Source organism: Lepeophtheirus salmonis, chromosome 6, assembly GCF_016086655.4.
Source record: "Lepeophtheirus salmonis chromosome 6, UVic_Lsal_1.4, whole genome shotgun sequence".
NCBI lineage: Eukaryota > Metazoa > Arthropoda > Copepoda > Siphonostomatoida > Caligidae > Lepeophtheirus > Lepeophtheirus salmonis.
In genome coordinates, this window is record NC_052136.2 from 26834743 (window position 1) to 27123100 (window position 288358).

At 32.6% G+C, this 288358-nt stretch overlaps 1 protein-coding gene across 2 annotated transcripts; it reads right to left on the reverse strand.

Annotated features, from left to right (window-relative positions):
* Window positions 1–4457: 4457 nt before the first annotated feature.
* Window positions 4458–206140, reverse strand: LOC121119543 (A disintegrin and metalloproteinase with thrombospondin motifs 9). Of its 2 annotated transcripts, XM_071889016.1 has the most exons (23): window positions 206000–206140; window positions 205706–205923; window positions 98275–98585; window positions 86702–87243; window positions 84502–84660; window positions 72891–73052; window positions 71769–71925; window positions 71257–71713; window positions 53021–53200; window positions 29438–29929; window positions 27428–27783; window positions 27206–27370; window positions 26013–26198; window positions 24248–24493; window positions 20543–20851; window positions 12438–12653; window positions 11834–12376; window positions 9370–9564; window positions 7228–7381; window positions 6981–7167; window positions 6588–6724; window positions 6337–6533; window positions 4458–5164 (listed from the first exon to the last, which is right to left on the reverse strand). In XM_071889016.1, the coding sequence occupies exons 3-23, from the start codon at window positions 98410–98412 to the stop codon at window positions 5063–5065; spliced, it is 5280 nt and encodes a 1759-aa protein (XP_071745117.1). In that variant the 5' UTR covers window positions 98413–98585; window positions 205706–205923; window positions 206000–206140; the 3' UTR covers window positions 4458–5062. The 2 variants fall into 2 exon arrangements, with proteins under 2 accessions (XP_071745117.1, XP_040570175.1); XM_040714241.2 differs by lacking the exons at window positions 205706–205923; window positions 206000–206140 and adding an exon at window positions 119486–120235.
* Window positions 206141–288358: the final 82218 nt, after the last annotated feature.

Here is a 288358-nt window from a genome sequence, read left to right on the forward strand (position 1 = left end):
TTACATTAATAACCACGAGTGTGTGTGCTCACGAATGACTAAAAGTAACGCTGAGGATTTGTTGTGGAGTTATATGTTAAGTCCTTGTTGGACTCAATGTGGAATTGAGGATCAAAAATTGAATAACTACTCCCTTTCAAGGTTAATAGAAGTGCAAGGTTAGAGCATGATGTAATCGGACTGCTAGAATTTTCAATCGGACGAATTGTACCGACTGCCGGGCAAGACAGGTAGATTTTGACAAAACACGCCACCACTCATAGTCTATGACGTTACTATCGCTAGAATTTGCAATTTAATGTATCGTACCGTCTGTTGGGCAAGAAATACAGATTTTGAGAAAACACACAGCCACTCATCTACTATGACGTCAATATTAAAAGCGTGGTGGAAGTCAAGTATCAGTCGTACATGCGTTATGGTGTAACCTTGTATTTCTATTAACCTTGTTCCCTATGTCCTTCCTAGATACAGGTTGGGACTTGCATTTATTTCCTTCATCTGAGATCTGCTTGCAGCTAATCTATTGAAACGTCATGACAACTAATTGCTTCTCTCCTCTCAAATTGTCAGGATTGTTAAGCTAATGTTTGGTTCATTTCTTTATAATGCTTACAATCTATAACTCTATCTATATTTAATAATGAAAATCCTCTGTAGAATTTGCATATTAAAAAAGAATGCAAATGGAGGAGAGAAAGAATAATACCCATTACATTTCATTAGATCAGCTACAATCAGCTGTGACAAGAGAAGAAGGAGAAAAGGAAATAAAAAAGTACATTTGCTAAAATTACTCCGATGTCGATGCCCATTCTACTCTGAATCTAACAAGACCTTACTATTATAATTCTGCAACAAATTTTTGGAAAAAAAAATTCAAAAAATTCAAAAAATTTATTTTTTTAAAATAAATTTCATATATTAATTTTTTTGGAAAAAAAAATTCAATAACCTTTAGCTATTCACAAAAAATTAAATTGTTTGGAAAAAAATTCTTAAATTAATTTTTAACTATTCAATTTTTGAGGAAAAAATGAAAAAAAACCACAGCTTTTCACAAAAAATTTCAAATATTAAATCTTTAAGAAAAAAAAATCCAAAAAACAATAGCTACTCTCAAAGAGTTATTTTTCAAAAATCCACCAATATTCACAAAAAATTAAATTTTTCAAAAATCAATAGCCAATAACCGAAAATTAATTTTTTGAAATTTTTTTGAAAAGACAAATTAAATTTCAAATATTACATGTACTAATAAAAAGCAAAAATTCCTCCAACCGACCCCCTGAGAATGCCTCTGTAATTAAATAATAATGGCAACTGCTAAGGAAAAGAAAATTCTTCAGATTACCAATTCCAAAAAACCGGCCAGCTAAAAAATACACCGGATTTAAATCACTGTCTATATTATTTGAACAAAGTGTTTGTCGATACCTAGTAACTCCGAGTAATGCTGGGTGCTCCCGGTGGTTATTGAATAAATAAAACACTCTATTAGTTGTAAATATATATATTATATTGACCTTTTTTGAAATGAATTTTTCTTTGTTTTTGAAATCTATTTTTTTTTAATTATATAGTTTTTTACATATAAAAGTAATGAGATTCAAACTCCAATAATGAATAAAAGTATTAATAAAATGAAAAGATAGCTTAATAAAAACAGAGAATCATAATAGTATTTAACTACAATAATAAGTGTTACAATATAAACAATTAATTGAATACTGAAGAATGACAAGGTTCAATTACATATTATTATATAGTAGGCTAGGACGATTTGCTTCGCAACTTTTTTCGAATTTCCACTACGGTTTAGGCGGAAAAAGTTGTCATGTGCTAAGAAAATACCACCCATCCAAAAGTATATCATTATATCCTCTTTAGATTACACATCTTAGTCAAAGTATGAAAAATAGCAACAACGATTCAAATAAAACAGTAATTGTTTTGTTTCAAAAAAATAATAATTATATATATTTTTCTAAGCTATAAAAAATTATTTTATATTATAAAATGTTATTTTCTAGTCATTCTACGGAGCAAATAGAGAAAATCGTACATTGAAATATCTTGTTTATCTAAAAATTATATTTTTCTTCTTTCGAAAAGTAATTTCAGAAAAAAACTTTACTAATATTTTTTGTAGATTAGAAAAATGTCTATATAAAAATTTTTATGCAAAATAACGCTCTATGATACAAAAAAAAAATGATTTCTACATTTTTAAATAGGAAGATCAAATGATTCTTTCTCTTTACTCCATAAAGTGACTTAAGAAAATATCTATTTAAATAATTTTATGCCAAATAACGGTCTATTTATTAAGAAAATATGATTTGTACATTTTTCAATAGGAAGATCAAACTATTCTTTCTTTTTACACCATAAAACAACTTAATTAATATTTTTAATAGATTAAGGAAATATCTATATTTAAATGATTTTATGCCAAATAAGTAATAAAGCTTTATTGTAATATTTATGGCTTTTCCTAAGTAGGCACCGAGATGGGGTCGACCTAAAGATGACACCCATAAACCTTTGCATAATTGGTATTTTTTAGACAACTTTTAGGCATAAGTTTTAATGTAAATTCCAAAAGAGTGGACCAACAAACTGTCTTAATGTAGGTATTAGGTGAAGGATAAGGAAAGGATAACCATTTCCTTCATTTTATTTTTTATTATAAGTAGTTTATAGGGGTAATAACTACGTATAATAATAAATAGTCCTGCAAACACATGAACAAAAATATATAATAAAAGTGTGGGGTTTTAAGAAGTAATTTACATGTACAGTGTTTAATCTGAAAGTATTTAATTAAGCTCAATCTAATAGAAGATAAGAGAGATTGGGAAAACAACATCATGATGATTGAAATATTCTAATTCATTGGGGTTAAAAATACATCGCATTGTAGTACATAACTACTCATTTATAAGAGAAATAATGAGAACATCCATGGAAAATAATCATTATAATTTGTATACTTTGTGGTCAAGTTGGGATTTTGTACGTCACGTACAAAATAGTTGCAATTGATGTCTCCAAAAATACCTTATTTAATCATTATTATAACACATAAACAGACCTATCATACTGATCTATCTTTCAAAAACATTATTACTAGTCAATTAGTAATTAAAATCGTCAAAAATTACTCTTTAAACAGAACGTTTCCACTCACGTAATTGGGCATGAGCTTATATTAGTTAATAAATAAGACGACAGAGAGTGAATACAACTTACTTGAACGATAATTACCATTATAGGATACAACAGTACCCTCCAACAATCTATACTTAAATTAACCAAGGCGGAGAAAGTCACAACACCTTAAGGATAATATGTATTTTTTAGTTTGATCATGCCTTATTGAATGCGAGCCCATCTTTGGGGCTCATAGTTGATACTTTTACAACAAAAAAAAAAAAAAAAAAAAAGAAGACAAATTTCCAATGAATCAGGATATAATTTAATCAAATGGCTTTCCAAATAAAAAAAATAACGCCTGTATTTAATACTATAGGATCTTGCGAGTGATATTTCAATTAAATCAATGTAATAGAGGTACTGAAAATCCATTGGAAATGGATAGATTCTTACAATTAATTTTGTCTTTACTGTCTAAATAAGAACGTATTGCAATTTAATAAATGAACTGACGACACCACCAAACTGGAGAAAATGTACTAACTTTTGAAGTAAACTAGTTAAAAAAATAGTAAGGTTTCACCAGTTCGATAGTGATGTCAATTGATTGTGACGTTACGTGAAGCACTCTATTGAAAATCCAATTATGAATCTTTGTCGGAAGAAACTGACTAATCTTCATTTAAAATGCTACATGATCTCATTTCTGGGGTTGCAACTCCTACAAAATACCAACTGCTACACGACATATACATAATTATAATTGGTCATAATTATATTTATATAAAGGAATATTGAGTATTCTAATAATAAGAGGGATTTCAACTGAATTCCAAGGGATAAAAAATTCAAATCCCCATTGTTACTGCTTTTAGATATTGATATATATAACGTCGTTACCTTTATTGTATCTCACAACCTTTCATCCTAAAAGAAACAAGGGGAAAAGGGCAAAAAAGTTAGCCAATTCTTCGCAACTTTGAAGTTATTATACAATAATTCTTGGGCATTGTTCACAGTTTAACAACAAGAGCTCGCTGATTTGTGTTCAATCAATCAGCGTTCAGAACACTGGTAAGTAATACAGAAACAAGACCATTGAGAGCTGACAACAAAATGTTAATGTTTTTGCTATAACGCAGCCTTTCCTCCTAAAATAAATAGAAAAAAGGCCCAAAATCAGTTGGACTATCAATAACTATCAGAAATTGTTCACTGCTTAACAAAAGCGAATTCGAATGAGCCCAATCAACGTTGAGTATACTGATTAGGAGAAAAGAAGGAGACACATCGACAGCTGACAAAAAATACAGGGTATATTTTTGTGTGAGGAAAGTAAGGCCGTGATATACATATATAACTTATTGTATACTTCTTTTTGATTGATTTGGCAGTACAATTACATACGACAAATAATTAATAAATTAATGTACATCATGATCATTACATAACATATTACATGGCAATTCTGTAGTGGCAGCAACGACAGCAGTGTAGGTAATTAAACAGTAATACTTTTACAATTTACCACTTCTTTTGGCAAATTTTAATGAGATTTTCTGGTTACTTTAAAATAGTGTGTGTTGCATTGTAGAATTTATTTTAGCTTCCTTTATTTGGTTCTCGTTGTTCTTGTTGGGGTTTTTTGGCTCTTAAAGGGAAGGCCTGAGAGTTCAGATACTCGCTTGTAGTCTATGATGCATTAACTAAGTTCAACTACACACAAAATTTAAGCATGCTGAAGAGTACTTGATTGTTTTTTTTTAATGAGACAAAGAACATAAAAATGAATAGTGATTATTGGATTGGATTAATTATAAAATAATTAATCCAATCCCCCAAAGAAGGAGGAAGATGATAGCAGCGGATGTCCTTTTCTATATATGCTTAGTAGAGGGACACGTTAGGAAGGTGGTGGCAGGATATCTAATTTGAGCCCAGTGTGGGGCTCTGGAGTACAAGTTCCGCAGTATCCTCCACATTTTCCATATACCACTTGATTATCCTGCAAAAAATAATAATTGGTATTTAAACTGAATTTTTAATACTTTATACTGCTTGGAGATTGAGCAGAAAACTAGGTCCGTACATGCTCTCATTTTTAAGAGCCTGAGTGTTTATTTAGGCCTTCTCCAAAGACAATATATTTTAATTCAGGACCAAAGCTAAGCAAAATGGTGAAACCACGACCACGTGATCAATTTTTGTCCAAATATAGTTGGTTACGAGAATCCGTTTTGTGCCCTAGAGACACTGAGAAGGCCATGAAATACTTTATTACTAGAGATGGGATTTGTATTACTGAATTAAGACAATTGTTAATATCAGCTATCTGATAAATGAATTACTACTATACAGAGAAGAATGTTCTACATTTAAAATTGGATTATTGCAGGGAAAATATTATAATTATCTTTAAATTCTTATATTTTTTTAATCTATTTACAGCAAAGATAAGGAGAATTCTTCTTTTAGAGGGAGATGCTAACCACCCCCACGTCTTATTAAATAATAAACAACAGAGAAGAAACAGCACACGCATCAAGTGTTTTTCCTTTTTTTTAATCTGTATTCTTTGTTTTTTCTTTACCCAGATCCCTTCATTATTTATCACTAAATATTCATAAGATGAATTCTAGGAAGGGAATCAAAAATTGCATACGTCATGAGAAAAAGGGATTTTAGCATTGAATAGTAGTAGTAAAGGCTGTTGGTTGGAAAAATAACCATATTGCTTGAGGACTCTAGTGTCGCGTAAAGTCATATCAACTTTAGTGTGCCCCGTTGTATGATATAATTATATATTCTTTGAAAATCAAGAAAAATACATAAATTTATATTATGTAAATATCCAAGAATAGCTGACGTAACCTCGAGTTGATAACGGGCTCTGCAAATAAAATCTTTGTCCCTCTATGGTTGGTTGACGTAAATAATCTTTATAAGTAACGTCATTTGTACCTCAAAAGTTACATAGTGCGAGGAAAGTTTTTTTGGTACCCAATTTAATTTGGACAAAAATTCATAACGGGGTGATAATTTTGTTTAAAAAAAATAAAATAAAAGCAATGAACGAATGAAGGTCTGAACGTCAATTGTTAGGAAAGAATGTATAAACGGACAAAATATGAAGGGTTACAAGCCTCTTTTTTATACACAATATATATATTGACTTACTGATACGCGTCTCAAAGTGATTGAAGGACGGTTCCCTTGTCCAGTCCAACCAGTATTAGAAGAAACTCTCAGACCTGTTCCCAAGAGATTAATACTAAATCTTCCTTGAGGACAATTGGATGTACTGTAACAGTCACCAGCTTCACCATAAGGAACTATTTGACCCTGAATTTGACTCGAAAATGTAAAATCGTGAGCTAGGGGTTTAAATAAAAAATGTTATATCTAAATCATAAATATTTCAGTCTTACTATTAACTTTCAACGATGTGGCATTAACTCTGATTTTATGGAAATTTGTTCTTCCCTCTCGACGCGTGGAATCCCGAAAACAGTCACAACTGTCGTTTCGAGCACCATTATATGGACATGAGTCAGGGCGTTGGAGTCTTATTACCAAATTGAAAGAAGAATTATTTTAAAACAGGTGAATTAAACCTTATAAATGTGTAAAGAAGTAAATAAAAACCTTCTTCCAGCGTCTATAAAATAATGGTTTACAACCTGATCTGATAGGAATATCGAATAAGAAAAAGTAAATAATAACTAGAATAAACAGGCTTCCCACTGATATTTTATATTATTTTACACGCACCGAGATGTAGTTTTTATTCACATCTCTACCTATAAATGTGAATGACTCACCTTAGTCCATAAATTTCTGAATAATTTTCATCTGGTCCAGTGATGAGCGTGACATATTCTTTTGGAATGGGAGACTCCATTTCATGACAATAAATGGATATATTTTTACCGGCAAAGAGTATTTGATACTCTCCGTTCTTGGATGTTTTCTCTCTTTGTTTTACGTCAAAACAGCTTGCATAACCACCTTAAGCATAAAAGGACAAGATAAACTAATACTTTCAACTCAAAATTTGAAAAGACTTACAAACTCTCCGCTCACATTTCTGAGTCCCTTTGGGTTTTATTTTAAGGTATCTTTTACAAAGTTTCTTTCTGACTTTATTACCATTCAAGTCGGTGCAGAGGACTTTTCTCCTTTGCTTTCCTTTCTTACCACAAGGTTTGTTCTTCCATGAACACTAATGGAAATGATACAAAAACACACAAAAATAAGCTTCCGGGTTAGATGTACGCAAATATATAAATAAATATATAGAGTTCTATCTTCAAAGCACTTTTGGTATGTACACAAAAAAAAAAAAAAAATGATAGTCCTGAAAATTTGAAGAATGATGTGAGGAGAGAAGTTTAGGTTTCATGAAGGTTAGTTAGAAGCAGTTGTGGTATCAAGGAAATAAACACAAATCCCACTTTGTATCTAGCAGGGACCTTAATAATGAAAGTCGTCCAAACGATTATAAAGGTTCTGAACAATCCTCAAAGGCTATTGTATGATAATTCCAAAGATTGGTTAACTGCCAATTTTTGGCCTTTTTTCTGTTTCTTATTTGAGGAAAGATTGCAAGGTTGATTTAGTGGGTTCTAAGGCCCTTAATTATAGCTGACTAGGCGACTACCTTTTTTTCATGCAGATACTCCGACATCTATCCTCAATTCCACTCTGAGACCAACAAGGAATTAATCTTATAACTCACCAGTAAATCCTCAATGTTACTCTCATACAGGGGCGTAACTAGCTTTCATCTTTTGAGGGCTTAGCTCCAAAAATTATCAAGACGATTATATAATTATTTATATTAATAGGTTTATTTTAAATATTCACTGGGAGATGGTTCCCTCGTTGAAGGGCTGAATAGAGGGGAATAGAAACAAAGAGTGAAGGTAGAAAAGAAGAGACAGAGGGAGAAAAAAAGAAGGGAGATACATAGATAAGGAGAGAGATATAGAAGGAGAAAAGAGGTTTTATTTCGGTGCCCTCTTAATAACTTTGGAGGCCTTAAAAATGCTTGGTTATTTAATACGCCTATTTGGTAAATTTAAGACTGATCTGTTCAACTGTCTTGGATTCCAAGTGTGATAACACCAAAAACATACTTATAAATATACGACGTGTGTTCAAAAAGTAAAGTGACTTTGTATTTTTTTGGAAATTTATGTTTTCCCCTTCAAGGTTATCCCCTTCATCTACAATACACTTGTGCCACCGCTTTTTACATTCATCAGAGCACTTCTTATAAGCCCTTTTGGGTATAGCCTTGAGCTCTTCCAGCAATGCAGTCTTCATCTCCTCAATCGTTGAAAATCACAGTCCTTTCATAGGTCTCTTCAGTTTTGGGAATATGAAAAAGTCCTATGGGGCCCTATCCGGTAAATATAGTGGCTGAGGCATGACTGTGGTGTTGTTTTAGGCCAAAAAACGATTCTTTGAGTCAAAATTTAGCAGGTTTGGAACAAACCTTGCTGACACTCGTTTCCTGCTCAAACGTTCGAAAATGTTTTTTGATTGTGGTTCCATTGTTTTCAAAAACAACTTTCTTCACTACCTCAACGTAGTTACTGACGTGCTTTGGCGTCTTCCCTGCCATTTTGGAAGAGTTTGCACCACATGTAAACATTTTTTATTTATTACACAAAACAGTTTTACCCTGTGGAACTGTCAATATTTCAAGTGTTTTGGAGAACTTAATTTCATTTTTTACACAAAATTTGATGTCAATTCTTTGATCATTGTTTTTCAATGCCAAAAAAGCGAAGAATACACAAAATACTGCTAAAAGTTATGCCTCTCACAAATAAAATAACCCTATTATATAGCTGGAACTGTAAATATATGTTCGTAGCGAGTGTACTAACATCAAAAATCGTGCATACCAAATGTACGTTTCCCGCGTAATTTGAAAAGTCTCGTATATAAGATATGATAAAATTTTGGGTAGGCTTCAGAAATATTAAGAGGGGCTAAAACCCACTAAAAAGGTGATAGTGACACCACTGCTCTCTGCCATTCATGCGCACCCACTTATATGTTCTCTCCTCAATAAATAAAGAATAATCATGACAGCTTTAGAAAATGTAATAACACTGATCAGAGTGCCAACTACATTAAATTTCTTAGACGACAAAATGCTTCGAATTTACTAATCTACATATATATAACATGACTTACACTTTCCCATGGACCAACTTTCCATGCATATTTTTGATGGCACTCAGATATGGAACAAATTTGATAACTTTTAGGAACGTGATTTAAGTCGCAGTTATCTCTAGAAACAGGCTGGGAATCATGCCAATGATAAGCATTCACTTTGAAGCACTCCACTCTACGATGTTGAATTCCCTTTCCACAGGTGTGGCTACACTATAAAGTAAATAAAAAATACACCATGTGAGAACATATCGAGAAAGTCATTATGATTAGTTGAAATGTATCTTTAATCTGAAGAACACACCCAAACCGGACTCAAAAGCTGTCCAAAAGCAACGAATTGCTAAATTACGTTATCATACATATCCGCCAGTGACGTTATTATCAAAAAATCTCAACCATCAAGGGTTACCTGGCGTTGCTCAGACTAGGAGGGAGTAGAAAATGACATTGCCAATGGTCAATGTCATTTTTTTAAATGTTCCTTTAATTGATCAGATGGAGATGCACTGATTAAGTGTAAGTAAATATTATAGTACTACATTTTTTTTAAATGCTCCTTTAATTGGTTAGATGGATTGGGTGAAATCCATATACATAACATATATTTCTTTCTCTAGGTATAACCAGGGTGCAAACATACATATATTGAATTTAAGAGAATTACTACTCCCGAGAACATTGTCCATGAGCTACGGTGATTCCATTAGTATTACATTTACTCCATCGGATCTAGAAATCTTCTTTGAAGTCCATACCCATGAAGTATATTTCCTTCTCTAGGAAAGACTGGGGCGGAACCTACACACATTGAGTTCAATAGAATAATTTCTACTGAGCGCGTTGTCATTGAACTACGTCAACTACGTCTTAATGTTTAGACCCCTTCAGTGCGGGAGAACATTAAAATAAAACACTTGTATGTATATGATATATTAATATGAAATTTATTGTAATGAATTTAAAAAAATAAAATTGTATCGATAAATTTCAAACAACATACCAACATGTATACATAAAAAAAGTTGTCTAAGATGAGAAGTCCATTTTTTATTTTGTCAAAAACTGCAAAAACTTTTCTGCACTAATTTAGAAAAAAAGTAGTAAATAAAACTCATTGGCATTGTAAGGAAAACCACAGTGCTACCAATATTTTTTTGAAACTTACAAAAAAGTTCTCCAAAAAATAACCAGCGATACTGGTTCATTTTTGCAAATATTGCAAAAATTATGTAATGAATGGTTCTGGAAATTGGAAATACTGTGTACGGAACAGTGAAAGTCTCACATGATATGTCCAAAATGCATCATTTTGTGACATTCCTTCATAAAAACTGAAAATTTAAGTTTTATGAAAATTAAAAAGGGATACAAAAAGTGATTTTTTTTTAGAAAATGACAGATATTTCAGTCAAACATCAATTTTTATGTGTTATATTTATACACAAACGAATCTCCGGACAAATTTCTAAAAAACTTTATTTCATATACGAATCCAGTATTTCATTGGAAATCAATTAATTTGCACCTGAAAAAAACGAAACAGCAATTTTCACCCATTTTTGTTTTTTACTCATCACTCTTTTGATTGTGAATAAATCAAGACAACGTCTTTACTTCTATAGTTGCTTTTTAAGACGGCAGTCATTTTTTGATTTATAACTCAACCCCTATCTAATTTCCTTGAGCTTAAAAAAAACAATTTTTGTTTTTCGGGTATAGAATAAGGACCCTATATGACTACTAAAATTGGGACCCTAGTTTTAGACTGAACAGGTTCAAAAGAGGCAACCATGTAAAACTTCAAATTACTAGGTTCAACAGTTTTGCCACCTATAACGAATACACTCACAGGCACACTAATCTTTCCTGTACGAGAATAATGCTGTTCCTCTCGTAATGAAAAGGATTACTATCGCAATCAGTACGTCAAGACGGTATAACCCCAGGTCACGTTCCCTATTATTGGGCGGACAATCCAATGGTTTAAAATCACTGCCCCCACCCCCCCTTTGAGTTAATATATCACGGAAATTTTGTTTTTGCGTCCATTTCACGAGGAGATAGTCTGATCTTTTGGGATTTTAATCCCCCTAAGTTCGCTTATTTGACCTTCTTTGGAATAAATTTCTATTTCTTATTATGGAGCAACGTAGCTTACTGGACAACGCGCTCGGATAAATTATTCTCTTGAACTCCATATGCGTATGTTAGATTTACGGTCACTCCTAGAGAAGGAATGCAATCTTTGCTTACACTTAACCAGTACAACTCCATTTGACAAATTAGAGGAACATTAAAAAAAAAAAAACTCCCTCCTCCATTTTAAATTTCAAACTCGGTCTATGATGAAAATGAGGCCTTGTCGCAGGTATTTTAAAATTTAGAACTTTTTCAAGGACCGATAACAGAGTCAGGAATAATTTTAAGTCCCATATTAAGAACCAATACAAGCCTAAAAGTAAATAATATCTGTAAATACCCTTGACCATTGTCCTGGTATCCATTCATGAGGACAGGATGCCTTATTGCATCTCTTAATCGTCCTTGGCTTACTATTTTTCTTCTTTCCGTACCATTTGATGCAGTGAATATCATCTACATGAATGTCACCAGAGCTCAAATCCACACAGCGTACTTTTCGTTTCGTTACTCCTGATCCACAGGTACGAGAGCAATCCTCCCACTTAGATTTTCTCCAAATATATTTGGGTTTAATATATTTACATGGCCTTGTTTTACATTCCCTCCAATGTACCGGCTTATCTTTCACATCACAGTCTAAATCTGGTAATGCCTGTCCCAAATGATCCTGACACCGGACTAGACGATGCTGTATTCCTCCACCGCAGGGCTTATTACATTTAGCCCAGCCTCCAAAATTCCATTTAGGGCATGGCTCAGAATTACACGATACAATTTCAGGAGGTTTTTTAGTTTCATCGCAGAGACTACTCGGATTCCCAGTGTAGTCCTGACATACCACAATTCGATTTTTAAAACCACCTCCACACGTTTGAGAGCACTAAATAGTTGAAAGAGTGATTAATGTAAATCAGAGCGGTAAAATTATATAGAATACTCACTTGAGACCAGTTTCCTTTAATCCAATAGAAGCGAATGACGGGATGATTGGCTCTATGCTCAACATCAAAGACTTGAGGGACTTGATGATCACAACTACTTTTTGCTTCGCATACTTCCTCTTCTGCAGGAAAGTAGGGAATGATGGGGCAAAAGTGATCTCGTAGAAGTAAGCCAGTGACTTTACTCACGCAACTCACTTTTCGTCGTCGAATTCCCTGAAATAAATATGATAAATTAAACAGTATGAACTGTTAGCTTGTCTCATTTTTTTGGTGAATATCCCCCCTGCACATATACTTCTTTGCACCATCTTTAAATTAAAGTTTGCTATAATAATTGTACCTGTAGAAAATATGACATACCACGAGTGCAGTACTTTTTGTAGTTTTAAACCACACCAGTATTTTTTATTTTCCAAAGCAATAACACTGTTCAACAGCAAAAATGGTACAAAAAAGCATATGCTCAACTTAGTTCCAAATATGGCCTTATTTTTTCTCTGTTAGCCTCATGGACTTAAAAAAAGGGCATAATGTTGTTCGTATTTTTGGCTATATTTAAGATAAATTGCTTTTTTAAGCACTTGGCGTCGAAGATACAGATAAATCTCGTTAATATATTTCAAAACCTAATGTTAAAAAAATGAAAAACCATTTTTAAAATGTCTTTATCAGGTTTATGAACGAATTATTCTTTGCTTAAAACTATTTATGCAGAGGCTCATAGCTTCAAGACGAATATACTCAGAAAGTTTAAAAGTATCTCATTTGATAGCTGAAAGTCTGAACTTTAATTTAAAAAAAAAAAAAGCTTCCTCAAAAAACTATATCGTTGTCTATTTGAGATAAAACCGCGATAAGGGAGAACGAGAGAGAAGAAAAAGAGGCGGTAGAAATTAAAAAGTGTGAAATGAAATCCCTTTTTGTATTAGAATCCCGGATTCGGGATCAGTGTTCATCAATGGAGTGCATGTGCGCGAAGGAATCCTTGGTAACAAAATCCTGGCTGAACTACCCCTTGCCACTAGGATTTGATTTTGTCTTATAATTATTATTTTTCGAAATTTAATCATTGATTAAAAGTCCAAGCGAATTTAAATTCAACCAAACAACGTTCAGAAAACTGATTAGGAGAAAAGAAGCAGGAACATTGACAGCTGACAACAAAATACACTATATATTTTTGTGTAAACAAGTTTACACTATAAACTAAGACCGTAGGCCTGACTAACCCAACAATACAGCTTGCACACTGATGCGTTATAATTTCCCAAATACAGTTGACTTTCAATAAAGTAAAGTTTGTCTGTCTGTATAAATATCTGAATGTACGTATATATGAAAACGAGTCAACGGGTGCAACTGTATAAATTGCTCCATGATGTATATCATAAACATATTTTCATCTAAGACATAAGAATATAGTCGTATTTATGAAACATTGCAGGAGTTTACTGATGTATAGCAATATAGTCGTGTTCATGAAATTTTGAAGGTGTGTCAGTCTATAAAAATAGCACTGATTTTGGTTGTCTTTGTTATTGCCGTCTTATGCATTTATAGTACATGTTAAGATTTGAATAAAATATTATCGCCGGTATTTTAAAATGAATTTTTCATATTTTTAATGTTATGGATAATTAAAAAAATAATACACATTACGTTTCATTAGATCAGCTACAATCTGCGGCGAGAAGGTTGGAAAGACATTTGCTAGAATTAAATTAATTAAGAATTTCAATTGGCCAATTTTTGACAAAAATAAAAGATGGACCTTGCATCTAGACAAATTTTTGCCCCCATAATATTGATATGTTATTTGAAGTTTATAACACAATTTTTTTTAATTCGTAATATTTACATACGTATATATAAAGGCACCATATTATAATGCTTACCCACACTGAGGTGGTCAACACATTAAGAAAAGATGACACTAATCATTGCTAATGTAATGCCCCTTTCCCTCCTTGGTCCGATCAAAGCCGTGTAACTCTTGCTTTTACCTAATATAAGGTCTAGTAAAAATAAATCAATTATTATTTCTGTAATTTTAAAGTTTTATTTAGTATTGTAAGAATTATTCGATTTACGTAAAATATACACCGTTTTGTTCTCTAAATTGATTTCCATTTTTAAGGTAATTGCATAATGCCTCTTTCATAGAAACTCTCGTCCCTATTGGCAAAAACTGGGAGAGTCGATTTTCACAAGCTTCTTTTGAGGCAAATTTTTCACCTACAAAATAATTCGCAGTAGAGAGGAACATGTGGTAATCAGTTGGTGCCAGGTCTGGACTATAAGGTGGATGCATAAGAACCTCCTAATCAAACTCCCGGAGCGGCGAGTTAATGTCGATGTGTGTGGCCTGGCGTTTTCCTGATGGAACACAATTCCTCTCCTATTGGCCAAGGATGGCCGCTTTTGGGCGATGACTTCCTTCACTTTTTATCACCAGTAATCTTCTGCTTCAGAAAATTTTGTAGCGATTAAGCAGGAATTCGCAGATGGAAATTCGGTTCACGGGTTTTTTTTTTAGTAAACTCGCCTGGTACCCATACATCGAGCCTTATTTAAGTGGTTCAAACGGTTTTTAAGCAAAGTTTAGCTGTTAGGCAATCGAAGCTTACATGACGGTTGGCTTCGACTATTTCCATAGTTTTATCGATGTTTTCGATAATTGGTCTTCCAGAGCGTTGTGCATCTTTGACATCAAAATTATCTGAACGGAATTGACGAAACCACATCATTGGCTGTAACAGTATACGTACCATAAACATCATTTACATTTTTAGCAACCAGTCTTTGCATTTAACAAAGAAAACTGTAAAAACAGTGGATTTCCTCATGGCTTGTGTCCATCTTTGATGGTGGATTAAATAATACTGAGTCAAGCAATTATAAGTACTTTTAATAAGAAATCTTATCTTTCTAATGCCATCTAGTTTAATCGGGTTGGACTTATACCGTACGAGATCCAGATTATTAAAGCTATCTTTCGGGAAAAAATGGATCTCTTTTAATAGACCTATGATTTTATTTTTGTAGATATATGAAAGAACAACCATTTGATTTCCCATTTGCTATACTCTCTTTCCAAATCTCAATTGTATAAAATATATGCATAAAATAATATTACTATACATAATATCAAGTCATAATTCATAATTGCATTTGTTCATAAAATTGACAACATATCATTTGAATGTAATAAATATTTCCCCCTTCTCGTGGGGTAAGCCAAAGCAGGTGTCCTATTTGCCTTTTTTATGATTAAATAATATAATTAATTTCTTGAATATACAGGGCGTTAAGATCAAATTGGCGCTTGCGTGCACCGGTGATTTTGGTATAATGTAACTCTTTTTCTTTTTTGCCTGTATCAACAAGCACATGTTCAAATTGGTCAGATTTTAATGGACCAACCGGTACAGTGTCTTAAGATCATATTGGGACTTACACGTGCCCCAGCAATTTTGTTATCATACAACTCTCTAATCATGTCTCTTTTTTTTCGGCAGAAACACCGTTATTTCTAATAGCTTTGTTGAGGTTTTGGTCATCATTTTAAACAAGTGATTACTTTATACTTATGTCTTCTATTTTCAATAATAATAATAGACGCTTTAGAAAATAAAAAGCATTCATTCAGATTGCAACTACAAAAAGTTGCTCCCTCATCCATTATTATATTTTTTATCTATAGTTTTGTTAATTTTGGAACTGTTTTTTAACATATAAAAAATACTGACTATTTACAAGCCTAGTTATACCGAGTGGTCCATTACGATCTAAAAACTTGAACTTTAAATTTCAACAAGATATTAATTAACCATAGAATTTCAATAAAATTAATACTATAGATAGATGTGTATCTGAGCTCTCTTAAAGATTAATGTAGCCGCCCTTAGCAGCAAGGATGGCTTTGCACCGTCTACGGATGTAGTCCTCTTTTACAGAGTCCCAGTGCTGGCTGACAGTGGCTTCGAGGGCCTCGTTGTTTGAATGACAGACACTGTAAGTCTTCCACTTCACATGAAGACCAAAGTTGTAGTTGAGGAGGTTATCATCAGGGCTGTAGTGTCAAAAAAGAGTTCAAAAGAACTCAAAATACTCACATAAATGGAGTATATCAACGGAGGAGATGGATTTCATTCATTGTTGGTGTCAAAAGTGGCCTTTCCACCCTCTCAAGGCTTTTTCCACGCACTTTTTTGATAGCTTTCTAAAAATTCTGGTGTGAAATCCCCAGACCTCTTACATGGGGCCTCAGGGACTTGAGGAGATTGACCTGTGTTGTTTTCTTTAACTCCTCCAAATCCAGTTTCGCCTTTTCGACAGAACACTTCTTCACTCCATCCTTTTGGTTTTGATGACTGCAAATGGTAGTTCTGGAGACGCCCAACTCCTTGGAGTGCGCGAATGGAAAGTCGTCGATGACGTTCAAGTGTCACTTTCTCGACTTGTACGTAATCTGGAGAGCTTAAGTTTATTTTGTTTTCTAACTTATTGTTTATGCTTGAATATATCGAAATATGAATTAATTTTAATCATTCAGCCTTTATTAATTATTGAACTAGTAAGTGTTAGATTTCAATTGACTACCCAGTATGTGTAAGTTGTTGGACTCAGAGACGAATTAATAATCTGCATCAGAGTTGTCCAACTTTATAGATAGTAGGATTTGTATTTATTTCCTTCATCTCACAGTTGTTTTGTTTTATACACACTGAAAATGCTTATGATGATCTAGGGTAGTATAGTTGTAAGAAATTAAGATGAATAATTTATGTATTTTGCTGGGCTTTTTTCTTATAAATGTAAGAGAAATATGGAAGGGTAGAAAGATCCTTCCTCTTTTGATGGTTTTGATTATACAAATGTATTCATACATATTTCATATCTTCCACTTGAAAACTAACTAAGATAATAGTAATAATATTTTACTATTAAAGCTATGAAGAATACATATTATAGAATATATTCTTTGTACCGGGTGTTCCATGGAAATTAGCACAGTTTTCAATTATAATTTCAACAAATGAATTTTCTTCAAACACTCATTAAGAACAAATAATTCTCAATGTTTTAGTCTTTGGCATTGACAATGGCTTTCAGGTGACATCTAATGGATATATAGCCTTTGCAGATAGTCCCTTCGCTCATTCCCTCCCAGGGCTCATTAACTTAGATTTTTTACAGCGCCCATGTTCGAGTGACTTATGTTACTGGCCCTGGGCTCCGCTGGTCAGAAAACTCAGTTGGAAGTACAGATATCCAAAAATCTCTTTTTGAGCTCATTTTTAATATGAGAGCGATGTGCACTGTAGGAAAAACTAAAATAGAACTTAAGGGGACCACATCGTCTTGAGACAAAAGTCCAGCGTGATGCTGTTATCATAGAGGAATTTTGTGTGGCGCTTACCGCTGTAACTGGTAGCAAGTCTCTGCTTGACAAAGTTAACTTTATTCCTGGAAACCTTGAGCTGGTCATTAATCTCTATGGGGAGTGCAGAGATACGGACGTTTTTTACTAGATAGTGACGTGCGATGCAGCAAAACCAGAACGTAGGAGGATCCCATCGACTTGGGCTAGAAGTCCAGCTTGTTGCAGTTATCATAGAAAAACTTATATACGGCGTTTTCCATTCTCACTGCTGGCAAGTTACTGGTTGAAGAAGTAGACTGTGTTAATAAACACCTAGAGCTGGTCTGAAATCTCTATGAGAAGTGCAGAGATCAAAACTTCTCTTTCTGAGCTCATTTTTAACGTGAGAGTGACGAATGATGGAGGAAAAGCAAATATAAGCTCCCCAATTTTGTATACAGTTTCAAGCTTAAAAATTGGAACTCACAATCTCAGGTTATAAGAGTTAACAGAAGTGATCTAATTCCCATGCAACACCAGGTACGTCTATACCTCTTGTCTTGCTTTATCTTTCGGAAATAATTAAAAAATAAAAAGCCTATAGAGGAATAATATTTCTGCATACTACACCAAAGATATAGATAAACATAGAGTTGTAAATTCTTAGCATTATCTTGTGTACAACAATGATCGTAGTTGATGAGCAGTAATTGTTATTTTTCGAAAGCTGTTATCATTATTCTTTAATAATTGATGAGATTACACGTGGTCTAAAGTATCCACGTGTACTCAAGAAAGACACTCATGATTTGTCGGGGAATTATACAGAAATTTATTTAAAATTGTGCCCGATACTTTCACCTTAAAGGATTTTGCCTAAAGCTATTTTACCTTAAGGACATTTTGCCGCAAGGATATTTTGCCTTAAAATATTTATAAATGAGGTTTATACGTCCTGATTGTTTATTTTTAATTGAAATTAATGTTATTTTTGAGCTTATTATAAATATGAAATGTGTATTTGTATAAAATGCATTAAATGGTTGTTTTCTGTTGCAATAATTATGGAGTTATACTCCTACCTCATATAATACTTATTTGTCAATCCAGCCTTTTTAAAAAATGAATAATCCATCATGTCAAATAATAACTAATATGGGAGTGGTGATTAGCACTTCTTCCATTCGAATCCTTGCCTTATTTGTCTATTTTTATTAAGTATTTTTTATCTGGTTTGAACTCATTACATGAGATTTCGATAATATGTATGTATTTAAATTTTGCAGCAAAATTTTATCATTATTTATTTATATTTTAAGGCAAAATGTCTCAGAAAAAATTGTTTATGGCAAGATGTCCTGAGCCTAAAGAGTTTTTAAGGCGTAATTACCTAGTTCTGTATATAATATCACCTTTCGGACTGAACACTAAAGTCCCGCCCATCCAGTTCAGTCTTGATCCGGTTCAGTTCAGTCCTAAAAATGATAAAGCTTAGTCCCTAAATACGTCACTCAACTTTATTTATTCCTTCATGAATCTGTTCTAGTAGTACTGAGAGTCTGAAGGACTCTCAGTCTTAAGGACCGTTCCCAAGGACTGAAAGGACCCGTCTTCAGAATGGACTGGACCGAATAAAGAAGGACTTTCATAATACTACATTTAAATGTACAAATACAAGTATTAAGGTTATTTTGTAAAGGTATTTAAGAAATTTATAAGGTTTTGCAAAGTATTTAAGTGACCCTACTATGAACAAACTTACTAACAATACTGCCTAACATTTCCCAGAGTTTTTAAGGGGTCAACAAACAGACAACCTTTACTCTAATAATTTAGATGATAGGTCCCCATCAAATCATCACTGTCAAGCTATGTTTTTCATAGGCACACTCACACGTAGTTCCTCAATACTTACACCTTCTATCCTCAAGAATAAATGAAGAACACTTAAGGCTTGAGATAAAAAAATAATATGAGTAGATGTGCCAGGGAGTACTTTAGTTCGTTGATCTAAAGTTACATTTATTTTTTAATTAACATAAAGTTCTCCCCATTTTTTTTTAACATGAGCTGACCTACACGCCTGCGATATTTAATTCATTTATACATATCTTTTTTTATACAATCCTATTCAAAAACTTTCTTTTCTCCTTCCGTTTTAGTATGACGCGCACGCTCGATTGTATTGTTATTTCTTAATATACTACAAAGTTAAACCATCATGTTATCGGGCTTGATAGAATTTTCAATCTGATGAATTGTACCGACTTCTGGGTAAGACAGACAGATTTTGACAAAACATACAACCACTTATAGTTTATGACGTCACTATTGCCAGAATTTTCAATCTGATGTATCGTACCAACTGCTGGGCAAGAATGTCAGATTTTGACAAAACATGCAACCACTCATATTCTATGACGTCAATATTAAAAGTGTGGTAGAAGTCAAACATCAGTTGTACACGCATTATGGTATAACGTTGTAATTCTATTCACCTTGGTATTCTACACTCAAAAAGGGCATACTTTCAACATGTATACATACATACAGACAGAAGAGACGTATACAGTAAATGTTAGTTTGTTTACGCCGTGTAATCTATGGTTATTTCATTGGAAAATAGTCAGGAAATCGATTCTTAAAACATTGGAATCGATTTTTAAGTTTTATGTCAAAAATTTATTCAGAATTACAAAGAATTTTGAATCGTTTCTGCCCTAAGTATAATCCTCACCTTTCCACATGAAACAGAGCAATCCGACCATTCTCCAACAATCCATTTTGCTTTACGTGTATCCAAGGGTAACCTTGTAACAGGTTTTTTACTTACACATCGATCTGAGCTTACATAGCTATTATAATAAGTATCAAAGCACAGGACTTTACGAGAGCGATACAACCATTCACCAGATATTCGCTGATTCTTTCCATGTGGAAAATAATCTTCATATTCCCCAGCTTCATGACCCCCTCCACGACAACCATGTCGAGAATTGCAATCCTTCCAAGGCCCGACCTTCCATCGGTATCGAGATTTCTTTTTCTATAAAAAAATATGAGCAAAATTAGTTTTTTATTATTATCTAAGATGGATTCATAATACAAAAACTAAATAAATAGTCTACCAATATATTATTGATATTCTTACATAATTTATAATTATTTTCAAAAACATAACTTTGTCTAATATTATTTACATATATTTATAATTAGGTTTTTTGTGTTATTCACTTGGATTCCAAAAAAAATCTGCTATTTACTAATAAATTGAAATTGATCTGAAAATTTCCAATTATTTGGGCTTTGATTAATATTTAACTATAACTTCATATTCCAATGATATACAGTAGATAAAATTAATATTTGATCCCTTGCTGATTTTTTAATTTGTCCCTTGACAAAGAAAATAACGGTCTATAATTTTGAAAGTAAGTTTATTTCAACAGTCAGTTAATTATCCTACTTTTTTTGTCCTTTATCGATTAAAAAAAATTGTACAAATCTACCCATTTTGAAGGATTTTCAGTATACATTACTTGGATATAATTCAAATAAAAGTGTCTATTATTGGCATAAATTAGTATTCCACATATTTTATTCATAAAAACATTAAATGGAGTTAAACCAAGATTAATCAGAAATTTGTGTTTTATGTTGTACAATATCAACTTTGAGGACTTGAGATGGCGTCTAAAAAAAAATTTCTGTAAATGGTTGGGAATTTGGAATTTTTTTTCGTAAAAAATTTATATGTAAATTTTTTTTTCAAAAAAATAATAATTATGATTAAAATTTCCAAAATTAAATTTTTCAAATTTTTTTCCAAAAAAATAAAATATTATAACATAAATATCAATGTATATAAATTCAGCCAGCCATAACACTTGTTCTGAGTAGCATTCTTCTACCCCCCTCTTTTACCTTTTGAAAAATGAGACCGAAAGAGGAGTTAACAATGCAACCACCTATTAAACAATGAAAAAAAAGAAAAGAAGAAGAATGTAGAGCATACCCAAAGAACAATTTTTCCTTTTCCTTCTCATTGCAAGTATTCCAACTCTATCTATAACTAACTACGCAGCCTCCATAAATCTACTTTTTAACCGAATTTACAATGTAAAACTGCTAAAGAAGAAAAAGTTGCATACATTATGAGGGCAATGATAATGTGACGTCATCTGTGGCATAATAAAAAGCGAAATCTTGCATGGGATAAAATTTATTAGTATGGACAGGAATTTACTCAAGTTATTAATATGCGCAGTTTTCGCTACTTTATTTTAAAGCTTTTGATACACTCCAATGTGCAGGTTTAACAATACACTCGCATGGGTACATTAAAATAAAATAAAAGAATGAATTATGACGCGTGACGAAGAGTAGTACTTTTAGTTTTCACACATTTGTAATTACAACTTTTATTAATGCAATCCTAGAAAAAAAAAACCACGCATAAATCCCTAAATATAAATCATCCTTAACTAAATGGTAACATATGTCGTAAAAACAATCTTGAACAGTAATAGAGAAAAGGAGAAAATCCTAATTTGCGTTTATTTCATGTATACAGGGTTGATCATTATCTAGTGGTACACATTTGATGATTTTCAATTCCTCTAGAGTAAAATTTTAACGAAAGGTTTTGTGAGGACATTTATTTATCAAAATCCTCATGAAATAGGGCTCGGCACAACTTTTATTCTACATATGAGCCCTGTGCGCTAATAATTACCTCAATACGAGGCCCCCATCCTTGCAGACTTTGAGTATGTAGTCAGACGTGAGCTTGGTCCTCTCTTTCTTTATAGAAACCTCTGGAGACTGGATACTCCTTTGTGGAGTAGTACACAACCTCTCCCCCAGACACGCATAGATATAGTATTTTGAGGGTTTCGTATCTACAAAGGAGGCTGACCACATGTTGATGTCCCGAAAGTCGGGAAAGTTGACTATCAGGAAGGACTGAGTCCTAACGGTGCGATGATACGGAATTCTGTCCCTTAACATTTCTCTAGCCCAAGGTAGCACTTTTTTATTCTGAAGTTGATGTAAGCATTTTGCATTTAGCCTTTTCTTCCCCTATACAGAAATGGGACGGTACACTTCGTGTGTGCATGCCATTGATTTTTTTGTTCTGAAGACATGTCTCACTGAAGCTGAGACATTGTCTGGATGTTCAGTTCTGATGTAGCGGCTGTTTTGCTTATTCACAGTGGCATCAAGGGTGAAAAAATTTTAATAAGAAAAGAGCAAACCTTAGCCCGAATTTTATTGGCATTGATAAATTTTTTGCTCTTTCCAACCGTCTCAGCTTGCTTTGTTCAGAGATAAGATGTATTCTTGTCCTCTTCCGTGATTTCGTACAAATGTCATTCCGGACGATTAATAATGAAATGTGTACCACTAGATAAGACCCTATACATACAACCCAATATTTAATAGACACTTTCGAGTAAATTAAATAATTATTATTCAAATTTTTGGAATGAGTTAAAATACTCAAAAATATTAGCTATAGTTTAGAATCTTTATTTTATTTTAGAGACATATAGTGGCCCAGATAAGGCCTTTCAAACCAAAAAAAAATGTAAATGTATTTTTATTGTGACGATCAATTTCGAATACATTAGGTGCAATTAAGCTTGGTAAGACTAATTTGAGGATAGAAATCGACGATAATTATTTGAAGAATACAAATACAATTAATTCCCAGAAAAAACTGGACACATCATGAATTTATAAAAAGTCCCCAGATGCTACGGACATGGTGTAAAAGGAGGACATGTCCAGGGAGGAGTACAGTTGTCAGTCTTTGTGTGGTGTAAAATAATAATTCTTGTTTAGGACTTAATTGAGTATATATATTTTTGAGCAATAGTGGTGATTCCCAATCGGGGCTCCATAGTGCATTTGTCTATTGATCAACCAAACTATCCAGGTTATAAAAAATTTATTTTTTAAATAAAACTCCATCAAAAAACTCTAAAAAATGATCTTTCCTAAAATAAACCATAAAAAAAAGTTAAAAAAAATCCTGAACCGAAATATTTCCCCAAAATATGCTCCAAAAAAAAAAAAAAAAAAAAAAAAAAAAAAAAAGAGAAAAAAAATTGGGAAGCATTGTGCTATAATATATATGAGAGTCTGAAGAGAAGGTAGAAGCGATACTAATGGAATTACTGAATTAAGACACTGATTAACATCAGCTGTCTTTTATATAATTTAAGAGGAATAAAAGGTATTATTGCTATAGATAGGAAAACTTTCAACATTTATGATATCATTGGTGCAGAGAAAATATTATTAAATTATATTTAAATACATATAAAATATATTTTATAATGTATTTAAAAAAAATTTTCACCAAAAGTGGTCGGGAATTCTTCCTTCAACGAGTGATATTAACACTATGACAATTTATCAAATATCTTTTTCTTACCTTGTTTTGTTTTTTCTTGGACTTTTTCTTGGGTTGAAGTGTTCTTGCTTCTTGAGAGGGGAAAACTGAGTTGTCTTGATCTCTATCCAACTCTTTACAGGGACCAGCATCACACTCATCCCCCGAAGTTGGCCTTGGATTGAGAGAGGAACAAAAAGAATCGGATATTCGACGATGTCCAGGGTCTCCACTTCGTTGACAATAAACTCTTCGATTTCTTGATCCCTTACCACATTTTTCTGAGCACTGAAAAAAGATTTTACATAAGCATGATTCATATTTTAAACGCTTAGAGATCTAAAAAGTGTCGAAATCCTCGCGAGATTACATTTGAAAAAAGTATATGTTAGTAATCTGCAAGATTTCTGTGCTCTTTTTAATTAATAATTTCTCCCTAGTTTTAAAATCTAAACGTATTACAGAGTAAAGAGCACTTGAATTTTTTATAGTGATTTCTAGTAATGAAAATCTTATGATTTTTGTAGCTCGCCCGTTCCTTTGGAATAGATAAAAAGGAAGAATACATTTTATTTTCCTCGACTGTTTCATTTGTACTAATTTCGTTTATATTCAAAACCTGATAGAATATTCGTGTGTGCTCAAAAAAGACGGAGAGTAACCCTGAGGATTTGATGCGGAATTATAATTGTAAATCCTTGTTGGACTCAGAGTAGAAATGAGGATCAACATCGGAGTAATTCTTGCCAATGTCCTACTTTATTTTCTTCTCCCCTCCCTCGTCACAGCTGATTTTTGTTGATCTAATGAAACGTCATAACATCTCAGCTGCTCTCCTCTATTTTTTTTCATTTGTCTTGGTTACCATGTTGATTTTTGGTGTCTTTTATTTAAGATGCCCAAAACACATACGATCACAAAGTTAGTCATCTCCATTGATGAAAATAATATAATCGACGGGTATGTTAAAAAAAACACCCCGAAAATTAACGTGGTCATCCGGACAATTTGAAGAATGCCTAAGAGGAGATGAGAGCAGCTTAGCTGTCATGCCGTTTCATCAAATTAGCTGTGAGCGGCTGTGAGATGAAGGAAATAAATACAAATCCCAATCCAGAGATACTTATACTTATATGTTCTCTCCTAAATAATTTAATAATAATGACAACAGGCTTGGAAATTTAAAAAAAGATACATTCAGGTATCACCTACAAAAAGCGGTACCCTCTTCCATTATAATATTATTTATATCTATGGTGATTTCTGTTAGCAGATATATCGTCTATTAAATTTTTTAACATATACTTTTCTTTTTGAATCAAACTCACGAGGATTTAGAATTTTTTTACAAATGTAACAATATGTATATTTAAGGACTGCAAGCCATGACCGAAAATTACTTTTTACCGCTTTAACGGCTTTATACGTCTTTAAATTAAAGTCACCGAATTAGCATTGCATTTTTAAAATAAGTGCTTGACCGATATGTATAGATATTTAGTCTAAGACCGTTGATTATTATAATTTAATTCTGCTTAAAGTAATGCATCATTTTTTTGGTCTCACTGTAAGAACAGATTTTCTTTCCTACCCATTTATTCAAGTTGTACAGATAATATGAAGCACTTGAAACTTCTTATGAGGTCTCGCATCAACTTTAAAAGAGATAAGTCACAATTCACATTTTTAAGGGACCTATCTTGAAGAATTTCTGCAATATCTACTGTGAATAATTATATACCGCCATTCCGCGAATATCCCTTCTACATAAGTAAGTGATACATCTATTACATTTCCCTCTCCCTACCTTTGACCAACTCCCAATGTACCAGGAGTAATTATTTAGTAGTTCATCGTCACATGCCTTCATTCGACAGGGCTCAATATGTTTAGGAATCTTTAAATGAACACAATAAGATTTATCTGATTTCTTGGAATGAACTTCACACCAATAAGGCCTTTGTTTGATCCCGTGTCCACATGAGACATTACACTGAAAAGAAAAATATTTTATTATGGATGGATGCACACACTAGACTTAGGGCTCTCCAGTCGGTCCTATGACTTTTTACTGTAAATGCCTATGAATGGTGTATGAAACCAAATATGATATATCTATTTAGATCATTGCATATATCTTGCTCAAAATATATATATTATTTTTACTTAGTCCTATAATCTATTCCATTATAAAACAAAATAATTTAAAAACATCGCGAGGGATCATTTTTACCTTTTTTAAGAACATACAAGTGGTGGGATTGGACTAGAGAGCCGTCCTAAATATGGACTGACATTACTACAAGTCAGAACCCATTTAAAAATTGATATTCCAGTTGAAGGACGTCAATTAAAAATCTCCTGTATAATTACTTACAAAATTTGTGAGCCCTGAGCTAGACATATGGAAACATACAGGAGCGGACGCAGGGGAAGAGCTGTAGGGGCTTTATCCGCACTTTAATTTAGGAATCTTTGATTCTTACTAGAAAATTTCATATTCATGAGCATTTTCATGAACGTTTAATTTAATTTTTTCCAAAAAATTTAATCGTCTGAGAATAGCTTTGGAGTTTTGAAATTTTTCTCCTTAAGATATGATATTTAATTTTTTTTTTCCAAAATTTTTATAATAGAAATTTTTTTCCAAAAAATTTAATTTTTTATGAACAGCTGTGGATTTTTGAAATTTTTTTCCAAAAATATTTACTTTTAGGAAATAGCTATGAATTTTTGATTTTTATTTCAAAAAGTTTAATATAATTTGATTTTAGAATTTTTTTTACAAAAAATTTAATTTTTTAAGAATACGATGGATTTTTGAAATGGTTTTCAAAATAATTTAATATTACAAATTTTTTTCCCAAAAATTTATTTTTCAGAACAATTCAATTTTTCAAATTTATATAAAAAATTGTAAGTTTAAAAAAAAAAAAAAAAATCAAAAAAAATACATATAAAATCCTGTGTACGCCCCTGATATGAGGCAACTCTACTTACGGAAGTCCATTCCCCAAACCGCCATTCAGGACACTTATCAATATTACATGCTCGTTTCAAGAGGGGTTTTTCCTTTTGACAGTGACTTTCGTCCAAGTGGTTGGAGTCTTCGTCCACACAAGTTGCATTTCTAGTTTGAAATCCTCCGTCACATGTTACACTACACTGGATGTATGTGATATGTTAGATGAAAATAAATGAGGATGAGGGGTAATTACTTACATCTGACCACTTTGAATACGTCCATTTCACACCTTCGCAGGGTCCCTCACAAGGCATTTCCTTTTCCGGCTTCTCAATCCCTTCATTACAGAACCAATCCGCCAGGACATGCGTAGTCTCGTCATCATTCATGACCCGCACGCAGACATGATTTAATTCTTGCTTCCCTCCATATCCACATTTGACAGAGCAGGGTGTTTTGGATTTGACAGCCCATTGAAGACGACAATGCTGATTACAATCCTTGGTCCGATTTTTAGGACGAGGTAAATGAGAGCAAAGAGTTTCATTCACTTCTCTTAGAGCAAATTCATTTGGATGTGAAACTAAGCAAACAGATGAGCTTCTTTGTTTGCCTTAGGGAGGAAAAAAAGTTAGAGAGATGATGGAAGCATAAATAAATCATTTCAGCAACAAATTAAATAAATTTATATTTTTTTGACAGGGCTATTACAAATAATGATAATTTATGATGGCTTTCAAAAATCCTACTCGGCTCATCACTCACAAGTACAAAAACAAGAGTTGATATCCATAAATACATATTAATTGGTGAATTTGTATATAGTGATAAGTTCCATTTATATTCCTCTATAAGTGAATTAGGGAAAAGTCAACCTTAATTACGCCTCTGTTACCAGCCCAAAAATTGAAATATCCTTGTAACTAATGACGCGTTTCATATTTTTTTTCTCCAACTTCCTTGTATACTCTTATTTGATTAAATAAAAGTATCGAACATCAACCCTTGGATGATCCACCCCACACAAACACCCTCTAGACCATTAGTTCTCAACAAGTATGTCACGGCAACAGTGGTACCAGAATGATTTATTTAGCAAAATGAACATGTATTCAATTCTGGATACTGGCTGACAGTCAATATCCCACTCTGTCAAAATGGGTAGTCAAATGTATTTTGCTTTGACCACCAAATATTTATGTGAGTGACTGTCACAAATTCAAAGACAAGGAACAAATTGATAACAACTTTCAATGTTACTCTGAGTGTGAGCCTCCGGCTTGATCTCATTACTTGCTATAAGCAAGCTTAACTGACATGATGATTGTAGCAGAATATTTTGGTCATTACAGCTGACTGTGGCACAAGACATAATATCTACAAACTAGTTTATAATTAATTGTATAAAAATGTTAGGTTCTTGATTATTTATTTGGCAAGGTGTGCCTGGGAAATAATTTGATAATGAGGAGGGAAACATTGAAAACCTCTGTCCTAGAAAACCAACTCTCGTTATGGGTTAGAAGTTACGGGATGAAGCAATGGACTGTGAATCAGATATTGGAGGAACCAAATCACCAGGGGTGTCCACAAGGGGTGGGCTGGAGGTACTGTTTCCCCCTTTACAAATTAAGGAAATTTTGCTTTTTACTAGAAAATTTTTCCCCCAAAAATTAACTTTTGCAAAATTTTTTCAAAAAAAATTAATTTTTCCTCGAAAAATTTCAATTTTTGGATTTAAAATAAATAAATCTTAAAACCAAGCCCTCCAAAAATATACTCCTGCAGACGCTCCTGTGTACATTATCTTCATTTCCATAGCGGAGTTGGAATTACAGATAATAATTTTTCTCAGGATATGTCTTCCCAGGCCCTTATTATATTTTTATGTGTTCTTATTCATTATCTACTCCTCCCAATTATGTACGCTTCAAATTAATTTCTTTGGCGTAAAAACAATTGAAATACCAAGACGTTATTCTTTTTGAAACAACACTTAAAATAAGGTAGTTTTGAACAATTAAACTGTATTTTCTCAAAATTGGATGATTATAAATCAAATATAAGCTAATATTTGAAATCACCCTAAAATTTTGAAAAACAAAATGAAAGAATCATATCTGTTATTGACTTTGTCCATACTCAAAAGTTGGCCCAAAGCTCTCAAAAGGGTAAAAACTTTCAAAAATTATCCTAACCCAGATAACAGTCTATTTTTAATCAGACATAAATGTAACCGTAACCAGAATACAAAATATAATATTTACCTTGACAGGCTTTATCGCAGTGTGACCATCGTGAGGAGAGCTCCCACTTGTAGGATGGAAGGTCTTCTCCATCTTTTCCTGTTTTAGGCTTTGATATAACATAGGAATAGGATACTTTAGGTGGATGCAAGTCTCCCACCATGAGGATCTCTACTCCCAAATCCCTTTTCAAAGGTAAATTGAAAGAAGAAATGGTCTCCAAAGGAGCATTGGAGCCTGAATATTCCAGAGTAATCCCTCCATATGCTATACTCTTACGAAACATGCTCATGACAAAGTCCCCATTCAGGAGATAATGCTCTGTAAAGGGTTGCCTTAGAGCTATATATGAGTCATCCTTATTATGTTGCCACAATGACTCTTGGCGTATTCGAATGTTCGTCGCTCCTGCAGGGATTGTGGTCACAGATTTATAACCATAATGGGACTTATCATAGACGCCAGATTCCTGAACACAAGTCTCATTATTTCCACCGCAAATACCACACCAGTCTGAAAAGAAAAGAAAGTGGATCCATAAAAAAATAGGAATATTTATTATGTCATTGTAAAATTACACCTTAGATAAATTATATTGCTAAGAGCCAACCCAAAAAGTAAAAATATTACGCTATGAAATAAAATTCAGGTCTTGGAACGCCTGTCGGCTAAAACTCAAATATACGATTACTATTTAATTCATACAAGCCTCATATGGGTCTTTTTATACAAAAATCATATAAAAAGGGCATTTGTCGTCAAAAAATTGATTGATTTTTCCCCTTTTATTTTTCATATAGAATATTTAATAAAATTGCAATGTAAGGTTGCGTAGAAATGTTTCAAAATTAAATATAATTAAGTCGAATAGGTATTTGACCAATTTTAATAAGGAATGCATATTTTAGAAAGAAGAAAAGTTCAAAAGTTAAATATAAATTACGTACATCTAATCAATAAATTATATTCAAAGACATTGAATATATGTAACACATTTAAATTGGAGATAACTTTCCTCCCTTATAAAAATTAGTCAAATAATTGACGTAATTATTATTGTTGGGTTTCAGTCTGAGACCGTTATATTTTTTGTTGGACCGAATTAGTTCCATCCAACAAAAAAGCTCGGTCTGATCTGGTATCATACAAAAATTCGGTCTAGTTCGGTCAAAAAAAAAAAAAAAAAATCGCTTACGACCGATTTTAGAGATAAATTGTTTATAACATGACATCATATGTTTTTCCAAGAACAATGACGTTATACGAAGTTTAAACAGAGATAACTCTGATTAATTTGGATCTAGCCGTCTGTTATATCTACACAGTTTTTTTCTAGAACTTATACACTGTACTTTTGGGATTAAAAAAAAAAAATGAATTATAGTTGATCTAGAAAAAAATAATCTCTCATAATATGAGACGGAATCAAAATCGGTTCTACAATGAGAAAACGAAAAAAATATCTAAATCAGTCTAGAAAAAATCGCTTAAGACCAAACCGAAAAAAAAAATTGGTGCTCGACGGAGTCTCAACACAAGTAATTATATTGAATTTCGAAATTTTTTCACGCAATCTTTCATTCCTTATTTTTAAAATATTATATAAAAAAATTAAAAGTTAAACTGAAAAAATCAGTTAAAATCGAATCTTTTTTTGACACAAACCCTTTGAAGTTGTAATATAAAGTTTATTCTTTAGTTTTAGCTATAATATAAAGCAATTCAAATTAACTTTATGTTTACATATATACTGGTTTTAAAAAATTTTCAACATTGAAATAGTTAATTGATTGTCTACATTTCGGAAATAAAGCTGTATAACGATGTAACAACATATTTTTTATATATTTTAGGGTGGTCAGATATATAATAAAGCTAGACGGATAGATCCAAAATTTGAGTATGGCCATTTGCCTTAATATTAATGAAAAAAAGAGGTTTTATCATTATAAAACCTCTTTCAATATGGCTGACATCAACAATGCTGACGTTACGTAAAAATGCTCCATACATTCAAGAAGCTATATTATGCAAATTGTATATACATTGATAATGTATGTAAGCATGATAGAAGTGGCAGAAGGCAGTTGTCTAGTGCCAGTAGTCGTAGACAGAAACACGCATATCAAACGATGATTTATGAACACCGAGAAGAAGGTGGTAGCCTTCGCTTTTGGAAAACAAGAAGAAGAAAAATAAATAAGTATTTAAAATTTATGTTTAGACAATAAATTACAAAACGAATGCCTCCTAACCATTAATAATATCAATAATCATTAAGATACCAATCTCCATTTTGGGAGTTTAACATGTATGTATGTATGTATATGCAGTGTTGTGTAGGCCCTTATTCGGACAGAATACTGCACTTCCATACCATTCATTCTCGGTCTAGTCCAGTTTAGTAAGTCAATGTATAAAATTCAGTCCTTGATGACGTCATTTAAATTTAATCAATTCTAGTACTGACGGTACGAACTGAACTAGACCTAAAAAATAAGGACTGACACAAGACTTTCTGTCATAATAAAACAAAGCTTGTCTTTCCGTATGTATGAATGTAAGAGAAAAAGTCACCGGATGGGCAGTGCACCCTATATTGTACAGGCTGTACTGTATATAGTGATTAAATATTAAATAACGAATAGTTATGTGGTTGTATTAAGGAAATATCGCAGGCGTATGCACATAACATTGAATATTACACAGGGTGAGCTGAATATAGTGATCCCTGATGTATATTGTATACATATTCTTGATATCAGAAATAATAATGTACTCGTATTGATCAAGGTTAATAGAAATATAAGGTTATACAATCATGTAATCGGGCTCACTAATTTGATGTAAAGACACATAGAATACGTCATATAGAATAACAAAGGCACTCTAAGAGTAACAATCAAGGAAGGCCATATGTTGCTACTATTAGTAATATTTATTCTCTAGGATGTCAATATTAAAAAGCGTGGTAGTAGTCAAGCATCAATCAGAAAAGCCTTTTGGTATAACCTTGTATTTCTATTAATCTTGGTATTGATAAAATATTGCATGCGTGTGCAGATAAAAAGAGCACAGTTTCGGTTTGTTTTTATTATGGGTTTCTTATGTATATCATCATTGATGTGCGTATATGTTAAGATTTGAATGAAATATAAATGCTAGTACTATGTCAAAATGATTTTTGTTCGTTTTTATCAATGAGCGCTCTAAAGACTAAAGTACTCATCCGTCATCCGAATATTTTTTTTTTTTTTCACGGATTCTGGCAATGATTTCAGTCTTGAGCAGAGAATACGTCATATGAATTGATATAAGTATTATTTGTATACAGTAGTTACGAGTGAGTGTGCGTATGAAAAATAAAGAGTCACACTGAGGATTTCTTGGAGAGTTACCTTCTATATTATCGAAGAAAATTTTGTCTTTTAGTCGACGCCTAATTAATCCGGACAATGCTGTGAACTAAGACTATTAAGTAATAAATCTGTATTGTGTGAATCTCGGTCCGAGACTGATTTATCCACCGGTTTGGTCTTAAGTGATCTTTTTTAGATGGATTTGGATATATATTTGTGTCCAGACGGCCATCTCTGACACTATACCGAAAAATAATCGTTTCCAATACGTGGATCGATTTTTTAAGCCTCTATCATTGGTTCTTAAATTATTAGTTGTACAAATAGGATTGATGCAACTCATATGACTTCTATCGAAATTCCATCTATAGAATCGGTTCAGACCGAATTTTAAATGAAATCAATCTCGACAGGATTTTTGCTTAAGACGGGTCTCAATATATCACATTGTTACCTTCCTTTTGGCACGCAACCTTTCATACGAAAAGAAACTGAAAAAAGGAAAATCAGTTGGTATTTGGCCAATTGTGAGCTAGTTCTTTCCAATAATGGAATTAGTATTCAATAATTATTCAGAACTTAACAAGAGCTGTTTGTAATTCAACCAATCAACGTGCAGTATATTGATTAGGGGAAATAAGCAAAAACATCGACAGTTTGACAACAAAATACGCAAATATTTAGTATTAGTGAATTTTTTCGGTCTTTCTTATTTATTTTATATCTAATAGGTTTAGTAACCGTCGTCAATATAGATGCTCCGTATATATGTATAAAAAAAGATTCATATGAAAGTCAGCCTGGATTCTCCTTGTGTAAAATAAAGTATATATATATATAGTCCATATCCTCATATATCACAGTCTCAATCTATGGTCGTCAGATTTTCTCCCTACTCCAGATATGCAACACATTTAACTTCATATAAAAGTATTGTGGTAATGTTCAACATTTTGAAACACAACTGACGTCCTCAATAATTCATTTGTAGAATCAGTTTAGACCAAATTTTAAATAACACAGATTTTTCTGTAAGACCAAGTATAGAGATAATTTTTCTTCAGGATCGATCTAGTCCAAATTTTTCTTCGAGACCGGTCTAAATTTTTTAGAACAAAACACATATGAAGTTATTTTGCTAATGTTTTGAATGATTTTGAAACACAACTGACATCGTCGTCAATTCATCTATACATTCGGTATATACAAAATTTTATAGAAGACCGATCCATATAGATTTTTTCTTTGCAACCAATCTAGACTGATGTTTTCTTTGAGACCAGTCTTGACCCAACTTCTTTTAAGACCCAAATTAGTTTGGTCCAATAATAATTACATATAAGGGTACCATATAGGATTAAGTTTCATTAGTCAAATAAAGAGTTTAAACAGTAAGTTAAGAAACCTTTTGCAACTGAAGGAAGACTTGTGATTTTTAAAGCATTATTTTCAAGACACATCCTCCCAAATAAATATGTAAGGACCCTAACATGTTTATACAACAAATAATATACTGGGCTGCAAATATGGCTTGTGCTACTGTCAGCTGTAAGACGCTTGGGCTTGCCTCTGGTAAATAATAAGATCAAGACAGAGTAGGATGGATTAGAGGCTGACAAGCGGAGTGGCAGTCAATTTAACTTTTAACTTATTCATTGCCTTAGATTTTGTGATGGTAGCAATGAAAAACCCTGACATGACAGCCGTATCCAGAATGAGGTTATCATGATTGGGTAAAAGTGACAGCACTGTTGGGTTAGAAACGTCAGCAGCGGCTCCCCGAAAACTCATTCTTAAGTAATTTCTCATACGTGTATATATTCTTATGGACATTTAATTTAGTATGTGGGTGTTGTGATTATATTGCATGTTAAGGGTCAAGATTTGTGAATGCTCGGGAAAAAGCGAGTTGCACAGTCAGGCTGTCGCCTGATGCGTTGGAATATGCATCATCAAGTGAATGTTTTCAGCTCTAAGCTTGCACACAGAATTCCCCTCCACTCTTCCCCCCTGAGGTGCAGTATACAAACCAAGCGTAAAAAGATGTGACCCTGATACAAGTCGGCGTTTTTGAGTATGGTTGAGACCAAAATCAAATGGTTAAACCACCTGATTGCCCTTGAATTGGATTTGCGCCACCCCATTTCAAAAGTGGAACCGAACATTGAGGCACTCGTCAAGGCAAAACAAATACAAAAGTCTCATTAACTTGTATGAGTCTAGTGTTGCATTTTTTGTCTGTTCATTATAAATGACCAAATAAATGGAGGAAAAAACATAACGAATCTTTTCATATGTATTTTATATCCATGGGATAATTATTAGACATATATGGAAAAAAAAACAAGGTTCCTAACTGTACTAGTTAAAATCAAATTTGTCAAAGACGGATGCTGTTGTGAGAAATGGAGAGTTGGCTCAGTAAAAGGTGGGGAATCATTGGAAAAAGGTTAAAAAACCCTACTCTAAACTAGAGTAAAAATTATTGTGTATCTCAACTTATCCAAGAATATTGAATACAATCCCTGTAATTGACTGAAATGATATATCTATCTTAGAAATATTGGGATTTTATGATATTGAATATTTTTACTATTCTTGATTTTTGTTTAAGATGGTTTTTATTTAAACACAGTGTACATATATGAATTGCCTCCACCACCTACTCTTTTGCATCTCAACACATACTCCATAAATCAATGTTACTCAAAGCTGAGCAAATATTAAATAAAATTATCTAGTTTAAAATATGAAGAATATATTTTGTCTACTTATTAGATAAATGCGTAAGTACATTTTGCTAATCTACAAGGTCATTTTTGTTAATTCACATAATAACATATGAACTCTGCTTCCTAGAATCTCACCCTCAGCAAATTTACAGTATACAGAAAATAACATAAATAAAATTCTTTCATTTGACATTTTTATATATTTATTAGTACCCTTAGATCCAATTCATTTATTTGTATATGTTATAGACAATATGGAAAAAAGAGAATTTTGCATAATGCCTGTGCAATGCGAAAGATGTCAGTTAGAGCGGGCAATATGCTAAATGTCCGGTTACAGAAGTGGAGCATGAGGGTAATTAACCACAACCAAAGTCTCATATACCTTTACAGTACATATGAAGTATAATACCAAAAAAAAGGGTAAGCCCCTTGAGTTGTGCCCAAGGAGTTGCCCAAGGAAACGGCGGCAGAGGTTTTGACCCAGGTTATGCACCAGCAGTTCACTTGCACAACCCCTAGACCGGGGATGTACTATAGGATATTAGAAGGATACCTTAATGCTAAAGGAAGTGGTGGCGGTGGGTAATTACCCACCTTGTGGACAAGCAGTCACTTGCATAACCCGTGGACCGGGTGTATTATAATAGAAGGTATTATTGATATTTAAGATAGTAGCGGCGATAGGTTTTTATACTCCTTAGAGCATAACCTGTTGAACAAGGTATATTTTGCAAAATAAAATGAGGTCACGAATGGCAATTTCTTATCATACAAAAGTTTGATTGTCCGAATACAATATAATTTACAATGAAAGTGCAGACGATTATTAAACTGCTTGCAATGAAATTAAATGAATTGTTTAGTAATCCAATTACCTACAATCATTTTACCTGACAATGTAAATGAACGTAAAATGACCACTCTATTGGAAATTTTGCACATTGTCTGCTCTAACAAGCATTTTGCACATTGCCCATACCATATATACAAATAAGATGACTATTTTGTCCTATTGATTTATGCGGAGCTGATTGGTAGTTCTGGTACGATTAACCATTGCTCATTATGTATAGTCATTTATGTTTGTATTGGTGCTTTAAAAGGTTTGAGGAAATGTCACTCATGACTCATAAGCATCAATAATTTCGTACAGAGCGTTGTTTGAGTCTTCTTAATTCCTTTTTTATTAACTTCTGTCCAGCCCACTTTTAGATCACCAAAAAAATTATATGGCTTATTTAGTGCACATAGCTAGAGTTGATAAATTTAGTATTGGATCCCTAATCGATTTTGTAAGTTTGCCAACAGACAAAGGAAAGGAAGGTCTATAATTGTAATGGTAGGTTTATTTTTACAGTAGGAGACAGAATATAAACAAAACTAAAAAATGTGTTTGGGGGAAGAAAGGTGCTAAGTAAATGGGTTTTCACTACAACACTTGGGGAAAAAACGACCCTCTATACATTTTTTTCCTTTGACATTAAGAAACTCCATTAATATATATTTCATCAGGGAGCGATATACACTTTATCAGTGATTGCAAATTATACAAGTGTATTATCAAAATAACCGTTAATTTTCATCGCAAAAATCATTTTCATTGATAAATCTAAATTTTTGCTTAATGCCTTTGTTACTAAGGAAAATAAGCCTTATTAGTCAGGCAGCAATCCACAAGTCCTTTACGAGACATAATTTCATCCCGAAAGAATTACTGTTTGGTATGGACTTCATGCTGGAGAGATCCTTCGGCTATTTTTTTGTTGATGATGATAATCACCAGGTTATTGTATATGGAAATCGCTATCGCACCATGATAACTGATTTTTTTTTTTTGCCACCAATTGTGAGGTATTGAATTGTAAAACAGTTGAATTCAACAGAACGATACCACTTGTCATACAAAAAACGGTACAATCGATTTATTGCAAATAAAATTTGGTGATGGCGTTATTTCGGGAAATGGACCAGTTGATTGTCTGCTTCGATCGTGCGATTTAACGCCTTTATATTATTTTCCATGAGGTAACATGAAGAAGTCATTGGTATACACTAATACGCTGGCGACCTTAAAAGAGCTCAAATGCAAATATCGGACAATTTACTGGAAAAAGTAGTGGAAAGTTGGGTTAGGTAAATGTAAACTTGTTTATGTAAACGTACTCGTGGTAAAATAACTTTGTAAAAATATAGGTACAAATGTTTGTGTTTTATTTATAAAAAAAGTTGTAGCGTTCTAAATGAAAAATCCTATATAATCTCAAGAAGACTATCCCCACCATTTTCAAGCAAGGAGGTGGAAAAATTACGTTTTAAGGGTAGTTACTGCTAAGGGACGACTTCACCAGATCAAAAGGAGGATGGATGGGACCAAGTACCAAGAAATCTCGAGCGACGCCCTCCTTCTTTCGGGAAAGGGCACTGAAAAGGGGTTGTGTTATAGGATCTGTAATACCACTGGGGCCGGCCTGGGCTTGGCAGCAGGACTCTGCACCCTGCCATGTGTCTAACTAGTCTCTTTCCTGGCTTGAGGAAAACTACTACGGCCTTGTGACCAAGGACCGATGGATTATTTTGTCTGGGGATATCTTGAAGCAGACTAACAAGTTATTTTTTTGGTACATAAACCCGAGAGACGGTTTGGATTTCCTCTTCGAGTCCTGTATAACTATTGTTTACACGGGTCTCTTTTTGAAATAAACACAGAAATATAGTGTATTTTCCTTTTAGGTGTTTTCATTAATTTTCATAAGTTGACTCTTGTATGATTTAAAGCAGCTGACTATTAGAAACTCAAAAAAGGTATTACATAAGATTTTAAAATTAATTTATATCAAACATTGACCCACTTTTAGAATTTATGTCATTTTATACTCAGTCATTTAATAGTTATTTTGATAAAGTTATCAATACAATCATCCTATGTGATAATTAATTATTATTCGTTGAATAATAATATTTTTAATAATTATTCTGCAAATAAAAAAACATAAAAACAGTTGGCAATAAATGATTGTTGGGAATTGTTCATAGTTTAAGAATGGTTAATTATAATTCAATCAATTAAGCTTCAGAACACTTGTAAGAAGAAAAGAACAGAAACATCGACAATCAACAACCAAATACACTCTATATTAGCAAAGGAAAGATCGTATACAAAGCAAATTTGTATGTTAGTGAAGTTACGCCGCGCTGAGAGTACGTGATCAAACTTATTTATTTATTAAAAGAAGGGATTTTTAATTAATTTATTTATATGTAGGTATGTGATATGATTCTCTAATACATACAGGGTGCACAAGCTATCTTTGCCGCCACTTAGGGAATTCTTTTGGACAAACCCAGACAGTTAGTAGGCTAATGTTTTTGTAAGATGGCTTGTTCAAACCTGTACGAGTTTGAAAATAATGGAATCAATTGGCAATTTCTTTGTTGAATCCTCCTTGGAATCCGCGCTCAGAACGCCAACGTAACAATTACTCAGACTCTGGTAAATACCCTGGATCGACATGGTTGCCAATGGTAGGGCTTACATGTGGCAGCAGGGCTCAGTTCCATGTCCCACCTAAAAAAATAAATAAAAAAACAAGTCTCAAAGTGTTGTAAGACAATTTTGACGACTCCATCTTGCCGAACTTTTGGCCTCCAAACTCGCCGAATATGATAATTTATTTTTAGTGTGGGGTGCAATCGAACAAAAAACCAACTGAATCCCCTTTAACGACAAAGACGAACTTTTAAGTCGGATCTAGAAGGAGTTCAAGGATTTACCATTGGACTATGTGGCGAATATCTGCTCGCGCTTATGCCCAAGCATAGTGTCTATAATTGAGACTGGAGGGGATTTTATTGATTAAAATAAATTAGAATCTTTTATTCATATCATTTCTGTTTTATTTTTTTAAATCTAATAACTATTAGGAAAGAAAATTGCGTTTAACAAAAAAATCCTTTTCGTGACACAGACAGCTTGCACACCCTGTAGTGTACACTCATAGTAAATAAATTTGAATATTAGAACGAGTGACGCATCGTTTTTAAATTTATTTATTATGAGGTCTGGTATTCTAATGAAAATTATAATTATAATTAATTTTTTAATGGGAATGCATAAAAAAATGAGTATCTATAATATTTATATGAGTAGGTGCTCGTGTTGGGACGGGTCTGAAAATTCTAGACCGGTCTGAGACCGTTATGATTTTTTGTGAACCAAATTAATTCAGTAATTTAAAGAAGCTAAGTATAGACAGGTATAAAAAAAAATTCAAATTTATTTAAAATTCGATCTAGACAGAGTGGGGACCCTAAACTTGCAGTAGAATGACTAAATTACAAAAGAACGTAATTTTTATTGAATCAGGAAAATACTTCTCAAAATCAATTTTTCATATGTTTATTTGATATAACTCCGTCCACAATCTCTAACAGGCACCACACGGCGGTGCACAAATTGGTAGCTTTTCACGATGAAGACCATGTACATGATGACAGATCGGAGTGAATACCTATTTTGGATGAAAGATGCGACATATATTCTTCTCCAAGACACTTCTAATTGCAAAGTCCAGGGGTTAAGGTCAGGACTGGAGGAGGGTCACCTGAAGTCATCCATATTGTTTTAACAGAAGTTTTGTTTCTTCTTGGCCCTTTCAACCCCATTCCCATCCTTAAAGGACTTCTAAATCTTGTAAGCAGTCCAGAAAGTGATACCAATGGTCTCTAGAGCCTTCTTGCATTGACACCGGTACGGAGGGGATCGCACATGCATTGCCTTTTTTTGTTGTTGCCCAGGGATCTTTACACTTAGAGACATACAAAACCTTCTCAGCATGGGCCATTTTTTTAAACAAATAGTTTAAACAACAAACTATAGACTATCACACCACCTTGCGGATAATATATACATTTGTTAGTTTTTCTAAGTCCTTTCGCCACTTCAGCTATATGATAATGTTAAAAATTGACGCACTATCATTTGAGTCGAACCAAGTCCATCATCATGGTTCGAGTCGACACAACACTATATAGTTTCAAAGAGACTGTTGTTATTTAGAGTGAAAAAACAACAACAACAACGACGACAACCCACGGATTTAAGAGGGCAATTTAACATCGATTGAAATAGATCTTTGATCAGGATTTTGCAACATATATATATATATATATTTATTTTGCAGTTAGCTATTCAACCTTCCCCACCTCCTCAGTTTGCTCTTATTGCATAAAATAAATTAATTTCCCTAATAACAATAACAATCTGTATACAATAGGGTGGTCCTTAAGTTCTAAACTTTCGGAATGTTGGGCTCTTAAGAGTTTTTAAATGTGTTTTTTTGTTTGTGAATACAATATGCAAACTCTTAGCAGCGTTGAAAAATATTAAGAGGTAGCTCGACAATACTAAAGAAATGAAATAGTACGCTTTTGTAGACGAAAGGATGTTTTTATTTCCCAAAAATCATCAAAATTTTACCTTTTTAGTGTATCAAACTAAAAAATATACGTCCGTGCGAACTAAATAATTTACGGATTTTTACCCGCAATATAAACTGGTAGATCAATAAAAAAAAAACTATTATAAAACAAATTTCTTTATCAAACCAAGGGCAACTCTCATGGAAGCCAAAAAAAAATGTATGTCAGTGCTTCTTGAGGCGGTAATGAGTTACTTTTAGGGCCTCATTACCAAGATTCAAAAGTTGAAGGACGACAAAAGATTCTTGAGAGGTAGACCCCGCTTACAAGGCCAAAGAAACTCAAAAGTGGTATGAAAACAACTCCTTGAATTTCAGGCCCTGGTAAATGTGGCCTCCGTCTTGACCATGGGATCTGGAACGTCATCAAGTGAAAGATCTTTGCTACCTCTCATGCCAGTTTGTATCCCTTAAAGGCCTCCACAGAGAAGAAGTGGGCTGACATGTCGTAGGAATACGCAAAGAAGACCTGAAGCAAACGAAGGCATTTTTTATCTAAGGCATAATATTGTGCCTTTAGATGTATATCATATACCAATACAGTATAAAGAAGAAAAAAAAAGGATTATAATATACAGGGATCACTGTATAATACGAATGAAATCCTGCAGGCGTTTAGTTCAACTCATATTAAAAAAGAAGAAAAAAGGAAGTACTTTATAAAGATCTATTTGTACTACCCCTAGGAATATTTTGAGACCCTGAGACGTCAACATTTGGAAAATGAACATATTTAGCTCCACCTTAATATATGTGCAATGTATATAACAGGTAATTTTAACTTCCTCTTTCCCTCTATAACAAACAAACAAACAAATGATTAACAACTTCTTCAATGTAATAAAAAAAGAGAAAAGAAATGCACCATGCGTCGTCGTTCCTGCATTTTCATTTGCCTGAATTTATACTACTTATATGCATGCTCACTATACATTTCTTTAATAATAGGGGCAATGTATGACTGTATGATAAACAAATCTTCTAATTTAATATTGTTTATATGATACATCAACGCCATTGCCGTAATAAATACGAGCCTTGAATTATATACGTGAGGGGTAAAGATAGAACAGATTCACATTATCTCAGAAATGGAACGGTTCGGACACGAACTTTCGGATCCGAAACAAAAATGAAACGGATACTTATCTCAAATTTTATAAATATTTTGACCTAAATGAAATAGCATCCGGATTAAGGCTACATTTTTCTTGTAAAAGTTTACCCTATTTATACTTTATTAAAAGGTTCATCATTATACCTCAACCACTGTAGGAGCAGAGCAACAACAAACTAGAAGCTTTATGATTTTATCAAGACAAGTATTAAGCACAAAATTGCATCAAAGTCTATTTTTAAACTAAAATCGATGATAGCAGGTGCAAGGCTCGGAAAGAAGGCTCTTTAGGGATCAAGGGTATGCACAGCTCTTCACGAATTTGTTTATATAAATACTGTATTTGAAAATTTATTGTTTGTTTATTTTAGAGAATAGTTGGATAATTTTATGTGCTTAATTATATATTAATGTTTTCTTAGATCGTGTTTTATGAGCCCTCGAAGAGGAGATAAATTATTTGTCTATTCTTTAATTGAGAAAAAGAAAACAATAATTAATCAAAAAGTAATCAATAATCAACAAAGAACAGTTGGCAACAAGAAAAATAGAGAAGACTAGCTATCACATGTGTTTTTTTTTCTTCAAATATTTCATTTCTCGTTTGCCAGTAGAGTACAGGAGTGGACACAAAAGTTGAACGTGAAGGAACAAGCTAAGAAACAAATTGACAGCTGGCAAAAAAAAAGAAGAAGATAACTTTGTGCAGTAGATTCAAAATGATAAATTATTCTAAAGTTTGATTGTAAAGATTCGTTCTAATTCTAGTGATTAATGATAGATTATTATTTTCCTAAAATATCTTCATCAATTTGTGTTTATGCATTTCATTCAAAGTGTTATCAAAGGAAGATTTTTGGTGCAAATATCTTGTACGATAATTATATATATAGATTTAATGTGCTACAAAATTTATCAGTTTAGTTTTGGAACATTATTGCACTATATATTCAAATAATATGACTGGCCAGTATGTGTTTAAAAGAAACCGAAAAATGACATACAGGGGAAAAATCTATGGACCCCCGCTTTTAAACTTTTACTAAAATCTCTATAACTCTCTTCAAAATAAAATAATAAACTTGAAATTTGGTATAATTAATCTTTTATTAATGTACATAAAAATATCAACGGATAAAATTCCCACCAGTTGCTGCAATGGCATCCTCCAGGCGGGGCCGCACGCGGGAGCAGACCTTGACGATGTCCTTCATGGGGATGTGGCTGAATACTTCCATGATAGAGGGGATGAGGGAGACCATGGTGTTGTGAGGGTGACGATTAGTATCCCTTTCAGCCACGCTCCACACATAAAAGTTCAAGGGGTTGAGGTTGGGGCTGCTAGGGGGCTAGATCTCCTTCTCCCTGAAGTGAAGAAGGTTCTGCCTGCATCATTCCTGGATCCTGTTTGCATTGTGGGGTGATACCCCCATACTGTTGGAAGATGTAAGGTTTTCCATCGGCCACCTCATCCGTCCAACGTTTATCATCACATTGATGAACCTGCCAGGGTACTCCTTGATGAGATTCTGTCTGGAGTTAACAATATCAACATCATGAGTATTAGAACGACGCCTGTGAATGTTTCTTTTCATGTCAAACTCTTTAAGGTCTCATAATATTGATTATAAATGCGCCTGAAGTTCTTCAAAGTGGTGTAGGACAAGTTGCTGAACTGGGCAATCTCCTTGCTGGTCCTTTGTGCGCGAAATGCACACACCATGGCTCCACGAATCCCCTCCTCCATATTCTCGTTCATAGTTGAACGTTCTTTTTCCTTTTAATTATGTAGCTACTGTAAACAGACTATCAGCTGATTAACATAGCTAGCCAGTCTTGCCTTATTCATGGATAGATATTGCACTTTTAAAAACAGAGAGTCAATAACTTTTCACCATCTACAGTAAAATGAATGATCGTACTTGTATATAACTTTATGATTTCTATAAAACCGAAAAGGTTGCGAGAATACTTTCTGGGAATTATATTTATAAATACGTGACAATTTTTTTTTTTAAAAAGGTGGTCACTTTTGGCAGGAATTATATTCTTGAGCAGTGGCGTCGCTACCACCTTTTTTAGGGGCCTCAAGTCCCTATTTTTTTAAAGCGTAAATATATGTACTTATAATAAACCTACTACTATTACGTTGTTAATAAATTTTTTGGGGACTCTTCCCCCCAATCATGAAAGCAAGCTACGCTACTGGTAAGGAGTGGGATTGTAACTTCCATGGATTTTTGATAAGTAAAAAACGAAACCAAAAAATTAGGATGGTAATTATAAAAATTATTTGAATAACATTTTGGAGAAGAGCAGCTTAGCTGTCATGACGTTTTATTCAATTAGTTGCAAGGTGCTACGAGATGATGGAAATAAGCACAAATTCCATCCCGTATCTAGGTAGGTGGTTATATGTATAAATTAAACCAATGCCGATCCTCAATTCTATTTCCGAGTACAATAAGATATTATTTATACTTATAACTCCGCAACAAATCCTCAGTTTTAATCTTCATTTTTCCCACAATAGGGACAACTAAATAAGAAATTATTCTCCTTTTAACAAGAAAATGATAAGAGTTTGGAAAATAAAGAACAGTTGCAATTACAAAAAGTACACAATCTTACATTGTCATATTTTTTAAACATAAAATTATTACAAATTTTTGGTGTTGACTATTTATAGTTCATCCTAAGAATTGTTTCTCACATATTATTCCATTAGGAACAAAGTCCCAAATTATAAAAATATATATTAATCATATCATATACTAGAGGGGCTTAACAAAGACCATATGAGACATTGACCTGCTTAACAATAATATATTTTATAGCCTATATAAATACTATTGCGTCCTTTTTAATGCAGAGAATATAAATATAGATTTAATTTACACCTATAGGTAATAATTAGTTGGTTCTAGGAAAATGCCCGGGAGAAAATTGCTATTGTGGAAATTACATTTAGAAAATTTACTATCATTAATACCTCGCAAAAACTTGTTTTGTGAATGAGAGGGACACTAATTATGTTAAAACCCACTCCTCCCACACTTTCAAAAGCGTTAAGGCTCCCTTTGAATACTTTAAAATGAACCCCAATCACATGGGGCGTTTAAGACTACGCCAAAAACACCATGCAGGTTAAAAACCCTTCTGCCACTTCATAAAGCCTTTAAGCTCCCTCAAAATGAACCCTGGGGTAATCGGTTAATTAAGGCTACGGCAAAGATATCAAGCAGAGTAAAAACCACTGCCTTTACTCTGCAACGGCCCACTCCAAAATACACCCTCGGATCATGGGTTGATTAAGACTACACCAGGGCCACCAAACAGATTAAAACCCACCACCAATACTTAACAAAGTACGTAGTCCCCTCTATATATTGCTAAATAATTCCAGGGCCATGTAAATTGTACATACAAGTATTATAATTTTTGAGGGTGTATCGGGTTTACCGTGGCTGTCCCATTTAAAAACACTAATTACATAAATAATTATTTTTCTTTAGTAGCTGCATAGTTAATGCACTTTGGAATTTTTGAACCTATTAAGAAAAAGTGTTCATTCTGAAGTATATAGAAGGGGCTTAAATACTTTGTGTAGTGGAGTCTGGTTTTTAACCTGCTTGATCGTCCTGCCATTAAACAAAACAAGTTTTGGGGCGAGGTATTCTGATTTTGTTGGTAAATGACGGGAAATTTTTGTGCACGTTATTAGTTATATGTAGTAAACAATTGTCATATTATAAATAGTCAACACCAAAAATTTGTAATAATTTTATGTTTAAAAAATATGACAATTGGTCATGGTCGGATACGTGAGGAAGCCAGATACCATCACCAGCCAATTTAAAGAAGGATAATAATGTAGGAACTACTAGACAAATACTAATTAGGAAATACATTCTACCAAAGATTGTGGGTGGATCTAACGATGTAAGTAGATATTTATTTAGGTACATCAAATAGACTCCATTCTACACTACTACATTTAGGTATTTCATTTCCTTGGATCGCTTCTTCTTCCGTCTTCTACTCCTTCAATAAGAAGAATTGAATGTATATAGAAAATATTTGGAATATAAGATATTTAACCAGATGAACAACAAATGAAATGGATCAAAATCCATCTATTGCTAGTTTCTGAATATAATTTATGCGCTCGTAACAGAGAAACAACAATACAAACAATCTCTCACTGCAAAGTTACACCTGTTTCTGATGACATAGACTATTTACAAAAATAAGTAACGGACTAACGCGGTCGGTGGCTACGCATGGGCGTCCGCAGGGCATTTAAAGAATTTTTGTTTTTTACTGGATTTTTTTGAGTGAGGGTGAAAAATTTTTACACAAAAGTAGGGTAATTTTTGTTAAAGATTTTCTTAAAAAAAGGTCATTTGGCCAAATTTGGAAGCAAGACGAAAAATTTAATCATTTAGAACTGTGGATTTTTGAAATTTTTATCGAAAAAATTGACTTTTTCAAACTTTTTTTTATGTAAAGAGTTCTAGATTTTTTGAAATTTTTTCAGAAAAATTTGATATTTGAAATTTCATTTTGAAATTTTTTGTCAATAGCTATGGTATTTTTGAATTTTTTTTCCAACTAAATTTCACAAACCAAGCAACCCCCCAAACAAAGAAAAAAAAAATATATATATATAATCCTGCAGAGACCCCTTCTACGGAAAATAATAATTTATACTTTAGAGGGTATTAGAGAATTGTGATTGTATAGACAATAGAACACGTACTGAAAAACGTTTACAATTTGAGAAATAAACTTTTAAATTAGTTTCAACTTTCAAATTTAATAAATAAATAGTACTTAATACCTATTAACTTATAACCATTCAGAAAAAAATAACTAAAAAAAACACTTTAAGAATACTCAATGTAAGCTATAGATAATAAATAAGCTTTATTTAAAAACTTGAAGTTTACAAAAAATACATTTTGGTGTTGTAGATTTTTGATCTTTGATGTGATGTGATTCATCAACAGAAAAAAAAAAAAAGGATTTACATAAAAACACACTTAGATTTGGTCGATTGAGAAAAAAAAATATTGATTATGTTAGTCAATGTGCCAGATGTCGTCATTGATCTAAATTATTTGGAAGGATGATTCATGGTTATTTTAAGCTTACTAATCATTAGTGTAGGAAGGAAAAGCCAAAATAAGGGAGGGATTGAATAATGTTTGTTGGTATATAATTAACATTTCTTAATGTTTGACAAAATAATTTGATTTTTGAATGTACTGGAACGTGCACAAAGTACTGCTTAGTCAATCCATTGACTTGAGGTGTTAAAGATGGTTTCAAAACAATAAGTTAAAAATAATTTAATATGAAATTGATAGAAGGAATTACGTTGTATTAATATAAATAAACATTTTAGCTGAAAATTAGTACTCCTAGCCAAGACTTCTACACCAAAAAACAATTAAACATTACTACAATCAAATAGGCAAAAAAAAAAAAATGCAATCTAAATAATAAAAAAGCATAGACATCAATCCATTGGTCTCCCTCGATGAAAGTGTTCATACCTCCAGACAATTGATTTTAAAGTAGTTTTATATCTAGTTGACAATTTATATATGACAATGTCTTTAGAATGGTGCCAGGAATCCCGACCCATCCTTGGTATTTTAAATGCTCAAGCACCATATCTAGCTGCAGAAGTTTTCTCTAAGAATTGGTTTTCCACATACCAATTTATTGCCAATGAGGGCATTGCCACTCAAAAAAGCAAAATTGTATTGCCCCATTTTTTCACTTTTTCGTCTTTGCCTTGTAGGCAAGCCAAACAGTTTGGTTGCCTTTAAGGTATTAATGTTTCCCCATCCTTGTCATAGTTATTTTGCGCCGACGAACAGACAGCCCTTGCCTTAATAAAATATAAGATAACTTTGCAAGAAACCTCAATGTTACACTCATTCTTATTGAACACACTCACGCGTAGTTACTCAATACTTAGATGTTCTACTCTTAATAATGAAAGTTGGCAATTTATTTAATTATGTATCGTGATAAGTAGACATAGGATTTGTAGCAAAAACTGCCCAAAAGAATTGCTCATTTTTCTAAGCTGGAATGAAGTAAATAGAGAAAATATGGATTCTATTAAAATTACACAATAGTTTTTGATGATATTTGTCGAGAGACAATCCACCTATAAAGTCCTTTCTTCATTAGGCTATTTTTTTGGAGGTAAAACTATGTATATGATGCACTCAGGGTTATGATTACATGGTCGGATACGTGAGGAAGCCAGATACCATCACCAGCCAATTTAAAGAAGGATAATAATGTAGGAACTACTAGACAAATACTAATTAGGAAATACATTCTACCAAAGATTGTGGGTGGATCTAACGATGTAAGTAGATATTTATTTAGGTACATCAAATAGACTCCATTCTACACTACTACATTTAGGTATTTCATTTCCTTGGATCGCTTCTTCTTCCGTCTTCTACTCCTTCAATAAGAAGAATTGAATAGATATTCTTTGGTTTTTCACAAACTAACAATGAAGGGAAGTTGAAGTTTTATCAAATAGTTGGTAGTAGTGTTAAGACTCAGTTCAACAGCGATTTTTTTTTTCGGTTCGGTCTTATGTTATTTTTCAGATAATTTTTGCTCCACTTTCCACCAATATTTCGTTCCAGACCACAAGCTTAGATCGTAGACCAAAATTCAATCATTTACATGTAGGGAACCGGGTTTTTCGGTCTCAATATATGTACATAGTGGGGACTAAAACGTGTATTAGTCATTAATAACAATTTTATTTTTATAATTTTTAAGATGTTTCATTGCGCGTTCAAATGACAATTGAAACACAAATAAACAAAGTCAGTTTTTATCCCGTGTCGTCTCTAAGTGTAATAATATCGGAGTAACAAAAAAAAAAAAAAAGCAAGCAACGCGTGAGTGATCTCCTCCGCAACGGTGTCAGTGCTGAGAAACCTGCAATGACCATGGAATCTCCATTTGGACTGTCTACAACATGAAGATGTCTATTACAGCCCCAGTCAGCCAAGGAGAACCAAATCTTTAACAATATGGCTGAATTCTGGTCTTCCTCCGTGTGGTCCTCCTCCAGCACGGATTTAAACCCCCTGCAATTTGCAGTTTGAGGTGTCTTGGACAAGAATGTCTACGGTACCTCTCATCCAAATTTGTATTCGCTGAAGCTGCTATCATAATACTGCATGGACACGGTTTTCATCGTCAAGAGCTACCAATCTTTTCGCCGGGTGTCAAGGCTCTTATTGCTGGTAAATGAATTGAATAAAAAATATAGCTATACTTAAACATATCACGGACTGGTTTTGAATGGCCTTTTCTTGATTGCATAAAAATGAAGTTTTTAGTAATTTAGCCATAGTTTTAGGTTTTAGATTCTCCCATATCCGCCTGATTTATGAGTTGTAGAAATAGGACTAATGCAAAACAATTAACTTCAGATGACATTATTGTAGGTCCATGTTCTCCATTTTGAAACATAACTGACGTCATCAACAATTCATCTAGGCAAGATTTGAGATGAGATCATTCAAGAACAATTTTTTTTTGTAAGAACAATCCAGACATAATTTTTCTTTGAGACTATTCCAAACCGAACTTCAGTGAAGGGCCCAATTAATTTGGTCTCAGAGGACTTTGAGACTGAAGCCCAACACTAGTAATTAGAGGTATTTTTTTGAACACTCACATAACTTTTTTTCTAATGCGGTGTTCAAAATTTATGGAAGAAAAATATAATAATTCCTCCTCAAGAAGTGAAAAGAAAAGGGGAAATAAAACTTGGGAAAAAGTTATCCATACTTTTTGACTTCAAACCAATCAGTTTGTCCCTTTTTCCTTCTTACGTGTGTACACATAAATTAGGGTGGTTTGTTATTCCACTTTTTTTTCCTTTTTTGTAAATTCGATTAGGGTGTCTGCATAAAGGTTAAACTGACATCTGGTACGACAATCAATAATCAAATTTCATTTTTCTAGAATGTCCTCTTGAGGTCGTGCACACCTCAGAGTAAGTTTGAAAGAAGGCACAAATTATTGATTTAGCTAAAATAAATTAACAATTACTAACAATTTTGATAGACATTTTTCTAACCTATAAAAAAATGTTCATGAAGTTATTTACATACCCCAACCTTTTCCAAGAGCTATACATAAGTTGTAAAAATATGACATACAACAAGTCCGAGACTTTGTGTAGTTCCAACTTAAGGTTAGTTAAGAAAATTGATCTTAAATCTAATTAATTTTATAGTTATTATCAATAGTTTGTTTCATTTTTGCAGATTTCATCATTTTAATAATGCAAAGATCTTCATCCTCTTCTTGCATGGCTTGGTATCTCTCATATGAGAGCGATAGACATCTGTTAATGAAGTGGTCTACACTTTGTAGTTCTTCCATAGAAACTCCGAAGACGAAATCACCCACCACCACCTTTTTATGTAGCTATGAGGACCTCCTCCGCAGAAACGATTTTGACTTTCAGTATCAATCCTTGCAAGATAGTCTTCAAATTCGTTTCCTCAAATATATGAATGGCCTTTGCATCAATCGAAATATATGTTTATTTCATATTTTTCGATGTTTAATATCTCTTTGCACATCTTAACTGTATCACTTTTTCTCAACCTCAACTGTGTTCTTTATTTTACAATGCTGTCGTAATTATAATTTAATTCTTGAAGGCAGTACATCCAAGTATAAAGCAATAACTTGTTGGCGTACTCATGAAAGAAGTAGAGTAATAATGAGTGTTTGCTATGGAGTTATAAGCGTAAGTCCTTATTGGACTCTGAGTAGATGTGTTAAGGATCCACATCCTCACATAGGTGCTTCTAGCTAATCTAATAAAACGGTACGACAGCTAAGCTGCTCTACTACTAAACATTCTTGAAATGGTCAGGATTAGATTTAGAAAAAAGAAATCCATTATTGTTAACTAATTAATTAGTTTTTTTCTCTACATTAAACTTCATTTCCTAGACAATCAAAACAGTGCTTACATGACAGTCGGACTCTACAATTTCCATGATTTTATCCACATTATCGACTATAACGTGGTGCATCTTTGATATCACAATTACCGTAACGGAATCGACGAAAACAAAATTCCTTGTGATTGGCTTCTACAGTATCAATACTATTCCATTTTCAGCGACATACTTGCGTTCTCGCCTTTATTGCAAAAAACAAACCTGTAAAAAATGTTGTATTTTCTCTTTGCTCGTGTCCATATTTGACACGCCAATCACATATACACATTACTAAAGCTATGTTTTTTTATATGGATTATAATATGCACCACTGGGTGTTAGCACTGATGTTGATATCAGCCATCTTAGAAGAGGCCTTAGCAATCAAGTTTTATAAAAATAAATACGCTTTAAAAAAAAAAAATAAGATTAGGGAAAACTTTGAATTACTACAGGAGTAATTACTGATTCTAACTCCTTGCTATAGGTAGGTATAAGGAGTAAGGTTAGTGTTTATTTCCTTCACATCACAGTTGCTTAGATCTAATTTAATAAAACGTCATGAAATGATAGTTAAGCTGCTCTGCTCTAAACATTCTTCAAAATTTAAGGGTTATCCTCTTGATTTTCGTTTTCTACTGTCAATACCATTTAAAAAAAAATAAAACTCTACTTATCATCATCTTCCTGAATTTCAGTTCTCAAAAATAAAAAGAAGGATCCCAGATCACTTTCTCATTTTTATTGCCAATAAGTAATAAAACAAGTCCTCATGAAAGAATATACCATTTCAAACAAAAATATACTTTGGAAACACCAAAATACAGTTCCGACCCCTGGTTTAAAGATTTAGTTCAGTGTATCGGTATAACACCACTGGTTACACCCCTGGTTGTACGGGTTGGTCCATTGAAATCTGACCCCCCAATATTCACTAATTAATTATGGTTGAGTGATTGAAATTAATTCATATTAAGAGATATCGTGGTTACACACAAGACTGTCCAGAAAGCTATCAAAAAAGTGGGTGGAAAGAGCCTTGAGAGGGTGGAGAGACCCCTTTTGACACCAGCAATGAAAGAAACCCATCTCCTCCGTTCCAAAACTTATTTGAGTTCTTTTTAAGTATTTTTTTAATACTTCTGGCTCTTACATCGCTGATGCCAACACCTTTTGGGTACATGTCGAGGGGAAGGACTTCAGTCATCAGAACACCGAGGCCCTGAAAGCAACTGTCAGCCAGCATTGGGACGCCATGACATAGAACTACATCCGCAGTAGGTTCCAGAACTTCCCCATCCGCCTGGAATCCATCATTGCGCTAAGTGCAGCTACATTAATGATTAAGAGAGCTCAGACACACATCTATTTATAGTATCAATTTTGTTGAAATTATTTAGTTAATTAATAAATTATATCTTGTTGAAGTACAACATTGAAATTGTTCATTTTATAATGAACCACTCGGTAGGTGGCTATTATGATTATCATGACTATGAATCCAAATTAGATATTAGTAATTATATTTGAGAAAGAAGGGATGACATTGAAGAATGGGGAAGGCCTCAAGGATGGGATACTGGATTGGATTTGACTAATGGCAACGATTAGTCAAATATTTATAATAGGTTCTTATTTTATTATTGGGAATTAAGATATTTTCGCAAATACATTTTAGAATAAGGAGGAAATGGAGAATAATAATTTATTTATTTATGTTGTCTAGTAAACTCAAATTGTACAAGTTGCAACTCTTAAATGAGAGGAACATTTTTAAATAAATAACTTAGAGTACATTTTGTGCTTAGAAAGATGCAGTAATTGAAATGGGAAATGAGAGTTTTAAGTACAGTGCTTTACTAAATATCGATAAAGAATAATAAGTGCCTGCCTTACCTAAAGCCATATCAGAGCCTAGAATATGATCACATCCCGCTGGAATGCATTGTCCAGAGACACACATATGAAAAGTATCCGGTGCACAAGGCGTTCCCTCCTCAACGGATGTGGCGAGTAGATAGTAGGCAGAGGAGTCCTCCACACGGCAATAGAGTTTACACCGATCCGTTCCTTTAACTGAAAACAGAAAGAAAGATAATCGCATTAAGTTTTTTTTCAAACTGGGCAATCGTTCATATAGAATTTATAAAAAACTAGACTGGGCACTCGGCAGAATGCAAAACATCGCCTAAAATGATTTTTGCCTTAAATTTATATCCATTTGAGTTATATATCATAGGTTTTCACGTGTTCTGTAACCTTGAAATTTGAGCTTGACCCCTCAAAAATTACTGTCATCTGTCTCTCAACAAATATAATCTTAGTATAAAGTGTTATCAAAATCAGTCAATCACTTTTTCCGTAAACATTTTCTACAAACAAACCAACAGACCCTCAGGAATGTTCAGATGACTTTTTTGCAGTGTTGTGTCAGCCTTATTTAGGACTGAAGCCTTCAGTTTAGTCTCGGCCCAGTTCAGTACTGCATATCAGTCCTAAATCTTGTGACGTCCAGCAACTTCATTTCTTCTTTTTAAGTCAATTGGAGTACTGACAGTCCTAAGGACCGACAGTCTTAAGGACAGGTCTGAATGATTGATAGGACCGTTCCTAAGAATAGACTGGACCGAATAAATAAGAATTGACACAATCCTACCTTCTTGCAACTTCATTGGTGAAGGTAATCATTGTCGACGTAGTAAGTACAGGGCAAATGACTTATGTACAGAGTAAAGACAAATGTGCCGTCCTTTTTTCCTTGTTTTTTTTTTAAAATAAAAAATATCAATAATCTTGGTTTTTATTTATTAAATATAAAAAATAAAGGCTTGATCTATTTTAACGATTTCTTCAAATTACCATTTCTTTAGGGAATATAATATTTCCTATAACCACTATTTTGGTAAATGTATTTAATATTTTATTACAAAATTTAATTATTTTGTTAAATAAAAAACCTAGTATGTGTTTTATTAATTTACTGCAGTGCCAGAAAAAGAACTGGTCTCAGTTAGGTGCATACACATTTAGATTCCAAACATACGTTTTGAACGTATTTAAAGATATTTCAGACCTCAAACCAAACCCCCCCCAATTGATTTTTAATTATAAAGTAATAAATGCCAAATTTGTAACGAAGGAGTTGCTCAAGAAGAACCATATTAAGGTATTGGAGTGGCTAGGGGTGTATACAGGATTATACTATGAGGGGGCTTGGTTTTTGGGATTTTTTGGAAAAAAAAAAATCCAAAAATTAATTTTTATTTTAATAAATTTAAAAAATCCATAGCTGTTCATAAAAAATTTAATCTTTTGGAAAAAAATTTATAGCTACTCACAAAAAATTATATTTTTTGGAAAAAAAAATTCACATGTTATTTTTTTTTTTTTTTTTCAAAAATCCATAGCTATTCCCGCAAATTAAAATTTTTGAAGAAAAATTCAAAAATTCATAGCTACTAAAAGAAAATTATATTTTTTGGAAAATAATTTCAAATATTATTTTCTTTTAATTTCAGAAATCTATAGCTTTTTACGCCAATTAAACTTTTTGGAAAAAATACAAAATCCATTGATATTCATTTAAATATTAAATTTTTTGCTCTGCTGCATAATTCAGTCGAATAAAAGAAAATAATCTAGAAACAAGCAAAAATTCCTCAATTTCGGGAGGGCTATAGCACCTCAAGCCCACCCTTTTTAGACAGCCCCAGTGGACTAGCCAATCTCTTGACCTCAATCCTATAAAATGATACTCACAGATAATTCATGTAGTAAATGTATTTCTGAATATCTTTTAAAAATGAAGAGTAAAATTGTCCAAGTGTAAAGAGCCCACCTCTCCCTAATATCAAATACTAAACCACTACAATTTATTAATTAAGCTTCAATACATTCGCAAGTATATTGTATACATACTGCATAAACATATGCTTTAGAGTGTTGCATTAAAATGATGATTATCTGATGTGTTCGCACAATACACTTTAATGTTCTGTTGTTTTTATCAACATTCCACATCATCTTACGAATGTATACAAATTTTATAACTAACTGAAATGCAGAAACATGCTCAAACCACTCCTACGCAAGATTGAGAACGAGTGAATGATTTATGTATCCATTCAACTATTGATCTTTGTATGTGCTCGTCTCTTCTTTTATGGACTCTCTCACGGTTCTAGGGCACTTTGTCAAAAGCCAATTCACCGGATGACCATTGCCGAAGGGACACATTCCCGATTGTTAACTTTACCAATCTTTATTTATTTATAATGAGTCATGCTGCAGCCAGGGCTATGGACTCGCCAAAATAAATTTCAGGGTGGACAGTAGGGACGACATTCGCAGGATTATAGATTTTTTTTTTCATTCTTCGAAAATTGTTTATTTGGGGATAAGGGGCTACAGCCACACCAGCCCAACCCCTGCAGACGCCCCTGATAAGTGTCCCGGGTCCTACTTGAACTTCAAGACCGAGTTCCTAGTCCCAATTGAAATTCAATAACGAGGCCGTAGAACGACTTGAACTTCAAGATCGAGTCCCGAATCTTACTTGAACTTCAAGACCGAGTCCTGAGTTTGAATTGAAATACAAAATCAATTCCCGAGTCCTGAGTTCCTTGGCATGTTGGTCATTGTCTCTTTGATGGTGTTAATTACCAAGTCATTGATGGCACAAGATGATCAATTTTTTTAGATTCAACATTCCCCCCTACAAAATAACCCATGGGATTAAGATCTGGACTGCTAGGGGGGTATATCTCCTTCCCAATGAAGTCATAGCAGTCTACACTCAACCACTTCAGCGACCTGAGTGAGACACACAAGTTGCACCAAATTGAAATGATAAAATATTTAATACTATGCCATGTATTCCAATAATAGGGTGTTCATTAATTAATAATCGTCTCTGACTATATATATTTCTGTATTTGGGTTTGTTATTGTGTTTGAAAAGCAATACCAATAATATTCATTCAATAATTCCAAACACCGATAACAGGCAACAAAATACACTCTATATGTTAATGTCATGATTAATTGGGCGATAACATGACATGATTTTGTTAAAACGGTTCTAACAGTGGTTCCAGACAACTTTTGAAGCATCTTCATAAGTAATAATGAAATAAATCAATTAATAAACACTCAATGATTGTTATTTGTAGCAAATAATTCACATTTTATCTTTAAAATTTGAATAATATGAATGGGAATCATAAATACCTTATATGACGTTATTTAATCACTTTTCCTCATTCTCAAAATTCACCACATGAATAAATGGAGATCACATAGTTAATTATAAAGTAATTCTTTAGACATTAATCACCCCTAGGGGACAAAAGTTTTTTGTTCACCAACTAAATTTGACCAAAATTGATCACGAGGCTGTGGTTTATACTTTATGAAAACCTTTGTTATCGAATACTTATTGTCGAGCTTCGTCACATGGCTTTAATAATAAATAAGGTTACCCCTTACCGAGTGGACCATTAAAATCTGAACAGTTTGAATTTTAAACTTCACAAAGATGTTATTTATTAACTAACGGTACAATTTCAACAAAATTAATACTATAAATAGATGTGTGTCTGAGCTCTCTTAATCATTAATGTAGCTGCACTTAGCGCAATGATGGATTCCAGGCGGCAGCGGAAGGGACAGCACCCGTTACGGATGTAGTCATCTGGCATGGTGTCAAAGTGATGACTGACAGTGGTTTGAGTTCCTTGGTGTTTGAATGACAGATCTTTTCCTCGACATGCACCCAAAAGGTGTAGGACTGTAGGGAATCCAAAAGTGTCAGAAGAGTATTTCAACGGAGCGGATGGGTTTCTTTCATTGCTGGTGTCAAAAGTGGCCTCTCCAACCTCACAAGGCTCTTTCCACCATTTTTTTAATAACTCTATGGACAGTCTGGTATGGAACCCCAATATCCCTCATGGACTTGAGGGGATTGGCCTGAAATGGTTTCTTTAACTTCTCCGGGTCCAGTTTAGTCTGTTAGACGGAGCCCTTATTCCTCTCTAACAGCTGACAGCGAAGATAGTAATCCTGGAGACGCCCAACTACTTGGAATGCGCAAATGGAAATTTGTCGATCCTGTTCAAGCCTCATTTCCTCGACTTGTGCATATGCTTGAGAGCTCAGGTTTATTTTGTTTTGTAACTAATTGTTTATGCTTTAATATATCGAAGTACTAATTCATTTTAATCACTCAACCTTTATTAATTATAAAATTAGTAAGTTTTCAGATTTCAATGGACCTCCCAGTACATTCAATGCAACTTGATGCCAATGATAAACACTAATACTTGAAATACATTTGAGTGTTAACAAAAAATGGCTAGATTTGAACAACTATTTTTCTTTTTTGATCGACTAGGGACGATAAAACGTTTAACAACATGAGACGAAATATCTTATTCTTTCCATACTAATAGTAAATTTATTGTTTACAATAAGAAAATAACATTGTATAACAATGTAATAACATATTTTTAGGGTCATATATATTATAAAACTAGACAATACAGGGTGATGACTCAAAAATGAGAAAACTTTAAAATCCATTTTTTACTTCTCCATATTTTTATGGCAAACTTTTGAAGCAAAAGTTGTTAACTACACTTTTTATTCAACATGTCCACCTCCATTCTGAATTATGGCTCCAATAAAAGAACGAAAGAAGAACAGCTGGCCTTGATGAACTCCGGCAACAAGTTGTTCCCCTCCCCCGTGATCCCGGCCTTCAGAGCATCGACATTTGGGTGAGAAGTATTGTTCTTCTTGCCCTCCAAGGTACACCAAACAGAAAAGTAAAGGGGTTCACATCGGGCGAGACCGAAGGCTAGAAGTCCATTGGCCAGAAGGCAGAAATGTTCTCCTGCAGCAATGCTGCACCTTCTGGGACGCATGGTCTGCGTGCCGTCTAGGGTGAACACATAGTTGTCCCTCTTGTGCTCTTCAACCATGACAAGACATGGTACTGAATAACCTTGAAGTAGACGTTCGGGTTGACTTTTTAGCTGGTCTTGAAGAAGTAGGGAGGCATCTTACTGCCGTCGGAGGCCACGACGCCGAGGAACACGACCTGATCTGGATGTTTGGCCCTGAAGGTTCCCTTTACCTAAGCTCTTGATTCAGCGAAGAAGAGATCATTTCTCCAATTCAAAAAACGATTACTGTCCGACTTGGGATCGGAGGAGATCACACCCTCTGGCGTTTTGCTTGTTGCTCAGACATTTTTGATTTCACAAAATCAAAATAAACATCAAATTGTAGCTTTTTGTCATTTCTTTCGAATGGCGTCAAGTAGAAATTGTCAGACATTTAGAACTGAAGCTAGACAGCCTCGAATAGGATTCTAATTTTTGATTCCTTATCTTGTAGAGGCATATATATTTTTTCTATTTCCTTAATATAAATGAAAAAAGGGTTTTGATCGTTGTAAAACTTGGTTCTTTTGGTCCCAAAAGTAGACGAGATCCACCATTATAACATTCCGTGAAAATGAATTATACTTTGCTGTTATCTTTTTTATATTTGAAGTTTACGCTAACCCTCTACCTAAAGTTCATTCCTTCATCTTCAACAACCGTAATGACTCTTCTCCAATTATGTCGTGTTTATTGGGTCATAACAACTGCATGGCAATTGAAGGAGGCAGGAAGAAAAGGGCTAAGGGGGGCTCCTTCCCACTTCTCAAATTATTACTTCACTTATACTCTACGAAGTAGATGATTAATAATGAAGCCTTTCCATGTATAATGTATATACGGGGTGCGTAATGCACTTATCACATTATTGTTAACCTTATCGTATCACACAATCTTTCCTCAAACAAAGAAACAGAAAAAAAGTTACAAAATCATCTAGTAATTCGCCAAATAAGTCATTCATAATAACTGCTATTTATCTATTTAGTCCTCCCAGTCTATCATTGTCATATTTTTCTCCACAGTTGTATAAATAAATTATATATATACAAGAATGGTCTGAAAAGTTTATGACCTCAACGTGAAGATAGTAGCACTTCTAAATAAAATTTAGCATGTGTCGACAGTTACTCAGAAAAGTTTCAGCCATTTCGAATGGGCAAAATTGAGTATCGATCTGTTGGTGTAGTTTTGGCACAATAAATCCAAGTATTGGCGCCGATTAATTACTGTAGATGAAACTTGTATACTCCATTCTACGCCCGAAACAAAAATAAAGTCCGAACAGTGGACCGTAAAGATTTCCATCAAATGAAGAGGTAATCACTTCTGTGAACAATTATTTTTCAGAAAATTACAAAGATCAGTGCATCGTTGGAAGACTTTGTTGAATAGTAAAAAATAAATTCATAAAAAAAAATTATCTGTTTTTTTGTTAGGTGGGAAACTTTTCAGACCAATCTCATAATATTAAAATCCTACATATGTTTTGTTCGATATTATTGCTATTAATATTTTATTGAAAACGTAGCTATACGTTTGTATTTCTATATTATAACCAAAATTTATTCATAGAAATAAGAAGATGCCCAATATATTTATATTTAACAAGGGATCAATAAATTTTGAAATAGCCATATCTTATCAAGTTAGATGAGGGAAACACAGCAGACAATCAGTATTGGTTACAAAGTCCTTTTTAGAGACCAACATTCCATTCTGGTGGATAACAAACGTGGCGTCCATACTCCCCAGATGACAACCTGCTCGACTTTCCTTCTGGCTGTTAGTCGAGGACTGAGTGCCCTTGGATCTCAAAGATTTTAAAGTTTCCGTTGGAGATTCATGAGTCCCAATTACATAATTACATCGAGACGAACTTCAACAAGATGGTGCACCGGCAAAATCAGTAAAAGTTACAGTCATTTTTGGAGACCAAAATTACATTCTGCTGATAACAAATGTGATGTTCATACTCCCCAAATGTCAGCCTGCTCGAATTTTCCTTCTGCCCGCCAAAGGCCAGGGTTGCCCATGGAAAAGGGCACCGAATCTAGAAGCTATCATTATTTTATTACAACCTATCAGAGCTTTCAGCGGTACATCTAGACCATTATGAAAGTCGATGAAGGCACCATTGAAGATTATAAATGTGTGTAACACATGTGCCAATATGTTTAAGTACCACACTCAAAATGTCTAGTTTTCAATAACGCACCCGGTAGTTCTACAACTAAAGACTGGAAATAAATACACACTCATATAAAACAAAAATAAAAAAAACAAATTTACGAGGGCAAATCATTCATTAGTATGAATTATTATATAAGTATAAAAAATGTATTAATACTTTATAATAATAGTTATTTGAAAAGAAAATATAATGGAAATATTAAAGAAGGGCATCACGACGAGGAAGGATGGCCTTAGCATTTGCTGGGTCATATACTAAACAGATACGGCACAGCACAATCTGGTAGAGTAATAAATAGTAAGCATTTTCGTTATATAACAAACAAAATCCAGAAAATCAACATGGTAACACTGACCAATTGAAGAATGTTTGGTAGGGTAACAGCTAAGCTGTCAAGACATTTCATTAAATTAGCTGCAATTAGCTTTGTAAAAAATCCTTGTTCAGCCTACAGTTGTTTAAAAACGAACTTTGAATACATGCAAAGGTGGGACGTTGTTTGCTTGAAGTTTTTGACGTCAATCTAAAAAATTGCATGGAAAATTGCATTGTTGCAATCCACACCGGACAAGACAATGTAAAGATTGCACACTTTTTACACCTGGACAGGTTCATTGTCTGGAGAGTTAGGAAGGGGCTGGAAGAATCTGGAGGGGATTATGACTTGTTAAACTGCAAAGAAAACATTGACCTGGCTGTCAGATTTTTATTTAATATTTTGTTAACCCAATGCTAGGCCTCCAAGCTCAACAGACCACAACCACATTGGTCTTCTTAGTGTGGTGTGCAGTTGAGCAACACATTAACAGATCCTCTTGCATCACCAAATTTGCCTGATACCCAGGGTACAGAAGGAATTACAGAATATACCAAGGGAGTCTGCCATCAAGACTTGTTCCAGTTTATGAGGTAGAGTCGAGGCATTTATTGACCCCAAAAGGCGATTAACTTGAATAATAATATTATTTTTTTTTAAATTCAGCTTTCATTTGACATTGGTTTTTAATCAAATCGGCTTATTAGTTTAGGAGAAAGCCCGTTTACCTTCCAATTAATAGAGGATTTTTTTTTAATCTAAGGAAGCAGGAAACTTTTTGTATTTATTAGTGAAAAAAATATAAAAATTGATTGACGGAATCAGTTTCTATGGGATTAAGAAGTTTGTCGACGCTAATAAATTAAGAGAGGATTGATCTGTTTATGTTAGGCTCCTTCTTTTCCGGTCACTGAAGCTCGTATAATTCACATCAGAGAAATTGATTCAAACTACGACAGTCCTAAATGTAGAAGGCGATAATTTGAGTGAGATAGTAATAACAAACTCCGTGCGTCATATTTAATACGCCAGCCTTAAGAAAACAGTTCTTAGTACGTGCAATTCAAGGAGAAGACAAATAAAATTTTCGACCACGAATCTCCGGATCTCTCAGTTAATAATGGTTTGGATTTTAATAATTGAAGTATTTATGGAAATAGATACTCCATACACAACGTAAGAGTCCCTTTTCAAATTCATATTTTGACTTTTTTCAGATTTTATCACATACCTACTGATAATAAAATTAGTCCTAAGACCGATCCAGCACAAAAAAACATGATCGCCTTGTTACCTTAAGTGTATAACGCAACCTTTCATCCGAAAATAAACCGAAAAAAGGCTCCAAATCATTTGGTAGTTGGCCAAATAAGTCAATCATTAGAATTGCTATATATATCTTATTTGTTTCCATTCTACCCCATTATTTCTTCAACCTTTTTAAAATGAATTACATATATATATTTCGTAATATTAAAATCTACATAGTATCATTCGGTACTGTCTTATAATTAATAATATTGCTCAGTAATATTCTATTGAAAGCGAGGCTATAAGTTTGTATTTTTATGTAATACCCAAAATTTCATCTTAACATTACTAAAATGCCCAATATGTATATTAAATAAACGACGAGGGATCAACAAGAAATTATAATCCTGTCCTTATGGAAACGGAACATAAGTATTTGTGGCGTATTTGTCAAAAGAATGCATTATAAAATATGCATGACGTATCCAAGGAGAGGAGGGAATAAACAGCAGACAACAAAATACATAGGGTAATTTTGTGTTAGGGAGGTAACGCCGTGTGATACGTATAACTTTATAGGTTTATGATCGGACCGAACAAAATTCGGTCTCAGACCGTGTCTCAACACTATTCGTTACATTACACATGAGAGGAGAGAGTACATGGAACTCTTTACCAGTGTATCTTGCTTAATGCAATTTAGCATTGCTGTCATCTATAATTTGTATCATGAGTCTTAGCATTTTTTGTTTTAAAATATGTACAATGTCACTTAAAAAACAATGCATCAGACCCCCAAGCATATATTACATATAAATGCATGCAAATAAATAATACTCTGGTGTCATCATCTATGATGACGTTGTTGTAACCTTATATGAACTTTTGTATATTAGTTATAGGAAAATCAACTCTTTCTACAGACTTTATTTTGTGAACTTTTGTTTACAAAAAAATATGTATTACAAATGATGAAACAAAGGTCACGCGATTAATATTTGTCAGCTGTAAATGTTTCTCCTCCCCTCACCCCTAATCAATGTTTTGAACGCTGAAGAAAATTTGTTTTAAAACTTTTTCTTAATAAAAAAACAAATTATTTTGAAATGATATATTATGAGTAGCGGTAGTAACCGGCATTGAAAGGAGTTATTAGGCGTTGACAAACATGCAAATTTTCCTTCAATAATAAAGAAGATAATACCCCAAACAAATCCTTGGTGTTACCCTCATTTTTCATGTGCACACTGATACGTAGATACTCACTCAATACTTAGACATTCTCACTTCAAGAATTTGATCTTCCTTTTGCAGAATTCACCTTGTTAATTAACATAAAAGAGTGGATTCATGGAGACTTCATAGTGGAGTGGGTTGACAGATAGAATGGTTCAGTAAATACCGATATCAATTTTAATACTGGAATTTCTACAAAAATATAGAAAAACAGTGTCCCAGAAGAGGAGATCAAGTTTACACGCGCAATAGATGTGGTAACTCATGTATAGACTAGTTCGCAGTATTGAGAAATGCCAACTCACGGTTTTCGAAGGGCAGTGTAATATTGTATAATGCAATCTTTCAACATGAGGCTTTGAAGTATACTCAATAATTTATGCGTATCTTCAACAACAAGCCCTTAAAAAAAGCTTAGTCAAAAATAAATAAAAACTTAATGGGCTTTTTGCGAAGGCCACGAGGCTAATAGAGGAAAATAAGAGGATATTTAGAATTAGGAGGTCAAACTCTACTAATTTCAACACGATTTTTGTTGAATAGCGTTATTATCCTAGTTTGAATAGGGACTGAGGAAACTAAAAAAAGATACTATCGACTAGGTGGTGTGGTAGTTTGTAGCTTGGGGTGCCCAAAAAAAATAAATTAAAAATTCTTACTTTTCAATTAAATAAAAACTCACAGCGCCCTATATGTGAGTAATTTACCTATCTTCTGTATATTTATATGTCTATTTTTTACGTTATTACACAAAAAAACCAAAACAATCCAGCAGATATGTTAGAAATTGAGCAATTATGCGTATAAAATAACCAAGCTTGTTTCTAACATACTTTTTTGGGCCTCCAAGGTAATTAAGAGGTTGTTTTTGACCGAAATAAAACCTCTTTTCTCTGTCTACATCCCTCTCTCTCTCTCGTTTTTTCTACCTTCGTTCTTTGTTTCCTATATTGCGTCCTGCAACGCGGGCACCCTCTGATAGTATCTACTATAATATATTATTATAGTAGGTGTTTGTCCGTGGATTCGCAAGTTTGTCTTAGTATTCTGAGAATGACCAAGATAAAATAATTCGTACTAAAGGGAAAGAAGTGGATTATCGTGTTTGTCTTAGTATTCTGAGAATGCGCATAATTAAATATATGATACGTGTACATCCTAGATCTATATAAAATAATATTATAATTTAGGCAGTTGTATTATTTTGCCAAAAGATGGCTCAACTATCTGTCGTGTTTTTTTTTTTTTTTTTTTTTTTTTTTTTACAAACTAATATAACTAAACATTGTTCATTTACGATTGAATAGAATGAATCGTGTCCATTTTAAGAACTGATTTAGTCCTACTACTCACGTTAAAGAGTAGTTCATTTTAAACGAATCGTTTATGAACGACACATCACCAAATGTTAGAAGTGTATGCAGTTCTGCTTATATTTGTAATCGGAATCAACATAATCATAAATAATAATTTATATTATTATTTGTTTAAGTAAGTTGAGCAGAATTGCCACATGATATCATTAGCCTAATAGGAATGTAACAAACATTCTTGATATTTAATAATAAATGAACTGATATTTATGATTTGAATAATGAGCTATGTAGATTATAGACGAATAATGATGGAAAATTGACTTTAAACATGAGGCCCGTCAATACAAAAGTAAGCCAGAATGATTTTTCTCAATATTGAGTGTATATTACATATGTATCCTTCCATTCGACTCAAGTTTTACACTATAAACAGCCTTCCTGTCCACTTCATTGAACTTAGACATATCGATTGTAGGATAGCTCGCACAAAATTTAATTTGTGCTTTAAATTTTGTGTTCTACACATAAATTATAAATAAAACGAGTCATAAACCCGGATTCAAAGTACCCGGGTAAGGTATAAGTAAACTTGTATTACCCAAAAAGATCCTACATCGCAATTGATTTCGGATACTTGAACTTTCACGAATATTAATCCGGATCTTATTTTATTAGGATCGAACTTGGAGTAAAAGGCTCATAAAATTCAAGACAAGTATCCCTATAATTTTGGTTTTGGACCTGTATCCAAAAGTGTAGGTATCAGAAATATACTTGAATATTTACATCTAAGATCTGAACCTACCTGAATTCGAGAAAATGTAGATCCGTCCTATCTTGAACTTTAATGTCATTCTTAGCTCAATAAATTGGATTTTAAATATGAGTCATTTACAACCCCAGAATTTTTAATTGTAAGCGTACAAATTTTTAGTTTCCACACGATATATATATTTAAATGTAATCATAATATTTTCCTTGCCCAAATATTATTTTAAATGTAAAAGGCTTTCCTTTTTATGGCAGTAAATTCATTTTCTCTTTCATGTTACAGATAACTGATTTAACAAGGGTCTTAATCCAGTAATATTATGTCTCCTTCCCTCCTACTCCTCTTACTCCTCACACTTAACTCAAATCCCACTAAGAAATAACAATAGTCATATTAATGTAATATAGCAAGCATTTTGCATGTAGCATTCTGCTTAGCTAAGGTAGTAAAGTACTCCTTCGATAATCACGCCATATCATTATTTTTCCCAACCTATTTATATTATTATTTCATTCTTGAAGAGAGAACTTAGATGTACTGAGTAACTACATGTAAGTGTGCTCATGAAAAATAGAGAAGTTGCAGACTTTATCTTTTATAATAATATAGCAAGGTGTGTCTGTTTGTCGACGCCTAAAAATTCCAGACAATGCAGGGTACTCCCGCAAGTTAATAAATAAATTCAAAAGAGAGTAAATGCTTTACAAAGTCAGAAATGAATCAATTATTTATTAATGACTAGAGTAGCCTGGGACATTCAGAAATTAAAATCAATTAAGAATTCTTCTGCTTTATATAAAAAATAAAACCCGTAAATTTTAAGAATTAGTCTCATTGCATGCTGGTGTTGGTATACATCTTTGCACCATTTTTGATTAGTAATAGGGTAGTTTGCCGGCTTTGCCCGGGATATTAAAGAATTAAAATTAATTCTTAATTTTTTGGCTTTTTTAAAAAGAAGATTATAAGGTTCAGGAAGGAAAAAAACATTCCAGTTGACCTATCATTCACTCATCTTTCATATTTCTGTCAACAATCCTTTGTATTATTGTCTCTTTTTTTTTTCTCCCCCTTAAACCTAATAATCTCTCCTTTAAACAAAAGTGTGCTAATATACATACTAAATGAAATGGAAGAATTATACTTAAAACTTTAGGTTTATTATTTTATATGGAATAAATGCTATTTTAAGCCAACCAGAACAATTTTTTGAGCCTTACGAACCTACATTAAAAATTTCAGAAAAATTGATTAATTAGTTTGGAGTTGATTCCCGGACAAAGACAAATGTATTTAATTCGCATTTAATATATAGATTGCAATTCGTAGCAAATTTTTAATCTTTTTAAAATAATTATTACTAGCTATCTCATTCCAAATGTCTCGAGTTCCCAATGTATACAAATTGATTTCCTGGTATCTTCCTAAAGGACAATTTCCCAATAAATGTGGAACCCTAGTAGTTACATACTAAATACCTATTTACACCCATACTTGATTCATTCCATATGATTTGCTATAAGGCTGAGTCATGTCTTTGCAATGTAATATTTTACACAGAGTTTTATCATTGACCTTAGAGCAATCCTTAGGCAATTCCTTGTATATACATATTACATTTACTAAATGTAATATAAACTTGATTCTTATCTTGGGGTCAAATATGTATTTTCAAGTCTTTTCTACTCCAAGGAGGCAGAATTAAAGAAAAAAGAGATTGTCTACCTATCTATCTAGACCTCAATACAATTTGTATATCACTTCTTTACTCCACACTATTTGAGCAAATGTAAAGAATTTTTTTTAAAAGAAAAACAACCATCAAAATTTGTGTCTAAAATACATAAATATTTTCATGAGTGGACTTTTGGCCGAAACGTTATATAAACACTGCAGATTTGTATTTGGTTCGAATTTAATTCAAATCTTTGCTATTGCTGTGCTTTAAATAAATTGAATAATAAACAAACACTACAGCACCTCGATTGGAAGAATTGCTAATAACTTCGCCGTTATCAATTAACTATCATTCGACATGAATACTCAAGAATTGACGAACAAACATAATATCAGTCACATAATTCAGAGTCTACGACTCTGTGGATTCGAGTCCCTTAAAAGACTTCATAAAGTAAACTATTTCGTATTCTTTGTACAAAAAAATAAATTTCATCTAGACCACTTTTCTTATCCTCCTTTTCCAATTCCAGATTGATCCAAATATACTGAGCTTTACAGTTTTCCTTACGTCTTTCATTTGTTTGTGCTCTCCTACGAATCGACCTTTGAGTGCCTCATTGAATCTTCTATGGGTCTTGCCTCACTACAGTCCTCAGCCTGTATTTTTGACATATTATGGATAATAAAATAAAGAAGTGGAAATCACTGATTCTTGTCTGATATTACGCTTGTGAATGATTTTTAATTAAACTAATTATAAAAAAATATTTTTCTGCAAAAGAACACTAATAAATTCACGTTATAGCGGGTGGTCCATTGAAATCTGAACACTTACTTATTAAATAATTAATGAAGGTGGAGTTATTGACATAAATTCATATTTAAATATATTAAAGTATAAACAATTAGTTATATAGGAAAAAAAACTCCAGCTCTCTAGCTTATGTACAAGTCGAGAAAGGGACACTTGAACGTTATCGACTAATTTCCATTAGCATACTCCAAGCAGTTTGGGGGTCTCCAGGACCACAGTTTATGCCGTCAGGAAGTCCAAAATGCTGGAGATGAAGAAATGTTATGCTAAAAAGATCAATCTGGACCCGGAGGAGTAAAAAAAGCCCCGGCCAATTCTCTTAAGTCCACGAGGCCCATTCAAGAGATCTCAGAGTTCCCCCAAAAAAACCCTCGTGAGGGTAAAAAGACCATTTTAGACACCAGCAATGAAAGAAACCCATCTCTTCCGTTGCAAGACTCTGTTGAATAAGTTTTAAACAAGTCTTTTGAGTTCTTTTTTGACACTTTTGTCCTCCCTACGGCCTGATGCCAATCACCTCAACTACATATTCTGAGTGTATGTCCAGGGAAGGCCTACAGTCTCCGTAATTCAAACACCGATGACCTCAAAGTCACTGTCAGCCTGCACTGGGAAATCATGACAGAGGCCAGTCCTTCCACAGCCACCTGGAAGCCATCATTGCAGCTAACGACAGCTACATTAATGATTAAGAGAGCGCAGACTCACATCTATTTATAATATATTAATGCTATTGCAATTTTATTGTTGATTAAAAAATCATATCTTTTTGAAATTTAAAATTTAAAGTGTTCAGATTTTAATGGACCACACAGCAGGTAGCTATTCTAATAAAACACTATGACGGCTAAGCTGCTCTCCTCCCAAACATCCTTCAAATTATAACAATTACCAAATTCATGTTAAGTTATTTTTGTAAACCGACAGGATGGTAGTAGAAGGATTGCCTGAGGCGGAACATATAATATGTGTTTAACATTACACTAAAGCAGTACAAATTTCCAATTCGTTTAGTTAACAATTTTTCAAAAGAAAAATGTTTTGATCCAAAGCTAAACGAGGAATATATTGACGGAGGAAAAGTGGAAGGATCTCTACTTTTTCGAGGGACGTAAAGTGAAGTGAAAAATATATTGACGGAGAAAGAGGAGAAGAATCTCGACTTTTTCGAATAATCGGTTAATTTGTACTTTGAAAGGTCACCAAAAGTAGATGGAAGAAGTTGTGAATTCGGCTCTTTTAGAGTATTCAGAGGAGGGACAAGGGTGAGTTCCCTGGTAGTCCATCAGTTGACTGAGGGATGAGACCGGAGGAGATCATTTCTAATTGAATAAATAAAAAGTCGAGATTTCCTCGCTTTTCCTCCCTGTCAATATATCCTTCATGACGCTTCACGTCCCTACGCTTGATGTACCAAAGTTATTTCCTTACTACTGAAAGGTTGCAAGAATTGAATTCAACTATCCTCTGTCTCCAATTTTGAGACAGAAAGATAAAGTATGACGTGAAGGCAAAGTTATACAGGATACCCAATTTAACTTTTGATATATTTCAAGATGAAATCAAGAACTAGAGTAATAAATGTTTCTAACTTTATTAAAAGTTGAAAAAGTTTATTTAAATATTATAAAGAAAAATATAATGGGAGAGGCAAAGTTTAAACACTAATGTACATAAGTGTAACAACATCTATCCTTCCTTTCATCAAAAAACGTCCGTTAAAATATATAATATGCTAATGTATATTTAATGCTATTATGTAGTGTCATATACCTAATTTCGGATAAATAGAAGTCTATCGACATCATTTTACACCCCACTTTTTAACTGGGTGCCACAAAAGTTATCAACATCGTTATATGATTACTTATAAATCTTTATTTCATTTATTTGTTGAGTGTCGTTTTCAGGATTATATTTGGACAAAAAAAATCCAAAATTTTTAGGAATATAAAAATAAAAAATCCACTCCAGTTTAGAAAAAATGTAAAAAAAAACCAAAAATTAAATTCCAAACGTTGAATTTTTTTGAATTTTTATTCAAAAATTCACTGCTTTTCACAAAATAATTATTTATTTGGAAAAAAATTTCAAAAATCTATAGCTATTCTTAAAAAATTTCATTTTTTAGAAAAAATTGAAAAATCAATTTCGGCTTACTAGAAATGATTATTATTATTTCTTTTTTAATTTTAAAAATTCACAGCTATTCACAAAAACATATGACAAATTGAATTTCAAATATAACATCTTTGAAAAAAAAAATATTTAATATTAATTTTTTTTCGAGAAAAATGTCAAGAATGCATAGTTATTTACAGAAAATTAACGTTCTTTTTGAAATATTAAATTAAATTTCAAATAATAATTTTTTTTTGATTTTTTTTTTCAAAAATTCACTGCTATTCACAAAAAGTTTAGTTTTTTGGAAAATAATTTTAAAATCTGTGGCTATTTTAAAGAATTTTTTTTCCAAAAATAATTTAAAAATCTATTCCAGTTTACAAAAAATTATTTTTTTTTACGAAAAAATTTCAAAATTCACAGTTATTCACAAAAAAATAAATTTTAAGGGATTTTTTTTCAAAAATCCATAGCTGTTCAAAATAAAAAAATTTCAATACTAATTTTTTTTAGAGAAAAATTTCAAGAATTCATTGATAATTACAGAAAATTAAATTATTGAAAAATTAAATTAAAGTCGAAATATTAATCTGAAAAAAAGTATATAAATATATATTAAATTTTCTAGTTGTAAGGAAAAAATCCTTAATTAGGGAGAAGGCGGCGACAGCCCTTCCAAACCCCCCCCTACGAATGCCCCTGATACTGGATACAAATTGCAACTTGTATAAGCAAATTTTAGAATTTGCAATTTGGTCGTCTAAAAATGTATTATTTAATTACAACTCTTGGCATTTGAACTTTATAATGCTCCACAAAATGCTTATATCTTAGTCATTTGTATTAAAATAGTCAAAAATTACAATATAAATAAATCCACGGACTATTCAATAATTGTATTATCCTAATCCAAAGTATGTAATCATCTAACTTTTTGTTAGCAACTCGTACAAAATCGTAATTTCTACACCACATATAAATATAATTTTCTATCGAAAGTACTTGAAAGTTCTTAATTATTCATAAGTACTACTTTTGAAACCAAGTCAGTACTCAAATTTCATTATTATATAAGTATTAAATTCAAGTACAACCAGGGCGCATAGTTATTAATATAGCTAATAAAAAATGTAATACTTTTCTTAAAAAAAAATTCAAGAAGTCTCATCTAATTACTTTTAGAAGGAGAAAATATAAACTGTTGCAAATTTTTTGACTTAATGAAAAACAGCGATATCTGAACAATATCAAACTAATAGAGAGTCTGAAAGATATATTTTTGATGGAAGAAATACAATTTTCTGTTTGCCAGTCCTATTATGACATTGATATTACATACACGGTCATAATTCTTCAAAGTAAAAGGAATTCTTTATTTTTTGGATGTTTATGTCTCAAATACGGCCGACTGTCTATATAATATAACACGAAATTGATTCTGTAATATCTCAATTCTACACAAAGTCTAAAAAAAAGATGGCTTACTTCCACTATATTTCGGAACCCACTTGACATCCTTCGGGACTCCCTCGATATCAAAGTTATTTCCATTAAAGACCTGACACTGCTTAGTCCTAAAGTCCACAATATCTGACCAGGGATCACATTCTTTAGTATTGCAAGACTCATAGCGAACCCGATCCCCTACACAATAGCTTCCTCCAAATTTGGGATCCGGATCATTGCAATGGCGCACGGCTTTTCGGATCCCACCCCCACAAGAACGAGAACAGTCGCTCCAGGATTGCCATGCACCCCAGGAGCCATCAACAGGTGTATCATTCCATGTGGATGAAACGTCCACACATTTACTTCGCATACACCATCGATTAGGGCCGCAAGGCGTTCCATCAGCCCATGGCATATGTTGTGTTCTGCAACCATTTTCTTCGGAGGAGGTTCCATTGGATGGGGTAGTGCACCAGAGTCGAGTACATGCGGGCTGTAAAAAGAAGAAAGAAATGAAGTAGCCAAAATAAAGGAGATAATGAAATTACCATATAGGAGCAAATTTCAGAGCCAGGACCAAAGACGAACTCGCATTGTTTATTTTCATCAAAGTGTTGACCTGGAAGAAGCTTTGTGATTTGGTTGAGATTAGAATGTAGGAAGTTACGCTTAGGTTTATTTAGAAGGCAGTGACCATAGTTGGCACTAAAAGAGGCAAAAATACAATTAAAAAATACCCATGTAAAATGTCAATATAGTCCAAGGAAAAGAAGCGACCAGCATATCTATGGGAGAAAAAAAATATCACCTTCATTTGAGAAGGTTTCATATTTTTTATTGCACTATGTTAATATTTTGTACCGCCTCAGGGATGTTACTTTTTTTAGAGAAAAAATACAGTTTTCTCCTCAAATTCTTCAAAAGTCACATTTCTGTTCATTTTTTGATCAAATGATGTGTGAATAAGTGAGCATGACTTATATATATCTTTTTGTTTCAGAATTTTTTCAAACAGCCTGTTGTTAGAGTCTCTTTAATTTGATCTCAATAGGCAACAAGACAGTTCAAATAATATCACCATGTAACAGCATTTCTGCCTGTAGTATGCAGCCCACATATTTTATTGTTATATAGACCAAAGAACACGAAAATGAGAATTAAAACCTTCAACAAACGTTGGTTTGCAATTATAACCTTTTCTTATAAATCAAGTAAATAACAATTGATAAAATACATTTCAGCATTTGAAAGATAAATTATTTATGACTTGATATCTTGATTACAATTTCTTCAAAAAAATTGTGTTTCATCATTGAAAAAAATACAGTACAATAAAGGATCTTTTTAGGCAGGTAATAACTGTGTTATATCATAGCTAAAATAAAAGAAGAAACCTATTCAAACATAATTGTAAGAAGTATAAAGAAAAATTATGTTCACTCATTCACATAACCTCTATAATAAAAATTATTATCAACGACTAGGGCTGCAACTTTTGTAGAATTTATAAAACAATAATTTTGATCCACTACATAAAATCCCAACCCTTAAAAAGACGCGTGGTCAAAAGATAAACATAGTGCAGAAAATAACTATTAGCCATTAAACATTCAAGTAGAGCTTGTCGCATATTTCTTTAGGTTGATTTTTTTGGATTTAAATCTCCTTACTCTAGGAATCTTGTGATGTAATGTTGACTACATTTGGACCATTGCCAGGGATTTGTATTGTGGTCCAACATTCGAGACATGACGTGTGAAGCACTCCCATTACGATCGTCATCGTCGTAGTAATTTTGGCATTTCTGATCGTCATCATGGGGCATGTTTAGTCTGCATGGAGCATAGAAAAAACATGTATAAGTTAAGTTGATAATTAGTACAGCTTGATATATTTTAAGGGATGTCATGAATACAAAATTTCAAGAAATAACAGGAATATAACTTTTAACGTATATTCCATTAAATAATGGAATATAAATGTTTTTATTTAGAAAATATTAATTAAATAACTAAATGAACCATTCTAACCACATTTCAAACTATGCTACAACAAAAATAACAGATTTGAAGTTATTTTGGAAGGAAAAAGTTGAAAAAGTACTTTTAATATCCATATTTTGTTTCTATAATGCGAAATACATGTTTCTATTTATAAAAAATTGTTAAAATAACTAAATTTACCATTTTGACCGTGTTTCAAAATATGGTATCACAAACAAAACCACATTATAAGTGGTTTTCAAAGAAAAAAATTGAACAAGTTCCTTCTAAAATGTATATTTTGTTTCAATAAAGCAGAACAGATATTTTTTAGTTAGAAAACAGGTTTCAAATAATTAAATTTACTAATTTCCCCACGTTTCGAAAATATCTTAAGCAAAGAATACCACATTTTAAGCTATTCGGGCAGCGACAAAAAGTTAAAAAGTTGCTTTTAAACTGCATATTTGGTTTCAATAATGCAGAATATGTGTTTTTTGAAAGGTCTTAATTAAGTATTACTAAAAAAAAATTGCTTTATAATATGACAAAAACTAGAGTAGGTTTGGCTAACATTCCACAGAACATGAATAAATTAAAATTAATTCTGAACTCTTGTGCTTTATATAAAACAAAAAAAAAGGTCGTAAAATCTTATGAATTATTCCCATGCCTTGTCGTGTATCTTCACTTTTTTGAAAGGAAATATTAAGGTTTAGAAAAGAAAAAATATTCAAATTGAACTATCATTCACTCATTTTTCATATTTTGTCAAAAATCTTTTGTCTTATTCTCTCTCTTTTTTTTCGACACTAAATCTTATAATCTCCTTTTTTTTTTTTTTAAATATGCAAGGATATATACCAACATCTAGTGAGAACCATCTTGAAAATTTTACCGTTTTTACATTTGTTTTAAGTATACGAAATAGTCCTTTGTTAATCAAAAAATGTGTTTTTTAGAAAAATACTATTAAAAGGCCGCCATAGCTGGGAAGGGGAAAAACATTGTTATTAAAACAATCTCTTGAGCCTTAAAAACCTACATCAAAATTTTCAGGAAAATCCAATAATTGGTTTGTGCGTGATTCCCGGACAAAAAGAAAGACATTCGCATTTAATATATAGTAGAAAGTATTACTTATTATGGAAACTTTCTGGCAAATCCACGTGATGTGATCGGGGCATTCCAAATAACTATTTTTTTAATCTTTTCTTTTTCTACTAAAAGACAACATTGGAGACACTTAGACTCGTGATTTCTTGAAATGACGTGTGTTTGTGATATCCCTGAATGTACATAGGTATATTATTAATTAACAATAGTCAATATTGACTTTCACTTATTATATTTGTTTAGTAGGTAATGTATAGATAATCATGTACATATACATGAACATTATTAGGATGAAAAAAAAATTCCTATATTAAGATAATGTTCCTTTTAACAAAAAAAAAAAAAAAAAAAAGGTAGAAAATATATATTACATACAAGTATATGTTATATAAATCTTGATTGATGAAACTACAGGGTAGGCCCCTAAATAGGCTGTAAAGAATTACTAGCAGCTAATTTATTAAAAATGTTATTACAACTATGCTCCAAAACATGCTTCAAAACAAAACTGGCTGAGTTACCACAGTTATTTTTTTATATACCCAAAATACTATAATTTTAGCCAAAGGACAACACAATTTTCAATATTTTTTTTTTGTCGGGTATTAATGTTATACGTATAGAGTTGTAGAAAATATGACCATTGACGAGTGCGATACTTTTGGAGCTGCAACCTAAACTGTTTTTTCTAAATCTGTTATCATTATTATTTAATTCTTGAAAAGAGAAAATCTAGATATACAGAAATGATTAGTAGGTGTGCTCATGGAAGACGAAGAGTGGCAATGAGGGGTTACTTAAAAATACAACATACAAATATTAATTAATCACTAATACGTGAAAGACGAAGAATAATGGTGGGTTTACAATACAACGTAAGATGAGGCGTCATCAAACTCAGGACGCGCGTAAAAACCATAGTCACTTCAACTAAAAACGGTACTGTGGTCAATTTTGTGCGCAAATGTGACAAATTGGTGATATTTTTTTTTTCTTTTCAAATTTGAATAATTCATCACTTGATATCAAGAAAATATTACGATGTTATCAACTTTCTTATCGAAAGAACGGGGGTCAGGCTTCTTTTGGGGAAAACTTCACTTCTAAACGTGGTATACAAAGGAAGAGTGTGTCTGGGTTAGATCCGCCTTCCCAAATCTTTTGTTGTTTTTTTCACCAATTTGTGACATTTGTACATAACATCGACTACAGTACCGTTGCACTGGAAAATATTGGCAGAGTAAATCATATATATGTATATGTTTTAAAAAGAAAAAGTGTTCATGGGTTCAATTAGCTTCAAGATTCAAGTTGAAGTAACTAAATTTTTTAGACACATCCAAAGTTTGATGACGTTACATCGTATTTTAAACTCAACTAATCAACGAGGATTTGTGAAGAGTTATATGTGTAATACCTTGTTGGAACCGGAGTAGAATTGAAGATCGATATCGCGGTAAATATTTCCAATATCATTGCAATATACAGAGTAGGATTTGTATTTAATTCCTACATCTAATTGATGCTTGAAGGGAGTACATAAATTAATCACTTAACCGTGAAAGACGAACTGTAACACTGAGGATTTGTTGCAGAGTTATAAGTTTAAGTCCTTAGGAGAATAAGTGAGGATTGACATCGGAGTAATTCGTGCCTATATTTTTGGGGATTTGTGTATTTTTGCTTAATCTCAAAGCTGTGCAGATAATTGAATAAAAAAGTATGACAACAAAGCTGCTCTCCTCCAAAACATTCTTCAGCATGTAAAATGTTAATTTTTGGTTCCTTATTTTACATACCAAAAATACTCAGAAGTTACGATCCTACTGTAACTACTTAAAAAGAAGACCACCATTTTGAATATTTCCACGTGTTCAAAAATATGATATCCAGTAGTATTCACGCAATCTCTTAAGTTTTTATAGAATATATATATAAATCTTAAAAGTTATATGTATGTTTATGTATGATTGTTCATTTTACAGTGACAACCCTGAACGGAATTAGGATTTGAATACTTAATTCTGATGCCCAATATGTATCAAAATAGAGAGAAAGAAAGAGTAGGTGTGTGTGAGCAAAACATTTCTTGGATAAGTAAATATAGAAACACGTACAATGTACATACATCGAGAATATAAAAAAATATAAAAATATGATTTTGACAAGTTTTATCTTAACATTTTATTCAGAGTATTATTATGTAGGAATTTATATCCCATTCTATTTATCCTGGGGATGAAACATTCAAATATATATATATATTGTATACAATACTGAATACATAGCTATAGATAGAACTGTGTATCTAAATATGTAAAAACGATTACTCCTACATATGTGTCTCGTCAACACAAAAGCAAGCTAGAATGATTTTTCTCTAAATTGAGTGTGGATTACATTTGTATTCTTCGGGGAATTACTATCAATTTCTATCTGTTGGATTATTCTTATTATCCATTAGGGTTCACTGTAAAATACACTACTAAAAGTAGCTTGATGGCCACAAAAAAACATTAACAATTTTTATTTGAAAAATGCCCATATCGAGCCGTTATAAGTCTCATAAATCAAATAAAAATTTATGACGATGTAAAAAGTTATTGAGTATCTTAAGTTATTCCTGAAAATTGAATAATATGCCCATAATTGACTCAAAGATGTCTATGAAGGATTGGCATGTAAGTACAGGGTTTATTTTATCTAATGATACACATTTTATTATTTTCAATCCTGAATGACATTGGTGCAAAATCATGGAAAAGGATTACAAGACATCTTATCTCTGAACAAAGTAAGCTGAGCCGCTTGGAAAGAGCAAAGAATATTCCATATTTTCTCAAGGTCAACAAAAATTTGGCAAAAGTTTTGCCCGAACTTTGATAAATATGTTTTCAACCTTGATGCCACAGTGAATATGCAAAACAGCCCCTACATTACAACCGAACATCAATACAATTTATCAGCTTTAGTGAGACATGTCTTCAGAACAAAAAAAAATCCAGTGGTCTGCACAGGCAATGTCTACCCTCCAAATTTTTGTGGAGAGGAAGGAGTGGCTCAATACGGATGCTTACAACGAACCTCTCGATAAGAAAGTCCTACCTTGGCTAGATAAAAGTTCGGAAACAATTTTGTTTTCACTCAAGACAGAGTTCCGTCCTCATGCCATCAATAAGAGTCAGACTTTCCTGAGAGCAACTTTTCGGGACCTTTCGCATCTCAACATGTGGCCGCCCTCCTCTCCAGGCGCATTGTCGATTGAACTACGTCGATTAGTTTTTTTATTTCTAATAATGACGTCATTAATGTTGTAATGTATACTATTAGAAATGGCTTTGTTGCATGAGTGCGAGGAAAAGGCAGGAGCAAAACATATAGAACACCTGAATTCAGATTTTTATTAGTATCAGCTCCAACCTTTATGATTTTGGACGGAGAAAATTAATTACAGCTATAAAGAAGATAACCTTCTATATTTAACGAGCATTACAATTCATATATATATATATGAATTGTACATTTGAGAAACAATTTACACCAAAGATAGGGAATAATTCTTCTTTTAGTGGGAGATCTGAACTCACCACGACCTATAAAAATAAACAACAACCACCAACAGTTTTTCCTTTTCTAATCGCCAGTTTTTTCTTTACACACTCTTTAGTTATATGAAAATGCCCCAGAAAAGAAGCCTGCCCTAGTAAAAAAATTGCTAACATAAATTACAATCGCAGGAAATAACCTCACTCAAATAAATGCACGCCATATTTGTTTACAAGTGCATCACAAGTATGAAACGTGCAATAGGACTAGGAATTAATCCAATATAGTTCACACATCATTTATGTCTCAATACATGATGTGCAAACTGTTTCATATCTGCACAAAAGTTCCGTATAATGGGGAATATAATATGATGGGTCTTTGAAGCCGTTTGAGATGTGACATTTAAGATGTCTCCTATTTTTATAAAAAGAGTTATATATATTCTATTAGTGAAGCGGGAGTAGACTCTTAGTCCGTCAGGTAAGGCTATGTATCTCAAAATTAGTCTATATCCAGATCCACAAAAATAGACCATGGAAGTTCGCACCAAGGTTGTGCCCGGCTCAGGTTCAGTATTTTCATTTCAACAGTTTTGGTCTCAGTTCATTTTTTCTGAATTTTAATTTTTCAATATGGTCTTCTGGTAACTCTACACACTTCTTCCAGTGAGGCTCCCGTCTCTGCAAACCGTCCAAATAGAAATTGGACTTCTGTCGGCAAAAAAATATATGTTAACAAGACACTTTTTGTTTTTGACTCAATTACTCCGAGTTGGATTGACTTAGACGCGTCAAATTTTAAGGAAACCAGCCTTTTTATGTTTGCTATTGTTTAAGTATATTTAAAGGTGTCACTTTCAAAAACACTTTTCTCCATTTTCACAAAAACACTCATATAAACTAAAGTCAACGATCTGCGCGTCCCAAATGCCTACAACTTTGTTGAGTACTTGTCAACAGATGCTAGATAGAGATGTGATTAGTCTTTATTTACTGCCATCTTCACGTTGAGGACGGAAACTTTTTAGACTCCCCTCCTATAACTTAGCAACAAATCCTCAATGTTACTCTTTGTCTTTTACTTACTATTCATTACTTTATACTTATATGTTATCTCTTCAAGAATAAATAATTATATTATCTTCAAGTTGGCATTACAAAAAGAGTGAAACCTAACATTGTCATTGATCCTATAACAATAAATGAATTATTAAGTGATCAATTCTCAACATCTTATTACTTTGGATATTAAAGAACTGAGTAATTCCTCAACAGCATACAAACATATTGAATAATAAATTGTTAAGATGCTTAGGTGCATATTTTTAATACAGTTTTGTTTCATCACAATGCATTTTATGCTCTTATTTAAACAAACAAATATGTTTCTAATTGAATGACCCAAATTCATATCTATGAAGGTAAACACATAAATAGAATATCCTAAAATGTAATTCCCCTCATGAATTCATTTTATGTACAATGGGCATACTTAACTAATGCATACAAATAATGAAGAATATTTTCATATCAAGGAAATGGGTCAAACTAAGCAGTTATTTACTAGCTTTGTCTTTCCGTCTAAAAATTATAGACCGTTCTAAAACCATTATAACTTGTGTTGAACTTGTTTAGGACCAAATATATGAGCTTCAATTAGTGATGAAAATCGTGTGTATTTCCCAAACATTAAAAAAAAACCATTTATTATAAAAAGGTTTTGAGTACCTCCCAAACAAAGGATTTTTTGTTTTATACAATAAATTTTTTCAGTTAATATAATTTTTTATGATAAAATTATTAAAAAAATAAGGGTTAAAGGTTTACTTCTTAGGATTTCTCTTTTTTTTTTAGCCATTCGACCAAATTATACATTATATATTTTTTCAAAAAAATTCCAAAAACCAAAAAATAATAGAAATATAATCCTGCGGACGGCCTTGATCAGTGGTCAACACTAACCAATATATTTTATATAAAAATACATGGAGGAGAGGGGATCAAAAATTACACTTTTTGGACATCATAAATGTATGACCCCTTAGGTCAGTGGTTCCAAAAAAAAAAAAAAAAAAAAAGAAGAGTTCGGCCATTAAAATGTATAGTTAGACAATGTACGACCCCTGTACCTATCATTGAAATATTAGTATAAAATTTTGAGTGCATTTTATACAAATAAATTAATTGGTTTTTAGAATTTTCTCGAAAAAATTCATCCTGAAAAAAAAAAAAAAATAATAATAGTCAAATGCAAAAGTTCCTTGGTAGTCCCTCCAGCCCTCCCCCTCGTCGACGCCCTGGGGTGTATCCAATATGTTTTTCTATCTCCTGGGAAATACTTTTTTTAAATGATCCAGAATAGACTTGTAAAAAATATGTACATTCATCATTATTTAAGTTTTGATGCGACAATTTAAATTGTATTCTACTTTTTTGGAAATCATGTCCCACACTCCACTTTGGAACTAATTCTCTGAGGATAGAATGGGACGTCTATCCCCCCTTATCAGAGAAACATAATGCCCCCCCCCCCATATTTGACAGTGGGGATGGTGTTTAAAAACCTACCATTCAAATCATAGATTATTTTTTTTGTTGACAGTGGTTAAACTTACAAAGTTGACAAGAGATCAAACACTTATTTTCTCTGCTGTATGTCGCATGTCATATAATTGCAAAAATTGATATTCCGGGTCAAAAAGATTAATTAACGTTGAGAATTAGGAGAAGGGACTTTCAAAAATGGGCACTCTAGCTACGTCTGGATCGTCAAAGGTTAAGTACTTTGTTTAAAAATACACCGCTCATTTTGTTCTTATTTTCATTTTTTAAGGTCAAATTTAGTGTTGTGTCGACTTGAGTTATTGTCAAACCAAGTTGAACAATAAATTAAAAAGGTAGAAAAAAAAAAATCAAGTCGTATCAATGAAACATTTTGCACTTCATAATAAAAATAACTACACTCTAAGAATCATTAACATTAAAAAAGTTATGAAAGATTTGTTGCTAAAAAAAGCCATTTTTATATATTTATAAAGCTTCCAAGCTTTATTGATAGCAAATGAAACGTTGCTTTCTGTAGGCCACAAAAGTACACATTTTGGCCCATAAATCTTATTTTCATGACGTCACTATATCTATCGATTCTAGGATAATTTGCCGAAAATCTAATTAAACCCACTTTTTCGAATGATCACTATTCTCAACTGACTTTTTGCCGAATGATCAATTTGTTCAATGGACCGAATGGACACTGTTCTGTACAACAACTTTTATCCATGATCACTTTGCCGAATAAAATAATAAATATCCTTGATGATGAGTAATGTTGCAATACTAAGCAATTATCTACTCGATTATTCCAATGACAAACAGAGTCAGAGACGATCTCAGGATATTTGAGTGTTGATTAGGACTTAAAAAGGTTCAGAGGAGATTTAACACATTGGATCTAATTGATTGATTTATTCGTATTATCCATTGAATATCAATAATTGATTGATTGACTGCTTCTCTTTTTTTAAACATTTTTGTTCTATTTCTTTATGTATTTATTGTTTGGAGGGGGGGGGTATGATTTTTGTTACAACTGGTTTAATTGGGGTTCAAGCCAACTGTTGAAGCATCCTTATAATGAAAAACAAATGACTAATTAATCCACAGTTAATCATTGCAGTTCTTGGCAAATAATTAGTCATACTATCTTTTAAAATTAGTGTAATATGAATGGAGATCTTCATCAAATAAATGTATTATTTCTTTCGGAAAAGTGGCTTTCGGCAAAGAGTCTAGCCACAATCGTATTTTTTTTACTAGTTTAATTAACAACTGGCAACAAGAGCAATACAGAAGGCCAGCCACGATATGATATTCTTGAAACATTTCCTTTCCCTTTGGATAGTTGAGGTTGCGAACGGATAAAAAAAATCGAAGGTTGCAAAAAGACAGAAAAAATTCATGCATCTTTATTATTAAATTTCTTAACTTTTTTACGTTAATGATTAACTCCCTTGCAATCAAAACAGTGCTTACATGACCGTCCAATTCGACTATTTGCAATATTTTATCCACACTTTAGACAATTGGCCTTCCAGAATATGGTGCATATTTGACATTAAAATTACTGGAACGGAATCGACAAAACCAAAATTGTGTGTGTTTGTCTATTACAATATCAGGACCATAAGCACTATTCACATTTTCAGCTGTCTATATTACCTTATATGCCTTTATCGAAGAAATCTCTTTACTGGTGCCCATCTTTGACTCACGCTCAAACAATACTGAGTCAAACAAACACAAAACTGTCTTAGATTTTTTTTTTTTGGTAGAAAATTTTAATTTTTCTACCTCCATCCACCGTAAACCAATCGCTAGTATACAATGCAAAATATACATTACGAAATCAATTTGTTGGAAAAAAAAATAATATTTTAATTAACCTATTATCCATTATAAACTGTCCTAAAAAAATGTTATTGGTAAATTTCGACAAACTCTGCGCTAAATAACCGATAATTTTCAAGCTGTCTCTAACCAGTCTGCCAATATATTCGTATAATGAATGTACGTAGCTCATGCATGTATTGAAATCTAATAATGATTATTGAAGAGGGGTTAGAAGTAAAGAGAAAATAAAAACAAAATGAGAATAAAGTTTTTCATAAGCCGATATTCAATATCATATTCATTTCTCAGATATCTTTTGAGAATCATGTAGTTATACTCGTACAGGATGAAAAAGTTATCTGCCCCTTGCAAAAGATTTTTTTTCTCAAACACTTTTTGTTATCAGATTAAAAAAATCAGATTCTGAAAGCTTGATAGATTTTGATTTATTCTATTGAATAATATCAACTCTAGCTTCAATTAGATACGAGGTGGAAAGCAGAAGCTTATATATTCCGTAGGTTTGTCATACGATCCCAGTTTACACAAAAAAATCTATCGGATTCTGATCCAGGGAGTTTGGAGGGCAAAATTACGCTGATATTAAGTCTTCAAAATTACCACTTCGACCTAAGACTCCATTCCTGTTATCTCATAATTACCTTCGGAGTTCTCAAATTCCCTCCGAACCTTACGAATAAACGTCTAACTGAGCCCCAGAGATCAAACTATTGTTACGTTGTCACTCCTAGTGCCGATTCCAAAGAGCACTCCCTGCTGTTTCACATATTTGAGACAACAAGTTTGTCAATTGATTTCATTTTTTAACCAACTGATGCAAGTTTGAACAAGCTATTTCAGTTAGCCAAAAAAAAAAAATAATAATAACTGGTTAGGTGCCTAAGAGAGAGAGAACACGCCAAAGTGACGGCATAGATAGTTTGCACACCCTGCATAGTCAAAAATAAGGGATGTCACAGTTCCAAATTAAGTCCTGTATTAAGAGGGAATATTGTGTAGTAATCTAGAGCTCTTTTGATAGGAAGATTTCTTCTATATTATGAAAGCAATTTCTTTTCTGTTCGTAGACTCCTAATAACTTAGGGAATGGCACAGTACTATCGCTAGTAAATAATATAACCTTACTCTACATTGCATTAAAAAAAGCATTGAGTATGCTTAAAGGTTAAGCGTACACTTAAAAAAGTTCATTTACAGTTTTGTGTTTGGTGAAGTCAGTTGTGTGTTTACAGCGTTCGCAAGTGGCAGTAAAAAAAAGAGGAGAAAATTCGATGCATTCTTCAGTATCACTACGTCCAAGATGAAAAGGTGGGGCAGAGGGCCAAAAAAAGTTGTCCTATTATTGGATCCAATACAGTATTAAATGCATCAGCAAAGCAGTGGTTCCCACTATTCGGTTCTGGTAATTTGGACGTCGAAAATGTCGATAAAATAATGGAAATCTTTGAGTTTGGACCGCCATGTGAGCACTTATTCCATTCCCCCTGGAACTGGAGATTAGTGAGAAAACCGTTTCGAACCATCTAAATCGGATAATCATAACTGTCAATTTTATTGTCAAAATAAAACCAAAAAGGCCTTATAATTTTTTACTTCACCTGATACATATACGCCGAGGGATCAATGTGAAACGGAGAATAAGTATAGTAAAACTCATGACTTTGTATATTTATCAAAAATAATAAATAATCTAATAGCCATAACGTATCAAGTGAGACGATGGAATCAACATCTGAAAACAAAATACATAGGGTGTTGGAGAGGTATATCCCCTAATCAACGCCTAAACACTGATTAGGTGAAACGACTCAGAAAAATGGACAGCTGACAACTAAATAACCTCTATATTTTTGTGTTGATGAGGTAACAACGTGTTATAAGTACACAATTATGAGATTATGACTAAGTTATAGAGTTAACAAGTCAATAACCCTGGTGATTGTACAAACATCTAAACAAGGAGAAAAAAAATATGAACGAACAGACTTTCATTTTCAACTCGTTTATGAGTTGAAAAATAGATAAATAAATATCTACATACATCATACAAATAGAAAGCTCGTTTGTTATTGGTGGATAGCAAGTGAGCAACAGCACACAAGATAAGATTCCCAAACTATATAGGTACTTTGAGTGTGTTATTTCATAATAAAAAAAATATATGTAAAGTAAATAAAAGGTAAAAAAAGACGAGTAAAAGGTCAAGGAGTTGTGCGTCTACTTACACGTGTCCTAATTCATGAGCAATCGTAAAAGCAGCACTTAGACCATTGTCTTGTACAATAGCGCAACTGTTCTTGGGGTCACACATGGTTCCCAGCTCTGCGAGTCCAAGTGTGTCACAATTTGAGGATGCTGTTTGTGGATATCGGCAAATGTTTTCTCTGAAAAAAAAAAAAAGTAATGATATCATTGACAAAAGGAAATGAGTAGCTCTGAAGCTGTAACCAGTTGGCGAAAAGACAACCACGTGATCATTTTCTGTACAAAATGAGTTGGCTACGAGAATATTGTGAATATTACTCTATAATTAGTGTTAAACTGCTCTAAAAAAGATTTCAGTCCCTATCAGTTCACTACTAATAAAATTTGCCAGTATTTATCTGTCTTTTATGGTAACTATAAAACAGTTGAAATGACGCATTTACTAACTTCGTTATTTCAGATTTTGAAATTTTATAATAACCTCTGTCAAAGAGACGAAATACCAGATGTTTAAAGTAAGAGGCTTGTGTCTAGAACGTATAATACTTAAGTATTGGTTCTAAAAAAATTGCATATTTCTCATAAAAAGTTGCGTATTGGTTCCAAAAAAGATAAATTGCTAACGATTGAACTTTTGACTAAAAATACGTTATTGACCCTCAAATTTTAATAAATTGATAAAGTGAAGCAAGTTTCCGCCATTTCCTAACCAATGTACAACAAATTAGGTAATGTTAGGGTGGTTAGGTAAATACTCTCCAACTCGTGGGAGTATTTTTTGACAGTTACTTGACCGAGAAAGAGTCCACTAGCATTTGCAAGTGGGCTAGTGTTAATTTTTTTACTGTATATCATTGTATACTACAAATAGTTTTGATACTCGGTCCGAAACACATTTTTTTTTTTGTTAGATCTTATATGTTTTCTTTTTTTTTTTAATATTTCGACACAGACTAAAATATCCATCTGGAACTGAGTACCCAAGTGTAAACTATGGGACGAAAAAAGGTTATTTTTTTACGACTTTACAAAAAGACCGGTTCAGGCCGAACTCAGATCGAAATAGTTCATTTAAATAAAAGACTATACCGGTCTTGGATTTCGATACCAAATCCCATCATTACTTATACCTCAAAAGCGACATCTTCAGGCGAAAAATGATTATCGTAGTCAAGGAAATCTCCTCAAGGCGCTAACAGTTATATTCCGGGACTATGTTTTATAGCTTTCGATAGGTCACATAATTCTAGATAAATTGAAGTCAATCGAGTCCTTTTCCCCCCTTTTATCCCACATGAGTCATATATCCTTCTGCTTTATAAACTTTATACACTTACTGTGGTTGGTGGAAAATTTGTATTTAGATACATTTTTGGTTGGCAATTCTTTGGAAATAAACACATTCAACGATATTCGTATTAAGTAATGAGTTCTTTGTTTACAAATTTATGCTAAAATAATTGTTTAAATTAAAATTTGTAATAAAAAATAATGTGAATATAGCAAATATTTGCTGAAATTTGTATACTGACTTTTTAGGAATGTTAAACACACAATACTGCCTCCCAGGATAAAGAATTAAGCTAACATTCTTCGTAAAATTAAGCTATATACTGTGGTGAATAAAGTTTACCTTATTACATATATTAAACATAAAATTAATTTAAAGAAACCTCTAATTATTAAGTAACTAAAGGAACGAACTCCAAAGTCAATGGTAAAAGACAATGACAAAAAGATCCAATTGCCTAATTCCACTTATTGAACAAGTTCACAAATTTCAAGTAGTGGCACTGTTCAGCCATCCAATCAGAGATAAGCTTTACATGTGCTGATGGGTAATAACATGTTTAAATAATTTTGAAGGCTTCTATAAAATCTCATTTCGTTCAATAACTCAGAACTACCAAAATGTCAATTGGATCCTTTTGCTGTGGAAGGAGACATAATATATTTAGGCCTTATTTTTCTTTTGTTATTGCACAGATAAATACTTAAATGACTCATATGGGAAAAATAAAAATGCTGTTTTTACTAATTCTTCCCTTCAATAACTCAAAAATACCAAAATATCAATTGGGTCTTGTTGTCGTTTTAAGGCAGACAAGATTAATTCCTTACTTTGTTTTTGTTATTCTACAGATAAAATGACTCATATGGGAAAATGAAAAATGCCAACTTTTTTCAGATATCTAAAGTTAAATAGATTGGTCAACTCACCTCGTAAGTAAAAGTGCTACATCAAAATTTTGCTCTAGGGAAGCTTGCCAGGCACAAAATGTTTTCAACATTTTGGAGGCTGAGATCTTCTGACGTTTATTCTTTGATATAAAGGACTCCGATTCCTTTAGAATAATTAATCTGACTACGGACATTTCCACTAAATTACCTAAACTACTATCCCTATAAATGGTGGAAACGATTTGCATGATGGTCAATATATAGGGCTTCACATTCTCACGGTGATACTGAACCATGGGACCATCAGCCACGACGAGAACTTCCACAGAGTTGTTCTTGGAAGGAGGTGGCCACTTCCGAGATGAGGATGAGGGAGGTGAAGATCGGCGAATGCGACTCCGTTCTTCGAAAGCTTCCGAGTAGTCTAGATTGCTACTACTGTTTTTACTACTAATAAATGTATTACTCGTTGGAGAGGAAGAGATTCGATCCCGATGGATCCTATATACGCGATGAGTTTCATCCCTCTCTGGTGTAGGGACTACATAAAAGTCCCCGTCCTTTGTGTGAATATTACCCGTCTGAAAGGAATGGAAATATAAATTAATGAAGGAAATGTTTCTGTGGGAGGAATTAAATAAATTAAACGAAAGAACACTCTATACTAGGCTGGTTTGTTTTTCAACCATTTTCAAATTTCGATTGTGGCTACTGCGCAAAAGTTGTGATATGGTATAAAAACTACCTTTGCGAAATTTCTTTTTCCTACGAGGTCATCTGTAGGTCAACCATCTGAATCAAATTATGAAAAAAGACAAAAACGCTTTACCTAGTAAATTAGTAGATTCTAACAAGACATGTTTAGTTCTTTTCCGTAAAAAAATTTAATAGACATTTTTGTCACCTATAAACCAGGTGTATTTATTGAAGGTTTTCATTTTATATGCACATATTACATAAGAAATAAATGAAGGAAGAAGGATCACGTAAAAAGATCACATCAATAAACATTTTAGTTAATAATTATCTCTTTCTAAACAAAAAAATATCTACCTAAACACTATACCCATATTACTGATCAAAAATAACTAAATAAAATCCTTCAACATATGGAATTTGGAACACACATAGAAGTATATAACTCAAACCAAAACTGGAACAAATAAAAATTATTCTCTAAAATTATTCTATGGAACAACAAAAGGAGATGGAAAATTTGATGACCTGCGTATATATTTTCAAAAAGGGAAGATCAAAACTTTCTTATGGTTTTTTTTTCTTTTTACTCCATAGGGTAGCTTCAGAATAAAACTTGATTAATATTTTTATAGGTTAGAATTATGTCTACTTAAACTTTGAACGTAATGTGCTATCTAAAGATAAAGGGCAATGAAATTTTGCATAGGCCCTTTTTTCTTACCATATTACAACTTTCTGCTATGGCCGTAAGTGAAATTCAAAAAAAAGTTGAAAAGGAAATCGCTCTAATGGGCACACAATCTTTTTTTTATATCATTATTTTTTTTTTTTTGACCAACATATGGTTAGTAATTTTATTTTACAATTAGTTAGTGTTGGATCGGTCTAAAAAACTAAAAAGACTGCAATCCTGTCAGTCCGATCCTTATGTAATTTATTTGTCCTAAGACCTGTCCTTATCGGTCTTTTATGATAACAGCAATAGTTGACAGGCCGTACTTATCAACAACATCGTTTCTTTTTTTATATTTCAATTATTACCTCTATTAAAGAGATAATACGAGCACACCTCATATTTAAAGTAGAAAGTGATTGTGGCTAGATTGTAAAATTCTAAAGTGTTATACGACCTAGCTATCAATAATTATTTTCTTCTTTTTTATATTCTTCAATCCCAACAGGAGTAAATAAAAAAAATAGTTAGGACGGAGAGACAATAGTACTAGTGTTGGGTTCGGTCTGGAAATCCTAGATCTGTCTGAGACCATTATATTTTTTGTTGGACCGAAGCTCGGTCTAGTTCGGTCCCAAAATGATTGGTCTAGACCGATTTTACAGATGAATTGTTTATAACTTGACATCATTTGTTTTTTCATGTACAATGACGTTATAAAGAGTTTAAAGAGAGATAGGCAATATTAATTTTGATACCACTGTCTCTTATATGTATACAGTATTTGTTCTTGAACTTATTGTGTACTTTTGAGATTAAAAAAAAATGCATGACAGTTGATCTAGAAAATAAAAAGGTGGTATCTTATAACATATGAGACCGACAAAAATGGATCCATAAATTGAGATCAAATCAAAATCGGTTAAAAGTCTGACACCGCGGTTTGTACCGAAAAATCAGTCCAAATCGGTCTAGGAAAATCCTTTAAGACCGAACCGGAACAAAATTTTGGTACTGGACCGATCCTCGACACTAAAAAATATCGACTAAATGGTCATTAGGACCATTGAATGGTCAAAAAAATCCAATGATAAAAAATAGACTGAAAGACTCTTATATATTTAGCGAGCTACCCCTACTCCAGCGTTTTACCCCCCTTTATAATAAATAGCAACAATATAACCAAACATTCAATCTTTTGACAATTATACAAAACTAATTATTAATTTAACTAAATGACATCGTTATTAGAGATGTATTGGACTTTTCTTGACGTCACTATATGCCTTTCATTACTTTCGTCGTATTTATTTACTTCAATCCTAGCTAATAGTGAAGAAAATGTAAAGAAAGAGATTACTCGGTCTCCCAAACCGATGAATGATAAAAAAAGACTGAAATGGCGTATAAGTTGAATAATTATGAAATGAAGAAGATAATTGAATATATGTGGATTTGGTCTCGGCCCGAGCACGAAAATCTGCCGTCCAAACTGCATTTTCCCTAACCCGAAAAGCCCTTGGGCCAAACCTCACAGACCGACATTTATTTATAATGTAAAATAATTCTTATACAACTCATTTGAATCTATTAATTAGTAGTAAGTGTCACACTTACAACTATCTTTTTTAGATCGTATTTTATGATTGATTTCGTAATGACCCCTAAAATGTCCAATCAACCAAACTCAAATATTAGAAAATGAAAAAATAAGCTAAAAAAACATGAACACATTGAAATAAGTGTATCATTATAAACAACTTTAAAAGTTAATGCCTTTTTATTAAATGGATCAAGATTTGATTGTGAATAAATTTTTCTCTTGTACTTGAATAGTTTTTGTTCGGAAGGAAAAAATTAATGAGCAATTAAAAATTTATAAAGATGTTATTCTACCAAATTATTTTCATTTTTAATTTTTTTTTCAAAAAACAAGCATTACATTATCATGTTTTAAATAGAATACTTTTATTTTATATTCATTAATTTATCAGCTCTTATTTCTCTGCGTTTACAAAAAAAAAAAAAAAAATTATCAAATAATATATCATCGCATTTTTGAGATGCCGAACGAAAATATGTTATTACCTCTGCATAATATATAGTTTTTGAGTATCACGGAACCCTTCATACAAAAAGAAACAGAAAAATGGGTCAAAAGTAAAAAACAACAATAATATAAGATTAATTCATTACCAATGCTTCTCAAATTTGTCATACATAAAATAACTCTTTAATTTTTTAAACGGTCATCTTGCTAGAATTAATAAACCGACAAATTGATAATCCATTCTCAATAACTCAAATAATTCTGTGTCTAAGGAGGCAGCCTTTTCGATCGAGTAAAGCATTAACCAAGATATGTTTACAGGTATTTCTGTGGGCCAAAAATCTCCTGCAGTCTCACGCCCCCCGTGAACAAAATATACAAGTGGGGTTAGCTATTTGTTTGTCCATCGCCGTTTTTTTATATGTTAGGGAGGGTGATTTTGTAAAAAACTCGCATGTGAGTAATTCAGAATTAACTTATCAAATTCAAAGACTACATAAGGCAAACAACGTAGGAGTTGTAATTAATGGCTGGATAACAATATATACACCTAGTTATATAGGTAATAGTGTATTAGGTTGACGTGTGCTGATATATTCAATCAAAATTGGAAATCCGATATATCGAACAAAATATTCAATATCCGTAATTCCCGCCCAAAGTATATCTTGTCCATTATTGGTCACAGTTGATGATTATACGATAAAGCGTTTTAAAGGTTGTGTAATTTACAAACGCTTTTTGGACAGTATTGGGCTTTACGGGTTCACTTGTGAATTATCGTGCGTCAAGTATGGAGGTCTCAAAGGAAGAAATTCACCATATTTTAGGTGTTTTTACTACCTGAAAGGGAAAAACGCGTCCAAGGAAAATTTTGATGTATATGGGGGCTGATACTCTTTCGGTTTGTGTTCCACATGAATGGTTGGAGCGATTTTTTTTTTTTCAATTCTGCCATCTACTGTGAACAAATCGACCATTTGAAGGTGGGGATCGAACAGAAGTATCCAGTATTTTTTGATAGGAGACAAAAAGATATCATCAAGGCAACGCCCGGCTGCACACATCTTTGATGACGCACCAAAAGCTCTGGGAGATCAGATGGGAAGTTATTATGCATACGGAATTGGTATCAAGTAATTACCATCTGCTCTTTTTCTATGTCCAACGCGCTTGGGGGCACAAAATTGGCCTCAACAGAGGCCTTTGAAAATTGTTTGTTATTTCCGAATAGGGATAAGGGCTTCTACGAAAAGGGGATTATGAAGTTGGATTTTCATTGGCAACAAGTTATCAAACAGAACATGATATTTTTGGATGAAACCGAATGATTGTAACACTTCTTATAAGTATTGAAATAAAGCTAAAAAAACGAACAACGAAATTACTTTTTCTCTAATATGTTATTTTATGTGTTTGAAAGGGGCTATATCGGACCCAATATAAGTCTCTTAAATCAAATAATGGTTCTAAGCTGTAGCTATATTTCGAGAGTATCGTATCTCATCCGAGAAATTTGAATAATATGCTTATATTTGACTCAAATATGTCTATGAAATGTTGTGCAGTATGTGTATATATAGTAAAATTATAAATTGTCAAAATAAAAGGATGATAATTGATACATTCTATCTATTTAAAAGGGGACATATCGGTGACATCAAAATTCCCTTGAATCAAACAATGGTTTTAAACTATAGCTGAAACTCTTGGATATGTGAACTCATTCCACAAATTTGAATAATCAGCCTATAATTGGGTCAAATATGTCTATGAAATATGTATATACAAAGTATAAAACACATTAGGATTTTGTCCTTTTCTTGATTTTAGTTCAAGATTATTTTTATATTGACGTACCACACATATCAAAATATTGACAGTACACCACATAGTAAGGTAGACAGTTTCAAGGAACATGCACCTGATTAATATAACACATTATAGTGAATATCCTCATTTTCTCAAAAGGTAATCAATGAACTCCTTCAATATAAACAAAAATAACATCTTTCAATACGAATATTATTTTTAAAGTAGGATATTAGGATGTCCCAAAAAACAAAATCAAGTAATTTTGTTATAACATATAAACCCTGTTGAGTCTTCATTTGATCTCATCTAAACAAATAAAAGAAAAAAAGTTATTTATTAAACAAACAAATCTCGTACTGATTAGAGGATAAATGTGTTCCGTCAATACAAAAGTAGGTTAGAATTATTCTTCTGCACTAAAGATTACATTTGTACATTAATTGGATATTTGTAACCAAAGTATTCCCTTGAGGGATAGAACAAACAAATACGTTGAGATATTTGTCATAAACAATATTAAGGGAATTTATAATGTGTTATTATTCATCATGAAGTTTGAACATAATACGGGCACTTTTCCTAACTGGTAATTTTTTGTCGTGGGCAATCTTCCACCGCTAACTTTCCCGAGGCCAGTTTTCTACGCACGCATTAAAACATAATTATTCCATCATTTCCCTCCCTCAGTCTTTAAACAGTCTCTCAAATTGAAAACTTGAAGGGATTTCTTTATTCAATTTGCGGCTCACCCAAAGGGTTAATTAGAATAATTTAGTGATAGAAATTAACAATAATTAGTCTCCATGAATACAAATGTAATCCACACGTAATTTTAATACAAATAGCTTACTTATCTATTGACGGACCACCACACATATTATACTCTTAATTAGAATCATTTTTGATAAAAAATATAGGGGAGTAATGGGGTATTTCAACTTATCTCAGAAAATGCAATACAAATCCTCGAATCTTGTAAAATAAATTTAAGAAAATGAAATAATCCCAATATAATTTTTACTTCCTATATATAAAACTTTGCTGAATATTTTTGTATATCCAGATATCTGAGTTAATTGTTGGCATTGTATTCAAATTTGTGGGGTTTGTTAAGAACCTTTATCTGATTGAAGGAATTTGTATTGGCCCTAATATGGGCCTATCAAATAGAATATGTCAATTTTAAATCTTTTTTATTCTAAATAACAATTTTGGCTACTTTAAGAGTGGAATTTACGAGACCCTGAGGGGGAATTATAATAATTTAGGCATATAAATTGACAATATTGTAATCTACAAGCAATTTTGAGACTAATTATTCTATCTTGTTTTTGTGTTGAATGGTCACAAATGTTCAATATATCTTTAAGCATCATATAATATTTTGGTCAATTATAGGCTTTGTACTCATATTTGTAGGGAAAGTTGAGATACACAACAATGGTTACTATAGTTTATAATCTATATTTGCTTTAAGAGACTTATATTGTCCACGATATAATGGTCTTTTAACCAATAAGTCTATCAATTTATAATTAATTTTATTGTGAGGATGCATTTTTGAAACATTAAGAAGTGTAATTTACAACAAACCCAAAGGATTAATCATTCTAATATTGTGTCAAGGAATACAAAAAAATAAGCTCGAATGATTTTTCTATAAAGGGAATCTATTTTGAATCTAATTATTTTAAATTTCGATTAACAAACAATGTTAATCGAAATCAATCTGAGGCCTAGTAAATTGCACTTAATAATAGAAAGGACCGTAGGACTTATCGGTCCTTCGGACTAATTAATGAGTGGGGAAAAAGACTGGACCCATTAGAAAAAATAATAATAAAAGGGGGGGAGGTGATTGGGGAGCAGTCCTTGGACACATCCAACAATCAAAATGACTCATAAAAAATGTCCTGTCGGTATATTAATAAAAAAAAAAACGTGGTGATCCTAAATATTTGTAGAATATTTAGAAGGAGAGCAGATTAGCTTTCATGACGTGTTATTAGATCAGCTGCAAGCAGCCGTGAGACTCCGTGTAGAGCCAGAACATGTAGTTATGTAAATCATGTTTATTTTTTAAATGACCTACTTTTTAGAATTGGTAAACATAAGAATGAATTATCTTGTTCTCAGCAGTTGTATTATTCAAATTCTGAGTAGCAATCATCCTTTCCTAAATATATTTAATTATATTCAAAACCTGATTGAACATTCATTTGTGCTCATAAAAGACGGAGTGTAACCCTTAGGGTTTGTTGATGTATTATAATTGTAAGCCTTGTTGGACTTGGAGTAGAATTGGGGAACGACATCAAAGTAATTCTTGGGAATGTATGTATTTATTTACATATCCCTTTCCTCCCTTGTCACTGTAGATTGTCAGTTATCGAATGAAACTCCATGACTGCTAAGCTGCTTTTCTCTAAAACATTCTTCAAAATGTCGGGCCTACCATTTTGATTTTCAGTTTCTTTTATTTAACATGCCCAAAGTACACACACTTTTACTACACAAAATACATATAGGCTAGAAATTCTTCTTTATCGATCTTTAATTCTACTCCGAATCCAATAAAGACTCACACTAATAACTCCCGAGCAAGCCCTCATTATCTTTTATGTGCACACACGTTAGTTATTACTTCATACGTAGATGTTCTGTCTTCAAAAATAAAATAATTATGATAACAGTTTTCAAAAAAAAAAAACATAGTTCAAATTTCCAACTAAATAAAGCCACTCGCTCTCCCTACGATTTGAATAATGAATTCGTTTGTAATACAATATCCAATTCATTCCCTTCTCAAGGGGCAACTACAAGTCTGAAGGCAACTAATATGGCATCATTTGAAAGGGTGCCCCTTAATTTTGCCTTGAACTATTCTCACCTCAAGGATATTTCGCCTTTATATTTATAAATAAATTAGGTTTATACGTCGTTATTTTATATTTTTGGTTGGAATTGATGTTCTCTTGGAATTTTCTATATCAATTATATGTAATATTTATTATTATAAAATGTATTAAATGTTTGCTTAGTGTTTGAATAATGGTGGGATTAGGCTCTTTCTTTCCTTCTTCTCGTTTGTCAATCAATAACTCTTTTCTAGTATGAATAATCCATCATGTATAATGATAATTACAAATGGAGAAGTGATAAACAATTCTCCAATTCGAATCGTTTCCGTGTTTATTTATATTTATTATACAAATTTTATTACCAATTTAGTCACTCGTTCGAATTCATTACATAGTGAGATTATTTGTTGGTGTATGCATTGAAATTTTGGGGCATGATTCCATAATATTTTTCAAACAGAAAACAAACCTTTATGCGTTTTATTGAAATACACATTACATATTTGGATAAAAAAACTCCAGGGACCATTAATTTTAACTAAAAACCATCTAAAAATTATTGAACTGCACGCTGAAGATTATATCTGTCGTATTTATTTTGAAAAAAATGTATAAATAGACCCTTAAGGAAGTTATTACCCTCTTCTCTTATGGCATATACGACCCCCCACATAGTGGGGCCAGTTGGCTTTCCTGGCATTTATTGAGATTCTTGCTAAAATCTCTCTGGCAATCATTCTTTTATCATACTTTTCTTAAATACAACCTACTCCATGCATTCTGTCTGTGCTTGACCTCACAAGTAGAGTGCCATTTTAAGTAATTTGTCTAATATCACAGTTAAACACACAGGTCCAGATTCGTTCTTAAGATATAGGTAGTTTAAGTTCGATACATTAAGAAAAGAACCCTCTCAGAGTACTAGGCGGAGTATAAGAGGTGGGGACAACCTTTATGACTTCAGAGGTTATGCATTCATATGACGTGTTTGGGCATATCTTTTCGATTATCCAGTTGAGATTGAACTGTATGGAAATTCGAAGCCAGTTAGGGATCCATTGTACTTCATTATTCAAAAATATCGTTTATTCGTATATTAAGGTGAATTATCCTTGAGGCAAAAAGGCTCTACCACAAAATGTCCTGAGGCAAAATAGTTCAAGACAAAATTACCTAGAGATACCTGGAAGGAGTGTTGTGTTGACCCTTATTTAGGAAAGAGGACCGTGGTCCTGTCCGGTCCCATCCAGTCTAGTCCCCGTTGTCAGTCCTTAAAGAAGGCCTGACAAGACGTCAATGTGGGATTCTTTCCTCCTTTTTATTATTTTGTTATTCAATGGAATACAACATTATATAACCAAGTAACAATATAATTTTTTCCGTATTATATTGTATTATAATGAAAAATATAATCTTTTTTGCAAGATATGTGCAATAACCTTGATACATATTTCAAATATCTTATTTGGCTCAATAAACCATTTATATTCTTATGAAACATTCCAAGGACCTACACTGCTAAGGACCGATCCTTAGGACCAATGCTCGAAAAGACTAGCCCTAAGACTGGACGGGACTAAATAAATAAGGACCTCCATAACACTACTAGAAAAGCTCTATTCGAAGTATTTTAAGAAAAGTATGAATCTGCCTTGTACGTAGGTCCTCCAGTTTTCAAGAAATTACAAGATGATGTGGGTCGCGGATTTTTTTTTTGTGGTACACTATTGTTTATTTGTTCAAAAAATAGTTTTTCATCTATTCTTTAGAACACCCTAATACATATTTGTATGTAAAGTTGTAAATCAAATGTTGATTAGTGAGTGTGTATATTATATATACACAAACGTGTTTAATATTTATATCCTATATAAATACAGACTAGAGAAGATAGACTCCTGGTTCCGAAATTGCCACAGAACAAATTGAAAATAAAAAAGTAACAATTATATTTGTCATCACCTTTTGACGTTGGGAAGTTATTCAACTATTATATATATATATATATTAGTGCTGTGTCGACTTCCACAATGATCGAATCAGGCTCGAATTGACTTGATTCGTTAATTTTTCGACATGACTTAAATGGTCAACATTAATTATGGGCCCCAATCTGATTTTGGCTGTTGGAGTATAAATCACTCGAAGAATTACGAGCTACACTCGTTAATCGCTTGGATATTTATTACTAGACTTAGGATTTGCGAGCGATCGCTCAATCCCTCAAAAATTGCTCATTTTCACCTTTTGTGCAAAAATTGATCATTTTAACTTTTTTTTTTTTTTGTATGAAAATGACTCATTATTCAATGACTAATTTTAATTATTATAACAGCAATATGATTAATTATACAAATAGGTTTATTTTTAGAATATATAAGAGTATATATTTTTTGGGAGGGCGGAGGAGGAATTTAGAACATTTGGGATATTGAAGACCCCTAAATAGGGACTAGCGACGCCATTGTAATAACATCAGCAACTAGAGTGAAAAAAAGACCGTTCCAAGTCTCAAAAAAGAATGAACAATCCATTTTAACGTTATGTCCAATTTTATAACTTTTCAGTAGAGTCTTAGAACTGTCGTTAATTGGAATTTTTCATAAAAATATCGAGGATTTATTAACAAAAAAGAGATAAATATTAAGGACCAGACCGGTACTTGCAATTTTTTCTAAATATGTCGATGGTTTATTAAGCCAAGAAAGATGTACAATTGGGTGCCAATCAAATCACTTTTTGAGAAAAAGAAAAAAAAATTAGGGATCAAATGCGTTCCTTTTTTGATAAAAAAAATATGATTAACAAATTTTGAACATTTAGAGGTAGCAATGGCCCTAAAGTTTTGAAATTTTACATATTTTTAGAAAAAAACCGTGATATTGTTCTAATATCATCCGTATACTACACATTACAACTTGTTAGTAATATTAACAAATTTAGTTAAGTTAAACATCTATCAAAAGTTTTTTTATAAATGTTTAAAATAAATCATTTTTTACGTGTCTAAAAGAACAATAAAAGTATTCCAATGTAATGTAGACTTTTTGCCTTTCAGTCAGTTCACCTGCGTATCACAGCCAATGAGCGGCTACTGTTATATAAAAATAATTACAAATACGTTTTTTTAAACTCAGATTTAAAAAAAAAAAAAAAAAAAAAAAAAAGTACTAATTTTGATGACCTTAACCTTGATGACCTTTTTGTAAGTTTTATAAAATAAAGTGTTAAATAAAAAAATATTGGAATGAAAATTTAGTAGGAGCTAATTTTATAAATAATTTTTTACATTTCTCCAGCCCCCGCCCTTTCGGACGCCCCTGTTATGCAAAATATACGTTGTTTGAAACCGCGTTATGTGGAAATCTCCTGTATGTACACATTCAAAATGCAATGCAATTCCCCAATGATGAATTATTGAATATTACAATTCAATAATTCCTCACACACGGGAATTACTTAAGCAATAATTAAACATTTATGCAATAAAATTAAGATATAAAATCACTCTTACCAGGCCCCCAGTACAGAGATTAAATGACACAAAAGAGTCCAGTGTGTCAAGGACTTTTCCTGAATAAAAGCAAGAATAGGATGAAGAGTTGAAGGAGTGAGGTTCTATCAGGATTAGATTGTCTGGATAGACCTCCATAGAAAAAGTCCGATTAAATGCGGAAAATTGTATAAGAAGGAACCCGTCTGTAGGAGAAGAAGAAGAATGATGACTAGAAAATAAAGAGATCTCCGAGGTAAAATGTCCACTTATCTCCGACAGATCACAGAGTGAGCCCCCGGGGTAGCACTCGATATCTTGAAGTAATTCTTCTGCAAAAGAAAAAGAAAATATTGTGCAATCATCTACATAAATACAATATGTATGACCTTAAATTAACATCATTAGTGTACAATTTAAAGCTTCTCTCTCGGGATTTCTCAGCATTTTACACCTTCGAAAAATTCCAAAGAAATATCGTATTTAATCATTTTGTAATAAAAGCTATCTAATATTCAATTCCTATATCTAATTCATGGCAAAATGTGTAAAAAAATAAATAAAAACTATAATATATTAGAAAAGAAAAACCGTTGGTACTATTGTTCTTTAATAGATTCGAAAATGTATTCATTAGTATTATTTTTTAAAGCCAGTATAGACATATATTTATTCTTAATTAGGAAATAAAATTAAAAATAATAAAGTATAATCCCATAATATATCTGACATGGATAAAAATAGTATGAAAAAAAAAGACAAAACGACACTAAAAATCACATTAAAAAAAAAAAAAATCTAATATTGATTAAGTTCAAATTAACGACAAATGTCAGACAAATTTACCAAAACGTCAAGTTCCTTTGGGATAACACAAATTTATTGTAATGGGTTTCCTGCAAATATGGATGAATAAATTATGTCCAGTATTTTGCTGATGATAGCCTCCACCTTTAGAGCCCCAGACAGACTCAGATCCGTGGCCACAACCCAATCAGTTTTTGAAGTCGTGATTTGTAGATTGTCGTTTATTGTTTGTTCACACATTCTTACGAAATGATTAATCTGATCACATTTCTAGAAATTGTGTACTAAAGTTTTTAGTTTCTCGCAATGATTGATTGGTATAAATTGATGAGGAAGTAATTCTGTATGGAAGCAAACCACTTTCGCTTAGTGGAAGTAAAAGCGTTTTAAAAAAAACTGTTTTTGAATCGATTTCAGACCTTGGAAGACCTAATTTGTCCAACTTTTTGGTTATTAGCTTTTTCGATCAGGTTTCTGCCCGACCAAGTAGAATTAAGGATCGACATCAATGTAATTCCTGCATATATAATTGTGGTACATTGAATGAGTTTGACCGTACGTAATACTTTAACTTTCTAACTCGAAATTGAAGATAGCAACAAATTATCTCAGCAGCCTTTTAATAATAAGGAAATAATTTCGCAAAGAAGATAATATATTATTGGATTAGGAAGAGATTGATCACAATTGCTTGAATAAGTTTCCAGGTGGGATTAGACAATCATTGGAGTTTGAACTTTATAATCAAATATTTATTGTAATTTTCTGTTTCATATATAGTGTGATGGTTCATGGTAGATAAAAGAAACAGTTGTAGTACTTTACCTAATAAGATGTGATCTCCTTCGGACTCATCCATTAGTCCACAGATCAACTCCCGAGTCTCAACTTGGAATAATTCATAAGAGACGACAAACTAAAAACTTCCATTTACTTTCATGGACCTTCAAAGGGTTAATTGTCTGAATATCTCGCAAAAAATTGAGATCCTTCTCTTCCTAATCCAATAATGTATTCTTCGCTTTCCAAAGTTATTTTCTTATTATTAAGAGGTTGTAATAGTTAAATTTCAACTATCCGATATGACGGTCTCCAATTTTGAGATAGAAAGAGAAAGTATGACGTGTTGGCTTACAGTTATAGTATGTACCCTGTTATTGCTAGATGCGGAGTGGGATTTGTGTTTATTTCCTTCCTTTTAAAACTGTTCGAAGCAACTTCAATAAAACGTCATGACAAGCAATACTGCGTTTCTTCCGAAGATTTTTCATATGATCACTTCTTTTTTTTTTAAATACCTGCGGATATTAATATTTTCATCTATTATTATGATCCAAGTGGCCCATTAAAATCTCAACACTTTGAAGTTTTAGCTTGAGCAATATATGTATAATTGATTAATTAACGAAATAATGTTGACAAAACTAATACCATAAATAGATGTCTGTCTGAGCTCTCTTAATCATTAATGTAGCCACCCTTAGCAGAAATGGGGACTTCCGGGCGGCGGCAGCAGATGGCCTAGCATCAGTTGCAGTCCTCGTTTATGGCGTTCCAGTTGTGGATGTCAGTGGCTTTGAGGGCCTCAGGGTTGTAGGGGGCCATAAGTGTAAAAAAAAGAGTAAAACACTCAAAATAATAATTCAAAAGAGTATTCCACCGGAGGATATCGGTTTCTTTCATTACAAGTGTCAAAAGTGTCCACTCCGCCTCCTCAAGTGTCTTTCACCAATTTTTTTGATAGCTCTCCGGAAAGTAAGGCTTGAAACTCGGACATATCTTGCATGGGCCTTCATGGACTGAGGGGAATGGGATTGTCCTGGGCTGTTTTCTTTAACTCCTGCAGATACAGTTTGGTCTTTCTGACTGAGTACTTCTTCCTCTCCAAGGTTTAGACTTGGTGATGGAATAAAGGGTGGTCTTGGAAACGCCAAATTGATTGGAGTTCGGGGATGGAAATTCTTCGATCACGTTCAAGTGTCATTTTCTGGACTTTTACGTCAGCTAGGTAGCTCAGGTTTGGTTTGTTTTGTAACTCATTCTTTATGCTTTAATATATCAAAATAGAAATTAATTTAAATCACTCAAACTTCATTAACTATTAAATTAGTATGTTTTCAGCTTTCAACCCTGTAGTTAACGATCATTGAGTACATATTTACTCCATATTAATCATGTAATTTTTGACAATTTTACAAGAAATCTAACTAATTAAAATGAAGTATTTTGTGACACATTATAAAGCCCACGGTTTTATTTCTCGTAAATTAGACATTAAATAAGTAATTTTAATAGATCAAAATGAAATGATATCATTATTTAATAGTTGGTAATTAAAATGACTGATGTGGAAATTAAATAATGAGATGTACAAATGGTAATTTGTACACTTATTTTAATGTGATAAAGGATAATATGTATTATGTAATTTATACATAACTTTTTTTTTCTAAAATATAAATAAAGAAGTTTTAACAAACAGATAAGTTTTATTTTTGTTTCTTAATGATAGTACACATTTAAAGGTTTGTTTAATATAGTTTTGAAAATGATTTCAATTATGTGACGTCCCCCATTGTCCACACACTGAATGAAACAAACTTTGTTATTTTAATACCCGGTGATTTTGGTTCTCTTTCAATAACTTAATATAAAGATGTTTTAGTTTGTTTACAATAAGATGCATAATTTGATTGGCGACATATTTTATTTAATAGTTGTGTATGATGAATTGATTAAGTAATTAGTAATTGGAAATTCCAGAAAGGTCTTAAAAACCTTTGTATTTCCGGAATAAATTCGCTTCTAATTACCCTATTTGAAAAAATCGCAACAATTTAACATTCTTGCATAACTCCATATATGATAATATCAATTTAAGATCTCAAAGTTGAATATTTATTGAGTTATTAGCGTTCAAACAATTTTGCAAAGTTCAAATTATGAAAATAATTGAAAAAAAAATAAATAATCGTTCTTTGTATATGTTATGAGAAATTGAAGCAATTAAGTTATTGGGAAATGTAATATGGAGATAGACCATCATATTAGATGTCGCAGAATCCATCAGGAGCTAAACAACGATCATAAAACTGTTTTGAACCCCTTGCAGAAAGTTGGATAAAAAATTTAAAAAAAACACGAATAAGAGAGAAGTCGTGTTTCATCAAGACAACGCCAGGCCGCACACATCTTTAATGATGCACCCGAAGCTCCGGGAGCTCGGAGGGGAAGTTCTTATGCATCCACGCAACGGCCCAGACCTAGTAGCTACCACGAGTTACTGTCTATGGACAACGCCCTTTGGGGTACAAATTTGTCCTTCATAGAGGTCTGTGAAAATTGGTTGTGCCAGTTCATTGCTTCTATAAACATGGCATTATGAAGTTGGATTCTCGTAGCAACAAATTATCAAACAGAACACGGCATACTTGGCTAAATTGGATGATTTTGACACTTCTTATAAAGCATTGAAATAAAGCAACAATATGAAATTACTTTTTTCCACAAACTATTCAGTCTAATGAAAATGGTTCACTATTTATTTAATGTTAACGAAAAACAGGATTTTTACTCTTATAAAACTTGCTTGTTTTGGTTTTCCCAAATGACCGACATCAACAATTCTGACGTCACATGAAAATACTTCCATTCTTCACAAAATAGGATTTATTATTTAATTGTAATTTTTCGTTACTGTTCATAGCTTAACAAAGTTCAATATGAGTTCAACCAATCAATGTACATGTTTAATAGCTTCAGTAATTTGTTTTTAATATGAATGAAGAAAATGTTTTTTTTTCTTGTTTTATAATTTGTTTGTTTAGACCTCTATCAAAAAATGCCGAAATCAACAATGCTAACGCAACGTGAAAACGCTCCATACCAGGTGGACCATTGAAATCTAAAAACTAACTAATTCAATAATAAATGAAAGTTGAGTGGTTGAAATCCATTCATATTTCAATATATTAAAGCATAAACAATTAGTTAGGAAACAATACAAACTTAGAGTTCTCTAGCTTACGTACAAGTCCAGAAAATAACACTTGAACCAGATCGACAAATTTCCATTCGTGCACTCCAAGCATTTGGGCGTCTCCAGCACCATCGTTTTCACTCTCAGTAAGTCCAAAACGTTATGAAGGAACAATAACTCTGTCAAAGTTAAGGAAAACAGCCCAGGGCAATAACCTCAAATCCATGAGGGCCCATGTAAAAAACACCCCCAACTGTCCAGAGAGCTTTCAAAAAAGTGGGTGTAAAGAACTTTGCGAGGATAGAGGGAAAACTTTTGAGACCAGCAATGAAAGAAACCCATCACCTCCTTTGCAAGACTCTTATCAGATTTTTCTACAGCTTGACTACACCCTTTGGGTGCATGTCGCGTGGAATGTCCGTCATCCAAAGTCCTCAAAGCCAATGTCAGTCAGCACTGGGTGCCAGACCCATCGCCTAGAAGGCATCATTTTCGCTAAAGGCGTCTATATTAATGATCAAGAGTGCTCAGACACATTGCTATTTATAGTATTCATTTTATTGAAATTCTATTGTTAATGAATACATTATATCTTGTTGAAGTTTAAAATTCGAAGGGTTCAGATTTTAATGGACCACTCGGTAGAGAAAGAGAGAGTAATTAAGACTAAATAATATATAAAAGTCAACAAAACCTTGATTTACGAGGGATTGATTGTTATTTATGAGAGAGAAGAAGAAGAAGAAGTGGGTTCTTATTGACCTTAGGAACCGTAGTTAATAATCAAGTAGGTCATTGACTTAAATCTACTAATCAATTTATGCATTTATATAATATGCGTTTGAAGCTCTATTTTCACCTTTTTTTCTTTTTTTCCTTGAATGTAGCAGCAGTACCTATGCGCGTACAAGTGTACAAGTATATGATTCATTTTTTACAACTACTCGAGTAGTAGTAGTAGTAGGCTTCTGCTTGCATATTATGTATTTGTTCATATTTCTCTAAAAGAATAATGAGTTGAGTGAAGTATTTTTTTTTTTTTTTTGTATTTTGATACCTTTGTCTTTAATGCTTTAACGTTGAGGCATTCTATATATAAGATGATGTTGTAGTCCCTAAAAACAAATACAAGCTATGAGTCTGGATTACATATGTTGTAGTCAACTATTAAAAAATCAAGAAAATAAGAAATTCCCCATTTATTTGTTTACTTTACATTTACCGGGGTGCCGATTGAAATCTGATCACTTACTACTAATTCAGTAAGTCATGAAGTTGGAGTGATTGAAATTAATTCCTTTTCCGCTATGTTCAAGCATAAACCATTAGTTACAAAACAAAACAAATCGCAGACGTAAAAAGTTTAGAAAATTACAATTGAATATTGTTAACGAATTTCCATTCGCCTACTCCAAGCAGTTAGGCGTCCCCAGGAACAAGGGTTCTGTCAAAATGGGCAAACTGGACCCAAAGGATTTAAACAACATCCCAGACAATCCCCTCAAGTTCATGCAGGCCCATGCATAAAATCTCGAGGCTTCACAGCACAGACACTCCGGAGAGGTATCAAAAAAGTGTGTGGAAAGAGCCTTGTAAGGGTAAAGAGGCCACTTTTGACACGAGAAATGAAATGAAGGAAACCCATCTCTTTCGTTGAAGACTCTTTTGAACTCTTTTTTGAGTTCAAAAGTTCTTCCTACAGCTATTGCATGTCCCCTCGATCACACCCTTTGAGTGTATGTCCGTCATCCAAACACTGAGGCCCTCATAGCCACTGTCGGCTACAACGGGAACGCTTTGACAGAAGAATATATCCGTAGCGGGTGTCAGGACTTTTGACAGCTCCTGGAAGCCATCATTGCCCCTAAGGCTGGCTACATTAATGATTAAGAGAGCACACATCTATTTATAGTAAATTAACTTAGTTAAAATGTTTGTTAATTAATAGAATATATCTTGTTTAAGTTTAAAATTCAAAATGTTCAGATTTTAATTTTAATTTCAACATAATTATAATATTTTCTCCTCTTTACAGCAGTAATTCATTTTCTCTCGCAAAATCATATAACAAGAAGCTGATATTATCAAGATTTTACCATGCGTCTCGTTCCCCCCTTTCCATCACACTATTACAAAAATACCATATCTAAGTATGAGTTATAACTATAGTTTAAAACTTATCTTTGATTTAAAAAAACTGATATTGGGCCAGAAATGGCTGAATTTAAATAAAATATGTTCATTTCTCATTTTTTTTATTATGAGGATCAACATTGTTTACTCTAAGTTTTATGGCAAAAAGAACAAAAATAATCCCCACTCCATTTTGAAAAAAAACCAAAAAAAAACATTATAATTTGCATTTGTGTTGATGAACAGATATATTATATTCATTAATGAATCATTGTCGTTCTTTTATATTAACAAATAATTCTGATAAATCCATTCGAGGCACTGCTTAAAGTAGCAAAAATTCATCGTAGCAATTAAAAAATGATAAATGGATAGATTAACTTTCAAAGGTCATATGGGTCATGAATTAAGTATCATAAATCAAATCAAGATTTTAATAGTTTGTTAACGTTCTTGGGTATCAATACCCATCCCAGAAATTTGAATATAAAGCCTTAAAGTAGGGTTGTATACTCTAAACATTTTAAGTATGTAAAAAAGTAAAAGAAACCAAAAATCAACATGACAACTCTAACGGTTTCAAAATGGTTGAGGAGGAGAGCAGCTTATCATATTAATTGAATGAACAAAAGTTTCACTCCACTACTTCTAAAGGCATAAGCAGGATTTACTCCGATTTCCATCATCAATTCTACTCTGGGTCAAGCAAAAAACTTACACTAAAAACTTCTGCTCAAACCATCATTGTTACTTTACGTCTTTTTTGAGAACAGGAACTTAGATGTTCTCTCTTCAGGAATAAAATAATGACTATAATGTAAACATATTATAATAATTGTTTAAAATACTCTGGAAGTACCCAAGAGATAAATAACAGTTGTTCTGATTGACTTATTTGCCTGTTTCTTTTTGGAAGAAAGGTTGCGTGATACAATAAAGGTAACGACGTGTTTTAACTCTGCTTCGACTTCCATCCAACATTGATTACATTATACTTATATGTTGAGGGGTGTCTAGAGGAATAACTTTTTGGGGCGGGTTGGGTTTTTTGAGTTGTTTTTTTTTTCAAAAAAATTCAAAATCCTATCCACAAAAAAATAAAATTTTACTAACAAATTTCAAAAATCTACAATTATTCACAAATATATATATTTTTTTTTCATAATGTTTAAAAGTCTAGCAATTTAAAGAAAATTAATTTTTTTGGAAAAAATTTCAGAAATTAAATTCTAAATATCCAATTTTGTGGAAAAATCTTTTAAAAAAGCAATAGCTATTCATATAAATTATTTTTTTTTCCAAAATATTTCTTAAAAACTAAGATAAATTTAAAGTGTTAAAATTTTTGATAAAAAAATTCAAATATTAACTTTTCCCAAAATTCCTGTGTTTTTTTTTCTTCCATGTTTACTCTTCAAGAATTTTAATACTGTTCAGGTTGCAACAACTTAAAGTCTCACCCTCGTCTGATATCCTATTTTTTACTTCTATACTTAAACTATTAAAAGTTATAATTATTAAACAACAAGTTACTTCCATTTATGATGGGAGATCCCTTTATAAAAATATGTATTAACGCTCTTTGTCCTCCCACGGCACATGGTACAATTATTTGACCATCCATGTACTCATTCATTTATTGATGATGAGATCTTTCTTCAAGTTATTTCCTTCCTCATCTCCCTCTAAAAAAAGGAGAACGAAACATCTGTTCACAATGTCTGATTTGCAATCTGTATAATTGTTTAAAAAAAAGAATGGAATACAAATCTCTTTGCATTCCTTTGCTGATATATTTTTTTTTTTACAAAGACAAATTGAGGGTTTGTTGCAGTTGGAAGAGTGATACGTGACAAGGAAATAAACATGAAAGTAACACACGTTGGAATGACAATAAATGTTTTTTAATAAAATATAGCATAAATATTGATCAGAATTGTGCTAGGTTAACCCAAAAAAATATTGTAAAGAAATGGAGACAATGTCCCCTGAATTTTTTTTCATCATTTATGTGAGGGGTTCATTACCACTGTGCCACAAAAAAAAAACCCGCAGAGAACCATAACTCAGGCAGTCCATTGAAATTTGAACACTTGCTAACTCAAGAATTAATTAAGGTTGAGTGATTGAAACTAATTGATATTTTGAATTATTAAAGCGTAAACAATTTGTTACAACACAAAACAAAACTGAGCTCTGAAGCTTACGTACAAGTCGAGAAAATGACACTTGAACATGATACACGAATTTTTAAGAAGTTGTGCATTTCCAGAGTCACTCTATACGCCGTTAAAACGTTGGAGAGGAAGAAGGGTTTTGTCAAAAAGGCCAAACAGTTCCCGGAGGAGTTAAAGAAAATAGCACTGACCAGTTCCCTCAAGTACATGAGGGACCATGCAATAAATCTTGGGGTTTTACACCAGACTGTGCAGAGAATTTCCTCTGTAGCAAGACTCTTTTGAGTTATTTTCTATTTTCCATGACGGTCCATGGAAGAGATCTCGGAATTTCACACCAGACTACCCCCTACTGCCCTGATGCCAACCCCCTCGACTACACCCATTGGATGCATGTCAAATTATTTAATAATGAACAAAGATGAGGAACATCGAATGTATTCTTCAGATCAGCAATTCCAAAAAACGGTTCAGTTAAAAAATACAACCGATTTATATACTTTTTCTGGTTGCAACTTGCACAATCTGCTTGTACATGTTAGATTTCCAAAAAGTGAACATATGAATCAATACAAGTCGGTTTGAAAGAGTCAATTTGTTGACAATAATTAACTTTTATTATGCAACATAAGAGTGTTTTTCATTGTTCAAACCATTTTATGAAATTTTTTAAATATTTAAAATTAAAAAAAATCTTCATGCTGATCCCAAGTAACATTTCAAAAAGAACTTCTTTTTAACTACAAATAAAAGAAAGTTGTATACAGCTCTGATTTATAAATCCCTTGCCACATCGAATCAAAGACTAATTGTCATGATAGAAGTGAAACGAATTTTTGGAAACGAAACGAGTTTTGAGCAAAAAGATTCTATCAAATATAAACTAAATATTATATTTGTACACTGAACATACATAGACGCATAAATATCTAGTGTTACTATGGGATTGTTTGAATGACAAAAACGTAAATCTAACATCTTTAGGAGTTCATACATTATAAATGAACTCCTATGAACTTGACCATGAATCATGATGGATTCATGAAGGTATAATAAATGCAAGACTTCTGATAGACATACGTTTATGGTTGAATACCAAGTGTTCGAAAAATACCGAGTGGTTCATTAAAATTTGAACAGTTTGAATTTTAAAATTAAACAAGATATAATTTATTAATTAACAACATAATTCCAACAAAATTAATACTATAAATAGATGTGTGTCTGAGCTCTCTTAATCAGTAATGTAGCCACCCTTAGCGGCAATCATGGCTTCCAGGAGGTGGCTGAAGGCATATTTTTTTAAGCTAAAAAGTTTATTTTAAAGTCTTGGGCATTATTCATCATTTTAACATAAATGAAGGTATTTTTTAATGTACATTATAGATTATACAGGTCTACAAAATTGGGATTTCCAAAATTTTGTGACTCAAAAGCTGTCATTTTCTTCAAACTTCTTGTCTAAACGACACAAAATACAAGATTGAAACTTAAAAATTCATAAGCTACAGAGATGTTCCCCTTAGAAAAGACATTTAAACAATCCTTAATGCTTATTTTCTGCCCTAAATAAGCATTTTGCACTTTTGGCAGTGAAATTGGCGTCAAATATCTAACCATGTCTTTACAGTGTTCATTCTAGTAAAAATTTTAAAAAATTGTACCACACCAAAAATGAAAAAATTAGCCTAAACTTTAGCAAAAACAGGTTTTTTTAATTATCCGCAGCAGAAAATGTATTTGAGCAGTAGATAAAAAAAATAAGCCCAAAAACAGGACAGTCTAATGCATATACCCCTATTTATCATGGAGGTTGACCAGGTCAAAGGTAGAATTTGCAGGAACATATTCATCGTTTCTATTTTATCACTTCTATGATTTTACTTATTTACAAAAAATGCCCTTGACTTTAAGGGAGAATAATTCTTTTTTTTTTGTATCGCTCACAAAACGAAATATTATGCTAAATAATGCATTTTCGCGCGAGAGAGAAAATAAAATATGGAAGAAGGACGTTTGCCAATAATTATTTTTTGAGTAGGGGAGACCGGAACATTTTCAGGAGGGAAATCTATAATTTGTGTCAAGTGTTATTTGTGATATCCAGAACTCAGTTTACTATTTACTGGAGGTTTGTAATTTATAAAACATTTATTCAATTACAGCGTGCGTCACAAAAAAACGTGAAAAAAATAGGCAAGTCCTTGTGGAGCCTGTGGGGTTTTTGGTAATTTTTTATTATTAATGCAATTAACTATTTAAATATTAAACTTGCATTACTCAAAATGTCCACCCTCTACGTCAACCATGGCCCCAATTCTGTCCCTGCAGGCACTGCAGACCCTCACAAAATAGTCGTCCAGCATGGAAGTCCATTGCTCATAAATAGCAGCTTTAAGGGGGTTGACAGATTAGTGATGGTTGGCACAGGCTCTACTGTCCACATAACTACAGATTCCATAATCTAGAGGAGCACAGTCAAGAGATGATGGAGGCCAAAAGTTGGATGGGAAGAAATCAGCCAGATTAGATCGGCATCAATCCTGGATTTTGGACAATTCAGTAAGTAGCTGCTAACGTTTCTTTCCAACATGTGAGGTCATACTAAGGTCTTCCACCGCTCTCCATAGTGCAGCCTCAGAGAAATTCAACTCCCCTGAAAGTTTTCACATTTTGTTGGATTGCCCTTCATGGTGTCCCAAAATTGCTCAAAAAAAAATCCTCAGTCCTCACTTTGTTTTACCCTCCACTCCCCAGCTTTCTCTCCAGACTTTCCTTATCCTTGATTTTCTTCTCCGCGTCCTCAACAAGTGTCTTTTCGCAAAGGGTAATCTCGCAAATGGAGGGCACTGGTATACCAGTGCAAAGCAAGTCAGCAATTTGTTGAATTTTTGATTACATTTCAAACAGTTGTTGTAGTCAGACTTAATCAAAACAAACCTCTATTCTACAAAACCTCCGAAACATACTTCTTTTTTTTTTATCGGAAATTGACTTTCAATATCTTTCCTCAATTTGCTGAAGCACTGTTTATAAACATTTAAATACTTTAAAATACGACCGTAGTCATTGAAATATCCAAAGAAACTGCCTAATGACTTGTTATAAATACGGAGATATTTATTTGATTGAGGTTAGTTACTCTGAGAAGAAATGTAGTATTGCTCAACAATATTCGAAAATCCGTGAGCCTGTTTAAAAAGAAAAATTTACCCCTAAACCTTTATCCTTAAAAGTGCAGAGGCCAGACTTTTTTAATTTTTTTATAGGGTTAAAAAATTTACTCCTATTTCGACTATAGAGAGTAAAATAAATTAAAATCCCGAATAATTTTGATACTATAAAATAAATAGATCAACCAAATAAAAATGTAGTGATCTTCATTACACAACTATTATAATACAATACCCTTTCTCATTTCCAAAAATACGTTTGGCTTTCATGTATAGAGTAATGCAGCCCAGATTAGCCTACTACGAAGTTGATACAACCCTGGGTGTGCTGTGAGCTAGTACATCGCAATTTGTAATTTGACTGTAATCAATTTAGACACCCAGAATCGAACGCCTAATTTTTTTATTTCCAGTTCCAGACATTATTGAAAGTCGGCTAAACTATTGTTAGTATTAGCTAAGCTTTCCCACTATCAGTTAAATTATAATTTCTTTCAGTCATAAAAGTCAAAAATCAACTAAACTGAGCGAAAATCAGCTAGCATGGTAATACTGATCATGGGCCGAGTTTTTTCCCCCTGATCTTACAAGACGTTGTGTGATAAATAAAATAAATATCTGTGTTTTTTTCCCCCATTTTTTGTTATTTGTAGGGATGGAGAAACACGATTACTCATTAAGTATTGTTTGCTAAATTCAAATTATCAAAACTCTTTGAACTAGAATACAAACTACAAAGATTCAAGAGAAACAAATGACAATACGGTCACCCTGACAATTTGAAGAATGTTTATAAGTGCATACATTAAGTAAATCCGCTACAAGCGGTTGTGACGAGGGTAGGGAGAGAATGTCAACTCTCATGGTCCCCCCTAGATTGAATCATCAAGTAACCGAATGCCAATAACAATTAATGTACAAAAGACAATATGAGATTTGATGTTCAAGTACTACCACTCCTCTTTCAACATGGGCACTTAAGAATAAACCATCGTTGGAGCGTTTGTATTGAATGTCTTGGAGATTTTCAAATTCATACACAGGTACGCAGACTAATGGTACAACTATGAGAGACTTCTAGACGCCCCAATGTGCAATCAAGTTAGAAGAAGTAATGACGGCATTAAAAAAAATAATAATAATAAACTAAAGACACGGTTGCATTCTCGGAGCACTCTCAAGGATAAGGGAATTTTCCAGACATTTGTCTACTCATAACTGAATCTTACTTTTGGCATACTGGTTGTAAATAAAAATGTATACTATTGACATTTTCCTAAATTTATTTATACCCCAAAAAGGCACATTGTTCTCAAAGAAACTATTAACATTTTTTGAAGATAACGAGTGGTTCATCAAAATCTGAGTACGTTGAATTTTTAACTTCAACAAAATAAAATTAATTAATTAACAATCGAATTTCAAAAATAATAATACTATTAACAGATGTGTGTCTAAGCTCTCTCAATCATAAATGTTCCCTCCTTTAGCTGATGGCTTCCCGGTTGGAATGGAAGGTTTAGCAACCGCTGCAGATGTATTACTCTGTTATTGCGTCCCAGTGCTGACTGAAAGTGGAATTGAGGGCCTCAGTGTTTGAATGACAAATACTGCAGGCCATCCCCTCAACGTACACTCAAAAGGTGTAGTCCAGGGGGTTGGAATTATGAATGTCAGGGGAGGGGGGTACAAAATCGTCAAAAAGGGTTCAAAAGAGTCTTGCAACGGAGGAGATGGGTTTCTTTTATTACTGGTATCAAAAGTGGCCTCTCCACTCTCACAAGGCTCCTTCTATCCACTTCTTTGTTTCCTTTTTGGACAGTCTGTTGTGAAACACAGCCATTGCCGCTCACCTTGTCTCTTCTGCCTTCAATAGTGCCTTTAACTGCCTCATACAATTTTTATTAGCTTATTTGGGTTTGATCTTGACTTTGTAGAAATTTTCTTGTGCCTTTGGCGGTCCGGGAAAATAGTAGAACAATGAAAGATCAGCACTTTAGAGATATCTGATGGTGATTTTCCACACTTGGGTAGCTCCGCGTTACTCTATGTTTTTGGTTATGAGGCTCTTATATCTAATATTGACTTTGCTAATTCTTTAAAATTAAGATTCTTTAGACTATTGCTTCCAATATGTTATAAGGGTGAAACAATATTTTGCATTTTTACTACATGTAAGGGATAAACGCGTCGAAAGGGACACAAAAAAAATTGGTATGTATACTGGGCCGATAGTGTTTTAGTTCGGTTTAAACAAAAGTGGTTACAGCGATCCCCCCCTCCCGCCGCTCAATTCTCCCCTCTACTGTGAACAACTCGACTGTTTGAATGAGGGGATCGAACAGAAGAGGACAGCGTTTGTGAATAGGAGACAACATGGTATAATCAAGATAACGCCAGCGCGCATAAATATTTTATGACGCGCCCAAAGCTCCAGGAACTCTGGAGTTCTTATTGCATCTACTGTACAGTCCGAATGAAAACCACCTGTTTCTGTCTATGGCCGACGATATTGGGGGTACAAAGATGGCATCAGTAGAAGCCTCTGAAAATTGGTTGTTCGAGTATTTTGTAAATAAGGACAAGGCCTTCTACGAGAAGGGCATTATGCATTTGTATTCTCGTTGGTTTACAAGTTATGGAATAGAACAGGGCATACTTGGTTTAAATTGGATGATTGTAACACTTCTTATAAAGCATTGAAATAAAGCAAAGAATACCAAATAACTTTTTCTCTAACCTATTATATCAATTCATCAATTAATTTAAAGAAAGTGTAAAAAAAAAAGTGCGCTTCAAAAATAATTTTTGCGAGTTTAATATTTTTCTTCACTACACTCGGTGTTTTAAAGTAGTAGTCTCATCCTACGCATTACATTTTGAAAATGTGTAACATTTTGCAATAGTTACCTTGACTTGTTCCTCTTAATCTTATTCCATTCATTTGATCTCATAATCATGCACAAGAAATTGGGGATTAAAAAGAGTAATTGGGTTGTACTTATTTGTCAAATGAATCGTTCTTTTCATTGTATCTCACAATCTTTTCTTTTTTTTCCAAAGAGAAACACGAAATAAAGGCCCTAAATTAATTCTTAACAGTTATCCAATAGAACGTTTACACTGACGTCATAATTTGTTTCATAATTGAAGGAAACACCATGTTCGGAGCTGAAAGTTGACATTTTTATGTGGTAATCTACAATAAATCTCCATGAAACTCAATCAAATGGATTTAAGAATAAAATGACTACACAATTCTGCATTAAATAATACTTGATGCCAATGATCAATATTGATATTTGAACTAAATCAAAGAAATATGTACAAAACTATCCATAAAAATGGATAGTTTTGTACAATTAACATAGTTTTTTTGATCAATGAGAGAAAAATATATTTTTCTCTCATTGTAATCGTTAATTTGTAACTAGAATATGGAAATAAGACTGTATAACGATGTAATAACATATTTTTAATGCATTTTATGGGCAGATATATCATCAATCTATGCAATAGAGGGAATTATTTTTGATATTAAGACAGTAAGGTCTAAGTACTTTTATTTGAAGGTCACATTTTGAAATCTGGTTGCTCACTATTTTCCATAATGTTAATGGAAAAAAGGGTTTTTAATGGTATAAAACTTGTTTGCTTTCGTTTCTCAAAATGGCCGACATCAACAATGCTGACAACAAATACAAACACTATATTCTTCCCGAAAGAAGAATTATTATTTAATTATATTTTTTCAGAACTGTTCATAGCTTAGCAAGGTTTAATAATAGTTCAACCAATCAATGTACAAATTCCGACTACGCCCAAGAACGTAAAAATGAACACTGTATTTGATTGTCAGCTCTCGATTTTTGTGCTCATGTCTCCAATCTTATTAGTATTCTGAACATTGATGGGTTGACTTCAAATTAGCTTCTTTTAAGGGCTGTAAACAGTAAGGTAACGATGTGGCTACCCTGACAGCTTTATAATAAGAGCTAATTCAACAATGTTCGGATCACTGATAAGGAACGTCATTACCTTTATTGTATCTTGCATGCTTTTTTCCATAAGGAAACAGGGGAAAAATCCTTAACTATTTTCAATAAATTTAATATTTTGAAAAAAAAATCAAAAATCCAGAGCTGTTCAGAAAAAACTGAATTTTTTTTGAGAAAAAATTCTAAAATTAAATTTTAATTATAAAATTGTTCAATGAAAAAATTAAATATTAAAATTAAAAGAAATAAAATATCAAATATTAAATTTTTCGGGAAAAAGTACCAAAGTCTTACTTATTTAGAAAAATTATATTTTTTGAAAAAAAAAAATTAAAAACCAGTGGTGTAAAATATTAAATTTTTTCGAAAATTTAATTTTAGAATTTTTCTCAAAAAAAATTCAGTTTTTCTGAACAGCTCTGGATTTCTGATTTTTTTTTCAAAATATTAAATTTATTGAAAATAGTTAAGGATTTTTGAAATTTTTTCAAAAATTACTTAAACTTTTTGTGAATAGCTATGATTTTTTGAAATGTTACTCCAAAAAATTTAATATTTAAAATTTTATTTTGAAATTTTTTCCCAAAAAATTGAAGCTGTAAAAAATTTCTTTTATAAAATGATAATTTTATAAATTTTTTCTTCAAAATTTTATTTTTCAAATTTTTTTCCAACTTTTTGTTATTTTTGTAGAAATTTTTCAAATAAATTCCCCTCCCGCCTCCAAATAATATTGTGTGTACCCCCTTGTAATATTTTATGCGTACTATTTGGTAGTATTCTCAATCATGGGCCATCTTCTACTTTTTCTAACTATTAACAGACAATTGAATTTTCGGAATTTGTTTTTGAAAAATTAAAGTAAACTAATATTAAATTGAAAAGAATTATTTCAAATATTAAATTTTCTTGTAAGAATCAAAAATTCCTTAATTATTCCTCTAGCCCTCAATTAAACTGAAAACTCTATTTAGAAATACCGCACATGAAGCTCTAATAATATAGTTCTTAATTGTTCTCTTCCCCCCATCTCCTCCGTCTCTCAGGTCATTGACGTGAGTTCATTTCAATAAGACACTACTACGAATATTTGAGATATGAGCATCAAATTAAATTGATGAATCACTCCCTTCATGTCTTTTACCACTTCATTACTTATATCTATATATATATACACAATATATTAACATCTCACTTCTTATTCTTCTCAAGACACTCTTTCCAATGTATCAATCACATAAAACATCATCTGCACATGGTGAAATCATTACGAACATGTTCAAGTAGTGTAGTTTCTGCATAATACTACTATACGCAATCCTGACGCAAAGTATTAAAGAGTGAGAAAACTCACTTGAATGCAACAATAACACTTACAAAGTGTTTGATACACTTTTCAAAATAATTCCTTATATATTTATATATATAAGGAATTATTATTACAAGCTATGCAAAATTTATGTAAATCGACTTAAGAAAAGGAAAAACAAAAAAACAGTCAGAACTCAAACTATGAACATTTCAAATCATCTACGAACATAGATAATAAGAATAAATAATATGTATTTTATCCGGTGATTCGAATGATATTAAATGTCAGTATTTTAAACAAAGAGAGAAACTAAAAATGAGCGTAGATAATAGTGTTGAAACTTGGTCCAGAACTGATTTTTTTTTTTCCGGTTCGGTCTTAAGTGATTTTTTATAGCTCGATTTGGACCAATTTTTCGGTACATACTGCACACCGATTTTTACGGTATCACTTTGTGGACCGATACTTTTTCATTTTCACTTCATGGACCGATTTTTTTCAGTCTTACCCTATGGACCAAAGAAAAAATCAAACCATGCTAAGCCTCATAAGAGGTTAGAGTCGACTCATTTCTTGAGTGGGAACTTGGAATCTATCCATCCATATAAAACAATGAATATATTCAAGGGTTGAAACTATAAAAGCAACAATTCACTTTAGGAATAAGATAAAAGGCTCTGGATAGGAAATATAATATAAAGATATGTTGACCAAACTTTTCCTTTGGACCAATCTATACTGAAATTTTCTATATTGGATTTCTAGAACGAGCCCCAACACTAGTCGTCATCCTGAATAAAATATATGGACTACATGCTCGGGAAAAGTTATTCACCTGAACTGAATGTGCGTGGGTTCGTGTCTCAGTCGTTCCTAGAGAAGCAAATATACATACAAAATATAGTGGATTGTCAATTAGAATCTAAAAACTAACTAATTCAATAATTTATGACAGCTGAACAAAACAAATCTGAGCTTTCTAAAGAATATACAAAAATAAAAATAAATCCTACTAACAATGATGTAGGGAGGAATGACAGCCAAGTCGATCCTCAACTCTACTCCAAGAGTAACAAGGCCTAACACTTTTAACTACCCAAAAAATCATCAAAATTACTCTTTGTCTTTAACACACTAGTGATGCTTTTAAATTTATTGTTCTCTCCTCGAGAATAATGAGAACACATTTGCAATATAAAACACCTTTATTCAGGTAGCAACTAATATTAGCTGTTCCCACTTTCATTATCATATTATTTTCATATATGATACCAACCGTCAAGCATGGGTTTGGAAAAGTTAAGCTTTGGAGGTTTTTTTTCTCTTTCAAATAAAAATGATAGATTTATCGCATCGAAGGAAGGGATCTCGGTAGATAACCTCCTTCCTTAGGGTAGGGTCTGAAAATGGGCTGTATAATGGATCTTCCAGTATATTGAATATCCTATAAATTTTCAAGCTTAATTTTATGGAGAATAAAAGATGTTTTCTTTAGAAACGAATATTTTGTTTTCTATTTGAATGATTTTTTTATGAAAAAAGGTCAATCCTAAACTGTGCCAATATATAATTAAATGATTTGTTAATTGTTTTTTAAGTATAACTAATAATAAGATATCCCATTTCAGTTGACTTCGATACTCTATACAGAAGGGTTGGAGGGATGTAGCCCCCCCCCCCAAATATCCAAAAAAATAAATTCTTCAATTTTTTTTCCAAAAAAATTTAAATTTCTGTGAATGGAGTTAAGTTTTTGAAAAAAAAATTGCCATAAAATTAAATATATTCCGGCAGACTCCCCTGTGCTGTAACTTCTACGTAAAAACATATTGTGACAATTGCAGCTTAAAAATTAGATAGAGTATGTTGAAGGATGAATTGAGGTTGTTATGAAGATAAAACAATAATTGATTATTAATTGGATGATCAATCCCTTAATGATGTAATTTTTGACTATTTTGATTAGTTTAATTGCTAATTATACAAGCAAATTGCACAAGCTGCAGTTCATAAATAAGTTGAAGTAACTTAAAAGAAAAATTTACGGTCCATTTACAGGGGTGTTTGCAGGATTATACTTTGGGAGAGACTTGGTTTTTGGATTCGAAAAAATTAAAAAATTTCCTCTGCTGTATAATTTTTTAAATGACCTCTTTAGAAAAGAAATTTTTCCGCTATTTTGGTGTGCAAAAATTCCTTAATTTTTTTTTTTTTTTTTTTTGGGGGAAGCTTACTTGTGATGAAAAAAATGCAATAATTAAATATTTTTTGAATGATCAATCCCTTAATGGTCTAACTTTCACTATTTTGATGATTTTAATAATTAATTGATAAGATGGATTCTGTGGCACATTATACACATATACAGATGCTCATAGGTATATTACTCCTAAATACAAGCGTTGAGTTTTCATTTCGGAAATGCTGGACAAGTCGGGGACCGTTCAAACTTAAGTAAGACCGAACGAATTCATGCGGTAAAATTTGGTATTCGCAGAAAAATCGGTTTCGATTAGTCTTACAAAAAAAACCATTTTTTCAAAAGGAATATCTTTTTTTATGGGTTCAAGGTTTCAACCCACACTCTAAACCTCGAGTCGAGATAGTATAATTATTTAATTCAGGAATGTCCAACACGTGGCCCGTTGGTAACATTGCGCCTTACTACACGTTCTCATTTCTAGTAGTATTTTTGAAAAATTATTGTTCTGGGGGATTTTTTTTTAAAGGATTTATTTTCTAAAAGCAAGTTATTCGATGAGATTATGCATTATTTGGCTTAAATTTAAATAAATATGTATTCAACAATTTTGTTAAATAGAGTCATTTTTCATGAAATTTAATTAAATAAGTTATGTGGTCCATAAAAATATTTCAAGTGACAATACGTCCCATTATATTAAAAGGTTGTACATCCTTGATTGAATCCCTTGCCGATTTTCTAATTTAGCACCCCGTTAAAAAAAGAACGCTCTGTAATTGTGAGAGACATTATATAAACGAAAATAATTTGGAGAAAGAGAAATGCTGTGTATAACATTAAGAACAGTCTCCAACCCCTGAGGTGTAAACATAATGTTTTGTGAATGTTTCAGTGCTGAGGGAAAGGAAGACATCGTCACATCGAAAGGAAGATAGACAACCCTACTACACAGGAATACCCAAATGACCCAAAATATACAACCAATACAACAGCAGATAACTCAAGAAGAAACCCATCAAGGTAAGTCATGGAGTGGCCTAGTCAGTTTCTGAAAATCAATGCCATATAAAATCTGAATCTGTGGGCAAATTTACGAACAAGGCAAGGGATCAAATACATATATATCGATTGGATCACTTTAAAAAAAATAACTTCAAACCAAACCGGGTTTCAATACAAATAAATGCATAAAATATCCGTCATTTTAACGGATCAAAATAAATGAAGAAGACATTCATTCATGAATAGTTGGCAATTGCATATTGTACAATGTACTAATACAAGTTGCAACTTGTACAGAACATACAATATATGAAAAAATCATTAGCGAATCTTGCACACCTTTTTTTTTTCTTTCAAGAAAATAAAATAAGGAACAAAAAAAAAAAAAATTAGGAAGAAAAAAACAATATACATACAGATGGATAATAGTAATAATTTTGTGCTTTACCTTGTAGTGGAGAAACGAGGCTGGCTAGGCTGAGACATGGAACATTGAGTACAAGTAATATTCCGTAGAATAGCACAGTACCAAAATGTGAAATCGTGGACTGATCGTGAAGGAAGAGACGGATTCTCATCATAACGAAATCCTGGATTAGCGGAGACTCTCTTCATAAAAAAGTACCTGCAGCGGGCAATTTATCTATGTGAAAGTGCCCTTTGAGACAACAACTCAATAATGATCACTCTAAAAGGGATTAGTAAGTCACGTAGCATCCCTCCGATGATCCGTGAAGAGACGGCTTCATTAGATACAAATGACGAATAGGATATGAGTATACGAAGGAGAGGTGAGTATGATTGACCGGTCTACTATTCATATTAGGAAGAGCCTTGAATCACGTCCTCGTGCAAAAAAGTCCGGATGGCGGTAAGTTCCTTGATAATTATGCGATCGGTTGTACACAACATATAGGTGGTGGGGTTAACCCTATACCAACTCCGTGTTGTAGATCGTATAACTAAATATATATAAAATCTTTTAATCCAGGCACCTTCGAGAAACACCGTCTCAAAATTGACTACTAAAAACAGAAGAAAAAACACTGAGATTTTTGCAAGGGTTGTGGAAAAGTAAATGTTGAATCGTCCTCGTAGTAAACGTAGTCGTACACTACTACATTTGTAAAGACTTGAAATTTTATTATTAGAAGCATGCAAACGTGTTCGTCCGCGTCGTGGTGGAGAATGATTATACAGCGCGCTCGTTTCTCCTTCTGTTATTGTGTATGCGCTGGATTTAAGCCGGCGAGAGGGCGCTCACTTTACTAGAGTCATACAATAATAAATAATAATCTGATCTTTTTATTGATGTTTTTTACTGCAATACCTATATATATTAAGAAACGAAATAAGATATTTTATGATTGGGTCAAAAGCATTCGTTAATATTGAGCTTAATATTAAATACAAATACTGGTCCAAAGAATCTTTTTTTGACATATAGATAAGTCCAAGCGCATTTTTTGCTCCATTTACAATTGTTAGAGAGAAAAAAAGAGGGAAATTATTTATAAATTATACAATGTAAATCTTGTAAATACATGCGTATATATAAATAGTTTGTACAAGTTGTATCTTGTACACGTATTTTGTACAAGTTGCAATTTCTATGTCTAATATACTCTAATTTTAACTACAACTTATGTAAATTTGATTATTATTAGTTGTGAAAGAGTCCTTATGAAGCAATAAAGTTAGAGTCCTTAAATTTATTTCAAGCTCACTTCGAGTTCATAATTATGATCATATATGAAAAAAGTATGATAATAAAACTGGGTGCGACTATTGTCGTCGCAACTTATAAAGGTTTATTTTCTAAAGATACTGTTATTATTTTTTTTTACTCTCGGAGAGAGAAATTGAACGGGTATTGGATAAGGATACGAAGTACCCCGGTTAGGTACGTGTAAACTTGTATTATCCAGAAAGATCCGATATCCAAGACCCGTATCTGCTTTGGGTACTTGAATTTTTATGTATTGTAAAAAGATTTGACGGATTTTCTAGATGTTAAAAAGCTTATAACAGTTTAACAATTTTTTTAAGAATAGTTTTTAAAATTACTATAACATTGCCAATAGTGCTTAAATTTACATATTTATTGAAAAACACTTAAATCAAACTTATTGATCAACATATCACCTTCCTTTACATCACTCAAATATGCCACCATCTGTGGAAATTACCTTCTCCAAACGCTCTATAAAGGCATAGCACGCCGTTCTCAACCAATAAACATATCGCCTCAACCGTCTTCTCAATGTCCGTGCTCAGTTCTGCCACATACATGTGATGATTTTTGAAGGCTCCACTGCAATTTTCACATAAATTGTGTAATCCAAGGGGTTCAATTCCGGAGTGGAGGGTCCCTTATTTCCTTTGAACATAACCCTTTGTTTGGAAGATGAATTTACAACCAAATTTTCGTCGTCGGAGCGGTAATAGTAGGCGGCCATCCTGATGGAAGACGAAGAAAAAACGATGGAAAAACTTGCTATATCCATGGCAACACCTCCTCCTCGAACGAGGTGTTGCAGTCAGCCACATTTAGGTGGCTTTAACACTACTTTTGACCACAGAGGTGATGATCCAAGGACGCCCACTTCTATAACCTCTCCTCGCTCGACACGACTTTTAACAATTAAATAATTAACACTTTTAGATGTATATGTTATGCTAGACTTTTTATGTATAACTTTCCGCATAATATTGATAGACGGGATACGAATACAGATCCAAAGTACTCGGGTACGGTTTAAGTAAATTGGTATTTTCCAAGATCCGAACAGGTTGATAAAAGTTATTATGAAAAAAAAAAAAAAAAGACTCATAAAATATATTTTAATTATTTGTCTGTAAAAATCTAGCTGTTTTCGCCAGGCTTAATTTCATATGTAATGTTTCACACTTACAAGTATGAGAGATTTATTCCTACAGAATTATTATCATTCTATCCTGAAGACGCAAGCCATTTCCTCTGGCCAGAGATTAATTGGAATGAAGTTTGTTTTTCAACAAGACAACGACCCAAAACAAACCTCCAAGCTCTGCTAATCTTTTTGGAAAAGAAAGAAGCCTCTCACATCTTATCTATTATAGAATGGCCAGCTCAATCTCCTATTTGAACCAAATAAAGCTATTTTGGGAACAGCTGGACTAAAAGTTTGGGAATGATACCACCTCTGCCTATATAGAAAAATTAACAGTAAGAATGCCACAAGTCTGTGAAGCAGTTATAGCGTCAAAAGTAGGATTTTTTGATCAAGCTAAAATTTAAACAAAAATACTTTTATTTTTTTTAAATAAATATTATTACCCATTTAGACCTATTAAAAAAAAAAAAACACTTTTTTGAGTTTTGTTAGGTTTCCGTATTTTCCCCCCTACTTTGACATGTGAGAAGAAAGGAAATCATTTTTTTGAGGGTTCTGAATACACCCTAGACCCTCGCACTTTTTGCTTAAAGTTTTGAAAATTGTCGTTTTTTTTCGTAAAACAGTACTTTTTCATCAATTATTGGAAAAATGGTTGGCAGCACAGGTTTTTATTTTCCAAACTTTTTAAAGACAAGACCATTTACGTTAAAATCTATTAATGTTTTGTTGCCATAAAATTACGTTAAGTGCTATTTTTTTGGAAGATTTTAGCTAATTTGTTCAAAGCTCAAATATCATCCATTTTGATTGCGTGCTCTTAAATCTACAAAAAAGAAGAAATTACGGATTTTAAGATTTATTAACCAACAAATTGATTTGTCCGGAAAACTCTTCCGGACTGTCCCAAATTTTCATGTTAAGATATCCTAATGTATAAAATTTAAAGAATGTACTAATAAAATTATTGTTTGTACTAAGACAGTAATACATTATTTTATAAAAAAAGTTGTCAATAGGTTCAGCAGGATTGTATGCAACTACTATTTTACAATAAAAATGTATAAAATGCTAAAAATATGTTATTTAAATACACTTATACGATCTCCAGATACTCAAAGTACCTTAAACACTTTAATCTGTGATATGATATTAATGCAGTAATACCCTATGTCTCGCTACAAGTTCTAGCAATAGTGGCGTCATAGACTATGAGTGGTTGCATATTTTGTTAAAATCTCTCTGTATGACCAGCAGTCGGTACGATACATCAGATTGAAAATTTTAGCAAGCCCGTTTACATGATGGTCTAACCTTTTATTGCTATTAACCTTGCATCTAGCAAGACTACCGAAGATCTCGCCATCTACAAAATTTCCATCAATTACTAATGTGGACGTCTTTAAGTATGTTTTAAATACTGATTTTAGGTAAAAATTGACATAAGTAAATCTTGATTTGTCGATATTATACATAAAAATTTATAAATAAATTTTCATAAATATAAAACAACACTCATTACTTTAAATTAATCTCATAAAAAGGAATTTTTTTCCCAATTACAAATTGCTGAATTTCAATATTTTGAGGCTCATTTCTCAAAATTTTAGAATTCTTTTTTACTCATTTTGCCCAAAAACATCGTTCAAAAATCCTATGTCTACTAATGAGATAAGGAATACTTGTCAATTAGTCATTATTATTAGTAATGTGAAAAGTATTCTATTTTTCATTTGAATTTTTTGATGCAACTTGTACAATCTACTTGTACTAGTAAGATTTCTAAAAAAAAAGCTATGGATTGTGTTGTGTTGGTCATTATTTAGACCTAAGGACCGCTGTCTAGTCAACTCCTGCCCCATCCAGTCAAGTCCCACTTGTTGGTCCTTAAATAAGGTAAAATTTATTCCTCGTGACGTCATTAAGGGTGTATTTCCTTTTCATAATTATTACGCTATATAATAAATCAAATTATATAAGTAAGGAAGAATATACTCAATGTTCGTATTATATTGTACTATTATGGAAAAAGAATATTTTTTGCAAGATAATACATATTTTGTTACCGGGTGCACCTGCTATCCATGGCGCACTCTCTTTGACACACATAGGTAATTTGTAAGCTGATTTTTGTTCTTTAGATGGCTTGATCAAATCTACATCAATTGGAAAAAAATGGAATCAATTAACAAATTCGCTGTCCTCAATATTTGGAAAAGGCAGAGAGCTTTCTTTAGAATCGGCACCGGAAGCGACAACACAACAATTGCTCGAACTCTGGGACTAGGAGAGACGTTCATTTGTAAAGTTATTTGGTTGAAGTAACTTTGTCCTGACACCGAAATTAGTGGCCAGACTCCACCAAATCGTCAATGAGTACCCAGGGACGTCCATCAGAGTAACTGTTCGAAAAGTTGACCGCTAAGAGCCGCTGATCCGGCTTTGCATTTACGAAAACCTTCTTTACTACTCATGCAAGATAAGGAAATGCCAGACCAAAAAAGTATCAAATAGCTCCAATACAATTTGGACTACTACTTCTCACTAGATTTTTTGGTCTCCAAACTTGCCGATTCTGAATCTGATGGATTTATTATAAGGATCAAGTGGTGAAGGTCTACCCACGCTTTTGGCGTCGTATAGAGACTTTAATTGAGGCTGAAGGTGATTTCACTGAATTAAATAAATTAGAATCCATCTAACTTTCAGAATTTGGTTTTATTCGTTAAAGCTGATAACTAGTCGGAGCGAAAATTGATTTTGAATTAAAAAATAAAATCTTTTTCACCGCAAAGATAACTTGCGCACTTTGTATATCTTATTTGACACCATTGACATTTTTATAAGAATAATCCAAGGAGCAATAGTCCTCAGGACCGACACGACTTAGCCTACGAATGGACGGGAGCGAATAAATAAATACCGACACAACACTACCTATGGATCAAGACACAACGTTTTAAAGTTTCAAGATTTTGAAATTATAAATATAAAAATTCAAATATTTATAAAATTTTGGTTCTTGTTTTTTCATTAATTTTTTTTTTTTTTTTGTTAAAATCCTTATTTTCAATTTTATTTTTATTTAGAAAAACTTCTCCCACATAAGATTCAACATTTCATGCATTGATGCCAAAGTGCCTGAACGACCCGGAAAAGGCAAATAAGAGTATAAATCCAGGAACAAGAGAACGGTTAATCACACTCTTATACGTCAATTTTAAAACACACAATTTTTTTTCATTTAATGACCTTGTCAATTGCAATCAATAAAAAGGGTAATTTTATTGGGTAAAGAGAAGTGCATATCTCAGAAAGTATGCAATAGTAATTTGCAATTGTAAGTATATAACTACGTAGAAAGAATGACTCACTAGTCATTGACCAATAACCAACATAGGTATACATATTACGGGGACTGTCAAAGAGTAATTAATTAGCAAACAGGTTAGTGAGTATTTTTCCTTTAAAATGATGAAATAGAAGAAGATAAAAGTGGTCAATCCACCTTGAGGAACAAAATGGGAAAATTATAGACCAAACAGAAAGAAGCAAATAGATGCAACTAGATGTGTGGATGATTGAGCAAAGATATCAGCAGACAAAAAGGGTTTAATGTTATGTTCATTTTGTTTGTTTTCAATATATAAATATTATACATATATTACAAGTAGAGAAATGATATTCAACTCTGATGGTTTAATAATAGTTAACCAGTCAACTTATTTCTTTTAGCTGACGTTGAATTTATAATACACCTTTATAGCCAGAGATAAAATAATATACAGTGGTTGGCAGCAAAACGGGGACTCAATAGGATACTTATTAAATACTTCAATATTTTTTTATTTTAAATACCAGGCCGTGCAGAATTATTTACCGATTTTTGTTCATAACATATCGCTGACAATAATGACATTTCGAATGACTTGAGAAACAATTATTCATATATTTTTAGAATAATAAAATAGTTTGTGATCAAATTTAATCAATGTAGCCACCATTTGACTCAATGACACTGGTCAGGCGACGTCTGAAGCTGCCACAGACTTGCTGGATGTAATCCGCGTCCATGGAGGCCCAGGCCTTGTTGACAGCAGCCTTTAAGGCATTTATGTTCTTGTGTCGTTTTTTGCAGGCCTTGGTCTCCCCGTGCGCCTAGATAGACAAGTCTAGTGGGTTCAGATCTGGGCTCTGAGGAGGCCAGTAGTCCTTGGGGCAAAAGTTCATGTTGTCCTTGAGCCACTCCTGAGCTTTCTTGGAAGCGTGGGCGGGTGCTCCATCTTGTTGAAAAACCCAAGGAGAGTTGCGGACTATAGATTTGATCCACTGAAGGACCTTGGCTTCATGGCCTTCCCGTTGGAGGCCATGAGACCCAACATCATCACCAAAGGAGGGTGCTTTGATGTTGGCAGATAGCGGTGCTTATCTTGCACATCTCCAAAGCTCACAACACGGTCATTTTGCCTGTTGAAAACACGATCGACCGTAAAAGTTTTCTCATCTGAAAAAATGATGATGCGTCTAGATGAGCTCTTAATATCATTCAAGATTTTCTGGCACGCTCAAGTCTGACTTCTCGCTGACGTTCAATACGCCTCAGGGACTTTCCTCCAGCCCTTTTCAATGCCCTTGAAACAGTTGATCTCGACGTTCCCATCTTTCTGGGCATGTCGGCAATGGACCTGTTGGGAGTCCTCTTGAACACTGTCTTTACTTGCCTTGTTGAGACAATGGGCTTCCTGCCAGCCCCAAGGAATGCTTGAGATCACCCCCAGCCTCCAAGGGCTTGGAAACGTTGTAAATTGTCTTCAACGAGGCCCAACCTGTTCCTTAATGTTGTTATGAGGCACTCCCGCTCGGAGGAGGGCTGCAATTTCGATCCTCTTTGTTTCCTGATTGGACATGGTCTCACGTGTGGAAGTTGTTACGCTCTCACAGGAAGGATTTTTGTTTATTTTAACAGTAACAATACGAAACAATCAGATTTGTTGCCACCAAATCTCTTAAAAAGTATATTTACATCATTGGTAAATAATTTTGCACGGCCCGGTAATTAAAAAAAAAAAAATAATTTTATAATATAAACTTCTAAAAAGGCCTTTGAAAACTTGGTCACTCAATATGACCACCTTCAGCATCAATCACAACCTTGCTGGGGTTGATGACAAACTCCTCAGAAAATTTGCCCCATCTGGCGAAGAAGAGAACTCTCTAACCTCCTGGCTTTCATGACCTCTGTAAAACCTGGCGAGGGGTCCTCGTATATAAGGACAATCCCAAGTCACCATTCACGGCCCTTCTGATTGTTCTAACAGAAGTCTGTGTGAGGGGATTAATCAATTTGATAGGATCTTCCTCGATCTTCTTCTCCAAGCTGGGTAGGAGCTCCGGATTCTCTTTAAAATTGGGCCCTCCACTCCCAGCTTTTTTTGCTCTCGTATAATTATAAAATGTTTATTGTAGTTTGTTTATGCACAAAGGATGACTGCAACAGAATGTAAAAAAAAAATCACTTAACCTTTCGATATTTTGAGGAAATTAACAGTCCACAATTGTCTTCCCAACACTGTTCAGTATTTTCGTGTCATACAAAATTTAATTCGTGAATCTTGATGGAGTAAATAAGCCAAAGCAATCCATCCCTTAAGAACTAATTAAAAAATATTAAACTTTGAAACCTTTCAGGGTCTGCCACTAACTCCATACCAGGGCATATCTTTATAATAAATCCTACGTTATGGCACTCTGTGTCAACCCTTTGTCATAGCTGATGTTCATTGCTGCTGATTGAATATGTTAATCTACTACAGTCTAACTAAACCAAGCTGCTAATCGAAATCCCTTCGCAGTCTTTAACGGCATTATCTCATCAACGCAAATAACACGGTGTATTTTGTTGTCACCTGTTGATATTTGTGTGCTATTTTTCTCTTATCAGTGTTCTGAATGTTGATTGGTTGAATTAGAAAGGTTGTGTGATACAATAAAAGTAATGACGTGCTCTGTGACTTAATTTATGTATGGTAGAGACAATGTAGATATATCATATACAGGGTGTACGGAAATTGCAAATACACTTGCCTATAGGTCGTAAAGATTTCGTGATATGAGGTTCATCTTGAGGAAATTCATTTGTACTAAATCACTTGATCTCTTAAAGTAATTAAAACATTATTTAACGAATATGATCCTGACTGAGAACTAGGGGGAAATTATTGTTTAGTTAATTCGAGGCGAAAAATCCCACGGCGCCAATTACCACAAATTTATGTAAGCAAAGTCGCAATCTGGAGGATATGAAAGAAGTTTAAAGAATCAGGAGGAATCAAAATCGTCCCTGGGAAGGGTCGGTCGAAATAAAAAAGGATGCCGAAGGTCATTAAGCCTGTGATGGAAAAGATCCAAATTAATCGCAAGAGGAATATCCAAACCTTGGACCATGACCACAACATAGACAGAAACACCCTGCAGGAGCTTTTGAGGAAGGACTAGATTGTTTTTCTTTACGAAAGCAGTGCCATTAAATGCTTTTTGATCCCACAATGAAAAAATTTGTATCATCTCGCTAGTTGTTAAAAAAAGATAAAGGGAGCAGGATGGAAGAGTTATCTTTCACAGATGGGAAGAATTTCACCGTAGATATGGGTTTCAACGTCCAGAATGACGAGTTATGGAGAAAAGACGAAATCAGTGTTTCCAAACGTGTCTACAGGTCACAAAAACCGTCGTCTTTTTATGGTATGGCCAGGTGTCTGGGAGATGGGACAAACGTCATTGGTCTTTATTCCATCTGGTGTTTAGGTAAATGCCAAGAAAGTCGCGGTTGACGTTCGCAAGCGTCATATCAAGCCCTGGGCAAAGTACGAGTTTGGCACAACTCTTGTATCTTCCACCAAGACTTGAAACACTCTCACGCTCTTCAGAGATAACGCAGGACTAGCTCCCAGTGAATTTTTCAAACTTTTTTTCGAATGAAACTCAAAACTCACTGATTTAAATCCTATGGAGTACTCTTTCTGTTCCATTCTTAGGGAAGGCATATGTAAAGCTTCATAAGAATTTTTAGAACTTGAAGGCTCACCGGTTAAGGCATGGGACCTTATCTTCTATAAAGTTGCCCATGCCACCTTCAAAGACTACTTCTAAGACTCCAATGGACTGATAAATATGGACCAAACAGAACATTAGTCATGCCATTTCATTAAATTTTCTTGAAAATAAATGAAATAAAATGTCCGTATCAAACAAAGACATTAGCCAGAATTATTCTGTTGTCGATACACAAATCTACCCGAAGTCCGACAAGGACTACTCTCTTTTTATCACTTAATAATCATATATATTTTCCTCAGGAATGAGATAATAATCATACCGGCTTTAGAGAATAAATAAAAACTGTTCCTGCTGCTATTAACAAAATGACTAAGACGCAGAAAAATGCTAAGGATTTACAACCTTATTTATGATGGAACGCCGTCAAGAGGGGAAAAACAGATAAATCAACAGCTGACCAAAAAACAAACATTGTGAAAGTGTTTGAAATGTACACCGTATTCTTAATTTTAACATTAGCATAGTAATAAATGCAGCACGTCATATAATTGTTGTTAATTACTCCCATTAACAAACAATTTTTTATTTTTCGAGTCATTAACTCTTTTTTCTCTCTCTCGGTTCTTTTTAGACCCTAATACTGATGTTATAGCGTGTATTTCATAGCTGATTTATTTAAACATGAAAATGAATGCATGTATAATATTTATTCACATTAGAGCAGTGGTTCTCAAATGGGGGTATGCTTACCCCTTGGGGTACTTAGAGGCACTCCAGGGGGTACTTGAGATTGTGAAATAATATTTTACAAATGGTATATAACTCAGGGGTGTCCGTAGGAGGTGGGCTGAATGGGCTGCAGCCCCCTCCCAAATTAAGAATTTCTTTTTACTGGAAAGTTTAATGTTTGAATTCCTTCTCCAAAAATTTAACATTAGAATTTTTTTTCTAAACGTCATATAATTGAATTTTTTGTTAACGCAGTGAATTTATAATTTTTTTAGATTAAATATGGATTTTTGAATAATTTTGTGAGAATAGCAATGAATTTTGAAATTTAGTCGAAAGAAATAAAATATTTTAATTTTTTGATTTCTTTGCAAAAAAATACCAAAAACTAAGCTCTTGTCACTTAAACTAAAAATACTTTGTTCTAGCGAAGGAGGTACTTGAGTTACATAAATACTATACAAGTGGTGCATCACTTAAAAAAGATTGAGTAACTCCGCATTAAACTGATCACAATTTTTGAAATGAAATAGCATGATGGTATCTATTGAAAGTACGACTGTGACCATTTTGAGGTGAAAGTTTGCTCTCAACAGAGTACCCATTCTAGTTAAAAGGTTGTAATAATGGAATTTCAACTTTCCGCTTACCAGGTCTCCGTCTTCGAAAATGAAAGATAATATTATTTGCACACTAAATTATAACCATACCCAAAATATATTCCTATGCGTAAAGTTATAACATTTGAGCATTATTCGGAGGTGGTTGCCTTAAACTTTTTACTGAAATTGTAAATTTCTCAAAAAAAAATTATACTTTTATTATTTACAAATGACGGAATGTCAAAGATGCACCACACTCTGGAAGCTCAATTACGAAAATGGTTCTAAGATAATTCGCCTCAAGCACGTTCGCCTCGCACTCTCTTGACTCGAGCACACTCGCTGTCAGTCTTTTTTGCCGTTATACATGCTATCCTCCAACATGTTATTAGTATTTTTCAGAGAGAGATATTTATATACGCTTAGCTCTAATTCATTGAAGTCAGGGCTTAGGTATGAAATAACGAATTGACTTCCATAATTTCAATAAAATGAATAATTGACTTGATTTGATATATTTTTTAAGAGGTCTTTTGTTTTCTTGGTTCGGAAGGATGATTATGATCACGCCATATTTTCGTAATGATCAATTCTCCATGTTTTGAAAGTGTGTGCATTCTTACATTAAACTTCTTAATTTTTCACTTCCAGTAAGTTTCTTATCCATACTTTCTGTCAATTCGATAAATTCAGTTCAATTCGTCCACTAATTTGGATTAACTGAATAACTTGAATCGACTAAATTTGAATTAACTGAATAACTTGAATCGACTAAATTTGAATTAACTGAATAACTTGAATCGACTAAATTTGAATTATATACTGATTAACTAGAAGATACATCTCCAACAAATGTGTAGAATTTTAAGATCCATACTGGTAATGTGAATTTCAGATCTATTTGACAAGCCAAACTATTTAATGTATAAAATCTATTTTATACATTTTGACAGGGAAAGTGCTGGGCGGCAAGTATGTAGTCAGCAAACATGTATGACGAGAATGACATATTATTTAAACTTTTGAACTGTTTATTAAACTATTTGTATAATTTTAATGTGCTTAGCTTATGTATTATTTTTAAAATAAATATTTTTATATTTTACTTTTACTAAATATAATTTGACGCATTTTAGGCGTTTTTTTTTATCGCTGCTGGTTAAAATAAATGAATAAAATAAAAACATTTATTTTTTAAGTACACAATAAGGGCCACCCTAATATTTATTTATGATTATTAATACTATTGTATTTCAATGAGGAAGGGGGAATAGAAAAGATGGATTCTAAGTGCATCTTTCAAGAAATGCACTCAACCCTATGAATATTTAAAAAAAAGATAATTCGTTTATATAGATGTAAAATACATCAAATCCAAATGTTTGCATATCTATTGTGCTTTAAGTGTCTTAAAAATATGACAAAAGGGACCAGGAAAGTGAATAAGTAGAGTTTAAATTCATTGTATTGTATTCTTTTATTCCTACAGGAGAAAGCATCTAAATAATTGGCGAAATAAAAAGTTATGAAAATCGGGCTGGTGGTGAGCCACCTGGAGACAGGACAGAAGTTAGCCATATTGTTCCTGCAGAAATGTTGGTTCTTTTTGTTTCTATGGGAAAGTAATTAACTTTTTAATGTTGTAGGCAAGATGAATAGAGATGCTAACGGTCTCTTCAGCTTTCTCTACACCGGCGCGAAAGAGATGCCACACAAATTGCCTGCTTTACACACTTAGAGACATGGTGAGAGATGGGATTTCTGTAAGAGCGAGAGAAGAAGGCGGGAGTGAGACATATGGAATAAGAGGCGTGTATATGCCTTTGGGGAAAGAATATGAATTACAACTATAAAAATCTCCAAGAAAGATAATAACAAAATCGTTGAAAAATATAGTTTAATTTTTTCAAAGTTTTAATGTTTCTGACTTTAGACAAACAACTTTTATCATTTGTTAAAACTTAACTGTATTACTTAAATATATAGTTTCAAACAAATTTAATTTCAAACTGACAATTTTTCATCAAAACTCTTGCAGAAATTACTTTGATTTTATCTCGGGGGGAGTCGTGGTTTCTACGAGCACTTATCCAAATATTAGCTAAATTAGTTTTTGGATCCTTATGGGAACCAGTCCATATTTGGAAATTGAGTCTTAATAAAAACATCAATAACTCAGGAACGCCTCATCGTAATGCCTTCAAATTTTGGCAGGGGATTTATTAGAATTATAGGTAAAATATGTCAAAAAAAAAAAAAAAATAAATAAAGAAGTAAAGAAAATCTCAACACCTTGGTGTAAATTTTGAAAAAGAAATGGCTGATTTGACATGGAATGACCCACTTATCAGTAAAATATTATAATTATATATAAATTCATATTTTTATTTTGCAATGCATCTTTAAATCAATTTACACCAAAGATTGACGATAATTCTTCTTTTAGATGTTAATACCTCTACGACCTATTAAATAATGAACAAAAAAGAAGAAAGAGCACACGCATCAACTGTTTTTCATAGTTCTAATAGTTCAACTTAGTTTCTTCTTTATACACTTCCCTTCTTTAGAGACGGAATAAAAACAAAACTTATTTATTTTTGTTTCTGCTCTCGTTTAGTTGCGTAATGAATCTTTGTAATTGAAGATTAGGCAGTTCAAGTCCTTATTAAATGCTACTGCAAGATTTGGTCGCCGAATTTTCATTGGGGGAGGGGCGGGGTGCCACTCTGACTTTTGAATTTGGAGCCCATTTTAAAAATCCGACTAGTGTCCAAGTTTGTCCCCAAATTAACTGATGTTAAATTTGTACAAATGCCTATTGACCGAGTGGTACATTGAAATATGAACACTTACTAATTTAATAAGTAAGGAAGATTGAGTGATGAGATTAATTCTTATTACGGTATATTAAACCATTAACAATTAGTTCAATAAAAAAAATCTCAGGCTCCGTACAAGTCGAGAAAATGACACTTGAACGTCATCAATGAATTTATATTCGCACACTCCAAGCAGTTGAACTTCTCCAAGACCACCATCTACACCGTCAGCAAGTCTAAAACGTTGAAGAAAAAGAAGGGTTCAGTCAAGATGGCCAAACTGGACTCGTAGGAGTTAAAAAAACCAATCCTCTCAAGTCCACGAGGCCCATGCAATATGTCTCGGGATTTTGCATCCGGATTGTCCAGAGAACTATAAAAAAAGTGGATGGAAAGAGACTTGTGAGGGTGGAGAGGCCACTTTTGACAATAGCAAAGAAAGAAACCCATCTTCTCCATTGTGAAACTCTTTTGAATGAGTCTTTTGAGTTGTTTTTTTTTGACACTTTTGGCCCGCCTAGAGCCCTGATGCCAACCCCTCGACTACACCTTTTGGGTGCATATCGAGGGAATACCTGCAGTGTCCTTCACATAAACACCGAGGTCCTCATAGCCACTATTAGACAGCGCTGGGACGCAACTACAGAGGACTACATCTGCAGTTGATACCTGGCCTTTTGCCGCCGCCTGGAAGCCCTCATTACTGCCAAGGGCATTAATGATTAAGAGAGCTCAGACACACATCTATTGATAGTATTAATTTGGTTGAACTTCCATTGTTAATCAATGAATTATATCTTGCTGAAGTTAAAAATTAAATTGTTTTGATTTGAAATGGACCACTCGGTATGTCGGTAGATATAGCATGTTGTTTCTTGTCTCTATAGGAATGAGGAAAATATGCCTTCATTAAATAAATTGTATCTCATTTTAGCACCAAGAGAAAACACTTTAACATCAAATACGGAACTGTTTTTATATATGTTTGTATTTAACAATTTCTGGTTGCCATCAAAAGCTGATTGGAGCCAGAAAGAAAAACACTCTTAGTGTGTACATACGAGACTGTATACTGTTACCTACCCATCCTCCTCACTAGGTATGTGAATACAAAAACAAAAAGTTGAGAAATCCGAGACGAAGATAGGATTATATTTGTATTTTGTTTTAAATACCTACATAAAGAATGTGTAGTTACATATATGCTTATACGTATAAACAAGCAAATTGAATGTATAAATTAGTGACATATATTTATTGAGATGATTGAGGCAATGTACGTAAGGTTTTTCATGAAATATGAACTTAGAGGGTGGCATATAAAATTTTATAGTTGGTAATCTGAAGCATGTTTTTTATTTTAAAAATAAAAAACATGCTTCAGTGAAGAGAATATCCAATAATGAAGTACATTCAATCATGAAAGACGGCGACTAACAATGACAATTTGTTTGGGAGCTATAAGTAGTGATGAAAATCGTGCGTATTTTGGACAGAGTGGCTTGTGATGATATATCCTGTAGGATCGAAATACTTTAAGGTAGATTTAATTATCAACAAAGTGCAGCTAACGATATGTACTGTTCAATCAAATAGATCCAATATCCCCTTGGGCCTCGATCGACTCGTGGATCGAACGCTGGACCTATTGGCGGTGTTCAAAAGGAGTGACGATGTTAAGGACCGGTTCATAAAGATTGCAAGTGGTCCGAAAAGTGGATTTTACTGGACCAAATAGATAGTGAATCACACAATACTAGTTATAAGCAGTGATGTTAATTGGTGGCATTTTGGACTTTTTAAAAAAGAAATCGAAAATGTTAACCCTGAAAATTGGAAAAATGTTTTGAAGAAGAGCAGCTTAGCTGTTTTAGGAAGCTTCATAAGATCTGCTACAATCAACTGTGACGAGTGAGGTGGGAGAGAAGGAAAAAACAAGGGAGGGATTAATTAGCAGACCTTGACAAGAATGACTCCAATGCTGATCTTCAATACTACTCTGAGTGCAACTTATACTTAAAATTCTGCAACAAACCGTCAAGATTACTTTTCGTCTTTTATGTGCACAATCAAATGTTCAATCAGGTTTTGAAGATAATTGAATGTAGTAGAAAAGTATGGTTACTCCTCAGGAGTCCAATAATAATAATGACAACAGCTGAAGAAAAGAAAATTAATTATTCTATTACCAATTCCAAGACAATGGGATAGCTAAAAAATAAACCGGATTTACATCACTAGTTATAAGTAGTAATGAAAATTGGGTGTATTCTTTTGGCTTGCCCATTTTTCTTTTTTTTTTTTGAAAGTGCCAAACAGGTACGAGTGCTCATAAAAGAGGGAGAATAACCCTGAAGATTTGTTGTGGAATTAGAATTGTTTCTCCTTGTTGGACACAGATTGAAAATTAGTTCTGGCTTATCTGATGGGAAGAAGATAAATAAGTTAATTGTCCGATAGTCTATCTCCATCGGAACCTCAAAACACTCGATATATGATATATAGTGCTACTTCTCTGATATTTGCAAGGCTTATACTTATTACGTCACAAGGTTGGGCCGGCTTATCAACTTTTTCGCCAAGCACACAGTTACTCTGATGTCTATAATTTTTTTTGGGTATTTTCAAGACTCGGAATTTCAGTCATTCGGCACTGAGTTGTTTATGAGAGTAGCTCTGAGTGTAGTACTTGAGTTCGGAACTGAACATTAGTCATTTTTTATGTACTCAGAAACCATGTGGCCTCCTTTTACTTAACATGGGATTTAAAAAATTAGGGGCCCTTCTACTCTTTGAAAAATAATAACAATCAAAAGTTAGGTTAGTATTAGTATTGTGTCGGTCTTAATTTATTTGGTCCAATCCAGTATTAGAACCAGTCCTTCTTCATTTCCCTCTTGTCACAGCTGATTTTATCTGATCTAATGAAACGTCAGGACAGCTAAGCCGCTACCTTTCAAAACATTCTTTAAATTTTCAAGGTTACTATGCTAATTTTCTTTTCTTTTTTCGATATGTCCAAAATGTAAGTCTTTTGTGTATTCAGGAGTAGAATTGATGATCGACATCGGAGTAATTCCAGCCTATATATCTGCACTATATAGAGAGTAGGATTTGTAATTATTTCCTTCCTCTCACGGCTGTTTGCAGCTGATATAATAATACATCATGCCAGTTAAGCAACTCTCCACACAAACATTCTTCAATCGTCAGGACTACCACATTCATTTTCTTTCTTTTTTTAAATTACATAATAACTTTATTCTCTGTACATTAATTCTATATATCTATACATTCCAAAAAACACATGGCAACTTCATCAAAAATAATATTAATTAATTAATAGAACAATAGGGACAATTATTTGTTATGCATTGTTCAAACAAAAACAAAACACGGGTAAATGAAAGAAGATAATAACATCTTAACGAAAATCTGCTAAACAATTAAATTAAAAAACAAAACTATATGGCCAGTCCATTTCCATTCATATTGAACCTCCAGCCCTTCGTGGGATCTTAAGAGGAATCTGTCCAGACTTGCGCAAGAATTCTTACTTCTTGCGGTGTAGATGATAAATAGCACCATAGTTATTAAATATTGTATTTTGAAGTGAAATGTATGTTTCGGTGGTGACATTAACAGTCAATTCCCAATGGTTATTTCTGAATTGTAGTATTCCCTCAAAAAGCCAGTGGTCATGTGCACAATGTTAACTACTTTTGGGGAATCTCAAAACAGATATCTTGAAGTCTCTAAACTGCACTTACAGAATGTGCAGTCTCTCTCTGTATCTTCAACTCTCGATTTATTTGGAAAAAGGGTTTAAGTAGAACCACTTTTCTTTTGAGTCAATGAAAGGGTTGCAAAATATTTCTTTGCGTTTTTCAGTACATCTTCCGACAGTTTACAAACTAATCAAAAGAAGCGTTTACGCACCAAATCAGCCAGAGAACCCACAAGTATTCTTTTTAGGATTGTCTTTCAAGCATTTGGCCCAGAAATCTGAACAGCTTCGGTTCATAAAGTGAGACCGAATCAAAATTAATACCACAAAGTGAGACCAAAAAAAATCGGTCCACAGTGTGATACCGCGGTCAGGACCGAAAAATCGGTCCAAAAAAATCAATTAAGACCGAACTGAAAAAAAATTATGTGCTGCACCGAGTCTTAACACTAGTATACATCCTCCATTTAATGCGGTGAAGCCGTCATTTTTCTTTACCAGAGAAACACCTTTAATATATAATGTTTACACCCCCATGTTTAAAGGCGTTGTACTCAACCTTTTCTGCCTCCAAACTCTATTTTTGTTCATAAAATGTATTTTACTCTTAAAAAGTAGGAAAACTTAGGAAATCGGCAAGAGATCAAATACTTATTTTCTCCACTCTGTGTATACTTGATAGTTAAGTGGAATATTTTGAAGAATTGCTTACACAAAATAAGTATACTTATAAACCCATAGCATTCCCTTTTAATTGTTATCTTCGGAACTCAAATTTGTTCGAAAAAATTTAATTGCATATAGCTTTGTTTTTCATTCAGCCAAAGTAACTATTGATTAAAATATTTCTTTAATATTCAAAAAGTCAATATATATGGTCAAATGCGTATATGACCTTAATAGAAATGAAATTCATTTGAAGCACTTAGGTACACGTAATTAATACGAATGCTTCTCATGTTACAAAAACAGATTACAAGGACGTAACAAGGTTCTTCAGATGGGAAAAGGTTAGTATTTTCCCAGCATAGACCATATGGAGAGAAATTAACAACACCAACATTCTTATTCCTCTTTTCCAAGTTCCAACCTGAAAATATGTTGTGTTTTTTTAAATTTTCCGAAGCTGTTATTCTTATGATTCTTGAAGATATACGCAAGGTTGTGCTCTTTATCACCCTAGCAATTCTTGAACCGCTATAACCGGAACTGACAATGTCTAAAGGACACTGGAATCGAGTCTGCAATATATTACTTATCGAAAGTCTTTTATATAATAATTACTATTATTCATCTCAATGTTTTAGGCATTTTTATAAAAAATATTTAAATATAACTAAAGAAGAAAAAAAGATTAATAATTAAAAGGACATAAGATAGCTATAAAGAATAAAAGAGGCGTTCACACTTCTTTGTTGGGATGATTCTGTGCTCCTTCTGGAATTTTTTGAACCAACTTATTGGTTCTTTAAGAAGCTTTGTAAAATTGAGTTGTCAAGTAGGAACCATATTCTTTCATTAAAATATCCAATTGACATGAGGTAAAAAGCCAGGTAACATTTCATCGGATCCAAAGGTCTCCTGCACCCATTCATTTTATTAGCAATTATTGGTTTTTTAATTAAAACTAATAAGTTTCTTGCTATGGACGCCTCCATTCCTCTTTCCATAGGTCCAAAAAGGAAAGTCCACGCCCTTTCCCTTATTTTTAATTTTGCAAGGATCTTAGATGCTTTAAGTCTTTCGTCATTTCACGTGACGTATAAATATGAAGTTTGGTGTCGATTCCGTCACATTTTGAAGAGCATAGCATTTCCTCCTTGGTTTTTCTAATAAAATTATTCCATATAAGTGTCTTGGAGTTTATATGAGCTTGTAGGTTTCTACCTACTATCTATATCTTTAAAACTTTTTAAAGATGTTAAATTTTTCAATATAATGATTAAATGTCAGGTAAAACTACTTTCTAAGTATATATAATATATCACATGATCTAGGCTTTAGGCAATTAACCTCAGTGCCCTCTTCATAGAACCGGTACTGATTAATTATTATTGAACATTCCAGACTTTTGTAAGACATTTGCAAAATACAGTAAATGATTATCGCTATTATAATTAATATTATTGGCCTGTTTATCAATATTATGACAATATACGCATCGATTCAAAACAATGTTCTATTCAACACATTCGGACTATAAATAATAGGGTTATATCCTTTTAAAAATCAATCATCCATGTAAAAGTTCCCAGCTCCATCATTCCTTCCAAAAAAACTAAAAAAAAATGCAACATTAAGGCCATCATCATTATTATTGTTGCACTTTGCAAAATTACTATCATAATAACATCCTTATTGTATTGTATTATGTGGTTTGATTGATATACAAATTCATTACTCTAGATCAGTGTATCTCAAACTTAATTCCTTCAATTCACCTTTCAAATATGCTGAAGATAATATGGGTTAGTGATTTACTACTCAACTTTTTTTGAAGCCTTGCGACTCGACTTAATCTTACTACAATAAAAGGACTGATATGGACTCAATTACTAAGACTCGCTAATCGACTTGGACTCGATAGATATTATATACTGAATTCAAGGAAACTTTAATACTATATACAATATATTATACTTCGTTACCGGTAATTTCATTCCCAGTAAATTCATTCCCTGTCTTTTCATTCACAGTAAATTCACTGCCTGTAAAATTCATTCCCAGACATTTCATTCCCACTTTGAAGAGGGATAGTTAGTGAAGTCATATAGTTAACGTTTCTACACTAGTTAGTAGTTTTTGTGTAAGGCTGTAGAGGGAGAGCTCGACAGTGGGCAGTCGGCACTGGAGAGGAGTGATGCCTAGTGATAGATGGGAGATAGATATGAATGAGTAATGGTGTTTATGGATTAGAAATGAAGTCATGATAAATCTTTGATAGTGAGTAGGGATGGAATCCTGATCCATGGATATTATTTATACCTTAGGAAATAGATTATTACTCTTCTTCTTGTTCATCCTCAATCACTACTCCCTCCTGCTCATCCATCGACCATTATCAATTTCATCATCTTCCCGTCCTCTTTTCACAATTAAAATCTATGTAAACAATAAACAAGTTTGCTCGGGCCCCTCACTCCCTTCTCCAGTATCACATACTCTCCCCGGCTTCAAGTTAAGCTCTGGATTGAATCCGACAACAATAATAATAATAGGAACCGTATGATGTCACTAACAATCCCTCTTCAAAGTGGAATGAATTTTACAAGGAATGAAATTACCTAGCACCATTATACTTATGGACTTAAAATGAGCTCATAAGAAATCTGAGGACTCGAACTATAGGCAATGAAAATATTCAAGAGCTTGGATTTTGTCAATCTGACTAGTGTCAATTATTGAAACGTCGTGAGCTACTTTTAGTTAATCTAACCAAATGTGTCATCAAAGTTAAGCTCCTCTCCCTCCAAACATTTACAAAAATGAAACCAGACTTGACTCAAATATTGGGTGGTTACAATTCAGTAATTTTATTAATTAAAAGTCAGAAAAGGTATAGTAAATGCACTTAGGAATGACGTTGAACTCATTTTACCTGTGTTCAAACGATTAGATGCGAAACTATGTCAGTGTAAAGATATACTAAAATATACAGTATACATATATATAAAAAGTTGACTTGACACATGGTCAATCATACACAGGGTGACCCTTCGAAATTATTTTGTACAATGTGTACGCAAAATAGTGCAAAATGTATAATGCCTTATCATAACTTTTTATTTCTATAATTAGGAACCGATTTTTTTATGCATATTACGGGATATCATATCAATAGGTAAAAAAAAAAATATTCCAAATAGTTTCCTTTTGCAGAAATTAGAGTCTTAAGTGATCTGTTAGAGAAGACATTGTAGCAGGCACAGATCTACTCCCTAATCAGGAAAGCCTTAAGTTAATCTAAATTAGAATTATTTAATAAGTTATTTCTAATTAAGCCAATCAATGCCTATAACACTGATTGGTAGAGTTGTATAAAATAAAACTTAAAGCGAAAATTCAAGTACCCGTAGCCGGTAGAAGTAAATTTTGATCCATTAAAATCTGAACACTTTCAATTTTAAACCTCAGAAGATATAACTTATTCATTAACAACATAATTTCAACAAAATTAATATTATAAACAGATGAACTCTCTTAATCATTAGTGTAGCCGCCCTTAGCGGTAATAATGGCTTACAGGCGGCGGAAGGCCTGGGACTCACTGGAGAATAATGTCCTCTGTCATAGACTCCCAGTGCTGGTTGACAGTGGTTTTGAGGATCTCAGTGTTTGGATGACGAACACTGGAGGTCTTCACCTCGACATGCACCCAAAATGTGTAGTCGAGGGCCAAAAATGTCAAAAAAAGAGTTCAAAAGACTAATTCAAAAGAGTCTTTCAACGAAGGGGACGGGTTTCGTTCATCGCTGGTGTCAAAAGTGGCCTCTCCAACCTCACAAGGTTCTTTCCATCCAATTTTTTTATAGCTCTCGGGGCATGAAATTCTGAGATCTCTTGCATGGGCCCTAATGGACGTGAGGGTATTGACCTGAGATGTTTTCTTTAACTCCTTCCGACAAAGCCCTTCTTCCTTTCCAACGTTTCAGACTTGCTGACGGTGTAACCAGAGGTCCTGGAGACGCTATACTCATGGAATGTCGGAATGGAAATTCGTTGTTACCCTTCATATGACATTTTCTGGTCTTGTACGTAAGGTGGGAGCTCTGTTTTTTTTTGTAACTAATTCTCATTGCTCCAATATATCGAAATATGAATTAATTTCAATAACTCAACCTTAATAAATTATTGAATTAGTAAGTGTTCAGATTTCAATGGACCAACCGATAATATATAATATGTATATAAGTGATGGGTTTGGTCTAGAAGTTTGTGTTATCAAATGACATCATCTTCAATTCCTTGGTATTTATATTATACAAGGTGTAAAAATAGTGAAAAAACTAAAAAGAACATTTCACAGTGTCACCTTGTATATATTTAAAGAAAAAACTTTTTCTTTTTTAGATATTTATATCCGATTAGGCATCTCTTATGTACTTATTTTTATTTATTTATTTATATTTAACATATCGTAGTAGTCAAATTTGTAGTATATTTATTTTGCGATGGAATTAAGAAGTTGCTCGGTCGGTCAACCTCACCTATTTCCTAATTTATTTTCCAGGAAGTACTCATGCTTGAAGAAAATACATATACATATATTAGTGTTGAGACTCTGTTCGGTCTTAAGTCATATTTTCTGGACGGATATCTCTGCCGAGGCAACAGACCGTCGGCCAAAAAGTAATCGTTTACAAATAGTGGATAAGGATAGGACGGATCCACTTTTTCTCAAATCTGGGTCGGTTTGGATTGTTAGAAGGAAACATCGGAGTAAATTTCAGGTCCAGATCCCAAACTAAAATTAGGAGTATAATTTTCTCTAATTTTATGAGCATTTTACGGCAAATATACTGAAGACTTGGTATGTCTAGCTTATGTATTCTTTGAACATATCGCCCCTATGTTTATTTACGGTTGACTTCATGGGCATGATGTTTTGGTGTCTAAGGGTACACTCGACCGACCAGAGGGTGAAGTACAATGGTTTGGCCTCTGGTATATAATGGGGCATATTGCTTTTGTCCAGGAATTAATATAGTATGGTCAACCATCTTCGATAGGAGCGCCGTCTTGTTGTAGGACTAGGAATGATGGAAGCCATCATTGCCGCTAAGGACGTTTACATTAATGATTAACATAGCTCAGACACACAAATAATTATATTATTCATTTTGTTGAAATTCTATTGTGAATTAATAAATTATATCTTGTTGAAGTTTAAATTCAGTGTTTTCAGATGAAAATGTACCACTCAGTAGTGTTATGTTGGTGCTTATTTAAAACTAAAAACTCCTGTCCTGAATAGTCCATTCTCAGCTTGGTACAACACAGACCAGGCTTATCAGTCCTAAAACTTATTAAATTCGATCCTTGAACAGGTAATTCAACTTTATTTCTTCTTTTTTAAGCAATTCTAGTTCTTACAGACAGAAGGATCGGAGATTTCAAGGACTTATATTAACGATCCTAAGACTAGATTTGAGTAAACCGAATAAATATGACAAGAACAACTCTATTCTATTTCAGTGTTGGATTCGAGTCATAAATTATATACCCTATATATTTTATATCAATCTTTGTTTTTTAGAGAAGTTAAGTATATATTTGTACAACAAATAAATTATTTAAGAATAAAATGTTGAAAAAGTCTGAAAAACTACGTGAAATCTATTAAAAACAACATTTTACGTTTTTATCCAACCGTGGGTTTAGCGTACCATCCCAGCCCTTTTGTCGGTTCAAGCTTATGGTAGGAAAATGAACTAATTTTCGAGTTCGCTGAAGTGTGAGTTTTTGAGAATTTTCATATCATAATAAGTGGTTACTTATAACTAAAATAATATTTTACCAAAAATCAAGAAATAACGAATGTTATTTATATTTTTTTACTTCTTATACGTAAACAGTCAAATATTTCACAGAAATCGTTTGGTCAATTATATCCATTGTATTCAAATTTATGGGAGTAGTTGAGATACCCAAGAATGTTAATTATACTATAGAGCCTTCAATTATTTATGAGACTTAATTGGGCTCTGATATGGTCCTTTATATCAAAAATTCCAATTTGTAATTATTTCATTGTTACAATAATGTTTTGTTATTTTAAATAGTTAAGATCCAAAAGATTAATTAAACTTGTTTGTTGATAGGAATGAAGGATAATTAATTAGTAAAAGAATAAAGAGTTGTGACTCTGACTTCAAAGTAGTATGACTAAATTAAAACTAACGTGATTTTTATGGAATAAAGAAATGACAACTCAAAACCTATTTGTGGTATGCTTAAGCAACATATTTAGTTATATTTCTTCGTGAGCGAACTAATGGCCTTAAAACCTTTTAGCCGAATGGCCAATTAGATGAACAATATATTGATGTAAACGATTGTATCTTTTATTTCAATTTAAAATGATAGTATGACAAGTAGGTATTGCTAATACATATCACATTATATGTCATATGGTGTTCTTTTGCAAAAAAAAAAAAAAAAAAAGATATAACAATTAATGGTCATTATATTAACACAACACATACGTAAGTGGTTCAAATGTAGTTCAAATATTTAACGTTGTAGTACTTTCAATAAATAAACAAACAAACACGGCAGCGATTTGAGCTTCTCCGCTATCAATTAAATCTTTTCAACTACATTCAAACCACATACTATACATTAATTATATTCATTAATGAATATAATTAATCAAATAAATATTTTTCTGTAAAAGAACCCTCATTTATGTACGTTATATGACATATATACAAATATCATAGAAAAAAATACCTATTTACGTGTAGTATATCATCATTTTAAATGAGAATATACAATGGAATATATATTTTATATCATTTTTTGACCAAATGTCCCAAATTATCATTCGGTGAACTGTCAGTTAAGTTAATTGTAAATACATCAAGGAAATGCCAATTCAGAAAATTTTCCTTCGGCAAACATGTTTTCGGCCAATTGTTCTAGAAACATTTTTTTTAACATGTCCTTCAAAATCATTAACCCCGTACACAATGGAGCGGCGTAGCTCAATGAACAATGTCCTCAGGAGATATTTTTCTCTTGAACTAGAGAAGGAAATATATATGGACTTCAAAAAAGATTCCTAGGTTATATTGAGTAATTGTATAACTATCCTGGCCCATCTAACCAATTAAAGGACCACTGAAAAACCTACACACGCTGGTGAACAGATTGATAGTTTTTGATGATGAAGACAGTATTCATGGCGTACCACGCAGTTATGATGGCAGCTCAAAGCGAATCCAAATTTGGATGAAAGGTGCGGCAGACATTTTTCTCTAAAACAGCGAATTCCTGGGGGTGGAGGTCAAGGTTGGAAGAGGGTACAATGGAGGAAACCCATAAGTCAGCCATATTGGGATTGCAAAAGTTTTGGTTCAGTATGGATCTGTACTGGACTTCTAGAAGATGTAGGAAGTCCACGTTAATGTTCGTTTTTTTAAACATATTATTTGAATATCTGAAAATAATACTACATATAGTGGAAGAAGTCTTTTTTTTTAGTTCTCAACATAATTTATGTCTTTTTATTTTCTAAAGTTTTTCTCATTACTCATTCATTCATAGGGAGAGAACAAATTTTACGTGCAAACTATAAATGTCTAACCACAAATGTGTTTACACATGAATGACGGAGAGTAACGTTTAGGAGTTACCGGGTCAACCGTTACTATTTACCCATTTTAACACACAAAGTATTGATGTTCATGGTAGGATCCTGGATGAATTAGGAAACTATAAATTAATAATTGCAACCAAAAAACATGTTTAGTCGATGTATCTACCCTCAGAATTGATGGAGAGCTCCAGGCAGTAATAGAAGCTGCTGCAGACCATCTGGATGCACTCGGTGTTCATGGAGGCTAAGACCTTGATGACAGATGTTTTCATGGCAAGAGTGCTGTTGTGGCATCTCCTGCAGTACTTGCACTACACGTGCGCCTAGATGGATTAGTCTAAGGGGTTGAGGTCTGAGCTCTGCAGCGACCAAAAATCCTTTTCTCAGAAGCGAATGTTGGGCTGGAGCATCTCTTGTGTTTTCTTGGAGGTGTGGACATGTGCTACATCTTGGTAGAACACCCATGAAAAATTGCATACGATGTATTTTATCTATGGGATAAATTTGTTGTCCAGAATTTTGCCATACTCATCAGCCTTGAGCCTGTATCCTAACGGGAACCACATGGGATTTATGGCCTTCCCATTGGATGCAACCAGGTCTAACATAATCGCTGAAGTAGGAAGTTTGGTAGTGAATAGATGTCGGTGCTCCCTTGTGACATCTCCAAATGTCACTACTCGATCATTCTGTCTATTGAAGACAGGGTCAACTGTAAAGTTATTCTCATGAGACAAGATCAAAAGGAGCCCACAAGCTCCCTAGAGGTGGTTCAGGATCTTTTTTGCACGCTCCACACGGACTTTTCTCTGCTGTTCTGTCAACAAAGGCCTCTGAATAAGCCGCATAGACATTCCTCCTGCATTTTTAGAGCCATGGACACTGCTTATAGGGGCTTCTTCATCTTTCTAGACATTCAGCAGTTGAGGAGTCCGCCCTTTTCTTTAAGGCCGATTTCAGGCAGTTGACGGACACAGGTGGTTTCCTACCTCCTCCTGGAAAGTGTCTGAGGTCCTCCCCGACCTTTAACTACATAGATACATTGTAAATCGTCTTCCTTCAGGCCCCATCCCGCGTAGAGGAGCGCTGAGATTTCAATCTTTTTCCCGTTCTGTGTGATTATGGGGGTGACTAGGAGGACTGTGTTTTTCTTAGCAATCGAAAGCTAATTATGTATTCTACAACATTATTCATCGGAACATTATAAAAAAATGGCTCTGAACTTCTCAAAATTTGCATAATAGAGATGAATAACTAATAACGGAATCTGCAGTTTAGTCTCGGTCAAGTCCAGTTCAGTCCTGAATTTCATTATGAAAACTCATGAATTTCGGTCCTTCATTACGTCAATCTACTTTTTCTTTCTTTTTTTAATTAGTTCTAGTACAGTCCGATAAGCATTATTTTATACAAGAAATAATTTGTGTATCTGTTTACATAAAAAAGAGATATATAAAATATATCCCAGTTGACAAAAACCCAAGTGGTATGGTGCAAGGATAATTTATATACATTTCCAGTTGTTTCGAAGTTAGCAACTACGGGTACATTTGTATTAAGCAAAATAATTTTTAAGTGAAGGATATTGTGACTGCTAATTGGTCTTGTTTATTAATTTTCCCAAATCCCACCTGCTAACAATAAATTTCAAAAATTAAAAGAATTCATAAAAAATTAAACTTTTTGGGAAATAATGTTAAAAGTGAAGAAAAAATTCAACAATTTAAATTTTTTGAAGATAACTTTAAATAATTTAAATTTTTTGGAGAGAAATAATAAAAAATCTATAGCTATTCACAGAAAATTAAATTTTATGGAAAAAAATTAGACAAATTAAATGAAATTTCATATTTTATGGTAAAATGCAAACATTCCTTTATTTGAGAGGGGGCTAAAGCTAGTGGCTGTCCCCAAGAGAGAGGTAGAATAACAATGGGGATTTGCTCCTTGGAAGTAAAAGTTTAAGTCTTGATTCAAGCAAAGATAATTGAGAATGGATATCAGGAGTAATATGGCTTTGCTATATACGGAGTGAGATTTTTGTTTATTTCCTTCCTCTGGTAGCTGCTTGCAGCTGATTAAATGAAACGTCATGACTCTTTCCTGTTCTCCCAAACATTATCTAAAATGTTAGAATGACCACGTTCATATTATATACATCACTGTTCATAATTAAAGGTGTATAAAATATGTCCTAGAAAGCGGGATTGTATTTTGTTAGTTATCAATCTGAACAAGGTTTGTATAATTTTCTTAAACAGCTATTATCATTTAATTATTGAGAAGGTAACATTTAAGTATAACGTAATGCCTAGTGCATATGCTCATGAAAGACATACAGTAACATTATAGGTTTTCTCGGGATTTATAAGGGTAAGTTCGTGTTGTACTTTGAGTAAGATTGGGGATCCACAGCAGAATAATTCCTTCCTATATCATTCCAAGATATAGAGTGGAGTTTGCATTTGTTGTGGATTACAACTATAGTATGCACGCACTTGGGTAAGATCCAGAGTTGTCGCCAACCGTCCACGGCACAAAAGAACGAGGGATCGAAATGATTGGGAGAGATATACCATGATGATCGTTATTATACCTTATTAGCAAGTTATATCAGTACGAAGGAAGACTCAAGAAGAAGAATAATAATAATAAAAAAAGGGAAAAGGAATATAATGTCATCTACACATGCACAGGTAACCCCTATAATACGAATAGTGTAATATCAGTTATACAAATACATTCCAGCATTTATTTATTTCATCTCATAGATACATGCAGGTAATGTAGCGAGAAGTCATGACAGCTAAGCTTTTTTTTCCCTAAACCCTTCTTCAAATTGTCAGGGTCACCACGTAAGTTTTTTTAAACATACCGGCGAATTATATTTTGTTCATCTATGCATATAAGTCATAATATCATATTCTTAAGTAGATATGCAGGTTTATTTGAGTTTGGATTGCACATGGTTATATATATTACTTCTAACTTGTAGATACATATCCCCAGAAGATCAAATAAAGATGACAAATGTCAAAGATATCACATCAAAACTGCAATTTCTATGAAATTGATAATCCTTCTTTTTATCAATGAGACAATCGATGTCTTTACAAAATATATCCATCCGTCTTCTGAAGTTTGTATTAATTAGTGTTGGATTGGAGTATTACTTGAACTAAAAAAAAACCTCGACTTTTACTCAATTCGACATTTTCTGAAAATGACTCGAACTTACCCAAAATACAATTTCGGAAAATTCGACTCGACTTCAACTCGAAATTTTTTTTCCACATAGCACAAGCTTTTTATAATAAAATTATCGATGTTGAGACTCAGTCCAGCTTCGATTTTTTTCATTTTCGGTTCAGTTTTAATTGATTTTTTCTAAGTCGATTTACAGTTATTTTTTTGGGTCTAGACGGCGGTCTAATACCTTCTCGGACCGATAATTTTACGGTTCCACTTTATGTACATATTTTTTTCAGTCTCAAAATATGGATCCATATTTTTTGGTCTCACATGAGAGAGATTTTTTTTTTTTATCATATATATTTTATTATATTAAATAAAAATCTACCAGTGATTATTAATATTTATAAACCTTCAAAATTATAAACAGTACACGATATGTCCTACAACAAATACTGTATTTATATAACATTAAGAATAATTCAGAGTTTATCCATCCATATATCATATATTAAATGCGAATGTCTTTATGTGTGGGTGGGTGTTTGTCCGTGAATAACGCCCAAACCAATGCATGAATTTGCTGAATTTTTGAAAGTAGCTTCTGAATACTACAGGCACGTATTTAATTTTTAAAGAATGGCCTTCAAGGTCATAGCGGCCTTTAAATAGTATTTTTCTATAAACCAATTGCGTGACTAACGACTATTTCATATCCAACAAAAATAATGACCATAAAGTTATAATATGATTCTTGCTGCATATTGGCATGAAACTTTACACACTTTTTTAAAGGAGATTATAAGATTTAGAGAAGAAGAAAAAATAAGACAAATAATTCATAATAGGATAAAGAATTTTTGACAATAACATGAAAGATGGGCAAACGATAATTCACCTTGAATATTTTTTTACCTTATAAAACCCTTTAAAAAAAATGCAGAAGAGGTCGGAATTAGTTTAGATTTCTTAATGTCCCACGCAACATGCTCAAAATTTATCTATATTCTTATAAAAAAAGGTTTGAAGATACAACACCAACATGTAGCGATAATAATTATTAAAATTTACCGACTTTACTTTTTGTTTGTTTTATATTAAACAGAATAATTCTCAATAAATCTTGATTTCTTAATGTACTGGGAAAACCTACTCTAGTTACAATATGAAATTATAACCATAAAATTAAAATATACAACAATTTGAAATTTAAATATTTTTTAATTTGACAATTGCTAAGGTCTATGATCATTTGGAATAAAGGCACGTCGGTGTTCTTCAAAACTTAGAACCCTGGCATTTTAGACACATGGAATAATTATTCATACAACTAGACTTTTTTTCTTTCTTTTTTTTTAATTTTCCCCTCTTGAAGAAATGTTTACAAAAAATAACCGTAACTTCTTTTTTTTTTTTCACCAATCACTCCTTTGTATTCCTCCCTCATGTTTTATTTTCATTAAAAACAGCAAAACTTTATTAATAAATGTAAGTCCCTATTCCACTCGGAGTATAATTTATTATCAAAAACTGTGCAACTCTCAAATATAGCCACATATATTCTTGATACCAAATGGGGCCTTGTATTTACTTCCTAACTCTCATAACTGCTTGCAGTTATTTTAATACGACATTATGACAGCTAAGCTTTTATACTCCCAAAATAATTTTAAACTGTCAGGGTTTCCAAGTTCATTTTCTGTTTCTTTGTAAATACATACAAAAAATGCTTAGGATTCCCAATCCTATACAAATGCATACAAAAGAAAGACGAGGGCTGAAATTGATAAATTATTATTTTTTTCATTTTATTATTAAAAACACACACAAAAAAAAAAAAAAAAACATCTGTTCTTGAATCACACATAATAATATATTACTTCATGTATGCGTCATGATATTATGAATTAGAGTTAGATCAATGCCATCATATATAATTTTAATAATGATCAAACATCTCTTTTGAATAAGAAAAAATGTTTAAAAAAAGGAATTACTCCAAGGATTAATTATGAATTATTGAGTAAACATTTTGCCAAAATAAAAAATATTTTTCGTTTGATATTATTAGGGTTTTTATTAGTGATAATTAATCAGGGGGAGAGTGAAAGCAAGCAGAGAATTAGAGATTTATCTCCCGTTATCCCGGGAAGTCCAGTAATTAGACATCTCACAAAAAAAAAAAAAAGTGATGGGACGATTAAAAAAAAAAAAAAAAAAAAAAAAAAAAATTCAATGCAGACTCTTTGATATTTTAAATATTTGTTTTAAAATACTGTTTTACTAAATTTTTTAGAATCATAAAAGATTAAATAAAAGAATACTATTTACAATAAATAAAGGAAGGCCATTCCTCTGCCCGGTGAGTTTTTTCCAAAGCGAATTTTCCTCGGGCGAATAATCCCATAGGAAACTATCCAAATGCAAGCTATCCTAGATCTCTGTACAAAACGTATTCCACATAAATAATAATATCTGCACCGAGTGCAGATATGAAGAACGCTTATCTTTACGTCTAGTTTGTGTTCAATTTGTTTCTTCTCAGTTTTCGCGCATTTTTTATCATAAATTATTTTATTACAATATGTATAAAATTATAAGACTCCATCAACAAATTCACATGGTCGTTTTTTATATCTTGACAAAATGCATTTAATGTATATTTTTTTTCATAACTTAAAAAAGTAATAAATAATTAAATACCAGTGATAAATAATAACATATAAGAATCGGAATAAAAAATTAAACATAATTTACCCAATTCTCCCATTCCAATTCCAATTAATCGTCCTATCACTACAAAAAAAAATTCCCATAAATTCCCAATTGAATTATTTGATATACCGCGTCGTGCATAAGTTTTGAGACTAAAATGAGCAATTAAACAATGATGAACCATTTGTATACATTGTATACCCCCCAAAAAAAAAAAAATAATATTAACATAGTTCATAATAATTATATTAAGGATAATTAATCTTGAATATGACAACTGTAGGCAGTAATAACGGCTCAATCGTGGCGGCGGAATTTGCTTCAGGTACTTTTGATGTAAGCTTCTGACATGACAGCCCACTCGTCCAGAGTCTTTAAGGATACACTATTTGGCTGTCAGTTTCTACAGGCCTGGAACTCTACGTATCACAGGATACTAGAATCCTGGGGATTGAGTATTGGGAAGGGCATGAGGTCACAAAAAAAAACTTGTACAGAACTGATGGTTCACTTTTTCACCATCGCTGTGTCGGGATTGTTACTTTTTGGCTTCGTAGAGAGACCCCACCAGCACTTTTTTGATATAATTTGACACGGTAACCTTAAGACATTGACGTCCATGGTATTTCGTTCATGGAGAGATCCAGCTACTTTTTAAAGGCGTTGACCGAAGCTTCGGGAGTCATTTTCTTGAACGATCACTCCTGGAGCTTCTCCGAGATCTAGACGCTCCCTGATATAGTAAAATGTTACCTTTGAGCCATATTTGGCCGCAATATCTACTGTTGGGGACATTCCATCGGTAGTCAGTGTTGCAATCTTTCATCATTGTTATTTAGGCGTCATAATACTTAATGTTTTGTAGTTAACAACAAAAATAGGAAACTCCAAGGTCTCTATAGAAGGGGAAAATAATGAAATTGTTGTAGTAAATGCTTAGTTATAAAGTTTATCATAATTTCTCTAAACTTTAGCACGACCTGGCAATAAGACAATTTGTGTCGAAGTAAGTATACCATATAAGTTCTTAATGCATCATAATTATTGAAAAGATTCCCAGGATTATACTCAAACGATAAATTATCTAAAAGATTAAACATTTCCAGAGAAACATCGTATTTAATTATTTTGGAAGGTTATTTTATGTAATTCGTTAAATATCAGGGCGATCCTGGAAGTACCCAATCCAACAAAGAAAACACAAAAATTAAAGAAGAAAAAGAATTGTTTCTCAAAACTCTTTTTTGCGAAACAATAAATTGAAACTTCTTCAACACACTGTTTTTTCTCGAGTGTGAACAAACACAGCATCCATCTTGCACACAGTATTCTCATGTCTAATTTTTTTGATAATACGGAAACTACCGAACTTTTTAAGATGCCTACAATGCCTGCCAGCTCGTGCACTTTCAGTTGACGATCCACCGGTGCCACTTTATGGATTTTCTTTACAATTTTTAGAGTTCTCACCTTATTTAGTCGACCATTGCATATTTACAGCTTGTACGACCTCGTTTAAACTCAGTTAACCAAAAAATAGCAGACTTACTCAGAATATAATTCTGTTCAGCTTATATATTGGTTAGAATAGGACCTTCAAAAAAAGTATTGTATTACATAGTGCAGACCAATATTCACAAATTCACTATTGATCACTTCTAAACAAATACAAAACTACACAGTACCTTCAAGCATAATAAATGGTGTAATTTCTAATATAGTTATTTTTTTTAAACAAATGCCACTATCTTTTAGTAAGGCCGGATATTTCTGGGACCGTCGGCGTATATAGTTTAAGATTGATACGCTGAAGGTTAACTTAGTTTGTAAAGATTATTCCTAAATAGGTACGAATGATGAAGACTATGGAGAGAGGAAAAAAAATGCCAAGAGAAAACTGGAAGTTTGAATACCATAAATTTACCTTCTTATGATCTAAGACACATGGATAAGAATTAATTATGCATCTTTTACAACTAGCTTACAATTTGGGCATTATTTTGTAATTATAAGGAATACACAGGACTGGTATTACATATAGTTAAATACCAGTAATAATTCATACAAATTGGAATAGAATAAACTTCTCAAATTTTCTTAAGTTCCTTTTTTTCTCCTCTCCCTTCAGTCAAATACCATTAAAAACCATAAATGTCGGGCCTTTTCTACTTTTAAGTGGATCCCATTACGACCGTAGTAGTTATATTAGTATACCGCCGATCTGGATAATAAATTATTTCAATTTCACAGCACTTATTATTTATAACTTCATCCCTGAATTTTACAGGATGCCAAAAATTTAGAAATTAGTGTACTGGGATCTCGCTGAAGTGTAATAAGATAAAATGGTGAAAGTTAAAATTGTCTAACGCGAGAATTACAATCCATATTCCATTGGGCTTACATATATGTACATGTGTTACTTGAATTTTGAATAAAATAAAAAATCCTTTATAAGAACATGTTCAAATTGATCTGTAAAACAATAATTTTTCAAACTTCACTTTTAGTAAAATTTTAATGATGCAAAAGTATATTCATTTACTTTCCCTAATTTTAAGGGTCTATTGAGTGGAAGTAAAGGACTTTCAAGTCTGAAAAATAAACCAATATGAGTTATTTTTCGTAGGTTAAAGTTTTTTTGACCCGTTAGACGACGCCAAAGTTCAATTTCACATACTTTATGATTTAATACCTTTTCCCAGAATACCAAAAACTTAGAAAAACTAATTTCCCGGCATTTGTCTGGAGGATAATTTTCTCCCGGGACACTACTTATAAATCCTAGAACATCATTATATTAATAATGCATACATCTAATGAACATTTCCTTAAATCTTAACAATGAATAAGCATTAAATGGAAAAAAAGCAAGAAAAAAACAGAACTTTAATGCACTCGCTCAAGTTTATGCACCCCAGAGATTTTCTATCTTTATTTTTTCGTATCTATAACATACTTAAATGTAAATTAGACTGCCCCGTTTTTGGGCTAATATTTGTTTTCCCTTATACAAAGATTTTTTTCCTGAGGAAGTTAAGAAAACTGATTTTGCTGGAGTTAGATGCCTCTCAGACAATTTTTGGTGTGGTAAATTCCATTTTAATTTGTGAATACGGTCGAAAATGGTCGTTTAGAAAAAACCTTATACTGCAAGTATCAAGTCATTTTTTATAGACAGAGTAGGACAAAAACCCTAGCCAGTGGCTAGTATCAAACAGTTGGGCTAGTGTAGAGTGTGTTGTATCTATCCCGTTTGGCATTTGCCGCCCCTTAACGCATTAGTACCTCAGTATTCAAACTAGTTTAAACATTCAATACCTCCCTGATTTAATTTTTTGATAACGACGATCAAGATGCACTAAATCAGTGGTTCCCAGCCTTTCTGGTGCTGTGACCGATAAATAACATTTTTCAAGATCCGTTGACCCCAAGTAAACAATAATATTTAGTTTGATCCTTCATTACTGAATTATAAGAGCAAGCTTCTCCCTAGGTATTCCAACAAGATGGATCACCTTCCCACACTGCAAAGAAAGCCCAAGAGTGGCTCCAGGTCAACATGTACTTCTGGCTGCTGCAGAGCCCCGATCTCAACTCCCTAGACCATTCCATCGAGGATCACGTGTAGTCCAAGTCCTGCAGAAGACGTCACAGCAGCATCTGCGCCCTGAAGATCTCCGTCATTAAAACATAGCTTTATTATGTAGCTTTATTCACGGAATCCATAGGTATTTTAAACAGATATTTCAATGAATATGTTCGTATTTTTAGGTCTCCAAATAATTTAATAGGGATAAATTCTTAACCAGTCCTTAACTGTTGGTATTTAAACCTTTTAATTAAAATATCGATTGTTCATTAAGCCAAATAATATATATGAGATAGTTATCAAGATTATTGCACATATCTTTCAAAGAATACTCATATTTTCATTAAAGTGCAAAGTAATACGAATATATTTTATTTTTACTTAGTTATATAGTTAATCATTTTAAATAACGGAATAACCAAAACAGGGGAAAAAATCACTCAATGACGTCATGAGGGATTGATTTTATTTTCTTTCTTTAAGGAACGACAAGTGGGACTGAACTGAATGGGACCGGAGTGGACTGCAGTCCTATATAAGGACCGAAATAACACTAGTGATGTATACCAATGGGATGGATAAAATGTTTTGTTCTACGTATAGGAAACATGACACCATTGGCACCTACGTCACTAGGTGGCAAAATTATAAGGTAATATCCCTATGTCACATGATAAAAGTAATACAGATAAGGTTTAGGCTAAACAATCTGTCCTAGGTTCTCTAAGGTAGATTTTTTTTTTTTTTTTCTTATGTCTTAATTAAACTTTTTTTTAATAAGATGAAACAGCCAATATATTACCCAAACATAGTAGGTCATAAAACTATTTTAAGTGGCTTTGTGATCTTTATATAGCCAAAAGGATTGCTATTGGCTCTATTTATCAGAGTGAGGAGCGGGCAGAAGAGTTTTTCCACAACATAGTACATCACAAAAACATACAAAGGGAACAAATTTCAAAAAAACAAAGTACTTCTCCATAAAAAGTGTAAACAAAAAAAAAGAAGGTTTGATAGGCCTCAAACTTTTCCTTGTTCATTTTTTTTTATTTTTTTTGACGTAATCAGTCTTTGGAAATCATATTTGGCACTGTACAAGTGGCTATAAAATGGCAATTTCGAATCAAAAAAACCATATTTTTCAAATTAAAATTTGTTTGAGAGATCTTAAACTTAGCCAATAATAGTATTCTGATTTTTATCAACAGATAAAAAAATTGTGCATCATATTTGGAATGGTATAAGCAGCTTAAAAATGGCCAAATCTGACATAAAAATTAAATGTGCAACACTCAAAATGTTCTGAGAGGTATCAAACTTTTGAAAATCTGTTTTTGACTGTCTGCATTATTAAAAATATTTTAATATCTTATTTTGGAACCGTTTAAAAGGGCTAAAAATGGCCAATTCGGACTCAAAATATCCTTTTTTACAAATTAAAATGGCAATTACCACACTTTTTGCCTCTCAAAAATTGTCCAGGTCAATTTTTATGTTGTACTCAACATTATATTTAAAAAAGTACAAGTAGTTTCTTAAAAAAGGGTCAAATCCGATCCAAAAAATCACATTTTTTTCAAATTAAAATGCCCTGTTTCGGGTGGACACTTTTAACATACACACTTGGAAAGAAAAAACAAAATAAGCCTCCTTTTCTTTAATTATACATTTAACAAAAATCTTTATTTATGTCTTTCTTATCCATAGCCTATATCAAATTGATTTATTTTCTTCGTCCGCCATTGGCCTCACAGATGGTGACAAGCCTCTTTAAAAAAAGACTTGCAAGTAAGCGAATAAGGTACGGGTCCATGACAGCCCATTCTTCGTTGGCAGATGCCTTCGAATTTGGAGTCGGATGCTACAGGCCCTCCACTCTATGTGTAGCTAGACAAAAAAGTCGAAGGGATTGAGATCCGGACTGTATGGCACCCATGTTCTCTTGTCCAGAAAGCGATGTTGCTAGCTTAGGATGTTTGAATAATTTTTGTGGTAAAAGCGAGGATCCCATCTTACTTAAAGACTAAATTGCCGTCAAAGAAATTTTCCTGGACCTAGGGGAGCAGCTTGATTTTAAAAACGTTGATGTATATCGCTACTCTGAGTCTGTAACACCCGGGAACCAAACAAGGGGCGCCACAATGCCTAGCGCTTAAGCTCATGCTGAGTGTTTGGTGTCTATTTGAAGGTCCTTATTAACATTGTAGATGGTCTTACAAGCCATTACCATCAGCCTGGTCAGAAGAGTTGATGCCCTAAGCCTTGAATCTAGCTGCGATGACATTTCTCGTCCGATTTAAAAAAATTAAATTGAAGTAAGTGCTTGAGATACATGGATACTTATATTCTAATTTCCTCACAGAGAAGTTCTCTAATTCTATATAATACAAGTGTGTAAGTATCATGTTTACACCCGGTTTAACGCTCAAAATGGCTGAATAGGCTTCAAACTTTAGCTAAGTTCCTGTTTTGTTTGTCTACTTAAAAGTCCAGTTTCGGCTAAAAAATATTCAATTTCAACTCCAAAATCCCAATTTTTCAAATTGACATACCCTGGACCATGCTAAAAATGACTGAAAAGGCCTCTTAACTTAACCAGAGTCTTTGGGTGTGTTCAATATAAAAAATATTAAACAAATTTTAATTGGAGCTTCACAAAAATAATTTACAATTTTGTTAAACTCAGTTTATTGTTTGTTCCTAGCAGAAAAAATCTTTGTGCTAGGGAAGATGTATTGCCCAAAAATGAAACAGTTTAAATTATATTTTTTATGTACATTTATGAAGAAAAAAAATGCAATTTTCTACTTATTGAATGATAAGAAACTGAAGAGGGGAAAAATAGATAGTAACATAAGCCAAATTGGCTTTTTAGGCATGTAAGTAAGTGGGGGAAAAAAATAGTGTTTCCAATTAGTGAAATGAACAAAGAAATAAACTTAAGCACATATTGAGATGACTTCTTCATTTTTTTATTTTTTTATTCATTAAGGAAAATATTTCATTATAATTCCCTAACATAAAGAAATATATAATTATGAGTATTAATAATACTTAAATAATTTAATGTATGTAATTTTTTTTCCACTCGTTACATTTGCGTCTGCTGTTTCAAATTTATTTATTTTAGTTCATATGTAATGCGTCAACAATAAAACAATCTTGAATGAGAAACAAGAAAGGGATAATTTTCTTAAACTTAATTGCTATGGTTTAGAACCTTTTTTTCATTTAAGAGACATATAGTGTCTCCAATGTGGCGCCTTTCAAACAGAATAAAATAATTTCTCATTCCGTTATTGTGACAATCAATTTTGGTTACTTTAAGTAAGTAATTTATTCTTGCCTGATTAATAAAGGACAATTTTATTTGTGGTGGGGAGAAGAGGTGTGAAATTTGAAGGGTTTTGAAGTCGACCGACAATTTTTTTTGAACGTAGCTGAGCTGCAAATACCGGCTCCAATATTCGTATAGTACAGCGTTTCCAAAAAGTGGCTTTGATCTAAGGTGGGTGGGGGGTTCATGCAAAAAAGGGGTGGTAGAGGAAAAAAATGGACATTACATATTATTACATAAAAAATAGCAAATTGACCTACAAAATTTTAAAAATGTGACTACAAGCTAGGAACAATGAATATGTTGAATATAGTGTAAAATCCTTATTGGATTCGAAGTATAATAGAAAATCGACATTGGAGTAATTCTTGCCTATGTCATGGATATATACAAAGTGGGTGGGTTTGTGTTGATTTTCTTCACCTCATAGCTACTAGCAGCTTGGTTAATGAAACGTCATAACATCTATGATGTTCTTCTTCTCTCAAACATTATTCAAATTTGTCAGGGTAACAACGTTAGTTTTGGATTTCTTTTTTTTATAATCACATTATTTTCAACTATCCAAATAATGGAGTAATTTCTGACTATTTTGAAGAAAATGATTTATTAATTGATAATACACTAAGTGTAAACCTGTATACCAAGTGATCTATTACAATCAGAATATTTTGAATTTTAAACTTCAATTAGATATAATTTATTAATTAACAATATAATTTGATCATAATTAATACTATAAATATATGTGTCTGAGCTCTCTTAATCATTAATGTAGCCACCCTAGAGAAGAGATCTTACACCTGCTGCAGATATAGTCATCTGTCATGGCGTCCCAATTGCTGGCTGAATGTTGCTTTGAGGGCCTTGGTGTTTGGATGACGGACACTGAAGGGCTTTCCCTTGACAAGCATCCAAAAGGTGTAGTCGAGCGTGTGTAATTAAAGGTATAGGGAGGCCAAAATTGTCAAATAAAAAAAAGAGTCCAAAAGACTGATACAGTATAGTCTTGCAACGGGGAAGATAGGTTTCTTCCAATGTTGGTGTCATTAGTGACCTCTCCACCCTCACAAGGGTCTTTCCACCCACTTTTTTGATAGCTTTCTGTACAGTCTGGTGTGAAACCCTGAGAACTCTTGCATGGGTCCTCATTGACTTGATGAATTGACCTTGGGTGTTTTCTTGAACTTTTACAGATCCAATATGGCCTTTTTGATAGAGCTCTTCTTCCTCTTCAACGTTTGGACTTGCTGACGGCGTAGACGGTGATTCTGGAGATGCCCAACAAGACTTGTATGTAAGCTAGAGAGCTCAGGTTTGTTTTTCCTTGCTACTAATTGCTTATACTTTAATATATCAAAATTTGAATTAATTTCAATAATTCAAACTTCATTAATTAGTAAGTGTTCAGATTTCAATGGACCACCCAGTACTAATACCCATATTTGTAATCAAGGATAGGGTACCGTTTAAAAAAAAGGCCACCCTGTACATTGAGCAATAATTAGCCTTGTATTGTACAAATATTTAAAGAATATTCAACGTTCAATCACATCACTTAAGAGAAGAGTAAGTGTGTGTCACACCCCTTCAAATAATACTTGAACTACTTCAAGGTATTGAAAAAGTAAGAAAAGCGTTTGTAAATTACCCAATATATTATTATTTAAGATTTAAAATAATATTTAAATGTTTTGTTGTGTTTTTTTTGTCAACTATATTTTGCATTCTCAAGTTTATAATCATCATTCATTTTGTAGCTTCTGAAACATAATCTCCCCCCTTGTTGTCGTTAATTACCACAAACTTATTTTCCGAAGAACGTCACAACACACACATCACTTTTATTAAAAACCTTAAAAAAACAAAATATGAAATTGTATTTTTACCCAAGAAATGCTTAGAGCAAACTACAAAAATAAATATTCACTCAAAAAATATACATTTTAGTGTGTCTTCTAATCCTGCATTTAATTATTTCAATAATTTATCATGGACTTGATTTGTACTCATTACTACGAGGACTCAGATTATACTAGAAATTATAGTTATTTGGCCCTGGTTTCAGAATTGTCTTTGAACCAACCTCACTTTAACAGTGATATTTATTAATAATTCACCGGGAATCCAGGTTTTTTCACATACACACAGAGTTGCCAATACTTAGGATTTTATCCCTGTTATTTTTAATTAGGAGGTTTTATTACCCAACCAAACAACAGCTAAAACAAAAATGGACAAGTTTGTTTTTATTTCGTATCTATTAGTGTAAGGTAAAGCGTGTACGATCACGCCCACGCCGGTGTCAGTCCTGAGAACCCTGCAATGAGCGTTGGCATCTCCATACAGACTGCTTACGACATTAAGACATCAATTACAGCACCATATCTACATCCTCACACTAAACTAATAAATAACACACGTTCTGTGCCTTGGCAATTGAAAATTCAGAATACCTCTTCCTCCTATGCCCGTCCATGTGGCAATTAACTAACAGAGTGGAGGAAATAGTACAAGAAAAAAAAATGGAACTGCAGAATCACGAAGGATGATTGGCTAGTTTCAGCGGTTATTAGAATTTGCCTAGAAAAATTATAATAAGAAGCCTTGATAGAAGAAACACAGTCAGTCTTGTACGCTACAAGGATTAATAAAAAGGGTTGGAGAAGATGAACATATGATTAATATATATATATACTGGTCCATTCTGCAGTAACAATATAGCCGACTTCTTATCTTCCTCTATGTGGGCCTACTCCAGCTATGACTTCAACCCCCTGGCCTTTGCAGTTTTCGGCGTCCTGGAGAATAATGTCTGCCGCATCTCTCATCCAATTATGGATTTTCTGTGAGCTGCCATCAAGACAACGTGGTACGCTTTGGACACGGGTTTCATCTTCATGAGCTGCAAATTATTCGCCGGCGTCTTGAGACAGACATCTTTTTATTGTATTAATTTTGTTCAAATTATATTGTTCATTAATAAATTATATCTTACTACTTCTAATCAGGACATTGTGAATAAAAGGATAGCTATACTTATACATAAAACATATCACAAATTGGTTTTGTGTTGTAGTTTCTTGATTCTATAAAAATCCCGTTATTCGTAATTTAGTCATGCTATTGTAAGTTTATGTGTCTCCCTCTGTACATATGTGACGTGTCAATATAAAATCATGCAGGAATGAGTAATCGATTAAATTATATTTTTCAAATGATATAAATAAATGTTGTTATTTATTCGTTGGGTGTACACAGCGGGTTTTAACTACTGATTACGGATGACCAAAATTCAATATACAATATTTAACATGGAAATAGATTGCTTTGATTTAAAAAATAGGGACTTCCAAGGGCTTAAATATTAAATGAAGAACATCATGAAAAAGTTTAAAGTCTGACCAATAATAAACTCATGCCCCCAATGAAAGTTATGAAGTAAAATAATAATAAAAAAAATAGGCTTTATTTCTTTAAAATCCCAGTCTGATATATTTAAAAGTTTCTCTCGCGGATCCCGTTTTCCTTAGACTTTTCGACGTTTTATACCTGCAGGAAATTCTCAAGATACACTGCATTGAATAAATTAATATCTAAATTCAATTATATATAAATATAATTCATTAAATCAATCGTTGAATACGTTCAAAAATAAACGGAATGCACACGTAGCTCAATATTAGTGATACTTAGTGTTGTGTCAGTCTTTATTTCGGACTTAAGACCGCTCAAGTTCAGTCATACATATCAGTTCGAAAAACTTATAAATATAAGTCCTTGTTGACGTTATTCTACTTTTTTTCTTATATTTATAATCTTTTCCTGAACTGATAGCACTAAGAACCGATAAGACCAGTCCTAAGACTGGACTAGACCAAATAAATAAGGACCGACATAAAAATAATGATAATGATGGAATTCAATATATGCAAATTGAGAATAAACGAGTATGACGAGCTTAAAATTGGTTTAGTGCCATAACATAACCCAGGGGCGTCCGCAGGATAATAATTTAGGGGAGGGAGGCAGTGCATGGTTTTGAATATTTTTGTATTAAAAAAAAGATCAAAAGTTAAATTTCAAATAACGGATGGGGCAAAAGTCCCGCTACCATTTTAATATCCTAATCGTCCAGTGCCTCACAAAACCACAATTTATCGTTGGCATGCAAATTTTCGACAGTACGGTACGACAGCAGACAAACCTCGTTCTGAAAGATAACGGGCGTCTTGAAATGCTGAAAATATGGCTTTGGTGCGTTATAGTGTTGCAGAGTCTCCAGAAACATCAATTCGGAGACGTACTTCCCAGCTACACATTTTGCACGCAGTTTAAGGCAAATTTTGAAAACTGATTTGAAAATGTTCCCGTAAAATATTCCATTAGTCCATAAATCGTTACCGAGAGATCATGGTTAACGAGTTGAGTATAGTAATACTCTAATACTAAGGCTGTCTGGTGAAATTTAAGATTTTTCGTTTATTTTCGAATCTCGATTATCATTTAGCCGATTTAATTTTCCGATATTAATGAAGAAAAAAAATGTCAAGACAAAATAAACTTAAACAAAACTTACTTATCTTAATTTGGATACCCCTGCAGACACCCCTGTAATTTCCTTTTCTAAAAGGCAATACAAAAAGTTATATTTTTGTTTCGTATTGGTAGCACAGATTTAAAGTATCGTTTTACCTAGGGTTAAAAGATATCTACAGCGTTATTGTTCGAAAAGTTCAAAGAATTTTAATAAATTCAAATTATGAAAATGAATTTAAAAAATCGTTTATTGAATATTAGAAATTCAAGCAATTGATTGATATTCATAAATGGCACAAATAAAAACTCAAGAGCTAAATTGAAATTAGTATAATTTAATAAAATATCTTCTGTTAAACAATTTTTTCCCCAATATTTATTTTCGACGGTAAACGCACATTTCTCAAATATCTCCCTAATCTATTTACAGTCTGATACATTCTAGAAAAAGGAGTTGATGCTAATGCACTCTGTATATACAAATACTTAAATGTCACAGTATTTATTATTAACAAATAGGATCCCTTTTTTCCCAGGACCCCAAAATTTGGAAAAAAATATTATCACGATTCCACTAAACCACAATTTGCCAGGAAATGAGAAGCCCTAATAAGTTTATAACTCACTACCTGAAAAGTATCGACCTTAACAAAGAAAGCACGTTTTTTTCGTACAAAATTTACTAATTTTAAATTATTAATTTTTATTTTTCTCTTTATGGAACAGAGTCTTCATTAGACTTTTCAAGTCATTGCTAAGCTTGAACGGTATTTTTTCTTAGTAAGAAGCAGTGTCAAAATTGAGAACATTTTTTTCAATCATCCAGGCAGGAGATACTCCATGCGAAAGCATACGAACAGAATTATTCCACTCGGAATCCAACGAGACATGTACACCTTGATTTATATCATAGACTTTGTCTCCGTTGGAGGCACTCCACTAGCAACATCATAATCCATAATTGACAAAAATCTTCCAACCAAGTTTGTCAGTCTTGATCTGCTTTTCTCTCTCTGTTAATTTTTTAAAGAAAATATTTTTTTTTAATCCTCTTTTAAAGGGAAGGGGGGAATTGTACCTTTACTTTACAAAAAAGAAACAAGTGTCTTTATTTTTTACACTAAAGTCCAAAAAGTTATTTGCTTTGATGTATAATTAAACTAGTAAAAATAAATAAAATCTAAATTTAAACGATTCATGTTTTTTTTTGTAAATTTAGTGTAAACAAATAAATTGCAATTATTATTTTTTTAACCGTAGAAAGATCAACCAGCCATATAATCCTGCTTTTAGATATATTATATGCTTTTTTCTTCCTTAATGATGAACTTATCATAAATCATACATTGAACAAATTGTTTGGAGGAAGAAAAAAAAAAAAAAAAACATTGATGCAATAAAATACAAGCACAAAGTTGTTTTTGATACATTGTTTTGGAAATAACTAAAGTAGTGTCCCACTTAGGACAATAACTCAAAAGATAAACTATAGATTATCATGAAATATTGACAGCTATCCTTTGAAGGCTCGTACTAACTGAAAGTGAGGTGATTTTGTTAAGCACCATCTAAGTGTGAATCCCAGGACTTTTCAGCTTATGTGTTATTTTGCATTATTTAAACAAAATACGCACATTGAAAGAATTTTTTTCGACTTTTTACCTCCAAAAAAGTTTAAAATCTGTTATTTTCTTTGGTAACATAGTTCGAAACGCGGTCAAAACAGTAAATTTAATTATTTAAACACTCTTTTTGATCCAGAAGCATGTATTTTGCATTATTCAAACAAAATATACACTTTAAAAGCACTTGTTCAGTATTTTAATTCTTCTTCTTCAAAAAAAAGAAGCATTAAATCTCTTATGGTCTGACATGTATTTTAAAGAAAATATGCACTAAAAACTTATTTATTTAGATTTTTTCTTTAAATAAATAAGAGTAAATGTGTTATTTTCGTCGGTAACATAGTTGGCAACACGGTCAAAATGGTAAAAATAATTGTTAAAACACTGTTTTAAGCTTAAAACATGTATTTTGCATTACTTAAAGACAGTATACAATTTAAAATCACTTTTTCGGGTTTTTTCTTCCTCAATAAAAACTTGTAATTAAAAAATATATAGCACCATCTTTGTGTAAAGTCCATGTGTTATATATAAACAGTTCCTTTAGGGGTATTTTGATGGATATTTTTATATGTATTTTAAGGGATTCGTTTATTTGGAAACTCCCTGATTTGATTTGTTAGTTTGTTATTCCTATTATCGGATATCTTTGCAAAGTATAGACAATGATAAATATATTATTATTTGCTAAGAACCAATTGGTGATGCATATCTACAAAATTAACAAAGTGCGTAAATAACTACATCAAAACAATGTCAATTCCTTTATTACGTCATAAAATGTAACAATAGAGTACATAAGGAAAATTGTACTCAACCACAAAAAGGAATTTAATCACATCACAATGATGTTTCCACGATGTCTAATATATTTTATTAGGTACTTGGACAAACAAGCTCATTTTTTTATGAAATTTTGAAATTACGAACGCCGTGCGGCTACTATTGTGTGCCTTCTTGCCGGGCGCACGCCCAAGGAGATTATTGAGTTTACGAACTCTCCAAAATAAACTGTTTACGATGTTGCTAAGGATTTCAAGGGGTTTGATGGGTTGGGAACACCTACAGGAAAGATTAATGATTAGGATGAAAATAATGCGTGTTTTAGGTATGTTAAAACAAAAGAAACCGAAAATCAACATGGTAACTCTGGAAATTTGAAGAATGTTTTGAAGGAAAACAGCTTACCTGTCATGACGTTTCATAGATCATCTACAATCAGCTCCGATTTCTATCTTTAATTACACTCTGAGTCAAACAAGGACTTACAATTATAACTCTATAACATTTCCTTAAGGTTATTCTCTGTCTCTTATGGGCACACATGAATGTTTAATCAGATTTTAAATATAGTTGAAAAGGAAGTTCATTACTCAGGAATAAATAATAATCAAAACAATAGCTGCGAAATAGAAAATTCATTCTTCAGATTACCATTTCCTAGAAACAGGCTAGTTAAAAAAACTCACACGATTTACATCACTACTCATTATCGTACTGAGAGAAAAAAAACGCACTCCAGACTTCCTGATGGCGCTGCAGGACATAGGAAATATGGGCTCCTAGCTCACCGGATCTGAACCCTTTGGACTACTATTTGTTGTGCAGCTTAGAGAGAGTCCAATAAACGTGAACATAACCTTCTGACATCTTGCAGGCTTCCATTTTTGAGGCAGTGACCAACCTGGGCAAGGAGTTCCTCATTAAGACCTGTGCCACGTTCCAGGCCAGATTAGAAGATGTGGTTGAAGCTGAAGGTGGTTTTTTTAAGTGATTTACTTCAGTGTAATAGACTTAGAGCAAAATATATGCGAATTCCTTTATTATTTTTGGAAAATTAATAGTAATTTACTTATTTGTTAAATTTTCCGGATTGAATGGAAATTTTGATAACATAATCTTGTACACAACATATTTAAATCGGGTAACAAGACAGAAACTAACATAGTTTAAAAATAGCCCATATACTGCAAGTCCAATTCGAGTCTCAATCAGGGCTGTAGACTCACAGATGTGCTATGTTTTCTTAGGGTTCCTCTAGATTTAGAGCAATTCGCGAGTCCTTCCTTTTGTTTTGTATTATTCAATAAAGTGTATTAATCCTATATTGGCCGAAATTATTAAAACACTGTTTCAAAAAAACCATTATTTTAAAGATAGTGTCTTTTGGGGTTTCTAAACTTGATCAAATTGATTTTTCTAATTTTTAACTATATTTTTAAATATGGCTCCATATGGCATCATTGGTGGTTAATGTATACATATGACTATATATAAATAATTTTCTCATAATATATATTATTTCTTCATTTATCTATATAACTAAAACAAAATATAAAAATAAATCTAATGGCCTTTACTATTGTCAAATTCAATGAAACAATTATGATTAATTACTAAACATAAATGTATTCTACAATTAGAACATGTCATCCTCGAATAATTTTGGCATTTTTTGCATCTATTTTTCTGACTTGTTGGTACTGGCCAATGTTCTATTCAATCATTGCGTAATTCATAATTGTGGAGTGGTATCGATGTTTTTTTTCCACTCTTAGTCTTAGTTTCAATACTGTTATTCTTGGGTCTACCCTTATTACTGAAATTCATGGAATTTTTATGTGCATGGGTGAGGGATTCACATATTTCTATAAAAACTTCCTTTTAAGTTTTTCTTCCTTGGATCTACTTAAAAATGAAAAAAAACATATAGAATTATCATTTGCCTTTATGTTATGCATATAACCATTACTGGCCAATGATTCCATTTGGAATCATATTGAATAATTCATATTTAAACAAGTAAATAATATTGCAAGCATGCCAAAAAGATAATAAAATCTTAAAACAAAAAATATAAAGTTTTTATTTAAAATAAATCATTTTCTTAATTTATAAAAATATTGAGTAAGATAGATTTCAAATAAGTACTCACAGTTCTCTTCATCTATTATGATTAAGGTTGATAATTTTGGTAAGAATACAAAAGCGTGCGAGGAGAAGAGAAGAAATACTTATGGCATCATTGATTAAATAATATACATCTTCTTCTATCAAGCAAGAACGTTATCATTCCCGCCTCTATTATTCAATATTAATATAATATTAGATGCTGATAGTCGATAGAGACCTGAATAAAATCCCTAAAATAACATCGCTTTCTGTCTGGATTTCTGAAAATGGAGGCCCAGGAATTTCGAAAATACTTACCGGATGAGAAGCAGATGGCTTGTCGGATTTATCGATATAAATGTGTCTTTAGTCCCCTGTCTAGAATTACACGCCACTCATTATCATCATCTTATAACAAGAGTATGGATATTCATCTATAAAATCAAGTTAACGATGAATACATCAAGTCAGACTTTAACTTTGATCTCACAAAGATGATTATTGCCTTATCCATTGCTAATCATCCTACGTTCAAAAAAATTATGGAAAAATACTCGGTTAAAGTCTTTCCTTCCCGAAGAACCATCATTAATTAATGGAGGATGTTGGTAATGATGTCATTTATAGAAATACATTGTAAATTGTGAAATTAAGATAATTTTCAACATGTTTAGAGTCATCCACACCAAATTACGAAATTGAACTCTGCCTTTCGTACCATCTAACAGAAAGTTGTTTTTTTAAAATCTAATTATAAAATATGATTCTATTTTAGCCAAAATTATCAAGAATTATGAAACACAACTCATATAAATGGCAAAAACATGTGCTTAAATGGTCACAACAACGGGAGTAGTAGTTTTGGATGCGCAACTAGTTTGTCTGATATTAGTTTCTTTACTTATAGACTTGGGTATATTAATTAGGCTTACCAATATTACATAGTCAATAAATATTACTTTTTATCACTTAAAGATTAGCTATGCTTGAGAAGCCCCGAGAAATGGTGCTCAGAACACTCATAAAAGGCAAATGAACTACTTAAATGGTCACAACTACGGGGGTAGTAGTTACATTGGGTGTAGCATTATAATTAGCAATTGCGCGTATCCTTCGTGATGATAGTATGCTGTTATACAAAACTAAATAACGGGGGGGGGGGGAAATATTTTTTGATGCCCTTAATAAGGAGTAATATCGCCGGACATTACTACATAATTAGCTTTTGCTCTAAATCTTTACGATGAATTTAATTCTAACATTTTTTTATTAGTATATTTATTGTCTAATTTTATAATTTTTGACATTTACTTTTTTATTAATAATTATTTAGATCCCATCGTTTTCTTCTATCCTGTGTACAATTGTATATAGCAACTTCCACATCAGGCAAAAAGGGTGATGATTTTTTTAATTCTTGCTTGTGTTTAGCAACTTAAAGTTATGACATATTTAATTGAATTCCGATGTCAGAACAAGAAAATATTATTTGGATCAATCTATTATTTCAATATTCTGTATTTATAATTGATGGTTATTATTAGTTATATGATTCCAATTGTTTAATTTTGTATATTTAACATAAATGTATGATGGTTTATTTTTTAGTATGTAGATTATATTTAATTAAAGCCTTCTTTTATAAACTTTGAGCTTCAAATATATTTCAAATACTCTATTTTGTCGTTTCATTAGCTATTATTTTGAGAATAAGGTTCATAATTAATTACAATTTCATGAAGTGTGACGTTTTCAAATCTACTGTAACGGATAAAAAACGTTTAAGTCAATTCTACGTAGTATATCTTCATTAAACATTTTGCTAATAAATACTTTCGTTATACCCTCAAAAATTATAATAAAACAGGCAGCTGATAATCACATCAGTATTTTAAACAATGATACCATAAGTCTTTCTCTCCCCCCTTATCCTTACATGCGTGTTTCTCTACAGAATTATCAACTTTGATTATGATTTAATTAACGCCTCATTTCCAAATATGATGATATACTCTGTACAAGCACTACTAAACTGAGTATAATAATTAATTTACATATTCTAGAACATAAAACAACTAAAATATTTTATGGTTAAATGGATTACATTTCCGGAAAAATCGGAACAAAGAAAAGGATGCCATATGAAATATGTGGCCTATAAAGGGGAACAATATCCCCCGTCAGTTTGGCGGTAAATAGTCTGAATTCATTTACATTTACAAAGATCCTCTATGTATTCAATGGACATTCGTCCGTTGAATACACATTTGACGAATCTGCCGTGAAATTCATTTTAAATTACCAGAGGCTATCAATGAAGGAGGATCTTCATAATGTAATCCTTTTTTAAAGAGAAAACTGGGATATATAAATACTTGTTTGCTCTTTTTTCTTATATAGTAATTTTTAATAAACATATTCGAAACGAAAGTATTTAGTTTTGAGGATAATATTTACCTTTCGTTTCTTTATTATGAAAATAAAAACATAGTTAATTAATTTTCTATTACTCATATACTTTTTTATTTGGACCTTTTATATATATATATATATATATATTTATGTTGTAGTATTCATCAAGATTGATATAGACATATTGCAATATGCGAATACATATTTCTATCAAAGTGTGTGACTTGCCAGATTAAGGACTTACATTTGAACTTCTCGTTAGACTCGGGAATTTATTTTGTATTTCAAGTCGGACTGGGAAATCGACCTGAAGTTTTTCAACTTTTGAATATTTCATTCCAGGTCTTCAAAATATGAACTCTACTCGATTTCATTGCCTTGAGTACATATATCTCCGCCTGTGGTTGTAATTATGAGACTTATAATCGATCCCGTACCGTATCTTGTCTGTTAATATGTATTTTTTTATATTTTTATATTCCTTATTTCAAGGCCCTTTTTAAAAAGAATCATGTTTACCTAAGCAACAAAGTTGACTGGAGGTTTATGTTTTTGAATTTGTTTGTTAACAAAGATTATGCATGGCCACAGTAAGAGGCCATTCAATTTTGAAAGGTCAGGGTCTAAGGTCAAGGTAGCACAAAACGTTAAACATACATAATCGAGCATAACTAAAGAAAAAATTGAGATGCACAACTCAATTAGAATTTAGGCGGAGGTTTTGCTCTCTACCGAGTGTCCATTCTACATAGTTATTGATATTATTTTTAACATTATTGCACTAACGTTCTTCAGCTTACCAATTACATTCGCTCATTAAACTTTTGAAGATACTTTCATTTACGAAAAAAGTACAAAAAAATGCAATAAAGTGTCGAAACGCGTCTTTTACCTTACAGATATTTTCTAGGCTACTAGAAAACTCCCCCTTCCCCCCACAAGATGTCACTTTTGAGATACATTTATTATTGTACATAAATCCATTCAATTTCTAATTATTTCATTGTGAAAATGAATTTTGATAATTTATCAGCAATTTGAAGTATCCCCAAAGGGTTAATTGGAATAATTTGTTGATCCAAATCGACGGTAATAATTTGTCAAAGAAAACCAACGTCATCCATACTCAATTTTTAGAAAAAAATATGATAGTTTGCTTTTGTGTTAACGAGTCACACATATTTAAAAAACAGAAAAAAAGTAGCAACATTTTCCTTTTCTAATTACGAAACTGTTATTTGTCTTTACACTTTTCGATTCCCACTCAGTATGCCTGACATATTTTTGAAGAATCCCTTTTGTTCAATAAAATGCTCTTTGAACCATTACATTTTTCGCTCAAATTGATGATGTTATTTGAGGTTTTTTGTTTTTTGCCCACAATGCTGCCAATTAATAGTTATATAATATAAATGATTACATAAGGATGCATCAACACCAGTTTGTTGGTTATACACAACAACAAATTAAGGACGACCGAAAGGATAACTTAAGTACTTCAAATGCATTTACAACAGTGACCAAATTGTGCAATTTTCTGCAGTCTTTGTTTATTAATTAGCTACAAAAATTATCCATAATGCTGTTATGTAATTGAAAAAAGTTATAATAAAAACATTTGCCTATATGTGTGTAAACTAGAGGTCCAACAACTTACCGGGAAATTGTCCAGATCACGGGAAAGATTTTCAAAATTATAGGGTCTCTCCTGTTATTTTAAGAAGGAATAATACATTTTAATAATGCAACCGTAACTAAAAATAACCAGTGGAATATTTTGAACAATTGCTATTTCAATATTTAATTAATGTTGAGATATTGAAATTGTTTCATATTTTGATATATTAATCATAAACAATTAGTTACAAAACAAACCTGAGCTCTTTAGCTTACGTACAAGTAAAGAAAATGAGACTTGAACATGATCAACGAATTTCCATTCAGGCACTCCAAACAATTGGGCGTCTGCAGTACCACAGTCTACGCCGTCAGCAATTCCAAAACGTTGGAGAGAAAGAAGGGGTCCGAATAAAAAGGCCAAACTAGACCTGAAGGTGTTAAAGAAAATAGCCCAGACCAATGTCATCAAGTACATGAGGGACCATACAAGAGAACTGGGTGTTTCACACTAGAATGTCCAGAGGGCAATACAAAAACTGGTAGGGAAGGGCCTCGTAACGGTGGAGAGACCACTTTAGATACAAGTAATGAAAAAAAGAAAAAAACATCTCCTCCATTGCAAGACACTTTTAAGTTCTTTGGAACTCTTTTTTGACATTTTTGACTCCCTGCGGCCCTGACGACAGGCCTCTCGACTACATGTCGACAGGAAGGGCTGCAGTATCCGTAAACCAAACATCAAGGCACTCAAACCCACTGTCAGTTAGCACTGGTATGCCATGACGGAGGACTACATTCACCTTTACGGACCTTCCGCCTGGAAGCTATCATTAATGTAAGGGTGGCTAAATTAATTATGAAGAGAGCTCAGTCAAAATTCTATTTTTAGTATTAATAATATTGAAATGCTACTCTTAATTAAAAAATTATATCTTGTTGAAGTTTAAAATTCAGTCTTCAGATTTTAATGGAACACTCGGTATGGTTAAAATTCCGAGTCAAGTCCATGTCGAGTGAGGCCCATGACTAGGGGTTTATGTAAAAACTGACTAAAACTTTGATATCAAAATACCGAAAGTAATACGTTTTTTTGTGAAAAAATGAAAGGTACGTTGTCAAAATTTGTTTTGGTTTTTGTAACAATTTGTCTTTTATAAAAATAAGGTAACAAATATTTTGTCATAAAGCCAAACACCTCTCCTTAGAAAAATCCTAGTAAAGGGTTTGTCTTCATTTTGAATAACTCGAGTACTACTACAGCTCTAAGTGGATATTATATTTAATACAAACATATATATGCTAGAATAAATTGTTAGTTTTGATTGCAAATGAGTTAGATACAAAATACAATACAAATAGATAATAGTTTTCTTAAGTGATACCAATTATCAAATATATAACAATAGTCTCTACAGCATTCATATTTTATGCTCCAAATTGAGGACCTCAATATTTACAAGGTGTAGTAAAAAGTAATCCATTATTTTTAAAGGATTTTTTAAAAATTTTATTTCAGTGAATGTTTATTTTTCTTCTTTTTTTTTCTTCCATACTAGTACACAAAAGTCCAAATTAACAACCATTGTCGAAAAAATTAGTTGAAATGTCAATTTCTTTCTCTATTACACATTCCAAATTTGTTGTTATGGGTTTTTTGTTACATCTGCAAGAGTATTAGAACCTGCACTTTATTGATAATGGTCTCCTCCTTAAAAGCCCTGACGCATAGGTGGACACTACTCAATCCGTTTCTGACGTCAAGACTTGTAGTTTTTCTTTTAATTTTATTTGACTTACAAAATGACTCACCCTATTACACTCGCAGAAAATATGTGCTGACGTTTCTATTTTCTCGCTACAGAATGTGCTGTTCATACTCTCATACTCGTTATTCGACTTAAAATTCAATTAATGTTAATCTCTTGTTTATAATTGTCTTAATATATTATTGACCGTGTTTTATATAATTTATATATTCGGCTCAAAATCAACTAACGACCCCTTTGCATTGGTATAGCGCTACCCCATTGGGGGCAGAGACCAACAAACCATAGACTGGGAACCATTGCTCAAGTACATTTATATATAAAAACGTAAGTATATAGACATATATATATTTTTTTTGAAAGAATAACACAGTTTACTGACTAAGAAAATGAATTCCTGCAGATCTTTTAAAAAAAATGCATGATTAAATAATATATTTATTAGGTGTTGTAATAAGGACTTCCTTAATTTTAAAACATTTTTTAAAATTTCATTAATGTTTATCAGCTTTGCAATCAAATCCGTACTTACATGACGGTCAGAAACGACAATTTCCATAATTTTATCCACATTTTCGACAATTGCCCTTGCATCTTTGACATCAAATTACTGGAATAGAATTGACAAAACCAAAATCGTGCATGATTAGCTGTGACAGTATCTAAAACATAAATATTTTGCACATTTTCAGGTACCTGGCTTGCGTTTTCGTTATTTTTTGAGGTCTACATCTTATCTTTCGAACGCTATCTAGCGTAAAGGGATCGCACATACACAACGCGAGATACACATTACTAAGACCTATAAATTTGAAAAATATATTAAGATTATTGTATCCTTCAATAAAAATGGACGAAGAAAATGTATAATCTATCGTAGAACACATTAATGTATGACAACCGGAGTAGGAAAAAAAAAAGACAAAGATGATGAAGAAGAAGACAACAGTTTTAAAAACACATGAATGAAACTGATTCAAAATGAACAGAAGACAATATCTAAAAAAAAATGGTTATGTAAAATAAAAAGGGATCGAAACATAAAAGAAGAAGTGGACATTTTCCTATGTGAAGAGATGAATAATGCCTACGTTCGAACAAAATTTCATTAAATTGGCGGCAAACCATTGAATAATATAGATTTTCAAATCTATTTCTCATTGTGTATTATTCAAGGTTCGTTAGTTCCCATTGAAAGGGTATTTTCGATGGCGGAAAATATGTTAAGGGATAAAATAATTCTCCTGTCAAATGTCATGGCAGAAATGCGAATAATGGTCTATTTGAAAAATAATGAATTTATTTTCACTATAGCTATTGTATAGCTACGAGTGTGGAACAAAGAAAATCCGTATTGTCTCTTTCTAAAATTAAATTAACTCCAATTTCTAATTTTAGATCCATAAAAATTGTTTTCTATCTCGGAACCGAACATTGTAAATTTTTCGGTTCCCCGTGCCCGATAAAAGAAAAAAAAACATTTATATTACTATTATAGCTTCTACGAGTATTCTTGGATTCACTTTTCAAATATTCACGTGCCAAAGATTAACAAACTTATACACTAGACGTGAGATTTTCTTTTCTGTAATGATAGATTTTGGCTCTTAATTTTCGATTAAGATCGTTTTGATACATTGACACAATTATTTGATTCATTTACATTATTTTTTAGTTCTCCATGCCTTCACTAAAGATAGGAAAGATACTTATTTCTCGAATTCGTTTAAATTCAGATCTTTCGACATAATTGTTCAAAGTAAATTTTTGGTACATGAGCCTTTGGATCAAGACTCTAAGGAAATTTATAATGATAACTTTGGGGTTTCCAGTGTATAGGCAATGGGGAGACGTCACCTATCTGATATGATTTTCAAAACTGTGTAAAACAAAACTTTAAATTTGTTGTAATATTATTATGAAACGAAGATAAAACTTTGAACTAATTTATAATGCATATCTTATTTCCTTTTGGAGAAAGAAATTGATGATCTTGCACCCTCTGTAAAGTTTTTTTTTCTCCCGATCTTTTCATAAATAATCAAAAGTTTCCAACTAACGTCCTTTTTTTTAAAACTCTAATAATCAATGAGGGTGCCCCCCCCCCCCTTTTGCAGCATCAGCCTTGTTAATCTCAAACTTACTTATTTTCTCTTATATGGCATAAATTCCAATACTCGAAGAAGTATTTGAATTCACGGCGTTACCTCGCTTATACAAAAATAAACAATCTATATTGAACCATCAGCTGTTGGTGACCTCTTCTCCCTTCCTACGTCACGGCTATTTCATAATTTATTCTTTATGACAAATAAACGAAGTAATAAATTATACTATCCCTCGTCGAATATATAATATATACAGGGTGTTAAGATCAAATTGTCTCATTTTTCAAAAATCTTTAAATTGTAACTGAGACAACATTTCTCGGTAGAATTACGTAAAAATTGGCTTGAATTGTACGTATGAATGTTCAAAAAAAGCTTATTTGATGTATGTGCAGTATGGGATATATGGGCATGGAAGGAAGAACAGACGTTACCCAGATAGTCCCTTGGCATGTAGGTTATTGTTTCTTGCATGGAGACAAACAGAGAGTCCTTTATGGTATGATATGTTCGATTTCTTTTAGATTAAACGTAGCCCCAGACAAAATAATTAATTAAATTAAAATCCTATCTACTGCGGAGCCATCTTTTCACTTTCGGATGATGATGGATCTGGTATCATCAGTCTCTAGAAGAGCCTTACTAAATTTTTTTTTTTGAACGATTCAGATTGGGATGCTAGTCATATTTGAGATCACCAGACTTGACATGTAGTTATGGACAAAAATAATCTTCTTTACATCTGGATCAGCTTTCAACTTAATGCAAAGAATTTTACTAAAATTCGTTGATAAAACAAGGTTTCTACTGCTAAAACAAAGACACTATCGGACAGTTTAATCATAACAAAATCACCAACACACGCAAGCGTCGATTTGATCTTAACGACCTGTCCATTAAAGAAACTTTTGTATCATAGAGAAATTAAAGTATATACCTACGTTTTTAATGAAAATATTACTAAAAATATAATAATACAGTATCGTGGATAACTAATATAACAATGATGGTATTGTAGTACCTATGAGATAAATAGCAGTTCGTATCATTAACTTATTTGGCTAAATATAAAATGATTTCAATATTCTTTTCAGTTTATTTTTGTGAAGGAGGTTGAGTGATATAAAAAAGATTCAACGTGAAAGAAGTCCTTAAAAATAATAACTTAAAGACACCCCCTTTTTGACAAATTGTCCCCATCTATTTTAATTAAAAAAAAATTGCAAGTCATTTAATGTCTATTGGTATATAAATATGATAATTAATCATATCAAATAATCATTAGATTAATATAATAAGCCTATTGTTGATATAAACTACATTGTACAGCAGATTCCCCTATATTAATATATCATTCATGTATGTAATATATAGTGTTGGGTTGGAGCATTACTTTAATTCGAAAAAAGCTTTACTCTACTAAGGAGGACAATTTTGGAAAGCTCTATTATTAATTACTAAAATGTGATGAAATAATAATACAACTAACTTGTATTGAACGATTTCAAGATATATTGTGGGAGGTATTGTTTCGTTATTTTAGGGTTGACAATTTTTAATGGACTCATCGGATTTCACAGCCAACAAGCTGCAATGCCTACTACTTGTTCTCTACTCTCTTTTGTTATTTGCATTCATACCTAATATTTCATTCGTCTCTTACCACCTGTAGATAGAGTAGTGAGTCCCCCGTTATTATAGTCCCAGTCTAAGACGAGCGGTCTTTTATTTTGAAATGAGCCTATTCTTCCCACTTGTTCACCAAAGCATAACCCAGCTAGACAAATGATTCAGAAGCAAGCCCTCAGATTGTACCATCTAGTCGCAAAGAAACAAATTCAGTGATTTAGCACTATGGTCTACAATAACAACAAAATTTTATGATTGGATCAAATACTTTTCAGAATATAAAATAGGTGTGGTATTATTCTTCCCCACCGTTACAATCTTAGAGAAAATTTCAAAATAAGTTCTGAATGTATCCTTGAAAGATAATATTTACTGATCGTGCAGTAGTAACTGCTGTGAGAATTAGTAGAACAGAATGCTAAAATCCTATTTTCAGCGTAAAAAAAAAGTAGTGTACCGTTCAGCGTTCCGTTCATTGAACATGGATTCTGATGAACGCCGGTAAATTTCACGTTTGCGCACAAGCCTGTATTTTATTATATACCGATATAACAGTGTCATTAGTCCGGTACAACCATAGTAATGTTATCCAATGTTACGATAAGCACTGCATCATCCAACATGTGTGTTTTATTCTATAAATACTAAAAAGTAATTTTTCCGCAAAATGGCATTTGAAAGCGCCGGCAAATGTTGACACTGTCACTGTCAGCTTCTGGTTAGACAACATCTCTCCTATGAAATGCATACATATCAAATACTAGTGGTAGTACACGGCATTTCTGGGACGTCGACGAATATAGATACTTTGCTTTAATAATTTGACTTTGCCTAAGAATACTGGGTCGCTCAGGTAAAATCGGGACCACCTTTAATTGTATCATCCGGATCAATACAGAGAGCAAGTAGAGGTTTGGAATTTTATTTACAAGTTCTAATTTAAAAAAATAAAACATCATTCAATGAGTCCGCCATCTTCGCCAATCATTCGCTCGATACGAGGCCTAAAGGATTTGCAGCCCTTGACCATTTCGACGAGGAGACTTTGTCCTTCTACTTGGTAGATATCTTCTTCTCTAACTCCCCCTAAAAGAAAGAATCTATGGGATTCATATCAGAGGAGTTAAAGGGACAGATCAGGGGTCTCAAACTGTCAACTTCTCTTCTTTTAACAAGTTTTGGATCTTGTGAGCTTTGTGAGAGGTACCGATTCTTGTTGAAACAGAATTTTGACGCCATGGACCTCAGCTTCCATCCAAAGTCAGACAGGAGTTTACAGAATCTGCCAGCGCTCCCCCTCTCTTTTCAGTCAAAGCAGATGGGATACATAACATTGCAGTTACTCCCAATGGCTCTGAACTTGGGGTTAAAGACGTGGAGGACATGATCTCTCTCTGTGTTTTGAATTAAAGTTGTGCAACTAACTTAAAGCCAACTCTTAACCTCTCACTTTAAAATTGAAATAGCCCAGTTAAATACTTTCCTTATTGTTCAGGATGTAGTTAAAGAAAGACCAGATATTAACTGAACCACCCTGTATTACTCTCCAATAAATGATCTGCTTTACTCTGCCTTTTTCATTAGCACATTCACACCTCATAACTCAATACTGAGATGTTCTTTCATTAAGAGTAAATAATAATGATAATGGCCAAAAAAAAAGACAATCAAAAAATTATTCAGGTTGTCAACATAAAAAAAACTCGGAAGTTAAAAAATCCTTAGGATTTACAACCATAAATATATTTATTCCCTTTATTTTATCCCTACAACGCGGGCAACTTTGCTAGTATAAAATATAATAAATTATACAAAAACCCCAAGTCTGTAAATAATTTGGAGATTTGAACTCATTTTTACATGAATATTTTCAAAGGTTATAAATTATGTTCATTGCACATAAATAAATCAAGATTTGTTTCAAAGATATATATTTATAGATGTGTTTTTTACTCTCTTATTCCTTTGTGTTTTCTTTTCGTTTTCCGTTTTATAACCCAATTTTGAAGCCATCCTTCACTGCCTCTTTTTCTTTCGGAGATAGTGTCTTTATTTACATACTAATAGGGTTGGATTCGAGTTATTATATCCGAATTAAGTTTTTGAATCAAGTCGAGTTGGACAAAAGGATTCATACAAAGAGGAAATTCACTAGAGGTGCATAAGAGTAGGTCCCAAAAAGCTTTTTCTAGTTGGTAATCTGAATAGAATTTTTTAATTTTTAAACTGCCCATCCTTATTATTTAATTCTTGAAAACAGAACATCTAAGTAACAAGTACAATTTAGGATCGACATTGTAGTAATTCCAGCTTACATATATGTCCTTGCTCTATATGGAGTGGGATTTGTGTTTATTTCCTTCCTCTCACGGCTGCTCACAGCTGATGGAACAAAACGTCTTGACAAATAAGCTGCTCTCTTTCCCAAAATTATTCAAATTGTCAGAGTTACTACGTTCATTTTTGGCAGAAACGCCTGTTTGCTGCTGATCTAATGAACCCCATGACAGCAAAGTAGTTTTCATCTCAAACATTCTTTAACTTGTAATGATTACCCCGTTCATTTTCATTCTATTCTATTTTTACAAAGAGGCGGGCTATATACATATTATGCATCTCTGACATTCACAAACAACATTGCCACTTAAGGAGGAGGATCTAAAACCATGTTTGTTCTCGTTAGAGAGAAGAGTCAACTCAAAACAACGTAAACCACCAGCGGAAATAATATATTTGCAAGTGAGAGGGGATATTATATAAAGGTGACGTCATCAGGGGCGGCAGTAGGTTTTTTATGTTTGTGAGGGGGAGGGTGCTTTTTTGACGGAATGTTTTAGCTTTTATTAAACTGGTTAATATGATAAATACATTTTTTTTTTCTAGAAGTGTATAATATAATATAATTTGTAAACAAAGCGGCAGAGAGGGGCGCCATCTTGGAAAAAATAAATGCAACTCCCTAAATGATAATATTATCTAGACACCTGTTTTTTATATATTCATATTACTCACCCAAACTCTAGACTCTAACACCATCTTCCGGGGAATAGATATTTTTAGTTTGCTCATACCCTATTGTAAAAAAAAAGTTATTGTGATTACAATAAAAAATCGGACTACTGGTGGTCCATAGCGTGTATGCCCCTATTGTTCCGGTGCTACTGACGTAATCCTGGATAGTATACGACGATAGTATCAATGATATCATAGGGAAGAGGGGATAAACATTTGCGGAAAAAAATTAAACTTTTCCTTACAAAAAAAATTAAAAAATGTATTATCTTCATGAAAACATCGTATCATGAAACTCCTTGGGAAGGCTACAAAAAGGATTTTACAAAAAGTCATATTTTCTGGTGGCCAAAATTTTACGGAGGATGACAAAATGTTTTCTATACTAAAAATACATGTTCCATTTAAGACTTCCAACACTTTTTCCATTGATTTCCTCCTTTTGTGGGTCCGAGTAATCGTTCAACAAAGAAAAAAATTTCACCTTGGAGGAGAGCAATTTTTCCATTCCCCCCCCCCCCTTTCTCTCATTCTCTTTCCTCTAGCTTCCATCCAATTCTATAATTATGGACTGAAACGTAGCACTAGGTAGTATCAACTTCCCAAAAGTGGAATTCTTCTTATTTATTTAATTTAATCCAACGAAGAAGAGCTGTCTGTAATCTCTGAGTACTAAAGCAGTGCTCCCTAATCTTTTTCGAACCTACCATAATGATAAAAAGTTGCTTGCAGCTGATCTAATATATCGTCATGGCAGTTAATCTGTTCTGTTCCCAAACATTGTTTAATTTGTTCTGAAAGAGACCACTTTCATTTTTAGTTATATTTTCTTAAATATACTGATGAGTAATGCTATTTTCATTTACCAGATCAAATGTTATTATTTACTCTTCTCTATTTACGCAAATTTTGAGAAGTTAAGATTCATTTTTTAACAACTTTGCGATGAACAATGTTGTTGTTGTTATTAGCTGTCGACTGTTAAGAAAAACATTCTCTTCCGCCAACATTAGACCTCCAGGAAGAAGATTTAGCTTGTCTTCATGCGGTTAAAGGGCGGGGAGTACCTCAGACTATCTCCATGAGCAGACAACAAACCCTCCGTTTCCGTCAACCCCTTGAAGTCGGTCTTCAAGAAAAAGCAGAATTTGAAACCTATTTTCGCACGGAATTGTATCTAAAATTGCAAAATTGCACATAAAAGGAATGGAGGAGATAAAGAATACAGAAGAGGCTGTTCTTCAAGAAAGAATTAGAAAACAATGAGGCCAAATTATGAGCAATGCCTATACCTGGAAATATTATAGGAGAAAATGAGGTTGAAATAATCATCGTAGATGAGGAAACTACTAATGGAACAGATAATAATAGAAATAACAAGGAAACTGAAAAACCAAAGGACGGGCAATTAAGAGAAGATTGGAAAATTGTACTTAGGAAAAGAACAAATTCGACCCTAAAAGCTAAGAAAATTACAAAACAAGGTTGGGAAAGTCGAGAAGAAGAAATTAAAATACGGTCAAGGGAGAATAGTCTTCATACCTTGGAGGAAACGAATGCATAATTTTTGAAAACAAAAAATTTATCTCAATTTTCAGTTCAAATTTTACCATAATCCATTATCTAAATCAATTGTCAATTTGTAAATATTTTTTTTTATTGAGTAATTTTCATACTTTTTTTTTTTTTTTAAATTACCATGATCCCATATTGACTTCTCATTCCTCTTGTTTTTAGAGCTTTTAATGACCCATATGTCAACGATCAAAGGTTGATATTATTTAAAAATTATAATGGGTATTCAATTGAAAATTATTATTGCTAACATAAATTCAATTGTTGACATTAAAAAACGTCAGAGTGGGATAGGCTATTTTATGACATATGATCCGGATCTTCTGTCTTTTTTGTAAGAATAGGCTAGCTAAAATGGATTTGAAGTATTTGTATCCAAACGACTATGATATAACCCAGGCTCCAGCAAAAATAAGTAAGGGAAATTACCCTTTAAGGGAAGTTTTGATTGCAATTAACAAGAAATTTAATTCCAAAATAATAGGAACAGATGGAGAAGGGAATTACACTATCATGACCTTAAATCTTGGTGGGCAAATAATAAGAATTACATCAATTTATGGACCCAACAATGACGATCCACAATTTTTTGAATCACTCGATTCAAAACACATGTCACATGAAAATATGGTTAATGATATACTTATTATCTTGGGAGACATAGATTTAAAGTTAAAGGCCAGGGAGAACCTCAGATAATCTCAATCAGCAGGCAGCAAACCCTCCGTATCCGTCAACCCCCTGAAGTCTGTCTTTAAGAAAAATCCCAATTCCTCAATTGCTAACAGGGCCGGTATTATGAACAAGTCCCCATCACCGCTCTCCAGAGCTCTAAAAAAAGGAAGGAAGGACGTCTCTATTGTGTAGTCCGCGACCTCTGTTGACAGAACAGTAGAGAAAAGTCTTTCCTCATGAGAAGACATTTACTATTGGCAGAATGATCGAGTTGTCACATTTGAGGATGTAGAAAGGAGCACCGATATGTCTACCCCACCAAAAACTCTGCTTCAGTGATTATGTTAAGCCAGGTTACATACAACAAAAAGATCATGAATCCCACGCAGTTCCCTTTAGGATACAGACTGAAGATTGATAAGTATGTAAAAGTTATGTACATCAAAGTTCTCCCATCGATCAAACCCGTCATATACAATTCTCCCTCGGTGTTCCAATAAGATGGAACCTTATCCACACCATAAAAAAACAAAAACATGAGTGGCTCCAGACCAACATGCACTTTAGGTAAATGTCTTCTGTCCGCCACAGTGTCCAGACCTCAACCTCAAAACTATTGCGTCGCACGTGTAGTCAAAGTCCTGCAGGAGACACCACAACAGCTACTGCACCGTGAATACCTCTGGCAACCACGCCTGGTTCTCCATGAGCGTTGAGTCCACACAGAGTGTCTGCAGGAGCTTACGCCACTGCCTTGAGCTCATCATCAATACTGAAGGGGGATACATTGACTAAAACATGCTCTTTGGACTTCAATACTTTGTGTGTTAAAATGTGTAAATAATAACGGTTGGCCTGCTATGTCTGATGTGTGAATCTTTGGCATGCATATTCATTGAGTTACGGAAAGTGTGATAACTCTCACTGTTTCCCCTAACACCTTTTTGGGGTATAGCATGAAACGAGGGAGCACACAGAATTAATGTCACATTTCATTTTTATTTCCTATTTAACTATGAGGGTATGTATAATGTATGTTTTATCTACACATATAAACATAAATAGACGCTTTTTTTTTTTTTTTTTTTTTTGCAAGGAATGCATTATTTGCAAAATAATAGTATTAATATTGATGTGGGAAGGAAATAGAGGGATAATTAAGGTGCACAAATTTGCCTCCTTTCCCCCTTCGTCGTCTTCCCTTCGTTATTATTGATGCATGAACTCAGTACATATGTTATAAAATAATTTAAAAATATATTCTTTTATGTGAAAAGGGTCCGACAACCATAGAGATGGAAAATACAAAGAGAGGATATTAAGGAGTGTGTAAGCCTTTGAATTTAAGTGGCAAAAGGGGTAGGTTCAAGGAATGACGTCACTTTTATAGTGGAATGAAATATATACGCACGAAAGAATGAACATTTCGGGGAGCGCGATGAGCCGGTGTGTGCTAGACTATTGCTTAGGGATGTAAATCGCTAACTTTTTCATTATGTAAAAGAAAAGAAAACAATCCGGGAATTAACATGTTAAACTCTACCCAATTTCAAGAATGGTAGAGTGGCCAGCTTAGCTGTCTTCAAGTTTCATTCATTCATTTCATAGATGTGAGACGAAGGAAATAAACATAATTCCCATTCTGTACCAAGGAAGGGCATGGGCAAGAATTACTCAGTTTACGATACTCAATTCGACATTCAGTCCACCAAAGACTTACAATTATTACTCCTCAGAAAAAAATTCTGGTAAAGTATTTACCTTTTTAACCCTAAAATAGGTTTATACTATTCTAATACAATACCTAATCAAAATCCTTAGATTCCAAGCTTTCAAAAGAGGTGTGACACGTGGCTGTTGCTCTAGAGATGCCATAAGAAATAATAGATGATGCAACGAATTGTTTATTAACTCTACGCAGATCGGAGTGACAGGAAGTATTGGACTGCTAGGTCAAATAAGGAAGTAGATAGAGTCACCCAAACCAAGTTTCCAGCCTCAATTATGGTATTAGGTATCATCCCATCAGATGGTAAAATCACACAACTCCACTATTTTCTTGTAATGTGGCAAGAACTAACTTAAATGGCCACATACAAGTAACTACGTAGAAATGATCATTTCGTAGAGTGTGATAAAAAGGCGGAGGCTAACATTATGGTAGCCGTTAGCGTTCTTACTATGTAAAAAAACAAAAAAAACATGGTAACCTTGACAATTTCAAGCATGTTTCAGAGGAAGCATCTTAGTTTTTTTAATGTTTTATTCAAATGGACAGCAATCAGCTGTGAGACAAAGGAAATAAACATAATTCCCACTCCGTATCAACAAAGGTATACGCAGTAATTACTTCGTCACATTGACAATTTGAAGAATGTTTGGGAGAAAAGCAGCATTGCTGTCATGACGTTTCATTAAATTAGCTGCAAGCACGTAGCACATAATCCCCACTCTGTATCTAGCAATGATATAGGATGGAATTACTCATTTTCGATTATCAATTTTACTCTGAGTTCAACATAGCGTTACTTTTTATCATTTACTACATGGACACCAACTCGTAGTTACACTGTATATTATTTTCTGTCCACGATAAAAAAATAATAATGATAACAGTTTAAAAAAAAAAATATCACTCCTTTCGTTGCCACCAACAAAAACACTCGCACGCTGAAACATACTCGTGTACATATAGTACCATTAATTACGACACTTGTCCACATGAGTTGCCTTTTACCGAGTAGTCGATTAAAATCTGAACCCTTTGAATTTTAAATTTTAACCAGATATAATTTATTAATTAAGTATAGAATTTCTACAAAATTAATGGAATAAATCGATTTGCGTATGAGCTCTCATTAATGTAGCCGTCCTTAGCGGCAATGATAGCTTCCAGGCGGCGGTGGAAGGCCTGCCACTCCTGTCTTTGAGTCCCAGTACTATCTGAGAGTAGCTTGGAAGGCCTCCGTGTTTGTAAGATGGACACTGCAGTCCTTCACCTCGACATGGACCTTACAGCTCCATGTCGAGGGCGTTGGTATCAGAGCTGTAGAGGGGGGAGGGCAAAAGTGTGCAAAAAGAGTTGAAAAGAACTCAAAAGAGTCATTCAACGGATCAAATGGATTTCTTTTGTAACTGGCAATAGTGGCCTCTCCACCCTTACAAGGATATTTCAACTTATTTTTTTATAGCTCTCTGAACAGTCTGATGGCCCTCTTGAACTTGAGTGGATTGGCCTGAGCTGTTTTCTTTCATTCCTACAATCCAGTTGTGGCTTTTTGATAGAGCTCTTCTTCCTCTCCAACGTTTCGGACTTGCTGACGGCGTAAACAGTTGTTCAGGAGACGCCTAACTGCTTGGAGTGCGAAAATGGATATTCGTCCATCACGTTCAAGTAAAATTTTCTTGACTTGTATTCAATCTAGAGAGCCAAGGTTTGTTCTGTTTTATAACTAATTTTTAATGCTTTTATATATCGAAATATGAATTAATTGCAATCACTCAAATGTTTTATTGCGATATAAAGGAGAACTTATACCATTTAAAAAAGTATTATTCGAGGGCATATATTTTACAATCATGTTTAAACACATTATTTTTTTTTTTGGGATTTGAAAAAAATACTAACGCAGTAGGCGATAATTCATTATTAAGAGAGAGAGAGAGAGAGAGATGTTAAAGAATAAACCATAAATAAACAAAGTTCCATACCCTAACTGTTTTTCCTTTTCTAATGTCAAAACTGTTCTTTCTCTTTACTTTTTATCTATTCCTATAAAAACTTTAGTCTTCTCTTCAGTTTTTATTAATTCTGTATCTTGTTTTAAACAAAATGTATTTCCTTTTTTAAGCTAAAAAATGATGAAAAACGATATTCTTTTTCATACCCTTATAGCTTATTCATCATTTATAGTGATAAGCAATATCATAGCTAATATTATAGAAAAATATTCCATATTTTATTTTAAAAAAAAGAATATTTATCTCCAATGATTTTTGTTTTATTTTGTATTTGTTGGGTGATCCTATTTTTATTGGGGGTACTAGCAAATAAACAACATTATCTTACTATTGTCTACAATTTCAATGTATTATCATGACGTAATACCCTGTAATAAAAATAATATCATGATACCGTGCTTCGTACAAATTCAAATAAAATAATTAATAATTATATTTGAAATATTTGAATTCCCAACTCATCGTAAATGGATCTCTTCATTTTGCGATCCTTAAATCTCTTTCCCAAGGAAGGAGTTAATTCTACGCTATTATAAGTCAGATAGTTTTTCTCTGATTGATTTTTATTACGTTGGCTCTCGTTGCATACAGAATCCGAATTTGGTACTTCTCTTGGAATGAATGTTCAAGTTAGAAGTACATTTCTTCGATTCCCTCTATATTCCTCGGCCCTAACTCTTGGAGAATAAAGAATTCCAATTTTTATGGTCTTAATGAATAAAAATGATTTTAGGCTTTAAAGATTGTCAAATAAAAATTACATATAATATAACAATATATAAGAACTATAACAATGCACTTTAACTATGAACGTGGCCGTCATCAGCCTCAATGATAGACTCTAACCGCCGCCAGAAACCCTTGCACACATTAGGAGGTCCGTTTTTATGATCCTCCACTGACGGGTAACCTCCAGGACATCAATATTCAGGTGGCAGACTTGGAATGCCTTCTTCTTAATTTGTCACCAAATGGAGCAATTCAGTGGATTCCGAATTAGGCTCTGAGGGGGCCAAAGCTTCTTGGACCAGAAGTCCATGTTACTACCCATCCACTTATGTACAATATTAGCAGAATTCTTCTCGGTCTTGGTGATCTACAGGACTACATTTTCCTCTAACAACACCAAGTAATTTGCCTTGCCAAAGCATACCACCAAATCATTTTGCTTTTTGTAGACGGAGTCAACGGTAAAGGTATTTTCATCAGGGGAAAAAATTACCAGATTACTGTTGACCTTCAGATCATTCAAAAGTTGTTGACAATACTGCAGACTGAGTTCTTTTTGACGTTTGCACAGAAGTGGCCTCTCAAATCATAGAATCTAGAATGGTCTTGCTCACAGTAGACCAATTCTCCTTCTTCTTCTTGGCGTACTCTAACATCTTCATCGTTGGGTTGACATGAAAGGCATCGACGATGTCTTCAGACTTCATATTGGTGGGTCTACCACTCTTCGGTTATCCTTAAGGTTGTTCCCATCAGCCAAACGATTTATGACCCTACAGATTGTGGCCTTGCTGACGTTTAAAGCCTTCATGATTTCCGAGGTGGTCCTCGCGATACAGATTAAATTGCCAATGATGGCTCTTCCTGCTTCCATCACGACATTTACATTTTTTTGTTTACAACATGTACATCAATCAAAGTCTTAGAATGTAAGCTATTCAAATATAATCTGAACTTCAAGATTTCATCAACAACACCTATTCCTAACTGTATTTTTAGAAGGTCTCAATACTTTTTCTAGACACGAGTAAAGCACCTTTCAATTCAAAAAATATCTAATAAATTACTCATTCCCATTCCATTCATTTGAGAAATAGGCAACTAACTACAAGTCAATGGCCGGTCTAAACAACTATCTATGCAAATTATTTCTATGTATGTATTATTGTTGAGAACAGCAACGATTTTTTTTTCCGGTCTAATGTGATTTTTTCTACACCGATTTAGGGCGATTTTTCGGTCCAGACTCCGGTGTAAGACTGTGGACCGATTGTTTTCGGTCTAGACCGCGGTCGAAGAGCGTGAACTGATTTTTTCGGTCTCACTTTATGGACAAATTTTTTTCTAGATCAACCGTCATTGTTTTTTTTTCAAAACATCTCAAAAGTACACAATAAGTTCTAGAACAAATACTGTTTACATATAAGAGACAACGAGATTAAAAATCATCCCAGCCAAGGTAATTAGAATTAGTAGGTTATACCATAATGCATATACAACATATTTTTGACTTCCATCACGCTTTTAATATTGACGTCATAGTAGATGAGTGGTTGCATGTTTTGTCAAAATCTGTTTTCCCTGCCCAGCAACCGGTACGATACATTAAATTGAAAATTCTAGCAATAGTGACGTTATATATTATGAGTGGTTGCATGTTTCGTCAAAATCTGCATGTCTTGCCAAGCAGTCGGTACAATACATGAGATTATAAATTCTAGCAAGCCCTATTACATGATGGTACAACCTTGTATTTCTGTTAACCTTGATCCAAGCTATTTCTGTTTAAATTTCGTATGACGTCATTGTACTTGAAATTAAATATGATGGCATGTTATAAACTAATATCTAAACCAATTTTTTGGGACGGAACTAGACCGAATTAGTTCGGTCCTACAAAAAATAGTAAGGTCTTGGATTTCCAGAACGAACCCCAGTACCAGTATGAGATGATTCGATCAATCCTATCTCAATCCAATGGAAGTATATTTTTTTATTACTCCTCATTTACATATTACTATGGATATTTAAAACTCTGCATTTTGGCATATTGTAACAAGCCGTACCTAGGTAAATAAGTATAAAAACTAATTTACTTGGCTAAAATATCAAAAACATTTATTAGGAAGGATGTTTTATAGTTTTTCAACCCAACTATGCATAAATAAATATATGTACAGGGTGAATACTGTAAAAAATGAAACTTATTTAACTTGCAAAAGTTATAAGAAATTTTCTGCCATAAATAAGTACACAAGTCGACTAACTTAATTATGTGTTTCTGATTCTTGGGGCCTTGTAAAAGACCTTAACATGGTCCACCCACCTCTCCAGATGCAAACCCCTTGGATTACTCTATCTAGACTCGTCTAGAGGAGACAGCGTGTGCTGCTCTTCACAGAAGTGTCCATTCTCTCTCTTTTTTGACTTCTCATCTATCCTTTTTTTATAAGATATATGTTGCAATGTTATCTGAAGTTTATAGCACAACTTTTTTTTAAAGTATAACATATATTATAATGCTTCCCCGCACCAAAGGCGTCTAAACATTAAGAAGAAACAATATTGATAATTGTCAATGTGATTTCCCACTCCCTCCTTCATCCAATCAACACCAAGTAACCCATTGCTAGTATTTAATATAATTTTATTTTTTGCAATTTAGGTCATGCGTTTTTATTGGTGAGATTGATGAAAATCAAGTAGTTACTTCAATTTTTATAATATACCAAAACCGATTTTTTCAAGTAATATCCATAATTGAACGTTTGTAAAATTCTTTTAGCGCAAACAACTTCCTAAATAATGTTTAAATATACCTAAAATTATAAATTACAGCGATATGTTTAAATCAAGTAATTAAAATCAGTTATGTTTAGGAAAAAAACCACTACCTTTAAGGCTTTTGTAAACTCGCCAATAATTAATTACGTAATACATAATTATAAAATCAAATATGCTGTCAGTTAAAAGAGTTTAATTTTAAACAACATAAATATCCCTTGAAAATATCTTAAATGAAAAGTTATTTAAAGAGAAAATAAACAAAATGAAAAAAATACAGGTTATCAAAATGCAGTTTATTCAGTGTTTGGACAATTAGGAACGGCTAATTTTTAAAACTATGTAAAACAAAACTTTAAATGTGGTCCATCAATATGAAAAAACATTAACACATTTGTGATTCATAAAACATATTTTACTGCCTTTAAAAATAAGGAAGTGAATTTGTCGCATCCTCTACAATAATTGAATATTGATAATTCAATGAACATATGAAAATATTTTTCTAAGCAACCAATCATAAATGTGTCTTAAAATATATTTTATTAAATTGTCTTTGATTTCAATCTTTCCAGGGGATAAATAACACAAAATGATCTCGATGCAGTATTTTTTTTTTCTTCAAAAACACTCTGTTGGCTACAAAAGAGGATATTTTGGGCTATAAAGGTCATTTTCATAGATCCCCCCAAAAAAAAAAAAAAAAAGTTAAAATTTTGTTGACTAGTGTTATTAATAAATTGTCAACAAAGTTTGTTCTAAACATTTTTTGGTAATCCTTCATTTACGAGAAAAAAGTGAGACAACAGATGCAAGAAATCCCTCAGTTTGTCTGGCACACCTCTCGGCATTGTTTCACTTGAGTGACATCAAAACTTAAATAATGATGAATGCATATCTTTTTTATAAGTATCTTCTAGATCATTTTAAAAATATTTTGTAGAAGATAGTGCTCTGCAAATACATAAATGAATACTCCGCGTTTACAGACAGAGCTAATTTTCTGTCGTCTGATATGGAAGATGCACTTATCCAACTTTCATATGACCTTACACAAAAATACAGATTTTGATTCTAAAACAGTTCACACGAATTCTAGAATTCTGTAATGAATGCGTACTCACTGCTGGCTGAAGCCGCTTTAGATTTACTAACACCATTTGGCTCAACATATTTATGAGTCAAAAAACCTTTTCCTTAAATGGATATCAAAAATAAATACAGATCGATGCTTAATGTGGAGGATAATCTTCGAGTTGCTGTGTCCAAAATTAAACCTAGAATAGATAACCATTACTCAATGCACGGTTATATTAAGAATTATATTCGTTTATAAACCTATTCACACATGAGCAACATGTAATGTATTTTTAAGTTTCAATTTTGACTTTATGTATCGCAACTAAGAAATTAATAGTATGGTAATTCCACGTCAAGTGTACAAACTTTAGTCCAATTTACGGCATGATCATCAGCGATTTTCATCAAAATTTTCAATTATATTATACTCCCTAAATAAAAGTCCTAATATACTATATTAATCAACAGAAAATATGTATATATAAAATATGCGTTTAAATATAGAACAATAATACTAATATATAGTATAAAAGCGGCTCTACATACTCTAGTTAATGCTCTCATTGAAAGTGCTCCCATTAAGACCCCACTATAAATTTAGGATATGTTTGAAAACATATACAGAGACATGTTCAAATAAAATCGTTTTTCCTACTTTTCATTTTGAAGGCAGCGCCAGAGTTCCAAACTTTTATTTTTGATTGAAATAAGATTTTTGAATATAAATTATAGTTTGTGTTCTAGTGCATCTTTTGACGTAATTTTTCTTTTTAATCAACCCACTACGAGGGGAATTATGACCTTCTGAACAACACTCGTCAAACATATTATGTCCAACTTTGATCAGGCCTAGAAGGTGTCCAGACTCTAACATTTCACATACACTCTTCTTTCATATAGAAACGCCAGCACACGAAAAAAAAAAAAAAAAAACCGACATCGACAATGCTGAAGTCACAGGAAAACGATCTATAGCTGAAATACAATAGTAAAGACTAAAATTTGAACCTATAATGTAAAAATGTACAAAGGCAGCGCAAATGTCACACGGGAAAATCTTCAGGAGGATAAAAAGTTTGTAGTAGAATTGCATCAATATAGCACATAGTATTCAAGCAAAATTTTAAGTTTCTAATTATAAATATAAAATAATTACATACGATTATTCATTTTACAGTATGTACGTTCCACCCTGTATGTATCATGTATACAAACATTTTTAAGGCTTTACAAACTCTTATTCAATTATAATGTAAATGAACTCCTAAAAGTAAATTTATTACTCAAAGAAATTGTGAATTTTTAATGAGGTTTTTTTAATAATATATTATATTGTACATATTCAGATAACTCTTTTGGCCAACAGACATGATTGCATGGCTGACGAATGGGAAGGTGCATATATTGTAGTGTTAGGACTGGCTTTGCAAATTTTAGACGGGTCACAAGTAAATACAATTTTAACACGTTTTTGGTAAAACTTCGAGTCTGGACTAGTGTTGTTGGATATACCTAGAGTTATATATTTCCAAGAAGTGAAGCTAAGCAGTCATGACCTTAATTGGATTATCTGTAAGCACCTACAGGGTTGTTCATTGAAGTTAAAACAATTACTAATTCCATAATTTACGAAGGTTGAGTGAATTAATTTACATTTCGATATATTAAAGTTTAAATAATTAGTTACAAAGCAAAATAAACTTGAACTCCCTGCTTTCGTAAAAATCGAGAAAATGACACTTGAACGTGATCGACGAATTTATATTTGCTCACTCCAAGCAGTTGGGTGTCTCCAGGAACAAGGTCTACGCCGTTAACAAGTCCAAAACGTTGGAAAGGAAGAAGGGCTCTGTAAAAACAGGCCAAACTGGACCCGTAGGAGTTGAAGAAAACAGCCCAGGGCAATTCTCTTAGGTTCATGAGGGGCCACGCAAGATATATCCAGGTTTCACATCAGACTGTCCGGAGAATTATCTACCCACAAAAAAAGTGGCGGAAAGAGTCGGTAGGGTACATGAAACTAAAAGTTATAGCAAGTCCTATTACATGAAGGGATAACCTTGTATTTCTATTAACCTTGAACTGTGCAACTCCATCATACCAATGAGGAGGGAGGGGAATTTTCGTTAACGCCATTTTGCTTGAACATTTTCGTTCGAAAAAGTATCGAAAAGTAATAATACCTAATTTGATATAGGAACTGTTCTGGTAGTGAAATTCGGTCAAGTTCTGATCACATAAAAGAAAAAAAAAGTTTTGAATTTCAAGGTTTAGGTTCAGCAGTTCTAATGGTTCTAGTCTCCGTTCTTTTATTTCAACGGTTTCAGTCTCGATCCGGTCTTTGTTATCGATTATTTTTAATACAGGCTCAGTTGATAACAGGCACTTAAAACAAGGGGCGTCGCTATTAAATTCGAATCCAAGAAATGATTTTATATACAAACAGGCCCGCAGTTACCTTATACGCAGAGTGCGTGGTGCTCAAAGTTCTAGCAGGGGCCTGAAAACTAAAGTTGTTTTATACAATGGTTTTCAAACTAGGAGCCGTGAGGGGAGGCGCAGGAAATGGAGAATTGAGGATTGCTTTAAGTGATCAGATCCATAGTAAACATGTTTCGTATAAATTAAAAATGTATTAATGTAATGGGGCCGTAACACAGTAACATTTACCATGGCTTAATAAATATTGTAGCTTATAACTATAGGCCCCGACACGCAGAGATGACGAGCTGGATCCATAATCTACCCCACACTTCCCTCTTTTATTTACACCGTCCGGTGTCTAAATCCACTTTTCCAGATCCATAAGAAGCCATTAGCTATTTGGAACTCCGATACAACCGTATCACCCGGGGAACGTAAAAAGAACCATCGGAAAACGCTGCAACTATATTAAAAGGTTATAACTATACCCAAAAATATAACAAACGAAAATAAGCACAAGAACTGAGACAGATAAGATATATATTACAGTCTCGGGTTGACTCTGTCCGCTTTCCAGTTCTAGCAGTTTAAGAACCTGAACCACTTAACCAATAAGGGCACAATCTTAGTTAATTTCCCCCCACGTTTACAAATCGGTCTACCGATAAAATAACCTAAGTCCGAATTCGAAAAATACCATTCACTCTCGGACTAAGTCCCAACACTAGTAACTTATTGCATTGCGTGCGAGACCTCCTCAAAAATAAAAATACAATTAAATGAGAAGAAGACATTGAATAAGATCTCCATTCATAATACACATAAAATATGAAAGACATTTTTCAATTATTTGCATGGGGAGAAATGAAGATGATGTAAATAGGAGGGGGGGGGGGTAAACAGAAATTGAAGTTATGGTAAGGCATTCACATGAAAACCTCATGCTTCAAAGTCTCATTTTTCATATACTTCGGTATACAATTCCCATATTTGTATACATATCTCTGTATATGGAGAATAAGGAGGAACAAAAACTCTGATATTAGATGACTTTTTTTTTTTTTTGAAAATGGGGCCTTTTCAATTTTTCCCAAAAATAATTAAAATTTTTGTTGATAAATCATTTGGTTCAATTTCTAATGAACGACGTTATTTTTTACGTTTCACATTATCCTCTCGGGTTCTTAGATTTTAGTTTTCAAAATGTATTGAATCTCGAATTTTTTGTTTATAATAATAAAAGAACAATTACTATTTTATTAAAAATATATATTATATTTAGTTAATTGACTCAGGCGTATATAGTGGCTATTGTGGAGTATCGTGCCTTATATTAAATACTCGCTTAAATCCATTCAATATTCAGTATGATTTCTAATTTTTTAATTTTGAATGAAACCATTTCCAACGCATCCGTTTAAGATATTTAATTTTTCAAATACTGTTAATACAAAACATTTGAAGATGCTGCTGAATCATTTCATGAGATCTATAAAATTTAGTTTCGACAGTAAAAATACTTGCTAAATATGTCCAAAAAAATCTAAATTCAAAATTGACTTTAATTTTTTTATCACATTTTGGAGGTTCTAGAACGTTTAAAATATGATCTTTTATCCTAAAATTGAATAAGGTTCAGTCTCGTTCCGGTACAGCTGAGTCCAGAATATCAGAACTCAAAATTATATAGTTTGGTCCTGGATGACGCCACTCAACTTTACAGGGTTGACCTTATCTAGTGGTACACATTAAATTATTTTCAATTTTTCAGGAGTAAAATTTAAACGGAAGGTTTTGTCAGGACATTTATTCAACGAAATCCTCTGAAAATAGTGATTTGCACAACTTTTGTTCAACTTATGAGCCTTCAGCTCTAATAATTGCCTCAATAAGAAGTCTAAATCCCTTGCAAGCATTGACTATGTAGTCAGACTTGAGCTTGGTCCACTTCTAATTGATGGAAACCTCTTAAGAAAATGGATTTTGGGATATATGGTTTCGGAAGCAAAATATACACAATAATAATTTGATTCGTATCAACTAAACCCTGCTTCTCAGTCCATTGATGCATAAGGGGGTAATAAAAGGTTTAAATACAAATAGTTATTTATTTTGCACAGACAATCGCTTTTATGTTGACGTAGATGAATTTGCATGTTTTAATTAACTTTTTATATGTCTCCATCCATCCTTAATATCCCTTATATCTTTCATAATAGCTATTATTATGAGCTTTGTGAATTTGCAATTCATATTTGTATTATATGCATACGTCATTGCGCACGTGACTACTGTTTAACATATTTTTATATTAAATATGTACAATATAGGGGAGACCAGATATAGTTTTAATGCTGTTATCTATTTGGAGTCAATTACTCTGAGTTGTTTTGATATATATGTACATCCCAAATTTTTAAGACAGCAAACCTACATTTAGTGTAGACATCGAAGGCAACTATCTTGTTGTTACCGTGAACTAGGGCAAATTTCGTGTAAAGATACTATCCATCTATGGACATTATAAGGACAAGCCAGGTTTCTATGATTTTATTTTTGCTAAGCTAATCGAGGATGATGACAGGAATTGTGGGGATATGGGTTAAAAGATGCAACCACAAAATTAAAAAAAAAGCCAAAACATACTTTCGAAATTAGAAGGAGTTAAGAGTTCAAGGCTTGACTATTTTTTGTGTCTTCCTCAGTGCTCCCCTTACTGGATGATTATAATACATTGCTAAAAATAATTTCCGATCACAAGCCCATAAAAATTAATTAATTTTTAATTTTAATTAAACCGCAAATGCACTCAAAAAGTATCTGGAAGTTGAATATATATATTTTAGGAGATGAAATGACTGACACCAAAATCAAAGATATCATACTTGATATTTTAGATAGATTGAGAAATAAAGAAATAAAGACATCTTCACATGCTTTGAAATTAATTTTTAATTCTTCAAGACGAAAAAAAATATAATTATTGTGGTAAGGCTCAGTAAGGAAAGGAAATTAATAAAATTTTGTATAGATGGAGATGGTGGTATTATTGAGGAAGGAAAATTCAGAGTGAAAATTTTTAAACGCACTTGTCTAATAAGGAGTGGCAATAAGTCTCTATCAAAAGAAAACGTAATTTTTGAGCGACTTAAGAAAATGTAAAGTAATCAAATGGCCAGAATGCAAGTAAATTCTGTGTTCGATGCAAATAGAAAACTTATAGTAAATCCCAAGGAAATTTCTTCTGCTGTGGTAGAACATTTTCAAAATATAAACAAGTCTATTGATTGTAGAGGAGAAGAAATGTGTGAGAAACATAATGCTCAATCGAAACATAAATGAGGCGATCATTTCTTAAAAAACATGCCACAGATTCCTCAAGTTATTAAAGATTCTCTGGACAAATTTATATCACAGAAAGACATAGAAGACTACATAATGTCATATAACAAGAAAAATAAGTCCTCGGGACCAGATGGTTTTCCGATGGAATACTTTAAGAAATATTGTACTTTGTTGGCTCCTCTATTAGAAATAGTTTATAGCGAGGCATTACAAGTAGGGAATTTTGAAAACAATATTACTGACGGACGATTAATCTTGATACCTAAGCAAGGAAAGAATCCTAGGTGGATCGAGAATCGGAGGCCCTCACTATAATCAACACTACCTATAAAATATATAGTGGAATTCTGGCTCAAAGAATTCAAAAGGTTTTGACATCAATCATACATTCTTCACAAAAAGATTTTATAAAGGGTCGATATATGGAGGATATTCCACGAAGAATATAAAAGATTCAATACAAACTGCGGAGAAAGGTGGCCTAAATTTAGTAGATATGGCCATGAATTTCAAAAAAGCATTTGATTCAATATCACATCAATGGGTAAGAATATGTCTCAGAAATAATAGTTATGGTGATCTTTTTGCGGAGACGGTAGACATTTGTCTAATTGACCTCCACACATTCTATGAAAAGAGTAATAATAGATTCCTAGTCAGTAAAAGGTGTCGCCAAGGCGACCCAATTTCACCTTGTCTTTTCATAATTGCATTGAACCCTCTAATATTGAAAATGGAAAATTGTTCTGTCATCAAAGGGATTAAAGTAGGAAACTTAGAAAAGTAAGTAGAAGCGTTTGCAGACGACCCGACTACTTTATACTCAGGAGACGCAAAGCAAATTACTAAATCACTTAACTGTACCGACAATATCCTTGAAAAGTTAAAATACATATCTGGATTAGAAGTCAACTTTCAGAAGTCAAAACTTCTGAGAAACTGCTCAAATAGACTAGTCTCCAAAAATTAGAAACAATAGAAGTAATTAAAATACTGGATCGTTTGTTGCACTAAAAAGAAGTGATGAACATGCAAATCAGGAAAAAACTGAAAACGATTTGGTCAACACAATGTCTAAGTACGCTACCTTTACCATTAGAAATGTTCCCTTCAGAATTTTTATATGGAACACACTAATACTACCTCAAGTAATTCATCTGTTGAAGGTTACAGGGTTTTCTGAATGATTAGCAAAGAAAGCAGATACAATATGCCAACATTTTATATTTCCTAATGGGCCAAACAAACTAATTTCCTGGAGAAGAATATATTGTATGAGGAAATTCGGGGGGCATGGAATGATATCTTTCAGAGATTTTTGGAAGACTCTTTATTTTCTTGGATTGGACGAACATTTGAGGAGGGCACTGTATGGTCAGAGCGACTGAAGATGAAATTGTAGGAGAAGACAGAGGCAAGACTTAAAGATAATGAAAGGCAAAGGTCCATTTAAGGTGCTCCAAATCATAAAGGACATGGGCATGTTTTGGTCGGAAAACGATGGAATTATTTCTGAAATTTCAAAAATATGTTTTATCAACTATGAAATGGCAATAACCTGTGGATGGGAATCCCAGACTAGACTACATGACAAATTCATCAATTAGAAGGAGACTAGACTTTATGGGAGAAGTGTTTAATAAAAACAGTTTTTTTTACGTATAGTGAAGAATTGGAAAAGAGGGAAATTTTTACAAAAGTATATTTTAATAAGAGAACATTTGGCCCAAGAGATAGTATTTTTAATTACGTGGAAGGAACAAAAAACAAAAGAATTCCAGAATTACTTATGGCAGAAAACGATAAGAAACACTTCTTGCGGTTGATTGAGAGAAAGATCAAACGAATACAATTAGAATCCAGCCCAATAGATGTGTTGATGTAGGGTTTGATTTTTCCTTATATTAGTTAAAATATCGAATAATTACAACAATTCTCCTCTTTGGTAGTATTCAGGCGAAGTCAATCGAAGAAAAGATCTTCTTCTCTGAGTAAAATAAAGAAACGTCCACCCATTTTTTATTTGAATGTTAAGCAATGAATAATAACATATGGGACCACTTAACCCGGGAATTTTTTTCAATGAATGATGGAAAGTAATATTGATAATATTTTGTTCAAGATTTACAAGAGTAGTCCTTGTGGGGCACATAGTGGAATTGAGGAACAACAACGGAGTAATTTTGGCCTTTGTCGTCAGCAAGTCTGAAACATTGGAGAGTAAGAAGGGCTCTGTCAAAAAGGGCAAATAGAGTTTAAGAAAACAGTTCATGCCAATTTCTTCAAGGGCCATGACTTTTTTCAAGAATATTAATTAAAAATTATTAATAAGGAAAAGTAAAAATTCTGATGATTAATAAATTTATGTATTTTCGAACCTAGCCCTAATCAATAGAAAGTTAAACATTGAAAAAAGTAATTTTCCTTTATTATTTGTTTGTGCAATTCCTTGATATATGCTACGACTGTTCCCTACTGGACTTAAGTATTTTTGGGTACCTCAAAAAAAAAAAAAAAAAAAAAAAAAAAAGCTTTCAAGAGTCCAATACACTAAAAAAGACCAACAGAAGGCCGTTATCATAACTGCTTGAGCAACCTAGAACCTATCATTGTAGAGAACTGCAGTGAAAAGTTCCGTACCAGCCTGGAACTGATCATTAAGGCAAAAAACGTATTTATTGATTGAAAATGTAAATTAAAATTCCCTTGATTGTAATTATTTGTACAATTGTTGTAATTTTCAAAAAGTGTTGCATGGATTTTTTGAGAAAAATATATGCTCATTTTAAGCCCTTTTTGGGTCAATTTTCTCGAAAAAAAGACTTGAAATACGTTATTTCTTTGCTCAAACGCTTTTACACGCTCTCAAAGTGCTTTATTTAATGATTAAAATACGAACTTCGAAATAAAAAAACGGCTTTTGGATTTTTTTGTTATTCTGTTTCCGCCGTCCTTTTTACACAAACAATCTATACTAAACATTTAGTCCTTTCATCATCATGAGTGAAAAACAAGCAAAAAAGGCAGTGCATCTTAAATCTCTTAGATGCTGGAGTTGATGTGATGAAGATTATGGACATTGTTAAGTATCCTAGGAGCCTGGTTTTATGTTGGCCAAGATAAAAAAAATAAAAATAGAGAAGACCTTTCCAGGATGTCAATTATGTTGTATTATAACGAAAAAAATATGTTTCTAAAATTTTATTCTTCAAAGGGCGTTTTTTGACCCTTAACCTTTTTTGATTTTAACACCCCCCTAACTTCAACACAATTTATATAAAAATAATGTATTTTATAGCCCCAATAAGTACTTTTGAGTATAGAGAATAAACATAGATTTAATTTATAGCCATATGCTTTATTAGTTCTATATAGTAAACAATTGTGCCAGGTATTTGGAATTATAAAATATTTAATATGATGAACAACAAATGGAATAGATCAAAAGTTACATTACTTTTATCTATTGCTAGTTCATTCATAAGTTTCTGAACATAATTTATGCACTCATAAACGAGGAAGAACAATTCCCAGCTCAAACTCCGCAGCCCTATTCCAAATAATAATTTTCCATCCAAAATCCCCTTTATTCCAATATCTCGAAGAAAAATTGAAAAAAGTAATTTTAGGCTCTCCCATAACTATGTAATTATCGATGGATTGCAAAGATACGGCATCAGTTCAATATAAAAGGAATGGGTATTTCCTAAAGCGTGTGAATGATTAGTCAGAAAATATTTCATAGGATTTCCATGGTTTCATCCTAGAGGTATTTACAATACATTTAATGTCCATAATAATATAATGTATTATATTTTATCATTAGCGCCCTTACATATTAGATTTTGGATGCAAGTCAAAAATTTCGAGTTCGTTTGAAGCTCAAGTTTTTGACAATTTCCATATATCATGTAATGGGATTTTTTTCCTTCTTACTATTGATGCATTTCCAATCACACGGCTCTACTTTACTGAAACAAAATACACTGAGTATTATGCGGTCTGCTGTGGATGTTTCTCCTTCTTTTCTTGTAATACTATTCTGAACGTTTATCAGTGCAATTTGAATTAGCTTTTTTTGAACAGTGAATAATTTAAAAATAAAATATTTGGGAAGATTTGGCTAATTCGCCAATTTATTTTGGGTGTTTTTATGGTACTTTTCAATAGATAGGTTGCGTGATTATAATAAAGGTAACAACGTGATCAGATTTCTTACCCCCTCCCCCTTACATTTTTATTTTCTAATCAGCCCATTCTTCTAGTCGGTCCTTTGAAGAATGATTGATAGCTAGATTAAATGACCCTGAACAATAACAGGCAAGGGACTTGTAATTACACGCAGTGATCGCTGTTGACGTTGACCCCTAAAAGTTGCTATACTGGTCCAACTTAGATATCAAAGGATTTTATATTCAGTAAGCTTTTGCCTGAAAACTTCGTTAGACCCGTAACTATGGATGGTTGCGTACCAGAGGCTCAGAAAGGAGCTACGGTAACTTGATTTTGCGAGGAAATACTAATTTGGATATTGCAGAGTTCATAAACATCCCCTACAACCCCATTGAGAACTACAAAGAAGTACTTCGACGATAGTGGTGATCCTGATAAGTTTTATGTCAAGAGGATGAAGGGAAATTGCCGTAGTTACGTGTAGGATAATGATACAATCAATCAAATCCTTGATATTACCAAAGGTAATCCTAGACTGTCTATAATAGCAATACTTTCGAAGATTGGAGACTTACACTTCTTGGTGTGAAAGGTGATGATTCTTTCTACCCGAAATATGTTGAGTTTTTTAAAGTGTTAAAAACTGCAATCCCACCCTGTACATTCCGGCGCTGTTGGCTAGATTATAAAATACTAGAGAATATTATATAGGTATGTTACAAAAAATTTTAAATTCCATTTTTTTCCTTTTAAACCAGTTTTATCTAATAGATAAAATTAAAAACAACATTTTGATAACAAAATCATTTCTCTGGCTTCAATCTTATCGCCTTTTTTCGTAGCCTACACCAAAATCTGTGATCTAATAAAATATGATATTTCAATAAAACGACACAACTTTGTTAAACATCAAGAGAATTGAATAAAATTTTCAGGAATTACAGAATACAGTATTGTACAAAAGATGAAAGTTGTAAATACCTGCAATCGAACTGAATAATATGAAGTTTGAGTATATAAATCTTCCCACGCTCTCCAGACATTAAATTATAATTATTGGAAAAAAAAAAAGAAGATAGAGGTCAAAAATTAAGGGTAAGTACATTCATATTGCGTAGTACTAAAGATTGAAGATAATAATGTCTGATTGAAATTAAGGCACTTTGTATAAAGCAATTAATTCGAAACTTTACATGATACTAGACAAATAAATGTAGTAACACCCATAATACCATTTATTCGATCCATTCAAAATGGTGCATTTAACGAAGCGACGGATTGGAAAAAAATGAAACTGAGTGAAAGATTAAAAATATATCTACATTAAGTATAATTGACGTAAAATTGATTTTTTCCATTTAATTTATACAAATTCGTCGTTTCTATGGGGATCCACAAAACATTTTTAAACTATCATCACAGCCATTGATGTAAGTTTGATAGTTTTTTATACCGATCGATTACTACTTTTGATACAATGAGCTCTTCTGCTAATTAAAGTTAATCTAATGTAATATAGTAAACTTGGCTAATTATTACTCAAACATTTCGAGTAAGGATTATAATTCGAGTTCATATAAAGGCCTATTCTCCAAAAAAATATTTTGAGTGAGTTCGATTAATTAAAAAAAAAAATGTTTGATTGTGTAAAATAGAGTGTTTTTTTTTTCAAGTTTGAGTAATACTTAATCCAGCCCTAATCATATATATTAATAAAATTTCGAGAGAAAAATAGTAACTTTTTTGTGGCATTATTTGTCACAAGTATGCTCGTCAACAGGTTATTATTATTATTGTGTACGCAAACATGTGCTTACATAGATAGGCACATTGTACAATTGAGTGTATTTGCAACTAAATCCATCTTTAGAACGTATAAAGAAATATGTACAATGGTAATTGCTATCAAGATTAAATGAGATCTTCAGAAGAATGGTTGACAATCGGCTTTATGTCTAGTCAAAAAATAAAATAAAATATAAAATCCTCGCTTCCCGATTCTACTTCCATATACATATACATATATTTAGAGTGTCCCGTTTTTGGGGTAATATTTTTCACCCCCTGAACAAAGACCCTTTCATCTCAAAAAAGTCAAAAAACTGACATTAGCAAAGTATGAAGCTTGTTATGCCATTTTTGGCGTTCATACCATTATTGTTTGGGGGCAATAAATAATATTTTTCAATCAAAATTGCCAATTTTTACGCCTTTTTCCCCGCTCTAACTATAACCATTTGAGTCAAAAATTGAACTTTTTATTTTTCCATATTTATATTGTTTTGAATCGCCTACAAAATGAGTGAACAGAAGGGGAAATATGTCATCAATCCGTCTCGCTTGACGTACATATAGACCAAAAAGACATCCCTGCCATCGTCGCAGTCAATGTGAGGACCGCCCGAAATATCCAGTATACAAAGAACATCGGCAATCGCACGTCTAGAGCTACAGTAAGAGGAGTTATCCGCTCAAAAACTTTACAGATTTCTAGCACATGGACATGTGGCCTTCGTCATCCCCCAACTTGAGCCCCTTTGCTTACTTTTGATGGGGTGCCAGTGAGGGCATCACAAATGCAACCCCACACCGAAATGTAAATGATCTTAAGTCTACTATCTCCAAGGTCTGGGCCAACTACAATGAGGAAAAAATTGTCAAAGCCTGTACAAACTTCAAGCATCGTATTGAGACTGTCATTGCTTCTAATGGAGGCCATATCGAATGAGATTCACCCCCTGTGATTTTGCTAAAAAAATTGTATATATATATATATTTTAAATCATTCAATAAAATTTTGAGTTTTTGAGAACATTTGTTTCTGTATCCTGATAAACTGACTACTTAAAAATATAAAAAGAAGTATCTTTTACTTATAGTATCATATTTTATTCAGTAGAAGAGGCCTAAAAATCCCCCTTTTTAACCCAAAAATATCCATATTTTTTCTGACCTAAAAAAGTGAGTTTTTTCTTGTCCCCAAAAGAAATGGTTTTTGTGCATGTGTATAAAAATATACACACAAAAACGGGACATACTAATATAGGTATATCTTACATTAAATTTTCCTTGATTGTTGAGATAAGCAATGCGCAATATTTGCGATCTATACTTATCGTATGTCAAAGAATGTAAGATATTTTTTCGTCTTCTTCAAATATTAAGATTGCATTCAGTATCTTTGGAATGAGTTTGATTAAATGTGTGAGATGGTAGATTGATTTTGTATTATATCTCTTAATTATTCAGTATTGTTTTGTACTCATTCATACTATATAACACCAGGGAAGTAGGGAGGTGACAAATGAACTAATAATGACGTCATAGTCAAATTTTATAAATACAATAAAAGTTTTTAGAAAATATGTCCGGTCGGTATGCAAAAATAAAAAACCCAAAATGAACGTAGTAATATTGACAATTGGAAGACTGTTTAGGAGGAGAGCAGCTTAGCTGTCATGACGTTTCATTAGAATAGATCCTAGAGAATAGAAGAATTAAAGACAAATCCTACTCTGTATATTGCAAGTATTTGACATGAATTAAACCGATGTTGATCCTCATTTCTACTATGAGTCCAACACATATACCTCGGCAACAAATACTCAGTGTTAGTGTTCGTCTTTCATGCTCTAATGAGAACTTTATATCTATTTAAATATATGATAAATATATATGACTTTAAAAAAATCATGATAACAGCTTGGGAAATTAAAAAAACACTGTTACGTTTGCAAAAAATATTGTGAAATAGTAAAAAAAAACTGTAATAGAATTAATATGGTTTATCATGTTCTTTCAATATTTCATTCTTTAATAAATTATTTTCTGTACAAATAAATTATTTCTAAATATACATTACTTCTCTAAAAAAAATACAGCCTGATATAAAATATGCATGGATTATGCATTAGGGCAGGGGTAAACCCAAAAAGTAAAAAAAAAAGAGTTAAAAATTTTTTAGCTGCCGAAACAGGATTGATGTCTTATATTATATCTCATTTTTTTAGCATACATTGAATGGTAATTCAAAAAATTCAAGTTTAATATTGAATAAATAAAATATCATTCATTGGTATCTTACTTAAAATAATCTCAAAAGTATAAACGAGTGCGTAGTAAATAAATATATTTTTTTAATTTCACCCACCTCATGGAGATGAACCCCTATTTGAGAATCACTTGACTGTAGACAATTAAAATTGGTTCTACATATTTATATAACCCCAACAATAAACAAAGAAAAAAATAGTATAGTAGAAATGAAATAAATTGGACTTTTTCATTCCTTGATTATTTTGTTTTTAGAGATATTTGATATGGAACTATTGTCTATTAATATACCTCTCCAAGTATATCCAGGTTAAGACGAATACATGTGAAGATATATTTAAAGTTGTGGAAGAAAGTAAAAAATAATGTATAAATAATAACCTAATAATTTGATATTATTTTAATTCCATCCCATTTCAACAAATCCTTATAATAAACTTATAAAACCAGCTTTTATCCTTTGTTATCAAGAGATTATGATTTGAACATTGAATGATGAACATGCAATTAATTAACAAGAATAGACATTATATCTTCTCAATAAAGGGTACAACACTGTAATTACGCATTTTAAAAATCATTAACTTTAAAAAAAATAACTATGAAGTGATAATTTATTTTAAGATTTGTATTAGTATAGAGTGGCTTTATCAAATCGAGCGAAAAAATTGTTTCTTCTTTTTGAAAGTATTTGTGACTTTGGCGAAACTCAAGAGCCAAGATATGATCAAGTGTGTTTTATGGTGTATATTAGAATCTAAATCCTTCACTAAAAAAACCTATTGTGAAAGAAATAAGTACAATTTTAGCTATCGATGCAGCTTTATCCCTGAAAATACCTTCCTTGGAAAATACAATTTTTGGACAATGGCTGGGAGAGAGATAAAGTACTTCCCAAGTTTATCTTTGCAATACAATAAGATTATAAGAAAAATTTAAAAAAAAAAAAAAATTAACTCACCCATTTAGAGTACTTTATGCTTTTACTTGCTTAGTTTTGTTTTATTTTTTTATGTGTCACTGAAATTTTATATGAACTTTATTCTATTTTTACAAACTAATTGACTTTTGAACTTTTATCCAGATTTTACTTTTAAATATACCTTGAATTTTGATGCAGGTTCAAGCCCGAAGCTAAAAATTTAAACTATAATGTTTATTCATGTATCTGTATATAAGCATTAGCCCCGGTTTTAGTTATTAACGTATGAACATATTAATGAACTGTGAATAATAAAAATAATATTTGTCAAAGTCATAGATATCTACAAAACAGCTTCAATCACTACTGTCTGTGCAAAAAATGTGGCAAATCAGATAATATTATATCATGAAAAATATATAAATTTGATTAAATCTTTTACCTAGAACTTACGACGTTACCAAGAAAATATTGATTCATTTGTGTATGATTCACAATCTTTATTTGATATTTCATCTTATTAATGTTGAAATTTTTGTAAATTTCAATTAACTAAGAAAATTCCTGAAGTGCTTATTTTATGTGGACGATCTTACCTTATTTCTAACGAGAACACAAGAAAAGCTGGTTTATTCCATCTCCCAAGCCATTGAAGTCATTCAGAATTTCCATGGTCTCTCCATCAACATAGAAAAGACTAGGATCTTATCCAATTGTGACGACTATCTTAAGACATATGATGATCTTTGCTAGTTATGTTTTGTTAAGTCTTTCTCACTTCTAGGTATTGAAGTTTCTAGCTGCAGTGCCAATGCTGGGAAAAGAAATGAATCAAAAAATGTATCTAGTATACAGAAAAGTGTCTTATTTTTCAGTAATACCCCACTCACTAGGTATGAAAAATTGAAGGCCTGGGATATCAATATCCTCCCAAAACCATACCATCTGCTAAGATACGTGCCTTTTTCAAAGATGATATTTGAGAGCATATATAAATTAAGGGAAGATTTAGCAAGGGGCATGCAACAGCATACATTTCAAGGATGAGGATTAATGCTCCAACTCGCTGGGGTCTTGGTTATACACACAAATAAGGTATGTGGAAGGCGCTGAATCTCTAGTGGTTAATACGGCTCAGAAGCTCTGGTGATTTTTGGGCAATTAAAATCCAAACAAAATTCTACCAACGGATTGGTTTTTGAATTTACTGAACGGATCTGTATGGGTCCATTTGAAATGTTTGAATGGTGAAAAGATAAGATCAGCGTTGGAGAAAGGTGTGTTCAGTATGGAGCTCTATCATTGAGAATGTCCTCCCTTTACTAGGGTCAAAAGAATCACTTAATTATAATTTTCGACTGAACAGTAGGAGTGAGTTCATTAGTGTTAAATAACTTCTTTCTATCCCATGGAACACGGGAGACGTTCTCTAGACGGGATTTCAAAAGTAATTATCTCGGTCCTCTGATCTTTGAAATCATTGTAGTGATTGTCGTGAAGAGAATGAAACTTCAACAATCCCAAGGCGAAGGTTTGAACTGCTTTGTCATAGCGATGGCATGGAACATGCAGATCCAAACGTCATTTTGAAGAATCCATTCACTGACACACGTCAAAAATGGCTTAGGTACACACTGGAGGTGTCCTGTATTTTTACAAACAAGTCCCGGGAAGATCCTAAGGATATAAATTGTTATTTCAGCCAAAAATAATTGGAGACCACTTTTCATTTATTCTACCAATGTTTAAAAATTAACCAGATCCTTTGGATGTAGTAGAAAGAAGTCCGGATAAATTTTCATGTGAGATTGAGTCCATCGGATTAGCTCATTGTAACATCCTTGCGATATAAGGATAGATGGAAGATTGAGTCGCTCATCTCGAAAATACGATGTATAATATACGCAGTGAAGCACAAAAACCAAGGGTTCCCTTCGTGGATCCATGATTACGTCTCTAAGGCAATGATAATCCTCAATTCCTTCTCCATCGACTAATACACAATGTTTTAGAATGTTTATTAAAAATAATCTGTCAGAACTAGCTCAAGATCCTCCCTTCATGATATGATTTATTTTTCAGATCTTGCGATTTGCCGGTTTTTCTTTTTTGTTTTTTATCCTTGCGTCGTTGACCTAATATTAATTAAACATGGAGTTGTCGTTTCTTCTTTTTATGTTTTTTTTTTCAAATGAGAACATGATGATTGATAATAATTAGTGTTAAGACTCGGTCCAGCTCCGAATTTTTTTTCGGTTCGGTCTTAATTAATTTTTTCTAGACTGATTTTTTTCGGTCTCACTTTATAGACCGATTTTGATTCGGTTTCACTTTATCGACCGATTTTTTTCAATCTCAGATATAATGAGATACCTTTTTTTTCTCTATCATATTATAAGTCCAACATTTATAACTTTACGTCACTTTTTACATTATTTTTATTTATATATTCTCTCTTTAAGAAACATATAATCATGATAAGAGCTAATATTATATTTTTAACAACTATGATACTGATATACAGGGTTCGGAAGCAAAACGTGGACTGAATGACGGATTTTAGAATAATGTCAATAATTTTGAAAGCTTTTTTATCAAAACTTTGAGACACGACCTTTGTGAACATGTTCACTGAATATGGCCTCCCTCCGCAGCAATCACAGCCTCCACAAGGCGGCGGAAAGCCTTGCAGGAGTTGATGATGAGCTTCTCGGACAAGTTCTTCCACTAATTCACAATGGCGGCCTTCATGGAGTCGACGTTCCAGTAAGATATCTGCTTAGTCTCCCTCTCAAAGGTGCCCTACACTGCAAAGTCCAACGGGATCTAATCCGGCGAACATAATGGTCACATGTCCTTGAGTAAAAATCAGCTATATTGTTGGCACAGAACTTCTGGCATTTGGCCGATGTGTGTGAGGGCCCACCATCTCGGGTACACACATAGTTGTCCTCTGGGTAGGTGGCCTTGATCCATGGCTGTATGGAGAGCCTCAGCACCTTGTAGTAGACCTTTTGGCCGATTTTCTCCCCAGCCTTAAAGAAGAAGGGAGACATCTTCTTGCGGTCGGACACCACGACCCCTGGACCATTGCTTTTTAAAGAACACTTCCTTGACCTCCTCTGGTGATCCTCTAAGCCAACAGGTGTCCTGCCGGTTGAAGACCCGGGCCACATTTGGATGCATTTGGCTTAATCCACGCACGAACTTTCTTGCACCTATATAGTCTCCTTTCCTTCGGTGTGTCCTTCAACAGGTTGTATGGGGTCCTTGTGTAAGAGGACAACCCCAAGTTCTCCTTAAAAACCCTCCTGATTTTCCCCTTGTCCACGTCGAACTCGTTAGAGAGGCGATTCATGGATTTTGTTGGGTCTCATTGATCATCTTCTTCAGGTCCCCCAGAAACTAAGAATCCCTTTTCAATTTGTGTCCCCCACTTCTTTCTTTCCTTGAGTGGTCTTTTCCATCCTTTTTTTATCTTGTCTACCTTGAAAATGAGGCTCCTGGAGCACTTCACAATGTCCATAAGCTCTGCCACCTCAGTTTTGGCACCCTGAAGGTCTGAGATCCTTTTTCTTTTTGCTTCTTGCCCACTCATGATGAAAGATTTGATAAATGTTTATTATTGTTTACTTATGCAGAAAGAACAGGAGATTCGGAATATGCAGCAAAAATAAAAAACCTCTCTATTTTAATTACACAATTATCATTTATTAACAGTCCACGTTTTGCTTCCGAACCCTGTATATTTGTATAAAAAACTGGGGACCAATGCCCATGGCCCCTATGTGTCCGTCTTCACTGCTTTTGAATATGTACTGTAATCGTAGCAAGACCACATAGCCAAATATCAATGTTGTGATGAATCGAGACCTTAAAAAATCGTTTCCAAGAAATAGACGAATGTCTAAAACCACATCACTATTTCATCCTGTCTACTCATTTTGGTGCACTTTTTGTTTCTTTTATGCGCAGTTTAATTTCGGCGACATTTAAATATATTTGAATGGTAGTTCCTGTCAGAGATAATTGTTTAAAACAATTCCCATCAAACTAAATATACTTATACTAATATTATATAAATTATAAGACATTTATTACTATATTTAATTGACACAAATTATAGAAACTCTAATTGACTTGTATCATATTATATCCAGATTGGAATTACATTTAACTATAAAATAAAGGATCATATTATCACTAATTAATTCAATAACATCAGGTGTCTTAAATAACCGATCACAACAAAAAGATTGACATAATATATTATATTGATGTTAATTTATAATTGGAGTAAAAAATATGGAATATTTAGACTCGATTTAGGATATTATGTATCGTGAAATGCATCAAACGTTAACTTACATTAACAATATTGTATGAATGTGTTCATATATATAAGAAATAAGCATATCTTTACACAGCATTGAAAAGAGCCTTATAGAATAGAAACAGGCAGAAATGAATGGCTGCCAATTTCATAAACTTTGGATTTATTTTAAATATTTTTTTTTAATTTGGTTTATGACGCGGAGTCCCCATTATACACTTCAAGCCATTGCTTAAGTTAAACATAATTTTGCCTATCAAGAAGCAGTGTAAAATTAAAGCACCTAATAGTTTTTGAACCATTATTTTAGGAATAACAAAAGTAGGGCAATAATTCACAAATTAATTAACATATTTTAAATAAAATTTTGACAGCTGTCTTTTAAAGGTTGGTACTCACTAAAAATGAGTTGAATTTAAAAAAAAATGTTGCGTTGTCTTTGTGTATAACCCAAGACTTTTCAGCCCATGTGTTAGATATAAATATCGAATTTGACTAATAGCTTAACTTTTCTGAAAAAGTTTGTACTAAACATTTTTGTGAAGTGATTATATTTCAACGAATAATCTCTCAATGGAATGACAAATTCAAAAAAAAAAAGACATCGATAATTTTGACATTTAAAATTTAATTTAAAAATAAGACCAGAAATCTGTATTGCTCAACCTTTAAAAAAATCAACAAGAGTTAAGGCTAATGGTCCCTTGTCTTCTATGTTTAAGACCCCATTTTCTATCAAGCCACCGGATCTGAAATTCAGATAAAATCTTTATCGGGGGTAACTTACATAATCGGTAATATTTTCCGAATATTTATTCAGTTACTTATAAATCCTTTGTTTCCCAAATGTTGACGTCTATTTGAGGATAGAAAATCCATTCATGATTCTAACATTTAAGTATCGCCGTAAATTTATAGCCATATGCTTCAATTTATTTTATTTTCAAAAGTATGAGGTCAATTGCCTGGGATATCTTTAAAAGTATTTTTTTTTTGTTTGTTTGTTTTTGATAATAATAAAAATTGAGATGACAAAATATACTACCCACATAAATATGATAATATATTCTGGACTCTTCATGAGAAAAAGCAATTAATTAACCTTCATGTTAATAGGAAAAACTTTGTTTTTAGTTTTTTGAGAGTTACCATGCTCATTTTCCGTCTCTTTTTTTTTTGGATCGAAAATGGATATTGGAACTCTACAGACCTATGTGGTCCGTCAATTTGTATTCTTTGACAAACTATCGTCGATATATATGAACAAATTATTCGTATTTACCCTTTGGGTGGGCCGCAAATTTCACTTAAAGTTGCCAAAATGATCGTCACTATAAGAATATAAGACATTGATTGATTTTATTTGAAAGGAGACATATCGGAGCCAATATATGAAATAAATCTGCGTAATTATAGTTAAAATTTTTGGGTATCTTAACTTACTTGAGAAATTTGAATATGGAGCCGATGGTTTACTCAAATCTATATCAAAAATTGTACTAAATGTACATAATAGGCGAATTCAAAAGTTCTGAGCATTTTTACTTCATTTTGACAATGAAATTAACATAGTTAGGATTATCCTATTTAGATGGTTCAAAACGGTTTTCTGGCTAATAAATAGTTCCTGGTTAATGAAGTAAGTGCTCACATGCCGGTCTAACACGACGATTTCCATTATTCTATCGACAATATCGAATTCCACATTACCAGAACGGAATCCTCGGAACCACCGCTGTTGCATTAAATGCTGTTTGGGTCCATAAACGGCACATTCTTTTTTTTTTTTTCCGCCTCGTTCACCTTTTCACCTTCGTCGTAGTGATTCTGAAGAATCTATTGATTTTTGTTTTTTGTTTGAACTTTTTTCTTAACCAAAAATATATGGGGATTTTCTCCTTTCAGGAATTTTTTATCAAGATTGTTTTATGTTGACACACCAATCATGGGCCATGATTAGTCTTATGAGACAACTATTCTGATGGTTCTGAATATTTGAAAAAATTTATATTTCCTATATGTATACTAATATCAGTATATGGATTTATCATGTACATATAAGGTTTATTAGTGAATGCATGCCTTATTTGGTATAATCTACATATATATTAATTTTTTTATTAACTCCCATTTAGAATTTTTTACTTAGATATATGATTGTAAATGATTTATAAGTCAAATATTTGCAGTTTCTTCTTCTATTTATATTTTGAGTGATGGAAAAATAAAAGAGAATGAAGAGATTGAATCATAATAATAAAAGTTTTTTAAATAATACTATCATGTCTTTTGAATTGAGGGAGGGTAATTTATTTGATGGGTATTTTTCCATTAGATGATTATAAGGATTGTACCATTCCAAACACAATATATATGGTTCTATGACAATTTGGGAAAATAATAAGAAATATTATTGTATATAATTCATGCTGTAATTGTGATTTCTATTCATGCTACTCTTTTCAATTATTTGCCACGAATTGTGATAATAAAATGTTTATTAATTAATAATTGATTCATTCCAGACTCTTCAATAGACATTTTTTCTCTTTAAAATGTATTTAACTAGAGGGGAATCGGGTTATAAAATGTTGGGCTACGAGGTGTAAGGTTTCGAGTCAAGCTGCGGGCTATTGGGACAAAATATGAATATCTATCAGGGGCGTCGGCAGGATTATATATATATATAAATATACTTTTTTTGGTTTTTTTTTCGAAAAGGTGCTCGGTTTTTCGATTTTTTTACGTAACAAAACAGCTGTTGAGAAGAAATTAATATTTTTGGAAAAAAAAATCAATAATTAAATAAAATTTTCAAAATGTTGAGTTGCTTAAAAAAAATTAATTTTTTTGGAAAAAATATTCAAAAATCCTTAGTTGTTTAGAAAAAAATTAAAAAATTAAATTTCAAAGATTCAATTTTCTGAAAAAATTTCCAAATTTTAAACTTTTTTCCAAAAAATTTAAAAATCCACAGTTTTTGACAAAAAAAAATCAAAAAATAAATTTCAAAGATTATTTATTCTGAAAAAATTTCCAAATATTAAATTTTGAAATTTTTTTTTCAAAATTCCATAGTTTTTGGCAGACAATTAATTTTTCGGGAAAAAAAGTCAAAAATTAAATTTTTTTCGAAAAAAATTTCAATATTTACATATGTTTACAAAAACTTAATTTTAGCAAATCAATTTAAAATATTAAATTGTTTGGAAAAAAATTTACAAATCCACAGTTGCTTAAAAAACATTCGAAAATTAAATTTCCAAGATTATATTTTCTAAAAAAAATTTACAAATATTTTTTTCTTTGAAGAAAAGTTCCAAAAATCTGTAGTTATTCACAATAAATTAAATTTTTGGAATTAAATTTGAAAAAATAAATAAAACTTCAAATATATAATTTTTTGAAAAAAAAAAAAAAAATTAAATCTTAAATTCTCTAGTAACAACCAGAAATCATTAATTTAATTTTTTCCCAACGCCCCCGTCTATACAATATAGCTATTTATTCTAAAATTTACTTATTAGAGCTAAATATATTTAAAACATAAGCATGGAATAATTAATCAATCAATTCAAATACAACAGAATCAATTTTGAAGTTTTACATATTGATCAATATCTCTCAATGTTGTTATGAGTTTTCAATCGTACGAATCCGGATATTTGTTCAATTTATATTATTAGAACTCAGTAGATCATACATTTTAAGTGCTTAATGAAAGTGGCTACGAAATTAATCATAAAAATACGATACAAGAGGGAGCACTCCTTCTGAGGGGACAGAGGTTGCTCCTATACACAAATATTTCCTAGCAATTCGAAAAATAACAGGAAAGGTTATTCGTCCTTCGTAGAGCCACCACCACCGAAGATTTGAAGTTCTAGGCTTTAGTAGAATGTAAAAGTAATTTTTGTTATCCATTTCAGAATTTTTCTCTCTCTCCTCGCAGTTAATTTATCCGTCAAAAGAAGGCCACAAACTCAAAAATTCATTTGGAATATTTTAGCCAGAGATTTTATCTGTCACTTGGAATCTTGTATCTTTATTTTCATACAGTTTGATCAATTCAGAACTTTCTTCCTCCATAAATAATCTGACTTAATCCCTGGATCAATAAAAAACATTAATCATTTTGCATGTGTAACACTTACAAATAATGAATAACGTCATCGTCAGCTTATTTGTCATTATTTTTCACGTACTTTTGAATAGCTTTTGGGATATCTGGTGTGAAATCCCGAGGACTCTTGCATGGACCTTCATGGATTTGAGGGAATTTGCGTGGGCTTTTTTCTTTAGCACCTCCAGATACAGTTTGGCCTTTTCAACAGAGCTTTTCTTCTTATCCAACGTTAAAGACTTGCTAACAGCATAGACGGCGGTCCTGTAGAAACCCAATTGCTTGGAGTGCGCGAAAGGAAATTTCTTTTATCAGGGTCAAAGGTAATTTTCTCGACTTGTACGAAAGCAAGAGAGCTCAAGTTTGTTTTGTTTTGAAACTAGTTGTTTATGCTTTGATATATCTAAATATATCAAAAATTTCAATAACTCAACCTTCATTAATTGTTAAATTAGTAAGTGTTTAGATTTCAAGGAAAGAACCGTGGATTGAGGTACTGGAAGTCTCGGGCCACGTGCTTTTTGGACCTAGTAAAATGAAATTCGAACGACAACTTAAACTGAATTTGCCTCTATATTTACCTATTTTGCAGTTGTCATTATTTTTGGTACAACGGTTCTAATATCGGTTCGAGCAAATTATTATTTTCTTGATCTTAGGTACAACTTTATTCCACTTTAACTTTTTAGCCTACATTATATATATTTTTTTATCATGGGACTATAAATTTATTAAGTATCACAAACCGTATATACAAAATCTAAAGTATCATCTGGTAACTTCTAAATTTATAAAGTATATACGCAATTTTTATAATGATAAAATTAATATTTTCTGGATGGGGGTCAATATATCATAAAACGAAAATGATTTCCTTTTAATTTAACTCTGTATTTATCATACAATATCTCCAAAATTCCACTTTTTACCCCTTTCGAATGTAACATTTGGAGAAAAAAATTTTCGAGTCTCTTTTTCAATTTTACAGAAAAAAACATTATCTCTCCTACAGTGTTTTTCCATATATGTTTCTAAAGGGTAAAGTATTTATTATGGTTCAGTAAATGAACTTATGCATGAAAAAGTCCAGCCGTTTACTATTTATGACATGCAATATTCCCCTCACATTCACCTCAGCATTTTCGCCCATATATTTCCCTTTGTTATTTAGTGATATCATGTATTGTTTTTTCGTAGATTTAAGAGCATTTAATTTTTCCAATTCGAACAAATTATTAAATCATCCTGATTATGAAATAAATCAATGACACTATATAAAAAAATAACATTATTTTGTCACAAGAATGACATATGATGAATTTTATACAGTTTGGTTACCTGATTCTAAATAAACCCGTACTGCCTTCCGGAAAAGGTCGTTTTATTTTTGCTATTGTCAAGGTACCCAGTTTTTTTAAGCGTTTGGTGTTCAAGATAGAAATAAGATATGTTTCAATGCCTAGGGATAAAAGATTATAAAACCATGTTTAAAATGTCTATGCCACGTTTCGAACTCTAGTTATCTTTATTTCAAGTTGAAAATGGGTGTTTTTTTATTCAGAGGCTCATGGTTTTAAGAAGAATATATTTAGAAACTTTAAAGATATATAATTTGATTGCTGAAAGTCCTCAATTTAATTTAAAAAATAGAATAAAAAATCTTCAAAAATTATCTATAACGAATACAATTTGAGATGAGGCCACAACAATATTTCAAGGATACAACTCATTTTGAATTCATTTATAAGGAAATTCCATATATTTTCATACCATAGCTGGGCAAAAATGAAGAGAATGAAGAACAGTGGAGAAAAAGATTCAAACTTAAAACCGTCAAACTTAAAAATATCCATTTAAAATCCTCTTAAGAGTAGGATTTAAATGTTATGGCCTCGAATACATTGATACATAAGCGCTGTTTGGCCTTAGAGTTCTACCTCCGATTTTATTGATTTGAAGGATACACGTTTTTCTCACTCGGTGTCACATTTGGTTACTTGCCACGTATTGGAATGATTAATTTTTGATTTATTATGTATCAACAGTAGTACCTGGAATTGCCGGAGTAATTAAGCGTCGGCTAAAGACAAACTTTGCTTTAATATAAATGAAGATTAATCCATACGAAATTGTTAGTTTTACTCTCCATTTTTTACGAACAAACTCACACGCAGCTACTCTATACTTATAACTATTCATATGACGTGTTCTCTCCTCAAAAATGAAAGAATAATACTTGAACGAGTATTTTAGTCTCTAAAGTGCTCACTAATAAAAACAATCATACTCATTTTAGCATCCCAGTGTTATACTTTATTCAAATTTAAATATATACTGTTAATGCACATGATAATAACAGAAGGAAAACAAAGCAGAATATTCGATGTTACATACAATCGCTTCGAATATTTCATTAAAACAGCTTCATTTTCATTTCTTTCATCAAAAGTATGTATAAGATACATATTAATGTATACTATGTAAAGCGCAGCCTGTTTAAACGTTCATTGCTATATGCATAAGCCTGCAATTATTCATTCCTACAGCAACATTGATATTTTTTAGATCAAATTTTAGTCTGTAGAGCGCTCTTACCAAAAAAAAATCATTTTTATATACCAACGTTGATCTTATATTCAAATCATTTGTGATACTGTAAATCTATATGAGCTATGATTTACACAAGAGAGCAATAGCAAAAACAAACAGAAACAGTTCTGCATATTCGATGCTACGAGAACATGCCTGCAATGTTCTATTAATATTATTCTAAAAATACATCAGGGAGCACTGTATACACGTTTTATGCTATACGTACACCCCTACAAAATTTCATAAATACGACTACATTGTTATTTATAATATCAAAATATGTTTAAAATATACAACAGGGAGCACTATATACAGCTCACCCCGTGACTGTTCTTCACACATTCAGAAATTAATACTTACAGATATATTTTGCTTTCTTTAGAATCATATTAATTCATTTCATTATGAGGATGCTTCAACAGTTGGCTTGAGTTGTTAATAGCATCGTTGTGACACAAATCATTACGTTTAAAAAATAATCAATTATTAATTAATCAACACTTAAGTATTGCACTTTGTGGCAAATAATTAAACATTTTATCTCTTAAAATTGGAGTAACAAATTGAAAAACAAATTACATAGTTTGTAGCATGAATCATCATTAAATATTATTAATTTAGTCACGTTTATTTTGGGTTGTATTATGTTGTATCGACTCTGATGTAAATCTGGTATGTGTTTTAGACGGCCTGTTAATTTGTGCTTGTTAGAATAAAGAAGGAATTTTCTTTTAGTTAGTAGTTGTCATTATTATTAAATTCCTGAGTAGAGAACATCCTTTCCTAAATAGATTCAATAAGATTGAAAATCTGATTGAACATTCGTGCGTGCTCATAAAAGACGAAGCATAACCCTTAGGATTTTTTGTGGAGTATTATTGTAAGTTCTTTTTGGACTAAGAGTAGAATTAGGGATAGACATTGGAGTAATTCTAGCAAATGTCCTTATCTTTATATTTTTCTCCTCCCTCCCCTGTCACAGCTGTTTGTAGCTGATCTAATGAAACGTCATGAGCATTTTTTTAAATTTTAATTTGGTCAATTTTAATAAAAGTATGGATAAACGTTATAGTTTAAAATTAACCCCCTAAATCAAATCCTTCAATATGAAGAACTTATGTTTTTTTACAGACTATATAAAAATATACAAATGTATATTACCACTTACAAGATATGAGTACATAAAATATGAAAATAAATAAATTAAAACAGACAAACAAACATCAACTATGTCTCCGATATTCTTTTCCTCATCATCAGGTATCTTCTTACTAAACGTTTAAGTGTTGAGTAGAACTTAGATGACCACTGTGGGGAAAATAGAACAATGTCTGCAGCGTAATTCTTTTTCTTTCTCTCCTGTATTACCTTCTTCAAATTGTTAGGGTTACCATGTTAAAAAAGTGTCAATGTACCATGTCTATCCTCAATTCTACTCTGAGTCCAACAAGGACTATCAATTCTAACTCCTCAACAAATCATTGTGTATCAAATTGAGTTGATTGAGTCTGTTCGAACCGAGTGGAGTCGATAAAGTAGAAACAGAAAGAAAGATAACAATTTAAATAGATAAACATACCCACTCTCCTTTTATAATTTTTATAACTTTCTGGGCACTAATGGACGTATAGTCCTTGGTAACTTCGGGATCTCAAAATTCCTTACAAAATCATGAATCTAACAAACGCGTTTCGCCACTTGGTATTTAATGTTTTATGTGACGTCAGTATCGTTGATATCCGTCATTTTGAGAACCTAAACAACGAATTTTTATTGCAAAAACCCATTGGTCTTTAGCACTGGCTTTTCTATAACTGATTTATACAAAAATATAAAGTTGATTGGCATCATCAAAACCGAGGTTTATAAGTTTTTTGAAATAATATGCAGGAGGATCAGAGAGGAGCCAAGGTAACTGAGATCTGTGCGAGAAAGGCTGATTTTGAGATCGCGTAGATCTCTTACAGTGGTTCTCAAATTGGGTAACGCGTACCCATTGGGGTACTTGGAGGAACTCCAGGGGTACTTGAGTTAGTAAAATAACTATTTCACAACTGGCACATCAATAAAAAAAAAGGCTGAGAATCCCTGCTCTGCAACACCTAGAAATTTATAGAATTACTAAAGAGTACTTTGAGGGTGATTCAGATAAATTTGATGTGAAGAAAGCGAATGTAAAACACTGCTATGATTCTCATGGCGGCGATATCGCCCATTAAATTTAGAATATCATCAACGATAATCTATGGGGGTCATAGCTAAGATGATTGGAGTCTTGGACTTTTTGATGAAGAAGGTGGGGATTATTTTTACCGGAGATGTGTAGAGTTTGTGAAATGTTAAAAACATGTGGCAATCAGATAACACCATGTAATTGTCTACTTTATTTCAAAAGCTCTCAAATCAAATTTTGACACCACATCATTTTTGTTTTTGATGTTTTGAAACTTGATGTAACTATTTAATAAAACTGCAATATCATGTCTAAATTCCAAATTATTTTATGTAGTAATTATAGATTTTTGAAATACGTCTGATATCGATGTGATGACAATCCCGAGTAAGAATTGATATATCAATCATAGAGGAAAAAATATAATAGGCTATTAGTAGAGTTGTAAATCATCATAAAATTGAGGATCTTTTTCTTAGATTAATATTTACATTTTTCAATTTGTACTTCCGACACTTTGTCCATTCGACCATTGGTCTGTTCGATATTTTGTCAATTCGACCATTTGTTTGTGCACTGTTATTCCTATCCATGTTTCAGTAAATATTAAATAAAATTTGAAGGTTACTATTTGTGTTTTATTAACTCAAAAAAGTAGTTTTTGGTTTCGGGCTGAAAAACCTAGACGGCAAGGATCTTTATGATGCTTAGTGAACCTAACTAATTGGTCATTTAAGAAGTTTGCTCTGGACTGTAATAAAAATTCAATCTAGATTGGTTCTAAAGAAGAATTGGATCTGTATTCGTCTAAATAAAAAATCGGTATCCTTTACAATTCAGTCAAGACCGATTTTATAGATGAATAGTTGATAACATCATAATTATTGGAAATGAGGTAACATTGATATATTTACGTCATATTAAGTTAATTGTGTTGGATTAATCATATTTTTACAACGCATATATCACGATAGGGTAGAAAATCGGCTCATATATTGAGAACAAAAATATCGTTTTACGATTTGAAAATGATTAAATTATAGTCTATGGTATGAAATCGTGGTGTTGATCAAAACATCGGTACAAATCGGTGTGTGTACAAAAAATCACTAAAGACTAAACTGAAAAACATTCGGTCTTGTATCAAGTCTCAACACTAATTAATATATTTTCACGTGGGGAAAGGTACCATAAGCTCATAAGTTTTTGTCAAACTTTTCCTTAGTAAATTACAGATTCGAAAATTGCTATCAATATCAATAGCCCGTCAACTCAAAAGCAATCTAGAATACTTCTTCTCAAAATTGAATATGAATTACATCTATATTATTAGACAAACTAGCGTTTAATTTCTATGGAAAATCATTTGTGCTGATCGTTTGAGCGTGCCAAAAATCTCAGAACTTAAAGTAACCAAAATTAATTGTCAAAATAAAAAATGAGAAATCGACAGATTTTGTTTTCGAAAGGAGATATCGGGACCAATATATGTTTCATCAATCAAGTAAAGATTAGAAACTAGGGCTTCAATCATTATGTATATTAACTTATCCCACTAATTTGAATACAAAGCCTATAACTGACTCAAATATGTTTATTAAATATTGATATCTACATTAGACCGGTTGAATTTACAACTTTTTTCGAATTTCGATTACAGATGGTGCAGAAAGTTGTGATATGGTTAGATAATAACATATGCAAAATTTCATAGCCCTACGATATCATCTTTAGGAAACACATCCCGTTCAAAGTTTGAAAGGAGACAAAAGTCTTAACTTCGTTAATAAGGATTAAAATATAGCATTAATCATTATTTTACCTTGATTAATTATGATGAACATTATTCTAACCTTTAAAAAATATTAATAAAGTTTATTTCTAAAGCTACTTTATTAATCAAATACAGCGAATAAAAAAAATGATCTTGCCTTTTTAAAAATATAAAAAAGAAGAATGCGTAATATACGTAAATAATCAAATTTTCCTAACTTTTTTCTCTTTTTTTAGCAATTTTAGCAAAAAAAAAAAAAATGGTTATATTTTTTATAGGGCTAAACAATGTGTGTGTATCAAAATTACTTTTTGCAAAATGGGTAAAACTTTTTTTTTTGGTATCTATATTTACTAAGTAAAGAGTTTTCGCCTAATTTCATAATTTGATTGAGATATGCCACCTAAAAATGACGACGTAGAACAATGCAATTTAGTATTGGTAATTTCCATACCTTATGAAAACTTTTCCCCTCTACTTTAATCGAAATTTGAAAAAAATCTTCAAGTAAAAAAATTACTTACCATTTTCCTAATTTTTTTGTTCAAGATTGTTTATATCTTCACATAACACGTTGGTAAAAACGGATTTTTTGCAAATAAATATAGATATCATTTTTTTTTTTTAATTTGAAGTTCCGATGTGGAATTACTTTAAAATTCCAAGTACAGGTATTATACGGACACATCTCCAGTTTAGTGTCAGTTCTAATTTGACACTGAAGACTCCAGTCACGTCCAGTTCATTACTTGATGAGGCCATACAACTATATTTCCTATTTTCTTTATCAGTTCTAGTATTAACAGTCAGAAGGATCGGCCCTAAGACTGGATTTAATAAATAAGGTCTGACACGACACTCTGTCATAAATACGAATAAAAATATAAGATGGGGAAAAAGTAATTTCGTATTCTTTGCATTATTTCATTGCTTTATAAAAAGTGTTACAATCATCCGATTTAAGCCAAGTATGCCCTGTTCTGTTTGATAAATTAATTCCAACGAGAATCCAACTTCATAGAGCCCTTCTTATAGAAGATTTGGTCCCTATTGGCAAAAAAACTCGCACTGCCAATTTCTCTGACCTTTATTGAGGCCAAATTTGTACTCCAAAGGGCGTTGCCCATAGACAGTAAGAGGTTGTTGTCGCTTGGTCCAATCTGTAGTGTGGATACAGAAGATCTTCCGGATCTTCTGGTGCATCATTAAAGATTTGTACGTTCTGCTCTTGTCTGGATGATGTCTTGTTGTCACCTATTTCCCAATGTTGGCTGCTTCTGTTCCGTCAACAGCTTCAAAACAGTCGAGTTATCCACAATAGAGGAAAGAATGGAGTGGAGGGGGAATAACTTGAACCACTGTCGAGCAGTTGGTTCGTATTATATAACAGTGGTTTGAATTTTTACTTGGTCGCTTTCGAAGTGTTTTTCCCTTAGATGTAGTAAAAATGTACAAAATGGTGAATTTCTTCGACAAGCGAGATTCTAGGACTGAATCGGCCAAAGAGAATACTGTACAATAAGAGTTTGTAGTATATACTCACACCTTTACAACGCCTTATTGTATGATTTGATGTGACCAATAATGAACAAGATATACATAATTTCAAAAAAAGGGACGGAAATACGAAATTACTTATTCTCCAAACTAATACGTTGAATATATATGAAACATATTTCATATTTTGGGAATAACCCGTCTTATAGAATATTCATTACTAATTACAATTTGTCAAATTATAGACTTGTTTATGTGTAACTATTGCCACGCAACCTTACATAGCTGATTTATTAAATATTCTGTAATAGACCAAAGAATTAACACTAAAAAAATTCAATCAAAATCGAACTTTTTTAACTAAATCTTTTGAAGTTGTAATATAAGGCATATTCTTTAGTTTTAGTAACTATAAGAATGTTTTTTTTTTTTAAATGAAACAAAAATTATTTCTATTTTTAAAAGCAAAATAGCTTCGAGCATTGTAATTTATCTGTAAGCACTAAATCGCATATTTGTGCGTGCATTCCTATTTAACAAAAAAAAAAAAAAGATTATGCAAAAATTTGCAAATTAAAGATAATTAATGTACGTTTTTTAGTTCAAAATAATTCATTTAAATAATTGCATATTTACAATAAGAGGGGGCCTTTCATTTTCATTAAAGATAAAGGACTCTATAGACAGGCACCAAATCATATTACTAATAAATAACACGTGGATGTAAATGAAATATAAAAAAGTATATTTCTATACGAAGTAAAATTTTATATATATTTTATATGATTTGTAAACACAAAAACAATCCGGAACAAAAATTAAAACTACGCAATAATTTTTTTTACATCATACAGTTCCATATTTCATGGCCATATTTCGGTCAATTATAGGGGTTGAAATCAAATATCCTGACTTAATTAAAAAATTAACGAGTGGTCCATTAACATCTGAACACTTTGAATTTTAATCTTCAACAAGATATAATTTATTAATTAACGGTACAATTTCAACAAAATTTATACTATAGATGTGTGACTCAGCTCTCTTAATTATTAATGTAGCCGGCCCTAGCGGCAATTATGGATTCCAGGGGGCAGAAGGCATAGAATCAAGTGGTGCAGATGTAGTACTCTGGCATTGCATCCCAATGGTAGCTGACAGTGGCATTAAGGGCCTTGGTGTTTGGATGACAGTGCTGCAGGCCTTTCCTCGACATTGGCCTAAATGTTGTATTCAAGAGGATTGGCATCAGGGCTGTTTGGGGCCCAAATATATAAAAAAAGAACTCAAAAGACTCATTCAAAAGAGATGGGTTTCTTTCATTTCTTATGTCAAAAGTGCTCCCTCCACTCTCACAAGGCTCTTTCCATCCAATTTTTGGATAGCTCTCTGAACAGTCTTTCGTGGAACCTTGAGGAGTCTTCTCTATTAATATTAATAATTTTATTGAAACTCTATTTTTAATTAATAAATTTTATCTTGTTGAATTTTAAATTTCAAAGAGATCAGATTTTAATTTACCACACGGTATTTATAACAATATTTGACTCGAAAAAACAACACTTTTAAAAACAACTTTTAAAAAAACACCATAGGGTATGATTCAATGTGACCAATACTGAACAAGATATACTTAATTTTAAAAAAAGGGTGGGAAATACAAAATTACTAATTCTACAACCTAATACGTTGAATATAAATGAAACATATTTAATATATATTGGGATTAATCCGTCTTATAAAATATTAATTATTTATTATATAGTACATTAGAATTCTTCCTTATTTGAACAGCTGGCAATTTGAATATTCTTACTTGGGCTCCATTTACCAATAGGAAGAACAACGGTTTTTTATAGTTGATTTTCAAACCGGACCTCATTTCATACTTCTTGAAGTAATTTAAAATACCTTAAATTCGTTTAGTTAATTGGGCCTTGTACTTAGCTTCAAACATCCATCTTTGTGTATATGGTATCGTATCTTCTAAACTAATAATCTAAGGGGTGTCTGAATGTATGTATGTAGCATTGTGTGACATGTAATTTTACTGGGAACATGTTCACCATCGATAATTTTGTGATTGATTCGAACTTTACTGCTGTATCTCCATCATAGCTAAGAAAAAAAAAAAGAACATAATGTTGAATTAATGAAAAAAGAATAGTCAATTAGTTCTGATACTATCTGGACGAGCACAAGCTCAAATCACGCAACCTGCTCCAATGGAAAACATCTTAAAACTTAACCCATATGAACTTTGTACAATTATAAAGGTAAAATTGTTTCACAGTTGTAAATTTATATGAACATTACGAGGTATTCTAATCTACTCTGACATTTCCAGATAATATTTGAAATCCTAAGAAATTAGTTCAAAATTTAAAAGAGAACAAAATAACGACTACAAAATAAATTAATCAATGGTTGATAAAAGATAATTTAATCATATTGAAATTATTTTCCTATTTTCTTCTTCTCCTACGTATATGTATTCTTTGCTCAGCCCAGTACTTTTTAACCCATGTGTAAGATATGCCGAAACATAGCGAAATGAATAATCTATACATGAAGCGCTTCCCCACTTTTTTTTTGTTGAACGTCTAGAGGTTTTTTTCTATTAATAGAATAATAATAATTTTTATTTTATTTCATCCCGATGTAAATGCACTTAAAACAAAACATTAAAGAAATAATATAGATAAATAATTAAAAGAGGGGCTCGCACTTCCTCATTTGGAGGATCATCTCACTGTGAGATTTTTTATGCCAGATGTTACTGGCAATTAAAAAGCTTTGTAGAATTTTTTGAGTCCATTAAAAAGTACAGTTTTTTATTAAAATCATTGTAGATACCAAATAAATCATGAGAGGACTCTTTAGTAAATTTATCGGCTTTATCTGCCCATACATTTTGCCAATTATTTTCTCAAAATCTCTAAAATCTTCAATCCAAGTTGTATAAAAGTCACTGGTTTCACACAGTTCGTACAAATATGCAATGGTTTGTCTAGTTTTCCCACATTTCAAGGAGCACAACATCTCCCTCCGGCGTGAATAGTTATACATTGCAAGATAGAACTGATGAATGATTGTCTTAAGTAATTAAAAAAACTTTTTATTTAAATTATTATCTTTCTAATATATATCTATATGTTTAAAAAAAAAAATTATTTTATAATACATTAATTACAAACTTGTCTTAATAACTATCTCTCATTAACTTTACAACTCTTTTTTTCTAAAAAAATTGCCCTTGTTTGATAAAAAAAAAAAGAGACTGTATAGGGTACTCGTTAGTCTGAGAAACAACAAACCAAGATACCAACAATCATACAAAGAGTTGTGAATTCTAAGAACTCTCAATATGAAAAAACAAACAATGTATTTTTATTAATTTTTAATTAATAGTTTAATTAAAAAATTGTTTCATTTTTTCTGTCATCTTTTTTATAACGATAAAATTATCCCTTTAATGTATTAAATTGATATTAACTAGCCCTTGCTAATCTCCTTAACTCCATGAGGCCATGTAAGAGATCTCTCTCGGGATTTCCCACCAGACTGTCCAGAGAGCTATACAAAAATTGGGTGGAAAGAGCCTTGTGAGGGTACAAAGGGCACCAGTAGTAAACGAAAACCATCTCCTTTGTTGTAAGACACTTTTGAATGAGTCTGTTGAGTTCTTATGAACTCTATTTTGTCACTTTTGCCCCTCCCCTACAGCTCTGATACGAACCCCCTCTATACACCTTTTGGATGCATGTACACAGCGGTTGCCAGGTCATACTCCGCCGAATTGATGCACATCTGTTTAAAGTATTAATTTTATTGTTAAAGTGTGTTTCTTTATTCTTTTTGGTTAATTATTTAATGGGCCGTACTGGTGTTGACTTCGCCATCTGATGTGAGTATTCTTACCTATCTTTGGGGTCAATTGTTTTAAAAATGTGTAATGAAATAAATTTATATGAATTTAAAAATAATTATAATATATAATATTATTAAAATGTAGAAGGATCTCCTTTTCAAAGCAGTAATTAATTTTCTCCCACAAACCATATAACAAGGAGCTGATACTAACAATGTTTTTAATTCAGTAATGACATATGTCTCACTCCTACCTAAAAATTGTATTGGAATATCTAGTATACGTTCGATATCATAGAATATTCTTAAAATATTTGAATAATACAAAATGGTCGACATCAACAATGTTGACGATATGTTCAACACGCTATAGCACGAACATTCCAATGAAAAAATTATCCAAAAGGGGATACTCTAATTTATTAAAAAGTCAAGGACCTTCATTCCCTTTCAGCCTTATTTACAGATAAACAATATGTAATTGTACTCGAATCATTTGCACTTAATAACTCCATATGTGTAATTTATGTCTATAATATCCCCCCCTCCAATAAGATATCATTTTCTTTGTTTGATGTGCCTGATGCATTAATCCCTCTGGACTCACTCATCAAGCCTTTCTAATTGTTTTTTATATGTACAATATAATAGACTGATTTCCAATAATTATATATTACTTTAAATGTAGAGATATATCTTTGAACCGTATGTTCGTAGCATTAAAGTCTAAAAAAATGAAGTCTCTCAACACTCTATTCTTGCATCGTTAGACTCATCCCGAAGATAAGTGATGAGTAGACTTTAAGCAAAGAATGATAGATAATTGCATTATATATGTATGAAAAGTATTTAAAATCCATCATGTCTGTGTAAATTGAAAGAAAAAGAAAAAAAAGAGGGTTGATCTTATCTACTGGAACACTTATTTTAAATTGTAATTAAGTGTAAATTTATTCATCAATTGTCTTCAAACTCGGTGAAGGATGGGTTTTGTAACTCAAGACTCCTTATGTAAAGTTTCTATTCAATTAAAAACAAAATAAACAAGATCGAGTAAAATGGATTAACAAAGCAGAGAAATTTTGAAGCTTCTCTCAAACGGCATGTACCCATAACACTGTTTATCGCGTCCAGGGACTTATTCACCGCCACCATGGTATTCTGAGTTGTAGGTATCTCAAATAAAGTATGCTCTCCCATTCTTGTGGAAAGGAAGGAGTAGTTCAATGCAGATGCTTACATCGAACTTCATGATCAGAAAGACTCCTTACGTAGGCCTTCCTGAGAGACAACTGTCAGGACTTTGGGACCTCAACAAATGGTTGTCCTCCCCTCCAGACGCAAACTCCTTGGAATACTCTATCTAAGTGCGTTTGGAGGAGATGTTGCTACACCTCTCTATAGGTATTGTCAAAGTCTCTAGAAGCTTCCATCAAGAAGGAGTAGACCATGCTGGAGTCTGACTACATATTCAAGTCCTGCAAGGGATTTCGGCCTACTATTGAGGTAATTATTAGAGCTAAGGCTCCCATATCGAATAAAAATTGTGCCAATCACTATTTTCAGATGATTTTATTGAAATAAATGTTTTCACAAAATAATGTCTTTTTTGAATTTTAATTTTGAAAATAATAAAATGTGTACCACTAGATGAGATCAACCCTGCATATGTTGGTACCCACCACGTTGTTAAGATTAGCTGTTGTAGTTAACATAAAAGACAGCTAAGGGCTGGTCCTAGGACTGACAAAATTAATCAAGGTGAGACAGATAGCACTGCAGTCCTTTTAATTTTTTTTAGACAGATCCAACACTATGTATTTGTATTTGAAAGAGAAAGATTAAATAAACCTTATGTTTCAATATTTTTATAAGAAATGTGACAATCATTCGATTCAAGCCAAGTATAACCTGTTCTATTTGATTTCTTGTTGCCAATGACAAAACAAATTCATATTGACCTTATTGATGATGCCTTTATCCCTATTGGCTAAAAACACGAACTTCCAATTTTCACAGGCCTGAACGAAATTGCAACAAATCCTCAGGGGTTTGCTCCGTCTTTTATAATCATACACGAATAAAGAAAGGAATGTTCAATCCTCATTTATTAAATAATAATTACTGTTTTTGTGTTAATTCACCAAAATTTATACAGTAAAATTATTATCTGTTTTGTCATGGGCATTTTTCCTTTATGAATTGAACCCTTGTTAGAAATAACCCCAATTTTGTAATTTTGTAAAGGTATTATATGTATATAAATTTATTAAACTTTTATACCTCCCAACTTTTTTCTTTTACAAATTTATTTTTTCTATTAAAAAAACTTTTAAAATAAAAAGCTCTTGAAAATTCGACATTTCAATTGAAAGGACAGGAAAAAGTTGCTGAGAATATAATTATTTTATTTGAAGAATATACTTGGAATAGTGAATAAATTTATAGAGATGTTATAACTTATAACCAGTGTTACCAAATGATTATAGAAAAATTGGCTATAATTACCGGGTGTTCCATGGAAATCTGAGCATTAAATAATTCAATAATTAATAAAGGTTTAGGGATTAAAACTAATTTATTTTTTGACATATTAAAGCATAAACAATTAGCTACCAAAAAGTTGATGGAAAGAAACTTGTGAGGGTGGAGAGGCCACCTTTGACATGAACAATGAAAGAAACTCATTTCCTCCGTTGCAAAACTCTTTTGAATAAGTCTTTAGAGTTCTTTTGAACTATTTTTTGAAACTTTTGCCCCAAAGGACTACATCCACAGCGGATTCCAGGGCTTCAGCCGCGCGTGGAAGCCATATTTGCTGCTGCTAAGGGAGGCTACATTAATGAATAAAAATCTCAGACTCACATCTTCTTATAGTATTAATTTTGTTAAAATTCAATTGTTTATTTATAAATTATATCTTGTTGAAGTTTAAAATTCAAAGTGTTTAGATTTTAACGAACATTTTGTATATATATAATAGGATAAAGTACGGTCTTTATTCCTAATAGCACGTCCGAATCAGACGAAAAATGTGTATCATAGAACTATGTTTACTCAATGATGACATCAAAGATATATACCATTAGCACCATAATCAATCATTATTGACCGCCAAAGGAACAGAACTACAAAAATTAGGCCTTCATCAAGAACAATGGCAAACAACTCAAATACTTAAAAGATAATTAGCCCTTTGTTATTGAACTGGGATACTATACACCCCAATATTAATATAAATGACTAATTAATCTTAATTTTACATTTTATCTCATTTGCTTTTGATTATGATACTGATGCCTTAAATCTGATTAAATTTAAATCTTTATTTATCCTAATCTTTCCCTTGTTAAGGATTTATTCGTAAATTAAGTGATTTTTTATGGAAGTTTAATGAATTTAGTTACTTTTTCTGGTTAAGTGTCGTTATTTTGTTTGTCCGTTCGATTTTTTGGACTATTTATTTTTTTTTCAATGTCAAGAATGAGTCGTAGAAACGTTACCACGAAATTATGTTATTGTATTTATTATTTTAAATAATACACGCAACCTCATCAACAACTACTGTGTAATTAAATTATTTTTGATAAATTGTTTTGAAAATAACAAAAAAAAATAAAAAAAGCGTCACACTCAGTACAATAACTGACAATCTAATACAAAAATTATGAAGAAATTTTTGATAGCTGTCTTTTGCAGATTGGTACTAATTGAAACTAAGGGAAATTAAACAATTAGCAGATCTATGTGTGGAGCCCAGGACTTTTCAGCCCATTTATTAATGGGTATCATATTAGATATGATATACTTATTTTTGTTTATACTATAACTGTAATAAATTATATATTATTGCAGTTAAGATCATTTTAAAAAAATGATTTATTTTTCGCGTTTTTTCATTTATTAGCAGTAATTTAATTGATATTTACGAGTGCAAAATATGTGGAATAGTTGAAAAAATAATACAAAATTTAAACTTAATAGTTAATATAATCGTTCAACTTTTAATTATGTAACTAAACACGTTATATTTTTGGGTTTTATTTTTACCCAGTTCATTAACAAAGTATTAAGGTTTTAATATACTAATTCTATCAGTACAAATGAGGAACTCTACTATAATATTTTATCATTAAAAATCCTTTTTTCTTGCTAAAAAATCCGCTAACATATCTAACATGTCTGGATTTATGACATATATATACAAATTAACCAAAATAGATATATGAGAAGATATAAATTCATTGGCACAATGTGTGCAAATGTCTTTCGAAGAGATACATTTAAATCATCAGTAAGCTAAAGAGTGGGACGGGGAAATTTCTGCGTTATAAATTTTTTTAGCGCTAATTAAGGTTTTAGGTAATATTTCAAACAATGTTCCAATATATGTGTTGTTTTTGTTGTGCATTGTTCTAATTTGATCAAAATCGGACGAAAAATGAGTAAGTAAGGAAGGCACAAAGCGGAGGGATTTGTTTGAAGCGAGATATAACATTTCTCCAGTCCCTGGAGGCCAAGATCAAGGAAGATCCAACAGTATGAATATGCCGCTTATATGAGGAGTTCAATGTGGATGGGACCACTATGAGGAGGTAAGTTCAGGATGACCTCGGCCTTAAGAGCTTTTTCAGGAGTCTACGACATCTCTTCCTCAAAAGGATGAAGGCCTTAATCCTTGAGAGATGCAAAAAAGTATCTAATTACTTGAAAAGTCATCTCTCAACTGAGAAGGTCTTCATATTCTTTTCAGCTTTGTCTCGTACTCGAACGTGATCCGCGTAATTGAACCATAAAAAAAATCAGTTTCAACTGTTTTCAGTCTCCAACACATACAGAGTAGGGACTTAAAACTTGTTGTAGCATTTAATTACGGGTTTATTGGCGTTATTTTTAATTACGACGTGTCATTGAACAACCAAAAATTGACAGCTAAAATAAAAAAGTTTTTGTCTATCAGTCTCAAAATGTCGGAGCAACACCAAAAAAAACATAAAAGGCGTGAGCAATCTTCTACACGCCCGTGTCGCTGCCCAGAAGGCTACACAGACCATTGGTATCTCCAGCCAGACTGCCAACAACATCAAGAAGATTATTTTATCCCCATATGGCTGACTTCTGGGTACCTTCCATGTGTCTGAGCTCAATCCCCGCCCTTCCCCTTAACTTTGCAGTTTGGTATATCTTGAAGAAAATGTCTGCCACACCTCCTATCAAAATTTGGATTCACTACCAGGGGCCATCGTGAGAGCGTGATACGTCATGGACACAGCCTTCATTGTCAAGAGCTCTCAATCTGTTCCCCGGCGTGTCTGGGCTGTTATAGCTTGTCAATCAGAGCTATTGAATAATTAGGTGCATATACTATTCAAATATATCCGAATTGATTTTAATTTGTCTTTTTCCTGAAAAATTACGCTTTTTTAAATTTGGCTCACCACCCTACCAAGTGGTAAATTGATATCTAAACGCTAACTAATTTAACATTATAATATTTAACCTGAGCTCTCTAGCTTATGTACAAGTCGAGAAAATGCCACATGATCATTATTGACAAATTTTAATTAGTGCACACCAAGCAGTTGGGGTATTTAGAGTATTAAATTTGTTGGAATTCTATTGTTAATTAATAACTTATATTTTGTTCAAGGTTCAAATTCAATGTGTTCAGGTGTTAAGAGACCACTCGGTATTTGAATTGACTATCAGTCAATGAAAAGCTTTTAACAAGAATTTATGCATGTATATAGGTACATACTATGAGAGGAAGTGTATTCAATTCAATTACCAAATTGAAATTGCCATTCAAAACATAAAACACTCCTCCGATAAAATACAGTATAGTGGTAATATGTACTATAAATATTCAATTGAAGATAATACAAGTTTGTGTTGTATTTTATAGGGGTAATTATGGGATAAGAAACGTGTAATATATTATGTGTACAATATTCTACAGAGGTAAAAATAAAAGAGAGAGAAAAAAACAAACAAAAAAAAACTCGGATTATATACAGAGAAAATCCACCTAATAAAATACAATTTCCCTCTTATCATTTTCAAATCATTCCCAATATACTTTCTAGTCAATTTGGAGCTGATAATAACTGTTATAGAGACCACAGATAAAAACTACATCCCTGTATTGCAGTGACAGTCCTTATTTATTTGGTCTAGTCTTAGGGCTTGTCCTTATCAGTCCTGGAGTCCAGTGGAGCGCGGAGCAAAGAAGAACAATCCCTCAATCCCTTAGTTGTATCTCATCCTTATTTATTTGGTTCAGTCTTAGGACTGGTCCTATCAGTCCTGGAGTCAGGTACTTTGGAAGCTGTGAGTACTAGAACGGATTAAATAAATAAAAAACATAAGGTTCGATGATTGGTGGATTATTCCATTGCCATGGAAATATGAATCACATGAAAGGTGATGAAGGAAATTCTGAAGTGATAAACAAATCTGTGGAAGTCACTAATAATGAGGACTATGTAAATTTATTTGTGGATGGATTGCCGAAGGATGTCCAAGATTCTGATATTAAGGTGCACTTTGAGGACTTTTGAGAAATCGAGTCCATCCATAGAAAAACTTATTATCAGACGATTCGATCCTGCAGCTTAGCCTGTCTAGCCTCCAAGTCCCTCGAAATATTGGATTCAGGTCGAAGAACGTGAAAATTAAGAAAGCGCGAGATAAGCTGAAGCCAGGAGGTCTCTGATGAAGATATGGAGGCGCATTTCTCTAAGTACAGCCCTGTTTGAGAAAAAAGAGCTTAGCCAAAAAGCTGCTCAAGGAAGGAACAGTCACACTCAACGGGACAGAGCTAAAAATCAATAAAGTGACCTAGTCCGTCTCTGGACCTGAATCACAGAAAATCTTTATTAGAGGGCAATTTTTTTTTCTTTGGAGAACAGGATCATTGATGGACGACTGTGTTTCAATTAATTAAGAAGCCTTTTTGGGCCTCTTCAATCATCTTTCCTTCGTCTGATTTGAAATGAAATGTTTTACAGGAATCACCCTATACCGAATCCTTGATGATATTTCTGACAGTTTCTCTTTGGCAATTTCCTCATGGATCTGGATCTTTCTTGATTCCTTCTTATCTTATTGTGTATGTATTTGTTCATTTAGATCGAGGTCAACCACTCCCAGTTTTCCTTTGGATATTTTCAGTATCTTATATGGCTCATCAACAGTCGTTTTTGACACACTAAGCCTTGCCTATAGGATTATTTATGCTATGACTGTGTTGTTTCATATTTGTCTCCTATGAAATGGGAAATGTCCTTAAAAAAAAAGGTCTTCCTATAAATGGCAAATAATACTAATTCCTGAAAAACCCATATCTAAATATTATTCATAGGAAAGGCCTATTATCAAGTGAAATGGATTTATTCACATGTTCATAGTAAAATTTGAAAAAGTTAGCAATGGTCCAATCTCTTATTATTCTTGTATATGTATATATTGCGCATAAAAAAATGATGTTTCGTATACTGGTAATATAATATTACTGGGATATTGAAACATTTAAAAGGCACAGAAATAAATTACTACTTGGAGCTCTAGAAGTATAACGTTATGAAAAAATATATTGCAGATAAGAGAAGTCAACAACCACAAAGAAAAATCTTTTAAATTCTATTTTCCATTCGAGATGCACTTGACAAGTTGATCACTAACCGGTAATTAAACTTCAGCAATGCTCATTCAATCCAAAAAGTAGCAAAGACTCCTTCAAAGTTGGAACTTCAAATATCAGGGACATCATCTTATGGCAGGACCACCCAGACAAATTCAAGGAGGCTACGAAAGAGACTTAAAGTGTACAGGACTTAATCGAGCGTGTTGGGATTCTATCCTCACTCCAAAGCAGATGTACTTAAATTATCCTAACTTGTCTTGAGTCTTTTACACAGAGGGGCTCTTCAAGGACGAGTAGTCAATCTGCAAATAATTTATCACATGCAAAGTCTTGCTTGTGCTGCTCTAAAATAAATATTTAAACCAAGTAGCAAAATGCGACCGCTAGCTTGAGGAGATGCAATGGTCATTTTTAAAATAGTTGTTTCAAAGATGAAGCTTTTTCTATTACGTCACTCTGGTATTTATCTTACGTTTTCAACATTTTGAACAAAAAAATCCCGAGAACATAAGCAAATGCCAAAAAGAATTTAAAGCCCGGCGTTGATCTAACTATATTCTCTGAGTTTAAACCGAAACAGGATCATAGCTATGGCATAAAATCAGAGGCTTGAGAGGAGCATGGGATGTTGTAGAATCAAAGGAAAGGATACAGTCCATGTTAATGAACAAGTAGCAGGAGAGGAGCCCTGACACTGACAGCAATGCTAGGCAAAGACTTTAAGGCCGACCTTACTACCAATAGAGATTCTTTAGATGCAAGCAGGAAGTTACTTGATACCCCACAAAAGTATAAATGACTTTATAAAGAATAAGCTGAACAATATAAAGTAAGAGTAAATATTGAAGCTGAGCCCTCCCAGGAGCCCGGAAGCCACTTTAATGCCCCTAATAAGCCATCAATCAGATTTACATCACAGAGTAAATTTAAGAAACTCGCACTCAAATACCTTACGGAAATTCGATTCATATTTAGAAATAGTAGTTTCCAATTTAAAAAAAACTAAAATAGCATTATAAACCCCTTTAGACAGAAATTAAAATAGTCAATATAATGTTTCAATTATTTTTTTATTAAAAATTTACATCTTGTACATAGTAGACGACAGATTATTCATAAGATGATCCTCTCCAAAGGAGATAATGTCTGAAGTGAGTATCTTCCCATAAATTAACCTAAAACTAAAGAGCAAATAAGAACTCTGCATCAAATAAGTTTGAAATAAAGGAACTCAAATTTATGTATAATTTACATAACTTAATTTGTTTTTATTTATTATCATATATATTTATAAATATCCTTCATCCGAGATCATACCTAAAAACTTAATAAATTCTGAATTCAATTAGTGCCTCTTCTGTAGCCATCTTTTGTCTCTTGGAAGTCCCAAAAATCTCTGTCACCTGTAGTTCGAGGCAAGCATTAGCCTATGAAGAAACGAGTATTCCCTTTGTAAACCAGTATTGAGCTGTCTCAACTTCCGAGTTAACCCAATCAATGTCTCCACCTCCGGACAAACCCCAAAAAATTATTCAATCAAGGATTTTAAGATGTAAGTTTCGAGCCAAATGAGAGAGGGTTTCCTTCTTATAAAAAACAAAAAGTATTTTCTGATTAAGAAATCCCAGGTTCTTTGGCCCCAATAGAATGTAAAGAACCTTGTCAAGGTGTTTGTTTCTTAGGAGGAGAAGAGCGCCGAGCACCCCATATATAACAAGTGGTCCAATAAATCACTTTGAATATAAAACTTCTACAAGATATAATTTAGTAGATAACAATATAATTTAAACAAAATTAATACTATAAATGAATGTTTGTCTGAGTTCTCTTAATCATTAGGATAACTCTAAGCGACAATAATGGCTTCCAGGCGCCGGCAGAAGGCCTGACACCCGCTGCCGTAGTCTCCTGTCATGCTGTTCCAGTCCTGCTGACAATAACATTGAGAGCCTCGGTGTTTGGGTAACGTACACTGTAGGTTTTCCCTCGACATGCACCCAAAAGGTATAGTTAGGCATCAGGGTAGTAGGGGCTGAAAATGTCAAAAAGAGTTCAAAAGAACTTAAAAGACTCATTCAAAATATTCTTTGCAGATGTCAAAAGTGGCCTCTCCCCCCTCATAAGGCTCTTCCCCCCCTTTTTTTTTGATAGATCTCTGGACAGTCTGGTGGGAAATCCCGAGAGGTATCTCTTGCATGAGCCTCATGGACTTAAGGGGATTGGCCAGGGCTGTTTTCGTTCACTTTTCCAGATCCGGTTTGGCCTTTTCGACAAACATCTTATTCCTCTTCAACGTTTTGGAATTGCTGACGGCGTAGACGGTGTTCTTGGAGACGCCCAACGGCTTGGAGTGTGCAAAGGAAAATTCGTCAATCACGTTCAAGGGTATTTTTCTCGACTTGTACGTAAGCTAGAGAGCTCAGGATATTTTGTTTTGTAACTAATTGCTTATGCTTAAATATATCGTAATATAAGTTAATTTCAAACAATAAAACTTTATTAACTATTGAATAAGTAAGTGTTCAGATTTCAAGGGACCACCCGGTATGTGAATACATAGTCATTTCTTAGATCAATAATCACTGTAGAGAGTTCATACATAAATAATTTTCGTATTAATCGTATTTTTTTTATTTTTTTTGATATTTCTGTAGCGATATACAGCTCAGGACCGATTGCAATACTGCAATCAGCGATATAATATCGCCATATTACAATTGATCGCCGATCAGAAAAAAACTCCGATCAACAAGACCGATATTATGTATATTTATTCTACAAATAGCGAATACTAGGCATGACTCAGTACATTATAACATACACAAATGATAATGATTTTTTGGACACAGGGAAAGGTCATTATGACATTTAATAGACTCTGTTGGATATACATATTTAACACTTATTTAACTTCTTTTTTTCATTTCAAGTCATTTTAAACAATGGGTGGTTATTTATCTCTCGACTCATAAAACAAAAGCAAATTAGTTTTTCATTCTCACGTATCTATTTATTTAGCTATTTATAGAAACTTGGTAATGCCATTGAAATAAGTAAAAATAAACATGTTGGATCTATATACAGTGTGGGTAGGCAAATTGTACCCTTTCTTAATCAAGAACAAAATGTACATACAGGGCTTATAAGCAAAATCGTCCGGTTCACGCTATATAATTTCTCAGCGTAATTACTCGAAAATGAAATGTAACAAATTTTTAATACAATTTTTAAAGATTTAAAATTCAAATTGTCCGTCATTTGCAACCACATATGCCTCAAGACAATGTTGGAAGCTTCTGTATGCTCTGACAATTTCGACAGACTCAATGGAAACTCATTTCCGGGCAATGGAACATTTTAAACCAATGATATTTTCATGGTGGGTCCTCTCGAGATCACACCAAAAACAATGATCCAGTGGATTCAAACCAGGTAATGATGATGGTGGCCATTTCTTCAAAAGCTTTGCAGGTATGCCATGGAGCTACGCCATGCTTCCAAATATAGTTCCCATAGGGGTAATTCTTATTTATCCAGTGCTTTACAGCAACATATCTGTCCAAATCAACTCAACCCTCTGGGAAGAAATGTGGAGGCATGATGTTTTCATCGGATGCAAATCGGGTGGTCCGGAAATTTTGGTCTTGGATATCTAAGGAACGCATTGCCTTGATCCGGTAACACAACAGTCGTTCCTTTGATTTTTAGACTGTAAAGATATTTATATCAGAGAACATCTTGACAGTGGACATTTTTTATGGTCGACTACAACATCCTTGACATCTCCAGGCGTCTATCTTTCATTTTTCCCCCAGTTAGTTACGAAATGGGAGAGTGAACATAGGACATCAATCCAAACTTCATAATTTGAACACATACCCATATCTCCTCACTCTTTCGATAATTAGTTTTTTGAGGATGTTTGATTGTAGTCTACCCATTCTGTGAGGATTAAGTAAATATCATCCAGTTTTATATTATCTTCTTGCTCTCCCACTTGTCATGTGACTATATCATCTGGATATTTCCCAGCCTCCAAGTCTGGGCGGATCCTTCGAATTGACAGGTTAGAACTACCGACAATTCTATCTATTTTTGAAGGACTAATTTTGGTATGAAGTTAATCTAATACTCGTTGACTTTGGCGCTCTCCAACATTTCTAGATCAAAGGACCATACACCAACACCAGGTTATGCCTCCAATGACGTCATCCGAAGTATTTTTTGTTACAATTATACATTATAATAACAACAATTATTCCACATAATGTCGTACTTTTGTAGACATCATGGTCTACAGTCTAGGCCTGAATACCTTGTACTCCTTGAAGACATAGTTGTGGACATATCAGCCCACTCCTTCTCAACAGATGCCCTCAAGGAGTTAAGACAAAAGTGGGGTATTCGAAAAACAAGGTAGGACACATCCATTTTAACCCCACACATGAACTAGACCCTTATGGATGCCGCAGAAACTTAAATAAAAGTCTTCAATATAAATAGCCACAGCAATACTTTTTTATTTATTAATGCAAAATATATATTCACACTAATTCCCTCTTTTAACTGAATTATTATGGTCAATTATGCAGAAGACAGAAAGGGTTGATTATGGCATAATGAATAATTTAAAAAGAGGATAAAATTACATCATCTGGGATATCCTAAAAAAGCGACATGTTGTATAAAATTAATGAACGAGTACAGTGTATAAAGTATTTGTAATGAAGAATAAGCAAGGTACTCTATCATTATAACTAGTGATGTGTTGGTCCTTATTTAGAACAGAGGCACATGAGCAGTTCAGTCCTACTTCCTGTTCCTTAAAGAAGGTATACTTGATCCCTCGATCCATAAGGACCAATAGGATCGGTCCTAAGACTGGAATGGACTGGACCCAATAGGTAAATGAAGGCTGACACAACACTAATTTTAATCAACGTGAGTACTGGTTCACTTGTGATGAAGCACCCAGAAAGGATGCGTTTTTCCCCTCCTACTCCGACATTATGAACACAAAAATAGTGGGTACTAACTAAAACCTTTTGGATTATGATAAATTTAGGTTATGTATTCTTCTCACAAGGTGGTCCACTTTCACATTATTAACGTCACGTCAAAACGTTTTATTGCAATTCTTTCATTTGTATTTTATTGCATTGAGTATTTATATGTTATCGATAATAATTAATTTCTATCATTAATTTCTAATTTTACTATCTTCGCTAATGATATCTAATATAAATTATATTGCCTATAGAATCCTAGGTTTTTTCTCTCCCTTATTTAATCAAACCTTCATAGAAATAATCAATTTGATATATGGTCAAAAAAGTATAAAAATGTTCACAAGAAATGCATAGTATCTCTTAATCTTTCCTTAATAAATGGCCAAAAAGATGACATAGTTAGCCAATTTCTTCTTCTCAACTTTAGGGTTGTTCTTTTATTAATTATAAGGAATTATTCACAGCATAACAGCTCATTCATATACAACCTATAAACGTTCAAATGACTAATAAGAGGCAAGAAATGTAGAAAATCGACAGCCGACAAAAAAGTTATATGTAGGAATTGTTGAATTTTTTCTTTGAAGATAATATAATTGTGTCGACTAATTAATATACTTTAGATCATCAGTGATATGTCACGATGGGATTTTTGTAGAGATAAAACACAGTTTAGAGATTTGAAAAGAAGAAAGGGTTGGTTGCTGTGCTCTTTTTTTATTATTATATAGATCGTCGAGGTATCAACATCTCTCTCTTTTAAAAGGAAGACTCCCTGCTCATATTTCGTGTATTTAAAAAAAAAGTATAATAAAATTATATTTACAAATATAAACTATAATATTTTCTTTGCACCGATGCCGTTTCTAATGAAGAAAATTCTCCTCTTTATAGAATTCATTTATTTGCTCCCCCAAAACCATCTAACAGTCAGCCTATATTAGCAATGGTCTGAATTCAGTAATACTATGAGTATAGATGAAAACATTATGATAATGGAAGAATGAGGTTTTTATTGTAGTTATACCCTGAATAGGTTTTTTCCCTTCTAAAGCTGTTATCATGATTATTTTATTATTGACGAGAGAATATCTAAGCTTACAGTAATAACTAGTGCGTGAAAGACGAAAAGTAAGACAGCTGATTTGTTGCAGAGTTAGAAGTGTAAGTCCTTGTTGTACTCGGAGTAGAATTGAGGATCAATATCGGAGCAATTCCTTCCTTTGTCCTTGCTAGACACGGATTTGAGTTTTTGTTTATTTTCTACATCTTATTGCTGCTCACAGCTAATTTAATGAAGTGTCATGCCAGCTAAGCTGCTCTTATCTCCTCCCAAACATTAATTGAATTGGTTGGTGTCAACTACGTTAATTTTTGATATAATTTGTTTTAGGATAATGGTAGATAACTTTTAACTATGAACATAAGTCTTGCTCCCGCTTTCTCCTTGTCCTTTCCAAAAATATCCTCCCATGTTCCACTAGATCATGATACTAAGTTTTATAAAAAATATTGGGAACATTCTTCATTTGAGTTACTATTCCAGGAACGTCCCATCTTTTGATATAATGGGCCCCATTGCCACTTGATATATTTTTCAATTTTTGTACGTATTATGCACGTTCTAAGCATTTTGATGATATTGTGACAATTTTGCTAAAAATATTTTGAGGCCACGGGTTGTACATCCCTGTTCTATACAATAGAAACTTACTTGAAGTGTAAATAATTAGGGTTTCATTTAGAAAAGAGTATTTGGTTCTAAAAGGTTCAGTTCATTTGGAATATTGGTTTTTTCTTTTTTAATTTTATTGAGGAAATAATCTATAACAGGTTGATTAAATAATTCTAAATATTTCTTTTTTTATAAAATATAGCTATAAGTTATTATCACGGAATCTTTATAATTTTTTTTGACTCAAACATAATAAGTTTCTACTGAAAAAATAATAAAAAAATCAAATCAATATTACAACTGAACTACACTTTCTAGTAATAAATACTCTTTCGTAAATGACGCCCTAATTATTTATGCTTCAAATAAGTTCATTTGGCGTAAAAAAGATTGAAACTCCGAGGTGTTATTATTCCGACAGAAAAAAAACCTTAAAGCATGTTGGTTTTTTTAATCTTTAAATTGCATTTTCTTACGATTGGATTCTCTTATGTCAAATATACGCATAGATTTGAGATGAACATAAAGTTCTGCATAAGAATAATTAACTATTTTATAGATTATTGATTTTTTTCATACTCAAACTTTGGTTCAAACCTATAGAAAGAGTAGAAATACTGAAATATTTAAAATTATCAAACACCCAAGGTTGTGTCTTGACGAGGTTCCTAGACAAAATCTATATCAATAAGAGGAATTCAGGAGGACCCAGAGAAATGAAGAGGAGGAATAAGACAATAATAAGTTACCAAGAACACATATATATTCTTACTAAATAGATACTATATACTACTAGGACACATACAAAGATATATATGTGTCTCTTCGCGATCAGGGTTGCCCCCTACCATGTCTAAACATGGTTACTACATACTTATACACGATAATATAACAAGGAAGTAGAAGAGAATAAAAAGATCAAACGGATCATAATTAGAATACACTAAACCAAATTTTATACGCAAAAAATGATTACAGATTCGTAATCAGCTTGTATCTTTTTTACTAGAATTAGATATAGAATTTAAATTTTATTCTTGAAAAAGGGGAATTAGGTTGATGTGTGTTATATTCTTAAATAACTCATTTCATAATTATGGGTGTAATCTTAATAATAAACTTGATTTACCAAAGTATTTAGAGCAAGGGTCGTCCACTTGAAGCCCTTGGGCCACGTGTATCCCTTAAACAAGCTTAGTATGATCCTCAGAACAGCATCTATTGATAATTACGTACTCTTATTCAATCATAAGTGATTTGATTATTAAAAATACGGCCCACATATCATACCAAAATGACCCATAATACCTATTCAAAAATATACTTTTGCTCTAACATGTGAAAAGCTTCAAAATCATTTTTAGTCCTCTAAAATATGTCAGATACTCTTCCTGATAGGCCTTCAATCTGATTTACAAATCGATATTAGGAAGAAAAAAAATATATAATAAGAAATACAGATGAGTCTTTTGAAAATATTTAAATATTTTCCTCAAAAATGGATAAATATTAGGAAAAACAACATGGATAAGTGGGAAAATACATTATTTTTAGTACTGTCATCCGCGCACCTTCTCTTTTCTCTTTAATGTAGGAAATCTTGAAACTTAGATAATATATACAATGTATTATTGAAAAATAATCCAATTTGACTTAAATGTCTTTAAATGGCATTTCATTGTGTGTTTTATCTATACTTTTTGTCCAAAACTACACAAAATTATGAAAAATGACATTTTGGAAAAGCATTAAGACCAATCAAGGTGGGTATGATACATATTTAAATCCCTGAAAAAATTATTTTTGAGTTTCTCACACCTTAAAGCAAAGGAAACACTATATATAAGTATATTTTTGAATTGGTTTAGCGGCCCATTTATGGAAAGAAGTTCAAAGTCACTGATCTAGGGGATTTATTTCTACAGAACTTATCAAACGAATGAAATTGGCTCTGTTGCAGAATTATTGAATATTATTTAAAAGACTAGACTCAATGCAAAATCAAATATCATATCAGTAAATGATGCAAAAATTCCTACTCATGAAATAATGACTGCTCTAAATGAAATATTTCACATACTTCAATATTTAGAATATCTTGTTGATAACATTCTAATGTAGTTGCATTCAATTAAGAGATGTTTCTAATTTTAGGCACCGTCCACACGGAAACGTTTGTTTGAGAAAACGCTAAATCTTACATACAGTGTGTGAGGTAAGATTATGGACTTTTTCGATAAAGACCAAAATAGTGTAAACTTTTGCAAGAATAAACACGAGTACAGCATTTAGGCTTTATCAGAGTCTTATTCATTAATATATCTTTTTATTTCTCAGAATGGTTTCCTTTGGTGGATAGTAAGGCCTCCAATCTGGGGCAAAATGTGCTTCAGCAATTATTGATGAATGCCTCGAACTCGACCACCCACTGCTGCTCGACAGAGGCCTTGATGTCATCCATATTTCCATGAGGGGTATCACAGACTCTCTTCTCGAATACACCTCACATAGGATAGTGAAGGGGGAACAGTCTGGGGAGGATGGAGGCCTATTTACTCCTTATGCTTCAAAAAAGTCCCCAATTTACGGCATCTTTGACTCTGTTACTTGTTGTTGAAAGTAGTTGCCAATGTCAAAGTACATATGAAGTCTACTTCAAATCCTTCTCATACCTCATCACAGCCTAATCACTACTGACATTGAGAGCTTTGGAATGCTGCTTGGACTTCAAGTGATTGCTGTGTCCACGTCCTCCATGATCACGATTTTCGGGGGTCTACTGCTGCCAGGTGATCTCTTCAGGCTTTGACCTTACTCCAACTTCATTTTAATCTTGTAAACAAGACTCTGGGAGTATCCTATGAGCTTCAGTCTCTTCAAAACACACTTGGGTCTGGAGTAAATCAAACACCCTTTGCCTTTTCGCCTCCATGCTGACAACACTTCATTTTTTTGTTATTAACCGGAATAGTAACTACTTTAGATGACGCAACCTAGCATTTTAAAACATTCACCACAATGTAAACACGAAAGCTGTTGAGTAATCTAATTAGAATCTGATTTTTCTCTACTTTTTTTTCAAACCACTCAATAAAAGAAAAGAGAGCAATCTTAACCGAAAAAAGACCAAAATGAACGATCGATTTTCCCCAAAAGGTCAAAATGAAAAATATTTTTAGCTCAGAAATCCTAAGCTTATTAATAATGCATAAAAAGTATTTTATGATTGACAAAATGACTTAACTTGTGCATATAAATTAGGAAAAAAGATTTCGGGGAAAGCTTTAAGCAGGCTACACAATACGAATCCTATTTGTCAAAGTTTATTCCGATGTCGAGACGGAAATCTGATAAAATCCGACCTTGAATATTCTGGTACTATTTTTCACATAATTTGAAAAAACTGCACAATGATGATCCTGTCATCTTCGAACAAATACTTATGTCATACGTTTCAAGCAGACAAACATTCATGGTTTGAGATTTCAGAAGGATTAAAGTCTGTAAAGATTTCCAACAAAAAAATTTATATAATATATCTGAAATTTTATAATTATGCGAGACGTGGGTCCGTTTAGAAATCCCGTAAAGATTGTCCCTTTTTGAAGAACCATTTGAACTTTAGCAGGACATCACTCCGCTTTGACGCAACCAATTTCCAAAATGTTTGCTGTAAAATACTAGGAGGAGAAAAAGCTTTGATTTACCTTCTTCTAAAATATTACAATTGTGCAAAAAAAAAAAAAAAAATTGTAATATAATTATAAAATATTTTTCAATTAAAGGCCAATAGGAAAATGACTCCATTAAGATTCTACTCTAATTTTTTGATACGCAGGTTAAACTTCTTACAAAAAAATGGCAATATCAAAGATTGGCTTGATCGCCATTTTGAATATTTGTAGTGTTGTTGGCAATACATTTTTTGCTTAAATATTACCATTTAATAAAAGTTACAAAGTTACATAAAAACACTTGGTTTTTTAAGTATTTTACAGCAAACATTTTTGAAATAGGTTGTGGCTGAGAGGGTAAATATTCCAATAAAATTTGAAGATCCTTCGAAAACGTCCAAATTTTGAGGGACTCCGAAACGGACCCTTGTGCTTGCAACTGTTTAAATTTGAAGGCATAGTGTTATTTTGTATCAAAAATAATCAAAATCATTGATGAGCATATCAAAATTTTCCAAAAAGGGTATACAAGTATTGTTTTGGGTCTGGAAATCCTAGACTGGTCTCAGACCCTTAAATTTTTTGTTGGAATGAATTACTTCGGTCCAACAGAAAAGCTCGGTATGGATCCGTCTCTATAAAAATTTGGTCTACGTCGGTCCAAAGGAAAATTTTGTTTCTAGATCGGTTCCAAAAAAATCTGCCTAGACCGATTTTACAGATAAATTGTTCATAACAGGACATCATATGTTTTTTCAAAATACAACCACGTTATACGAAGTTTAAACACAGATAGTTTGATTTAATTGTGATCCCATCGTCTCTTATATGTATACAGTATTTTTTCTAGAACTTCTCGTGAACTTTCGACTTTTTTTTAAAGAAAATGAATGACAGTTGATCTAGAAAAAAATTGGTCTAACATAATATATGAGGCAGAAAAAAATAAGTCCATAAATTGAGGCCAAAAAAAAGTCGGTCCATAAAGTAAGACCGAAAGAAAATTGGTCCACGGTCTAGACCGAAAAATTGTTCTACAAAAATCACTGAAGACTGAACTGAAAAAAAATGGTACTGGACCGAGTTCAACAAAAGTATGATCACTTGAAATGGAATGGGGTTTCTTTCCCTTTATCCAGTCAAAGTTGTAAGTGGATATATATAAACTCGACGTGATTGTGAAATCTTCATGTGTGTTCTTTAAAATGAAGTAAAATATGATTTTTATGCTTTTTGGAAGAGATTGACAATTTTATCTTGGGAAAAATACATTTATATATATGGGTAAAACCTGAGATTAATGGCCAAAATCACCCATAATATTTGGTAATAAATATTTTTATCGTCACTTTCAAATTCCCTTTTTAATAAAAATGGTCCTCCTTATCGAATATAAATGTTTTACATATTCATAGTCAATATTGAAAGATATGGATTTTATAGGTATTTGAATTTATATAGAGTATATTTTAATACAATATCGCTTACAAGCTACAACTTAATTCTACTACAAGTCCAACAAGGACTTACACTTATAACTTATATGTAATGACGTTTCATTATTATATCAACTACACGTACAAGAAACAGAGGGACAAAATATAGACAGTAGCAATTTTCAACCTTGCTCTGGCAAAAATTGGTTCAGGTTTGCAATAGCAGAAATATTGACTATATTTGCATTAACTAGCAAGATTTACCATTTTAGTTTATGATTAATTTTTGTGAGCCCATATGTCGTCTCCTGGGGTGACGCAACAGTCGGGCCATGACTGCCCTATTTTTTGAAAATGAACAATATTCATATGATTAGTGTTTTTTCTTTCTTCTTCTATTATTACCCGTGGCGCATAGGCAACGACAAAGCCTCCCCAAGGTAACGCAGCTACCCGTGAATATAGGATATACTCAAGTGTTGAGATATATTTCATATCAAAATGCAATCATCACATTGTTAGAAAGAAAATAAAATCCCAAAGGGAACACTTATATAAACGACTTAAAACAAATACCACTTCCAAACCAAAGCCTGAACTAAAAATAAATTAAACATAAACATAATCACATCACAATGAAAATGAGATCCTCTTTTAAAGTAAAAATCAACAACCATAATGTCATTTCACGACAGTTCCCGATTACTGTCCAAACCACAAAACTTCAATAAAAACATCTACAAAACCACCAGTGGGTATAATTCTATCAATAAAAATAAAATGTATTTCTTGTTCCATTGCAGATCTCGACTAAAACCCCAAATATTTCTCCTCACGCTTTATAGGGCATCACATCTCGTTATACGATGTACAAGAGATTCTGGTTAATCTCCACACAATCTGGAGGAGTATTCTTTCATCCTCTTTAGATGTTTCTTCAAGGGAATATGTATGACCAGTCACAAAACTTAACAACTTTTTAATTAATTTTCTTCTCTCTTTATATGTTTTCCATCCTTTACAAAGACAAGGAAAAAAGTACTTTGTTTGTCGACAACTTGGATCACCACACCACTCTTTCAAACCAGAGATAATAATTGTTTTTTCTTATTTCAGTTTTTACTGTGATCAATGGGACTTCCAATGTAGATTTTTCAGTCATTTTACCTCCCATTTTAGTTAGTACATCCACATATAAATTGCCCGTATGATTGTTGTGGCCCTTTACCCGACATGTTTACAGAACCTTTCTATCTACCTATCTCAGCCAATATCCTTTCTAGCTGTCTTGTAAAGGTTCCTCTTTTTTTTGACAGAAAATCTATGGCAGCCATGCTATCAGTATGAAAAGCCAACAGACAACCAGAATGCTCTTATATCCCAACAAGAGATTGCAATGCTTGAAAAAATTCCTTCCAACTCCGCCTGAAACAATGTGTTATGCCAGTGTGTTTTTATTTTGATTTCGGAAATGAAAAAAAAGATGTATTTAACCTACCAGTTCACCAGTACAACCAGTACGCCGGAGTATTTTATAGCATATTAGGAAGTGTGCTTAGAAATGACGCGGAATAGGAGTTTAAAGGGATTTTGGGCCCAACACTTCACCTGCACAGCCAAAGGGCCGGAGTGTATTTTGGAATGTTAGAATGGGTCCATTATACTCAGGGAAACGACACAGTTGTTTTAAAAAATATGTAAATGGTTTGATTACCCGAATATAACTTACATGCAATTAAATGTGGAATATCGATCAGGAGTTGACTAGGTACATAAAAGCTCTAACACATTCGGTCAAAAGGATTGGAAAATTGGTGAAGAGCTTCTTAATGAGACTATTGCATTGGTACAATGATTGCTAAAACTAATACCTAAATAAAAGTAAATAAAACAATTTTGATACATTACACCATTGAATCTCAATCATTGATGAATTTATTAACTTTTTGCCTCCTTTAAATATTTTTTCCTTTTCGAATTTATTTATTAGACGGTTGACACGAATGTTGTTCTAATAGATGCTCAAGCCAATTGTTGAAGCATTCTAAATAAGAAATGAATCATTTCTTAACCATTAATAAGAAAAACGTAATCTTTGCAATACATAGCAAATAATTAAACATTTTGTCTTTTAAATATGTGTATCATAATTACATATAATTGAAGCATGAATCAACTCCAAATAAATTTATTGAATTTTCGGCAAAGTCATCAGTCGGCAAAATGGTGTTCTGCAAAGATAATATATTTGGAAATTATATATATATTTTTTTAGATATGATGCATTTATTGGATATTATGCGGCATATAATTATTTACTTTTGAAATAACAATTTCATAAACTATATTGACAATTTAAACAGAAAAAAAATCATCATTTTTTTTAATGAATACATTAATAGTTCGAAAGAGTATCATTAAAAACTACTGTGTGGCTAGTTGTGAGCCTCCAGATGAGGAAGAGTCTTAATCAAAGTGGACACACAACCTTGGATTTTGGTTGATATAATCCCGTTCGTGTGCTTTTCCTGGATCTTGGAAATAATATTTTCCATTTTGAGACACTCATCATATGAAGGTGACGTGATGAAAAGCCAATCCAGCTGGATGAGTCTCACTTTGAAGTGGTACCATACTATGTCCTCCACTACTCTCAACACGGGTACAACCATTTGGCAAAATTAAAAAAAAAACATGAGATGATGTCTCCACCTCCTTCTTACGGAAGGAAAACTTTCTATCCGTAAATACCGCTCTCGATTTATTGGTAAAAAGTGAGGATGTTGCTAGCCCATAACTAAGCCACTTCTGGCGAGAATTGCTAAATAGATTTTATAAGTCTACTGTTTCATGTCTCTTTCTAGGTTCAGTCTATTCTTTTTTCTCTGAACTAAAGATTAGGAAATAATTAAATGTGATATTACTCATCAATTTACGATTGTTGTAAAACACTAATGAATCCCAGAAAAACAGGATCCAGAGAAAAACAAACTATATGATTTTATTTGTGATGCCAATGTAAGACTTATAATGGGATAAAAGATTATTAAAAGGGATTATGAAGCCATGGAAGTGGAGTTCAACTGAAAGATGTAATTCAAAATGAAGCCAGAAATGTTTTTGCTTTGTGTTTAATTTATATTCATTCTCTCTCATTTTGCAATAATAACACAAGTCAATAAATTTTTACAATTCTAAAATCATATAGTTCAATTTTCAATTGTATTGGATATTCCTTTACAAACATAATCTTTAAAATATGTTAATTTGTTAGCCTTCCTATTAAATTTTCTCAGGATTGAATACATGCATATATAGGGGGCTTTTATTGAGAACCCCCCAACTTGTTGATAAATAAAACACAAACGGTTAAAGATTTTATCAAATTTATTTTTTTTAAACAAATAAAAAACATATAAATTGATTTATAAAAATCGATTTATTTAGCGTGAAAACCACGTGCACGTTTACGGAAGTCCAATTTTCCACTACTTTTTCCAATAAATTGACCAATCTTGCAGGAATTTTACGTTCGATATTTTCTCTGAGCTCATCTAACGTATTCAGTATATTTGGTGTAGAACAACGACTTCACGTTAAGCCAAATAAAATAATATAACGGCGTTAAATCGTACGACTGAGGTGGCCAATCAACTGGTTCATTTTTCGAAATAACATGCTCGCCAAATTTGCTTTGAAATATATCGATTGTAACGTTTGCTGAGTGGAACTGTTTTGTTGAAGCCACGTGTTTGCCAAGTCAATACCTTGCAATTGGGGCAAAAAAATATTAGATATCATGGTGCAATAGTAATTTCCATGATTAACAACATGGCAATTATCATCATCAACGAAAAAGTAAAGCCCAAAAATCCCTCAACATGAAGTTCACACCAAACAGTAATTTTTTCAGGGTCCAATGATGTCTGTGGAAGTACTTGTGGATTGCATATTTTGCTTATTAATAAAGCCACCGTTCAAAAGTGAGGTCAATCACTGAAGAGGATTTTGCAATTAAAATCATTTTTGAAATTAAACAATTATTTTGATAATAAATTTGGATAATTTGCAATCGCTGATCAAGAGTATATCGCTCCAGGATGAAATTTACATAAACTAATAAAGTTTTTCAATGTCATGGAAAGAAAATAAATATGACGTCGTTTTTCCCCTTATGGGAAAAAGTTACAACGTCCTAGATGAAAGAACCTAACCAATACTTAAATAAGTACCTCAGTAGAGCTCAAATCCCCAGCTAAAAATATTTTCCCCCAAAAATTAACATTCATTTGAGTTAAGTATCTCAACTTGTTCAAAAGTTATTGAATGTTTTTAGTTACCTCTCAACATTTAATGGCCTCTTACTGTCAACATATACAACTAGTGATCAAAAAAATTATGCAGGAGGTTGGCTCGAGGGGCTTTACCCCCCCCTCCCTCAAAAAAAAAAAAGAAGACATTTTTGTGTTTTACAAGAAAATTTAATATTTGAAATTCTGTGAATCCAAAATTTTTAATAATTGAAATTTTTTCCAAGACATTCAATTTTTTGTGAACAAGTGTGAATTTTAAATCCTTTTTCTTAAAAAACTGAGCTTATTGAGAATAAGAATGGATTTTTGAAATTTTTTGTAAATATGTAAGGATTTTGTAATATTTTTTTTCGAAAAAACCTGATATTTCGAATTTTTTTCCAAAAGTTTAAGTTTTGGATTTCTTTTCAAAAAAAAATCAAAAAACAAAAAAAAGATATATATATAATCCTGTGGATCCCCTGTTACTGAAGCTGTAAATGCTTTGTGCCGGTAAGGGGGTGCTTGGGTTAAATAAATATTTTACAAGTGGTGCATCGGTAAAAAAAAAAGGTAGAGAATCTAATAAAACACTATGACGGTTAAGTTGCTCACCTCCAAAACATTCTTCAAATTGTCAGGGTTACCGCGTTGATTATGTCTCACTTTTATTTTAACATATCCAAAATTCTCCCAATTAGTATTCCGCTGGGACAGTTTTTTAACAATGCACTTTGGGTACCTGTTAAAGCTGCGCATGTACAGGTAGAAAGTTGTTTGTTGTGTTGGCAGCTAGCCAGAATTGTTAGGCGTATGTTTAAAAATATGCTATATACCATCCAGGTATTTATTTCCCAATTGTAGAAAAGGTAGATTGTCATTGTTTCAATCCGTCCGACAAGGCAATGTTGAGATTGGAAACTTCTTAAGGCGGGTAGGTCCTTTGTTTGTAGATTCAGAAATGAACTGGAAGATTCTGGAGGCGATGATAAATTAACAGCAAATCTTGTTGATCACAAGAAACAAAAATATTTTTTGTTTGTTTCTTTGTTGGACCCAGTGATTGGTTTCCAAGTAGACTTGTAGGGTGCTATTGAATGACATACAAACATATATCTTATTTTAAAACACAAAATCTGAGATGATTTTCAGGATCAGGGAAGAATTTTTAGGCTGAAAAATGATGAAAAACGACACTCTTCTATAAACCCTTATAACTATTCAAAATACATCGTGATGAGAAACATCCTAGTTTATATTATAGAAAAGTATTCAATGTACATTTAAAAAAATATATATATTTAAAAATATGCGTCTCCAAGGATTTTGGTCCATTTTGTAGTGATCCCAAGTTTTTATGGGGGTGTACTTGCAAATGGTCAGCATTACCATCATATTTTTAGGACTTCAATGCCAATTTCATGGCCTCATGCCCGGAAAAGGAAGACCGAGATAATTAGGAAGACCGAGATAATCAAAGGAAGATACTTCTAACTTGATCATCCATCTTAGGAGAAGTTTGAATTCGGATTCTGAATTCCGCAAGGGATGACTGGAGGAGAGTTCCTCCGATGAAAACTACTAGGCCTCATTAGGGAGTAGAGTGGGTTCCTTCCTTGGGAATGAGATATAAGCATCGAAACAATTAAGCGATCCATTCACGATGAGTAAATAATTCTAATAGTTCAAAATGGGATCAACTAAAAAAATACAAAATGGAACAAAAATCTTTGAAAATGCCTAATTTTTAATTACATCTTTTTTTTAATTATACATTGAATATTTTTCTATAATATAAGCTAAAATATTCCTCATCACTTTGTATTATAAATAAGTTGTAAGGGTCTAAGGAAGATAATATCAGCCTAAAAATAGAAATATATCGAGTTTTAATCATAAAAAACACTTTTATATAAGTTTGATTAATCTTAATGTTAATTTAGTGGATTGTTTTAAAGGTAAAAAAAGACTCTGAACGATAATGGTCCAAAATTACTATAATACAAGATATTTCAGAATTCAAATGACTGAAAAAAAAAACTGAGATTAGTTTTGGATTCTATGCTTAAATATAAATTCTTTTTTTTTTTTTTGCTTGAATTTTTGTATTTTTTAATTTTTCAAAAAATTTAATATTTGAAGTTTAATTTTTGATTTTTTCTTTCCACTCAAAAATTTAATATATGAAATTTTTTTCCAAAAAATTTAATTTTTTGAGAATATCTAAGTATTTTTTGCTTATGAATTTTTTTTTCCATTAAATTTTAATTTTCAGATTTTTTTTTTCTTTAAATTTTCTCATAACCAAGCCCCCATTTACAAAAAAATATATCTATATATATAATCCTGTGGACGCCCCTGGGATGAGTAAATCTAGAAGTTACAAAAAAAAATAAAAAAAAATACGTGTATAAGAACAATAGGGCTGCCCTGAAAATCAATACTTCACTCGTGCAACAAAAATACCCTGTAGAAAATTACCAATGTGGAAAATTGCAATTCGGAAAATTTCCCGTAATTTAGTAACAAAATAACGATACCTCGGCACAAAACGTGTACTTGCAATGATAAGGTCATAATCAGATTAAAAAACCCCAAACCATTTAAGCCCCTTCAAAAATGGTTTAAATGAATCCAAGCCCATGGGCTGGTTAAGACTACGTCAGGAACCCAATCCATGTTAAAAACCACCCTCTTCACTTTACACAATATTTAGGGCCCTTCCAAATACTTCAAAATGAACACCGATCCCACGGCTTGTTAAATACTATGTCAGGGACATACTCCAGTTTAAAAACCCTCACTACCACTTTAGAAATCATTTTGGTCCCTCCAAATACTTCAAAATGAATTCCGATCTCATGAATGAATGAAATCTGAGATAATTTATTGGGGAATGATCATCTATATTATCAAAGCAAAGTGCGTCTGTTCATCGACCAATAATTACTCTGAACAATGCCGAGTACTACCCTAGCCAGCAAGTGTGTTTCGTCACTTGGTTACTTAGCTTTGGAGATAAATAACTAAAAAGAGCACTAATATATGTATTTTAAGTTACCTATAGATAAATATTTTTTTAATGTATGCTGACAAAGATTTCGACAATTATTACATCTCTAAAAACTTTTTTCTTGGGGGTCATCACACCAATCAACATATTATGTACTACACATTCATAATAATCTCTTCAAGGTTACTACATTGACATTTTACATATTTGTGTCTTTAAAAAAATACACGTAAATCACTCTTGTTAAAAGAGAATATTTGTATTTGCAATGCAAAAAAAAAAAAAAAAATAAGAAGAAGAAGAAGAAAATAACAACAAAGACGTATAAGCAATAATGTCCTTGCTCTGTCAGGACACACTTCATAACACGACAAGAGCTCAAACAATACACAAACATGTCAATTTTCGAATAATGGATGAACATCAATATATAAAAGTCAAATTGATATAGATAAAACGTAGGGGTTTGAAATACAACGATACACCTATTGTGATTCCCATACCATAGATCATTTGAAGGATGAAGTTGGCAAGAGCCATTAGTATCTCATGGTATTTAAATCAAGGAAGATAAGATTAACAGAGTTTATGTAATATTCTATCAACTATCCTTACAGAGAGGTCAAAAATGAATTGATAAAGGACACTTGCGCATAGGTTGAGTTAAAGCTTTAAACCAAGTAGTGAAACGCAACCGTTAGTTTGAGGGTATAAATTGGTGCAGCGTTTTAACACTTTTTTGCGAGATGTCGCTTTTCATATGACGTCACTCTGTCACTTTTCTTATTCTTGATGAAGCACGCCTAGCTCGCACTCAAAAATTGCTGTTGGGAAAGAATAAATTATTATATTCCTTGGTTTTTTTCTTTTTTAAATTTCCCACCAAAGAGAAGAGGCCGGAGTTTTCAATTATTCATTAAGGATTTATTAATTGTAATTATAGTGATAGATGTATAATTTAAGTGACAATGGTCAATTATTATAAGAAGTGGGAAATTGGACTTTAGACTTGACTTGGACTCAATAGTTTAATGTAAATATATATATTTTTATTTTATTTATATATGAAAAAATAACACAGAATAAATATAATAATCTTTGAACTAGAATAAACAAATTAACGGGTTAACAAAACTCCATATTATAAAAATCTTCTCTAGTTAAGCTAAGTTCGTCTCCTGGACTTCGATGAGTATCTTCTAAAAAGTAAAATATATTAGATCAAGGAAATGTATAGTTAGCTATTGATCGCGTGAGTCCTCGTTTCGCTACTTTGTTTAACGCTTTAGGTTGAGTAGACCATCTAAGTACAGGGCCATAATCTGCACCTGTCTACCTAATATTTTTTCCAGCATTTGTAATTATCAGCCAATAAATTGTGAGTCAGTTATCTATAGTACCTCCAGTTAGTGTAATGTCAGTCTTTATTTAATTGATCTAGTTCAGTCTTAGGAAAGGCGCATTCAGTCCTTGGGACTAGCCCTTAAGACGGTCAGTCCTTCCGACTGTCAGTACTAGAACTGATAAAAAAAAGTTTATTGACGTCATTATTAGCTTTGGAACTTATATGCAGGACTGAACTGGACCGAGATTGAACTGGACGGGACATTAGTTGACAGTCTCAAATAAGGATCTCTACAATACTACCTCCAGTCAGGTCTCCCAAATAACACACCTGTGATTATGGCACTGAAGTATAAAGTAATTAACTTGTTTCTGTGCTCATGAATGATGGAAAGCAACACTCATAATATTTTGTTAAGGATTTACAAGAGTAGTCCTTGTGGGACACGGAGTAATTTCGGTCTATGTCGTTGCTAGATACGGAGAGTGATTTGTGGCTATTTGCTTTATCTCTCAGCTGTAGGAACTAGAGATAGGCCGGATCTTGTACTCGGGTACGGTATTAGTAAACTTGTATTATCCGAAAAGATCCAACAAGACCCGACCTACTTCAGTTACCCGAACTTTTATGGATAATTTAAAGATCTGAGATATTTGCCCGATCTTGAAGTTCTTAATGTATTGCTTAATCCTAGTAGTCAGTAAGTATCCTATTTTTTTTATTTTTAAATTTTCCTTTAATTGGTAAGATGGAGTTGTACTGCTTAAGAATAAATAAAAATCGAGGTATTACATTTACTTTATCTAAGCTAGGAACGTTTTGGTGAAATCTGTATACATAAAGTATTTTGCTTTCTCTAGGAAGCACTTGGGCACGAACGTACACACATTAAGTTCAAGAGAATAACTTTTCCCGAGTGCGTTGTCCATGAGTTACTGCGATTCCATCTGATTCTATTTTATTTAGGTCCGAACTTCAGGTAAAATGCAAATAAAATTTGAGACTAGTATCTTTTTAATTTTGGTTTTGTACCTGGATCTGGAAGTTTGGGTATCTGAAATTAATTCAAATATTTACGTTTAATGATACAAACCGACCCAAATTCAAGAAAAAGTGGATATGTCTTATTCTAAGAATCTCCCTAATATCCTTTATAGAAATCCTTTGTTAGAAATTGCATCTTTTGTCGAATAAGAAAACCATATTCAACAGCAATTTGTAACAACATCTCAAATTTTATGAGGCTAATAAATAATTAATGTTTTTTCTTCCAATTTCTTCATAATATCACTTATTGCTTAATCTAATTTATATGAACCCTTCTTGCTTTGCTCCAAAGTACTTTAAACTTATCAAGAAGTAATAGAAGCCAGAGGTAAATAATTAGTGAGGCACCCCGAATCCCAACTCGAAGAAGTGGCTATGAGATCCCAAATGATTTAAGATTACTAGAAAGTGGTGTAATATATGATTGGGCACAAAATGATCCAGAGAGAATATTGATATTTGGAGCTGAACTTGTTCTCAAAGATCTTGCAAACAACAAAAATTGTCATGTGATAGTACAGCTGACCTAGGAACGACTATAAATCGAACTTACGCACATTGAGTTCAAGATAATAACATTTTTTTTAAATATCAGGATTACCATATTGATTTTCTGTTTCTGGTTTTCTGTATTGGAAGGTTCGTATATACTCGATAAATAAATACCAAGGTCCTACTACGTAGGCACGTCTATCTTATAATACACATATTCTACAACTAAGTATCTTATATATATACAACAGATTAGGTATCAGCTTAATATTTGTACCTACACATTTATATAATACATCACATACATATTGAAAGTGCTGAGAAATTACAACTCTAACAATGGGACAGGAGAAAACTAACATTTCATATTCATAGGCACAAAATGGCATCGTTAAGAAAAGGCCGAGTAAATAGTTCATTCACAACCTTTTAGAAAAAGAAAAACAGTTCACAAAAGCTATATTTATCGATATTAAAAATAAATTATCATTTTATATCAATTATCTAAAAATAAAGATATATATTTTGTCAATACAAAGTTGGATAAAGTTATTAATAACTTTTTCAATGAAGTAGGGACTAGTGTTGGATTTCAGTTTGGAAATCCTAGACCGGTCTGAGGACCAAATTAGACAGTTCCTTAAAAAAGTTCAAACAACACTGATCTCATAGAAAAATTATGTATATATCAGTAAAAATAAAAAAATCAATCTAGAAGGGTCCAAAGGAGGAAACAAAAAAATCGCTCTTATATAAAATTTGGTCTAGACTGATTTTACAATTTATTGTTTATGACGGCATATGTGTGAATAGTGAACACGGTAAAATGACATCATACGAAGTTGAAATGGAGAAATCTCGGAGGAATGTGAACTTCATCGTCCCTCCTGTTATACAGAATTACGGATTTGAGCATTTCTGAAGGTTGGAGATCAAGTTAAAAGTAAATATATTCCTTTGTTTTGAACTCTTAGAGAGTACATAAATCAATTTACTCCTATCTCAATGCATTCAGAATCATATATGAATAAGGGATTCTGAATTATTCTGAATCTTATCAAACCAATACATTATTTATTCTAGAACATATCCTGTACTCTTTAGTTTTTCAAAGTTATCGAGATATTTACAATCTATTTGTAAAATTTCGGTTTAATATAGTGCAAAACATTAATGATCTAGAAAAGAAAAAAGAAATTACGTCTCTAAAGGATATGCCATCCAAAAAAAATGGGTCCATTGAGTAAGATCTTAGAAATTGGTACATAAAGTGCAACCAAAAAATATCGGTGAACTGAAGGTTGGGCGAAAAATCGATGATATGTAATGTTAATTTTTCGTATAATTGTTTTTCAAGACGCCAGTCACTTTTTGATTTAAAGCTCAAACCCTTATCTAGTCTTTTGGAGCTCCAGAAAACAGTTTTGTTGTTTGGATATAGAATAAGCCTCCATTATACAACATCCCAGTCGTAGCCAGACCACCAGGTTTGAAACAGGGACCCATGTAAAATTTCAGCCTCCTAGCTCCAACAGTATGGTCACCTATAGAGGGGACACAGAGAAAGACACAAAATCTTTTTTATGTACCTCTAAGATGGAATTTATTATGCCTTGCTTAGAATAGGCATTGGGTAAAATTTAATATGATCAATCCTTCTTTCAAGAGAAGACTGTCAAGTAAGCTGATGCAAAAGAAAAACCAGTAGGAAATTGAAGATTCAAGGATGTTGGATCAGTGAATATATTGATCCACTAGGAAGGTTAAATCAATGATCATGGAACAATAAAAATTAATAGAAAAATTATTAATTTTTTACGATGATTTCATTTGACAAAGACTGTTTGTTCTATGTGACAGCTTTTGTGTCCGATTCAGACGCTTCGGATCTATAAGAAGACCGGACGGGTCGTTAATATTTAGGAACTGCTACATCTTTAACTTTAAAATGTAATTCTTTGCAAATTATTTTCTTATATTCAATGAGTAACAAACAAATAATTTATAGTCATTATTTTGCAAGACTTTATTCCAAATACGTTTGTGTACTCATATGAACATATCTGCATGGAATCCCAAATCTTTATGAGCATAAATTATGCAAAAACAAACCAAGTTTTGAGAGCTCATTAAGGACTTTGTAACTATATAATTTTTTAGCCTTGCTTTAAAAAAACAAAGCAATCATAACTCCACCTTTTGTGCAAGCGCTATGCGTGTTGGCATGAATATTTATAGAAATGTGTTGTCATAGTACTAATATTTTTGTAACGGTTCAGTTACCAAAATTAGCATATGTGTTTTCAATACTTATTAAACTCAAAATATTATATATTAATAACCAGAATGGTTAGTGTGCAAACCTCTACATAAAAACCTTTTACTTAATTATGGATAATTATGCGTTTTTAATATTGTGTGTGACCTTTTACTTCTCAAAACTTAATTAAAGTTTTGTATGTCAATGTTTTCATAGGTTATTCGTTTTGTGGCATTTCTTCTTAAAAATTGTCATTTGCTAAAAAAGGGAGAAAAAAATTGAAAAGTATTCATAAAATGAGAAATATTTTAGTTAAACATCAATTTTTAGTGTCAAATTTTTGTCATACGAATTTTCAGACAAATTTCTACAAACTTTATTTCATTGAAAATTTATTTCTTTGCATCTAAAAAAACAACGAAATAGCAATTTTCAACGATTATTTATTTTGATAATAACATTTTTGATTTTGAATAAATTTGGAAAAAGTAGTGATTCGTATAATTGTTTTTTGTAGACACTAGTGCCTTTTTGAATATAATTCAACGCCCTTTGTATTCTCCTTGAGCTCCCAAAAAAATAATTTAGTTTTGGGTATAGAATAAGGCCCCATTATAGTACCCCCTCTCCCTAAAATTGGAACCCTCTTCTTAGCATGACCAGGTTCAAAAGAGGCACCCGTGCAAGTTTCAGCGCCCCTGGTCCAATGGTGATGGCACCCATAAAGGACACATACATACAAACTCTATTTTATTAATATAAATATGTCAGTAACAATTTTTTTTTTTCTAATTTTCAGTATCATAGTATGAATTCAATCAAGGTTAATAGAAATACAGGGTTATACCATAACAAGTGTACGAATGATGTATAACTACCACCACGCTTTTAATATTGACGTCATAGAGTATGAATTTTTGCATTCTTTGTCAAAATCTGTCTTACTTTTCCAGCAGTCGGTACGATAAATTAAATTCAAAATTCTAGTATTAGTGACGTCATAGTCACTGATTGGCTACGTGTTTTGTTAAAATCTGTTTGTCTTGCCCCGCAGTCGGTACAATACATCAGATTGAAAATTGTAGCAATCCCGATTACATAATGTATTTCTATTAACCTTGGGTTAAATTATGTTTAAACCCTGGGGTTTTTACCTGTAGGGGCCCCAAATAAAGTCACTTTGTCTTCAATTTATATTTTAGCGTAATAGAAGTGACCAGGAATAATAGATCTGGAAAAAAAAAAAAAATCAACAGATCCAGGTTCGGTCTTTAGAGCCCTTTAAGAAAATGATCATTTTTACGATATAAATACGAATCAGAGCTCATATTCCGCAGTGAAATAACCATATAGCCAGAAATCAAAGTTAGTATGTGAATGTGTGTATATGTGAGTTCTGGAATCACGGTCAAACCAAAAAAAAAAAAAAAATTCCAGAAATTTTTTCCTGTAGATAATAAAAGCTCCAGAAACGATTCTGATAGCAGATTTTTTTGGCCTTCAATGCTATTGGGTACCTTAAAATAGCATTTCTCAAAAAACAAATTTTTGACTCACACGTGGTTATTTTATATAAAACAAAAAATAAAGACATTAAAATTTTAAGAATGATTCTCACCGGATGTTGATATTTATCTTTGCGCCCTTTTTTTAAGGAGATTATAAGATTTAGAGAAGACGAAAAAAGAAGATGAGAGAATAAGACAAAAGATTTTTAATAATTTTATCAAAAGATGAGCAAATGATAATTCCAATTGAATATTTTTTCTACTCTAAACTTTAGAGTTCAGTATTAACCTTAATTTATTAATGTCCTGTCCAACACCAGGCAAACCTATTGTATTTCCTTTAAAAAAAAAGGTGCAAAGAAACGTAACAGCACCAACATGCAGCTAGAATAATTTTTGAAGTTTTACGGTCTTATTATTTTTGCAATTGAGCAGAATAATTCTTAATTACTCTTTTTTTTTATGTCGTGGGCAACGCAGGAAAACCTAGTCTACTACTATTTAAATAAAAATCTTTTGAATTCCAAAATATTAAAAAAATAAATGGTTAACCCGAATCTAGGCAATAATCAGCCTGCAATTACTTTGAGGTAGGGCTCTTGTCATACATATAAAAAAATAACCTTTTTAAATTATTGATTTAAAATTATTACTTAAAAAAATTATAATTATGACTGATGTATTTTCTTGTCTTGTCCTTCATCAATAAAAAGTCCAACATTAATGAAAAAAATATCACTGGGTATTCAGTTTAAGTTTGCACGCACGTGCTAATTATCCGAATAACTCGTAGAAGTCGAGATCCTTCTCTTCATTCGTCAAAATATTCTTCTTTTCCCTTTGTGTTCCTTCGCTTGACGTAACGATGTTATTTCATTATTATTAAAAGGTTGCAATAATTGAATTTCAACTTTCCTCTGTTTGCTGTCTCCAATTTCGAAATATAAACAAACTTATACAGGATATCCAAATTATTTTGTATTTGTTTTATGTAATTCTTTTATACGCAATCGGAATCCGTTGAAATTTTGATATCGGTACATCACTAGTTTTTAAGGTTTTGTGTAATCTTGGAAAATATCTATGATATAGTTTTTTGTTTTTTTGTATGTTAATATATAATTTTTTTTCTTTACTAAACTGACTCTATATATACATAATTATAGTTTTTTTTTTCATTAAATGAATATTCACTATTACAAGTTAACAAAGTATTCTTTTTTAAAGTATCTGCTTTACTTTAAATAATATCTATAAAAAGAAAAACTTATACATATATGTTTAGGAAAAGAAAGAAACTGTTTATAATGTATCTCAATAATAGCTCTACGGCTTCCCCCTTCGATGACTCCCCCCCGTCATTTTATCCCCTAGTATATTTTTTCCCTGAGCCATCTATCTCCCGACGTTTTACTCTCTAATACACTAAATATCAACCATACAACTAAACATTCAATCTTTTAGCAAACATACAAACGAAATTACAGTCGAAAAACAGTCATGGATGTCAAAATGAAATACTTCAATAGTTTGTTATGTCTTGCATGCAGTGATAATGCAGAGGATGAAAAATTGATATGTTGGTACTATTTTCAGTGCCCGCCGTGTTCCAAAATGGGATATAACCTACTTCCACTATTTTAGCAACCACTAAGAGCTTCTCACAACCTCCAAATGTATGAGCTGTTTTTGGGTACGCCCTGACCCCAAAATAAGATGAAACACACCGCCACTATTTAAATACACCCCACCTCTATTTATACCCGTAAAGGTCCCCTAGAATTTGAAACTGTTTCATGTTTCATCTCATTTTGAGGCCAGGCGGTACCCGAAATAGCTCCAAATGGAGAGGTATAAATGAAGGTTTGTGAGGATTCCTTACTATTAGTTTATGTAAGGGTGGTTGGATGAATATCTCGAGCTGGAAATGTCTGGAGTGAAATGTCGTAGAAACAGTTTTTCATATTTTGAAATGTAATCTTTTCCGGTCGACGTTCTTTCGGTAACGTTTTGTAAAGTCGACGTTCTATCGGTTGACGTTTTGTCCATTCGATATTTTGTCGGCCGACATTTTGTCTGTCTACGTTTTGACCTAATACCATACTCTATAGTGTCAATAATTTTTTTCAGTTGAGTTTGTAAATTTGAAACTTACACAACTGTATTATATTGATTTGAGAGATTGTGTGAGAGGAAATTAGAACTATCTGAAATTGTATAGGAATTCATGTATCTCAAGTTCCTGCTGCATTACGAATTTGCAACGAGATTCAAGCCTCAGGGGATCAACTCTCAACGGAGGTGGCTGGGCTGACGGGAATATCTTGTAAGACCATCTAAGAAATTGAGAAGAGGCTGGCCCACAACCAAACCATAGCGAGGAAGGACGGCTCCGGAAAAAACCCATTATTAAGGAAGATACCCTCAAGTGTGCCTTGATCCTTTTTTGGAGGTTAAAGGATCATGTAAGCCATATACATCAACTTTTTTAAGTTTTTTCAAAATTTCCTTGACAGCAACTTTGGCTTACTCTCACACTGTGAAAATGTCTCAGACCTTCTTAGCTAACAACATCACTTTCTGTGACAAAAGAATGTGGCCACCATACAGTCCGGATGTCAATCCCCTCGACCTTTCTTTCTGGCTACACATCGAGAGGAGGGCCTGTACCATCCGTCAACCGAATGTTGAACCTATAAAGGCCTCTTTGTACGAGGAGTGACATCCATGGACCTAAACTTCATTCGTAATACTTACACCTCCTTTCCCTAGAGGCTGTCAACATCTATGAGATCAATGGCGGACAAATAGAATTAATCAATTTTGACATTGGCTCTGTATCAGAAACGATTAATAAAGATTTTTGTTTAATGTACCATTAAAGAGTGAGACACTATTATCTTTTTTTTTAACGAGTGTGTAGGTTTCAAGTTTCCACCTTGTAAATTAGCTTTACAGTTAAAGTCAAGTCACAAGTCTTTGTTAGTGAGATCAAGTCGAGTTGCAAAGCCTTCAAAACATGAATTTAATTACAAATAGAGTCGCAAGTCTCGAATCCTATCTTCCACCTTTAGTGATAATACATTTGTCAATTAATACTTTGAATCTTCAAAGTTTCTAATCATGGGATGTACAAAAATGGATTTTTCTACGTTATTCGTTTCTTTTAATACTCGTAATATGAGTTTTTAATATATATCATCAAATATGATATATGAATGATATGCATCTATGTCAGTATTTTGAAACTTTCCATTACAAATATACCACTTATATTACTTACGAAGAATTAGGATGATTCTATTTGACTTTTGTAGTTTTGAAATAATACATATATTAAAAACGAGGTATAATTAACATATTTAAATATTTACTTTTGATATTCATTAATCTATTTCACCGTATTTAAGGAGTTATCCGAAAATCCCTCCTCAGACATTTTTATAACTTCAAAAATCGATCCCTAAATTCATCCTATAAAATAACCTAATAATATACAATGTTTTGCTGATTTTTTGTCATGAGTTTAAGTACTCGTAGAAAATTTAGTAAGCTTATATGTCATGCCTATGTTGAAACAATCTGGATAAGTATATAATTTGAATCGATAAATTATTTTTATCTATTGTGTAGTTGTCCTGTTTCTCTCTATAATAATACTAAAAAAACACCAATGGAAGCCATGATGCATCAACTAAGACAATTATCTAATTAATAGACTTTATACGGACCAGTTTGGTTATAAAACTAGAATATTATGTCAAAATTAAAATAACATTCTTTGGGTTTTAGGAAAATTACCCTGGAGAAAACAGTGTCTTAGAAAAATGATATTGAAAATTTTTCCTGCCATTTCCGAACATTATCACAATACCTCGGACCAGAACTTGTATTATGCAATAACAGGTACACCTTGCAGGTAAAAACTACCGCCGTAACTTCACAGAGCATTTGGGCCCCCTTCAAATACTTCAAAATGAACCTTCATCTCATGGGTCGTTTAAGACTATGGCAGGAATACCATGCTGGTGAGCAACAACTGCACCACTTTACAAAACATTTAGGTACCCTCTAAATACTTCAAAATGAACCCCGAGTCAATGGACTGGTTAAGGCTATATCAAAGACCCCAAGTAGGTTTAAATCACCACCATCTTTAAAAAAAAATATTTAGACCCCCTCCAAATTCTTCAAAATGAACCCTAGGCCCATGGGTTGATTAAAACTAAGGCAAAGACACCGAGCAGATTAAAAAAAATGGACCCAGGGTTCATTTTGAAGCATTTAGAGGGGCTTATAGGCTTTGTGAAGTGATAACAGTGGTTTTTAACATGTTTAGTGTCTTTGACATAGCTTTAATCAACCTATGGACCCGAAGTTAATTTTGAAGTAAATGCTTTGTGAAGGTCTGATGGTGAGTTTTAACTTGTTTGGAGTCTTTGCCGTAGCTTTTTACCAAACTATGCTAACGGAGTTTGTTTTGAAGTGTTTGCAGGGGGCCTAAATGCTTTGTGAAAGTTTTTAAATTCTTTAATTTTTTCTCGTAGCATTAATTAACAAAGTGAGCCGGGATATATTATGAAGCTTTTGGAAGGAGCCTAAATACTTTGAGAAGTGGTGGCTTGGGTTTTTAACCTGCATGGTGTCACTGTCGTAGTTCTAAACTACCCATGGGCTCGCAGTTCATTTTGAAGTATCCAAAGGGGGCCCAAATCCTTTGTGAAGTCGTGGGGATGGCTTTTAGGCTGTTTTGTTGCCTTTTCATTGAACAAAACAAGTTTTGCAACCTGCAATTTTACCCACTGCAATATTCCTCAGTGGCAATTTTCAACTGTCAACTTTCTCTAAGGTAATTTTCCGTGAGCGTTTTTTCTTCATTAATAAAGCTAGGCAGGGTATAGGTATATCATTCTCTAATCGTATATATATATGTATCTACTCAAAATTGAATCATTTGAGGCATTCTCCTGGAGCTCCATCGTCGCCACCTTTACAAATTCTTTGTAAATTATCTTCCTCTTCGTCATCCCCGTAACTACCATCAATGGAATTTAGAAATGAATTTATTGGCTAATGTACACCTTCCATCATTTACCCAAACTTTATCTGAGACTCTGATATTTGTTTTACAATAAATGCCTCAACACTTTTCTTAAGTGAAGTGATGTAGTATCATTTTAAATGTGTTAGTACTCCGGCACAACTATCTTACCGGATTACTGAGCAACACTATTCAATACTTAAGGGTGTGGTATTGATACACAAATGCATGTTTAACAGTTGTGCTTTTTTACTTAGTCATTCATATCCTTTTATGTATCAGAATTGCCGCCCATAACTAATATGGTTTTTTCTTTGATTTGAAAGAAATATCAATAATATAATCAGAGGCTTGTCCAATGATATGTCCCTTATATGTAAATGCTACAATGTATGTGTCATCAATATATATTTATTTTTGTTGGCACACTTTAATATGTCTCATGCAGAGTCTTTTGACTCACAAGTCATGCCTTTACTCTCTGTTACTTCTAATGATGGGACGATTAATTAGAATCGGCATCGGTAAAATACATTGTAATTTTCAATCCTCCTATTCCAACAATTATGCATTATCAGGGGCGTCTGCAGGATTATATATTGGTTTAAAAAAAATCAAAAGCTATTCACAGAAAAATAAAATTTAAATACTACCTATATGTTTTGGAAAAAAAATTCAAAAATCCAAAGCTATTTACAGATAATTAAAATTTCAGAAATTAAATTTCAAATATTAAATTCTTTGGAGAAAAAAAAAAATCCATAGCTATACAAAGAAAAAAAATACTTATTTTTTTATTCAAAAATTTTGATATTTAAAAGTTTTTTATTGTGATAGCTATGAAAAAAGAATCCAAGAGTTTTGGAGTCAATTAAACCTGGGCCCCTAACATTTTGGCGCTCACCGGCCCAGATAACGGCCCTGTAATTATATGTTCTTCTCAATTTGTGAAAATCCACTGTAGAATAGACATGTTTAGAAAAAAAGAAACATAAATCTGTATGGTAATATACTCTGATTCCAACAAGGAATTACAATTATAACTCTAAACAAATCCTCGGGGTTAACACTCCGTCTTTTATGCGTAATAATGACAACTTCTAAGGAAAAGAAAATTCATTTCTCTGACTATCAATTCCTTAAAAAACAGGCTAGCTAACAAATAGACTAGATTTTCGTCATTGGTTCTACTCCAAGGTTAGTAGAAATACAAGGATAGACCATCATGTAATTGCTAAAATTTTCAATTTGATGTATCATACCGACTGCTGGGCAAGAAACACAGATTTGGACAAAACGCACAACCACTCATGCTCTATGACGCCACTATTGCTAGAGTTTTCAATTTCATGTATTGTACAGATTTGTTGGGCAAGAAAAACAGATTTTGACAACATACACAACACCTCATACACTATTACGTCAATATTAAAGAGCGAGGTGGAAGTCAAACATCAATCGTACAGGTGTTATGGTATAACCTTGTATTTCTATTATCCATGGTCTTCTCTAAATACCTATTGTAATAGTTAAGGTATCATTTAACAATTGATTTTTGAACTTTCTGAAAATGTGGACGAAATATTACAACATAAACTTTGTTAAACTTTTCTTCTTTCCTTAAAATACCATGATTATGCATGTCTTTTGCCAAGTTCATTGTTTAAATGACCTATGGTACTGAATACTCTCATGATCACACGCAATATTGATTACATTATATATTTAGATGTTGTTTAATCAAGAATTAAAGAATGATGATAACAGCCATGGAAGGTAATAAACCCCTCTTTACATTACCAACTAGAGAGAAATATCATACACGTTAAGGCCAAACATTATAGAACTGCAGTCACGGGAATGATCCCTGTCATCAATATCATCCCTCTTGCTGTAGAAGCTGATTTCTGAACATTGTATAAATATTTATCACTCCATCTTAATATGAGTTATTAATCATTAAAAAAAAAAATAGTTTATCTCAAAAATGGAATAAAAATCATTGGGATATGATAAAATAGTTCAGACATATAATCCCGAATACAGTCTTATAGAATTAATTATTTATTTTCCTAGGGAAGTTGTGTCTGAACTTTGAATTTTGATCTCCGAGAGGGATTTTGGGCATGCGGGGTTTTGTTCTAGTAGTCTCTGCAGTTGATAAACACCCCACTTGCCTAACAAAGGGCTTATATATTTTAGAACAAAAACAATTTTATTATATATTGTGCGTCAATATAAAAATAATCTTGAACAAAAGTGAAGAAAATATATTTTTCGAAAGTACAAATATTCAAAAGGTTGCTGTCTAAAATTCATGACATTTGGTTTATTATCAATCGAGTTACAGTGGTTTAAGTGACGCTACTTTTGTGATTCTTAAAAACGATGGATTCAAACCAATCCCATGTGTTGATTTATCATTGCTTTTTGACGGGGAAAAATATCGTCAAGCCCAAGCTTGGCTTGAAAAAAGTTATTTGGACTCTGCCCAATCGAAAACAACCATTAAACGATGGTTTGCGGATTTCAAATTTCGTTGTACGGACACCATTGGTTAGTAGGTGGTTATTACGGGAAAAAATGAAAAAACCCTGAAAATCATCATGGACAATCGTAAAGTGAAGTTGCAAGAGATAGCTTACGCTTCAAAGTTCTCAAAAGGTACTGTTTACACCATCATACACGAAAATTTGGGTATGAAAAAGCTGTTTGCCAAATGGGTGCCGCGTTTGCCTAACACTAGAGCAAAAGTAACAACGAGAAGATGATTTCAAGAGCTGTTTGGAGATTTTCACGACAAAAAATAGGAAGAAGTTTTTGCATCGGTACATCACAATCGATGAAATATGGATTCACCACTTCACTCCAGAATCAAAACGGTAGTCTGCTGAATGGTGTGAAGACGGGGAAAGCCGTCCAAAGACTCAAACATCGGCTGGGAAGGTCATGACCTCCGTATTTTGGGATTTGGATGGAGTTTTATTCATTTACTACTTGGAACATGGGAAAACAATCAACAGTGACTTTTATATCGGTTTGTTGGATCGTTTGAAGGCCGAAATTACCCAGAAAAGACCTCATTTGAAGAAGAAAAAGATGTTCTTTCACTAAGACAATACACTGTGTCACAAGTCAATAAAAACAGCTGCAAAATTGGTCCAATTGGGTCTCTAATTGCTACTGCACCCACTGTATTCTTCAGATCTTGCCCCCAGCGACTACTGTCTCTTTGCAGAACTCAAAAAGATGCTTCGTGGAAAGAAATTGGCCTCAGATGAGGAAGTGATTGTCCAAACTGAAGTATATTTTGAAGGTCTCGATCAATCGCTCTACAGCCGTGGTATCGAAAAGCTAAAGAAACGTTGGATTGATTGTATCGTTCAAAAAGGAGGTTATATAAATAAATAAAAATGAATTTTGTCAAAAAAATGTTGTTTTCCTATCTAGGCCCGGGACTTATTAACTGATGAGCTACTCTGAGAATGAAAAAAAATGTATACAAACAGCCTGATATTTCACAGACATATTTCAATAAGTTATAGGCCCATTATTCGAATTTCCGGGGCGAGTTAAGACACCCTAGATAATATATTATAATTTGTTAACTTTATTTGATTATAAAAACATATATTGGCCCCAATATGGCCGTTTCAAATAAAATCAATCAATTTCTCATTATTTTAGGATGACCATCACTTTTAGCTACTTCAAAGTTCAATTCGCAATTCCTGGATTATTAAGAATAATTTGTTAATATAAATTGACAATAACGTATTATTTATAAAAATGTTAAAAAAGTCTTAAACAAAAATAAAAAAAGAGATAAAATCCCAAAGAATAAAAGTAAGAAAACATTGTTTCATAAACATATTCGAGTCAATGATAGGCCTATTATTCGAATTTCTGGAATGAGTTAATATACCCAAGAATATATACTATAGCTTATTACCTATATTTGATTTAGGGGTTCTATATTGGCACCAATATGGCTCTTTTTAACCTTAAAATAGCGACGATTAATTATGGCCACTTTGAGCGCAATTTAAAATACATCCAAAATGTTAAAAAGAGTAGTTTGTTGATAGAAATTGAGGAATATTTGTAAAAGAGTATAAAAGTAATCCACACACAATTTTAATAAAAATAATTCTAGCTTGCTTTTGTGTTGATGGGCCACATGTATGCATCTCTTTTTCTTTATTTTCTTCTTTGACATTTTGATTTCATTGAGCCCCAACACTTGACTTTTAAAGGAAGGAGTGAATAAACTTTCATTAATGACTTTTTTTCTGCAATTTCACGTAGGAATGAGCTGCAAAATATCTATATTCAAATATCTTTAGTTACCACTAAAGGTAGGGGCATCCGGAGGAATATATTTTTGCAGGGCTTGCTTATTTAAATTATTTTGAAAAAATAATTTAAATATTAAATTTTAATGCAAAAAATTTCAAAAATTCATAGCTATTGCAAAAAAACTATTTTTTTTGAAAAAAAAATTCAAAAGCTACAGCTGTTCATAAAAATATGCAAAAATAAAATTCAAATATTAAATTTTATGAAAACAGATTTCAAAAATTAGTAGTTTTTGTCAAAAAATTAAATACTGTCAATAAAAAATTCAAAAATTCAAAGCTGTTTACAAAAAATTTCGAAAATAGTCAACTGTAAACAATAAATTATATTTTTTGTAAAAAAAATTCAAAAATTCATAGCTTTTGTCAAGAAATTAAATATTTCTAAATTTCAAAGAATTTTCAGTTGTTCACAAAAAAATATTATTTATAGAAAATAATTTTTTATATTAAATTTTAAAAAATAAAATAAGAAATGTATAGTTGTTCTCAAAAAATGAAAATTTAAAAAATTTAGAGCCTTTGTCAAAAAGTTTCTAAAGAAATTCAATAAAATTTCATTATTCTCACAAAACTAAATTTTTTTTTTTTTAAATTTAATTAAATTCCAAATATTTACATGTTCTAGTAAAAAACAAAAATTCCTGAATTTTGGGGTGGGTTACAGATCTTCTAGTTCACACCCTGTAGACGTCAGGGGAAAATGTATCCTTCAAATAGGAGAATCACAGTCCATCACTGATTTTAAGTGCAATCGCTTCTCTCTTTAATAATAATAATAGTGTAAACATCATCAATTCGATAGTCTGAATAAACTCTGGACAGTTTATAAACATATATTTTTTGTGCAATGTGGGGAAAGAGGAAGAGAGAAAGTTATAGAAGCAGCAGATCAATAAATAAAAGTTTATGGGAAATTGTAGAAATAATGATGGATGCTGGGATTTAGGATCATAAATAAGAAGTACATATGAATGTATGGAGATCTTCTTCTGCAGACATCAAATGCATTAGTGAGCAAAAACAAAAAGCACAAAACGAAATTCATGATTAAATTTACATTACACTTAAATCCCAAATATATTTACAGAGTGGTCCATTCAAATCTAAACACTTTGAATTTCAAACTTCAACAAGATATAGTTTGTTAACTAAGAAATTAATTTTCACAAAATTAATACAGCGTTGAAAGACCGTATAGTTTCTACTGGCACTGATTTTTCTGTTGCTGCGGATTCTCGTAGTATTTGGTTAATTACAAACAAAGTGCAGTGACAACAACAGCTCTCGAACATGGAAAAAAAAGACAATGTTTTCAAATAAGAGAGATGGAAGATGCGCCGCTATTTAACTTATGCTTAGTGATGATCCAACTTTTAACAACAAGGAGATTTCTTCAATCCTGAAAATCCCCGAACGAACGCTTAGAAACATCAGAGTGAACCTTAAGGAGTGTGACAACCCCCTGGAGGCTGTGAAGAGGAGGGTGCACGACTAGTGAAGGTCATATCGTGCCTCCTCCCATCTTTGAAGTTGGTATCAGAGTCAACACTGAGGTTTAGCTGAAGGTTCTGAAGGAGTTAGTGTTCTTGCGGATACATAAGGTAGTCGGCAAGAGGTCGTGGGTATGGCAGCAGGCATTGGCCCCGTCCATAAGGTCAATGAGTGACTGAAAGAAAATGCGTTTGACTTCTTACTGTTCTCGTATTGGCCCCATCCTCACCAGATTTGAGCCCACTTGACAACTGGGTTTGGTCCTACGTCAAGAATAGCACCAACACGAATTCCCCACAACACCGTGCACAGCCTGATTGCCGCTATTTGCCTGACATTCGCCACTCTCCGGCCTCTGTAAGTACAAAAGGCGTGCTCCCGTTTCCACAGCCGTAACAAGGTGGTTTCATTGAATGAATGTCTTGTCCATAACCTAAGAAACATGTGTGTTTCTTGATTTCAATGAATATTAAAAAATAAAGTTGTAGTTTCATTTTTAGGGTGTTTGCAGATTAAATCGTTTCACCCTGTACTATAAATAGATGTGGGTTTGAGCTTTCTTAATCATTCGATAATGATGGCTTCCAGACGGCAGAAGAAGGCCTGGTACCCACTTTGTCATGGTGTCCCAGTGATGGATGACAGGGCCTTTAAGGGCCTCCTTGTTTGGGTGACGGACACTACAGGCCTTCCCTCAGCAAGCACCCGAGAGGTATAGTTGAGGGGGTTAATATCAGGGCCGTAGGGGGACCAAAAGTGTCATAAAAGAGTATTGAAAAGGAGGTGATTGGTTTCATTCATTGCTGGTGGCCAAAGTAGGCACTCTATCATCACAAGGCTCCTTCTACCCATTTTTTTATAGCTGTCTGGATAGTCTGGGTTGAAACCTAGAGATCTTTTGTATAGGGCCTCATGGACGTTAGGGGTTTACCTGGGCTGTTTTCTTTAACTCCTCCGGGTCGAGCTTGGCCCTTTTTTAAAGATACCTTCGCTTGCTTTACGTTTATTAGTAAAAATTTGGACTTATTTTTTAACAGTTTTGAATTGAATATATTAAATTTAAGTAACCATACTACACTGAAAATGAAAAGTATTCTCGTTCACTTACAACATTTAATTTATGATTCCGGTATAAAACAAACAAAATTAATAGCTCAATTTAAAATATTCTTGTATGGTTTAGGTCCATAAATATTTATAATTTACTGAAAATTTTGTGACTCAAAGGTAACAATGAGTAAATATTTTCCATCAAAAAATGAGATTAAAATTCATTCCTTTTTTTAATCTAGAATTAAATATTTTTTCATTTCAATATGACAAATATTTAAATACTAAGTTTTCTTTTAAGGTATCACAAGATTCGGGGTTCTAATAATTGTAAAATGTATTTCACAATTTCAAAAGATTAGTCAAAATTTAAAATAATTTTAATTTCTAGCAACCCTACAAATTCCTTAAAATTTATTACATAGAACAAATATGATGAGATATTGATCAAAATTGTGAAGCTGTAATTTGTGATCATGATTGAGAAAAACACTACTTTTGTTAGTGATTATATCCTAATTTTTCATAAACAAAGTTTTTCCTTGTTTTTTTTATAGATAAAATCTTTATTGTTGTTAATGTATGTGTGACCCGTCTTTCTGATACTTGATAAAAACCAAGTTGTCATACCCTACGTCGTGAGTATAACAGCCATTTTCCAACATAACAAAAGTGAATGTGTTACTCTATCAGGAAAAAAAAAGGTGCATCATTCATAGTTTGGGACAGGGCTCTACAGATGAGAAAGATTCCCTTGAAGACAAAAGAAGTAGATTCCATTAGGAAGGAATAAATATCCATCAATCCAAGATTGTCATAGTGAAAGATTCGTCAAATACTGACGACACAATCCTCCTTAAACTAAATTTCAGACATAAACTTTCTAGATAATGAAATGATCTTATATATTTTAACGTGGAAGGAAAGATCACGGAAAATCAAGGAAAAATTGCAAAGTCGTTATTTGTGATTGACCCAGATTACGATTTAGTGAAGCACTACTCACTAATTACAACTTCCACGTCCTAATTTGTATTATATCTTGCAACCTTTCGCCCACAAGAAAGAATTTAAAAAAACAAAAAACACTCGTATATAAATGAAAGCTTTCAACTTTTCCAAATTCAGAACAACAGTCTTTCAATTTTTTTATGTTTTGGGACATGTATTGTGATCAAAATCAAAATCAAATCAAAAGCACTAAAAAAATTTGTCCTAGTGAAGTAGCTCAGTGAATAACGTGCCAGGGAGAAATTATGAAATTATTCCGTTGAATTCAATACGCGTTCATCGATTCACGGTAGCTACTAGAGGAAGAAATATTCATTTTGTAATTGGACTACACAGACAATCCCTAGGTCAGATGGAGTAATACTTATTATGAAATTTTGAATAAGTATCCTAAAATGAATTAGACGAAAAAGTTTTGTGACGATAGTAAATTCCCACATTCAATTATACATTCTATCGATTCCATGCCACACGAGAAAGAAAACGCTGACCTGTTTGGCCAAGCTCACCGGAACTCAACCCCATGGTCTTCTTTATGTGAGTTGCAGTTGGGAGACACAGAAATAAATCCTCCTAGTCACCTACGGCCCTGCAGTGTCCCTCATCCAAACACCGAGGCTCTTCAAATCCACATTCACCAGCACGGCATGAACGAGGACTTCATTCGCAGTGGGTTTCAGGTTCTATACCTCCTCCCGGAAGCCATCATCTGCGCTCATACACACATTTATTAGTAGTATTCATTTTGTCTAAATTATATTGATAAGTAGTGCATTATTATATTTTGTTCAAGTTTTAAATTCAAAGTGTTCAGATATTAACGGACCACTCGGTATGTCTCCATTGCAAGCATATATATTATACATAAAGATAATTAGTATTTTATGTAAAGCAGTAGCATGGAGATGAAATATGCATAGCTACTACATGCCTCTTCTGAAAATGAAATAGCTAGGGAAAAGATGAAAAATTAATGAAATATGGTGAGGAAATCGAGGATTGAATAATTGGAAGACATTAATCAATAGATGAAGTTATGCCAATAATAATAATAATAATAATAGTCAGTCCATATGCATTTTCTAATCCAGTAAAAATCATTGAGTATATCATGAAAACTCATTTGTTATTTCATGTATGTAATACAGAGATAGAGAGAGGCTAGTGATCCCGGCCCCCGCATTCATTCTCTTTAGATAATATACAAATGTGAAATTATATTCAGTCTATATAATTAGTGATGAATTTTCGCGCATAATGGACAAGTTAAAACCGAAGCTCAACATGGTAACCTTGACCATTGAAGACTATTTTGTAGGAGAGCAGCTTAGCTGTCATGACATTTCATTAAATCAGGTACAAGCAGTTGTGTCAAGGGAGAAAAGACAAAAAAAAAAAAAAAAGGACATTGTCAAGAATTACACCAATCTCCATCCTTAATTCTACTCTGATGAAAATAATGTTTATATTTAACAAAATAAACTAACAACGTGCTAACCTTGACTGAGATGAGAAGGAGATGAGTTACCATCAGCTGTGACAAGGGAGGAGGGGGAGAGGGAAATAAACATTGGCAAGAATTACTTTAATGTGGAGCCCTAACTCTACTTGGAGTTCAACAAGAACTAACAATTATAACCCTAAAAAAATCCCCAGGGTTACACTCTGTCTTTTATGTGCACAAACGAATATTCAAATAGGTTTGGTATATTTTTGAAGGTGTTTTGTTACAAAGGAATCTCACCACCCAGGAATAAATAATAATGAAAATTACTAAGGAAAAGATAATGTATTGATTAAATTAATATTTCTAAAAACCGGAACATTAATAGATTTAAAGGCAGTTTTGAAATACGAAGTGTATTAAGCAATTACATGGGCGTCAGGAATGATTCATTATTTTTCGATCCTGGATTGTACTCCAAGTTCATCATGTACTTACATTTATAACTCACCAACAAATGATGAACCTAATTCCTCATTGTTTATGAGTAGTGATGAAAATCGTGTGTATTTTGGGTATATTTAATAAAAGAAACCTAAAATCCACAGGGATAACCTGACAATTTGAAAAATACTTTAGAGAACAGTATCTTATCTTGACGTTTCATTATATCAGCAACAAGAAGTTTTGTCGAGGGAGCAGGAAATAAGGTAATTCGTAAGAATTACTCCGATGTCCATCCCCAATTCTACTTTGAGTCCAACATGTACTTACTTTTGAAACTCTTCAACAAATACTCCAGGCTCCGTCTTTTATGAGCCTACACGAATGTTTAATGAGGTTCTGATTCTAATTGAATGTAGTTGAAACGGAAATTAACTCCTCAGAAATTAGAATAATAATGACAATGGCTCAGAATAAGAAAATTCACTATTTGATGTCTTGACTACACAAGAAAGTGAGTATATAATTGCACAAAGGAGCTTCCATAATGAACAGTGTACTTAAATACTTACTTTGTAAAAAATAGTTAGTGTTCTGGAATTAGCACATCGAACTAATACGGACCTTTGAAGAAATACGGCCTGACCTGGTATTAAGAAAAAAAAATGCAAATATCAATTCTATATTACAAAAATCTGTCTAAATCGATCTCATTTCATATTCAATCGAGACCGATTCTATATATGAATTCAGTGACGGTGCTAGTCCATTTTTTTTTAAGCCCCTCTAAAATTTAAGTTATATATATATATATTGAACAAGCTGTAAATTGTACAAATTGCAACTTAAAAATGAGATGTACCTATAGATGTAAATAAAGTATTTGGAGAACTTTGGATGATGATCACCAGTGATGGAAATCCAGTGTGCTATGGGTAAGTTCGAGAAAAAGAAGACGAACAACATGGTAACTTTGATTACTCCTAAGGAGAATAAAAGTTACTCTTCAAATTATTAATTTTGAAAAACAGGCGAAGTAAAAAAACACACCCGATTCGCAGTACCTAAGAATCAACGACCCATATCGTACTTTGTATCGACTGAAGACAAGGACCATAAACTTATCAATTTATGTAATGATTAATATAATTTATTTATGCATTTAAATAGGCCTGGAATTTTCCCTTCTTCCTTGTTTGTATATTAGTTATCTAGGCATATAATTTAAAATGAGAGGGAACATACGCAGGGTTGTAAATTGTTTGCATTTTATGTTTGTAAAAAAAAGCACAAACTTAATATGGTAACCCTGTTAATATGAAGAATATTTTGAGAGAAAGGAAATAAACACAAATCCCACTCCATATATTACAAGGGAATATGAAAAGAAATTACTCTGATGCCCATCCTCAATTCTACTCCGAGTCCCACAATAACTTAATCTTATAACAAGCAATGCAAATCGTGTATATGTTAAAAAAAAGTTGATCAATATGGTACCCCGACAATTTGAAGAATATTTTAGAGGATATCCGCTACGATCAACTGAGACAAAGGAAGAGAGACGTAAGGAAATAAACAAGGACATTGGCAAGAATTACTCCGATTCGATCCCTAATTATACTCAGTGTCCAAGAAGTACTTACAATTGTAACTCCTCAATAAATCCTTGGGTATACACTCCGTCATTTATAAGCACACAGTAATGTTCAATCAGGTTCTGAATATAATAAATGTACATTGTTGAAAAGGAAGTTCACTAGTCAGGAATTAAATAATTGCTAAGGAAATGATAATTCATTCTTCAGAATACGTATTCCAAAAAAAAAAAAAAATCGGGCCAGCTCATAAATTCATAGGATTTACATCACTACACCTTCTAAATATTATAAACTTGTAAGCAAAGGGTCAAGTGTTCGAGCTACAAATAGGATAGAAGAGCTGAGAAATTACTACAATGACATAACATAACTTGAAAAGGGCATAAGTCCACCATTTGTCACACTTTTGTGGTGAAAATATATTTATTAGATATTAAATAGTAAAAGATTTGACAAATTAAACTTATTTGAAATTGATAAGTAAAAGATTTATTTAATTGCAATATCAAGCTTATCACCGAAGGACGGTATGGGAGATTTTGCCGGAAGTTTATATTTAATTTTTTGAAATATATAAATATTTTAATTCAATTTCAAAAAATTGTGGGATAAATAGGTATTGTTCATATACCAAGAACGTTGCCTAGCTCACAAAGACATGAATGTGAGAGCCTGTCGACCTGGGATATCTCTCTGGGTTAGGTTTTGTCAAAAAATGCCAACAGCGGATCAAAAGCAACCAAAATCATCAACTCGATGAAATCAACTGAAGGATTATTGATATTTTTTTCAGACGAGAAAGTTTTCATGGGTGACCACTAAACTAACTGCAGGAATGATAGATGTTCAGACCCTTCTGAGGGTCACACTATCCTGAAGACGAATAACCCAGCTGTAACCATGATCCTGGATGTAATCTCCAGTGAGGAGTACGTCATGCCCCCTTCCCTTCGTCAAGAAGGGCGAAACAGTGAAAAAGGACTCTTAACTGAAAGTGCTTTAGGAGGTGGTCTTCACTGGATGAATGGCGTAGCCCAGTGAAGTAATTAAAGCTTCCAACAAGACAGGGTACCTGGCCACAAGGCTACAAAAGTGCTCGATGTATTGGCCACAAAATGTCCTGACTTTTGAGGCCTGATTTTTGGAATTCAATCAGCCTTACCTGTATCCATGCAATTTCTATCTTTGGCAGAGGTTAGACTATGAGGGTTCTTGCCAAGTATCATTCGTCTTAGGAGGCCTTGAAAAAGTGTACTACCCATACAATCACTAAGCTGGAACTGCAGAGGTTGCCGGGTCTGCCAAAACTTCCAGGGCTGTGTACTCTATAATATCAAGAAAGGCGGATTTCATTATGAATAATGGAATATCATCAAATGAAGCATTCAAATAAAAAAAAATTATGTGTCTACCACATCTAGTTCGTTTGTTTAAACATTTTCCATGTTTATCTGGATCATCCAGTAGTTCCAATCTTTACCGTTCTAGTACTTTAAAACAATAAAAGGATAAATAAACTCCACAGTGATTCTATTGGAAGAAGTGCGAATCACTCCTCCCGTATCAATAGATTGTACTTCGACGTGATACACTCTTCATATGGATTGACGAACAAACACAATATCTAGCAGGAACAGAGACCATCCCATAGAGTTGACCCAACCATACGTACCGCAATTAACCAAATTAAATGATTACATGACGTGTCAAATACATTTTTTAGGGCCTGGTTCTTTAGTTATTAAACCTATTTATGAATATGTAAAGGACTTCAAGCTCAGATATAATGTGCAAAATATCCAATATTTGTATCAGAGAAAATTAATAGAAGTTTTGATAGTTACTCCAATATTTTATATGATACAATCAGAAAAAAGAAGGGCACTTCAAATAAATGGTTACCTAATTTAATGCTAATACATAGAGGACTCCCACCTAGATGAATGAATGCATCAATTATGACTATAGATGTTGTTTCTTTTTGTAAGAGGGCGAGGAGAAGGCGGGAGCAAGACATATCCCTTGTTAATATCTGCTGCCTGTTGTATGATTTTGGAGTGAGAAAATGAATTACCGTTATTAAGAAGAGTACCTCCTACATTTAAAATAGCATTAGTACAGAGAAAATATTGTAATTATATTTAAATTCATATATATTGATGCCTTTTTAAATCTATTTACATCAGAGAGTCGCGAGAGTTCTTCTTTTAGAGGGAGATGGTAACACGCCCACGACTGATTAAATAATGAATAAAAAGGAAGAAAGAGCACACTCATTACCGCTTTTCCTTTTCTAATTGCTATAACATAGATTTTTCTTTTCACACATCCCATCTTTATTTATTACTTATGTGCTCTTAAAAAGAGTACAAAAAAGAGTTCTCTCTCTTGGGGTATAATATTAGTAAAAAAATCCAAGATAATATTTATTCATTACCAAGGAATGTTAAGAGTTTACTCCTTTAAAATTGATCTTATTTTATTCAAACAGTCACCTTACTATGCCTGGGTCTAATTCATGTATTCGGACTCTCTAGCACAAATGTGTTTAATCCAATAAATTCGTCTCTCACGAATCGGCTTTTTCGATCAAGTAATGCATTCACCAATAAGGACTAAAGCAGACTAAATAAGAGACATATTCTGCAATAATTACACCTACAAAATAACCAGTCAGATTACAGAGACTAATAAAAGTCCTGTCACTGAAAAGCTATTCATAAATATTAAGTTCTGATTTTTTCAATATTGTACCCCTAAAATATACATTTGTTGGTAAACGAAGCAAACCCGTTGTTATAAAACCAAAATTTTCTTATGGATATGGGTAGTAGATCTAATCACTGTTAAAATATCAGATTGGATGGGAATATCGGATCGAAAAATATTTTTTTACCATATAGGATAGGACGATATTTTGACATCAGCCAATGGTACGGAGAGGTTCCCCTGCAACAGCTTCAGGAACCAAGAAGAAAGAATGATTAAGGCTAAGGTTTACTACGTTAAATAATTAATTTAGTTATTCATAATAAGGATAATTTAATGAATTATTTTTGTTTTGCTCATTCTAGGCATGTTTAAAAAATAGAAACCTAAAATCGGTAACCCTGACAATTCGAAAAATATTTTGGAAGGGATCATCTTACCTGTTATTGTGCTTAAGTAGATCACCTACAAGTATCTATGACGAGTAAGGTGATGGTGAAGGACATAAACTAGTACATTGCCAAGAATTACTCCGATGTTGATCCTCAATTCTACTCTGAACCAACATAGACTGAATCTTGAAACTCTGCAAAAAATCCTCAAGTTTACTCTCAGCATTTAATGAGCAAACACGAATGTTCAATCAAGTTTTGATTATAATCGAATATAGTAGAAACGGAAGGTCACTCCTCAAAAATAAATATAATAATTACAATAGCTCAGGTAAGAAAATTCATTATTCAGCTTACCAACTCCAAGAAAAAAAACGGACAAACTAAAAAACACACTCAATTTTCATCACTAAGAATCAACAAACCATGTGGTACTTTGTATCGACTGAAGACAAGGACTATAAACTAAACAATTTGTTTGGTCATTATTTAAAGGAAATTTATTTATGCATTGAAATAGGCCTAGTAGTTCCTCCTGGAGTTTTTCCTTCTCCCTTGTTTGCATATTAAGTATATAGGTATATAATGTGGAAGAGGGCGGTTTGTTTTTAACTTTTCTCCAATTTCGACTATGTCTAGTTTTTGGAAAAGTTGAGATATTATAAGAAACTAACAAATGTCAAATTGTATTTACCGGAAATAAATGAACACAAATCCCATTCCGTACCTTGCAAGTACATATAAGTAAGAATTACTCCAATAGCGATCCTCAACTCTACTCCGAGTCTGACAAGCACTTAATCTTATAACTATTGATGAAAATGGCGTGTATTTTGGGCATGTAAAAAAAACAGAAACCCAAAATTAACATTGGCAACTTTGACAATTAAATAATGTTTCGGAGGAGAGCAGGTTAGCTGTCATGACGTTTCATTACATCAGCTAAAATCAGCTATGATGAGGGAGAAGGGGTAATATGAAGTTATACAAGGATATTGGCAAGAATTGCTCCAATGTAGATTGCCAATTCCACTTTGAGTCTTACACGTACTTACAATTATAAATCCCCAACGAATCCTCAAGGTCTCAAGGTATCCTCCGTCTTTTATGAGCAAACACAAATCTTCGATCTGGTTTTGAACATAATTGTAAAGGAAGCTCAAGATTCAGAAGTTAAATCAGAGGCGTCAACAGGGTGTGGGCTGGAGGAGCTGAATACACCGAATTAATTTTTGCTTTTTACTATAAAATGTAATATTTGAATTTTTTTTTCCAAAAAAAATAATTTTTTAAGTAAGGTATAAATTTTTGAAATTTTGTTTCCATAAATTTAATATTTGAAATGTTTTTACTTTATATATACTTCAGTGACGTTATCACGGTAATGTTATTGGGGGACCTAACTGGAGGTACTATGGATTACTTAGCATTACACCTTAGTGATTATCAAATATTTTGATATTCCATTCTCAAAATTTAAATAATACTGTAGACAGTTTTAAAAGATAATAAAACACTCTTCATATTGCCAACTAGAAATAAATCTCCCACACGTTAAGGCCATATTATATACAACTGTAATCATGTGAATTGTCCTTGATAGCCTAACGTGGAAGCTAAAAATACTGAGAAAAATATATACATACATAGATTGTATACTTTGAATTTTTGTATTCGTCAGTAGTAACTAACTGTATTTTAACATGAGTTACATATCATTTAAAAAATAAACGTAAAAACCACTCCGTTCCAGCAAGGACAAAGAGAGGAATGCCTCTGTTTTTGATCATCAATTCTACTATGAGTCCAACAAGACTTACATTAATAACTTCCCCAACAAATTCTGCAAGGTAAGTCTCTGTTACTCGTGTTAATAATTATAAATAAACTACTACCGGGTGGTCCATTGAAATATGAACACTTATTATTTCAATAATTAATGAGAGTTAAGTAATTGAAATTAATTCATATTTCGATATATTATTGAACCATAAACAATTAGTTACAAAACGCAACAGTCCCAAGATCTCTAGCATGCGTACAAGTCGAGAAAATGACACTTTAACGTGATCAACGAATTTTCCTTCATGCACTCCAAGCAGTTGGGTGTCTCCATGACAACTGTCTACGCCATCAGCAAGTTCAAAAATTTTGGAAAGGAAGAAGCGCTCTTTCAAAAAAGCCAAACTGGAACCGGATGAGTTAAAGAAAACCACTAAGCCCATCCCCTTAAGTCCGTGAGGGTCCATGCAAGAGATCTAGATGTTTCACATCAGACTGAACAGAGAGATATCAAAAAGTCGGTGGAAAGTGCGTTCTAAAGGTGGAGAGGTCACTTTTGATACCAACAATCAAAGAAACCCATCTTTTCTATTCCAAGACCCTTCTGAATGTGCCTTTTGAACTCTTTTTTTGACACTTTGGCCCCTTACGGCCCTCATGCCAATCCCCTCGAAGATACATTTTCGGTGTGTGTTCAAGGGAAGGCATGCAATGTATGTTGTCCAAACACCGAGGCCTCAAAGCCACTGTCAGCCAGCACTGGGACGCCATGACAGAGAACTAAATCAGCACCGGGTACCAGGGCTTCTACCGCCGTCAGGAAACCATCATGGAAGCTAAGGGAGACTACATTAATAATCAAGAGAACTTAGACACACATCTATTTACCTATAGTATTAATTTTGTTGAAATTTTTTTGTTAATTAATAAATTATATTTTGTTGAAGTTTAAAATTCAAATTGTTTCAATTTCAATGAACTTCTCGGTAAGTAAAAATAATACTTTATGGAAATGAGTAAAGAGATAATAAGGATAATTTCTTCTTCTCAAAATCAATTTTTTTATTACAGTAACTATTCCACAAAAATGGGGACAATGGGGGCTTGTCCCCTATGGTCCCATGCCACTGGAGGTGTACAGGGTGTTTTGAAGATGCCAGGTTGTGTTTACATACAATGGAAATGTAATCAAAAAGTCGCATATAATTATTATCCACATAAATCTTGTACCTTTCATATTGTAGGAGCCAAACTTCTCTATAGTTTATTTAAGTCCTAGGAATTTTAACTATATACATAGTTATACTTTTAGTAGTCATAAGCAATTATAAACGTACTTATAAACAAGCTAAAGCTGTGTTATATGATTTATGAATGTAAAAATTGTTTACATCATGTCATGATTGTCTGTGAGTACGTAATAATCATCTAAAAAGTAAATTAACTGTTACTTTTTCCAGCTAACGATGAATTGATATTTTTGAGTTCATATTGAGACCTTGATTTCCATGAAAAAGATTACGTCGACACTTTATGTAAAGTACCATATTGTACATGGCTTACGGAACTGAGAGTAATCCAGGAAAACTTTAATAGTAAGATTATTTTTCGAGTAAAAAACTTAGAATTCCGTGGATTTTTTTAGTTTTGCGTCAAGTCAAGCTTGTGTTAGTACTAGAGGTGAATCAGAATAGAAAATATTGGAGTTCGGGGTGATTCGGTCTACCAGGTGTTGGGTTACGTGCCAATCTGCGGGCTTTCGTGCAAAAATATGATACAATTAATCTATACCAATACAAACTCATGAGAGCTAAAAATATTAAAAACAACAGCATGTAATTACTAGTTCATGAAGTCAAATACCATCCGTTCAATTTAATAAAAAACCATTAAATTTAATTTTTGTCTTAATGACTTTTCGATCTTACAAACAAGCCTATCTTTCAATTTTTAATATTAGAGCTTGGTTGATTAGAAATTTTAGGTGTTGGTACAAAATCAATCATACAAATACGATGCAGTGGAGAAAAACTTTTCTGAGGGTACAGACGTTGCTCGTATAGAAAAGTATTTCCTCGCAGGTCGAAAAATATGAGCAAATCTTGTTCATCCTTCATAGAGCCATCACTGCAGATGATTTGAAGTTCTAGGCTGTAGTGAAATGTCGGAGTAATTTTTAGTATCAATCTTCGTTTGCTCACTTCCTTCCTGAATAATCTGTCTTTAAACCCTGTGTCAAGGATACTTGAAATAGCAAAACATTGACTTCTTCCAATTTGTACGTGTAACACTTACAAATAATCAATAATGTTATTGGCAGCTTATTTTGCATAAGATGTCAAATTGAGGATGACATCATCAATTGGTTGTAAGATTGGTTGTTTTACATTATAATAAAACTCAGGCTAAAAGGTTCGGGATGCAGGCTTTTCAGACTTGCAAAAACGAGGTTCGGATGGTGGGCTTTCGGGCTTGGGCCTAGACCTCTAGTTAGGACAATATACCAATTTTCGAATAGGATCTTTCTTTGAGAATTTTCACATAATATGTGATGTGGTTTCACTTTTTTAAAAGATCAACTCATATTTTAATAACAAAGGAGTATTTTTGTTGTTTACAGCTAAAAATTAATATATTAATATATGTATGATTGTAGGGCAGACCAATATTTCTAAAATAGTATAATCTTCAAAATCCAAAAATTCTTTCTTTGAACATAAGGTAGTTTGATGATATAAAATGTGTGTTTTTTTTTTTTTTTTTTTTTGTAGGAATATGAAAATAACTTAAGTATCCTTTTCACTTGATTGGTTGAATATGAATTTTCTTTTTTTAAGCTATAAATAGTTATTAACTATTGTTTAATAATAATTAGATAGTTGTAAGAATTGGCCAACTACCAACTGATTTTGGGGCATTTTTCTGTGGCTTTCCGGGGTGAGGTTACGTCATTACAATAAAAGTCATGCCCAATATTACTATAAAAATAATTATAGTAATAAGTATGTTATAATACTAATAACATTTGGCTATTTATTGGTTCGGCATCTGTTATCATCAGTAATGGAACCTTAATTCTAATCCTATTTTATTTAAGTAGTTACTTGGGGTAAAATGCTTAAAAAATTCGAGACAAGTATCTGTCTAATTTTCGTTTTGGATCTGGATCCCATAGTTCGGTTACCCAAAATTTATATCTCTAAAAATCCTAACCGGCCTGGATCTGTCTTATCTTTAACTCCACAGTTTTGAGTTTTGATTAAATAGTAAGTTAGTTTTTTTTTTTTTTCGAATTTTGAATTTGAATGCTTGAATCCAACACTAAATAATTATGTAAATAATTAGATAAAACTTGGGATAAAGTATGACAGATGAATGAACTTCATATGAAATGAGTTTTACTTATTTACATTATACTGGGTGGACACTAAAAATTTAGGCACATAACAATTTAAAATTCTGTTGTTGAAAGTAACTGATTTTAAAAATTAGTATTCATGAAGTATCGGTTGTCCAAAATGTTTTATTATTTTTTAATTGAACTACAGAGTGGTCCAAATAAATTAGGAAAATCTTTAAAGGCTTATAAAGAACGAACTGGATAGGTTAGAATCATATTTTTATTATTATTAGAAAGATACATATAATGACAGGCGACCCTGTGGGGATTCACCCTTGGCATCGTAAAGGTAATGGACTTCTTCAGGGCCCTCACAGTGGAATCCTGCTTGACAAAGGCCTCCTGTTCAATCTTCGCTTGGTATCAGGTACGGTCTTTTTGCAGGGCAAAATTCCCAGCCCAAAAGTGAGGAAATTTTGTGATCAAGTATCTTCTACTTTTTTTTGGGCTTGTGGACCGGTACACTGTCTTGTTGGATAGTGTAATTTATGCAAAATGTAAAGTGCAAAACCAGACCCAATACAATGACAGATCCGGATCTTCACAATTTCACATTTTCAGACACCTGACCGTTAGTTTCGCCTTGTTCGAAGAAAAACTGTAAAATATGGCGTATCTTCTCTTTGCTTATGTTCATCTTTGACGTGCCCTCAAACAATACTTGGTCAAACAGTCAAAAAAATGTCTGATGAGTACAAATCCCATCCTTCTAACACCATCCACAGGAAACAGATTGCACTTATACAACCCGAGATACACATTACTAAAGTCACCTATTGGACGAAAAGAAGAATAAATAAAAAATTACAACACATTTTATTAGGAAGTATCTCTCACTGCAGTCAAAAAAATAGTCACAAAGCTTGGTGATAAGTCCGTGGTATTGTTAAAACACTCTATTATCACAAACAGCATTAAAAAACCCACCTTTTACGTTAGAAATGACTTTTAAATTATTTTAAACCTGCACAAATTAGAAGGATAATCATTTTTTCTGGTGTAAAAGCATTTGACATTGACCCCGTTTCTGACTGCATATTGAGATGAAGAGATCTAGAAAACATCCTATAATTGTAGAGTAAATTAAAGCAGCTATTGAAGAGGCCTTTATCAAAGTGGATCCGAACTTCATTCGTAAGTAATGCATCTCTTTCCGTGAGAGAATGCCTGCCATAGTAACGGAAGATGCTGACAGAATTGGCACAAGGTTCTGTCGCCTAAAGCCATTTTGCTATAACACATTTCACCTTAAAGCCATTTTGCCTCGATGATATTATTAGGTTTGTACGTCATGATTGTTTATTTTTGGTTCAAATTAATATTTTCTTTGAACTTTGTTTATCAAAATATGTAATGTTTATTGGTATTAAATGCATTATATGGTTGTCTTTAATGCATTTAATATTGTTGTGACGTAGTCGCCCTTATTCTTCTCTTTTCACTAGGGGGGGGGGAGCTGTTCAAACTGGCTACGTGCCTGGAGGAACATGTGGTAGCTTCTAATTTTAGGCCAATCAGAATTGAGAACTACTAAATCCTACCTTCCTTGCCTTGAGTGTCCACTCTTTGCCCAGAGTCCTTTAGTGTTAACTAATGGGACTAAAAAGGAAAGAAGAGACAAGATGGTTGAAATAAAAGTAAAATAAACAACTATATATATATGAAATATTTTCAGGATTCACGTAACCTTGATCATTAAATATAGAATATAAATACCCTTAGTTGATGATTAGGGTTATGCATTTTTGTTTTAAAATAACTTTTATAATTTATTAGAACATTATTATGATTCAGATACTATGAACTATGATTTTACTTTATAATTACTGGTTTATTTTAAAGAAAAAATACATAACCCTGTCCGAAACTTTGACTTCTACTAAATTATATTAGATGAATATTAGTTAAAAGACGTGATAACAATGAACTCCGCTAAAGAAGTTTAAACGCATATACAAATTTTAGACGAATCAGAATTAGAGATAAGAAAAAAATATTGTTGATTGATATACATGACCCCTCTTTCCCATGTTTATTGTATATTGACTTCAAACATAATGACACTTTTGCACTATGGGTATTCATATTTACTTGGTAAAGAAAATTGCAATACCATCTATTGGAAATTTGAAAAGAATGGATCATGTAGGGTCAATCAGCAAAACCAAAAGTCCTTTCCATATCTCTTTTATTTTTGTTTCAAAAAATAATTTTAAAAATTGTCTGTACTGTGTTTTGTTAATTCGGCATTTTGTCTGTTCGACGGATTGTCCTCCTACATTTTGTCTTTCGGCGTTTTCTCCTAGTACGAGAATAAAGTAAAGGGAGCTTCGTCTTAACATTTACAATTCGAGAAAAAAAAAATAAACGCTACTATGACGTTATTTCTTAACCGATTTTATTAAAATTTTCACACATACATTCTATAAATGAAATCGACATTTGCTCAGACCACACGTTCAAAAACGTCCTGGAAACGTCTACTGGTTTCTTGACCATCCCACAAGGTATTAGGGAATTTGTGGTGCAGGGGACCTTCATTGGAAAATAGACTAAAGGGTTCCATTCTGGAGAGTTAGGAGGGCAAGAACTCGGAGAGACATACATCACATTCTCGGAATCAAGAAAATCCTATGTTCTTTTGGTGGTTTAATAGGGTTCCCTGTCTTTCTGCCAGATCCAAGGTTGGTCTTTCATAATGCTTCTAGGTTCGACATAAATTTTTATCATCTGAGAAGAATCAGACAAGATCTTTCACGGGAGGCTTCTGTTTTCACTCGATCAAAACCTTGGTTCGGATGATCTTTTTCTACCTATTTAAAGAGAGACATAGCTCTGGTACCGTTGGTCTTTATTGATGAAATGATGGACAGTTGAATAGGGCGCTACGTTTATGGTACCTGCGATTTCATTAATCTATTGGCCGAGATTCTTCTCTATGTTTTTATTTTCCTCAACAAAGCAGCACTTTGCACAATTTTAGCCTCTTTTGCGACACAAGGCTTCTGGAAAATCATCTTCATTGGTTCCTCACCCTCCTCCTCAACACATTTTCTGAATATTTGAACGAATGGAGTAGTGCTTACGACCACTAAAACCAAAAATGATCTGTCTGGTTTACTATTTCAGTACCGGACTTACTATAAAATAGTTTGTGCTTGTATTAAAACCAGTTTCTAGGAAGTAAAGGATGAAGACAGTAAAATTGTGAACGATTTAAAAAACTACCCCTTACAGGGAACTAACAGAAATGAATAGGTGACGGTATTCCAGACAGTTTTGTATAAAATAGATATTCTTATAACAAATATCACAAATAAACAATTGAAGTATTCAAAAAAATATATGCAAAGTGTCTAAATTGTTAATTTACACCCAGTATAAGTACGTATTTTATTTTAATAAATGTACCTATGGTTTTATTAGAATAATTACTTATAAATTTTAATTACATACTGTTTATTTTAAGTGCATTCTTATTTAATTTTTGTTATTCATAAATGACAGATGCCTCCGCTCCGAAAGGACCCATCCATTCAGTATTACATATGTGCAATGGTATAGGTCCTGATTTAACACAAAAACAATCTTGAACAAAAATCAACAATGGGAGAAATCATGGCATTACCTCACCAACAAAAAAATATATATTGCATTTTGTTGTCAATGTTTCCACTTTTTTACTCTTTATCAGTGTTTTCAACGTTGATTGGTTGAATTTGCTTTTGTAAAACTGTAAACAATTCTCAATAATTATTATCATCATTAGTCATTCGGACGCGAACGTTTTTGCACCTGATAATTTTGCAACATATATTTTGTCTCTTCAAGATTTTGCTGCATTATATATTTGTCCCTTTTTTAGATTTTAATACTATGGCTTCGAACTTAAATACCTCTAGTCTTTGCAGTTGTATATCAGCTATCGAATAGAAGAAGAAAAAATAACGAAGGAATTGTGTTGATTAAATCACTGAACTTTATTTCTTCTTTTTAAAACAGTTGTATTTCTATGCAGCTATCGTTATTACTGAATCCCTGGGTAGTGAACATCCTTTCCAAAATAGATTCAAATTCTGATTGAACATTCGTGTGTACTCATAAAATACAGAGTGTAATCCTAAGGATTTGTTGCAGGAGTTATAATTGCAAGTCCTTCTTGGACTTAGCGTATAATTTGCAATCGACATAGGAATAATTCAATAACTGCTCACGTAAAGGAAATTTAGTTCTTTATTACAAGCAAAATATCAGATTTGAAGTCGACGAAAAATATGCCTCTAGAAAATTTCTATGAAATTAATGCTGAGAGAAAAAAAGTTTAATATTATTGAGTACACGCATTAATCGTTTTTCCTTTTCTAATCGGTTAACTCAGTTTTTTCTTCACACATATCCCTTCTTTACTCATATCCATGATTAGATTAAGCTTGAAGAAATGAAGGAATGCCAATTGGTAGAAAGAAGGGAATGATTATACAGTAAAGACTAAAAATAAAGTTTTAACCAATTATATATAGACAAAAAGGTGACAAATATGTCATGCGGCAAAATTTCTAAGGGGCGAAATTTTTTGCTGCAAAAATTAGCAAGAACAGATTATTCCTTTTTGATTACCAACTGTTTTTTGACAATTTTCTTATTTATTTTTGGAAGAAAAGTTAAGATGTACAATGCAAAGTAACGGTGTTATACAAATATACGAGTATAGAAAACTATATTTTATAGACATATTTGGTTAAATGATTACCTTTTAAATAAAATC

What these genes read in the sequence shown, in the direction of transcription:
- LOC121119543 (XM_040714241.2), bottom strand. Translation starts at nt 119,618, where the DNA reads ATGATGAGAATCCGTCTCTTCCTTCACGATCAGTCCACGATTTCACAT. An exon ending in CGTATTCAAAGTGGTCAGAT is followed by an intron (nt 27,371 to 27,427) that starts GTAAGTAATTAC and finishes ACATACATCCAG; the next exon opens with TGTAGTGTAACATGTGACGG. An exon ending in AAGTTGGTCCATGGGAAAGT is followed by an intron (nt 7,382 to 9,369) that starts GTAAGTCATGTT and finishes CATTTCCATTAG; the next exon opens with TGTTCATGGAAGAACAAACC.